This window comes from Apodemus sylvaticus, chromosome 1 (genome assembly GCF_947179515.1).
Source record: "Apodemus sylvaticus chromosome 1, mApoSyl1.1, whole genome shotgun sequence".
Lineage (NCBI taxonomy): Eukaryota > Metazoa > Chordata > Mammalia > Rodentia > Muridae > Apodemus > Apodemus sylvaticus.
Window position 1 is genome coordinate 190,049,510 of NC_067472.1, and position 288,358 is coordinate 190,337,867.

Sequence of the window (288,358 nt, forward strand, 5' to 3'; positions counted from 1 at the left end):
GGCTGGGGAAATACCTGCATGGCACGCACTCTCGCCACAGAGTTGCTATATACAAGATGAAAGTGTGGAGTGTAAGATTCGTCTCTCCCCACCCACTACCGGAAGTGTAGTTCAACTGTTCCACTAGTTCGCAGGCTCGCGGGCGAGCTGACGCAGAGATTTCTGGGAAGTGTAGTCCAAGTCCTCTGCGCTTGCGCGTGCTTCTGTTGAGGCCGGCTGGCGCGGAGCGTTCTGGGAAGTGTAGTTCAAATTCTCGGACCGTTGCGCGTGCTTCTGTTGTGCGGGCTGATGAGAAGCATTCTGGGAAGGGTCTCCCAGGTGGTTTCTGTTAGCATCCGCTCCCCTTGTCCTCCCTTGAGTCTCCTCTCTCCCACACCTTCCTCGACTGATCCCTGGATCTGGAGGTTTGCGGGGTTGGCGGCGGGCGGCCGTAGGGGAGTCGGCTCCAGGCTGACGAAGGGGAAGCGCAGGGCTCCCAGTGAGCCTCCTCCATCCCGCAGATATCATCGCACTGATGATAGGGTCTCAGCGCGTGGCTCCGTCAGCCTCCTGCCTCAGCTCGGATGTGTTGTGATGACAGGTGTGAGCCGACACACCTTCCTTCACTGCTGTCTGGAGTTGGGGTGCAAGGGTGATGTTGATAGGGTTGTTTGTGGCATTGACGTAGCTAGTGTCACCGTGCCCTGAAGGTTCTACGACTTAGACCCACACTGCAGGGAACCGGGATGGGTGGAGATTTGTCGAGAGCCTGGCTTGTAGAAGGATAAACGGACCTGTCTGTGCCTTTCCACGATGCCAAATTTTACTGAAGGACGAGAAAGTCATAAGGTGTGTAAGTTTCATTGGCTGCAATCTGCCAAGGAAGCTCGATTTCTCATGGTAGTTGGCCATTAATCACAGGTTCTTTTATTCCAAGCTTAATAAAGCTAATGATAAATCCCAGACCACACATCACTCAGCACACAGTTATACATGCGTACAGGTTACAGAGTTGCTTCAAGGGTTAAAGATGCTTTAGCATTCAGACAGGTTCCCTGACGTCGCAGGCAGAGAGCTGATACAGGTACAGAGAAGAGCCCAGGAGAGGACTAGGTACAGCTTGTCTGTATCTAGTAGAAAACAAGCTTGTTTGGGGCAGGGATGGGGAGGCGGGGAGGCTGGGGGGCGTGTCTTAATGATGAGAAAGTCACAATCTGTGTCAGTTTCATTGGCTGCAACTTGCCAAGAAATCTCGATTTCACTTGGTGGTTGGTCATTAATCACGGATTCTTTTATTCCAAGTTTAACATAATTCATGATAAAATTCAGACTGCGTTTCACTTGGCACACAGTTATACACACATGTGATTTTATTATCACAGTTTGGATTATCAGAATTGGACTTGGGTACAAAGATAGTCAGGAGCCCTTCACTGAACAAGGCTCCTGGCACGTGGCCGGGCTACTGAGCAGTGTATCTGCCACATACAGGTCCCTTGGTGAGGTGGTTACCTTATGTTTTATGCTCCCAGGCTGGCTTTGAACTCACAGAGATCTGCTGGCCTGTGACTCCTGAGTCAATATCTTTTTTTGTTTGTTTGTTTTTGTTTTTTGTTTTGTTTCTTTGGATTTGGTTTTTTCGAGACAGGGTTTCTCTGTATAGCCCAGGCTGTCCTGGAACTCACTCTGTAGACCAGGCTGGCCTCAAACTCAGAAATCTGCCTTCCTCTGCCTCCCAGAGTGCTGGGATTACAGGCATGCGCCACCACCGCCCAGCTAGTCGATATGTTTTAATAGTACAAATAAGTTGCCTGGCTGTGACTGTTGGTGCAAACAAGACATGGATTCCTTCTTGGCACTTTTATCCAAAATGGAGTAACTCTGACCAAGACTGTTGCCACATGGAATTCAAACTAGTCACAGCCTAAAGGCTGATAGTCCAAACAACAGAGCCCCGGCCCAGCATGCTCTCAGGATAGTTTGATCAGGAGCATCCTCCCCCCTCCAACCCTACCCTCATTACAGAGTCAGGACAGGAAGGAGGAAGCAGTGGTGCTCTGTTGGCCATGCTTATCCAGGTGCATCAAGCCAAGTGTATTTCCTCCTCTTAAAATATGTTTGTTTTGCCGGTCAGTGGTGGCACACACCTGTAATCCCAGCACTCTGGGAGGCAGAGGCAGGCAGATTTCTGAGTTCGAGGCCAGCCTGGTCTACAGAGTGAGTTCCAGGACAGCCAGGGCTACACAGAGAAACCCTGTCTCGAAAAACCAAATCCAAAAAAACCAAAAAAAAAAAAAAAAAGTTTGTTTTATTCTCGGTCTTTCTGTGACTTTGTGTGTGGGTCATATATGTGTGCTAGTACATACATGTGCATGCTTCTTTATGCATGTGTGTGGAGGCCAAAGGCCAATACCAGGTATCTTCCATGATCACTCTCCATCATCTGTATTTATCTGTTTATCTCTGTTTATTGATTCTGAGGCAGTGTCTCCCATGGAACCTGCATGCTAGCTGTCGAGGGAAGCCAGTGACCCTCTGACAGGATTAGAGGTGCAGGAGCCGTGCCTGGCTTTGTATATGAGTGCTGGGATCCAACTTCAGGTTCTCACGCTTTTCTTGAATACTTTGTTTTCACAATGACGATTCGTGTGCGTGTGCTCACGTGCACTCTCACATGCCACATTGAGCATGTGCAGTGTGGAGGAGATCTCCCAGGAAGAGTCAGTCTTAGGGACTGAACTCAGGTTATCACTTGGGTGACAAGCACCTTTCCCTGGAGATGCATCATCACATGGGCTCTTTACCCTTTTTTCCTCCCTGAGATAGTTTCTCTGTGTAACCCCGGCTGTCCTGGAATTTGCTATGTTAACCAGGCTGGCTTCACACCCACAGAGATCCTCCTGCCTCTGCCTCTGCCTCCTGAATTCTGGGTTAAAGGCCTGGGCCTCCACCCTTGGCCCTCTCATTAGCTTTTGGGTCTTCTCTGTTCGGGCAGTCACGAAAGCTTTGGACTGTTCTTTTCAGGAGATCGTAATCTCATCTTGTGAGCACTAAGGACTTGTGACTTCTCCCCAGCAGTCTGGCCTCTCGCTGGGGGCCAGCAGGAGGCCTCCCAGACCTCCTTTCTGGCCCTACCAATACTGGTTAGCCCTGGACACCTTCTCTGTTCCCTTTTAAGAAGGGGGAGATTGACTCCATCTTGGTGGGCAGGAGGGGGCAGTTCAACTGGTATGTCAGGCATGAGTGTCCTGTTTCATGGTTTCTCTCCTTCCACAGCCTGACCTCTTGACAGGGACGGAGTGGAAGGTGAGGTCCTGACTCCTTCAGCAAGGCTCCTGGTGAGTGTGGCCTGGCCTTATTGTTGATGATGATGTTGTTATTGATGATGATGATGATGTTGATGTTGTTGATGTTGATGTTGTTTTGAGGTGGAGTCTCACCATGTAGCCCTGGTTGTCCTGGAATTCCCTCTTTAGACCAGGCTGGCTTCAAACTTAGGGAGTCACTATTCTCTCCTTCCTGCCACTCCCAAAGGTGGGATTATTGTCACCACATCTAGCATATTTTTCTTATTTTAGTGATGAAGTGTTGGTATCAGGGTCACTCCAGGATGAAATAAGGCCTTGCTGGCAGCAGGGAGGCCCAGCCTCTGATGGACTGAACCTCACACACCCATGCAGAGGCCTATTTATTGACTGTCACACAGCAGTTATTTTTAGAGTAAAACAAGTTCCTCATGCCGAACCCCAGATCTGCTCTCCGTGTTTCCTGAAGGAGCTCTTCACCTTTGCAGTCTCAGTCTTCAGCAGTACTCGATTAATGCGAGAGGCTGCAGGTTTGCCAGGGCTGTCTTGCAACCAAAGTTGTACAAAGGCCGTGAAGCTTCTTCAGAAAAACAGCTCTTATAGATAACAGCAGCAACAAAAAATCACTTTTTCCTATAGTCATTTCTTCATGGACAAAGATCTTCTAAAGAGCAACTGCTTTTTTCCCCTCTACAATGGTGTTGAGACAGGGTATATGAGTTAATGCTTAAAGGTTGGGTTGGAACTTGTATGGCCCAGATCCCCGGTCTCAACTCTTAACGCGTGGATATAGTCTCACTAAGGCGCAGAACCGCCTGGAGTTGTAACCAGAGTTTTAGAGTCCTTAGGAAACCCTGGTAGGTTTGGCTCGATCACCTACTCTAATCTGACCAGAGACAAGAAATGGCTAAGGGAAAGGCGATTGAACCACAGTGGCTGCATTGGGACTTACAGAGGAAGGGGTCTGGTGAGCTCCTGCCCCAGCTCTGTGGTACCGACCGGAACTGTAGGTTTAAATAGAGGAACGGGCCTGCGAGATGCAGCGGTTGTAGGGGTCCTTGCTGCCAAGCGTGATGACTTGTGTTCCATCCCCAGAATGTACGTAACCCCCCACACGAATCCTGCACTCACATTCTAAACAAACATAATAAATAGAAGCATTGGAGCAAATGCATGCATAATTAAGCAACCTCGCTTAGTTTCCCCATCCTTGTTTTGACCCAGATCCCTAAAAGTGGCTTGATACATAGTTAATGGAGGCATCACCTAGGGGACACCTGATTCGTGCCCCTTCTCTATCAGAGCTACCTTTCTATCTTGGGTGTGGTCTCTTCATCTACAGTCAAGGTGATGGCTGGTTTGGGACTGTGACTCATCTTGATGCCTTCAGATGAGAGTGCTGGGGACCGGTGCCCAGTGCAGGTTTTCTCCGAGTGTTTCCTTTAACTCTGACCTTTCTGCTCCTGTATCTGCCTCTCACCCCTTTCCACCAGCGCCTGCTTCTCTCAGGGACTCCTGTCCATCTCTTTATGTCTTTAGAAGCAACAGAGAGACAAGGCTTGGGATGCTGGCTGTGGGGTGAGGCTGGGTTCAGGAGCCCCAGCTGCCTCTGCCCTCGCCCGTGCGTGGGTGCAACCGCTGCCATCTTTGTTGGCAAGAATGCCCTAAAATACCAGGCTCCTCACCAGGGAGCTGCCCGCGTATGCTCATTTGCTTCCCGTCATAGTCTAGGGACCGACATTCTATCTCTGTCCTTTTTATAGCCAAGGATGCGCACCGCAGTTTAGGTGTTGGGACCGAGGCCACACAGTAGCTTCTCTTTGCAGGTACGGGTGAGGAACCTTTGTGGGGCAGTATGCTAGTGTGCATGCACTAGTCAGGGTTCCTGGTGTGCCAAACACTAGCACATTTCTAGCCCCTATAATGACTTTTGAGATAGGGTCTCCCTGTGTAATGCAGGCCAACTTGAACTGATAGCAATCCTCCTGCTTCAGTCTCTCCTGAATGCTAGACTTGCAGGTGTGTGACATCATGCCATTCCATTTCCGTCCAGCAGTGATGACTCCTGCAATCTGTTAATTCCAAGTACATTGATTATAAAAATGCAATTACTTACATCTGGCAGAGGCGGGGACTTTATTCAGTTGTCTCTGTTTCTGCGGTAAAGTCTTTCACGGCTCTCCTTGTGGCGTCATGCGTTTGCAAACCCTTCTGTCCTCGAGAAGCTGGCCACCCGTGCAGCCTGCTTTCTTGAGGACTGAAGTGAGCGCCATTTTCTGCTGACCCAGGATGAAAGATGGATCTGGAGACAAGAGAAGGTGTCTGCTGGAAGCACAACGTTCCTGTTGTGTTGCCAGGAAGGTCACTCTTGGCCAGGGGCACACAGCTGCAGGGGTGCACGGTGTCTGAGTCAGCCTCCCTGAGGAAGGAGCAGTTACCATCTCCAGAAGCCAACCACTGAGTTTCCTACCCTGCTGGGCTCTCACGGTTTTCATCTTTCCACTTCCTTCACTGCACTTTCTTAAGACCCAGCCATTCCTCAGAAGCACAATGTATACATACACAGCCACACATACAGATAATTAAAAATATTTAAAGATTTAAAAAAAAAAAACCCAAATGCTGGGCATTTTTAAACTCAGCACCTAAAAAGCAGAAGCAGGCAGATCTCTGTGAGTTCGAGGCCAGCCTGGTTTACATAGAGTTCCAGGACAGCCAGAGCTCTACAGAGAAACCCCGTCTTAAAAAACAAAACAACAGAACACTAATTACTTACTGCCACCACCACTACCGCTTACTACTACATATGGTTGCATGAACAAGCTCAGACTAGAAAGGCCCATGATGCCATCATCCAGGTCGGGACCCTCTGCTGTACACAGTTAGAGAAGAAAAAGCAGGAGAATATGTACTACGTGACGCTAAGGAATGGACTACGGGCCAGCAAGCAGCGGGCAGAGCGCTAGCCGCTTGTTCAGCGCCCCGGCTTTGGTCCCCAGCAGCGCAGAACCAACACTTAGGAAGCTTAGTTAAAACATGAGGAAGGTAGGCGAAAAGAAACATGGGGCTAGGGACATAGTTTAATGGGGAGAGTGCTTGCCTGGCATGCAGGAGGCCCCAGGTTCAGTTCCCAGCACCACATACTCTAGTCTTGGTGACACACCCTTGCCATCCCAACTCTTGGGAAATGGAGGCAGGAAGTTAGAGAAGTGCAGGGTCATCCCTGGCTACACAGCAAGTTTGAAGCTAGCCTGAGCTACGAGACTCCGTCTATTAAATAAATAAATAGAAAACAAACATGGTTAGTAAATATTTGAAAAATAAATTATTTTAGTGATCACGAAGTAGATAGAAATATAAAACCATTTTTTCACTGATTTAAATAGGATTTTTTTTTCCACATTTCTTTTGAGCATGTGAGTGTACTCAGAGAACAACCCGTAGGAGCCGATCCTCTTCCTCCGTCATGTGGCTCCCAGGATTTGAACTTGGGATGTCTGACTTGGCAGCAAACTCCTTCACCCACTGAGCTGCCTGTTACTAGCCCAGATTTTTGTTACGGGTTGTCTATGTGTCAGTGTTGTCTGTGGCATGAAGAACCAAGAATCTGTATATTCATTTTGGGGAAAGAATACTGATAGCAAAAGAAGAAGAAAAAGGAGGCAGAAGAGGAGGAAGGTGGAGAAAGAGAAAGGAGGAGGAAAAGAAGGAGAAGAAAAAAGAGGAGGAGGAGGAGGAGGAGGAGGAGGAGAAGACGACAGTTAACTCAGGCATAATAAATTTAAAATTGCGTATTTGTTGACATTGTATTTTCAACATGTAAGAATGGGGATTTTATGTAAAAAGTGGTCCTTCTGTGACTTTCCTTTTTTGTTTTATGTTTTTAAGACAGGGTTTCATCCTGTCCTGGAACACAATATAGCTTCAAACTGACAAGTCACCGTCCTGTCTCTGCCTCCCATGTGCTGGAATCACAAGCCCTGTACAGTGGGGTATGTGCTCCGTTGTATGCCGTGCTGTGGGTGGGACCCAGGGCTTTGTAGATGCCAGGCAGGTACCCCATGGCCCGGGCCCCAGCCCAGCAACAGCTACCCTCTGTTGAGAGACTTAGGCGCCATGTGTTTGCTGTCACAGGAGATGGTGACGTTCAGGGACGTGGCCGTGGTCTTCAGTGAGGAGGAGCTGGGGCTTCTGGACGCTGCCCAGAGGAGGCTGTACCACGATGTGATGCTGGAGAACGTCAGGATGCTGCTCGCAGTGGGTGAGGACGGGTGTAGCGGACGGTGGCTCCTGTGATGTCTCTGTGGCCCCGGCTGTGTATGCCACCCCCAAGTGGGTCTCAGGATTTTTAATCATCCTGAGGCACAGAGCTCGGTCATTCTCATGCCCTGCCCCCAGCTAATCTTCGTGGTTTGTACGTGGGCCACCATGGGCAGTGAGATGCTGTGGGGTTTGTGCCTTCTCTAGTTGTAATCACTTCCACACTTTTAGTAGATATATGAACATTTTTTTTAACATTAAAAATCTTTATGGGGCTGACGGGATGGTCGGGGTTCAGAGCGCTGGCTGCTCCTTCAGAGAGGCCGAGCTTGGTTCCTAACCCCCCCCACCCCCACCCCTGGCAGCTCCCAGTCGCCTGTAACTCCAGTCCCACAGAGATCTGACTTCCTCATCTCGCCCCTACAGGCTCCAGACATGCACAGGTGCATAGACATACATGCAAGCAAAACACTTATACACGTAAAATAAATAAACCTTAAATTAAAAAAAAATTCCTTTTGCATGTGTGTGTTTGTATGCTTGTGGATGCGTGTGTGCCGTGACATGCATCCGGAGCCAGAGGTCAACGTGTGGGCATTGGTTCTCCCCTCCCACCATCTGGGAATTGAACTCAGGTCTTCGGACTTGGCAGCAGGTACCTTTCCACTTACAGCTGACTTGCTGGCCCTTTGTGAATATCTTTAACAAAAGAACAATTTTTTTAAAAAGGATAGAAAAGCCACGCATGCTCCTGTGCAACTTTAACCCCGCACTGGAGAGCCAGAGGCAGGTGGTCTCTGAGAGTGCAAGGCTGTCCTGGCCTACAACATAACAAGGCCAAGGACAGGCAACACGGATGGACCCGGTCTCAAAGGGTCAGCGGGAGGGATCCCTTGTTGCTCACTTCTCCTTGCAGTAAAAAGTATAGTTCATTGCTAAAACTAATGTGAGAGATTGCGGGAGGAAAACGGTGTGTGTATGTGAGTGTGTGTGAACATGTGTGCAAGTGTATGTGTAAGTGTGTGAACATGTGTGTATGAGTATGAGTGTGAGTGTGTATGTATGTGTATATATGAGTGCATATGTGTAAGTGTGAATATATGTGTATGTGTGTATATATGTGTGTGAGTAAGTGTGTGTGTGTCTGGTGATGGAGATTGAATCTAGGGTTTTGCATTTGCTTGTGAAGATATATTCCAAATACTGTTTTTCCTTTTTATCTGGGACAAGGGTTTTATAGCAGTCCAGGCAAATCTAGTACTTACTGTTTCCTGGGCAGGCTTTGAACCTATAACCCTCCTGTCGCCGCTTCCCAAATGCTGAGATTACAGGCCTGCACTACCAGTCCCGGTGAAAATGGACCTTTCTAATATTCATGCTTAATGCCTGCATCTTTTGTGTCTTTTACACAAAACATATTTCTTTTGTTATGACACAATTAGAATATTGGGAAGCAGGGCAGAGACAGGAGGATCACTGTGAGTTTGAGACTAACCTGGGGCATAAAGCGAAATTCTTGTCTTAAAAACCAGCAGAGGCAGGTGGATTTTTTGTGAGTTCGAGGCCAGCCTGGTCCACAAAGTGAGTTCCAGGGAACCAGGGCTACGCAGAGAAACCCTGTCCTGAAAAACAGAGCAGACAAACAAAAGCCAGTTTGGAAAGCATGATGGTGTGTGTGTTTGTGCATATGAGTGTGCATGTGGTATGTATGTGTATGTGGTATGTATATGTGTGTGTGTGTGTGTGTGTGTGCGTGTGATGGTGTGTGGCGCCAACACATGTGGGCCATAACGTGCTTGTTGAATCAAAGGACAGCTTGTGGGCGTCACTTCTTTCCTTCACCCACGAGGGTCCCAGAAGCGTAGGTCATCATCTATGACAGCAACTGATTTTACCTTCTGAACCATCTTGCTGACCCGCTCATGATTTATTTCATCTGATTCAGTTTTAGTATGTGTGTGTTTATCTGTGGGTGTCCACTAAAGCCAGAAGAGGGCATTGTATCCCCTAGTGCTATAGTTATTGGCTGTAGTGAGCCCCCCAGTGGTGGGTGCTGGGAACTGAACTGGATCCACTGCAGAACAGTAAGTGCGCTTAGCCTTCCGCCCCCAAGAGTTAATTTTAAACCAACTTCTTCATAGAGCCTCAGACCATGGCATCCAGGCTATCCGCTCAGTTCCAGAGTGTTCCCGAGCTTTGGTTGGTGAAGATGTCTACTCATGGTGGTGGCCCTGCAGGTGCAGACAGTGAGGCTCTGAGTCTGTCCTGTCTAGCTTGTCATCTTGAGCATAGTGTTGGCACCAATGCCAGCCTGTGCCAAGGCCACAGAGAGACCTCTCGGGTCTGTACTGCCGCAGTGCTGCTTTTCTGGGCTTTTGTCCTCAGTTCTTCACTCTCACGAGCTCCTTTGGGTGTCAGCCACATCATGGCTTCCTGGGACTGATGTACCTAGATAACTTAATTCTCGGTGAAGTCAAATCTGGGGCTTACAGTGTCCTGTGTGTCTGTCCCTCCTTCTCACAAATCTATGTAGACATGGCCTGCGACTCCTTAACCTGCCAGCCATTTCCCTCACACTGGTGTCCTTGCTGTATCCACACAGGCCCTTGCTTCCTTGCCTGCTTTTAAACCGTCAAGAGTGTTCTTAACCTGAGACCCTCCTGACCCCTCCCGGGATCATACTGGTCTCCCCTAGGCACTCACGTCACACAAGGGGCCTGATTGCCCTCTTCCCTTCCTGTGTCCTGTTTTGTTGTCTGTCTGACCACTGGCTGTGTGCAGTCACTGTGGCTGTGTGCAGTTCCGTGAGGCCTTCATCTCACTGTGCTCCCCCGAGGCGTGGTCTCAGGAGGGGGTCTGCGGAGGGCAGCCGTGCTGGGAATGTCTATTGAGTGAATGAATGAATCAATAATGGCCGCGTGGATTTTCTTCCAGTAAGATGAGGAGACACCTAATGGTTGGCAAAGTTTAAAATGTATAATCAAAGCACAGTGTAGAATAGTTTTTTTTCCTTTTGACAGCTTATCATCAAGACATTTTTAAGATGTCTACTTTTAGTTTTCTAGGTTCCTTACAAATAAGTAGATAGATAGCCACATAAATACATACATACATACATACATACATACATATATACATATATACATACATATGTAGATACATACATACGTAGATACGTAGGTGTTAATGTCATTATCTGAACATTGTAGCCTCCAGCATCTGTAACAAAAGATTGTGGGCACAAACTCTGTGTTTAGGTCCCTATACTAAAAAAATAATAATAAGATCCCTAGGCTTAAGTGGCTACGAACAACGGAAACCTGGGTCTGGAGAAACGATGAGCAGCAGAAGCCCCGAGTTTGGGTCCCACCCACATCGCGTGGCTCATGTCTGTAACTCCAACTCCAAGGAATCCAGTGCTCTGTCCTGACGTCAGGTGTGTGAGAAGAACACACACGTTCTTTTCTCAAAACAGCTGCTGGGATGGAGAGCTGGCCCAGCGGTTACCAGGCCTGGTTTTGTTCTCAGCACATACATGGTGGCTCACAACCGATTCTAACTCTAGTTCTGGGGGATGTGACGACCCCCTTCTGGCCTCTGTGAGCTAGGCACACATTCAGCAAACAGATATGCATGCAGGCAGACACTTATACACATAAAATGAAAATAGAAATGCACATGCAGAACTTTGTCTCACCGTTCTAGAAGCTTGGGAGCCCAAGTACAAGGCACCAGTAGACCTGACACCTGATAGGGACTGCCCGCCCCCTGATAGGGACTGCTCCCAGGGCTGCCCGCCCCCTGATAGGGACTGCTCCCAGGGCTGCCTGCCCCTTCTTGCTGTGTCTCCTTGGGTTGAAGGGCAAGGAGCCTTTCACCGGCCTTCTTTATAGTCACTAACCCGTTCTTGGGGTCTTCAAATGCAGGATTAACTGCCTCCCTCCTGGGGGTCAGGATTTTAGCCATCCTAAAGCGAATGTCTTTTGCCGTGGCTTTCCCATGTCACACTCGGTTGGTGGGAGGCGTCTGTTTTGCTGTGGTAGTTCTGAGGTTGGACCCAGGGCCTCACAGGTATTAGGCAAAGCTCCTGAGCAGCCTCCCACGTCTTTATTCTTTTTCTTTTTTTCTTCCTTCTTGGCTTCCTTTATTTTCTTTTCCTCTTTCCTTCCTTCCTTCCATCTTTCCTTCTCTCTTTCTTCTTTTCTTTCTTTTTTTTCCTTTTCTTTCTTTCCTTCCATCAGGGTTTCTCTGTGTAGACCTGACTATCCTGAAACTCACTCCATAGACCAGGCTGGCCTCAAACTCACAGAGATCCACCTGCCTCTGCCTCCCAAGTGCTGGGATTAAAGGCATGTGCCACCACACCAGCTTGCTCTTTTTATCTTGATGGAAATAATTTTCTTGCTTTGAAGCTAAGAGAATCTTAATTTGTCATTCACCTGTGGTACAAAGCTCTGTAGCGCTCGTGATGGTTCTCACTGTTATGTGGTGAATGGGAGCACTGACCGTGGCTTCTGCACGTGTCAGTGAGATGACAGGACCCTGGATGGTAAAAGGAAGGGAGCCTCTCTCTGGTCCAGTGAAGCCTTAGGCTGTGGTCTTCACTGTATAATCCAACATCAGCCAACAGCGCATTCACACGTCCTGCCTCTCTCTGAATTCTCTTTATGCTTCTAGGAGACAAGAGTCTAGAGGAGATGGGGTCTCTTGACGAAATGGAATTGAGGCGCCTGTCACACACTGAGGGGCTTTTCTGCTCACAAATCTGGCAGCAAGTTACAAGGGATGTAAGGAAGACTAGAGACCGCAGGGCAAGCATCGGGGAGACTGGCTCGCCCTTGAACGGAGACGGTGCGCATCGTGCAAACAAGGAGTACAGCAAACGTTCCAGTCTGAAATCCGGGCCCCAGCTCCACTGCGGAGTAAACGGTGGTGAAGAACTTTACAGAGAGGAGAGGAGCGGGAAAGACCCTTGGGACCCTCCTCTTCAGGCTAACGGGCGATCCCCAGCGAGAGAGAAGAGGTATAGATGCGAAAAATGTGACCACTCCTTCTGTCGGCTCTCCGGTCTCCAAGCCCATCAGGTGAGGCACACCGGGGAGAAACCATACAAGTGTGAGGAGTGTGGGAAGGGCTTCACTCGGGCCTCCACCCTTCTGGACCACCAGAGAGGTCACACCGGAAACAAGCCCTATCAGTGCGACGCCTGCTGGAAGAGTTTCTGTCACAGCTCGGAGTTCAACAATCACATACGAGTCCACACGGGAGAGAAACCCTATGTCTGTGAGGAGTGTGGGAAGGGCTTCAGCCAGGCCTCCCATCTCCTGGCCCACCAGAGAGGCCACACCGGAGAGAAACCCTACAAATGTAGCGCGTGTGGGAAAGGATTCAGCCGGAGCTCAGATCTTAATGTTCACTGTAGAATCCATACCGGGGAGAAGCCCTATAAATGTGAGACGTGTGGGAAAGCCTTCAGCCGAGTCTCAATCCTCCAGGTGCACCAGAGGCTCCACAGTGAAGACAAACCGTACCAGTGCGCACAGTGTGGGAGGGGCTTCACCGTGGAGTCACACCTTCAAGCCCACCAGAGGTCCCACACAGGCGAGAGACCCTATCAGTGTGAGGAGTGCGGGAGAGGCTTCTGTCGGGCCTCCAATTTTCTGGCTCATCGTGGCGTCCACACAGGAGAGAAACCGTATCGATGTGATGTGTGCGGGAAACGCTTCCGGCAGAGGGCCTACCTTCATGACCACCAGAGGATCCACACTGGAGAGAAGCCGTACCGATGCGAGGAGTGTGGCAAAGTCTTCAGCTGGAGCTCATACCTCAAAGCCCACCAGAGAGTCCACACGGGAGAGAAGCCATACAAGTGTGAGGAGTGTGGGAAAGGCTTCAGCTGGAGCTCAAGTCTCCTCATCCACCAGCGGGTCCATGTGGAGGATGAGGCTCACAAGGGTTTGCCTGCATCGGAAGGCTCACAGGGGAGACCGATGCTATAATGTTTTATTTTATTTTTATTTATTTGTTTTCTGTTTTTTTTTTTTTTATTGGATTTGATTTTTTCGAGACAGGGTTTCTCTGTGTAGCCCTGGCTGTCCTGAAACTCACTCTGTAGACCAGGCTGGCCTCGAACTCAGAAATCTGCCTGCCTCTGCCTCCCAGAGTGTTGGGATTACAGGAGTGAGCCACCACCGCCCGGCTGCTATAATGTTTTATATTCTGATATCTCGAGTGGAAGCTGAAAGGTCCCGATTCTTAGAGTTCTCAAGGGAGACAAAGGAGTTGCAGTATCAGTGTTTTGACTGGAACAGGCTGCGTTAAAATGCTTGGGAGACCACAAGCAGAGAAGCCTTGTAAGTTGGAGCCACATAGACTTCACTCAGACCCTTGACCTTACAGTAACTGAGGGAAAGTTGGGCGTGGTCTGGAGCTATCTCGAAGGGACCAGATCTGTTTGTTCCACAGGAGCGACTTTCTTACGTTGCTGGTTGCAACCCCATTGGAGCTTCATAACCGTAAGTGGCAGTCATAAGATATTTAGGGACGCTACAAGCTTTCTGCGTGTCCAGTGACAGAAACCTCAGAATTCAACAGGTAATAAATCCTAGGGGCTTCCGCAGCCTCTTCCCCATGATGCAACTATGTGACTTCACTGCAGCCTTCCTTAGAACACACGGCGTGAACCTGCACACGTCACTATCACCACACACGGGGCCCACGGGCGCCGCTTGAAGTCTCCCTGCTCAGGGCCAGCGTTGCTGTGTTGTCTGCTACAAATTGTGCCGCTTCCCACTCCACACGTCTCCTGCTCTCCCTGGAGCTTTACTTACGGTCCTCGCCCAGTCTCATTCTCCAGCGCTTACGCATCGAGCTAGCTAAGCTGCAGATGCCCGCGTGTCTCGCGGGATTTTAGCCATGACTCCCCTTAACAGAACGTGTTCCAAGGCACTACTGTGCAAATTTGGTTTCGTGGTTAATAAATTATCACTTACCGAAACTGTTTCAAAATATACTTCTTCCCGATTAATAGTAAATGTTCGAGTTGTAGATCTACATTGCGTACCTATATACCCAAGCAGTGCCTAAGACACCATTAAGTCAGCCTTGAGAAGGGCAGTCACTTGAAATTTTTTATTCTATCTGCCTGCTGCAGCGGATGCAGAGTCTGGAGTTTCATGAAGAGGCTAAAGGAGGAGACAGTTTAATTCACATATGGTCCCTGAAACAAAAGGGAGCTGGAGAGATGGGTCAGCGGTTAAGAGCACTGACTGCTCTTCCAAAGGTCCTGAGTTCAAATCCCAGCAACCACATGGTGTGGCTCACAACCTTCTATAAAGAGATCTGACGCCCTCTTCTGGTGTGTGTAAAGACAGATACAATGCACTTAAATATAACAAATCTTTAAATTTTTTTCCAAAAGAATTAGAAAGCAAGAAAAATGAATTACATTTTTAAAATTAATTAATCTATTTATTTTTATGCCAAAAGTGGTTTCCGAGCCAGCTATGGAGCACAGTGACCATTTCCAACTTGAGTCTAAAGTCAATGAAATAAACACAAGAGATCAGTTGATTGAAAAGACAATGATGGGAAACAAGCCAATTAGAGGCAAGCTCTCCGTGAATAGGCAACAGCTTCCATCATTTCTTGTAAAGAAGAAGCACAGGCTGAGAAACTTCAGGAGACCAAGGAGAAGAACGCCAGCTTTGGCAGAGAAGGGGGGGTGGGGGCGGGGCAGAAGCGCTGGGGGGCGGGGCAGAAGCGGGGGGCGGGGCAGTAGCGGGGGTGGGGGGGCAGGCCTAGCAGAACTAGGGAGAAGGCAGTAGGGACAGAAGGTGTCAGGAGACAGGTGATCCAGGAGAGCTGAGCTGAGCAGACAGGCTACAATAGTTGTTATAGCTTGGAGCGGCTAGAATTGGGAAAACTGGGAGGACGGCTGTTTACACTGTTGGGAAACTGAGGAAACCAGTCGAGAGAAATGTTTGAAGGCGCCTGGGCTGGAAACTGGGAGGAGGGAGTTAAGAGAACCGGTCACTGTTGTGAGACAGCCAGCCATTTACTTGTAGAACTTACGTTGATCAATGGTAATACATTTAACTTTTATAAGAGCAACTTCAAAAAATACACAGCTGTCCATTTTGCATTCTCTCCATCAGCATGTGATAGTTCGGTTCTCGAATGTTAGCATTTTTTCCCACAAGTTTATGGTACCAGTTTTTGCTTATATCCATTTCTTTAAACAAAATTATCTAAAGATAAACATGTCTTTGTTTGCTATTCATGTTTGAATCTTCACTCCTTTTTAAAAGTTGGTTCTTGTGCTGGGCTTTTAAGAGTTTTCAAGGGGTCTGGAGAGGTGGCTCAGTGGTTGAGAACACTGACTGCTCTTCCAGAGGTCCTGAGTTCAGTTCCCAGCACCCAAGTGTGACTCACAACCATCTGTAATGGGATCAGATGCCCTCTTCTGGTGTGTCTGAAGACAGCAACAATGTATTCACATACATAAACAAAATCTTTTTTTAAAATGAATTTTCAAGGGCTGGCAAGGTGGCTCAGCAGGTAAACACTCCTGTGGTGCAGCCTGACAACCTGAGTTGGGTCGAGGAGAGGATTTACTCCTGTATGCTGTCCTATGACTTCATCTGCGCTGTAGCATACATGCCCTAACACATGCATGAACACACCAATAAATAGTTTATTTTGTTTTATTTTTTTATTTTTTTCAAAAAAAGTTTATGTGGATGTCTTCTCTGAATGTTTTGTCTGTGCATCTTACCCATGCGGCGCTCGAGGGCGCCACAGGAGGGCGACGGGTCGTCCGGAGCTGGAGTGACCACAGTTTTGAGCTCCGTAGTTAGTACCGGGTACTCCGCAATTAGCAGCGCTCTTTGCGCCAAAGCCTATGTCGTTCTAACAGAGGTCCAACTACGTAGACATTGTTGCCTAAGACTTTCTTAGGGAGTATGAGAAATGAAACACTACAGGGGAAATCCAACACCGGAGGCCGGCGCTCCTCCCCTAGCGTCAGGGACGGGCCACCCACGCCTCTGCATCCTCACTTCCGTTACCACGAGCCGAGCGTCACGGTTTCTCCACGAGGAATTGTGGGAACTCGGCTCATTAGCCGTCCGAACCCCGGATTTGAGTCCTTTTAGCCAGGGACCCCCTAGATGCTTCTGAGATCGAAGCAATCGCGTCTCAGGCGAGAAGGAAGGAGCGAGGTTAGAAAGGTAAGGAGCAGCGGCGAGCTCGGGAGGGAGCGTCCCGGTGCCCGCAGGCCCACGGTGCGAGCCGATTCTGCAGAGCCCCGCTCCGTCCCCGCAGCCCCCTCTCCCCGCCTGCCGCCGCCTTTCGTGGATTGCAGTCCCCGCTCTGCTTGCAGCCCTCTCTCTCTCTGCCTGCAGCCCCCCTCTTCCGGCCCGCAGCTGCCCTCCCGCCTGCAGCACCCCGCCCCTTCTGCAGTTTCCCCTCTCCCGTCTGCAGCCCTCTCTGCAGCCCCCTCCCTCCCTGCAGCCCCCTCCCTCCCTGCAGCCCCCTCCCTCCCTGCAGTCCCCCTCCCTCCTGCAGCCCTCCTCTCTCTTCCTGCAGCCATCTCCCCCCTTCTGCAGCTCCCTTCTCCCTGCGGCCCCCCTCCAGGCCTGCAGCCCACCTTCTCCACCCCGTAGTCGGCTCTGCTTCTGCCCCTGCAGCGCCAGCCGATCCCTCTGTGCATTTACTGGCCGTTCTGCAAAAGACAGAATTAGACCTTCCTAGTAGCATACTTGAAGGAAAAAAATAAATAAATGGATCGTGAAATGCTCAGAACTGCCTGGCACGCAGGTCTCACGGAGACCCCTGTAATACTCCACCCAGTTCTTGGCCTCTGTGAATCAGCCTCTGTGACCCACCTACGATCTTTCTAGGAAGGAGCTGGCTGCTTGCAGCAGGTACTGGGGCAGGAACTGTGAGATTGAATGTAGGGAATTTTGTAATTTTACAGTTTTTGGTTTCCCAGCAGCTTTGACTTCCCAAAAAGCTGGGCTGGGCGCCACATGTGCCTAAGATTGCCTGACGCTGGAGGATGCGTGGGTTGTACACCTGGAAATGACTGTAATTAGACGTTACTTTATACAGTGTTGGGCCCAGATTGCCAAAACCCCAGAGAGACCACCAGGAACCACAACTCCGGTGCAAGCACATGAGGGTCTTAATTCACGAATTCACGCTCCAGCTTGGACCACAAGCCTTCCCGGTGGAACAGGAAGGGGTGACCCCCACCCAGCTCTAGGTGAAGGGGTTTGTAAAGGAAAAAAGCCACAGGCAGGGCTTTCTAAGCCTTGGCATTACATTAGAGGGTAAAGGAATTTTCTTACCTAGAACCCAAGGGTGGGACCATATCACTCCAATGACAGCAGACAGTAGCTTTCTGGCCAGTAGCTTTCTCCAAGGACAACAGCTTAAAATGGAGTTTAGAGGACAAGATGGATCCTGACCTGTTGGCTTTTTGCCTCTTCATTGGCCATGTCTCTCTAAGGTCAAGTTAACTTTAAAATAGAGTCCTCAGTCCCTTCAAGAAGAAGCCATGAGAGGCTGGCCTCAGAAGCTGGGCTTCTCAAACTCACAGCCAGTGGTTCAGTCTTACTGGTCCAAGCCCTCCCCCCCCCCCCCCCCAGGAAGCCAGCCAGTATCGTGGATAGAGGTTAGCACTGGCTCGCAGGGGTCTTGAGAGCAGGCTCTGTACGTTTGTTGAGACGTGTGTGTGTTTGTGTGTGTGTGTGTGTGTACACGCCGGAGGTCAGCCTCGGATTCCCAGGAACCATGCACTCTTTTCCTGTTTAGCGTTTACGTAGGGGCGGGGAACTCCAGTTGCGTTGAGGTGTGGTTGTGGAGATGAGAAGACCACGTTGGGGAGATGCTACCCACCTTCCACCGCGTGGATCTGGGGATCAAACTCAGCCAGGCTTAGTGGTAAATGCCTTTACCCACCAAATTCCCCCTTGTGGACTCGGGGGCTTGCCTAATTAGGCGAGGCCGGCTGACCAAGAAGCAGAAGAGATGATGCACACCTTGTCTGCCTCCCCTGCACTGACGTGACAGATCTGGGCCGCTGGCCTGCAGCCTCCCCCCTCCCCCTCCTCCCCCACTCTGGACTTTTCAAATGAAACACAGGTCTTCCTGCTTGCTCAGCAAGCTCCTTACCAACTAAGTCATCTCTCCCCAGTCCCTCGTATTAGATTTTTTAGAAAGTTGTTTTCCAAATAACTTTTTTTTAAAAAACATTATAAACATGGAGATATCCAAAATCACAGATCATGTAAAAAAAAATTTTTTTTTTACTACTTTAGCATGCAGATGGAACACTGGCTCTTTTAGTGTGGTTCTGTCAGGTTTTCTTGGGCAAGTTTCTGTGAAATGGAGGCTGTGTTCCTTGGGACTAGCTGTCCCTTGCAACGGTTCAGAAACTCCAGCAGAGAGAATTTCCTCTCCTGGGAAAGTACCCAGGCTCAAGCCCCGCCCAGGCTCAAGCCCCGCCCAGGCTCAAGCCCCGCCCAGGCTCAAGCCCCGCCCATCTAACAGAACTCCGGCAGATACTCCCCGGAAGTCTGCATCCTAATGAGATCCAGGTGACTCCCACACAGCTCAGGTGTAAACAGTTCAGGGAAGGGTCTCATCTGAAAATTCAGGCTTAGAAGGTTCACCCTGCCACCTGACACAGATAAAATGGAGCAGGGCACCTTGTATTCACAGTACTGATGCCCCCACCACCTTGCTTAATGAATATCGTTAACAGTCGCACCTGTGTGAGGCAATGGTGTGTTCACAGCACGCTCCCTGTAGGCTTTCCCGAGTGGATTTATTGCCTCCCGTGGACTAGAGCACTTCCATCCGGAGTGGGCCACCAAGTACCAGTTACAGTGAATCAGCATTAGATGCTGTTTCCACGTTGACCGCCCTCACCATTATCACCACCGATGACTGAAAGTTTCCTTAGAATTTAAAACTTTGAGAAAATTGCAAAAAAAAAAAAAATAGTACAAGGAGATTCCATCTGTTGAGCTTGGGCGCACTGTTGTGTGATGTGCTCCTGAGTGACGTATGTTCCATACATGATATCATTGTCATCCTCTGACTGTAGGCTACAAGGAACACGCACCTGACTACCTGACAAGAATCGGCCGTGTGGTCGGTGGCACCGACAGGACATCTCTCTTCTCTGATTTCTGCCCTTTTAGGCTCTGCACCTCCCAGAGGGAAGGGTAAAAAGCGAGCGGCCATGGTAAGTGGAGCGTGCCCTTTTCTCTGTCAGAATGGAGTGGGTCTTCTCAAGCTAGAGAGTTTTCCTCACGTATGGAGAATCAAAGCATTTGACAGCAGACAAGATGGCGCAGGGGTTAAGGGGCGTGCCTTCAGGCCTGATGGCCTAAGCTTGATCCCTGAGATCGACGTGGTGGAGGGAGAGGGCCAGCTTCCACAAGTCATCCTCTGTCTGTTACACAAGCGCTGCCGTACGCAGGTGTGCACACGCGAGCACACACATACGATAAGTAAGTGTAATTTTAAAAAGAGAATGTATGAAAGGTCTTGAGGATATGCCAGGGCCTTGTTTGTCCCTGTAAGGTTAACTGTCCCCCGCCTTTTCAGGGCCATTGTGCCTCTAGCAGACATTGGTGTTGACTTTTCTCTTAGGGAGACGCAGTCAGACATCTCTTTACCCCAAGCAGGGAATCCACAACAGACTCAAGTAACAGTACCACCCAAGGCCAAGTTGGGGAATGGGCGAGTTTATTGGGGTTACTCCCAGGAGCAGGAAGACTCCAAGGCAACTGTATCATGGAAGGGTTTCCCTAGAACTTTATGTACGACCTGCAGACATCTCAATAGGTAGGAGAGGCTCTTCTAGGAAACTCTGTTGACCCGAGTCCCCTAAGCAGTTCTTACTGCTCATATAACTCTATGGCCAGAGGGACCTTGGGCACCTGGTCAGTTTCAGGGAGTTCCTGAGTTGTATAGTTCCAGAGTCTCAGAGCCTCCTTTTAGAACTTCCTGAGTCTTTACAATCTTTCTTCCCCCCTCTCCCTCAAGATAAACTATTTAACTTTGATGATGTTACTAACAGTAGTTGTTTGTAAGATTGAGGTCGTATGCGCTTGTTGTAGGAGGCAGTAACATTCAAGGACGTGGCTGTGGTCTTCACTAAGGAGGAATTCAGGCTGCTGAACTCCACCCAGAGGAAGCTGTACCAAGATGTGATGGTTGAAAATTTTCGGAACCTGCTCTCAGTGGGTGAGGACAGGTGCCCTCTGGCACCTACCTGTGACCTTGGAGTTGGAACATTTCTTATTTTGAACAGGATATTTCAGGATATTTGTTTGTTTGTTTGTTTACTGATTTAATTTATGTGTTTGTTTATATGCATGTATAAGAGTATATGGCCTGGTACCCTTGAAACTAGAGTTGGATGGTTGTGAGCCACCATGTGGGTGCTCAGAACTGAACCCCGAGTCATCTGGAAGACGGAAGCCATCTCTGCATATTATTATTAAAATAATATTATTGTTTTTTTAAAAATTTATTACATCTTACTGGGCGGTGGTGGCACATGTCTTCGGTCCCAGCACTCAGGGACCGAAGTGATGATTTCAGTTGCGCATCTCCTGAGTTTGAGGCCAGCCTGGTCTACAGGACTACACAGTGACACTTTGCCTTGAAAAACAAACAAAAATGCCACATCTTAGTTTGGGGTGTGTGTGTGTGTGTGTATGTGTGTGTGTGTGTATGTGTGTGTGTGTGTGTGTATGTGTGTGTGTATGTGTGTGTGTTGTGTATACACATAGGTGTATGTACCCTCTGAGTCTAGAATTATAGGAATTACACATGGTTGTGAACCACAGGATGTGGGTACTAGGAACTGAACTTGGGGTCCTCTGTTAGAGCAGCAAGCACTCTTAACCTCTGGCCCATCTCTTTAGCCCAGTACTGATCATTTTTTATTTTTTATTTTATTTTTTAAAAATTTATTTTATGTATATAAGTACGCCGTCACTCTCTTCAGACACACCAGAAGAGGGCATCAGATCCCCATTCCAGATGGTTGTGAGCCACCATGTGGTTGCTGGGATTTGAACTCAGGACCTCTGGAAGAGCAGTCAGTGCTCTCAACCACCGAGCCATCTCTCCAGCCCATGATCATTTTAAAAAGATACTTATTATTTTTGTGTGTATATGGGAGAGACACACCTTTATGCGGCAGCCCTCAGAGGCTGGAGAAGGACATTGGATACTCGGAAGCTGGAGGTAGGCAGTTGTAGGTGCTCGTAGGACTCTGGTTCTTTGGGAGAGTAGCAAGCGGTCCGAACTGTTGGCCCACCTCTCCAGCACCTCTGCTGGCAGCCTTTTCTGGAACATGATATACCGTAGACAACACCAGTGTTCTGGAGGGAAAGGCACAGGCGTTGTAGGAAAGGAAGGAGCGTGTGTGGCGTGGTGGGGAGAGGCCTGACGACTGCAGACGCGAACTCAGAGTGGTCGCTCAGGCTGCGTGGGTTGTGACACGCAGGTGTGTGCTGGAAGGGTCACATCATAAATGCTGTTTCTCCCCTGGGCTCTGTGTGTGTCAGCTCGAACACACCATTCCCGTGGCAGTTGCCAGCGGCGTGCCCAGTGCGTCTTCTCCGGACGGTGCCCTCTGACATTTGTGATTTCTGCCCGTTCACAGAGTATCAACTTTTCAAACAAGATAAACCTTACCTGGAAAGAAAAGAGAAGCCTCAGATGAGGAGGGCAGCCCTGAGGGAGAGAGATTCAGGTGGGAAATCTTCCGTTACTCATCCCTGGGACGCTCTGTTTTCAGTCCCCGTGGCTGGCACTGTGTGGTCCAAATGGCGAGCTTCGAGCAGTCGTGGCACTTTACTGCTGGGATGAGAGCCAGGCCTGGTTCTGGCGGTGGCTAGAAAACTGAGCTCCAGCCGGGTGGTGGCGCACGCTTTTAATCCCAGCACTTGGGAGGCAGAAGCAGGCGGATTTCTGGGTTCGAGGCTAGCCTGGTCTACAAAGTGAGTTCCGGGACAGCCAGGGCTATACAGAGAAACCCTGTCTTGAAAAACAAAAACAAAAACAAACAAACAAAAAAAACAAACAAAAAAAAGGAAAGACAGAAAGAAAGAAAGAAAGAAAGAAAGAAAGAAAACTGAGCCCCATAAAATGTTTCTTCCTGTTGACCCTGTCATATGGTAGGAAAGATATATAATTTTAAAGAGAGAGAAAAAAATTCAGCCAGTAGTTGATTTTAAAAGGGTTTTATTAGTTCTCTTTACATTTTTTAAATTATTATTTTACGTGTATGGGTGTTTGCCTGCACGTATTTATGTATACCACATGTGGGCCTGGGGCCCATAGAGGCCAGAAGAGGGGTCAGATCCCCTGGGAATGGAGTTCCAGTTTGGAGATGAACCCAGGTCCTCTAGAAGAGCGGCCAGTGTCTTGACTGCTGAGCCATTTCTCCAGCCCTTATTGGTTCTTAATAATACGGACCTCAGTAGACTATATAGTGGGTCCTGTTAGTATTTACACCAGAATCTTCATTAATAATGAAAAAGATAAGCTGAAGAATCACCTTGATCTTAAAGTCTAGTCCCGTGAGCTAAGTGTGAAATCCCGAAGTGTAAACATTTTTCACTTGTTCTTACCTCTGTCCTCATAGGAGTTAATAGTCAGAGTGAGAGAGGATCTGTCCACGGCGGAGGATCCCTTTCCTGCTGGCAGATCTGGCAGTGGGTCACAGACGACTTTACCACGTGTCAAGACTCTGTGGCAAATACTCCTCAGTTACAGGGCGAGTCTCCCTGCCAGTTCCGTCCAGGGTCATCTGCTCACAGTTCTGAAGATGAGAACTATATAAATAGTCATACAGTAAATGCTCCCATCCATACTGGAAGGCTCCTGCTTCCCACTCTGAGAACCCAGGAGACATTCCTGACTGAGCTACAGACTCGTAAGGATCAATACTACCAAGTCTCCCACAGAGATGAACTGGGTCAGAGTAAACAGGATATTCACTCTACAAGCTGGATTCTACATCCCCGCTCTGATTACAGAGAATATAGACGTAAAGAGTGGTATAGTCCCAGTGATCATGGCAGAGACAGTATGGAGGTGGTGCCGTTTGACCAGAATGCAATGATTCACGCTAGACAGAAAAGCTCCCAATACAAAGAATCCATTACTGATCCCCTCAGCTCTGATCCTCACCAGGTGTTAGACTCAGGAGAGGGGGGTTGTGCATATGTCGAATGTGGGACAGGCTTCCCTTGTGGCACAGACGCCTGTGTTCATCAAGATTACACAGGAGAAGAATGTAAGGAATTCGGTCATAATCCACAGGAACACATCCATCAGGGGATGTGCACGGTAGAGAAACCGTACGTGTGTGAGCAGTGTGGAAAAGCCTTCAATTGTAGATCAGCACTTAATGTCCACCGGAAAGTGCACACTAGGGACAGACCTTACAACTGTGAGACATGCGGGAGTGCCTTCAGTCAGGCCTCCCACCTCCAGGACCACCAGAGGATCCACACCGGGGAGAAACCGTTCAAATGCGATGCCTGCGGCAAGAGCTTCAGTCGCAGTTCACATCTGCGGTCCCACCAGAGGGTCCACACAGGAGAGAAACCCTACAAGTGCGAGGCGTGCGGGAAAAGCTTCATATGTAGCTCAAATCTCTACATTCACCAGAGAGTCCACACAGGAGAAAAACCCTATAAATGTGTGGACTGCGGGAAAGAATTCAGTCGTCCCTCGAGTCTTCAGGCCCACCAGGGCATTCACACCGGAGAGAAGTCGTACGTTTGTACCATGTGTGGTAAAGGCTACACGCTGAACTCAAATCTCCAAGTCCATTTGCGAGTCCACACTGGAGAGAAGCCCTACAGCTGTGACGTGTGTGGGAAAGGCTTCAGTCGTTCTTCACAACTGCAATCTCACCAGAGAGTGCACACGGGGGAGAAGCCTTACAAGTGTGAAGTTTGTGGTAAGAGCTTTGGCTGGCGGTCAAATCTTATAATTCACCACAGAATCCACAGCAGCGGTAAACCTTTCAAGAGCAAGAGAGACGGTAAAAACATTAGGGAATCCCTTCAGGAAAAATGTTCTATAAAATAGTGCTTGAAAAGACTTGTGTCATGTGGATTCTTTTTTCTTTTTCTTTTTTTTTTTTTGTGCTTAATTACATTTTAAAACAGTTTACTGTGGGGGCTGCACGGATGGCTTGTCAGTTAAGATCAAAGAACCTAATTTCATGCATCTATACTGTGCTTCCCAAACCATCCATAACCTTAAGTTTCAGAAGACCCAATATATGGCACACATGCACGAATGTGGGCAGAACATTCCTACACGTAACGCAAATAATCATTAAAAAGTACGAGTTAAGCCGGGCGGTGGTGGCGCACGCCTTTAATCCCAGCACTTGGGAGGCAGAGGCAGGCGGATTTCTGAGTTCGAGGCCAGCCTGGTCTACAGAGTGAGTTCCAGGACAGCCAGGGCTACACAGAGAAACCCTGACTCGAAAAACCAAAAAAACCAAAAAAAAAAAAACCAAAAAAAAAAAACAACAAAACCAAAAAAAAAAAAAAAATGTACGAGTTAGTGTATGTGGGAGCGCATGCTAGTGTAGGCATGATGTAGCACACGTGTGGTGATCAATGGGTAGGTTTTAGGAGGCGGTTCCCTCTTTCTGCCTTGTGAGAAATCAGGGATCAAACTCAGGCTGTCAGGCTTGGCGGCAAGCACCCTTACCCACTGAGCCGTCTCACTGGCCTGTTTCGCGAGTTCTTTTAATCATTTTTCAAAACAAAGATCATCTGATGGAGGTCAATGTTCGTGCTCCTCACAGTACAGTGTTTCTGGGCACTGTTAATTTCAAGGAAGCCGTACTTGCAACCTTGACCGTTCAAGTGTTACATGGAGAACTTAGGGAACGTGGCTTCAGCAGGGCCTTTTGGAAGTTCCTTATAAAGAAAAGGTGCTGAACTGACATCATCCTAGTGCCGAGTACTTAAAAAATAGCATTCGTTAGTAAGACGGGGGGCATGTACTTTTGAAACTGTTGATGAGCTTCTATTACAGGAACCCTAAAAGCCTTAATAAAAACCCAGAAGCAGCTGAAATATAAAATCCCACTTTGGACCTGGGGATGTAGCTCAGTGTTAGAATCCTTTTTTACCGTGCACAGCGCCTGGGTCCAGTCCCCAGAATAGACAAAACATTCCACACCACACCATGGAGTTTTTGGCATTGTCTGAGCTAGATGGGAAATGCGCCCCATCCCCCATGTATTTGAAGACTTTATAACTGAGTTACTAAAACTTTGGAAAGGGGGCCTCGAGGGCAGACCTTTGCTTCTGGTTCTGGCCTGCCTTCTCTGCTTCGCGGACCAGGCACCACCAGATGTAAAACTGCATGTGTTCGCGCCCAAGCCAGAGTTGTTCCCATCAGGCCTTTTGAATCATGGTGCCTTGAAACCCCTTTAAAACTGGGCCAAAGAAAACTTTCAAGTTGTTTATGTAAGGTGTTTTTTTTTTTTTTTTTTGTTGTTGTTGTTTTTGCCAGTAACCAACTTCCAAAGCAAATACAAACTAAACACTCCAGGAATTGACAACCCAAGGATACCTGGACTAATTTCCGTGAAGTGGCCGGAAGAAGAAGGGGCTTTTGGAAGTTGTAGTTCCGAAGCTCACCGACTTCCTCCCCTCCCCCCCTCTTTGGGTCAGGACTTGATCTTTCTAGTAGTGAGGGAGTTCTGGGAAGTGTATTCCCAGATTATCTGGAGGGCGGGCGCTGCTCCCGGTGGCTTCTGGGAAGTGTAGTTCAGGAGCCAGAGCAAGCTAAGCGCTCCAGTCGGAGGAGAGCTATGCTGGCGTCCTCTTTCGGATCCTGGAGGCGAGTCCATCCGGCATCTGCCTGAGTCCTTTTCAAGTCTATTGATCCTGCCAGACGACCGCTCCTGGAGGCCGGAAGTGAGGGCACAGGACCTCAAGGACCCGAGGTTCAGCCTCCAAACTTCTGCTCCAGTTTCTCAGTTGTTTTGAGTTGGAAGTTGGCGGTAGCTGGGATGATCAAAATGAAACAGGGGAGGCGACCGCATAACAGGCCGCCTTCTGTTGTGGGCCCATCCCGTTTCCAGAAGACCTTTTCTTCCCTGGAAGCCAAGCTGCTCGGCCCTTTCCCTCACATTCCTCAGGAGATAGTCTGCCTGCATCTTTTTCCTCAGCTCTCCCAAAACAGCAGGAAGGAGGGACTTGTCACTGCCCCAAGCACTGCATCACTGCATCAAAGGTGCTTTCTTGTTGGGGTGTTCCTTAACTTCACTGCAGTCTCTTGATCCCGAAAATTGGCCACAAGAAACATGATCACATTTTATCGCTTCTTAAAATATCTTATTTTTTTAGTGTGTGTTGTGTGTGTGTGTGTTTTTGCGGAATGTGTACGTGTGCAAGAGAGGGGGAGAGGGAGGCAACGTGCACTTGTGCGTGAGTGCCTGAGGAGGCTAGTCAGATGCCCTGGAGCTCGGGTTCCAGGAGGTTGTGGGTCGCCTGAGGACGGAAGCCGGGAAGTCTGCTCCTCTCCAAACTCTGCAAGTGTTCTTAATGGCTGAAGCATCTCTCCACTCCAGCCCCCCTCCCCTTTTTTTAGACAGGGTCTCAAAACTTGTAGCCCAGGGTGGCTTCAAACTCACTGTGCAGTAAAGTTACTCCCGATCTTTCTGCCTCCACTGCCCAAGTGCCAAGTACAACTGAGGGGCCCCACACCTCATTTCGCAGTGCCTTGTGCCATTAGACTACAGTTGGAATTTTTTTAATGTGTTCAGTCTGCTTGTTGGTCTGTATGTATGTGGGAATGATTTGAGGTCAAGTACAATGACATTTTCTAAATTGAATCACGAGGAAAACAACTTCTTATTACATACATCTCTTTCTACTCTACTTTCTTGCGTCTTCTGAGGGTTAAAAGCCCCTGGCTTAGGCTATTAACACCTGTTGCCTAATGGGGGATTCGGTAAAGGATTAATTGCTAGAGCCTTTTCTCTTTTGTGCAGATGCCTCTTGCTTGTCAGATTAGGGAGAAGTTTGGAGCAAAAAACTTCTGTCGAACCTGGAGAAGAGAATCAGGCTCGCAGAAGGAAAAACTTTTACATGAGCAAATATGCATAAACTCACAAAATTCATATACATATTTATGCATGTGCACTTATGCAGTTCCATTCAAACCAGTTAGGCCCAGTTTGCATGCATTCTCACAATTACATACTTACACACACATGCATGCATTCTCACAATCACATACTTACACACATGCATGCATTCTCACAATCACATACTTACACACACATGCATGCATTCTCACAATCACATACTTACACCCACATGCATGCATTCTCACAATCACATACTTACACACATGCATGCATTCTCACAATCACATACTTACACACATGCATGCATTCTCACAATCACATACTTACACATGCATGCATTCTCACAATCACATACTTACACACGCACACATGCATGCATTCTCATAATCACTTACACACATGTATGCATTCTCACAATCACATACTTACACACACATGCATACATTCTCACAATCACATACTTACACACGCATGCATGCATTCTCACAATCACATACTTACGCACGCATGCATGCATTCTCACAATCACATACTTACACACGCACATCCATACTTACATATGCATTTGGAGCAAAAGACCAAACGCCAGTGCAGAAAGCACTCACTCATCCTGGATGGAAAATGAGCTCCAATCTTTATTATATCGAGAAAGAAAATGCTTCTGCCCTTTTATTGCTAAATGAATTAAACTCAAGTCTGTAAGAAGAAAGCTCTGTCCTCTTTAGTAAGACTGAGCCTGCCTTGCTGTTAAGAAAAGCTCTGTTCTGTCCCACGGACAGGCAAAGCCAGCCTGCTCCTTCTGCTGCACTCTCCTTCTAATCTTGCTTGAGCCTCCTGCTCTGACGTCACAGCGATGGCCTTACTCTCAATGCCCTTTCTTCCTGACCGAGAATCCACTACAGCAGAAGCTGATGGTTATTAGTGGCGGTGTGAGGGACAGAGTTAAATATAGAAACAGATCCTGTCATACATGCATAGCTGTGGCCTTGAGTTTTTAAGCTTACTTTTAGGCTTATATTGTTTCCCAAACTTATTTTTTAAAGATTTATTTATTATTATATGTAAGTACACTGTAGCTGTCTTCAGACACACCAGAAGAAGACGTCAGATCTCATTACAGATGGTTGTGAGCCACCATGTGGTTGCTGGGATTTGAACTCAGGACCTTCGGGAAGAGCAGTCAGTGCTCTTAACCACTGAGCCATCTCACCAGCCCCCCAAACTTATTTTTAATAAAGGGTCTTAAACGCTTTAACCTCCCTTCTAGCCTACCACCCACCAGAGGGAGTGGGAAGGATCAAGGAGAATGTGGCCCTGTTTAGAAATAGTTCTTTGGAACGCATTCAATCTGCGTTGTCAGGATATCAGCAGTTCAGTTCACACGAATCAGCAGTGGCTGCTAGATCCAGAAGAGACGTCAAGGCTCCGCCGATTGGTTTGAGTTACTGGGAGTGACAGGAAGCCACCAGAACACCACTAGAAGTTCTTTGGTGGCTTTTCTCTCTGAAGTCATGACAAACGATGGCCAGCAAAGCGAGGCAAGGTGAACCAGTAGCCACAGCATCGTCACTGTCTGCTGGGTTAGTCCTACACCCTTTCCAAACATCACGCGCTCTCTCCAGTGTCTGCTCCAGCAAAGCATCACCTGCTTTTATTCCGGGCAGCTTCCAGAAAAAACACCGTGCGTCTGTTCTCAGCAAAACATCCCGTCGTGGGTCTGCTTCAGGAAGGCATCCTCTCAGAAGACAGTTTCCAGAAGAACATCACACGACACAACTGAGTCTCCAAAGAAACCGGAAAAAAAATTTCCACTTCACCAACTTTTAAACATTCTTTTGGATCTTTTGCATGGGACGCCTGTGTGTGGTGTGCACATGGAGGCCATCAGGCGTCCTGCCTTTCCACTCCGCCTTGTTTCTTTGAAGCACAGTCCCTCCCAGCAAGCCCCAGTGATGATCCTGCTTTTCCTACTTAGCACTGGAGCGAGACTGTGCCTGGCACGTGACATAGGTGCAGGGATTCAGTCCCTGTCCTCATGGCTGTGTAGCACACACCAGTAGCTACTGAGCTGTCCCCGCAGCCTCCTTGACATCTCAGTGAAGGTCTCGATCAATTCACGCCACAGGTTCTGGGGATTATGTAATTTAGACAAAAATGTACTTTATTTTGTGCTCACCTTAAACATGTGTGCCTTGTTTTTTCTTAGGGTGCCTTACCCTCAAAGCAGATACGATGCCTCTACTGGAAGCAGACGCTTTCTTTGGCCGAAAGAAACAGAGGTCCAGAGAAGTAGGTATCCTGGCACTGTGTGCTCGGCAGTACAGCCATGATGGCTGCCCCTCCCACTGACAGCTAAGCTTGAAGCTTTTCTAACGGAAATTTGATAGACTCCCATTTGCCCTCAGCACTGGGGGAAAAGGGACTATGCTTTTAATTGATGCTATTGTGTCTTAGTGCATGGATAGTCACTGAGGCCATAGCTCTCAGGGTTGGTTAATTTGGTTCATTGGTTTTGGTTCTTTGGGGGACAGGGTTTCTCTGTGTAGCCCTGGCTGTTCTGGAACTTGCTCTGTAAACCAGGCTGGCCTCAAACTTAGAGATCTACCTGCCTCTGCCTCCTCAGTGCTGGGATTAGAGGCATGCGCCACCACTGCCCAGTTTTGTTTTTTTTTTTTTTTTTAATTTTTAAATTAAAAAAAATGTGTGTTTGCAGGCCACATGTATATGGGTGCCTTGTGAGCTAGGGACCCTGTAGCTGGAGTTACAGGGAGTTATAAAACCTTTAATGTGGGTTCTGGAATCCAAATTCAGGCCTTCTGGAAGATCAGCAAGTGTTTTTTAACCCACTAAGCCGTCTCTCCCGCCTTGTAGCACTTAGAGTATACATTAGACGTATGCCTCTAAGTGGGTTACACTGTATGCTTGGGAGTCAGGAACCTGTTGATCCCACTCTTTGCTTCTGACGCAGTGAAAACCGGAGAAAATGATGGGTGATGTAAGGCCGTGTGACCTACATACTTGTTTGATTAGGTCTCACCAATGTCCCTAGTGTGGAGTTTCCCCATTACCTGAGTTATGAAGGGGCACCTGCTGGGCATCAGTGCAGAGAAGGGTAGGAGGGAGGGAGGGGGAGTGGGAGGAGGAAGAAAGGAAGGGGGAGGGGAGGGGAAAGAAGAGAGGGAGGGGAGGGGGAGGAGAGGGAGGGGGAGGGAAGAAGAAGGGGAAGGGAGGGAGAAGAGGGGGAGGAGAGGGAGGAGGGGAGGGGGAGGAGGAGAGAGGGGGAAGGGGGGGAGGGGAGGGAGAAGAAGAGGGAGGGGACGGGGAGAGAAGACATGGGAACAGGTGGAAGTAGGGGAAGCAATCCACTGCTTGTGACCACAGAGCTCACACAGGAGAGAACCCTCATGGATGTGAAGAGTGCGGCATTTTCTGATCGCAGGACGAACACCTCTGCATTGTGAGCAGCTCATGAGGACAGGCTGCCCAATGCCATGCTCATTTTTAAATAAAAATTAAATTAAATAACAACAGCTCAACCTGGGCAGGCACTCACCCTGAGAGTTCTCACGTACAGGGGAGAAAGATGCTTGTTTATGTTGGAGCATCTCCCTAGCCAGCTTGAGGGAACAACAAATTTGCTGCCCCACAGGCAACCAATGGCCTTTGTTTAGATATTTTTCTTTTTAAAGATTTATTTATTTATTTTATGTAAGTAGCTGTCTTCAGACACACCAGAAAAGGGCATCAGATTTTGGTTTTTGTTCTTTTCTTTCTTTCTTTCTTTCTTTTTCTTTTTTTTCCCCCGAGACAGGGTTTCTCTGTATAGCCCTGGCTGCCCTGGAACTCACTCTGTAGACCGGGCTGGCCTCAACTCAGAAATTTGCCTGCCTCTGCCTCCCAAGTGCTGGGATTAAAGGCGTGCGCCACCACGCCCAGCCACCACGCCCAGCTTTTTTTGGGGGGGGTGCTTCAGATCTTCAAGCCCACCAGAGAGTCCACTCAGGAGAGAAACCCTACAAGTGTGAAGAGACTGACAAGAGCCCTGGCCAGCCCATGGGAATCTGAGCTTGAATCCCTAATACCCAAGTAAAAAGCTAGGCATGGCCAGGTCTATAATCCTAGCGCGCTGTGGGATGTAAAGATGGGATTCCTGGGACTTGCTAACAGCCTATGCTTCCAGACAAGAGGAGAGTGTGACAGAGCCAGACCCCTAAATCATACTCAGGCTGCAGCTGGGAAGAGCTGGATCTGGATTCCAGAGCTACTCATGGGTTCACTCCGGCCCTAGCCTCCACACACCGGGATCGAAGGTGGATTCCATCACACCTGGCTTTCCCTACCACTTTATCTGCCTCTCTGTGCTGGGGCAGGGGCACAAGCTTGTGGAGTTTGCGACCTGGATTCCTGGGACCATCAGGTTTGCAGAGCAAGGACTTCCACCCACCGAAGCCCTCCTCGGCCTCCCGGCCCCTATTTTGGCTTCCATTTTTACCTTTTTCTTTGAGACAAGGTTTCTCTGTAGACGCCTGGCTGTCATGGAACTCAGTGGGCTTCTCTCTGTAGGGCGTGTCATAGAACTTGATCTGCAGACCAGGCTGGTCTTGAACTCACAGAGATCTGCCCGCCTCTGCCTCTCAAGTGCTGGGGTTAAAGGAGTGCACCGCCACCTCTGGTTTGGTAATAGTTTTTCAGTCTAAACTTTGTGTTTTAGATTTAGTTTAGATTTATCATCCTGCCTGCTTGGTTACTCTTCCATTGCCAATATATTGTTGAACGCACTCAGTATTTAATTTTTTTGCAGTTATTCTCATGTTTAACTTTACAGTTTCCACCAAAAGATACTGACCTCCCACCCACAGATACAGAGAGCTGTTCTGTTTCCAAAACTCAGACTCTAACTTACAACCTCCCTAAGGCCAGTAGAAATCAAGGAAGAATTTTATTTTTGAAGATTTACTTCACTTGCAGTACCTTCACGAGCCAGAAGAGGGCATACGATCCTAGAACTGGACTTAGAGGTGGTTGGGAGCCACTCGTGGGCCCCTTGGAACCCAACCTGGGCCCTCTGCCAGAGCAGCAAGAACTCTTAGCCACCGAGCCTTCTCTCAAGTCCCTACAACTTTATTTTTGAGGCGATGTTGGCATTGAACCCGGGGCCTTTCAAATGTCAGCCATCCCTGGTGGATTCTAAGCAAGGACTCTATTGTTGAGCCCTGTGACGTGTTCAAGGGTGTGATCTTCAACTTGTGAGCTCCACCCACGAAATGAAAACAAATCCTGTGGACCAGCAATGGTGACCAGCAATTTGATGCCAGAATTCAGGAGTTAGGGGTAGGTAGGTGCCTCTGTGATTTGAAGTCAGGCTCATTTACACAGCAAGGTCCAGGACAGAAGGCTGCACAGTGAGACCTGGTCATACCAAACAGAAGGAAAACATCCCCAGTGAGATCAGGGATAGATAAGCCTCACCCAGAAACCACTCCTGTAGTGAAATGAACTCCCCGTAACTCTGGCATGATGTAAACACCTGAAATAGGAAGGGACTTTGAAAATACATTGGCAACAAATAAATACATACATACATAAATACATACATACATACATGCATAAATACATACATAAATACATATATATAAACAGATACATACATACATAAATACATAATACATAAATACATACATAAATACATACATACATAAATACATATATACACACATACATATATAAATACATACATACATAAATACATACATACATAAATACATACACACACACATACATACATAAATACATACATACATATATAAATAGGTACATACATATATAATACATACATACATAAATACACACATACATACATAAATACATACATACATAAATACATACATACATACATAAATACATACATACATAAATACATACACACATACATACATACATATATAAATAGGTACATACACATATAAATACATACATACACACATACATAAATACATACATACATAAATACATACACACATACATACATAAATACATACATACATATATAAATAGGTACATACATATATAAATATATACATACATACATAAATACATACATACATACATAAATACACACATACATACATACATAAATACATACATACATAAATACATACATAAATACATACATACATAAATACATACATACATACATACATACATATATAGAAGCGTGTTGATGAGAGAACCTCTGAAGAAATCTGAGACTGAGAGCTTTTCTACCCACACCCCAGTTCCTGAACAATGGCTCAGAGACTTAGGTGTGAATAAATGCCCAGGCTGTAAGCTTTGGCTTGTCCCCATCTAGCTTGTACACCCTAAATAACATATTTATTCAATGGTAAGTCTGCTACAAGTCTAGCTGCTTCTCCTCAGTTTTAAATGTCTGATTTCCCCAGAGTCCAGGGAGAATCTTCCACCTCTGACTCCTTCCCAGAGTCCCAATCTCTCGACTCCCATATTCTATTTCCTGCCTTTTGCTAATAGGCCATCGGGTTTTTTTTATTGTCAGTTGATGTTTCCACACAGTATATGAGAGAGTGTCCTCTGTCTCACACTTTTAGTCCAATAAAAGACTCTTTTTCTAGCTGGGCAGCACTGGTGGCACACACCTGTAATCCCAGCACTTGGGAGGCAGAGGCAGGCAGATTTCTGAGTTCCAGGCCAGCCTGGTCTACAGAGTGAGTTCCAGGACAGCCAGGGCTACACAGAGAAATCCTGTCTTTAAAAAAAAAAAAAGACTCTTTTTCTTATAACAATAACATATATACAATAAGATCATTTTTTGAAACAATTATGAAAATTATCAGATAAGAATTGCATTAATAATGTCCAGTCTGGGGCTGGAGAGATGGCTCAGCAGTTAAAAGCACTTGACTGCTCTTTCAGAGGTCCTGAGTTCAATTCCCAGCAACCACACAGTGGCTCACAACCATCTGTAATGGGATCCGATGCCCTCTTCTGGCTTGTCTGAAGACAACTACAATGTACTCACATACATAAAATAAATAAATAAATCTTAAAAAAAAATAATGTCCAGTCCATTTATAATTAGCAAGTTTGGAGAAAGCACTCGACTATCTATCCTAACCTGGTGAGTTCAGAGTCTGTAATTAAATCATTTTTTATCATAGCTTGCATTTATCAACATAAAAAAATTGCTTAGACCTAAAAACATTTTTTAATCCTAAACACACTAAGCTTATGTTAGGGACTATAACTATCTAGTCTTCAATTCCACCAGAGATCCGTGAAGCAATAAATGTCACCAGAGTATGCAGTCAGTGCAGAGCAAGCAGCTTCCAAAGCTGTAGACATGACAGAGCCAGCTGGCTGCCTGGTCAGCCACTGAGGTTCCTCAGTAGTGTTATCTTCAGCCTCTGGCCCAGAATGTCTAACATTCTTTTCTGTGAAGCAGGAATTACGAAGGACTGCTTACCTTGACTGGCAAAGTTCAGCAGTTGACTTCCCTACATCCCATCTGTCCAGCTTGGACAGAGTTTAGTTTGCCGTTGACAACAGGCGGGTTCTTGCGCAGTGCCTAGTTTGCCACACAAGAATCAGACTCCATATGGAAGTTCTTCCAGACCCATCATCTTTGAAATAGAGTGGGGGCACTGCCAGAAGCAGGCTGATTGTATCAGAAAGAGCCTTTTATGAACAAAGCACCTTTAAATGTCATACTCTGTAGATCTTTGAGGTTTTTGAAGACAATTTATCTCTGGTATAACTGATCTGCTTTTTTTTTATTTCTAGCTATTTACTATCTGTTTAACCTGGGAAGAATTTCTGTATTTAACTAAACTAGTCTTTAGCATGACCATGTGTTTGATTGTCTGACTACTAACATAGATTTCTTAATTATCCCAAATAGTTTGTAATAGCAGTTTTCAAGGACTAGAACTTCACATTGCATTTTTAAAAGGAATTGCATAGGAACAATACCCTAAGTAAAAGTTGAAACATATACATAATATGTTGTAATCTTAAATTTGCAACAATGTACAAAGATCTATACCGATGTAAGATTTTTTTGGCTAGTAGCAGCACTATAGTTTAAGAGTAGATTTAATAATCTACCCTTTTAACCTATTATTCCTAAATCCCCCTGTTTTTCTTTTCATATTTTCTCCCCCCTTCCCCTAATGTTAGATAAGAAAGGATAAGAAAGATACGTCCTCAGAAGCCCTGAATACCCAAGGCACAAATCGCATAACAAATAACTCCCATGAAGAAGTATGGAGAAAGTCCTGATCCTGGAAAGGATTGATCTAGCATTGTAGAGGAATATAAGGACAGAGAAAAAAGAGGGAGGTGATTGGAGAATGGATGGAGAGAAGAAGGTTTATGGGACATATGGGGAGGGGGGACCCGGGAAAGGGGAAATCATTCGGAATGTAAACAAAGAATATAGAAACTAAAAATATTAAAAAAAAAAAAACAACAAAAAAAGAAAGATAAGTCCTGGAGTCTAATCTCCTAGACCTTGTTCCCTTTCTGATAAAGACCATTAACAACTTGTAACCAACCCCGAGTTAACGATGATCATCACCCAAAAACCGACTAGTCCCCACCGCCTACATTTTGGGATATGGAGCATCTTTCTCTTAAAATTGCTTCCTGCTCATTGGGGACTTCATTTTCCTTTTTGGGGGGGCTCAAGAAAATGGCTATATTGGCCAGTCTAGCCTCTGTGTACTGTGAAAATGCAGACTTAAATGAAGTCCTTACTGGAACAGTCTTCGAGGGTGGACAAATTGGAGTCATCTTGTGTCAGCAGTTTGCTTTGAGGCTGTCCTGGAAGCAATTTCAGGTGAAACCGCTATTAAAGAAGTCCGAGATTGGGTCAAATCGGATGCTGGAATAAACGTGTCTCAGCATCTCAGCATCCTTCTCAGCATCCTCCAGGATGAATCCTGTCAGGGCCGCTCCAACTCACTGGCCTCTTTTTGTTCTGAAGACATGTAACCTTTCACAAGTAATGCACAGTTTTGCATGAACACATGTGTGGAATGTGCATTGTGCACATGCCAGCTACATAGGGTTCTCTGCTCTTTGTATGAGCGGGGGGGAAAGGCATCTTTTTTTCTTTAATGTTAGTTTGGACTGTATAACCAACGGTGACATAAATTTTCACCCATGCCATAATAAAGGCTGATATGATGCGTCTGGGATTTTTGTCGCCAACAAGGTTTATTGGCTATGCATAGCTGAAGTCCTGACTGGAGACTTTTTTTTTCTTTTGCCGCAGCCCATTTTAGAGCTGTTTCCATGTAGAGGGTCCAGCAATACAGTTACCTGTTTTGTCAGTTTTCTTGATTTATTTCTTCCTGTCTGAGTTCAAGAACTTCAGGGGTCAAATCTGATTTTTATTAATTTGAATGGAATCTATAGTTTTTCTCCCTCTGGTTGAAACAAATGCAAAATATCTTGCCCAATATAACATACTTCCTTTCTTCCATTCTGAACTTAGGATTTTTATAGGCTGACCTAATTCAGCAGTCCATTTCAAAATCCAGTGTTTTTCAACAGCTGTACTACCTGCCTCATTGATAAAAAGTAAACTCAATAAATCATTATTATTATTATTATTATTATTTTGGTTTTTTGAGACAGGGTTTCTCTGTATAGCCCTGGCTGTCCTGGAACTCATTCTGTAGACCAGGCTAGCCTCGAATTCAGAAATCCACCTGCCTCTGCCTCCCAAGTTCTGGGATTAAAGGCATGCACCACCACCACCCAGCAATAAATCACTATTTAATCTATCTCTGGGAGATCCTGTCTCCTCCCTCTGCTCTATGATCATTCTCTTTAAAGCCCTGTTAGACAAATGCTTATTCTGTAAGATTATAAGATATAACTGTAATATTTTCTATGCCATAATGCCTGAAATATTGTTGCATTCTAATGCATGCATATGTTGAAAGCATCATCAGCTTAAGTCTGTAAAGGCTTCTTCAAGATAGCCATCACCCTTGAATAATGTTTAATCTCAGAATCACCCTTTTCAGAATCCATGGCAAAACCGCACTGGAATTCTGAATGTGAATCTATGATATTGTGCACATTTAAAAAAAAATCTCCAAACTCTGCAAAATGAAACACATAAGCTATAGTATGGCCTTGCTCTGAGGTGGCATTGAACAGAATCTGTATTTTTGACTCAGCAAATAGACCTTCATCTAGTAACTGATCCTTGACAACATTAATATAACATCCTGCCTAGCAGATGTGGTGCACAGCTGGAACTTTTCTTTTTTATCTAGCATCTCCACAGGCTGCCGTTCTGTAGTCTCCTTAAGCCTTTGTGGGTTTCTGTCATCTGTCGCTCTAGGTTCCAGACTGGTATCTTAGGAAGATTCTTCATTCTGCTTAATGGATCCTCTAATCTCTATTATATGTCCTTTAATTTAGTAATCTACTCCTCAGTGTTAGGATTCTGTCTAAGCTCCACCCCACAATTACCTGGCAACAGCCATGTATGCCCCGCCCCACAGTTGCCTGGCAACAGCCAGGTAGACCTGGCCCACTATAAAAGGGGATGCATGTCCCTCCTCTCTCTCTCTCTCTCCCTCTCCCTCTCCCTCTCCCTCCCTCTCTCTCTCTCTCTCTCATCTCTCTCCTCTCTGCCCCTCTTGGGCTCTCCTCCCCTCCCCCCTCTCTCCACGTGGTCATGGCCAGCCTCCGTTTCTCAACTTTCTACTCTCTCCTTCTCTCTGCCTCCACTACCCCATTAACTCCCATCCTCTGCCCTAAATAAACTCTATTCTATACCGTGTGTGTGTGTGTGTGTGTGTGTGTGTGTGTGTGTCTGATCCCTCGAGGGAAGGGGTGCCCGGGCATGGGCCCACCTAGGCACCCTCTTCCCCCATAGTACTGTATACTACATTTGCTAAACCTCTTTCTCTCTTCATGAACCAACACTCAGTCCTTCCTTTGTCTCAGTCTGTTCTATTCTGATCTTTCTTACAGAGGATATATAGAACTACAGTCACTGCTGCGTTTAGGTTATTTTGTATGTTGACAGTCAAGATAAAAATGGGGTTCAAGTGACCTCTTTTACACTGTTGACCATTTCTAAACACGGAGAATATCTGCATTTTTAATCTCTAACTCTCTGCTTTCCACGGAGACTTTATTATTTAAACTATGTTTTTGTTTTTTTTTTTTTACTGTCTATGTTTAATTTGTTTACTTTCTTCTGCATCTCTGTGCCTTTATTATTTCTTTTCTTTCCTTTTTCAGACTTTTTCTTTTTCTCTTCTCTGGAGACTAAGATTTTCCGTGTGTATTTATATCTTTTCCCGCTTTTAAAAACTTAATATCAAAACAAAAACAAAAACAAACAAACAAAAAAGCGGAAAAAAAAAGCCAGGTGGTGGTGACGCACACCTGTAATCCCAGCACTCTGGGAGGCAGAGGCAGGCAGATTTCTGAGTTCGAGGCCAGCCTGGTCTACAGAGTGAGTTCCAGGACAGCCAGGGCTACACAGAGAAACCCTGTCTCGAAAAAACCAAAATTAAAAAAAAAAACAAAAACACCAAAACAAAACAAAACAAAAAAAACAAAAACCAAAAAACCAAAACCAAAAACTTAATATCTTTTTCTGTATTTTTATCTAACCCTTTTTCCATCTTCATGTGGCTTATTCCTTTTAATTTTACTTTACACTTTCTTTGTTGGCTTTTATTATTTTCAAATTACTTAATTTTCGTCTATAATCATTTTAGACCTGGTTTCTTCCCCTCTTCGGCATTACAGTATGATTTTAAACACCTTTTACCTGGTCAGAAGTTCTGGTATACGCAGACTTGTTCTCTGTGGCTGGGGCTTCCTCTGCAGTTTAGCTCAGACATCTCTCCCTGGAGCTGACTCCACGCCCCCTGCCCGTTCTTCTCCCACAGGGAAGAGGCAGAAGCGGTGGGGGACACCTGTCTGCAGTTCTGGGTCCATATGCCATGCCACACCTACCTATCCGCTGACCTCTGTCCACTCTGGGAAGGTGGCTCTGGGCTGCACTTAACCGAGTAGTGTACCCAAGCCTCATTGTTCCCTGAAAGCTCTTCAGGCCCGTCCTGGGCCGCTGCGGGCTTTTAACATACGGACCCGAATTGCTCTGCAGTTTCCCCCTGGCTGCCTGGCTACATCTCGCTCACTTTGTTCCTTTTCTGGAGCTTGCCGTGCTTGTGAGTACTTAAAGCATTCTGCTGCCCCTAGGCTCAGGTAGAAGAGCTGGCTTTTCCACTCAGCAGGGGATTCTTAAACAGTTCCCTTCCATACTGCCTCCCTGGGGTTTCCTGCTCTTCCGCCGCCCCCCACCCCCTATTTGTCAGCAACAAACAAATGAACACAAAATAACAACAACAAAACACCCTGTCTCCCACCTGGGATTTCTCAAACTCTAAACCTGTATTCTAAGAACCCGTATGTTGGATGCCACCTGTTACTGCGTGTTTTTTTTCTCTTGCACTCCAGTTCCTAGCAGCATCATCATCATCAATAACAACAATTTATTAATAAATGCCTAGGCCAAAAGCTTTGACTTGTTTCATAACACGCTCCATTAACTAAATGTAACAGAATTTTCCCCCAATTAATTTAAATATTAATACAAGAAGCCTGTGATTGGACAGGGGGAAAGGATGCGGAGCTAAGAGTTTTCAGAGACAGAGGAAGTAGGGAGGAAGATGAAGGGCGGGACTATCCAGATTCCGCCTGGCTTTAGACTCTTCAGACAAGGGCAAAAAGGAGCCACATTCTTCCCCAAATACAAGAACAGCCCCAGTGCACATTCTTACATTCTCTGAAACCTCTTGAGTCCCCACAGTTCATATCACCCCCAGCATCACTGTCTTCCATGCTTCTACTAGTGTGGGCCATTAAACCCCACTTAAAGCATTCTGCTGCTTCCCCAAGTCCTCAAATCCACATCCCTCCAAGTGCCTGTTACGATAAAACCACAGTGTCTGGTACCAACTTCTGTCTTTGGGTTTTATTGCTCTGAAGAGGCACCAAGACAAAAGCAACTCTTAGAAGAAAGCATTTAACTGGGGCTGGCTAATTGTTTCAGAGGTTGGGGCCATTGTCAGCATGGCGGGAAGCACGGCAGACATGGTGCTGGCGAAGGAGCTGAGAGTTCTACATCTCGATCGGACGGTAGCTGAAGGGCACTGTCCTCAGCAAGCTACCAGGTAGCTCTCACGCACACTGAGAAGAGCATAGAACACTTCAAAGCTCACCCCTACAGTGACACACTTCCTCCAACAAGGCTACACCTCCTAAGATTGCCACTTCCCATGCATGGGCCAAGCATTCAAACGCACATATGTGGTCTATGGAGGCCAAAGCTATTTAAACCACCACAATAACCAAACTGTAATAAAGTCTCATTCGTGCCATATGAAGAGATGGCGTGATGAGTCCTGAGGATTTAGTGGCCAACAAGATTTATCAGTTGTGTATAGCTCAAGTTCTGGCTGGAGACAATTTCACATCTCAGCTGCTTCCTTATAGAGTGATCACCCATGTGTTACCTGCTGTGAGCCCTCTTGGTTTCGTTCTTCCTGTCTGCAACCAAGTTCTATAGGGGACATCTCCCTGTCAAATCTGATTTTTATAAATTTCAATGGAACCCACCTTTTTTTTTCCCCCTCTCCTATTGAATCAAATGCAAAACCTCTTCCCCAGTGTAACACATTTTCGGTCTTTCATTCTCAAGTTAGGTCATCCTTAGTATAAAAACGGGCTAATTTAGTTCACCACTTTTTTCTATAACCCATGGTCTCTTGGCTGTTCTTGATTTTTGATCACTAGCATGTAAACAATTTGAAGTTAATAAAGCATTATATAATCTATCCCTCGGAGTGTTTGGTTACCCATTTCTGATTGCTCAGCATCTCTCTCTCTCTCTTTTTTTGAATTTGGTTTTTGTCGAGACACGGTTTCTCTGTGTAGTCCTGGCTGTCCTGGAACTCACTCTGTAGACCAGGCTGGCCTCAAACTCAGAAATCCGCCTGCCTCTGCCTCCCAGAGTGCTAGGATTACAGGTGTGTGCCACCATCGCCCGGCTGCTCAGCATCTCTCTTAAAGCACAATTAGAACCCTCTACAACTGCTTGTCTTATAGTATTGTGTGGCATAGCTATACTTCATATTATGATATGCAAAGCATTGCTTCATTTCACTAGAGACATATGCTGGAGTACTGTCATTTTTAATCTGCTCATGTATTCTCATAATTGCCATAACTTCAAATAAATGTGCAATTACAGAATCGAGTTTTTAGAACTTAAAGCAGCTACCCATTGAAATCCTGAATATGGTAATGGTATGCATATTTTAATTTTCAAAATTGTGCAAAATGAAACACATCCAATTGCCAAATTTAATTTCTTTGGGTACTTTTTTGGTTACTCCCTGCAGGTAATGGAGTTTGGTTATACAAAGTACAAATAGGGCATTTTCTTATAATTTCCTTGACTTGTTCCCAAGTGGTAGAAAAATCCCCCTTTAGATCTTTAGTCTTATTATGGTGTTTCTTATGAAAATTTGAAGCTTTTGGCACATTTCCCATCAACAGGTGATCAACTTCATCATTACCTTGTGCTAGAGGGCCTGTGTGGAATCTGACTTGTGTCATATACAATGAATGATTGTTCTACGATTACTTTTTGTAGTGGAATAAACAGTGAATTTTGGTCATACTGAATAAGTTCAGCAGTTTCTATATATGAAACACTTTCTACATATTGAGAGAAGTAACTACAGAGATTCAAGAAAATCTAATACTACCATAAGAATGTCATAGAACTCTGATTTTTGAACTGAAACATATGGGTTTTGAATGACTTTGTGTATTTTTTTATGAATTATAACCAGCTATTTCTATCTTATTTGCATTAGTATAAAATGGAAGGGCTTCAGGAATTGATCTTTTTACAATGTGGGGCAAATCCAATTACTTTGTATAAACTGAAGTCACTTGCTTTTGGATATTGGTTATTAATTTTTCATAAATAGTTGCTACAAGCTCTTTGCCAATCTTTATTGATTACTCATATTGATATAATCTCAGCATTAGCATGATACCCTACAATTCCTGTTGGGTCTGTTCTTCACAACTGCCAAATTTTCCTTTTATAATCAAATCAGAATCTCTTTCTATATACATTTTTAAATCCTTTTACTTTATTTGTATGCTAAGAAGATCCATTCTAAAATACTCTCTTCCCTTTGCATAATGAGTACAGTAAGAGAATAAATTGAGGGCAAAAATACCAAAATAAAGCCCCTATGAAGCCCTGTGTGTAGGGGCACTCTTAACAATCAGCGGCAGAGAGCCCACCTGACAGCAGAAACTAAAGATTCCATGCAGTGTGGATCCTCTGGTGGAAGACAAGATGTGATCTCTGACTACAGCCCTTACAGCAGATGTTGCAGATTTAGGGTCTCTAATCAGTGTGAACCCTCTGGTGCATATGGAAATACGAGGCCTGACTGAAGCCCTTCCCACACTGCTGACATGTGTAGGGTTTCTCTCCTGTGTGGACCCTCTGGTGAGAACTCAGCCCCACACTCCATCTGAATTCCTTCCCACACTCCCCACACTTGAATGGCTTCTCCCCGGTGTGAAGTCTCTGATGGACTTGGAGACCGGACCTCTGACTGAAGGCTTTCCCACACGTGTCACACTTATAGGGCTTCTCCCCGGTGTGCACCCTCTGGTGGGCCTGGAGGTTTGAGGTCTTGCTGAACTGCTTCTGGCAAACATTGCATCTGAATGGTTTCTCACCGGTGTGGACACTGTGATGCGCCTGCAGACTTGAGGCGTGACTAAAGCCTTTCCCACACTCCTCACATTTATACGGTTTCTCTCCAGTGTGGACACTCTGGTGACTATGAAGGCTCAAGCTCCAGGGGAAGCGCTTCCCACACACTTCACATCTGTATGGTTTTTCCCCAGTGTGAATTCTTTGGTGATCTAGAAAATGCGAGCTCCGACTGAAGCTCTTTCCACAGACATTGCAGACAAATGGCTTCTCTCCTGTATGGACCCGCTGGTGGCTTTGGAAGCTTGAGGCTGAACTGAAACCCTTCCCGCACTCTTCACATTTATAGGGCCTCTCTCCTGTGTGGACCCGCTGATGGATGTCTAGATTGCCACTTAAGCTGAAGCACTTCCCACACTTGTCACACTTGTACGGTTTCTCCTCAGTGTGGACTCTCTGGTGGGTGTGAAGGTTCGAGCTACAACTGAAGCGTTTGCCACAGTCTCCACACTTATATGGCTTCTCTCCTGTGTGCACTCTCTGGTGGGCCTGGAGGTGTGCCCACTGAGTGAAGCCCTTCCCACACACCTCGCACTTGTAAGGTTTCTCTCCAGTGTGCACTCGGCGGTGGATGTTGAGATCTGAGCTGCGGCTGAAGGCCTTCCCGCAGCTGTTGCACCTGTAGGGTTTCTCCCCCGTGTGCACTCTCTGGTGAGTCTGAAGAGTTGAGCTGTGACAGAAACCTTTGCCACACTCATGACACCAGTAGCCCTTTGTTCCTAGAAGAACACTTTGTTGAATGGGGACCCTGGAGCTATGGCTAGTGTCCTTGTGAGTACTACATACAGAAGACTTCTTTCCTAAGAGGGTCTGTTGATGAAACTCCAGACTAGAGCTGTCATTGAAGGCTTCTTGGCCCTTGCTGCACTGGTAGGCCTTCTGTTCTCTGTAAACACAATGCTGGGTGAGGAGTGTCATGGGAGAGATGACTTCATCGCAGTCGGCGCTGCTGTGGACTTTGTCTCTTTTGGGCAGTGTATTGTTATCGTGGTGGGAAATGCGACCCAGAATGTCAACAGCTGGAGCTAACAGCTGTGGCTTGGTTTTCACCAGTGTCTGTAGACAGTGTTTCCCATGGTTCCATCTCTCACTATGATGTGTTTTACTCCAAGAACTCTCATCTCTCCCAGACAGGAATTTCTGATTTTCACTAAGGCTGGAATGGTCAGTTGTGAGACTCTCAAGACAGCCATCCTTCTTGGAGGGCTGAGAAGGCCACCCTGCTCCCCCATGGCAGGAGGAGTGGCAGCGCCCCAGGAAGTGAGTACCCTCTCCTTGAGTATCTATTATGTCTTCTGGAGTTCTGGCCAGTTTGTTGACATCATGGCTTGTCATTTGCCAGAATGGGAGCTTCCCCAGTGAAAGGCACCTAATTCCTGTTGCATCAAGAGGCGCCATCTTATTTGGACTCCGGCATCCTGAAAGAATAGAGAATAGAAGATGATATCAGCAGGGGTGAGGACATCAAAGGTCCAAGTCCTCATTTCTCTCTGGAAACATTAACTAGAGATCAGTGTCAAAGGTGAACGTCTGAGAGCTCCGAGGGACAAAATCCTAAATAAACAACAGTCAACATCCGACCATTTTGCAGGATATTCCTGCAGAGATGGTTTATGATTGGACAAGGAAAAAGGGGGCGGAGCTAGGAGTTGGAGAGGAAGGGACTGAGGCATGAGAGAGAGACAGAGAGACAGACACAAACAACACAGAACAGCAGAGGGAGAGAGACAGACAGACAAAGACAGACAGATACAAATGCGTGTGCGGACAGGCAGGCAGAGAGACAGAGACAGGAGTTCCGCCAGGGAAGAGCACTGTGGCCAGAGAGATGCAAAGGACAACACCTGAGACACAAATATCGAAGCAGGCAAAGAAATGGAGAACAGGAGAGTCGGCATGTGAGGCCCTAGGAGCGTGAGGTTTGTCGGCACAGTGCACAAAGCCTGTCACCCTCGTGCTTGGGAAGCTCAGGTAGGAAAGTCAAATTTCTGGGCAAGCCTAGGCTTGCCACAAAACACAAAACAAAGTGGAGGCTGGAGAGGTGGTTGAGCCACACAGAGCTCTGGAGGTTTCTCCAGAGGACCCAGGGTGGGTGCACAGCGCCTGCATGGAGGCCCACAACCATCTGTTACTCCAGTTCCAGGGGGTCTGATGCCTCCTTCTGGTCTCAGTGGGCATCATGAGTGAATGCGACACAAGACACACACGCAAACAAAACACTCACAGACACATAAAATACAAAATACGTAAACCTAACAGGAAAGCAGAGGACTACAACAGACACACGGGATGTGAACGTCAGATATCGCCAAGGACACGGGGCCCCGTCCTCACCCACGGCCAGGAGGTTCCTGAAGTTCTCCAGCATCACATCGTGGTACAGCTTCCTCTGGGCAGCGTCCAGCAGCCTCAGCTCCTCCTCACTGAAGACCACGGCCACGTCCCTGAACGTCACTGCCTCCTGTGACAGCAAACACATGACGCCTCAGGTTCATTCCCAATGCCACTAGGACCTGAGCTTCTGTTCACACAGTGTCTATAGTTAGGGTTTCTATTGCTGGGACACAACAACACTATGACCAAAAGGCAAGTTGGGGAGAAAGTGTTTACTTGGCTTACACTTCCATATTCCTGTTTATTACTGAAGCAGTCAGGACAGGAACTCAAGCAGGGCAGGAACCTGGAGACAGGAGCTGAGGCAGAGGCCGGGAAGGGTGCTGTTTACTAGTTTGCTCAGCCTGCTTTTTTATAGAACTCAGGGCCGTCAGCCCAGGGATGGCATCAACTACAGTGGGCTGGGCCCTCCAACATTGATGAGTAAGAAAATGCCTTACAGCTGGATCTTATAAAAGCATTTCTTCAACTAAGGTTCCTTCCTCTCCCAATGTCCTTGAAGGGATTAAATGAGAACACAGAAAGGACCTAGAACACTGTATGATATGTACACATGCATTAAGCAGCCATTATATGTCCAATAACACTACCATCATTGTCTGTATTATGACACTCACACTCATGGCCACATGGTGTTCCATTAAGGTTGCATTTATGCATTATATATATATATATATACATATACAGATACATATATATACACACACACACTATATACATATATATATATATGACATGGCATTTAGCCATGTAACTATATATTAGATATATCCAATATATAATATATATTGAATATAATGTACCGTCCATATACAAACAGGAAGTTTAAAACAAAAATTTAATTCAGTAAGTGAAAAGTTTCAGACAAACTGCTATTTTTAATCACTTACCAAAGTACTGAAGATTTTCCAAAAGTGCCCAGTTTAGGCCAGAATATAGAATACTTACCGCCTAGAAATTAACTGGGAAAATCACCACTGTTGTTAGCAAAACCAGCATCTACTCGCTGGAGCTGACGGTACTGCAGAGCTGGAGAGCTTGGCTGAACACCATGTAAAACACCCTTTGCATTAGTATTCACGGTTCAGTTTCCTGAATCATGACTCCTGGGTGCTCTCAGTGGTGTCTGATAAACACGCTGAGGTTCCAGGCTGCTGGTGTCTCCATCAGAGCACAGGGCTCATTCCATCCCAGCTTGTCTGTACGCCTGTCTGTGAGTCTGTCCTTTCTTCATCCCTCCATCCCCCGAGCTGGGTCAACCACAGAAGCTGTGCAGATGGTGGCAGCCAGATGCTCCCGGGTTGTTCAGTAAATGAATGCTCAGGGCGTCCCAGGCAGGACATGAGGGTGAGCAGTGCTCTGTGTGCTCGTGTGTATACATGTGTGCATGCATGTGAGTGTACATAGGTACATAAGGGTGCACATGCATGCACCTTCCTCGGGTGCAATCTAGGGTTTTTTTTGTGTTTTGGGAACAGCATCCTTCAGTGGCCTGGAACTTGGCAAACAGGCTCTGGTGGTTGCAGAGCGCTTGCCCAGCATGCAGGGGTCCTGTTCCCAATCCCTAGCCCTGTGGGGAATGGGGAAGCGTCCGACTCACCTGTGACTTGGTCATTGTTCTCTCCTCTCTGAGACAAGGCAGGGCTCTGGGAAGCAAGCTGGGGGAGGAAGGGCTCCGTGAGAGCATCGCTAAGACCGTCGGTCCACATGGCTTCCTCGGCTTCTCCATCGGCCCCGAGGGCTGTGCGCGCTCCATCCTGCTCATCGGTAGTGCAAGCCTCCAGGTTACCGGCAATCCATGCCTCACCTCACTCACCGCCTGTGAGTTTAGGAAAGACCACAGTCTCTATTTCTGGAAGCGTCAGGGGAGCGGGGCACTCTTGCCTTCACAAAGCTGTCCGTGGTGATGGGTTTTCAGAAAAGCAAATCTTTATTAAGCTCTGAACTATCTGATGTACACTGCGTCATGATCACTCTTAGAAGGGTCGGTTAATTGGGACAGCTATCTTACATATTTTTGTTTCCATTCATAAGAGTGATCTTGACCTCTTTGGTATCTCATTCTGAAAGGCTTAATTACTAGCAAACGTTCATCTGCAGGAGCCTCCACTAACTCTCTTTTCCCAGGTGCATGAAGATAATGACCAATTTTAAAAAACAAAAACTAAAAAAATCCAAAAAAACCCTAAACCCTTTCTAAGGAAGGGGGAATCTGGTCCTATGAGATGGCTCAGCGAGTAAAGGAAAACTGAATTTGAGTCTCTGGGTGGAAAGAGAGACCTGATTCCCACAAGCTGTCTTTTTTACATACTTCTTTATGTATTTATAATTATTAAATAAACGAATTTATTTAATAAAAATATTATTTAAATAAATAAATAAATGGGATACAAATCACATAAAAAGTTGACTTGCATACCACTTAAGGATTCAGGACACTGGCCATCTCTCATCACAGCTCCTCTGCCAGTTCCCCTGGGAAGCTAGGCTCTCTTGGGCTCTGCAAGGGGCTGAGATGGGTCCGTGTGTGGCAGCCCCGCCCCAGGAAGAGCCCAGCTAGAGAGGACCCGCATGCCCCACTTCTCCCGGGCCGCAGACGCGGTCACTGAAGGGATACATCAGGAGCACAGGCGCAAACGAAGCGCCACGTGATTCTCCAGGTTTTCACCTCACAGGAAACGCTCACAAGCAGCGTCCCTTCCCAGGAGCGGAAACGACTTTGACCGCCGCGGGTATTAGAACTACAATTCCCAGAATTCTTCAGCGGATGCACCCTCCGGGGACTACATTCCCCAGAATGGCAAAGCCTAGGTGAACCTTTTTAACTAGGGTGAGGTCAATGGAAATCCTTTTGGGAGCTCGCTCTTCTGTGTTGCGTTTCGGTTTATTCATTTCTGAAATTTCATGAAAGACAACTGTCGATACTTCTTTGTTTTTGTTGTTTTGTTTTCCTGAGACAGGGTTTCTCTGTGTAGCCCTGGCTGTCCTGGAAATCCCTCTGTAGTCCAGGCTAGCCTCAAATTGACAGATTTGCCTGCTTCTTCCTCCCGAGTGCTGGGATTAAAAGCGAGGGCCATCAGGCCTGGCTGTGGATACTTTTTTAAAAATAACATTGAAATCCCATATTATATTGCATTATAAAAGCTACAGCGGCAGTTGCCTAATTCAGCAGCAGAGTCAGAGTTTCTGCCTAGAATCCCCCTGTGAGGGGTGGGGGACGGGCTCAATTGTAGAGTATCCGCTCAGAGTCCCCTAGTGAGCGGCTGTGGGAGTGACCTGGTGGTAGAACATTGGCTCTTGCTGGTTCTATTGCCGTGAAGAGATGCCATGACCAAGGCAACTCTTGTAAAAGGAAACATTCAGTTAGGGGCTGGCTTACACTTTCAGGGGTTTAGTACATTATCATGGCAGGATCACGGCAGCAGTAGGCATGGTAGCGAGAGTTACATCCGGATCCATACTTGAGAGACAGACACTGGGACTGGCATGTGCTCTTCAAATCTCAAAGCCATCCCCAGTGACATACATCCCAGGGACATTCTCCTCATCTTTCAGATCCTTTCAGAGAGTTCCACTGCCTGGTGACTAAAGCACTTTAACATGAGCCTATGGGGCCACTCTCAAACCACAACCTTCCCAGAATCCTCCAGTGGGGGGCTTGATCCTTGACCTTCAAGCCCTGGAGCTGTAAGAAATAACTCTATGGAGACTCTGTGGGAGCAGCACAGATCAGAGTCTCAGGGCAGAGTCTCAGATGGATCTGGGTCGTGGAGGGCAGTCTGGCTTAAAACTAGAGAGGAAGAGGAGAAGTAAGACTTAACAGTTCATGTTTAGTAAAACCCTTTCATCAGCAGCGAATACTTTATATGAAAACACTTGAAATATTGGTTACAGTATAAACAAACAAACAACAACAAAAACCCTGTCCCCACAGAATTCCAGGGCCCATGATTCCAGTAGCACACATTTCAGTTCACGTTACCAGGCTGATAAATACAGGATGCCGGCTGAAGGCCCCTTACGGGAATACTGAGGAACACAAATCAATATGAATGCAGGTTGGAGATGGGTGAGCATTTTCAAATGAGGCTCCTTTACAGGGCCCTTCTCCACTTGAACCAGGAGTGGCTGGGTCCTGAGCCACGTGTAGCTCTACACAGCAAATACAGAGGGGTGCTTCCCATGAGAAAGGGATGCTTCGGTCAACGACTGTTGTGCCAGGCACCAGCGTTGGGTAAGTCCTTTCCTGCAGCCTTTCTGCGTAGACCTGGATGGATGCAGAGATTTCCCAGCCATGTCATATACATGGTAACCACGGTAACTATACATTTATAGGGCAATTTCCCACTTGTCTGTGTCTTCTGACATTTGTAAGGAATCTCCCAGATAAGCACTGGTGCCACAACCCTCTAATACTGCAAGTGGGAGGAAGAGGCAGGTAGATTTCTGAGTTCAAGGACAGCCAGATCGACAGCTGTCTTAAGAAAATAAAATAAAGGAGAAGAATTGATCTCCCAAAGAGAAGCTTCACCATAGGATGAAAGTTGAAACTGGTATTTTTTTTAAACTTGGCTATCTCCCCACATAATTGAGACAGAGCCTAACCCTGTATGCTATCTTAGCTGTTTCCCAGTCACACACAAGTTACTTGCCTTTAGTCTCACACCAGCTTTCTCTGAGGTAGCTGTCTGTCCTCAAGGAGCACTCCCGTGGCAAATGCCTCACATCATGGTGACTGGTCATCTTCTTCACCTGACCTGTGGCCATCTTTGTCTTCCTCCTCCTCTCTCTCAGGTGCCTGGCTTGGATTGGAAGTTCAGCCTTCCTGTGTCCTCTGTCTAATCACTCGCTGTTCAGCATTTTCTTAGCCAATCAGAAATAACTGGGGAACATTCTTTATACCACATCGATGTTTCAATATTTATTACAATTCCACACTGTAACCAGTTCTGAAGCACAGAAATCAGCATCTGAATACATCTCCCCTTTTAGTCCATTGAAAGGCTCTCTTTCTTATAACAGTAAACTGTATACAGTAAGAATAATTATTAAACAATTATGGAAACTATCAGGTAAGAATTACATTCATTATGTCCAGTCCATTTCTATTTGGAGAACATACTCTGTGAGGAGCCATCCGTTGCTCCTGCAAACTCCATTACAAGATGGCGTTCGCATCCAGCTTGTGCTGAGCGGCGAACAAATCAGTGCGCGTGCCTGAAGTGATTTAACGTCCTTTGGTCTCGCCTACCTCGTGGCGTAATATGGGCTGATGAGCTGCAACCAATTAGGAAGTGCCACGTCCTAGGCGGGCTTACCAGCCTATATAAGGGACGGTTTTCAGACCGTTAGAGTCTCTGCTTTGTAAGCTTATGCTCTCCCTCTCAAGATGCATTAAAGCTTTCTGCAGAAGGATCCTGAGTGTGCCGCGTCGTTTTGCTGCGAGACGGTAGCGCGGGACAGTACTCTACTATGTATCCTATTTTGATGAGTTCAGAGTACTTAAATCATTTTCTACCATAGCTTGCATTTATCAACCTAAGAAAACTACTTACACCTAAAAATATCTTTTCAAAATATTTTCTTAATTCTTAAACAACTTAAGCTGAATTGTGAGACTATAACTGGCGAACACCACATAGGAGGAACTGCAGAGGGCAAGTGAGCTCCCTGGAGACTGCCCACAATTTTTCTGGGATGGGTGTGCCCTGGAGAAGTTTGGTCCCACAGGCTTTGTCTCAGGATTGCTTTTTGCTACTGACGTGCCTTCTCGTGTTTGTCCTTGCTATATTCCTCATATATCTGGCCTGGCGTGATTGGGTATGAAGAGACCCTCATTGCTTGTCGCCTGGTGTGATTACTTCCTGGGTGATATGCCATTTTTGGGGGGCAAATTCCCTACAGATCAACACAAAGATAAACTTATGAGATGAATTAATGATTTTGTGGAATTCCTGATTTAAGTAGTTTTAGGAAGTTAGTTTGATTTAAAGTATTTTGGAAAGTTAGGGTAGTTGGTAGGAGGTATAGAGTTAGAATCAAGAATAGAATGTCCCCAGCCAGGCGGTGGTGGCTCACGCCTGTAATCCCAGCACTCTGGGAGGCAGAGGCAGGTGGATTTCTGAGTTCGAGGCCAGCCTGATCTACAGAGTGAGTTCCAGGACAGCCAGGGCTATACAGAGAAACCCTGTTTGAAAAAACCAAATCCAAAAAACCAAATCCAAAAAAACAAAAAAACAAAACAAAACAAAACAAAAAGTCCCCATTTTTTTATAGACTATGAAGAACTTCCTAGGTTAGAAATAGTACAATGAACTTTCATGTGTTACAACCACATAATTGCAGGAACAAGAAAAATAGCCTTGGGACAAGTTAATGATAAAAACAATCATTCTGGTTTGGGTTTGAGTTCCTTGATCTTCTGATCTAGATATGTGGTCATAGGTGTCAGCGTGCACCATGAAATGGAAGGTCATAAACACAGAGTACACAATTTCATTGTGAGTGTAAGAACAGAAGACAGATGATTAGCCAATTTAGCTGATCAAGACTTCAAAAATAAGACATAATATAGAAGATGATCTGTTTCATGATAAATACAAATTGTTAGCTAAGCCTGGGGAAAAAACTTGCTTTTCTAGACTGGCTTGCTTAAACTTTGTTAATCTATAACAAAAGAATTATTGCTTAGAGGTTACAACAGATTTGTGGAGAGAAAGAGAGATGGGAAATGCTTAGTTCATTATTAGAAGAAGAATACATAATCAATAATCCTTTTGGGAGAGAGCTTTTTGGGACTGCTTTGGCAGGAATTGGGCCTTGACATTGGGCCGGGACGAGGAAGTGGGCTTCAGGCCGGAGTTTGACTTTAGGTCATGACAAGGAAGTAAGTTTAGGCAGGAACCTAATTTTAGGCTAGGATGGGGAAGAAGGCTCAGATATCTTGGTCATCCTGATAAGCCCATAGAAACGGGGATCGAAGGAGTGATCATGGGACTCTGTTTTGCCTTGCTTGTTCCTTAACCTAGAACTGACCTTACATAAAATGGTATAAAAGCAGACTGGGAAAAAAATAAACCCGCCTCAGCCTTAGAACGGCTGGAGTCGGGCTACCATTGTTGTCTAATTGTTTTTTCTTTTTAATCCTTGCTCCTGTGCTGGAGAACTTGTTGACTGACTGAGCTGGCTTGGTCACCTTTTGTAATTTTCTTTTGTGTAGTGATTTTAATCTGAAGAATATGTTTTTGTGGTGATTGTTTTTAGAGAATATATAACTTGTGGCTATGAGGTAATTTTCTTCTTACATAGAAAACTTTGTCTTGGGTGGGTAAAAAGGGTTAAGGAAGGCAATGAAGCTGCTGGAGCCTGTTCATTGGGGTTTTACTCCATTCATCCAATATGTTTGCCTGTGTGTTTATATGTATGTATGTCTATATTTATGCATGCATATGTATGTATGAAGGTTTTGGACCTTGCTGGAACTTGCTTCATCTTCCTTGAATTAATGGGGGAGCAGCAGACATGCCTCACTGCCAGAAAAGCCTGTTATTTATAAAACATCATTAAACACTGTATTCTGTGGATCTCTGAGGCTTTTGAAGACTGTCTGTCTGTGGTTTATCTGAAAATGTAAACATGGCTTGTACCTCCTATTTAGTATCTGTCCAACTCTGAAAACATCTTTCTGTAATCAACTAGACTAGTATCTAACATGACTATGAGTTTCATTGACTATTGACTTGCATTTCTTAATTATGCTAAACAGTTTGTAATGGCATCTTTCAACAAATAGAACTTCATGTTGTATTTTTAAAAGATTGCATTGTTTCAATATCTTAAGAGTTGAAACATAGGAGCTGGCGAGATGGCTCAGCGGTTAAGAGCACTGGCTGCTCTTCCAAAAGCCCTGAGTTCAAATCCCAGCAACCACATAGTGGCTCACAACCATCTGTAATGAGATCTGACGCCCTCTTCTGGTGTGTCTAAAGACAGCTACAGTGTACTTATATATAATAAATAAATAAATCTTTTAAAAAAAGAGTTGAAACATATATACACAGTATGTTGTAACCAATTATAGCATTAATTTTCTGATGGCTCTGGTATCTCTAACATCATGGGGCCTCCAAAGAGCCTTCAATATCATAGCTTCTTGTTTCAGTGTCTGAATCCACACATGATCTTCTGGGATCCTCCAAAGTGCTCAGGTCACTTTTCTGCCTCAGGCCTCTGTGGCACTCAAGGCTCTGGTTGGCTCTACTGCTCCTGCTATTGTTGTTGGTCATCCATGGTGACCATGGCATCTCCAAGACACTGGTGTCTTCCTTGAAGCTAGGTTGCACTTTCATCAATAGCCTCTCATAGTCTTCCTTCATGGTTCCAAACCTTGACTTCTTTGCATGACCCCTTCAGTCCCGGGCCTGTCACTGAGGCCGCACTTTCACTAATGGCCTTTCCTGGCCTCTCACGGTGCCAAGCCTCAGCTGTTCTCCATGACCCCTTCACGCCTTCAAATCCAGTACCACTTGGGTGGTCCTTACACATTACCAAGCCTGACTGCAAGCAGGATGTCTATCTTTGGAACACAGCATCTTTGTGCTCTCAGAAAACACTTCCCAGATTTCACCGCAGTGATGCTGGTCTCTTCATAATCACTGAGAATTTCTTAGCTCCAGCGAATCAGTATCAATTATTTGTCCCAGTGATTCCTTCTATTACGGACTCCAAAGCCAGAGCTCCATGGCCAAAGCTGCTGAGTTCTGCTGCTTGCTGGGGCTGGAACATGGCCCCCTTCTTCTATTACATCTTTACCACATTTTGAAGATGTCCATTACTGCCTAATTATGGCTTTCCTGGTGCTTGTTCTGTAGACTTACTGTGAACTTAGAGATCTGCATGTCTCTGTCTCCTAACTGCTGGAATTAAAAGTGTGTACAACCAGGCCTGGACTTAAGTAAAGACCTGGAATTTGCTCTGTACCTGGTTGGTCTTGAAATCTTGATCCATTCTTGATCTGCTCCCCTTTGCGTCCTGGGGTCAAAGGCACATACCCCCATGCTTTGACCTAAGTTTTTCATGGCTGCTATGTGTTAGTACCTGTGACGTCATATAGGTGACAATTAGCACAGTGTGACTATAGGCCTGTTGCCAAGGCAACAGCCACCATATACCCAGAATTCAATGGGCCTACATTTACCTGTAATTTATGTCATCACCTGTGTATAATTGGGTAGCGTTTCTCCCCCCTCCCTCTTTCTCTTTCTTTTCGTTCCTTCTTCCCTCCCATTGCACCTTTTCCCCATCTTAAATAAAGCCCCACGTGGAACTGTTTGGCCTGCTGTGATGTGACCTGAATGGCGTGCAGGCAGACGAACTGCATGGAAAAACCTACACTATGTCTAAAGATTCAGATCAAAAGCCTGTGTCTTCCAGCACCAACCTCTAGATCACAGGTGTGCTCTCCATGTTTGGATTATAGTTCTTTCCTGACTAAAAGTTCAAATGAAAACAATAACCAGGTGATAATAACACCTAACATTACATAACTAAATCTTGTCCGACTGCAAATGCATATACAAAAGCTTAGCTAGGTGGGATCTTGTCCTGAGGTCACTACTCCCGTAATTCCATTTAATATCCTTGAACACAGGACTTAGCTCCACTCTAATTCCTGGTGCCCCATTATTATTTGAACATACATTTTTGTAGTTTTCCTTTCCAAGCTTGATACACTTGATCAGAAACCTGCTCATGAGAGTGAACCACATGATAAAGTCTAAACTATGTTGTTTCGAGATTTCCCTTAAATTTCTTCATCTTAGTCTAAGGCAGACTCTACATAAAAGGGGGGAAAAAGGTCACATTCTTCACCAAAATATCACAAGGACTGTCTCTAAGCCACATAATAAAATTTTTCTCCCCCAAAACATTTTAAGTCAGGAGCACAGTTCAAATCACCCTTAGCACCACTGTCTTCCATGCTTATAATGGTATGGTCCATCAAATCCCACTTAAAACATCCCACTGCTTTCCAAATTCCCAAAGCCCACATCCCTCTAAATGAAAGCAGGGTCCCCTGGCACCATCTTCTGTCTTAGTTTGGGTTTTCTTTCTATGAAGAGACATCATGACTAAGACAAGTCATATAAAGAGGACTGGCTTACATTTTCAGAGATTCAGTCCATTATCATCACAACAGGAAGCAGGCAGACATGTGCTGGAGAAGGAGCTATGTGTTCTATATCTTGAGCTTCAGGCAGTAAAAGGTCACTGTCATCTACAGACAGACACAGACAGACAGACAGACAGGAGGAAGTTCTCTTCTGCTCTGGGTGGAGCCTGAACATAGGAGACCTCAAAGTCGACCCCCACGGTGACACACTGCCTCCAACACAGCTGGTCCTAACAGTTCCATTCCCTATGAGTCAAGCATTCAAACCTATTAAAACCAGCACGATAACCAAACTGTCATAAATTCTCATTCATGCCATATGAGACATTGGCATGATGAGTCCTGAAGATTTAGTAGCCAACAAGGTAGCTCAAGTTCTGGCTAGAGACATTTTCAGGCCTCAGCCAGTCTGAGAGCCGTTCCCTTGCAGAAGGATCAACAATGTGTGTTACTTGTTGTTGGTCCTCTTGATTTCCTTCCTCCCTCCTTCCCTCCCTCCCTCCCTCCCTCCCTCCTTCCCTCCCTCCCTCCCTCCCTCCCTCCCTCCCTCCCTCCCTCCCTCCCTTCTTTCATTTCTTTCTTTTCTTTCTTTTCTTTCTTTTCTTTCTTTTCTTTCTTTCTTTTCTTTCTTTCTTTCTTTCTTTCTTTCTTTCTTTCTTTCTTTCTTTCTTTCTTTCTTTCTTTCTTTCTTTCTTTCTTTCTTTCTTTCTTTCTTTCTTTCTTTCTTTCTTTCTTTGGTTTTTTTTTTTGAGACAGGGTTTCTCTGTGTAGCCCTGGCTGTCCTGGAACTTACTCTGTAGACCAGGCTCGCTTTGAACTCAGAAATCCGCCTGCCTCTGCCTCTCAAGTGCTGGGATTAAAGGCGTGCGCCACCACCACCACCCTGCTTGATTTATTTCTTTATTGTCTGCAGTTACATCTTTGGAGGTGTCCCTTGTCAAATCTGATTTTTATAAATTTGGATGGAATCCAGTTTGTTTTCTCCTGTGGAAAAAAATACAAAACCTCTTCCCTGATTTTTCCTGTCTTCCATTCTGAATTTAGGGCATCCTTAATATAAACAATTCCATTCATCACGTTTTTTTCTGTCATCCAGTGCCTCTTGGTAGCTGTTTTTTTGTATATTAGCATTTAAAAAGTTTAAAGTTAATAGAGCTTTATGTAATCCAGCTCTGGGAGTCTTGTTACTCCTGTTTGCTAAGCATCTCTACTTAGCAAAGAAAGTATGATTAGATCTCTGTACATCTGCTCGGTCTACGGGATTGTGCAGTGCCTGTAATGTACTTCATATTGCGATATGCGAGAAGTTGCCTCATTTTACTAGAGACATATGACAGAGCATTGCCAGTTTTAATCTGTGCAGGTGTTCTCATCATTGCCGTAACTTCCAAAAAATGTGCAATTATAGAATCAGCTTTTGGAACTTAAAGCACTTACCCACTGAAACCCTGAGTTGTCACTCTGGTTTGGGACACATACTGTAATTTTCCAAACTCTGCAAATGAAACATACCCATTTGCCAAATGTCATTTCCTCGGGTATGTTTGTGGTTACTTCCTACAAATAATAGAGTTTGATCATCTAAAGGACAAGAAAGACAATTTCTTATCATTTCTTTGTTTTGTTGCCAAGTGACAGGAAAAACCACTTCTTAAACTATTGTTGTTAATTGGTATTTCTCACGGAATTCTGAAGCTTCTAGCCCATTTCTTATCAATAGCTGATCAATTTCATCACTAACATGTCCTAGAGGGCCAGGTAGATACACACTTATGGGCTATGAAATGTGTTATATACAATGGATGATTTTTATTTCTAGTCAATTGTTGTAGTTCAATAAAACAGTGAAGTTAACTTTGAATCATCCTGAATAAGTTCAGCAGTTTTTATATGCAAAACAACTCCTTCTGCGTACTTAGAGTCAGTGACTGTAATCAGAGATTCAGGAAAATCCAGTAAGACTGTGAGAATGGTCCACAGCTCTGATCTTTGAGCTGATGTGTATGTGGCTTTGTTGTAGGAAATATTAAAAAATGGCACCATCTTGTGCTATGCCTGGCTACTCGCTGCCCTGCTGCTGGCAACCCCGCTGCCTCCGTGGCTAGATCCACCCCCTGTGGTCAGCGGTCCCAAATCCCAGTAACCAGGTAAAATCAAAACTCTAAGGCTTTAAATGTATAAGTCAGATTTATATCAGTAAATTCTCACCCCACAAAAGCCCACACAATTTATTCAGAGTCAATTAATATTGATATAAATTTCCCACTTAGATAAGACAAATAAGATATTGTCCTGTAATTATCCATCCCTTATAAGATATTCATAGCTACCTGTGGCTATTTAAAGCCACGTGGAATCTGGAACACCTTTCTCTTTCTCTATCTTCCTCTCAGTCCTCTCCAGAGCCTAATCATCTTTTCTAAAAACACAAAGACAAAACCTTTCTCCCTTCATCCGGCAAACAGGAAAACCTGCAGCATGGCCTCTGTCCCAGAGGAAAAAAAATAAAACAACCACAATACTCAAAATCACACCCATTTTGATAATAAAAACAACAAATGAAGTAAACTAAACAGATACTGTCTGAACCTATTTAGGCTTTTCCTAATCTGTCATGTGAGGACCTTAACCCAAAATTCCTGTGGAGGCCACGTTAGAGAATATGAGTCTCCTGCAGACCTTATCATACCATCTTTAAAACAACTGATTCACACTTCTATCTATACCTGCTTATGAGAGGCAACTTGTCAAACCAGGATTTAAACCCAAAATTCCCATGGAGCCCATGTTAGACAGAATTCGAGTATCCTGTAAGACTTATTAGAGTAATATATGTTTACACCATCTTTAAAGCAATTAACTCAAGCCTGTAGGAAGCAGGTAGTGTGTACTTGTTCAGCCTAGCGCAGCCATGCTGTTGTCCCATCTATCTGTGGTGCGCTCTACCTGGAGCCACAGACTTCTATAAATTAATACCTGTTCATAGCAGGCAATTATCCTGTTCTCTCTACTTGGAGTCAGTGACTAATTTTCCCTATCCTAATTCTGAACCATGGGCAAAATTCCCCACAAGATTCGGACAAAATCTGTATATTATTCTATCCTAAAAGCAAATAATCCCAATTTTATAAATTCACGGTTAAATCAATGTCTGCCCCAAGATGGCGGCAGCTTCCGCCCTCTGGCTCTGACTCAGAGCCGCCATCTTGTCTCTTTCCACAGCAGGGGAGCTCGGAGCCCTCTTTCTTTGTTGCAATGTTCCCATGCTTGTCCCACTGCCACCTTTCTCTCACTTAGAAAATAAAATTCTAAGTCTCAGGCTAATAATCTTACATTTCTAGTGGATTCTTGCCCAACACGTTGGTTCGCCACTTGTTGCGGGAAGTATTAAAAAATGGAACCATCCTGCGGTATACCCGGTTGTTCTCAGGCCCGGAGACCCCACTGTCTCCACGGCTAGCCCCATGCAGTGCTGGATCCTGGTTCTCTTGCTCCGGATTCTCCTCTCCCTCCCATCTCTAAAAATCTCTGCCCGCCTTCCTTTTCCACTGCCCAATCACAGGCTTCTTGTTGTATTAAGATCTGAATTAACTGGGGGAACAGTCTGCTACATGGCTTTGCTTATTTTATTTTATTTTATTTTACTTATTTATTTATTTTTTACTTAAAACCAGCCATCCCCATCATATTTATATCAGTATAAAATGTAAGCATTTCAGGAATCGCTGTTCTTTTTATTATATAGAGGAGAATTGAATTAGACATTTGTGTAAAGTGAAGTCACTTAGAGTTTATTGGTAATTTCTCCCATATAGTTGCTACAAGCTCTTTGCCAATTGGTTATCCATAATGAAACAACCCTAGCATTAGTATGAGTCACAATGATTTTCTGTTGGTTTTATTCCTGACAATTGACGGTTTTTCCTTTTATACTTAAATCGGAATCCTTTTCTATATAAGCCTCTAGTTTTCTTTGTGTGTGTGCTAAGAAGGTTCATTCTAAAATATTATCTTCCTTTTTCATAATGAGCTCAGTAGGAGAATGAGTTGAGGGCAAAATAACAAAATACCACCTCCTGAAGCTGCTGGGTTGGGAGACACTTTTAACTACCGGCAGCAGGGAGCCCGTCTGAATGCAGAAAAAGCCTAGGGGTCTCCCACAGTGTGGACCCTCTGGTGATAGACGAGATGTGACCTTTGACTGAAGCTTATAGCAGCAGATGCTGCTGATTTACTACTTTTCTGTGGTGTGTGTTTTCAGATGTGTGTGGAAGTGTGAGGCTTGACTGAAGCCCTTCCCACACTGCTGACATGTGTAGGGTTTCTCTCCTGTGTGGACCCTCTGGTGGGAACTCAGCCCCGAGCTCCATCTGAATTCCTTCCCACATTCCCCACACTTGAATGGCTTCTCCCCGGTGTGAATTCTCTGATGGACTTGGAGACCGGACCTCTGACTGAAGGCTTTCCCACACGTGTCACACTTGTAGGGCTTCTCCCCGGTGTGCACCCTCTCATGGTCCTGGAGGATTGAGGCCTGACGGAACCTTTTCTGGCACACATTGCATTTGAATGGTTTCTCGCCAGTGTGGACACTCTGGTGAGCCTGCAGACTTGAGGCGTGACGGAAGCCTTTCCCACACTCCACACACATATACGGTTTCTCTCCTGTGTGTACTCTCTGGTGATTGTGAAGGCTCCAGGTGAAATGCTTCCCACACACACCACATCTATATGGTTTTTCCTTGGTATGAACTCTCTGGTGGGCATGAAAATTCGAGCTCTGACTGAAGCGCTTTCCACAGACATTGCAGACAAATGGCTTCTCTCCTGTATGGACCCGCTGGTGTCTTTGGAAGCTTGAGGCTGAACTGAAACCCTTCCCGCACTCGTCACATTTATATGGCTTCTCTCCTGTGTGGATCCGCTGATGGCTGTGGAGGTTGAAGCCCAAGCTGAAGCACTTCCCACACTCGTCACACTTGTACGGTTTCTCCTCAGTGTGGACTCTCTGGTGGGTGTGAAGGTTCCAGCTACAGCTGAAGCGTTTGCCACAGTCTCCACACTTATATGGCTTCTCTCCTGTGTGAACTCTCTCATGTATCTGGAGGTGGTCCCACTTTGTGAAGACCTTTCCACACACCTCGCACTTGTAAAGTTTCTCTCCAGTGTGCACTCGGCGGTGGAGGTTGAGATCCGAGCTGCGGCTGAAGGCCTTCCCGCAGCTGTCACACTGGTAGGGTTTCTCCCCTGTGTGCACTCTCTGGTGAGTCTGAAGTGCTGAGCTCCGACTGAAAGTCTTACCACAGGTGTGACACCAGTAGTGCTTTCTACCTGGATGAACACTTCGTTGAATGGGGACACGGGAGCTACGACTGGTGTCCTTGCGCGTTCTATGTACAGGGGACTTTGTTCCTAAGAGGACCTGCTGATGGAGTTCCAGGACGGAGCTGCCATGGAAGGTTTTTTGGTCCTTGCTGCACTGGTAAGCCTTCTGTTCTGTGTAATCACAATCCTGGGTGAGGTGTGACACGGGACAGATGACTGTATCACAGTCACCACTGCTGTGGACTTTGCCTCTTTTATGCAATATATTGTTATCTTGGTGGGAAATGCAACTCAGAATGTCAACACCCAGAGCCAACAGCTCTGGTTTGTTTTTCAACAGAGTCTGAGGAAAGTGTTTCCACTGGTCACATCTTTCACTAAGAAGTGTTTTACTCAAAGAACTCTGAGCTCTCCCAGACAGAAATTCTGGATTTTCGGTAATACTAGAATGGCTGCTTGTGAGACTCTCAAGATAGCCATCATCCTCCGAGGTCCAGGGAGGCTGTTCTGCTCCCCTGTGGCAGCGCCCCAGGGAGTGAGTACCCTCCCCTTGAGTATTTATTTTATCTTCTGGACCTCTGGCCGGTCTGTTGACATCATGGCTTTTTCTTTGCCAGCATGGAAGCCTCCGCAGTGCAAGGCTCCTCATTCCTTTAGCAAGAAGAGTCTCTATCTCGTTTGGACTCTGACCTCCTGAAAAAAATACGGAACAGAAGTTGAGATCAGTAAAGATGGGAACATCGAAGTCCTCAGTCCTCATTTATCTGTGGAAACGTTGACTAGAGAGCAGTGTCAAGGAGAAACAATGAGCTACAACAAGGAGCATGCGCACTCAAGAGCAAGCCTCACTGGAGCATGCTGGGAAATCTGGCGCGAGCCCCAGAGTGAACGCTCAAGGTCATCTTCAGCCTCTGTTCAGCACCAGCCTCACAGGGCTCATATGTCAACACCAGCCTCACAGGGCTCATATGTCGCTGTGGAAACAGAATAGGAAGAAAGCTCTAAGTCCACGCTAAGAGGTGTGGCGGTGCTCAGACAGGCCCTGCCGCTGATGCCCAGCTCAAGGAAGTCACCGTTTTTGAGAGCACACACGTGTAGGAGGGGATTGGAATAACCCCAGCACACAAGTTCTCTTGGAAACTACAAGAAGAGAGCTGAAGCATGAAGATGCCAAGACTGCAAACCCTCAAAACACGGGTGCTGATGAGGGAAAGGCTTGGGGGCGCAGAGTGCAAGGGCAGGGCCAGTGGGTTCCTGTAAAACACCTGCTCTTCAATCCACAATCACCAGGCTCAAAAAGGAGCAGGGGAAAGGGCTCACAAAGGAGGTGGATCTCAAACTGCCAACTGAAGACATCAGACGTCCTGAAGGAATAACAAAAATCACAACAGTGTCTGACAGGTCCCCCGAGGAAACTAGAAAATGACCCAAGGAAAAAAATTATCCGGACAGAAAATGACGATCAGGACGGAAAAACGACGAAGGTGAGTTGACAACTTCTGAAGCTGAAAACAGAAACAAATGAAGTAGATCAGCGTTCCCAGATGCAGCTGAGGGGCGTGCATCACACACATGCACACACACACTCACGTATGTACACACACACATGCAGGCAAACACACACATAAACACATACTCACACATGCACACTCACTCACTCCAGAAGTAATTGTTCAATTTTTTTTTATTTAAAGCACAGCATGTGTGTGTAAAACGCAGTTTTAAAAAAGTGGAGCCGGCGGTGGTGGTGTATGCTTGCAATCTCAGCACTCTGGGAGGCAGACGGATTTCGGAGTTCCAGGCCAGCCTGGTCTACAGAGTGAGTTCCAGGACAGCCAGGGCTACACAGAGAAACCCTGTCTCGAAAAAACCAAATCCAAAAAACCAAAACAAACAAACAAACAAACAAACAAATAAATAAATAAATAAAGTGGAAGTTGGAGAGACAGCTCTGATTCAGAGCACTGGCTGCCCTTCCAGAGGACCCAGATTGGGTTCCTAGCGCCCACATGCTGGCTCACAACCATCTGTTATCCAGATCCAGGATATCTAGTGCTCTCTTCCTGCCTCTGTAAATACCACAAATGAATGTGGTACACAGACATACAAACAGACAACACACTCAAATATACATTAAAAAAACCAAAAGAAATAAACCTAAAAGGAAAGCAGTAGAGTGTAATTAAGACACGCGGGATGTGAACTTCAGACATCGCCAAGGACACGGGGCCCCGTCCTCACCCACGGCCAGGAGGTTCCTGAAGTTCTCCAGCATCACATCGTGGTACAGCCTCCTCTGGGCAGCGTCCAGCAGCCTCAGCTCCTCCTCACTGAAGACCACGGCCACGTCCCTGAACGTCACTGCCTCCTGTGACAGCAAACACATGACACCTCAGGTTCATTCCCAATGTCACTAGGGCCTGAGCTTCTGTTCACACAGTGTCTATAGTTAGGGTTTCTATTGCTGGGACACAACACCATGACCAAAAGGCAAGTTGGGGAGAAAGTGTTTACTTGGCTTACACTTCCATATTCCTGTTCATTATTGAAGGAAGTCAGGACGGGAACTCAAGCAGCGCTGGACCCCGGAGGAGGTGGCGGGACCTGATGCGGAAGCCATGCATGTGTGCTGTCTACTGGAATGTTCCTCATGGCTGACTCAGACTGCTTTCTTATAGAACCTCCTAAACCGGGTGATGGTGGTGCACACCTTTAATCCCCGGACTTGGGAGGCAGAGGCAGGTAGATCTCTGTGGCTTCTAGGCCAGCCTGATCTACAGAGTATTCCTGGATAGTCAGGGCTACACAGAGAGACCATATCTCAAAAAACAACAAATAAAAATCAAAAGAAGAAAATGCCTCCATTAGGTTCATCTTGAGGGCATTTTCTTAATGTTGATAGATGAGGGAGGGCCCAGCCCATTGCGGGTTGTGCCATCCCTGGGTTGGCGGTCGTGGGTTCTATGAGAAAGCAGGCTGAGGAGGCCACTGGGAGCAGGCCAGTACGCAGCACGCATGCACGGCCTCTGCATCAGCTTCTGCTTCCAGGTTCCTTCTCTGCTTGAGTTCCTGTCCTGACTTCCTTCAGTGATGGACAGCAATATGGAAGTGTGAGCCTAATAAACTCCTTCTTCCCCAACTTGCTTTCTGGTCACGGCTTTTTGTTGCATCCATAGAAACCCTAAGTAAGACCAGCAGTGGTGCACATGGCTGTAATCTCAGTACTCGTAAGGCAGAGGCACAATAATCTTAATAATAATAAGTTTGAGGCCAGCCTGGTCTACAAAGTGAACGCCAGGACAGATAGGGCTACACCGAGAAAGTCTGTCTTACTTAGGGTGACGAGTGAGAGCAGAGGCCCTGGAAACCTTATGGACGGACCTCGGTTCACACTTCAAGGCTCTGGCCTGATGAGCTTAGCCTACTCAGTGCCTCAGTTTCCCCATCTGTGTAACAGGACCTCCATCCCAATATCCCTGAGGGGATTAACTAATAGGTACCGTCCACATCCACACAATAAATATAGAGCAAAATTTAATTTAGTGAGTAAAAGTTTCAGACAAGCTGCCATTTTTAATCGCTTAACAAAGTACCCAAGATTTTTTTTTTCTTCTAAGACAAGGTATCTCTGTATAGCCCTGGCTGTCCTGGAAGTCACTCTATAGACCAGGCTGGCCTCAAACTCAGAAATCTGCCTGCCTCTGCCTCCCAAGTGCTGGGATTAAAGGCGTGCGCCACCACTGCCCTGCGATGTCACTTTTAAAATGTAAGTGATCTTAATATTTTTCTTAATCTATGTGCACACCCTGTTGCTGTGTGTACATGTGTGTGCAGGTGCACTGGGATACCAGAAGAGGGCGCTGGATCCCTTGGAGCTGGAGTTACAGGCAGTTGTAAGCTATCAGGTGTGGGTGAAATTCAGAGAGGCTCGGCTGCAGAGCGCTCCCCCAGCATGCAGGGGTCCTGTTCCCAATCCCTAGCCCTGTGGGGAATGGGGAAGCATCCCGACTCACCTGTGACTTGGTCATTGTTCTCTTCTCTCTGAGACAAGGCAGGGCTCTGGGAAGCAAGCTGGGGGAGGAAGGGCTCGGTGAGAGCATTGCTAGGACCGTCGGTCCACATGGCTTCCTCGGCTTCTCTCCATCAGCCCCGAGGGCTGTGCGCGCTGACCAGGCTTTCTACCTCCGTCCTGCTCATCGGTAGTGCAAGCCTCCAGGTTACCGGACTCACCACATTCTCTATTTCCGGCAGCTTCAGGGGCGCTGGGCGCTCTTCCCCTTACAAAGCTGCCTGTGGTGATGGGTTTGCAAAAACAAACGTTTAAGAAGCCCGGAACTCTGATGAACGCCTGTCGTGACTGATCACCACTCTCAGAAGTGTCTGTCAACGGTGACAGCTCTCTTACATATTATGTTTCCATACATGGGAGTGAAATTATCCCCGCTCTGTGTCCTGCTCTAAAAGGGTTAATTACCAAACGGTATTGATCTGCAGGAGCCTCCACAAAGTCTCTCTTTCCACATGCATGAAGATAATGACCAATAGAAACCAAAGTCTTTTCTAAGGAAAGGGGAGTTTGGCCCTGCAAGATGACTTAACAGGTAGAGGTGACTTCAGCTGAGCCTGACGGTGAGTTCGAGTCCCTTGCACATGACATAGTGCAAGGAGAGACCTGGCTCCCACAAGTTGTCTTCTGACCTCCATACATAAACTGTGACACGCCCCTCCCCTCTAAAATAAATAAGTGCAAAAAAAATCACATAAAAGCCATAATTGCCACTAAATGCTTTATGACACTGGCCATCTGTCATCACAGCTCCTCTGCCAGGCTCCCGTGGGAAGCTAGACTCTCCCCGGGGCTCCACAAGCAGCTGAGATGAGTCCAGGAACCTCGGGCAGCGCGGCCTCAGGCAGAGCTCAGTTAGAGAGCACCACCCGCCGCCGCCACTGGTGCCCCGCTTTCCCCCGGAATGCAAACTCGTCCCCGAGAGGACACACCGGGACTCAGCGCACAGAAGGCCTGCGGGATGCTCCAAGCTCTCACCTCACTGGAAGCACTGCCAGGCAGCCTAGACTTCCGCAGCTGAAGCAAACTTGGCTGCTAATGACGACAGAACTACATTTCCCAGAATGCCTCAGCGGGAGCTCATAGTTCTGGTGCCTCCCCCCCCTTTTTTTTCTTCTTCTTCTTTTTCTGGGACTACATTTCCCAGAATGAGAAAGTGCCAAGCTATTTTAACTAGAGTGAAGTCAGTGGAAATTGCTTTTTGGGAAATGTATAAGTACCACCCTCGCATAGTAAGGAAGTTGTAGGTCCAAACAAAACCAACAGTCTTTAGTCATATTTGGCTTTGTTTCGTTGAGAAATTTAAAAGTGGCCTGTGTAGTGGTTACCAGCTAAGTCCCATGAGGCAAAGATGGTTTAGAAATATCAAAGGGTGGGTCTCTGTTGTGGCTATTGAAAGGTATAGAGGCAGGGCCAGAGGGCATAACTATCCTGGGTCCAGTTTCAACCCTTTAGTCAGGGGGAAAAGGGTCTCAGGTTTTGCCAGCTTCTGGATAGAAAATTATGCCCCTGGGTCAGATCTGCATGGGTAAGCCCTGGATGCCCAAGTGAGTCCTGTAAGCATTCTGTCTAAGTGCCAGGCATCTCACAAGTACCTGGCAGCCAGGTATGCTCTTCCCCACAGTTACCTGGCAGCAGCCCAGTAGGCCTGGCCCACTATAGAAGGGGCTTCTTGCCCTCTCTTGCTCTTCCCTTCCTGTTCCTGCTCTTTGCCCTGTCTCCCTCCCCCACCTCCCCAGTCCTTACCCCCCTCTCTCTCCACATGCTCATGGCTGGCCTCTATTCTCTCCTCTCCTCTCCTCTCCTCTCCTCTCCTCTCCTCTCCTCTCCTCTCCTCTCCTCTCCTCTCCTCTCCTCTCCTCTCCTCTCTCTCTGCCTTTCTCTGTCTCCACTACCCTCTTAACTCCTCTCCGAATGTCCTGAATAAACTCTGTTCTATACTGTACCATCATGTAGCTGGTCTCTCCAGGGGAAGGGACGTCTGGGCCTGGGCCTGCTGAGACACCCACTTCCCCCATACCAAACCACACCTCCATAGAACATATCTCCCTCTCCATCTTTTTATAAACACATTAAGTCCTACTTCCCAGTCTGCATAAGGAGGGAAGATGGTGCCAGGATTTGAGTATAATGACCATGGGGTGGTGGCTCTTACAGTTTGGTTAAGCTGTATTTTAATGTGGGGGTCCCTATTTATCTTCCATCCTGCTCCCTAAGTTTCACATCAACAGAAAGTCCCTGGAACATTGCAAGTGGAACTTAATTAATCAAGACAGGCTCTAATTTCCTCCCAGGCATTATTTTTCCTTAACATCCTGGGGCCAACAACCTGTGCTGGGGAGTCTGACCATTGTTTTAGGTGGCGGATTAGTATAGAGGGTGTTGAATAGTCAGTCAGACTGAGAGAAGCCAATAATTACCCTACCTTACTGGACTGGGTATCTGATAACCTTCACAACCAAGTCTTGGCCTACATATCGATGGTTTGGGTTTTCTGGGTGTTGCCTGATGGGCCATTGTTGTTCAGGGTCCTGTTGCTTTCAAAGAGCAAATCTCACATGAGAATGGTGACTCCAAGCTTTCCCGCATTGCTGCCGGGTGGTCAGGATCACTAAGTGTGGTCCCCTCCAGGACAGCTCCACACTCTCTTTTTGATGTCTCTTGATCAGGATCAGGTCTCCAGGCTAGAACCAATGAAGGATGACCCAGTGGGGTGGAGTGGGGTGGGGTTGGGGGCTTAGTTTGTGTAAGTGTGGAGGCGGGTTTGGACTCTCTGGAGTGCCTGGATTGACTTAATGCCATGATTAGAGATTTCAGCTAAAAGGTCAGCTTTGGCCTTTGTGAGGGCCTCCAGTACATAGGGAGTTACTCTATGTAGGCGGTATTTCTAGCCTTAAGCAGGGTGAAGGTGTGTCTTAGGGTTTTACTGCTGTGATCAGATACCATGACTGAAGCAACTCTTATAAGGACAACATTCAATTGGGCTTGGTTTACTGGTTCAGAGGTTCAGTCCATTGTCATCAAGGTGGGAACATGGCAGCATCCAGGCAGGGCACAGACACAGGCATGACAAAAACACAGAGTTTCAAAGACAGACTCAGCACTGTGTTGTGAGTGGGGCTTCTTGGGAGAGAGACCTGACCAGATTCAAAGGGGAAAAATCAAAGCCATCTCCCTCTTCACCAGGGGAGAATGGGGCACTCCCCACCCCCAACTCAGGAGAATGATGCTTCTCTCACTTGAGCCACCAGGAGTCTAGACCAAAACCAGAAACAGAACTGCACAGAAAGCGAACCTGCTGAACTGGGAGCTCACAATCAGTAACCAAGAGAGGTCAGGGGTTGGGACTTTCTGGCCAATGCACCAAATGTTGTGGTCCAGGAGTGTATTAGGGTTTTCTAGAGTCACAGAACTTATGGAATGCCTCCATATATTAAGGGAATTTGTTGTGATTTCTTACAGTTTGTAGTCCAACTAACCCAACAATAGGCAGCTGTGGATGGGAAGTCCAAGAATCTAGTAGCTGCTCATTCCCACAGGGCTAGTCGCTTCGGCTGGTCTTCTGTGGAAGTAGCTTCCAACAGATGTGCTGGTAAGTAAGTGCAAGCAGGCAAGAAGAGTGAATCTTCCTTCTTCCAATGCCCTTAAGCAGGTCTCCAGCAGAAGGTGTGGCTTAGATTAAAGGCGTGTACCACCAAGACTAGATCTGAGACTTGTTTTGTCCCAGGCTGACCTTAAATTCATAGATCTCCTTCCCTCAATCTCCTGGGATTAAAGGTGAGTACTACCTTGCCTGGGCCTAAGCTTTTCATGGCCACTATGCCTCAAGATCTCCATACCAAGATCCAGGCCAGAAACTTGTGTCTCCATCCTCAAGGCCTGGATCACAGGTGAACCCTCCAATTCTGGACTGTTGTTCATTCCAGATAGAGTCAAGTTGGCAACCAGTAACAGACACTATAAGGAGTCACCCCACAAACCACATGAATACAGATCTTAGTGAGAAGGGTGGTCTATTGAACACTCGCCCCAGGACTGATTGATCGGGCCTGTAAAGGAGACTTGGGAGCTGACTGGGACCTTGAACCAAGTTTGTGCCAAGTTATTCCACCAATCAGAATTTAGGGATAGGGGACTTCTTTGGGAATATGTCTGTGCTCAACATTTATCCTGTTCCCATTGGTTAGGGTATTCAACCGTAGCAGGGGACTTGCTTTATCTAACATTCATGTCTTAACCTGTCAACCAGGTGCCATTTACCCACATACATGTCTCTTTCTGCCAAGTGGGATGTCAGTTCTCAAGGAGGTTTTGAGAATTTAAAACTTTACTCAACACCTGCTCAAAATGGGAGTATTATTCCAAATGACTTTTTATATTGGTACAGGTGCCTCTCTTACGTTGGAGTTCATCCCAGGGGGGAACTTACCACACACAGGTATAGGAAGTGCTGCAGGTTTGGGTCCAAGCTTATTGTGAATAACTATACAAAGTAGTTCTAACTTGTCTCTTCCCCCACAACGAAGCTGGCTGGCAACTCCCAACTCTTCCGATGGCTACCTCCAGCCTTTATTCCTGTGAACAACAAGGCGCCTCACCTCGACTACCGACACCGCCCCAAGGCAGTTTTACCTGACTCCCAACACGGACTCGCCAGTCTGAAGGCAGGCGACCCGCTGAGACCTGGAGCCAAAGAAAATTCACAGCCCCGCCTTTGATGTGACCGACTTCTGGGAGGGGTGGTCGATTCCCCAATGACTATATAACATGCCTTAAAAATATTAAAGTCAGTCTTGACCGGAATTACCGCCTTGACTCAAATCTTTTTCGCCTTAACCTCAAAATTCTCTTTCAGGCCACCCAGTTCACATGTAGCCGCTGGTGGTCTACACTAACTGACCTCTGTTTCCAAGAACACCAAAGCACAGAACATAACAGAATGTGCAATCAACTCAGGCATGAAAATTTCCTATTAATAGTAGTTAGAGCTTCTGAGAAAGTTTCTTTTCTTTCTTTTTTTTGTTTTTGCTTTTTGTTGTTGTTGTTGTTTTTTTATTTGTTTTTCGAGGGTTTCTCTGTGTAGCTCTGGCTGTCCTGGAACTCACTCTGTAGACCAGGCTGGCCTCCAGCTCAGAAATCTGCCTGCCTCTGCCTCCCAAGTGCTGGGATTAAAGGTGTGTGCCACAACCGCCTGGTGAAAATTTCTTTGTAACATCAGTAGTAGCTAATATGGTTGGCTAGACCAGTAGCAGTTATTCAGGCCTTTAAAGGTTGCTCTTTGGTTTGTTTATTTCTGAAATGCTATGAAAGACAACTGTGGATACTCTTTGGGTTTTGTTGTTGTTTTTTTTTTTCTGAGACACAGTTTCTCTGTGTAGCCCTGACTAACCTAGAACTGGCAGGTTCCCAGAGCACCTCCACGAGACAAGAGCACAGAAAGATCAGGAGGCGGTACAAGGACAACAGGCTAGTGTTCAGCCAAGTGCACCACCAGAGGATTTGCTTGGGGCTACACAGGCACCTACAGCTTTCCCAATGTTTGTAGAGCACATGCCTACCTAAGATGGTGGTCGTGCTTATAATGAGTTGACATGGTGGCCAATAGAAACTCTAGATCTAAAGGATTTTAAAGAGGCTATTTTATTGTATGGCTTGCATTCTCCATTCGTTAAAGAAATGTTAAGTAACTGGGCTATGCAGCATAGAGTTATTCCCCAAGATTGGAAGAGATTGGTGTCAGCTGTGCTAGAAGCTGATCAATAATCGCAATGGTTGTTGTGGAGGTGGCATGAAGTCACAGAAATAGAACAATGTAATATAACAAGGGAGATATGTATAGCTAAAGACAAACTACTTGCATAAGGGCTGCGTTATGCTAACCTACAAGAAGAAATCCAATCTAATAGTGTCGTAATTGAACAATGTCATGTTGGAGCCTTAAGGACCTAGGATATGATTAAGGAGATGGGGAAAAAATCCACTAAGGTAACATAGGGTCTTGCAGAAGCCTTTGCTAAATTCGTACAGAGATTGCGTTCAGCTGCAAACATAGCCATATCAGACCCTAAAACCAGTTATTGATAGAGATATTGGCATTTGAAAATGCAAACACTGAATGTAAGAGAGCAATCAGACCACTGAAAGCACAAGGGGCCTGATGGATGGACGGATGAGCGAGACAAGTGGTATTGCCTCTCAGGAGCATCTTTCCAATAGATTAGGGCAAGCCACAACTGCAAAGCTGGGGAATCAAAATGCTCAATACTTAAACGTGGTCATTTCCAAAAACTGTAAGGCTATAGAATTCAAAGCTCAAAACAGTAGATCCATCGACTTTAGAGAATAGGGTATTCACAGAAGAGAATAAGCAGGTTCTGGTTGCTTTGAAACACAAAGTATTCCAGGGTATTGCACCTACTGTGGAAAGGGCAAACGTTGGTCTAAGGATTGTAGATCCAAGAGAGAAATCCAGAGTAGCCTCTTGCCATCAAGAAATGAACTAAGGGGCCTGTTAGCTTGAGTCCCTGCAGCATACAATACCAGAGGACTTCTTTTGGTTAGCCAGAGGGTAGCAAGCTGAGAAGAAAACCCAAACTATGTATTTCTGATCTTATCCGAGTTACAGAAGGAAGTGCACCTTTGGATCTGGCCACAGACACACCTCTTACACTATCCCCAAAAGTCGAATGTTACAAAATAACCACTGGTGTTTACCTACTGGTCCTTTACCTTCAGGTATAGTAGGAGTAACCTTGGGAAGAAGTGGATTACCTTCTCAAGGACATACTGTGCATCCAGGTAAACTAGATAGAATAGCAAAGAACAAATTAAAATTATGGCATATATAAAAAAGGAGAGGCAAATCAATGCAGGGAGCAGAAGTGCTCAGCTGCTGCTGTTTCTTCACATTAAGGACAAAGCCACTTCAGTAGAAAGAACAGGGACTTTGGGGGCACTGGGAAACCTGTGTTCTGGCAAAGAGCTGTTAATGATCAGAGACCCAAATATATGGTGTCCCTCTCTCTCCTCTTCTTCTCCCAGCATAGCAGATCTCCTTGTTCCTCCTTCCTCTCTGTCCCAAGCTAGGGGATCCTAAACGTTCCCTCTGTCTGCCTGCCCAGCCATTGGCTGCTGGAATATTTATTTACCAATCAGAACCAACGGGGGTGGGGGGTGGGGTGGGGTGGGGTGGGGGCAGGGCCCCTCAATGTCTTATGTGAAGACACTCGTGTACATAATTTGGGGGACCAAAATTAACATTATAATACAAGCAGCGTTAGGTCAAACCCACTTCAGTTATCAAAACAAAACAAAACAAAACTGAGGAGCATGCCAACCAATATACTATAATGCTGTGTTGACATCGCAATGGAAACCTGCAACAGTTTTAAGATGGGGATGTGTTTGTGTTTATGTATCTACAGGGAGTGAAAAAATATGGTTACCAATAAAGATCATAAAGATCAGAGCTGACGGGGAAAACTTCTTATCACTTGAGACATGGCCGTCTTCACAAAGCAAAGAAGCCCAGGTGATTCACTCTCACAGACTGTCTCGGTTACTGATTTCTCCAAAATATGCATGGAAATCAACTTCAAAAGGGCTAGCCAAACGACCAGTCACAGAGACTGAAGAACACAGCAACTGAATAATCCAGAGACTGGATAAAAAAAAAAAAAAGTTACAACCAGCTTTCCCAGGATTTGGCCAATATCCCAGTTCTCATAGGGTGTTTAAAAGATACCTTTGCCTCCAGACAAGTAATTTAAGAACATGACTCTCCTTTTCCTAAAAGGTGGGATGGATGGTTTTGGTTGTTTGATATGTTATGGTTGCTGTCATCTAGAGTGGTCAGTTGTTATTTGTTATGGTCAGGAAGGAAACAAAATAAAATTTAAAACCTAGGATCTCTCTACTGTGCCTAATGGTGGGGGAAAAGATGGAAAAAAGAAATAATAATAACATAAAATAAAGATTTTTTAATGAAAGTAGAATTTACTGGTCTTAATTTTTACTTTGGCATGGATTAATATATATTGGCATGATTTGTTTTTTTGGGTTTTTTGGATTTGTTTTTTTTTAAAGACAGGGTTTCTCTGTATAGCCGTGGCTGTCCTGGAACTCACTCTGTAGACCAGGCTGGCCTCAAACTCAAAAATCTGCCTCCCAGAGTGCTGGGATTACAGGCGTGCGCCACCACCGCCCAGTTGCATATGGACATAAATTTAAGGTTATTTTGTTTATGTATTTTTTAAGTGATAAAAATGTAAGGTGTTTTACAATTATTATATCTTGATAGAAATTTAAAGTTGTTTGGTTTAATTATTTTATTTGATAGAAATTTAAGGTTGTTTTGTGTAATTATTGTGTCTTGATAGAAATGTAAGGATGTTTTTGCTATTGTTTGTCAATAAGCAGCTTATTTAAAATGTCATATAAAGCTCTAGTTTTTTTTCATTCTCATAATTATTTCTGTTGTGAATAGATTGTTAATGTTAGAAAAAAAGACATTTTTAAAATACAGAAATGGGATATGAAGTGGAAGTTACTGGTTTCTTTAAAAACTCCTCATGTTATTTAATGTTTTTCTGGGAGCAGTCTTGTGCAAGGGCACATGATGTCTTGCTGGAAACTGTTTTATGACAGCGCACTCAATGTTTAGAAAGAATAAACGGCCCCACAGACAGTGAGAGGGCACTCTTGCATTGCGACATCATAACACGCTATGCTGGACCTCACTGGCGTGCAGTGCCTCACTGGCTGTGCAGGGTTTCACTGGCTGTGCAGGGCCTCACTGGCTATGCAGGGCCTCACTGGCTGTGCAGTGCCTCACTGGCTGTGCAGGGCTTCACTGGCTGTGCAGGGCCTCACTGGCTGTGCAGGGCCTCACTGGCTATGCAGGGCCTCACTGACTGTGCAGGGCTTCACTGACTGTGCAGTGCCTCACTGGCTGTGCAGTGCCTCACTGGCTGTCCAGTGCCTCATTGGCTGTGCAGTGCCTCACTGGCTGTGTAGTGTCTCACTGGCTGTGCAGGGCCTCACTGGCTGTGCAGTGCCTCACTGGCTGTGCAGGGCTTCACTGGCTGTGCAGGGCCTCACTGGCTGTGCAGGGCTTCACTGGCTGTGCAGGGCCTCACTGGCTATGCAGGGCCTCACTGGCTGTGCAGGGCTTCACTGACTGTGCAGTGCCTCACTGGCTGTGCAGTGCCTCACTGGCTGTCCAGTGCCTCACTGGCTGTGCAGTGCCTCACTGGCTGTGTAGTGTCTCACTGGCTGTGCAGGGCCTCACTGGCTGTGCAGGGCTTCACTGGCTGTGCAGGGCCTCACTGGCTGTGCAGTGTCTCACTGGCTGTGCAGTGCCTCACTGGCTGTGCAGGGCTTCACTAGCTGTGCAGGGCTTCACTAGCTGTGCAGTGCTTCACTGGCTGTGCAGTACTTCACTGGCTGTGCAGTGCCTCACTGGCTGTGTAGGGCCTCACTGGCTGTGCAGGGCCTCACTGACTGTGCAGGGCTTCACTGGCTGTGCAGGGCCTCACTGGCTGTGCAGTGTCTCACTGGCTGTGCAGTGCCTCACTGGCTGTGCAGGGCTTCACTGGCTGTGCAGTGCCTCACTGGCTGTGTAGGGCCTCACTGGCTGTGCAGGGCCTCACTAGCTGTGCAGGGCTTCACTGGCTGTGCAGTGCCTCACTGGCTGTGCAGTGTCTCACTGGCTGTGCAGTGCCTCACTGGCTGTGCAGGGCTTCACTGTATGTGCAGGCCTTCACTGGTCTTTGCCCATCTTTGCTGGTCTTGGCTTTGTAGAGGGAAATGCTCCAAAGGACTTCTTGTGGTATTCCAGCTGATTCTGGCCACTTCCATGGACTGGTGACAATTCGGTGACCTTGCTGTTTCTGCTGGATCATGGCACTGCTACTGACTTGTCTTTGGTGTTTGCTATTGGACTAGACTGCTGACACCCTGAAAATGAAAAGTATAATCGCCCCTAAGGAACTACTTCTAAACAGGTTTCACAATCCCCTTTTCTTATTATCCTTCTTTCTCCCTTACCTCTGGTCAGTGAGTTAGAAGGGAGGCTGAAGTGTTTTAAGAACCCTAAATTAAGTAGGTTCTGAAAAACCTAAGGCTACAACGGTGAGACAAAGTAAGGTGTCTTCTTATAATTTGTTGCACTTTAGAAATTAATTAATTAATTAATTAATTAATTAATGTGTGTGTGTGTGTGTGTGTGTGTGTGTGTGTGTGCATGTTTGGAAGAGGGAGTGAAATTTTGGCACAAACCCTGGTGTCACAGTTGTTAGGCCTGAGTACTACCATTGCACAGCATTTTCAGCTCCTTATTGGAGGTCACTAGGGAGTTTATCTACCACTGAGCCACACCCCAACCCTTTAGTGGGGGATTCTAGGCAGGGGCTCTACCACTGAGCCACACCCCCAGCCCCTCACTGGGGGAGTCTAGGCAGGTTGTAGTTTGAATGAGAAAGCCCCCATAGGCTCATATATTTGAACGCATAGTCTCCAGGGAGTGGAAATCTTTGAAAGGATTAGAAGGATGAGGAGGTGTGGCCTTCTTGGAGAAAGTATATCACTGTGTGTGTGCATTGGGACTTTAAAAGCACACGCGAGTCCATGTCTCTTTCTCTGACTCTCTCCTATGGATCAGGATAAGTCTCAGCTGCTTCTTCAGCACCGGGCCAGCCTGCTGCCGTGCTCCTGCCAGGAAAATGGAGTCAAGCTCTGGAAGTGTGAGCCGGCCCCCAGGGAAATGCTGCCTTTTATAAACTCTTTGGTAACTATATTTTTTTCACAGACGAAGATAGATGTTGATCGCAAGGACTGGGGTTCTGGAGACAAGCCTAACCCTGCTGTTTGTTGAAGGACTATGGAAAACTTGAGGACTTTGTTAATACAAGAGTGACCAGATGATTTAATTAGAAAGTAATAAATCATCTTGGTAGATCCATGAAAGACAGCACTGAGGGCAAGTTGAATTATGCCCCTATACTTCAGCCTACTAAAGAAGTTTCAGAGGCTAAGAACAGTAGAGAGTGGCCTACACACCATTCTTGTGATATTTTGGCAAAAAAAAAAAAAAAAAAAGGTGTGGCTATTTTTGCCCTTGTCCTAAAAATCTGCCTGAAGCTAAGTTGATGAGTATTGTTGTATTAATGGCAGAAGCAGAGGAGATTTCCAGTCAGCCTAGTATTGACTGTGTCCTGTGGTTTTCAGTGGTCACTCATGGAGATCCATCAGGAAGAGAAGCAAGCTGGACCGAGAGAAATATGCAATGTGGAGTTTGAGGAGAAAAGGAGCACCAGGAAGGTTTAAGGAGAATCCTGATTCTGAATGCTACCAAGGAGTGCTGACCTCAGGACAAGACCCACCCGCCCAAGCTTCTGACTTGTGAGAAGGAATAAAGGGACAGCTTAAGCACTGAGAGAGAAAGATGGTGGAAATGTAACTGGATGGAGCCAAGGTCTAGACCAGCAAGCAGAGGAATGTGGCAGCTTTGGTCTCGTGATTCTAGCTTTAGATCATGGATACAAGAAAGGGGTTATAGAGTCTCCATCCATGACTAAGGAAAGAGTCTGAGGCCAGGCGTGGTACAGGAATTTTCCAGCACTTGGGAGGCAGAGGCAGGTGGATTTCTGAGTTTGGGGCCAGCCTGGTCTACAGAGTGAGTTCCAGGACAGCCAGGGCTACACAGAGAAACCCTGTCTCAAAAAAAAAAGAAAGAAAGAAAGAAAGAGAGAAAGAAAGAAAAAGAAAAATAAGAAAAGTAAAGAAAATAAAAGTAAAGTAAAAGAAAGAAAGAAAGAAAGAAAGAAAGAAAGAAAGAAAGAAAGAAAGAAAGAAAGAAAGGCCATTTAGTGAAACTGTGAAGGTGCAGTCTGGAAGTTGTTGGAAATGCTCGAGGCAAGGGGAGCTGAAGAGCACACGTGGAATGAGCCCAAGAGAGAGAGATTCAACAAAGTTGAATGGAGTTTGAGATCTGAAGAGCACTTTGGCATCAGACATGGAGTTGTAAAGTTTGGAGTTTGCCTTCTGGTTGTTAGTCTTGCTTTGTCCCAGAGTTTCCTCACTAAACCCCATTTCCTTCCTTTAGCAATGGTATATTCTATGTCATTATATGCTCATGGTGTGTGATCTGCTTTTTTATTTTGATTCTATAGGGATTAGAGTATAGAGATTGTCGTGAGTGGCAGAAGAGACTTTGAACTTTGGATTTTTAAAACAGTGTTGAGACTGTTATAACTATGGGGCCTTTTGAAGTTGGACCCAGTGCGTCTTTGCATTATGTTACAGTTACAAGCCTATGGGAGCCGGGGGGGGGGGGGGGGGGGGAGGGGGGCGTGGTTGTTTGAGTGAGAATGGTCCCTAAAGGTTCATCTATTTGAAGCTGGTCCGAGTTTGCTGCCATGCTTCTTGCTTATGATGTAAGGGACTAAACTTCTGAAACTATAAACCTTCCCCCAAACACATGCTCTCTATTTTAAGAGTTGCCTTGGTCTTCCTCAGTTTCTTTCTTCAGAGACTTGAAGCTCTTGTTATACAGGTCTTTCACTTGCTTGGTTAGAGTCACACCAAGATGTTTTATATTATTTGTGGCTAGTGTAAAGGGTTTTGCTTCCCTAATTTCTTTCTCAGCCTGTTTATTCTTTGTATAAAGGAGGGTTACTGATTTTTGAATTAATTTTGTATCCAGCAACTTTGCTGACCATGTTTATCAGCTGTAGGAATTCTCTGGTAGAATTTTTGGGGTTGCTTATGTATACCATCATATATATCCTGTGGAAACACAGCCACTTTGTCTTCTTCCTTTCCAACTTGTATCTTCTTGATCTCCTTTTGTTGTCTTATTGCTCTGGCTGGAATTTCCAGTACTATATCAAACAGAGGGAGAATAAAGGGCATCCTTGTCTAGTCCCTGATTTTACTGGGAAATGCTTTACGTTTCTCTCCATTTCATTAGATGCTGGCTACTGGCTTGCCGCATATTAGCTGAAGAATGGATAAAGAAAATTTGGTACATCTACACAATGAAATACTATTCAGCTACTGAAATGAATTCTGCAGCCAAATGGAGAGAACTTGAGAATATCACCCTGAGTGAGGTAGCCCAGAACCAGAAAGACACATATGGTATGTACTAACGTATAAGTGGACATTAGCCAAGTGTAGGATAACCATGTTACAACACACAGACCCAAAGACACTGGGTAATAAAGCGGATGTGTGAATCTCACTCAGAAGGGGAAACTAAAGTAGTCATCGTAGGTGGATGTAGTGAGGGAACTGGGTAGGAGAGGGGTGAAGGGGGACACGGATAGTGATCAGGTGTGGGGAGAAGATGGGGATGGGAAAGGGCTGGGAGTGAACATGGAAAATGGTGGGTGGCATTTCTGGTGACTAGCTGGAAGCCAGGGATGGGCACCAATATGGGGAGTCTATAGGGGTAACCCTCGCTGAGGTTTCTTTTCTTTTCTTTTCTTTTCTTTTCTTTCTTTCTTTCTTTCTTTTTTCTTTTTCTTTCTTTTTTTTTTTTGTTTTTTGTTTTTTTTTGGTTTTTTTCGAGACAGGGTTTCTCGGTATAGCCGTGGCTGTCCTGGAACTCAGTCTGTAGACCAGGCTGGCCTCAAACTCAGAAATCCGCCTGCCTCTGCCTCCCAGAGTGCTGGGATTACAGGCGTGCACCACCACTGCCCGGCATCTCGCTGAGATTTCTACCAGAACTGGATATAGAGACTGAAGTGGACACCTCCTGTAGTGGAACGTAGGGCTTCCAGAGGAGAGAGGCAGACATCAATCCACCCACAACACCTTCAATCCAAAATCTGTCTTGCCTACAAGATGCACTGGGATAAAGATGGAGCGGAGTTTTGGGGAATAGGGAGCCAGTGACTGCCCCAACTTGAGACCCAACCCATGTGAGAGAGCCAACCCCTGACACTATTAACAAGGCTCTGCTCTGCCTGCAGACAGGAACTTAGCTTAACCGTCTCCTCAGAGGCTTCATCCAGCATCAGATGGAGGCAGATGCGGGGACTCACAGCCAAACACCAGGCAAAGCCCAGGGAGTCCGACGGAGGAGTTAGGGATGGATGTTAGCAAGCCCCAGGGGTCAGCAACGCCACCAAAAAGCTATAGTCAACTAACCTGGTTCCACGGGGGCTCACAGAGCCTGGGCGACCAGCCAGGGAGCATGCAGGAGCTGGACCTGGACCCCTACACATTTGTAGTAAATGTGCAGCTTCCTGTGGGACCCTAACAAGTGGAGAGGGGGCTGTCTCTGACCCTGCTGCCTGCCATTGGACCCCCTTCCCACTACCTGGTCTGTCTGCTTGGGCTGCAGTGGGAAAGAATGTGCCTAGTTCAGCTGGGACTAGATATCCCAGGGCAGGGTGGTACAAAAGCGGGGGAGGGGGGAAGTGAGAGGGGAGGGATTTGTAAGGGTAGGATTGGGACGAGAGGAGAGAGGGGGCTGTGATCGGGATGTAAAATGAATAAAAATTAAACAATAAATTATTGAAAGAGAGACAGAGAGGGGGAAAGGGTATAGGGAGGGAGGGGTAAGCAGGCAGGGAGGCAGAGATGTGGAGGTGGTGTCTCTTCACAGCAATAGAATGTTGATTCAGACACTCTGTCCCCCAGGCCATGTCCCCAGCCCCTCACTGGGAGATTCTAGGCAGGGGCTCTACCACTGAGCCACACCCCCAGCCCCTCAATGGGGGATTCTAGGCAGGGGCTCTACCTCTGAGCCACGCCCCCAGCCCCTCACTGGGGGATTCTAGGCAGGGGCTCTGACTTTGCTGTGGAATCGAGTTCCTATAGTTGTGAAGTAAGTTTCAGCTTTTACAATAAAATAGAATATGGGACTTTAATGTTTTTAAAAAGTATCCACAGCCAGTCGTGGTGGCCTACCTTAATACCCTGTCAGGATCCTGTCAGCAAGCGCTTCTTGGCATCAGGAATAGTGTGGGGATTTGTGTGCTACAATGTTACAATAGCTACAAGTGCCATGTGTCTGGTGTGTCTGCAGATGAGATGGATCCCTAGGTGGGGCGACCTGTCTCGGGATGTTTTTTTCTTCAGTCTCTGCTCCATTTTTTTTTTTTTGTCCCCGTCTTTCCTTTGGACAGAAACATTTCTCGGTTAAAATTTTTGAGATGCGTAGGTGGCCCTATCAAACGGGGGCCGAGCCTATCTACTGGAGTGTGACCTTTCTAAGGAAGGTTTCAAATGGCGTCCTAGATGTGCTCCAGAGCTAGGCGCTTCTGCTGGTCTTATTCTGGGAACTGTAGTTCCTGCGCCTGTGCGGTCAAGGTCGCTTCCGTTCCTGGGAGGCAAGGTTGCCATCCCAGTGTACATGTGAGGGGCACCGGAGGGTCCGGTGGCCCTTAAGGTGCGGTCGTGCTCCCTGCGTGTCCCTCGGGGACAGAGTCTGTGGTCAGAGGTGGTGGTGGTGGCTGCTGCGACGGCGGCCGCTCCTCTCTTGCTGGGCTCTGCCTGGGGCCGCGCTGCCTGGATCCACGGACCCATCTCAGCCGCTGGTGGAGCCCCGGGGAGAGTTGAGCTTCCCCCGGAGCCTGGCAGAGCAGCGCTGATGACAGCTGGCCAGTGTCCTGAAGGCTTAACTGGTATGCAGCGCTGGTTTTTACGTGATGTGTGTGTGTGTGTGTGTGTGTGTGTGTGTGTGCGCGCGCATTATTTACTTAGAATGGGGAGTGCCACAGCTTATAAAAAGTGGGAGTAGAGTCACTCCTTCCACCATGTGGGGTCCAGAGACTCAAGTGGTCAGGCTCCACAGCAGGGGCAAAACCTCCCTTCTAAGAAAGGGTTCAGGTTTTGTTGGTCCTTCTTTCACGCACGCGGGAGCCTTTTTGGAGGCTTCTTCAGATAGCAACCTTCACTAGAATGTAAACTTTTTAGCGGTACAGGGGTGGTGGTGGTGGTGAGGAATTTCATTCCCATGTATAGAAACAAGTATGTGTAAGATAGCCGTCAAATTAACTGGCCCTTCTGAGAGTGGCCATCAGTTATGACAGCGTTCTTTAGAGTTCGGAGCTTCTAAAGAATTGTTTTTCTGGGAACCCATCACTGCTTTGTGAGGGGAAGAGCGCCCAGCGCCCCTGAAGCTGCCGGAAATAGAGAATGTGGTGAGTGAGTCCGGTAACCTGGAGGCTTGCACTACCGATGGGCAGGACGGAAGTAGAAAGCCTGGTCAGCGCGCACAGCGCTCGGGGCCGATGGAGAAGCCGAGGAAGCCATGTGGACCGACGGTCCTAGCAATGCTCTCACGGAGCCCTTCCTCCCCCAGCTTGCTTCCCAGAACCCTGCCTTGTCTCAGAGAGGAGAGAACAATGACCAAGTCACAGGTGAGTCGGGACACTTCCCCATTCCCCATAGGGTTAGGGATTGGAACTGTCTACTGGACAAGCGCTCTGCAGCCCCCAGATCCTATTTGCCAAGTTTCAGGCCACTGAAAGACGCTGTTCCCAAAACACACACAAAACCCCCTAGATTGCACCCGAGGAAGGTGCATGCATGTGCACCCTTATGTACCTATGTACACTCACATGAATGCATACATGTATACACACGAGCACACAGAGCACTGCTCACCCTTATGTCCAGCCTGGGATGCCCTGAGCATTCATTTCCTGAACAACCCGGGAGCGTCTGGCTGCCACCATCTGCACAGCTTCTGTGGTTGACCCAGCTCGGGGGATGGAGGGATGAAGAAAGGACAGACTCACAGACAGGCATACGTACAGACAAGCTGGGATCGAATGAGCCCTGTGCTCTGATGGAGACACACCAGCAGCCTGGAACCTCAGCGCGTTTATTAGACACCACTGAGAGCACGCAGGAGTCATGATTCGGGAAACTGAACTGTGAATACTAATGCAAAGGGTGTTTTACATGGTGTTCAGCCAAGCTCTCCAGCTCTGCAGTACCGTCAGTTCCAGCGAGTAGATGCTGGTTTTGCTAACAACAGTGGTGATTTTCCCAGTTAATCTGTAGTCACTAGGTATCCCTGATTTTCTATTCTGGCCTAAAACAGACACCTTTAAAATATCTTGGGTACATTGGTAAGTGATTAAAAATAGCAGTTTTTTTTGAAACTTTCATTTAATTGAATTTTTGTTTTAAAGTGATTATGTATATATCAATGACATATATATGTATAATGAATTTATATATGTCTATATGGACAGAACATTTAACATATATATGTATATTATACATTATATAGATTTACAATGTAACCTTTATGGAACAGTGTGTGGCCATGATTGGCATAATGTAGACTATGTTGATAGTTTGTTAGACATATATAGGCTGCTTAATGAATATCATGCTGTGTCTCAGGTTCCTCGGCAGTTTCATTTAATCCCTTCAGGGATGTTGGGATGGAGCTACTGCTGCACACATGGGTAAACTGAGGCATTGAGAAGTTGCCAAGGTCTAGCTTGTGTGAAGTTGACACAAAACCAGCCAGTACACCCTGTTAGATTGATAGGACTCGGGACTTTACGAGTGATTCAGACTCGAGTGCCGTCCAAGCAGTGGGGCACACAAGCATTTCACAGATTGGAGAATTTTTGGATTTGGGAATATTTGCATAGATGTTGCCAATAAAAAAATTTACTAGTAAAGAATTCTGAATCTGTAATTCATAACCTTGTTCAACGCAAAGCATTTTAAGTGATGTCGTCACTCAATCATGAGATGAGGCTCAGGGCATTTTGGGTTGGGGGTGAAGGGGGGGCCTGAGCGCTCCTGCCCAGGAGGAGCCAGGCATCGTGAGTGTAGGAGGAGCTGGGCATTGGCAGCTGTGTGCAGTATAAGTCAGCACATCGCTCCCGACAGGGCTTGGTGCTCTCTGACTCTGAAATCTGTGACTTCCTATTTAATAACAGCGGACCTAGTGCCGGAGCCGCAGTAATGACACCAAGTTCCTTGCACGGCGTTTTCTCATGTTTGTCCTCTAACCCCTCTTTAGCCATGGGAAGGTTGAATAGGTGCACTGGCTGGTGCTGTGTGTCAACTTGACACCAGCTAGAGTCAGAAGGGAGGGAGGAGCCTCAGTTGGGGAAATGCCTCCGTAGCATCCAGCTGTAGGGCATTGTCTTAATCAGTGAGTGATGTGAGAGTGCCCAGCCCACTGTCGGTGTGAGGAAAAGGTGGTTGGGAGAAAAATCCTGTCTCATCAGAGCTCGCAGGCTCTGACAGGGCAGATGTGGGAAACTGCTGCCTGTGAGGTCGCTGGACCCCGCCCCTGGGGGTGAGGAAAGCACGCAGTCTCCAGTCTCCAGGCCAGGGACAAGAAGTTCTAGCTCTCAGGATACCGTGGAAGAACTGAGAACAGGGCCCCAGGGCGGAAAGGGAAAGGGGCGGGGAGGGAAGGTGTGGTGTGGTGGTTCCTCTCTGGAGAGTCCTTGGTCTAGGCTGGCGGCTAGAAACGCTGGGAGGCAATCTATTGGTTTTAGCGCTTTATTGTAGAAGAGTGGAGTGAAGGAGGGGAAGGTAGAGAAGTAGAAACCGTCCATGACCACGTGGAAAGAGGGGGGAGGGGAGAAGAGGAGAGAGAGAGAGAGAGAGAGAGAGAGAGAGAGAGAGAGAGAGAGAGAGAGAGAGAGAAGAGGAGAGGAGAGTAAGAGGATGAGAGAATAAGAGAGAGGGGAGGGGCAAACATCCCCTTTTACAGTGGGCTGGGCTACAGCCGGGTCACTGTGGGGTGGGTCCAGCCAGAATACCAGGGGCTTGGGCGATGCCCTATGAGACTGATGGCCACAAGATTATGGAGTTTAGGGCCTCGTGGTGTCAGGAGCCCAGTTTCTGGGAGCGTGGGCAAACAGACTTCCCGTCCCTTGTAGATTAATCTCTACTGGGTCTCCGGGGTTTAAACCTAGCTCAACCTGAACACAGACTGCCTTTCACGGTCCAACATTAGATCCCCTGAATCTGGAATAACAGGTGGTTGTGAGCCACCATGTGGGTGTCGCAAACACTCCCTGGGTCCTCCGGAAGAGCAGCCAGAGCTCTGAAGCTCTGAACCATCTTCCCAGCGTCCACTTTATTTATTTATTTATTTATTTATTTATTTATTTATTTATTTATTTATTGTTATTTATCTATTTATTTTATACATATGAGTACACTACCATAGCTCTCTTCAGACACCCCAGAAGAGGGCGTCAGGTCTCATTACAGATGGTTGTAAGCCACCATGTGGTTGCTGGGAATTGAACTCAGGACCTCCAGAAGAATAGTCAGTTCTCTTAACAACTGAGCCATCTCTCTTGCCCCTTATTTATTTTTATTCTCCTTTTTTAGCCTTTGAAGTCTCCAGACTTCATCCCCTCCTGGTCTGCCCCCGACCACTCCCCATCCTGTACCTCTCCTGACCCCCATCCCCACCCTCCCCTGTCTCCAAAGGGATGTTTCTACCTCATCAGGCCTCCCCACTTGCTGGGGCCTCAGTCTCTGGAGGGTTAGGTGCATCTTCTCACTGAGGCCAGACCGGGCAGTCCTCTGCTGTGCATGTGTCAGGGGCCTCGTATCAGCTGGTGTATGCCTCCTGGTTAGCGGCTCAGTGTCTGAGAGGTCTCAGGGGTCCAGATCAGTTGAGACCGCAGATCTTCCCATGGGGCCAACAGATGCTGTGCTTTAAATAAAACATTTGAAACATTCCTTTGTGAGTGTGTGTGTGTGTGTGTGTGTGTGTGAATGCCATGACCAGGGCAATTCCTATAGAGGGAAGCAGCTAATTGGGGCTCATTTACTGCTTCTGAGGTGTAGTCCGTTGTCATCATGATTGGGAGCATAGCAGCATCTGGGCTGACATGGTAACAGGAAGCTATCTATTCAGATCTTCAGGCAGCAGAGGCAGGAGACCTCAGCCTGACTTGAGTATTTGAAACCCCAAAGCCCACCCGCTGACACATTTCCTCTATCTCCTGATCCCTGCCAAGCCTCTCCATTCCCTACAGAGCAAGCACTCACACACATGAGTGTGTGCAGCCGTCCCTATCCAAACCACTGCATTCCGCTCCCTGACCCCCACAGGCTTGTAGTCATATCAGAACGCAAAATGCATTCAGTCCAACCACAGGAGTCTCCCGAGTCTATCACAGTCTCAGTAATGTTTAACAGTCCAAAGTCTAAAGTGTCTTCTGGACTCATGGAATCTCTTTAACACATCTCTTAACAACAATCTCTTTTATACGGTCAAAATTAAAATAAAAATGCAGATCATGGAATCCAACATGCAGTGGCACAGACTAGACCATTGCAGAAGGGAAGAAAGGGTGCACCCTGAGGAAATACTGAACCAGAACCAGAACGGAAGCCGTGAGAGTGAACCCCAAACTCTGCTTCTCCATGTCTGATGTCACAGCGCCTTGCAGCCTCCCCGCCCCCACTCCTTTCAGCTCTGTGGACTGGATCACACTTCTTTCCCTTGGGCTGGTTCCACTCCGTGTGAGCGGTGTTCCTTGGCAGGCATTCTGTGCCCACAGCACTTCTAACCTCTTGGGGTCTCCAAGGCCAGCTTTGCTTTCACAGCTTCACGCAGTGGCCTCTCCGGGCCTCCATGTAGCCCACCCTTGTCCCACGCCTGACCTCCGTGGCATCCCTTACCCGCAGGGAGTTTCCAAGAGCTCTTTCATGCGTCCTTGATCCAGGTAAGTTCAGCTACCAGATGCCCAGTGCTTCTGTACTCTTGTGTAGGGTGCTTCTCCCTCCCTCAGGCAAAGAGTGCCGTTGTACCCCTCCTCGCCTCCGACCGTTGACCTCCTATTTCATTCCGTAAAATCAAGTTGTTTTCAGTTTTTTGTTTTCTACAAGGTCTTGCAGTGTAGCCTGGGCTTGCCCAAAATGTGTGATCCCCTGCCTCAGCTTCCTAAGAATTAGGGTGACAGGCTTCATCCCCTGTTCCTGACTGGAACCTCCCCTTCTAGGGCCGCACACTCCAGCTCTGCCTATCTCCATTTTTTTTTTCTTTTCCAGTTTTGTTTTTGTGTCTCAGCTATTGACCTTTTTTCCTGCTCAGAATTCTCCCTGGTGGAGAGACACGCCCCCCACCACCCTCCAATGACTGTGATCGTCTCACAGGAGTCCTCAGCTGCCTCTGAGGGGCAGTTTTTCCTGTGTCTCCTGCTCACTCTCTCCATTCTGCATGTGCCTCTGACGATCAGACCTTTCTTTGCACAGCTACATGTGGGCATTCGGAGGCAGGCGTTCAGCGGAGGCCTAAGGTGACCTTGAACCTTTGCTCCTGGGCTTACCCCAGATTTCCCACCATGGCCAGTGGTGGCTCGTTCCTGAGTGGGCACTATCTTTGTTGTAGATCTTTGTTCCTCAGAACTCTCGTATGCCCGTCCGCCTTTGATGCTTGTTTCTAGGAAAATGTTTCCAGAGAGAAATTCAGACTCGGACATTCAATGTGAATATCCTTGCTGAAAGCTTATGTTTCAGTTAGGGTTTCATTGCTGCAAAGGGATACCATGGCCACAACAACTATTATAAAGTAAAACATTTAACTGGGGCTGGCTTACAGTTTCAAAGGTTCAACCCAATGTCACCATGACAGGAAACATGGCAGCTTGCAGGCAGACATAGTCCTGAAGGATCTGGGAGTTCTACATTTTGATCCAAAGGCATCCAGAAGGAAACCATCCTTGGCAGCCAGCCGAGAGGAGGGCTTTCTCACACTGGGCGGAGTTTGAGCCCCCAAAGCCTGCCTATACAGTGATACTGTTAAAACTGAACCGTCTTAACTCACCGCCCCCCTGAATGAACCACACAGAAACAGGATTGCTGCAAAACGTGTGAGGAATTTTGTTTTTGTTTTTGTTTTTTTTCTGAGACAGGGTTTCTCTGTATAGACCTGGCTGTCCTGGAACTCACTCTGTAGACCAGGCTGGCCTCGAACTCAGAAATCCACCTGCCTCTGCCTCCCAAGTGCTGGGATTAACGGCGTGTGCCACCACCGCCCAGCAAAGAGTGTTTTGATAAAAAGGAACAAAAGACTAGAACTCATTGTGTATCTAGAGATGACCTTGGACTCCTGATGATTCTGGCCCCCATCTCTGCAATGCTGTTACCACCATGCCCTGATGTTAGGCTTGTGTTCTATTTGAGAATTGCAGGCAAGGTCTTTTATTGCTTTTGGAAAGTTCTCACCTTTATCTCCTAAATACCTTTTTACCTTTTTCATGTCTCTCTTCTTGTTCTTCTTGTTCTTCTTGTTCTTGTTCTTGTTCTTGTTCTTGTTCTTGTTCTTGTTCTTCTTCTTCTTCTTCTTCTTCTTCTTCTTCTTCTTCTTCTTCTTCTTCTTCTTCTTCTTCTTCTTCTTCTTCTTCTTCTCCTCCTCCTCCTCCTCCTCCTCCTCCTCCTCCTCCTCCTCCTCCTCCTCCTTCTCCTCCTCCTCCTCCTTCTCCTCCTTCTCCTCCTCCTCCTCCTCCTCCTCCTTCTTCTCCTCCTTCTTCTTCTCCTCCTTCTTCTTCTCCTCCTTCTTCTCCTTCTTCTCCTCCTTCTCCTCCTTCTCCTCCTCCTTCTTCTCCTTCTCCTCCTTCTCCTTCTCCTTCTCCTTCTCCTCCTTCTTCTTCTTTTTCTTCTTCTTCCTCCTCCTCTCCCAACCCTCCCTCCCTCACCCCTCTCTCTGCTTTCCACCATGAGTTTCTAACCATCCTATATTAGATTCCATGCTATCCTTCTCTTAGATGTGTATTTTTGTCAGACTTTTTCAGTTTTCCTTTTTTAAGAAAAATTACAACAGGATGACATGTAGAGAAGGCTAGCTTCAAACTTGCTCTGTCATTAAGAAAATCTCTGAATTCCTAATACTTCTGGCTCCATCTCTCAAGTGTTAGGGTTAGTTTGGCTCCTTGGGGATACTGGAAAAGTTCCATTGCCCACCATAGTACCCTTTTTTAAAGTGTACTGGATATGAGTTGTGGGGTCATAACCTATAGAAGGGGCATAGTTGGGAATGGCCCAACATCCCTGGGGTTCACAGTGTCAATCAATCCAATTAGAGAAATCACCTGTTACTGGCTAGAGTAATGAAGTCCAGTGGACAAACAGTTTCATTCAGACAGAATCCCTCCATAAGAAAGTATGAGACATAAAAGGCAGCCGTTAGGGTGGGCTGAACTGGAAAAGGATTTTCTCCCATCAGTGGGTATCACTGTACGTTACAGGGGGTCCAGAATCCCCACTCACAGGGAGTGGTATCAGTGGATTTCTCACCACTGCCCATAAAGGAAAGCAGCATGTACCATTGAGTTGTTTGTTATAATGATACACATAAACAAGAAGGGGTATAGGGTCCTGTCTCTGCCTCTTCAGGGGATAGTTTCTGGGCTTTGTTTACAAGGGCCCTTAGGCTCTCCCAAGCCACTTGGGGGATAACTGAGGATGTCCTCTCTCTGCTGGACTCATCACTGTGCCCCCTTGTTGGTCCATGGTTGGGAGAGCATTGCTCTGTAGCTGACGATCGTTTCTGTTCCCCATCAGATTCGCTCAGTTCTGCAATGTGGTCTTCGGTGGCCTCAATGGTCTCATCTGGGTCATTAGTAGTGTGGAGTTTGATAGATCCACCAGGAACCCAGATGAGTTTTTCTACTCCTTCTTGGAAAACACAAACCCTCATTCCATGGCTGCCAGCAGGCTGGTCCCACCCAGGTATTGGTTGGGGGATCCTTCCAATAAACCATGGGAAACATGGGGCAGCATGGGGCTCCAGGGCTTATAGGTAGAGGAAAGGCCTTATAATTAAGTGTAAATAAGGGATCTATTAATTTTTCCTGAGGACTTAGTCCTGAGGCACCCTGTATTCCCCCTCCTTTTTTTTCAGGGAGGAGTAGGCTCCCTTATTGATGCCTTGGAGGTTGTGCGGTTCCCAGTGGAGTGGTTTATTCCCCATTCTTTGTATAAAGAGGCAAATGTGCCACTGGCATATACAGGTCCGTGGTCTGTTTTTACAGCATGGGGCACTCCCATCACTAATATGATCCTTTTCATGGATGCTCTCTATTTTGAGAGTTGCCTCGGTCATGGTGTCTCTTCATAGCAACTTAACGGTGACAAAAATAGTCTGTATTTTACCACCGGGTCACTTTCCCAGCCCCTCTCTAGAAGATTCCAGGCAGGTGCCCCCTCCCTCACACCTCACGGGGATTCTGTGAAAGGATTCTGACTTGATTCAGAATCAAGCTCCTATAGCTACAGTTAAGTTTTAGCTTTCATATGGGACTTCAATGTTTTAGAAAGTATCCACTTGGGAGGCAGAGACAGGGAGGTCTATGAATTCAATGCCTGTATTACAGAGGCCGTTCCAGGACAGCCAGGGCTACACAGAGAAACTCTGTCTTGGGGGAAAAAAAGAAAAAAGCGCCCACCACCACCACCACCACCACCACCACCAACAACAACAACTTATCTACAGTTGCCTTTCATGGTATTTTACAAATGAAAACAAACCAAAACGAACCCGAAAAGCAACTCAGGAGAACAAACTCCCAGAAAGCTATATCCAGGGCCTAACTACCTAACTAGAGTTGAAACAGCATGGAGTTTAACCAAACTTTAGCATTCTGGGAAATGTAGTCCCAGAAGAGCACCAGAGCAAGGCGCTTCCACAGAGGCATTCTGGGAATGGTAATTCCCGCTCCAGCGCCGCTAAAGTAGCTTCCACTTCCGCAAGCCAAGGCGGCCTGGTGGTGCTCCAGATGAAGTGAGATCCCAGAGCGTCCTGCGGCCCTGGTCACTCTTGCTCCCGGTACGTCTCCTCCGGGACCGAGTCCGCGGCTGGGGAGCAGTGAGAGGCGGGGATGGAGGGGGGGGGTGGGCGCCCCTCTCTCGCTGGCCTCTGCCTGCGGTGGCGATGCTCCGGATTCCTGAACCCATCCATCTCAGCCGCTTGTGGAGCTCCGGGGAGAGTCTAGCTTCCCGCGAGCCTGGCAGAGCAGCGGTGGTGATAGATGGCCAGTGTCCTGAAGGCTTAAGTGGTATGCAGCTCTGGTTCTGATTTTATGTATGTATGTATGTATGTATGTATGTATGTATGTATGTATGTATGAATGAATGTATGCATGAATGAATGTGTGTGTATGTATGTATGTATGTATTCAGGCGAGCCCCAGCCTGTACACCGAGGAGATCAGAAGGCAACTTTTCAAAGTCCGGTCTCTTCCCCCACTGTGTGGGGTCTAAAGTCTCAGCCGACCAGTTTTAGCGGCAGTCCCCTTTACTAGGTCGCTATCTTTATGCACGAGAGAAAAGAGACTTTGTGGAGGTGCTTGCAAATGAGCAGCATTTACTAGTAATTAAGCCCTTTTACAGCAAGACAGAGAGAGAGATAATTTCACTCCCATGTATGGAAACAATAATGTGTGAGAGAGCTGTCACAGTTGACAGACCCTTCTGAGAGTGGTGGTCAGTCACAGGCTTTCAATGGCATTCAGGGCTTCGTAAGCATTTGTTTGTCTGGGAAACCCATCACCACAAGCAGATCTGTGAAGGGGAGGAGTGCCCAACACCTTTGAAACTGCCAGAAATAGAGAATGTGGTGAGTGAGTCCGGTAACCTGGAGGCTTGCACTACCGATGAGCAGGACTGAGGTAGAAAGCCTGGTCAGCGCGCACAGCCCTCGGGGCTGATGGAGAAGCCGAGGAAGCCATGTGGGACGGTCCTAGCAATGCTCTCACGGAGCCCTTCCTCCCCCAGCTTGCTTCCCAGAGCCCTGCCTTGTCTCAGAGAGGAGAGAACAATGACCAAGTCACAGGTGAGTCGGGATGCTTCCCCATTCCCCACAGGGCTAGGGATTGGGAACAGGATGCATGCTGGGCAGGTGCTCTGCAGCCGAGCCTCTCTGAGCTGCATGAAGTAAGAGGGGAAGTTTGTGAGAAGAAAGGTCTGGAAGGAGGAGGGATAAGAGAGGACGATGGGGACATGTGCTCCAAGCGCACTGCACACGGGAAAGTGTGAAAGGATGAATAAAATAAATTAACTTAGAGAGAGTGGGCTGGAGAGACGGCTCGGTGGTTAGGGGCACTGACTCTGGCTCAGTTTGTTCCCACACCCAATAGCTTCCAACCACTTGTAACTCCACTCCAGGGTGTCCGGCGCCCTCTTCCGGCCTCCCAGGGCACCTGCACACAGGGAAGTCCAGCTTTCCTCTTCCACCTTGCTGAAGCAGGCCTCCTGTGTGTGGACTCAGTGGAGGCCGGCAGATCCCTGGTGCTCACGGGCAGCCATCCTAGCCTGTTCGACAAGTTCCAGGCCAGGGAAAGGCCTGGCCTGACTCTAAACAACAGCAATAAAAAAGGTGGCCAGTACCTGAGAAAGGACACCAGAGATTGTCCTCTAGCCTCTACATGCATGTGCACCCTCAGGTACATGCCTGCAGACATGTATGCACACATGCACAGGCCTCTGGCCCCCCTCATTTCCTGCAGCAGGCATCCTGAGCATTCGTTTCCTGAACAACCATGGAGAGTGTACGGCTTCTGTGGTTGACCCAGCTCGGGGGATGGAGGGACGAAGAAAGGACAGACTCACAGACAGGCGTACAGACAAGCTGGGATCGAATGAGCCCTGTACTCTGATGGAGACACACCAGCAGCCTGGAATCTCAGTGCGTTTATTAGACACCACTGAGAGCACCCAGGAGTCATGGTTCAGGAAACTGAACTGTGAATACTAATGCAAAGGGTGTTTTACATGGTGTTTAGCCAAGCTTTCTAGCTCTGCAGTACCGTCATCACTGAAGGAAGTCAGGACAGGAATTCAAACAGAGCAGGAACCTGGAGGCAGGAGCTGATGCAGAGGCCGTGGGTTGGTGCTAATTCTGAAATCCGTGACACCCAGTTCATGTCCTGAACCTAGTGACCCAGAAGTGACACCAAGTTTCTTGCACAGCGGGGTTTTTTTGTTTGTTTATTTGTTTGGTTTTTTTCTTTGTCCCTTAGCCCTCTCTGTAGCCATGGAAACGGGTGAATGGGTGTACTGGCTGTGATGTGTGTCAAGTTAACACCAGCTAGAGTCATCAGAGAGGAAGGAGCCTCAGTTAAGAAATGAAAGGAAATGCCCGCATAGGATCCAACTGTAGGGCATTTTCTTAATTAGTGAGCTATGTGGGAGGCCCAGCCCACTGTGGGTAGTGCCATCCCTGGTCTGATGGTTCTGGGTTCTATAAGAAAACAGGTTTAGCAAGCCATGATGAGCAGGCCAGTAAACCGCACCTCCCCGTGACCTCTGCATCAGCTCTTCCCTCCAGGATCCAGCCCTGTTTGAGTTCCTGTCATGACTTCCTCCAGGGAAAGTGGTTTAGTTCCTGAATTAACAGGAATATGGAAGTGTAAGCCAAGTAAAGACTTTCTCCCCAACTTGCCTTTTGGTTATGGCGTTGTGTCCCAGCAATAGAAACCCTAACTATAGACACTGTGTGAACAGAAGCTCAGGTCCTAGTGGCATTGGGAATGAACCTGAGGCGTCACGTGTTTGCTGTCACAGGAGGCAGTGACGTTCAGGGACGTGGCCGTGGTCTTCAGTGAGGAGGAGCTGAGGCTGCTGGACGCTGCCCAGAGGAAGCTGTACCACGATGTGATGCTGGAGAACTTCAGGAACCTCCTGGCCGTGGGTGAGGTCGGGGGCCCGTGTCCTTGGTGATGTCTGAAGTTCACATCCCGTGTGTCTGTTGTAGTCCTCTGCTTTCCTGTTAGGTTTACATATTTTGTATTTTATGTGTCTGTGAGTGTTTGGTCTGCGTGTGTGTCTTGTGTCGCATTCACTCATGATGCCCACAGAGGACAGAAGAAGGCACTAGATCCCTTGGACCTCGAGTTACAGATGGTTATGGGAACTACAAATCAAACCTGGGTCCTGTGGAAGAGCAGGATCCTCTCTCCAGCTTCTACTTTATTTATTTATTTATTGAAGATCTGACACCCACATATACACATAAAAGCAGGCAGAACACCAACGTACATAAAATAAAAATAAATAATTTTTTATTAGATATTTTCTTTATTTTCATTTCACATGTTATCCCCTTTCCTTGTTCCCCCCCACACACACACACACTGAAAACCCCCATCACATTCCCCACTCCCCTGCTCACCAACCTACCCGCTCTCCCTTCCTTGTCCTGTCATTCCCCTACACTGGGGCATCAAGCCTTCCCAGGACCAGTGGCCTCTCCTCTCACTGATGTCCAACAAGGCCATCCTCTGCTACATATACAGCTGGAAACATGGGTCCCTCCATGTGTACTCTTTGGTTGGTGGTTTAGTCCCTGGGAGCTCTGGGAGTACTGGTTTGTTCATATTGTTGTTCCTCCTTTGGGGCTGCAAGCCCCTTCAGCTCCTTGGGCCCTTTCTCTAACTCCTCCATTGGGAACCCTGTGCTCAGTCCAATGGTTGGCTGAGAGTATCCCCTTGTGTATTGCCAGGCACTGGCGGAGCCTCTCAGGAGACAGCTATATCAGGTTCCTGCCAGCAAGCATTTCTTGGCATCGCAATAGTGTCTGGGTTTACTGACTGGGTTTGGATCCCTAGGTGGGGCAGTCTCTGGATGGCCTTTTCTTCAGTCCCTGCTCCACACTTTGTTTCTGTATTTCCTCCAATGGGTATTTTGTTCTCCCTTCTAAGAAGGACCAAAGTATCCACACTTTGATCTTCCTTCTTCTTGAGCTCAGTCCCATAACCCCTAAAGAAATAGAAGCAGTCATTAATAGTCTGCCAATCAAAAACAGCCTGGGACCAGATAGGTTTAGTGCAGAGTTCTATTGGACCTTCAAAGAAGACCTAATACCAATACTTTTCAAAGTTCCACAAAATAAAAAGAGAAGGAAAACTACCCAATTTTTTCTATGAAGCCACAATTACTCTGATATCTAAACCACACAAAGACACAACAAAGAGAGAGCTTCAGACCAATTTCCCTTATGAACATGGATGCAAAACTACTTAATAAAATTCTCACAAATCGAATCCAAGAACACATCAAAATGATCATCATGATCAAGTAGAATTCATCTCAGGGATGCAGGGATAGTTCAATATGTGGAAATTCATCAACATAATCCACTATATAAACAAACTCAAAAATAGCTCCTCCAAACTCACTTATTTTTTACAACTGCATTTTACATGTAGATGAAGTGCTTTAAATCAAAATTTAAAAATATTTTTTGAGTGTGAGTTTGTATATGTGTGTGTGTGTGTGTGTGTGTGTGTGTGTCTTAGTCAATCCCATGATCATGCTAACTCTTATAAAGGAATTTTACTGAGGCCTGACACCACCATTTCTGAGATTTAGTCCATTATTGTGATGGGATAGCATGGTAGCAGGGGTTTTACATCTGGATCTAGAGGCAGCAGGAAGAGAGACACCGGTTCTAGCTTTATTTGGAACTGCAAAGCCCACTCCCATTGACACATTTTCTTGAACAAGGCCACACCTCCTGATCCCTGTCAAGCCTTGGCATTCCCTATGCACCAAGCATTCACACACATGAGCTAGCCTGTGGCAGCCATACCTGTTCAAACCACCACATTCCACGCCTTGGCCCCGCAGGCTTGTAGTCATATGGAATACAGAATGCATTTAGACTAACCATAAAATCCCCATGGTCTGCCACAGTCTTAGCACTGTTTAGAAGTCCAGTGTTAAAGTCCCTTCTGAGACTCATGCAATCTCTTAGGTGTAACTTTCCATAAAAAAATAAATAAATAAAATAACCAGATAATCCAACCTACAGTGGCACATAATACACCGTTCTAAAAGGGAGGAAGGGGAGCTTAGTGAGGAAATACTGAACCAAAAATAGAACAAAAACAATAAAAGCAGGGGCTGGGGAGATGGCTCAGTGGTTGAGAGCACTGACTGCTCTTCCACAGGTCCTGAGTTAATTCCCGGCAACCACATGGTGGCTCACAACCATCTGTGATAGGATCTGATGCCCTCTTCTGGTATGTCTGAAGACAGTGATAGTGTACTCACATACATAAAATAAATCTTAAAAATCACAAACATGATAGCAAACTCTAAGCTGAGCATCCTCACATCTGATATCAAAGTGCCCTTCAGACTCCTTTCAGCTCTGTTGACTGTAGCACATTTGGGGTGGGGCTGGGGGGTGGTTTCCACTCCCTGTTAGTAGCTCTCCTCGTCAGGTTTCCCATGTGTCACATGTCTAACCTATTGGGGTCTCCAGGGCAATGCCGGCTTGGATTCACAGCTTCATACATCTGGCCTGTGTGGCTTTCCATAGTTTTAGGGAGATTCCACAACTCCTCTTTGATGTCCTTGTCCCAGACAGGTAAGTACAGCCCCCAAATGCCCCAGGACTGCTTCTGGTCTTGTGTAGGATGCTTCCTCCTCCACACAACTGAGGAATCCCATTGTGTCGCTCCCTGTCTCAGACCGTTGACCTCCATTTCACTCAGTAAAATCAAGCTGTTGGCAGGTTTATTGTTTTGTGGAACAGTCTTGCTATCTAGCCCAGGCTTGGCGAGAAATCTGTGATCCTCCTGCCTCAGTTTCCCAAGCATGAGGCGAACAGGTTTAGTCCACTGCGTCTGACTGGAAATCCATCTTCCTGGTTCCTCACACTCCAGCTCTACTGGGCTTCCCTCCCAGCCCCCCTGCTTCCTGTTGAGGTTTGGTCTTGTCTGTTGTACGCTCCTAGACCTGGAGTTTTCACGTAGACCCGAGTGACCCCGCTCCCCGAGTTCTTTCTGATTGATAAGTAAAGACACAACAGCTAATGTGTGGGCAGAAGAGACATAAGTGTGGCTTAGGATGCCCGGGCTTGGGGGTTGGAAGAGAACCATGAGGGGGAGAAGAAGGTGAAGGAGGAAGGAGAAGCGGCCTTGGGTTGGGTGAGTTCAAGAGAACATGGCCCTGAGGGCTGGTCAACTGCATATAAGGACAATCCTGATGAAACATAGTAAGTAATAACTCAGAGTTATCAACAGGAAAGTAAGTTCTCTTTTTTTTAATATTTATTTATTTATTATATGTAAGTACGTTGTAGGTGTCTTCAGATACCCCAGAAGAGGTGCATCAGATCTCATTATGGATGGTTATGAGACACCATGAGGTTGCTAGGATTTGAACTCAGGACCTTCAGAAGAGCAGTCAGTGCTCTTAGCCGCTGAGCCATCTCTCCAGCCCAGGAAAGTAGGTTCTAATTAGCACAGAAGGTAGACATCTGCCCAGCTCTTGTGCTTTTTAAGGCTTCTTGTAAATATAAAGGTTGTGTGTGTCTTTTATCAAGACTAGCAGGGTAGGAACCCCAGGTCAGGATTAAATAGTTTCTACAGCAGTGTTGGTCTTCAGCCTCAGCTGTCGCTGCTTTCTTTTCTCTGCCCAGAATGCTCTTCCCTGTCAGAGTGTTGCGGCCTCCCAGTCTCCGCATTAGTCTCCTCAGCAGGCCCTTCTCCGAGAGGCAGCTTTCCATGTACCTCTCACTTAATCTCTCCACTCTGCACTTGCCTCCTCTGGTGTCTGCGCACCACCACACCTGTTACCACAGCGTTCCGTTTTAGTCGTGACGAAGCACACCGACAGTGGAATGGTTGCACACTGAGCAGCCACAGCTCCATGAAGCCCGGGCCCCTTGGGCAGCTGCAGCAACCTCTAGCCCCATACATCCTTCCCTGTCCCTCACAAGAGCATTCCTCTCCCAGCCTGTAACCCCGTTCCTCAGCTCCTTTCTCCCTCTGACACTATGCGGTCCTAATGTGTCATAAAAGCCACCAAGCTGCATCCCGGGAACACAGATCTTCTAATTTGTCTGTTTCTGTTTTTTAGCTTCAGAAGTTGTCCCGTTCACCACAGTTGTTTCTTGTCCTTATAGTTTGATATTGGTTTATATTCTTGTTTCTTTGGTGTAGCTCTCAGATAGTGTTACAACCTTGGTTATTCTGTCAGGATGTCTGCATTAGGTCAAGACAGCTGAAATCTTCCTTATTTAGCCCCTTCCCCTGCTCCTTTGTGAGCCTGGCATTCTTAGGTTGGAGAGATGTCATTTAAAGAAACCCACTTGCTCAGGCCTTGCAGTCTGCCTTTTTTCCAGAGAAGCCCTTACTCATCAGTAGGCGCTCTTTGAGTCTTGTCATCTAAAAGCTGTAGCTCTCTTCTCATAGTTTCTAAGTATGCTTGTGAGATGAAGTTATTCCAGTCTCCTCCGACATGTGTTCTCTGAGACACAGGAACTTCCTCAAACTGGACATCATCGTTTGGGCCTTTGCTGTTCCGAGCGATCCCTGTACACTCTTTTCCTCAGCCTCCAAAGCTCACTGTGCCTTCCCGTTACACTCTCATCGCTTGGATGAGTCAGGTTAGGACTAGGAAGCTCTCTCTGCTGCCCACAGTCTCGTGGTCAATTGTGGCTGGCCCTTGAATGTGTATTCTGTTTGTTGTAGAACTTTTTTCCTCAGAACTCTTGTTGCTTTGATGCTGGTCTCTAGTTAATGTTTCCAGAGAGAAATAATGCCCCCATCCGTGCTGATATTACCTTCTATTATCTGTTCTTTCAGGAGGCCAGAGTCCAAATAAGAAGGAGATTGTTGATGCAACAGGATTAAGGTGCCTTTTGCTGGGGCAGCTTCTATGCCGGGAAATAACAAGCCATAATATCAACAAACTAGCCAGAGCTCCAGAAGCTGTAATCAACACTCAGGGAAAGGGTTCTTGGAGTAAAAGACATCTTAGGAAAAGACAGAACCATCAGAAACACTGTCTGCAGACTCTGATGAAAAACAAGCCCCAGCTGTCGGCTCAGCATTCTCCTGCACACAGTACGCAGGAGGACACCAGGCATAGCGTCAGTGTCCCCGTTCACCAAGGCACTCATCCAGGAAGAAAGCGCTTCTGCTGTCGCGAGTGTGGCAAAGGTTTCAGTAAAAGCTCAGCACTTCAGACTCACCAGAGAACGCACACGGGGGAGAAGCCCTGCAGAGGCAACAGCTGTGGGAAAAGCTTCAGTCGTGGCTCTGATCTCAGCAGCCACTGCCAAGGGCACACCGGAGAGAAACCTTACAAGTGTGAAGTGTGTGAGAAGGGCTTCATGCGGTGTTCACACCTCCAGGCTCACAAGAGAAGTCACACAGGAAAGAAGCCAAATAAGTGTGGAGACCGTGGCAGGCGCTTCGGCTGTAGCTCGAACCTCCACGCCCACCAGAGAGTCCACACTAAGAACAAACCGTACAAGTGTGATTACGGGAAGTGCTTCAGCTTGAGATTCAACCTCCACAGCCATCAGCGGGTCCACACGGGAGAGAAGCCATATAAATGTGAAGAGTGCGGGAAGGCTTTCAGTCGGTTCTCACATCTTCGGACTCATCAGAGAGTGCACACAGGGGGAAAGCCCTATCAGTGCGACAACTGTGGGAAGGGCTTCAGCCGCAGCTCAGATCTCAACATCCACCGCCGAGTGCACACCGGAGAGAAACCTAACACTTGTGATGTGTGTGGGAAGGGCTTCACCCATTTGTCACACCTCCAGGCCCACGAGAGAATTCACACAGATCAGAAGCCATATAAGTGTGGAGACTGTGGCAAAAGCTTCAGCTGTAGATCAAACCTTCACACCCACCAGAGAGTCCACACGGGAGAGAAACCCTATAAATGTGAGGAGTGTGGGAAAGGCTTCAGTCTTATCTCTAGTCTACTGGCTCATCAAAGAGTCCAAACTGTCAAGAAGCCATTCAAATGCAATTCCTGCCAGAAGCGATTCAGTCAGGCCTGGAACCTCCATGCCCACCAGAGGGTGCACACAGGGGAGAAGCCCTACAAATGTGACACGTGCGGGAAAGCCTTCGGCCAGAGGTCTGGTCTCCAAATCCATCAGAGAATTCACACCGGGGAGAAGCCTTTCAAGTGTGAGGAGTGTGGGAAGAGATTCAGCCTGAATTCTGGACTTATTGCTCACCGGAGAGTCCACACGGGAGAGAAACCCTACGAATGCCAGGAGTGTGGGAAAGGCTTCAGTCTTGCCTCAAGCCTACGGACTCATCAGAGGATTCACACTGGTGAGAAGCCCTTCCAATGCAGTGAGTGCCAGAAGCGGTTCAGTCAGGTCTCACACCTCCAGTCCCATCAGAGAGTGCACACCGGGGAGAAGCCCTTCGAATGTGACACGTGTGGAAAAGCCTTCAGCCAGAAGTCTGGTCTCCAAGTCCATAAGAGAATTCACACCGGGGAGAAGCCGTTCAAGTGTGAGGAGTGTGGGAAGGAGTTTATCTGGAGCTCAGGGCTTAGTGCTCACCGGAAGGCTCACACAGAGAAACCCTACATGTGTCAGCAGAATGGGAAGGGCGCCATCAGGCCTCACACTTCCAATTGACAGTCTGTGCCAATGTAAACATAGCAGGAGCTTTATATCAAGTCTGTGAGAAGATAATTAGAAACAAAATATAACTTAGCTATTAAACATGAGAAAAAGCATTATGAAACCTGGCGAAATTATACAAGTAGTCAAATAGCATTCTGATAGGAAATGATGCATTTAGATTTATATTTAACAATTTTATATCCTCCCTAGATATAGTCTGCAGTCTCTTCTTTTGAAGGGGTCTCTGGCACGGTGGAGAGTCTGCAGAGGATGATGGCTGAAGTGGGCATGAAGGAGGTGGCAGGTGTGGAAGTCTCTGTCCATGGAGAAGGCCTGGTCCAGTCAAGTGGTCTGGCATCTATAGGGTCCTGTAAATATATAAACAGAGGTCCCAGAAAAACATCCAGTCTTTTTTTTTATTATCCAGCGAGTAGGTCTTTATTTTATTAGAGGCTTGAGATTTTTTAAAGGGGGACTTATTTTTTGTTCTATGATAAGGATATGTGTGGCATGAATTCATTAAGCTGCTCTATGCTTCTGTGACAGGTTGCATGCCCAAGAGCTCTCCGGATTCATAAATGAAAGATGCATACACACACACACACACACACACACACACACACACACACACACACACACATACTAGTTAATTTTGATATGCCTTGACTAGCTCAAAGACTGGGCACTTGTAATGCTTCCCATGGCTAGCAAACACTACCCTCCAGTATTACACAGTTAACATATTTTAAAATCTATATTTCATCTCTGCTACCCTGGACTCAATCAGGGTTAGGGTTCGGGTTCAGGTTAGTGTTCGGGTTAGGGTTAGGGCTAGGGTTCGGGTTAGGGTTAGGGCTAGGGTTTGGGTTCGGGTTAGGGTTAGGGCTAGGGTTTGGGTTAGGGTTCGGGTTAGGGCTAGGGTTTGGGTTAGGGTTCGGGTTAGGGTTCGGGTTAGGGTTCGGGCCACTTACCAGAATTTTCACATGGCTGGTCCTGTCCTATGCCTGCCTCTTGGAGACTCTGCTCCTTCCCCTCTCCTCTCTTCCCAAGCCCTAGAAGCCCTGCCCCTCTCTGTTCTGCCTAGACATTGGCTGCTGGCATCTTTCTTTACCAATCAGAACCAAGTGAGGGCGGGTCCCTCAGTGTCTTACACGCAATCGCTCACGTAAGCAGTTTTGAGGACCAACGTTAACACAAGCAGCATTAAGCCAAACCCACTTCAGGGATGAGTAATTGTGAGCTTATTTTGTAATTTATATGTCTGTCTTTTAAGGTCTGATGAGCTCATTTCATAATAGTGTGTCCCTGTGAACTGTAGGGAATGTCAGTGGAGTATGAGAAATTAAGAGTCAAACACTTAAAGACACAATTTTTAAAAAGTTTTTAAACTTCAAACAAGGGTATCGTGTGATTTTTTTTTTAAAGCCCTTGGCATATCCAAGATTATAAAATAATGAAACGAATGCTGTCTCATATCTTTGAAAGTTTTCCCAGGTTAGGCAAAGGCATTAATAACAAGGAGAAAAAAAACTAAGTGTCCATACATACAAGAATAAAGGCTAACTTTCAAAAAAGACAGGACATGTGTCCCATTTGTCTGTTTTAAACACAAAGACTCTGGCTTATCAGGGACTAACTCCCAAGAGGGGTTACCAGCTCTGCAGGAATACAGGAGCAGTTTAATTGAGTGCTGTAAGATTTTGCTAAGTTGCTTTGTAGAAAAAGCAACAACTTTTTGTCGAGGGACTAATTTAGCCCTTATCTTCATGCGTAGGGCCATGAAGCTTAGAATGAACTTGAACATGTCCAATAGAGAAAGGGCTATTTCTAAATTGAATCAAGACTTGTAATTCTGCAAGTTGGGGATAGAATCATGAAGTAGCTATGAGACAGTGAAGCTGTTTTTAAAAGGGCATGCCATTAGTATTTAAAAGATAACTATTGTCATTAGCTCTGTTTGTTATGCAAAGGTTTCTTGTATGAGGAAAATTTCTTTAAGATCTTTAAACTGATCTCTCTTTCTCCCTTCCTCCTTCCCTCCCTCCTCCCTCTCTTTCTTTCTTTCTGTCCATTCATCTGTCACTGTCTGTCCACTGGCCTTCCTTCCTTCCTTCCTTCCTTCCTTCCTTCCTTCCTTCCTTCCTTCCTTCCTTCCTTCCTTCCTTCCTGTTATTTGGGCCCAGATTTTGTTGATGTTTAACATAACAAAGAACAGTTGTTAAAGGCTTTGATTATTTTTCTCTGCTTCAATTTTATCAATTTCTGCTTTGATTCTTTTTTTTTTTTTGTGCAATTTTTTTCCCTGTCTACCAAGTTTGGGTTTGGATTGTTCTTGTTATTCAAAACTCCTGAATTACATTTTGAAGTCATTTCTTTGTGTTCTTTCTGGTTTTTAAATCTACATATTTAGAGGTTTAGATTTCTCTTCTGGAACTGCTATTAATATGTCTCAGGTGATTTGTATTACACTTGTATTTAAATCTAATTCCAGCAGGACCTGTAATTTTGATTTCTTGATTTTTTTTAAAATCATCTATCATTAGTAATATGTTCTTTAGTTTTCATGAGATGGTTTAAGTATAGAGATTAGTTTGTTGTTGCTTTAAAGTTACATTGTGGTTGGATAAGGTACCTGATATATCTCATATTTGAGAATTTGAAAGGTTTCAGAAGAAATTTACAACAGAGAATGTTTATATGCATATCCACAGGAGTAAGTATCTGGCTAAACACTTGTCATCTGTCACTGGTTCTACAGGTTCATGGAGAGTTAAAAATCATAACTTTTGTGACTAAGTTATGGTGAAGTTTTGTATAGGTAAAGCCGTTCAATATTTTATCTTCTGTCCTTGCACCTATAGCAAATTGTTGGTTCCCTTTTTATGAACTTTTGTTAATTGTTTTACAACCTCTTAGAATGTACTCTAAGTTGTAGATGCCTGCTTGTCTCAGAAGCATTTATCTGGTGACACTTGAAGACTGACAGAGTTCTCATTGCAGTTTTGATATCAGAAAGGACTTAATGACAGACCTATAATGAAAGAGCTTAATAATTACTTTTTAAAAAATGATTTACTTATTATATTTTATGTGAGTACACCATTGCTCTCATCACACACACACACACACACATACACACACACACACACATACACACACACACACACACACACACACACATACACACACACACACACACACGAAGACGGCATCAGATTCCTTTACAAATGGTTGTGAGCCACTGTGTGGTTGCTGGGATCTGAACTTGGGACCTGGAGGTCGATGCTCTTAACCACTGAGCCATCTCTTCAGCATGGCAATTTTTGTCTTTTTCCCAATAATTACTAATATAATTTTAGAAATTCTTATAGGATCATCATTAAGAATTAAGAAATCATTTATTCATTTATATAGCATCACTACAAGATAGCACATCTTCATTGTTCTGCAGAAATCTGCTCAAGAGTGTGGGCTAACACCTAGTGATTGTTATATATATATATTTAATAATAACACAAAGACATATTAACAATAGGAATCTTTCCTAAAATGAAATTCTCCTTGGCCTTGACTAAATTGTAGATTTTAATCCATGGCGGAACCATCTCAAGAAGATCACCTGCTAGGTTTTAGCTTCTCCTTGATGGCTCCTGGTAGGAGGAAATGTGCTAGAAGCTTCAGAATTTCATAAGAAATACCATGTTATCAGCAAACATTTAAAAGGGGATTTTTTTTCTTTCACATGGAGACAAGTCAAGGAAAAAAAAAGAGGAAATGCCTTATTTGTCCTTTCATAACCAAACTCTACTATCTGAAGGGAGTAACCCAAAAAATACACAAAAAAATGAAATTTGGCAAATGGATTTATTTCATATGTGCACCATAATGGTTTCTTTGTCAAGAATCAAGTGTTTTTAGGTATGTGGGTTTATTTCTGTTTGTTTGTTTGTTTGTTTTGATTTATTGACTAACCTGTCTGCTTCTATACCAACATCCTGCTCTGGAGTACAGCTTGAAATCAGGGATGGTGATGCCTCATCTGTTGTGGGAAATATTTAAAAAGAACCGGCACATTCCCATACATGCCGACAACTCTTGGCCCTGCTGTGACCCCACTGGCTCTGTCATTACCTGCCAACTCTCTAGTGGGGCTGGAGCTCCCAAGTTCCTTTCTCTGCCATGCATTGACCGTCCACCCCACAGTCAGCCACACCACCCATCAACCCAGTTGTATCAGAACTCTAGAAGTTTATAATTTACCAGATTTATGTATCAATAATTTCTCAATTTACAGGATGCCAATACAGTAATTTCAGAACCAATTGATAATGATAAAAGCTTTATTACACTGGGCAGTGGTGGCGCACGCCTTTAATCCCAGCACTTGGGAGGCAGAGGCAGGCGGATTTCTGAGTTCGAGGCTAGCCTGGTCTACAGAATGAGTTCCAGGACAGCCAGGGTTACACAGAGAAACCCTGACTCGAAAAACTGAAGAAAAAAAAAAAGCTTTATTACAATTATTCTAACCTTATGATATCATAACTACCTGTGACTGGTTAAAGCCACAGTGGTTCATGTCAACCTCCATCTTCCTTTCTCCTTCTCTGAGATGCTCTCTGTCTCTGCAATTCTCAGCTCCACCTCCCCTTTCCCTGTCCAATCACAGACCTCCTGCTGCCCTAATGTAACTGCACAGGGAAACCCCTGTGACAAGTTCTTTTATTGTACAGGGTTTTATAGAACAGAAAAATAGAACAGCTGATTCCTCATCTCTGCATATTTTCATCAACTAGAATATGTTTAGTTATTTTTCTAGAAATATAGGGACATCTTGTGGTGTTTCTCATTTTGTTTAGTGTTATAGCTCACCTTTCTTTCCTCAGTAGGTTCATAGGTTATGGATCGTATCTTGGTTTCTCTATGCATTTATACATAGTGTTCTCTGTGCCTCATAAAGCACTATCCCCAATACTAATGCTTTTTATTCCTCACTTTAAAATGACAAGCCAGTGCCTTTGTTTTCTGTAACTTAAGATACTACAGCTCTACCTGGAACTTTGTGCATACTAAGTAATTGTTCAAGCATGCAGTCTTCATGTCAACCTCAGCAGAAATGCCTTTCTATGCAAATAGCTCAATGTTCAGTAGTGATGGACAACCTGCTACTGTACCAATATCAATATTCACAGGGCACCTGGAATGCCTTTGCACTTCAGGCCACCATGTATATATTTTTGACCTTGGAAAAGGCATTTTTATTTTTCAGAATTAGCTTTTACTTCCCATCTGCACCCCGACTCCCAGGTTCCACCACATAAAACCTGTCGTGGAGGGCTGGTGAGATGGCTTGGCGGTAAAGATTCAGGAATATGCACAGACACATACACACAATGTAGTAGTAATATAACAACAACAACAATAATAAAACAATTTAAAAAAAAAACCACCCTGGCTGCCTGGTGTGGTGGCACATACTTGTTATCCTAGCACTCAGAAGGCTGAGGTAGGTGAATTGATGCCAGCCTGTTCTGCCTAGCCAATAAGACCCTCCTGTCTCAAACAGACAGACAGACAAACAACCCCTTACCCCTAAACCCTGTCATTGCCTATAATCCCAGCACTGGGGGGAGAAGGTAGACAGATGACTCAAGGTCATCCTTGGCTGCCTGGCTAGCTCCAAGGCCTTCCTGGGCTACATCAAAGGATTCAGAGCCGTCGGTGGACAGACATGTAGATATGCTGCACGTGTCCCAGGAGATGGACGACAACACGCATTTCTATATTTCCATTGCTGACAGAAGCAACGCAGGTGAAAAACAATGAGGCTTCAGTTTTTAAAGACTTGTTTTTATTGGGCTGGAGAGATGGCTCAGGCCACCATATTTCAGGGCCGAAATCCAACCATTTATGACATCTGCTGTATTGTTAACTTTTTAATATAGTGGTGCATTCCCTGAGAAATGAATGTTTCTTAAGGCTTCAGTTTTAGTGGTTTCACACACACATTGTCTCCTGCAGTGTAGATGCAAGAGGAATAGAACGTCATCAGGACTGTAAGAACTGTGAGGCTGAGTAGATAGATAGATAGGCAGATAGATGGGTGGGTGGGTGGGTGGGTGGGTGGATAGATATATATATATATAGAGAGAGGGGGGTATCTTGCTTTTTTATTCCTATCAATGGTTTTTCATAGAGAGTTGAGACCATTATTCAGGATGCAAATTGATAGATGAGTGCTAATTCCTGTCAGTTTTGTAGTGCTTGTTAAATGCCTAACAGTCATTTGCTTCTTTATTCTAATAGTGCAGTTATTTCTTCCCATCTGTCTCCTCAGTGTGTATATGTCATCTTCAGATAATCTTGCTATGTCGTAACTTAGGAGATACTGATTTCTGTTGTTTGTGCTACCAAGGAAAGTTTTCATTCTTCCTTCAAATATGGAGGGTATCAGAGCTGGATATTCAAATCTAGGTTAGTTGTAGGTGTCTTTTATGTAATTAATACATAGGTATAGAATAAATGATTCCACGACTTCCTTGTATTTACAGTTTCAGCTGAGGGTTTCACTCTCATTATGATGCATTTGTTTACATTTGCTCCTCCCTGGCTGTGATAAAGCCCCAAAGAAAAGGCAGCTGGAGGAGGAAGTGGTGTCTTTCATCTTAAACTTTATAGCCATTGTCTTAGGAAACTAAGACAAGTGATCAAACAGGACCCCGAGGCAGGAATGGAAGCAGAGACCATAGAGGAATGTTGCATATTGACATGCTCCCCTGAATTGCTCACGTATCTTATGTCAACCACGCTGACCTGACGAAGTATAGTATACCTATAGAGTGCAGAACTATTCTATAGCAGTTATTACGAATAGTACTATGCCACTGAAATTTTCATAGGCTAATATTAAGGAGGAGATTCTTGTATTAACATTTCTTTTTACTAGATGCTTTAGGTTGTGTCAAAATGACCATTTGCAGTGGTTTTCTCTTGCTGTTGTCTCTGGTTTCTTTGTTCTGACTTTGTAATGCTTGATGTAACCTCACTAGAGAAGTCCTGTTTCTATCTTAGGAGTGTGACAATCTTCATTTTCTGTGATTGTAATTCATATCAGGGACTGGAAGATGGAAGAGGATAGAGAGAAGTTACTGATAGAAGAGTGTTTTTTGGAGGGGGGGCAGTGTATGATATCCAGGTCCCAGATAACCCAAGAGAAAATACTTGAATCTTACTCAGAAGGGGAAATAAAATAGACATTAGAGGTGGATGGAAGGGGAGAGAGTGTAGCTGATGGGATGGAAAGGGAAAGGGGGAGGGGATCATGTAGAGGGAGATCAGTCAGAGAGAATAGAAATCAGTGGCAGGCAGGGAGACATCTCCAGAGAGTCTATGGGTGTGACTCTAGCAGTGGGGAATATGGAGTTTGAAGTGGCTATGTCCTGAAGCCAGGCAGAACTCTCAGTGGAAAACAAAAACTTCGACCCAAAATGTGTCCCTGTCTACAAGGTGTACAGGGACAAAGATGAACAGTGACAGAGGGAATGGCCAACCAATGACTGGACCAACTTGAGATCTATCCCATAGGCAAGAATGAATCCCTGACACTATTAATGATACGCTGCTATGCTTGCAGACAGTAGACTAGTGTAACTGTCCTCTAGGAGCTCCACACAGTAGCAGATGGAAATAGATGCAGAGACCCACAGACAAACATTAGACAGAGCTTGGGGAGTCTTGGGGAAGAGTTGGGGAAAAGAATGATGGACCTGAAGAGCAAAGGAACTCTACAAGAAGACCAACAGAGTCATCTAACTTGGACTCTTGGGGGTTCCTAGAGACTGAACCACCAACCAAACATTGGGGTCCAATCCCCAGGACCACTGTGGGGGAAAAGACAAATTCCTGCACATTGTCTTTTTTCTGCCACAGGAGGGCCATAGACCACACATCTCCCCACTCACACATATACAAATAAAAAAAAACCCTGCCTTTAAAAATGTGTAGTTAGTCAGTAGTGGTATACACCTTTATTCTCTGCTCTCACAAGGGAACATGTGAGTATGCTGGCCTGGCTACTTCTCAGCCATATGCCCCATTACCTGTCACCTTAATCATGACTTGGTTGCTCCATTTAAGTCCTTGTAGTGATCCCACATGGAGACCTCCTCATGGCCTCCTCCTTAAAGCCTTCTTCTCTTGGTGACCGTCTTTCCTTGACTTTCTCTGCTCCACCTGGGACCCCCTACATTGGGATCAGAAGCCCTGCCTCAGCTCACCTTTACTACTAAGCATTTGGCTGTTGAGCTCTTTAGCAATCAATCAGAGATGATGGAGAACAATTTTTAACCCAACTTTAAAGACAGGACATGTTTCATAGAAATGACAATGCCCATGGCTAGATTGCAACCAGATCTCTAACACTGAAACCAGCATCTGAATACACAGTGCACAAAACTATCCCCCAACACTGGGCTATCAGAGACTCATGTAGTTCAGGCTTGCCTCAAACTTGCTGTGTGAGGATAGTCATGAGTGATAGTTATGCCCCAGCTCTGGGAAAAGGCAGGCGTTATTACCCACGAGCAGACAGAGGGGCCGTGGAAGTTGGTAGAGGCAACAGGGAGAGTCCAGAGCACAAAACTTACAAGGAATGCTTCTGGATAGGCTGTGGTAGCACAGGCCTTCGATCCCAGCGCTCAGGAAATAGATCTCTGTGAGTCTGAGACCAACCTTGTCTACAGAGAAAGTTTTAAACAGCCAAAGCTACACAGAGAAACCCTGTCTCAGTAGAAAAAGATCCGCCAAGGACTGGAGTATTGCTGTGACAGGCATGACCATGCTAGGTTGTCTTCTAGCCTCTACATGTTATGTGCACCTTCATGTACATAGATATAGATACATGCGTGCATACACGTGTGGACATTTGCACACAGAACACTGGACACCCTTATTTCCTGCATATGGCCTTATGAGCGTTCATATCCTGAGCAGCCAGGAAGTGTCGGGCTGCTGCCATCTGCAAGGCTTTGATGGTTGAGTCAACATGGCTGTAGTGGTTTATATCCCTGGCCCAGGGACTGGCATTCTTAGGAGGTGTGGCCTTGTTGCAGTAGGTGTGGCCTGGTTGGAGGAACTATGTCACTGATCGTGGGCTTTAAGACCCTTGCCCTAGCTGCCTGGAAGCCAGTATTCTGCTAGCAGCCTTCAGATGAAGATGTAGAACTCTCAGCTCCTCCTGCACCAGGCCTGCCTGGATGCTGACATATTCCTGCCTTGATGATAATGGACTGGACCTCTGAACCTGAAAGCCAGCCCCAATTCAATGTTGTCCTTATAGGAGTTGCCTTGGTCATGGTGTCTGCTCACAGCAGTAAAACCCTGAGACACTGGGTGATGAAGGAATGAAGAAAGGACAGACATACGTGTACAGACAAGCTGGGACTGAATGAGCCGTGCGCTCTGATGGAGACACACCAGCAGTCTAGAAACTCAGTGCATTTATTAGGCACCACCAAGCACCAGGAAGCATGATTCAGGCAATCTTAACATGAATACTATTCAAAAGGGTATATTTTACATGGTCTTCACCCAAGTTCTCCAACTAGCCAATAGTGTTAGCACCAAGGAGTACATGCTTGTTTTGCTAACAACAGTGGTGATTTTCCCAGTTAATTTATAGGAAGTAAGTATCCTTTATTCTCTATGTTCTGACCTAAACTGGACACTTTTTAAAATCTTGGATACTTTGGTAAGTGATAAAAATGGCAGTTTTTCTGACACGTTTCTTACTTAATGAAGTTTAGTTATCTATTTATTGTGTGTATATGGAAGATGCATATTAAATGGCATAACACAATGATGATAATGTTGTTGGACACATATTGGCTGCTTAATGCATGTCATACAAGGGTACTAGTTTATTTCTGTGGTCTCATTTAATTCCTTCTAGGACATTGTGATGGAGGTACTGTTGTACAGATGGGGAAACTGAGGCACTGAGAAGTTGTCCAAGGTCATCAGGCCAGAGCCTTGAAGTGTGAACCGAGATCCTTCAGGTTTGCAGAGGCTGTGCTCACTCGCTCCAATGACCCGGATGCCACTGATATTCGCAGAGGTGTGTTTCTGAGAACACGCTACGGTACACACTGCAGATCTGAGTGGGAAGCACTACGACGCCCAGGAAGCTGACCATAGCGCTCTTATGGGATTACGAGTATGAACGCAGGGCCAAGTTTGGTGAGCATTTTCAAATAGGAGTTTTACAGGCTTCTCCACTTGTTCCGGGAAGAGTTGAGCCCTGCGCCATGTGAATCTCTGCCCAGCAGATACAGAGGGGCTTCCTGTGAGGAAGGCATGCTTCAGTCAACATCACTTCTGACGGTCATCCACTCTGGTTAAAGCCCTTCCCACAGTCTCTTTATGTAGACTTGGATAGACGGTGAGAGCTCCCAGCCATGTTGTATCCCAAAGGTAGAAACCTTGAAAATCTTGTACACGGTAACGATATATTTATAGAACAATTTTCCGCTCATCTGTGAATTCTGACATTTGTAACAAATTGATCTCCTAGTCAGGAGGTAGTGGCACGGACATTTAATCCAGGAACTCCAGAAGTAAAGGCAGATGGATCTCTGAGTTTAAGGCCAGACTGGTCTATAGAGCAAGTTACAGGACAGCCAGATCTACACAGAGAAACCCTGTCTCAATAAACAAAACAAAACAAAACAAAAGAAACAAACAATCAATCTCCCTGTAGGATGAAATTTAAAAGTGGCAGTTTTTTTTTTTTTTCTAACTGGGCTATCTCCCAAATAATTGAGACAGACATTTATAGATTTATTCAACAAGCTTTAGGCACAATAACTGAGCAGATTTCCGAACCTTCTATGCTGTCTGAGCTACGTTCCAGCCACAGGGCCTGGGTAACTGTCAGTCTTGTCTCAGCTCCCTCTGTCTGTCCTCAAGCAGAACTCCCATGGTGATTCGGTCCAGTGCCTGACCTCATGGTGACCCTGTACTTCTTCACCTGCCCTGCGGCCTCCTCCTTCTCTTCCGCTTCTCTCTCAAGCCCTTGCTCAGATCAGAAGTCCAGCCTTTCTGTCTCCTCTGCCAAGTCATTAGCTGTTTAACTTTTGATACAAGAGATGGTCCAATATTCATGACGATGCCAGTGTCTGGACTATAACTGGTAGTGAGGCACAGAAGTCAACATCTTAATTCATAGTACGCAAGACCCTCCTCTAACGCCTCCCCTTTTAGTCCATTGAACTATATAATTATATATATTATATATAATATATAAGACTATAATAATAATAAACTATAATAATAGAAATATAATACTATATAAATATAATAATATAAAAATAAAAAACTTATAATACTAAACTATATACAGTAAAAACAATTATGAAACAATTATGAAAACTATCAGGTAAGAATTGTATTCACAATATCCAGTCCATTTATAATTGGCAACTTTGGAGAAAGTACTCTACTATTGATCTCATCTGGTTGAGTTCAGAGTTCTGTACTTAAGTTGGTTTCTATCATAGCTTGTGTTTATCAACTTAAAAAAACCTACTTAGACATAAAAATATCTTTAAAACATTTGCTTAAATCCTAAACACCTTAAGTTTAGTTGCAAGACTATAAGAACTTAGTCTTCAACCCAGAGACTTGACAAGGAATAAATATTACCTGAGTGCACAGGAAGTTCAGAGCAAGCAGCTTCCGAAACTATAGACATGACAGAGACAGCTGGCTGCCTGGAGAGCTACCTGAAATCTCTCTAGAGCTTTGAACTCTTCATTGTCAGCCTTTAGGCCCAATATGTGACAGATTTTTTTTTTTGAAGCAGGAATTATGAAGGGGCTGCCTACCTTGTCCTGGCAAAGCTCAACAGCTGATTTCCGTGCATTGTTTGACCAGTTTGGGACATTTGGTCTGCAGTTGAAGCAAGGGCAGGTTCTCATCTGGTGGCTAGCTTCCTTCCTCCTTTCCTCCTCCTCCCCTCCTCCTCCTCCTCCTCCTCCTCCTCCTCCTCCTCCTCCCCCTCCTCCTCCTCCTCCTCTTCGTTTTATGTATGTGAGTACACTGTAGCTATCATCAGATACCCAGAAGAGGGCATCAGATCCCACTACAGATGGTTGTGAGACACCATGTGGTTGCTGGGAATTGAACTCAGGAAGAGCAAGTAGTGCTCTTTTTTTTTTTTAATATTTTTATTTTCTATATTCTTTGTTTACATTCCAAATGATTTCCCCTTTCCCGGATCCCCCCTCCCCATATGTCCCATAAACCTTCTTCTCTCCATCCATTCTCCAATGACCTCCCTCCTTTTTTCTCTGTCTTTATATTCCTCTCCAATGTAGATCAATCCTTTCCAGGATCAGGGCCCTCTCCATACTTCTTCATGGGAGTCATTTGTTATGCAATTTGTGCCTTGGGTATTCAGGGCTTCTGGGCTAATTAATATCCACTTATCAGAGATTGAATTCCATATGTATTCTTTTGTGACTGGGTTACCTCACTTAGGATGATATTTTCCAGATCAAACCATGCCTAAAAATTTTGTGAATTCATTGTTTCTAATTGCTGAGTAGTATTCCATTGTGAAAATATACCACATTTTCTGTATCCATTCCTCCTTTGAGGGGCATCTGGGTTCTTTCCAGCTTCTGGCTATTATAAATAAGGCTGCTATGAACATAATGGAGCATGTGTCTTTATTGCATGCTGGGGAATCCTTTGGGTATATGCCCAGGAGAGGTATAGCAGGGTCCTCTGGAAGTGTCATGTCCAGTTTTCTGAGGAACCTCCAGACTGATTTCCAAAGTGGTTGTACCATCTTACAGCCCCACCAGCAGTGGAGGAGTGTTCCTCTTTCTCCACATCCTCGCCAACACCTGCTGTCTCCTGAGTTTTTGACCTTAGCCATTCTGACTGGTGTAAGGTGAAATCTCAGGTTTGTTTTGATTTGCATTTCCCTAATGACTAATGATGTTGAGCACTTCTTAAGGTGCCTCTCGGCCATCCGAATTTCTTCAGGTGAAAATTCTTTGTTTAGATCTGTACCCCATTTTTAATAGGTTATTTGGTTCCCTGGGGTCTAACTTCTTGAGTTCGTTGTATATATTGGATATTAGCCCTCTATCAGATGTAGGGTTGGTGAATATCCTTTCCCAATTTGATGGTTGCCGTTTTGTCCTTTTAACAGTGTCCTTTGCCTTACAGAAACTTTGTAATTTTATGAGGTCCCATTTGTCAATTCTTGATCTTAGAGCATAAGCTATTGGTGATCTGCTCAGGACCTCCCCCTTTCCTTGCCCATGTCCTCAAGGGTTTTCCCCAGTTTCTTTAGTATGTCTGGTTTTACATGGAGGTCCTTGATCCACTTGGAGTGAAGTTTAGTACATGGAGATAAGAATGGATCAATTCGCATTCTTCTGCATACTGACCTCCAATTGAACCAGCACCATTTGTTGAAAAGGCTAGCTTTTTCCCACTGGATGTTTTTGGCTCCTTTGTCAAAGATCAAGTGACCATAGGTGTGTGGGTTCATTTCTGGATCTTCAATTCTATTCCATTGGTCCACTTGTCTGCCACTGTACCAATACCATGCAGTTTTTAACACTATTGTTCTGTAGTATTGCTTGAAGTCAGGGATACTGATTCCCCCAGAATTTCTTTTGTTGTTGAGAATAGTTTTAGCTATCCTGGGTTTTTTGTTATTCCAGATGAATTTGAGAATTGCTTTTTCTAACTCTGTGAAGAACTGAGTTGGGATTTTGATAGGGATTGCACTGAATCTGTAGATTGCTTTTGGCAAGATGACCATTTTAACTATATTAATCCTGCCAATCCACGAGCATGGCAGATTTTTCCATTTTATGAGGTCTTCTTTGATTTCCTTCTTCAGAGACCTGAATTTCTTGTCATATAGATCTTTTACTTGTTTGGTTAGAGTCACACCAAGATACTTTATATTGTTTGTGGCTATTGTGAAGGGTGTCATTTCCCTAACTTCTTTCTCAGCCTGCTTATCCTTTGAGTATAGGAAGGCAACTGATTTGCTTGAGTTGATTTTATAACCAGCCACTTTGCTGAAGTTGTTTATCAGCTGTAGGAGTTCTCTGGTGGAGGTTTTTGGGTCACTTAAGTAGACTATCATGTCATCTGCAAATAGAGATAATTTCACTTCTTCCTTTCCAATTTGTATCCCCTTGACCCCCTTATGTTGTCTAATTGCTCTAGCTAGAACTTCAAGTACTATAAGAGGAAAACTCAGAGCCCTGAGTGCCTCCAAAAAGAAAATGGAGAGAGCATACACTAACAGCTTAATGACATACCTGAAAGCCCTGGAACAAAAAGAAGCTATTTCACCCAGGAGGAGTAGAAGGCAGGAAATCATCAAACTCAGGGCCGAAATCAGTCAAGTAGAAACAAAGAGAACCATACAAAGAATCAACAAAACCAGGAGCTGGTTCTTTGAGAAAATCAACAAGATAGATAAACCCTTAGCCAGACTAACCAAAGGACACACAGACAGTATCCAGATTAACAAACTTAGAAATGAAAAGGGAGATATAACAACAGAAACTGAGGAAATTCAAAAAATCATTAGATCCTACTACAAAAGCCTATACTCAACACAACTGGAGAATCTGAAGGAAATGGACAGTTTCCTAGACAGATATCCGACACCAAAACTAAATCAGGATCAAATAGATCAACTAAACAGTCCTATAACACCTGAAGAAATAAAAAGGGTTATAGAAAGTCTCCCAACCAAAAAAAGCACGGGACCAGATGGCTTCAGTGCAGAGTTCTATCAGACCTTCATAGAAGACCTAACACCAATACTCTTCAAACTATTCCACAAAATAGAAACAGAAGGAACTCTACCCAACTCATTCTATGAAGCCACAATTATGCTGATACCAAAACCACACAAAGATCCAACAAAGAAAGAGAAGTTCAGCCAATTTCTTTTATGAATATTGATGCAAAAATACTTAATAAAATCCTTGCCAACAGAATCCAAGAACACATCAAAACGATCATCCACCATGATCAAGTAGGCTTTATCCCAGGGATGCAAGGATGGTTCAATATAAGGAAATCCATCAATGCTCTCCACTACATAAACAAACTCAAAGAAAAAAAACCATATGATCATCTCATTAGATGCAGAAAAAGCATTTGACAAAATCCAGCATCCTTTCATGCTAAATGTCTTGGAAAGAACAGGAATTCAAGGCCCATACCTAAACATCGTTAAAGCAATATACAGCAAACAGGTAGCCAACATCAAAGTAAATGGAGAGAAACTTGAAGCAATCCCACTAAAATCAGGGACTAGACAAGGCTGTCCTCTCTCTCCATATCTTTTCAATATAGTACTTGAAATTCTAGCAAGTAGTGCTCTTAACCACTGATCCATCTCTCCAGCCCCAGCTTACCACTTCGAAAGCAGATTCCATATGGAGTTTCTTGGATGCTCAACGTCTTTTTTGAAGTAGAACAGGGGTGCCTCCAGGAGCTGACATGTCTCACTGCCAGAAAAGCCTTTTATTAGTAAAACATTTTTAAAAGCCACAATCTGTGGATTTCTGAGGTTTTCGCAGACCAGCTCTCTAACTATAGTATATCTGAATAGGCATTCATTCTTTGTTACTAAATATCTAATATCTGTTCAACTTTGGAAACATCTTTCTGTAATTAAGTAGACTACTATCTAAATGAATTTGATTGTCTATCAACTAACATCTCTTAATTACCCTAAATATTTTGTAATAGCAGCTTTCCATGTCTAGAACTCCACATTTTATTTTTCAATGAACTTCATAGGTTCACTATCTTAAATAGGAATTGTAACTCACATACATACTATGTTGTAAACAAATTATGCCCTAATTTCATATCAATATACAATGATCTACATCAATGTAAGATTTTTTGGCTAAAAATAAGTCTATAGTTTAAGAGTAGATTCAATAACCCAACCTTATGTCTATTATTTCTGTATTATTCCTATATTCTGCCAGCACTCTTCAACCCTTCTTCTCCTTAACATCTGACAAGAAAGAAGGCAGAGGGGGAAAAAAAGGAAGAGAGAAATCCCTGAGTCTAATCACGTATACCTTGTTTCTTCCCTGATCAAGACTATTAACAGGTTGTAAGCAACATCCTTTTAACAATAATCATCCCCCAACAAATGAGCAAAACCACCCACCCCATGTTTTGGGAGTTAGAGAGCCATTAAAATGGCTTCTTGCTGTCTGGGGCTGTTTTTCATTGAGGGTAGGGCAAAGGAACTGGGATACTGGCCAGTCTTAAGAAAGCTCCCTGTAACGACTGCTGTCCAGTCTCTGTGTGTGACAAAAGTGCAGGCTTACACCAAGTCCCGACTGAACAGTCTGCGAGGCTGGATCACTTGGGGTCATCTGATGTCAGCAGCTTTCTTTGAAGCAAGTTTTGAGAAAACAGCTATTAAGGAAGTCTAAGGTTGGATCAAGTGGGGCACTGGAATACACATGCTCTGCATCCTTCTCAGCATCCTGTCAGGGCTGCTCCAACTCACTGGTATCTGGATGTTTTATTCTGTAAATAGATAAACTTCCAGAGGTTTATATATATATATATTGTATTAACACACGTGTGGCATATGACATGTACACAGATCTGTGGAATATGATTCTCTGCTCTTCTTCTTTACAAGTTAAGATTGTATAACTCTCTTAGGTTGGGTATTACTGCTGTGAAGAGACACTTCAACGAAGGCAACTCTTATAAAAGAAAACATTTAATTGGAGTTGGCTTACAGTTTCCGAGGTCCAGTCTATTATCACACAGCAGGAAGCATGGTATCCTGCCAGCAAACATGCTGCTGGAGGAAGATTTGAGAGTTCTATTTCTTCATCCCCAGGCAGAAAGGGGACCTGGCATTCTCAGATAACCAGGAGTAGCACTTCATCTTAACTAGGCAGAACCTAAGCACTGAAGGCCTCAAAGCCCGCCCCAACAGTGACACAGCTCCTCCAACAAAGCCACGCCCACCCCAACAAGACCACACTTTCTAACAATGCCACTCTCCTTGGGCCAAACATTCAACAAACATTCAAACAGATGAGTCTATGGGGCTAAACCTAGACAAACCACCACAGTTAACCAAACTGTAATAAATTTCATCCAAGCCATATCAGAGGATGATAGGATGTGTCCTAAAGATTTATTAGCCAATAAGATTGACTATGCATACCTGAAGTTCTGGCTGGAGATATTTTCAAGTCGCAGGCAGTCTCAGAGATGTTCCCTTGTAGAGGGATCAGCAATATGTTACCTGTTATTGGCCTTTCTTGCTGTTCCCTGATCAAATTTTGTTATTATACATTTCAATGGAATCCAGTTTGTTTCTTCCTGTTGACACCAATACGAAACCTCTTCCCCAGCATAACACACATTTCCTGTCTTTCATTCTGAAAGTAGGACAGTCTTAATACGAGCAGGCTGATTTAGTTCAGTTTTTTTTTTTTTCTATAATTAAGTGTCTCTCAGGAGCTATTTTTTTTCTCAGTAGCATTTAAGAATTTTAAAGTTAATAATGCCTTATGTATTCTATCTTTGGGAGTCTTCATAACCCCTTTCTGTTTGTTAGGCATCTCTCTTAAGGCACAGTTAGATTCTCTACAGCTGCTTATCCTGTAGGATTGTGTGGTATACCTATAATGCTTCATATTATGATATGCAAAAATTGCTTCATTTTAGTAGGGATATAGGCTGGGGCATTTTCAATTTTAATCAATACATGATTGCCATAACTTCCAAAAATGTGCAATTACAGCATCTGATTTTTTTTAGAACTTAAAGCAGTTGTCCATTAAAATCCTGAACACATTTGTGGAACAGCGCACATATTTTAATTTTCCAAAGTCTGCAAAGTGAAATATATCCATTTGTGTAAATTTCATTTCTTTGAGTACTTTTTCTGGTAATGGAGTTTGGTTACAGAAAGAACAAGTAGGACATTTTGTTATAATTTCATTAACTTGTTGCCAAGAGACAGGAAAATCTCTTAAACCTTTCCTGTTGGGCTGGAGAGATGGTTCATGGGTCAAGAGCATGGGCTGCTCTTCCAGAGGACCAGGGTTCAATTCCCAGCACCCACATGGAAGCTCACATCTGTCTGTGACTCCAGTTCAAGGGGATCTTATACCCTCACACAGACACACATGCAATCAAAACACCATAGCACATAAAATAAATAAATCTTTTTAAAAATCCTTTCTGTTAACATGTTATTTCTTATGGAATTCTAAAGCTTGTAGCACATTTCTTACGAATAGCTGATCAATTTCACCATTTTCTTGTGCTAAAAAACCTGGCAGATCAGTATGGGATCTGATGTGTATTATATACAGTAAAGGATCTCATTATTTGATTACTTGTATTTGAATAAAAATTCAAGGTTAATTTTGAATCATCCTTAATAATCATCAGGAGTCACTATATGCAAAACAACTCCTACATATTGAAAGTCAGTAACTATTTTAGGACATCCAGAAAAATCAAATAATACCATTTGAATGTCAATTTTAATTTTTAAACTGAGGCATATAGGGCTTTGAATAACTTTATTTTTTCTGACTTATAACCAGCCATTCCCACCATACTTGCATGAGTATGAAATGAAAGCACTTCAGGAATTTGTGTTCTTTTTACTCTGTATGGGAGAATCCAATTAGTTCTTTATATAAACAGAAGTCACTTGCTTTTTGGATATTTGTTGTTAATTTCTCCCATATAGCTGCTACAAGCTCTTTGCCAATCTTCATTAACTACCCGTAATATCAAATCTTAGCACTAGTGTGAGACACTACGATTTCTGTTCAGTCTGTTCCTGACAACTGACAATTCTTCCTTTTATAATTAAATTAGGAACCTTTTCATAATGATCCAGCAGGCTTCTCGCCTGCGTGCACTCTCTGGTGAGTCTGAAGATGTGAGCTCTTGCTGAAGCCCATGCCACACGTGTGACCTGAGTATTGCTTTGTTCCCGGACGAACACTGCTGAATGGGGACATGGGAGCTATGTCTGGCGTCCTCATGTGTACTACGTACAGGGGACTTTTTTCCTACAAGGACCTGCTGATAAGAGTTCATGACTGGGTCTGTCAATGAAGCCTTCTTGGCCATTGCCACATTGGAAGGCCTTCCTTTCTGGATGCCGGGTGACAGGTGATGCAGGAAAAATGACGTCACCACAGTCACCACTGCTGTGGGCTTTGTCTCTTTTCTGCAGTGCATTGCTATGGTGGGAAATGCAACTTAGCGTGTCCACACCTGGATCCAGCTGCTGAGGCTCAGTCGTCACCAGAGTCTTCGGACACTGCTTCCAATGCTTCTGATTTCTGCTAAGACGTGTCTTACCCTGAGAACTCTGAGCTGTCCCAGACAGAAATTCCCAATTTTCGGTAATGCTAGAATGGCCGTTTGTGAGATTCTCCAGCCAGTCAGCATCCTTGGAGGCCTGGGGAAGCGGTTCTGGAAGCAAAGCAGCGGCAATGCTCCAGGAGGTGATTCCCCTTCCCTTGAATATTGGTTGCAGCTTCTGGAGTGCGGGCCAGTTTGTTGGCATCATGGCCTGTCCTTTGCCAGCCTGGAAGCCAGCCCAGTGAAAGAAAGCTTAATCCTGTTGTGTGAAGATTAGCCATCTTGTCTGGACTCTGGCCTCCTGAAATAACAGAGATTAGAAGGTGGCAATCAGCAAGAATGGGGACGTCGAAGGTCCTAGTCCTCTTTGCTCTCTGGAAACATCAACCAGAGACCTGCATCAAAGGTGAATGTCTGAGACTGTGAGGAACAAGATCTACAGGGAGAGCATCCACTCGAAAGAAGGCCGCGTTCAACCATAGTGAGAAATTCAGGATGAGCCTACAAGCGAAGGTTCAACTCACCTTCAACCTCTGCTGAGCACCTGCCTTGAAGAGCCCCTCTGCAGCTGGGGAGAAGGATGACGGGAAGGAAGCAGTAGCTCTGTGGTAACAGGTCTGGTGATGCTCAGATCCCAGCGGAGGCAAGTTCACAATAGGGAGAGTGAGCAGGAGACGCAGTGAAGGGCCTGTGAGGACTCCCGAGCAGATGAATGCAGAGAGAGAGAGACAGACAGACAGACAGACAGACACACACACACACACACACACAGAGAGAGAGAGAGAGAGACAGAGACAGAGAGACAGAGAGACAGAGAGAGAGACACATAGAGAGACAGAGAGACAGAGAGAGACAGAGACAGAAAGACAGAGACAGAGACACAGGGAGAGACAGAGGCAGAGAGAGACACACAGAGAGAGACAGAGACAGAAAGACAGAGAGAGACAGAGACACAGAAGAGAGACAGACAGAGAGACATAAAAAGACAGAGACAGAGGGGGGTGCACACAGCACTCTACAGGGAACAGAATTCTGGGCAGAGAGAAGAAAGCCCCACCAGCTAAGGCACAAAGACGGAAGCAGGACACAAAAGGAGATAGGCAGAGCTGGAGTGTGCGGCCCTAGAAGGAGAGGTTCCAGTCAGGCATAGGGGATGAAGCCTGTCATCCTAATTCTTAGGAAGCTGAGGCAGGGGATCACAAATTTTGGGCAAGCCTGGGCTACATAGCAAGACCCTGCAGAAAACAAAAATTGAAAACAAGATTTTACTGAGCGAGATGGGAGGCCTAAGGAGTGAGGCAGGGGTCATATGATGGGACTCTTCAGCTGAGGGCGGCAGGGAAGGAGCACAGTACAAAGCCTTGGGGCTGGGGAGGTGGTGCTTAGCTGTCTGGGTCAAGGACATAAGAAAGGGGCTGTGGAAACTCCCTGAGGCTAAGGAAAGCCACTGAGGTCAGGCATGTTGGGGGAGGGGGTGTCCCTGAATGGAGGCCCAGAGAGGCCATTGTGTGAAGTTGTGAAGGTGAAGCCTGCATGCCTTGGAGACCCCAATAGGTTAGACATGTGACACATGGGAAACCTGCCGAGGAGAGCTACTAACAGGGAGTGGAAACCACCCCCCCACCCCCACCTCAAATGTGCTACAGTCAACAGAGCTGAAAGGAGTCTGAAGGGCACTTTGATATCAGATGTGAGGATGCTCAGCTTAGAGTTTGCTATCATGTTTGTGATTTTTAAGATTTATTTTATGTATGTGAGTACACTATCACTGTCTTCAGACACACCAGAGGCGTCAGATCCTGTCACAGATGGTTGTGAGCCACCATGTCGTTGCCAGGAATTAACTCAGGACCTGTGGAAGAGCAGTCAGTGCTCTCAACCTCTGAGCCATCTCCCCAGCCCCTGCTTTTATTGTTTTTGTTCTATTTTTGGTTCAGTATTTCCTCACTAAGCTCCCCTTCCTCCCTTTTAGAATGGTATATTATGTGCCACTGTAGGTTGGATTATCTGGTTATTTTATTTATTTTTTTTTATGGAAAGTTACACCTAAGAGATTGCATGAGTCTCAGAAGGGACTTTAACACTGGACTTCTAAACAGTGCTAAGACTGTGACAGACCATGGGGATTTTATGGTTAGTCTAAATGCATTCTGTATTCCATATGGCTACAAGCCTGCGGGGCCAAGGCATGGGATGTGGTGGTTTGAATAGGTATGGCTGCCACAGGCTAGTTCATGTGTGTGAATGCTTGGTGCACAGGGAAGGCCAAGGCTTGACAGGGATCAGGAGGTGCGGCCTTGTTCAAGAAAATGTGTCAATGGGAGTGGGCTTTGCAGTTCCAAATAAAGCTAGAACCGGTGTCTCTCTTCCTGCTGCCTTTAGATCCAGATGTAAAACCCCTGCTACCATGCTATCCCATCACAATAATGGCCTAAATCTCAGAAATGGTGATATCAGGCCTCAGTAAAATTCCTTCCTTTATATGAGTTACCATGATCATGGGATTGACTAAGACACACACACACACACACACACACACACACACACACACACACACGCAAACTCACACTCAAAAAGAAATATTTTTAAAACTTGATTTAAAGCACAGCATCTATGTGTAACATTCAGATATACAAAATAAAGTGAAAGTTGGCGAGAGGGTTCAGCGATTCAGAGCACTGGCTGCCCTTCCAGAGGAATCAGAGTGTGTCTGCAGCACCTACACGCTGGCCCACACCATCTGTTATTCCAGTTCCAGGGGATCTAATGGCCTCTTCTGGCCGCCATGGGCATCATGAGTGAATGTGGCTTAGAAACACATGCAGACAAAACACTCACAGACACATAAAATAAAAAATAAGGAAACCTAACAGGAAAGCAGAGGACTACAACAGACACACAGGATGTGAACTTCAGACATCGCCAAGGACACGGGCCCCGTCGTCCTCACCCACGGCCAAGAGGTTCCTGAAGTTCTCCAGCATCACATCGTGGTACAGCCTCCTCTGGGCAGCGTCCAGCAGCCTCAGCTCCTCCTCACTGAAGACCACGGCCACGTCCCTGAACGTCACTGCCTCCTGTGACAGCAAACACATGACGCCTCAGGTTCATTCCCTATGCCACTAGAACCTGAGCATCTGTTCACACAGTGTCTGTTGTTTAGTTAAGGTTTCTATTGCTGGGACAAATCACCATGACCAAAAAGGCAAGTTGGGGAGAAAGGGGTTTATTAGGCTTATACTTTGAAGGAAGTCAGGGATAGGAACTCAAGTAGCGCTGGACCCTGGAGGCAGGAGCTGATGTAGACCTGATGGAGGAGTGCTGCCCACTGGCTTGCTCAGCCTGCTTTTAAATAGAATCCAGGACCATCAGCCCAGAGAATGGCACCAACTACAGTGGGCTGGGCCCTCGCACACTGATGATTAAGAAGATGCCTTACAGCTGGATCCTATGGAGGCATTTCCTCAACTGAGGCTCCTCCCTCTCTGATGACTCTTGCTGGTGTCAACTTGACACTCACCACCAGCCAGTGCACCCATTCACCCGTTTCCATGGCTACGGAGGGGATGAAGGGCAAAGAAGGAAAACACTGTACAGAGAACTTGTCCTTACTGCAGCTGGGTCAGTAGCTAGGTCCGCCACTGTTAAATGGGAAGGCACGGTTTGCAGAGTTAGAGAGCACCAGCCCATGTCGGGAGTAATGTGCTGACTTATACTGGAGACTGTTGGCAGTGCCCAGGTCCTTCTGTACCCATGATGCCCAACTCCTCCTGGGCAGTACAGCTCGAGAGTGCTAATCCCTAAATCCAAAATGTTCTGAAACCTATTTCAGGAGTGAAATCATTTAAAACGTCTTGTGTTGTACAACATGACGGAATTTCAGATTCAGAATACTTTATTAGTAAAGTCTAGCTAGGCAAGTATTCCCAAATCCAAACGTCCAGTGTGTGAAATGCTTGTGTGTCCAAGGGGATCTGGCAAAGGCCCTGGGGCCTGAATCACTCATTAAGTGCTGAGTCCCGTCAGTCTTACAGGCTGAACTGGCTGGTTCCGAGTCAACTTCACACAAGCCAGAGTTATCAGAAAGGAGGGACCCTCCATTAGGAAAATGGCTCCTAAGTCTGATGACAGTGGTGCTCACTATTAATCCCTGTCCTTGAGAGGCAGAGGCAGTTGGATCTCTCTGTGCTCAAGGCCAACCTGGTCTACAGAGCAAGTTCCGGGACAGCCAGGGCTACACAGAGAAAACCAAACGAAGACAATGCCTCCATTAAGACCCAGGTGTAAGGCATTTGCTTCCTTAGTGATGGAAGGCAGAAATCCCTGAGGCAACGGTTTGGGTTTTATAATCCAAACCCTGGCTATGGAGCCAGGCTGTGAGCAGCACCCGGCCACGGCCTCTGCATCAGCTCCTGCCTCAGGTTCCTGCTCTCTGAGTTGCTGTCCTGATTTCCTTCAACAATGAACAGGAATATGGAAGTGTAAGGCAAATAAACCCTTTCTTTCCCAACTTGCTTTTTGGTCGTGGTGTTTTGTTGCATTATGAGAAACCCTGGCTAAGACAGAGGACTTTGGGAATCTTCTGGAACAGACATGCAGCTCCTGTTTCCTGTTCTCAGTGACACATCTCTGCCGACAGCAGTGGCGTTCAGGGTTATGTGTGAACACAGGTTCTGCAAACCTTAGGCACCTCAGTGCATACTTTGAGGTTCTGCCCTGATGAGCTTGGGTGACTTCTCAGTGCCTCAGTTTCCCCATCTGTGTAACAGTACTTCTGTCCCCATATCCCTGAAGAGATTAAGTGAGACCATGGAGGGACTGAAGACACAGGAGGATATGCATTAAGCAGCCACTATATGTCCAACAACTTTATCACCATTGTCTGTTTAATGTTATTCATAGCCACATAGTGTTCCATAACGGTTGCATTATATATAAAATATACATAATATGTAATATATATATATACACAACACACACACATATATGTATATATAATGCACTGTCCGTATTCACACAATAAATTTAAAACAAAAATTTAATTAGTTAAGTTTATGTTTCAGAAAAGCTGCTATTTTTAATCACTTATCAAAGTAACCAAGATTTTAAAAAGTGTCCTAGTTTAGGCCGGAGTACAAAGAATCAAGAATACTTACTGCCTACCAATAAACTGGGAATGTAGCCCCTGTTGTTAGCAAAACCAGCATCTACTCGCTGGAACTGACGGTACTGCAGAACTGGAGAGCTTGGCTGAACACCGTGTAAAACACCCTTTGCATTAGTATTCACGGTTCCGTTTCCTGAATCATGACTCCTGGGTGCTCTCAGTGGTGTCTGATAAACGCGCTGAGGTTCCAGGCTGCTGGTGTGTCTCCATTAGAGCACAGGGCTCATTCGATCCCAGCTTGTCTGTACGTATGCCTCTCTGTGAGTCTGTCCTTTCTTCGTCCCTCCATCCCCCGAGCTGGGTCAACCACAGAAGCCGTACACTCTCCATGGTTGTTCAGGAAACGAATGCTCAGGATGCCCGCTGCAGGAAATGCGGGGGACCAGAGGACTGTGCATGTGTGCATACATGTCTGCAGGCGTGTACCTGAGGGTGCACATGCATGTAGAGGCTAGAGGACAATCTCTGGCGTCCTTCCTCGGGTACTGGCCACCTTTTTTATTGCTGTTGTTTAGAGTCAGGCCTTTCTCTGGCCTGGAACTTGTTGAACAGGCTAGGATGGCTGCCAGTTAGCACCAGGTTACCAGCCATCCATGCCTCACCTTAGGGTGTTAGAGAAAGCCACAATCTCTATTTCTGGAAGCTTCAGGGGTATGGGGGCACTCTTACCTTCACAAAGCTGCCTGTGGTGATGAGTTTCCCAGAAAAACAAATCTTTAAGAGGCTCTGAACTCTGACGAATACTGGGTCATGACTGACCACTGCTCTCAGAAGGGTCTGTTAATGTCACAGCTCTCTTATATACAATTGTTTCCATGCATAGGAGTGATATTCCCCGGCTCTGTCTCTTACGCTAAAAGGTTTAAATACTAGCAAATTAAATGCTGTTCATCTGCAAGAGCTTCTGCAAAGTGCATGCAAATGACCAATAATTTAAACCTTTAAGGAAAAGGGAGTTTGTCCCTGGGAAATGCCTCATCAGGTAAAAGTGAGTACAGACACGGGAGACCACCTGAGTTCCAGTTTCTGAACCCCACATGGTGGAAGGAGAGACAGGTATTTCCTGAACTCCTTCTTCACAAGCTGTGGCACGACCCACTAAGTAAGTAAATGAAAAAAAATATTTAAAAAAATCACATAAAAATCAGAGTTGCATACCACCTAAGACTTCAGGTCATCTGTCATCACAACTCCTCCCCTATGCTCCCTTGGGACGCTAGACTCTCCCTCGGACTCCGGAAGCAGGGGAGGTAGGACCAGGAATCCCTGGTAGCACTGCCTCAGGCTGAGCCCAGTCTCCGCCATAGGGGTCCAGTTCTCCCTGTCCGCAAACTTGTTTATCGAAGGGACACACCGTTAGCACGAGTGCACACGGGCGATCGCAGGACGCTCCAAGTTCTCAGAACGCCAGAAGCACTGCCAGCCCGCCTCAGCTTTCTGAAGAGACACTGACCGCCTGGAATGAGAACTACAATTCCCAGAAGGCCTTAGTGGAAGCGCCAAACTATAGTGCATTTCTGCAATGACTTTCCCCAGCTCTCTAAAACCGTCCATAAGTTCCAAGATGTTTTAAGTAGAGTGGGCCCCTGGAAATCGGTTTTTTTGGGGGGTGGGGGAGGAAGGGGGAGCTCGCTCTCTTGGGTTGCTTTTCGATTTATTCATTTTTGAAATGTCACTGTAAGGGTCCGTTGTTTGCCAAAGAATAATACCCCAGACTCAGATAGTATGCAAAAGCAAGGAGTGTTTTATTTTGCAGAAGACTAGCAGGCGGGGGCCAGGGGCGGGCTTCATTCCAAAATGGAGAGACCCCGAAGTGAGCTTGCAAGCTCAATTTAAAGCACATCTTGGAGTTCCAGGGTAGGTGGGTTTTGTCTTACTCCACCTCTAGGTATTCTAGAACCATTATCAGGGCGCGTAGGGCCAGAAACTGTTGCTGAGGAATCCCAGGATAGGTGGGCTTTGTCTTACTCTTTCTACAGAAACTCCAGAACCATTACCGGGGCATGGGGCTGGAAACTGTTGCTGGCCCATTGTCCTAGTTTCTGACCAGCTGCCTGGCCTGGATTGTCTTTTCTTTCCTTTCCTTTCCTTTCCTTTCCTTTCCTTTCCTTTCCTTTCCTTTCCTTTTCCCTTCCCCTCCCTTCCCCTCCCTTCCCCTCCCTTCCCCTCCCTTCCCCTCCCTTCCCCTCCCTTCCCTTCCCTTTTTTTTCCTACCTTGCCTGCGCCTAATCTCCTAGACTGCTGATTTGAAACCTATCATGGAGTTAGCCTGTCTCATCATGAAAGACAACCGTGGCTATTTTGTTTTCCTTGTTTTAATCCCCCACCCAAACCCGGAGACACAGCATCTCTGTAGACCTGACTGTCCTGGAACTCCCCCTGTAAGCAATGGTGGCCTCTAAGGCATTGATCTGCCTGCCTCTGCCTCCCCAGTGTTGGACTGGAATCGGCAAGCCACCATGCACTGCTATGGATACTTTTGAAAAACAATGAAGTCCTATATTATATTTCTATATATAAGTTTAAACTTCAACCGTGCAGCTATATGAGCCCGATTTGGCGGCACAGTCAGAATCCCTTCATAGAACCCCTCTGTAAGGCCCTGGGAAAAGGTTCAGTGGCAGAGCACCTGCCTAGAATCTTCTAATGGGGGGCTGTGGGCGTGACCTGGTGGTAGAACATGGGCTATCTGGGTCGCTAGTCTGCTGCTGTGAAAAGATACCACGACCAAGGCAACTCTTATAGCAGGCAGCATTTCCCTGGGGGCTGGCTCACACTTCCAGAGCTTGACTCCATTATCCTAGCAGGAGCACGGCAAGCAGGCAGGCATGGTGCTGAAGAAGCAGCTGAGACTTATCCTGATCCACACACAGGGAACAAGAAACAGAGACATTGGGCCTAAGGTCCTATATCCTCCTCCTCCTCCTGTTTTAAGAGTTCCACTCCAAGGTGCCTAAGCATTTAAAGATATGAGCTCATGGAAGCTTTCTCACTCAACCCACAACCTGCACAGAATCCCCCAGGGAGGGGCTGGGGGCGTGGCTCAGTGGTAGAGCCCCGCCTACAATCCCCCAGTGAGGGGCTGGGGTGTGGCTCAGTGGTAGAGCCCCTGCCTAGAATCCCCCAGTGAGGGCTGGGGGCGTGGCTCAGTGGTAGAGCCCCTGCCTAGAATCCCCCAGTGAGGGCTGGGGGCGTGGCTCAGTGGTAGAGCCCCTGCCTGGAATCCCCCAGTAAGGGGCTGGGGTGTGGCTCAGTGGTAGAGCCCCTGCCTAGAATCCCCAGTAAGGGGCTGGGGTGTGGCTCAGTGTACAGCCCCTCAGAATCCCCCAGTGAGGAGTACTGCTTGAGGTTGGGGATACTGATTCCCCCAGAAGTTCTTTTACTGTGGAGAATAGTTTTAGCTATCCTGGGATTTTACTAACTCTATGAAGAATTGAGTTGGGATTTGGATGGGGACTGCATTGAATCTGCATATTGCTTTTGGCAAGATAACTATTTTTTCTATATTAATCCTGCCAATCCAAGAGCATGGATTTTTTTTCCATCTTTCGGGGTCTTTTTCGATTTCTTTCTTCAAAGACTTGAACTTCCTGTCATACAGATCTTTCACTTGTTTGATTAGTCACACCAAGATATTTTATATTGTTTGTGGCTATTGTGAAGGGTGTCATTTCCCTAATTTCTTTCTCAGTCTGTTTATCCTTTGAGTATAGGAAGGCTACTGTTTTCTTTTCTTTCTTTTTTTCTTTTTCTTTTTTTTGAGTAAATTTTATGTCCAGTCACTTTGCTGAAGTTGTTTATCAGCTGTATGAGTTCTCTGGTGGAGATTTTTAGGTCACTTAAGAATACTATCACATCATCTGAAAATAATGATAATTTGACTTCTTCCTTTCCAATTTGTATCCCTTTGACGTCCTTTTGTTGTCTAATTGTCTAGCTAGAACTGAAAGTACTATATTGAAAAGATATGGAGAGAGAGGGCAGCCCTGTGTAGTCCCTGATTTTAGTGGAGTTGCTTCAAGTTTCTCTCCATTTAGTTTGATGTTGGCTACCGGTTTGCTGTATATTGCTTTAATGATGTTTAGGTATGGGCTTTGAATTCCTGTTCTTTCCAAGACCTTTAACATGAAAGGATGCTGAATTTTGTCAAATGCTTTTCCAGCATCTAATGAAATGACCATGTGTTTTTTTTCTTTGTTTGCTTATGTAGTGGATTACATTGATGGATTTCCATATATTGAATCATCCCTGCATCCCTGGGATGAAGCGTACTTGATTGTGGTGAATAATCATTTTGATGTGTTCTTGGAATCGGTTAGCAAGAATTTTACTAAGTATTTTTGCATCGATATTCATAAGGGAAATTGGCCTGAAGTTCTCTTTCTTTGTTGGATCTTTGTGTGGTTTTGGTATCAGTGTAATTGTGGCTTCATAGAACGAATTGGGTAGTGTTCCTTCTGTTTCTATTTTGTGGAATAGTTTGAAGAGTATTGGTGTTAGGTCTTCCTTGAAGGTTTGATAGAATTCTACACTAAAACCTGTGTTTTTGGGTTGGGAGACTGTCAATGACCACTTCTATTTCTTTAGGGGTTATGGGACCATTTAGATGGTCTATCTGATCCTGATTTAAGTTTGGTATTTGGTATCTGTCTAGGAAATTGTCCATTTCACCCAGATTTTCCAGTTGTGTTGAGTATAGACTTTTGTAGTAGTGTCTGATAATTTTTTGAATTTCCTCAGTTTCTGTTGTTATTTCTCCCTTTTCATTTCTGATTTTGTTAATTTGGATATTGTCTCTGTGCCTTCTGGTTACTCTGGATAAAGGTTTATCTGTCTTGTTGATTTTCTCAAAGAACCAGCTCCTGGTTTTGTTGATTCTTTGTATAGTTCTTTTTGTTTCAACCTGGTTGATTTCAGCCCTGAGTTTGATGATTTCCTGCCTTCTACTCCTCTTGGATGTATTAGCTTCTTTCTGTTCTAAAGCTTTCAGGTGTGCTGTTAAGCAGCTAGTGTATGCTCTCTCCAGCTTCTTTTTGGAGGCACTCAGAGCTATGTGTTTCCTCTTAGCACTGCTTTCATTGTGTCCCATAAATTTGGGTGTGTTGGCCTTCATTTTCATTAAATTCTAAAAAGGTTTCGATTTCTCTCCTTATTTCTTCCTTGACCAAGGTATCATTGAGTAGAGCATTATTCAGCTTCCCTGTGTATGTGGGCTTTCTGTTGTTTTGTTGCTATTGAAGACCACCCTTACTCCATAGTGATCTGATAGGAGGCATGGGATTAGTTCGATCTTCTTATGTCTGTTGAGGTCTGTTTTGTGACCAATATTATGCTCAGTTTTGGAGAAGGTACCATGAGGTGCTGAGAAGAAGGTATATTCTTTTGATTTAGGATGTTCTATAGATATCTATTATATCCATTTGGTCCAAAACTTCTGTTATTTTCACCGTGTCTCTGTTTAGTTTGTGTTTCCCTGATCTGTCCATTGATGAGAGTGGGGTGTTTAAGTCACCCACAATTATTGTGTGGAGTGTGATGTTTGCTTCAAGTTTTAGTAAAGTTCCCTTTAAGAATGAGGGTGCCCTCGTATTTAGACCATAGATGTTCAGAATTCAGAGTTCTTTCTGGTAGATTTTTCCTTTGATGACTATAAAGTGTCCTTCTGTGTCTTTTTTTGATGACTTTTGGTTGAAAGTCTATTTTATTGGCTATTAGAATGGCTACTCAAACTTGTTTCCTGGGACCATTTGCTTAGAGAACTGTTTTCCAGCCTTTTACTCTGGGGTAGTGTTTGTCTTTGACACTGAGATGCATTTCCTGTATGCATCAAAATGTTGGGTCTTGTTTACATATCTAGTCTGTTAGTCTATGTCTTTGTATTGGCAAATTGAGTCCATTGATATTCAGAGATATTAAGGAATAGTGATTATTGCTTCCTGTTATTTTTTATGTAATTTTTATGTTTGTGTGGTTATCTTCTTTTGGGTTTGTTGAAAGATTAATTTCTTGCTTTTTCTTTTTCTTCTTCTTTTTTCTTTTTTTAAATTCGATATATTTTTTATTTACATTTCAAATGATTTCCCCTTTCCTGGCTCTCAATTTCTTTTTCTAGTGTGTAGTTTCCTTCCTTTTGTTGGTGTTTTCCATTCATTATCCTTTAAAGGGCTGGATTTGTGGAAAGATACTGTGTAAATTTGTTTTTGTCATGAAATACCTTGGTTTCTCCACCTATGGTAATTGAGAGATTTGTTGGATATAACAGTCTGGGTTGGCATTTGTGTTCCCTTAGGGTCTGTATGACATCTGCCCAGACTCTTCTGGATTTCATAGTCTCTGGGTGAAAAATCTGGTGTAATTGTGATAGGTTTACCTTTATATGTTACTTGACCCTTTTCCCTTACTGATTTCAATATTCTTTCTTTGTTTAGTACTTTTGGTGTTTTAATTATTATGTGACTGGAGGAATTTCTTTTCTGGTCATATCTATTTGGAGTTATGTAGGCTTCTTATATGTTCATGGACATCTGTTTTTTTTTTTTAGGTTAGGGGAGTTTTCATCTATAATTTTTTTTTGGTTTTTTGGATTTTTTTTTATTTTTTATCTTTTTGAGACAGGGTTTCTCCATATAGCCCTGGCTGTCCTGGAATTCACTCTGTAGACCAGGCTGGTCTCGAACTCAGAAATTTGCCTGCCTCTGTCTCCCAGAGTGCTGGGATTACAGGCGTCCACCACCACCACCCGGCTTCCTCTATAATTTTGTTGAAGACATTTACTGGCTCTTAAGTTGGAAATCTTCACTCTTTTCTATACATATAATCCTTAGGTTTGGTCTTCTCATTTTGTCCTAGATTTCCTGGATGTTTTGGGTCAGGAGCTTTTTGCATTTTTCATTTTCTTTGACTGTTGTATCAATGCTTTCTATGGTATCTTCTGCATCTGAGATTCTTTCATCTATCTCTTGTATTCTGTTGTTGATGCTTGGATTCATGACTCCTGACTTCTTTCCTAGGTTGCTATGTCCCGAGTTCTCTCCCTTTGTGATTTCATTATTGTTTCTACCTCCTTTAGATCCTGGATGGTTTTGTTCAATTCCTTCACCTGTTTTGTTGTGTTTTCCTTTAGTTTTTCAAGGGCTTCTCCCTGTTTACTTGTGTTCTCCCAAATTTCATTAAGGGAGTTATGTCCTTCTTGAAGTCCTAATGAAGCCCTCCATCAGCATAATGACCTGTGATTTTTAAATCTAAGTCTTGCTTTCCTGGTGTGTGGGGGTATCCAGGGCTTGCTGTTGTGGGAGAATTGGGTTTGCGTGGTGCCATATCACCTTGATTTCTGTTAGCAATATTCCTACGTTTACCTTTTGCCATCTGGTTATGTCTGTTGTTGGTTGGTCCTGCTATCACTGGCTGGTGCTTGCCCTTCCTGTTTGCCTGCAGGCCTATCTCAGCAACCCTGGGTGATGTGCTTTCCCCTGGCACAGATTGCTGTGGTGCTGCTGAGCTCCTGGATGCAGGTGGAGTCCTGGTAGGGATGTGTCCCAAGTGATCCTCCACTCTGGTGAGGATCCTGCCTACCAGTATGCCCCTTCCCACTGTCACAGGAGCAAAGATGGTGGCAGCCTTACCTCTGAATGCAGGACTCCCTCTAACTGTGGGACTCCCTGCAGGTCAGATGTTCCCTGGCAGGATAGGTGCCCAGACAGCTGTGGGGCTGCCCAGCTCCTAGGTGCAGGTAGAGCACTGGCAGGCTGTGTCCCGAGTGATCTTTTACTCTGATGTTCCATGCATACCTGGCTGAGCTGGCTGCTTGGTCACAGGAGCAAAGATGGTGAAGATAGCCTTTTCAACAAATGGTGCTGGTTCAACTGGCGTCTAGCATGCAGAAGACTGCAAATTGATCCATTCTTATCTCCTTGTACTAAGCTCAAGTTCAAGTGGATCACACTGAAACTACTAGAAAAGAAACCTGGGAAGAGTCTTGAGCACATGTGCACAGGGGAAAATTTCCTGAACAGAACACCAATAGCTTATGCTCTAAGATCAAGAATTGACAAATGGGACCTCATGAAATTACAAAGTTTCTGTAAGGGAAAAGAGACTGCCAATGGGACAAAATGGCAACTAACAAATTGGGAAAAGATCTTTACCAGCCCTACATCTGACAGAGGGCTAATATCCAAGATATACAAAGAACTCAAGAAGTTAGACTCCAGAGAGCCAAATAACCCTATTAAAAATGGGGTACAGAACTAAACAAAGAATTTTAACCTGAGGAATATCAAATGGCTGAGAAGCACCTAAAGAAATGTTCAGCATCCTTAGTCATCAGGGAAATGCAAATGAAAACAACCCTGAGATTTCACCTCACACCAGTCAGAATGGCTTAAGATCAAAAACTCAGGAGACAGCAGGTGCTGGCAAGGATGTGGAGAAAGAGGAACACTCCTTCACTGCTGGTGGGATTGAAAACTGGTACAATCTCTCTGGAAAGCAGTTCGGCGGTTCCTCAGAAAACTGGGCATGATACTACCGGAGGACCCTGCTATATCACTCTTGGGCATATACCCAGAAGATTCCTCAGCATGTAATAAGGACACATGCTCCATTAAGTTCATAGCAGCCCTATTTATAATAGCCAGAAGCTGGAAAGAACCCAGATGTCCCTCAATGGAGGAATGGATATAGAAAATGTGGTATATTTATACAATGGAATACTACTCAGCTATTAAAAACAATGAATTCATGAAATTCTTAGGCAAATGGGTAGAACTGGAAAATATCATCCTAAGTGAGGTACCCCAATCATAAAAGAACACACATGGTATGCACTCACTGATTAGTGGATATTAGCCCCAAAGCTTGGAATACCCAAGACACAATTCACATATCAAATAATGCATAAGAAGGAGGAAGAACAAAGTATGGATACTCTGGTCCTTCTTAGAAGGGGGAACAAAATACCGAGACAAAGTGTGGAGCAGAGTCTGAGGGAAAGACCATCCAGAGACTACCCCACCTAGTGATCCATCCCACATATAGTTACAAAACCCAGACACTATTAATGATGCCCACAAGTGCTTGCTGACTAGAGCCGGATATAGCTGTCACCTGGGAGGCTCTGCTAGTGCATGACAAATACAAAGGGGGACAGAGCCCGCCATTGAACTGAGCACAGGGTCCCCAATGGGGGAGCTAGAGAAAGGACCCAAGAGTTGATGGGGTTTGCAGAACCATAGGAGGAACAACGATCTCAGCCACCTCTACTCCCAGAGCTCCCAGGGACAAAGCCAGATTGTACACATGGTGTTACCCGTGGCTCCAGATGCATAGGCAGCAGAGGATGGCCTGTTGGACATCAAAGGGAGGAGAGGCCCCTGGCTCTGGAAAGTCTTGATGAAGTAGTGTAGGGGAATACCAGGGCAGGGAAGTAGGAGGGGGTTGATTGGGGAACTGGGAGAGGGGAGATGGCTTATGGGATTTTTTGGGGGGGGGAGCAGCAGGAAAGGGGAAATCATTTGAAATGTAAATAAAGTATATATCTAATTTAAAAAAGACCAATGATTAAGTAATGCAGGTTAATATTCGATTGAACTTATGGTCATGTCAGATACTAGTTAATTACAGAAATATCCTTCCTAGATTGAACAAATTATAGCTAGTAACAAGCTACCTTTGTCAGTTCAGATATACTAGATAGACATATGGTTTTCATAAACCTCAGAGACCTACAGAATATGAAATTTTAGTATGTTTTATAATTTTAAGACTTTTTTCTACGAGACATGTGAGACCCTAGCAGCACCCTCTTCTACATAAAAGAAGATGATGTTTGTTGAAGAATATCCTTATGGAATTTGCTTCAAATGTGGCAAGCCGCCACTGGGCAAGAAACTGCCATTGCTTCAACCACAGACAGAATGCTATAAAAATGACCTAATGGGAAGAAGAGAAGACAACTGCCAAGCTCTGCAAGAACAAGACAGGCAAGTCCTTCATAGCTCCTGCTTCATGTAATTGACTGTCAGATATACTTGGACAGGAGGCTGAAGATGGGTGCTCCACCATTACAGAAGAATTTGGGGCAATTGTCCAGTCAGCCAACTGTATCACTTTTATAGTTTTGAAAGATGCTTGTCTGCATTTCCTGCATACTCAGGTAATATGTATTCCTTTTTAAGTCTCTGATAGAATTGAAGGTTAGGTAGTTATAGTCTCACAGTAAGCTTAAGTTATTTAGGATTAAGAAAAAATTTTAGATCTAAGAAGATGGTTTTAGGTTGGTAATCCAAGCTATAATAGAAAATTATTTAGGTACAGAACTGTAAACTCACCAAGAGAGCTAATGAAATACTTTCTCCAAAGTTGCCAAATACATATGGACTGGATGTTGTGAATATAAATCTTACTTGATTTTTTCATAATTGTCATTATTTTTATGGCTTATTATTATAAGAACTTTTTGTTGGATTGCAAGGGGAAATGTGGAACAAATCTCCTGTACTGTTCAGAAGCATCACCTCTCAATAAAAATCCTCTTGGGATATTAGCTTAGGCAGGAAACAGGGAAGTGGAAACTGCAGCACAAAGAGAGGATGTCTGTAATAAAGACAGGTGTGGGAAGAAGGTTTGGCCCCAGACACAGTGGAAGACAGTCACATGTAACTGTGGATCAGGTAACCAAACGTGTGGCAAAATTTAGATAGAATAATGGGATAATTAAGTCATGTGCTAGCCAGGGAAGGATCCCAAGCATTTGGTCAAGGCATTTGTAAATATATTTTAGTCTCAGGGTCATTATTCTGGAAGCTTGGAGCTAAGTAGAAAATTATGAGATTAGAGAAAACACTACAAGAGGAGGTGAGGTCGATTCTCTTTCTGGTTCCTGCTCCTGTTGCTGCTGTTACTAGTGTAACAAGTTGTGAAAAAGTGACAATAAGAAGAAATTGGAGATAGCCTGATGAGACAAATATTGGGCTTGCCCCAAGGAACTCAATACCCTAATTCAGCAGAAAGTAGTCTAAAGAGGTCTGGAGTTGGAAGGGATCAGGATGGAGAAGTGTGTTAGCTATAAGAATCCAAATAAAGTAGTGAAGACAAGTACAGCAACAAGAGGCACCCAGATGTAGGACAAGGCAAAATGCAAAACTTTGTTTCTAATACTATAGAAGAGACATCAGGGTACAAAAAAATTGAATATAGTATTTCAGACTATCAGCAAAAGGTTTATCGTGGGTACTATTACTGGGTTCTCTCCCATTTTGCTTCCAGAAGGGATTGGGATTGTCTCCTCCTCCTCCTCCTCCTCCTCCTCCTCCTCCTCCTCCTCCTCCTCCTCCTCCTCCTCCTCCTCCTCTTCCTCCTCCTCCTCCTCCTCCTCCTCCTCCTCCTCCTCCTTCTCCTCCTCCTCTTCCTCCTCCTCCTCCTCCTCCTCCTCTTCCTCTTCCCTCTTCCTCCTCTTCCTCCTTAGGCCTGACCTAAGCCTGCATTCAGTTACTGGAAAAGCCGCAAACTGATCCAAGAATCTCTTCACCCCTAAATGGAAACAATCGGCTCTTAGGAGGGAAGTACCTAGAGTTTCAGATGGTCATGGATTACCCAGGCTTACTAAGCTCACTGCTAGCCAATGATGTCATGTCATGCTTGTAGTTGTAAATGTCAACCAATTATGTAACCACCAAGTTGGAAAGCCCCTTACCCTGATGTAACTGCAATAAAAAGCCTGAATCAGGTGCTCAGGGCCTTCCGCACTACCTTGCTGCATCGAATGAGCCTGAGGGGTTGAGCTCAAGCTTGCATAAAGACTCTTTGCTTTTGCATGTGAGTTTGACTCCTGGTGGTCTTTGGGGAGTCTTGAATCTGGGCATAACATTTGGGGGCTCGCCCAGGATCCTCAAACCCCGCCTCCAGGATCCCCAAACTGAATCAACTTCCAGCTGGTGTCTATTTGTCTCATCCCTGTCCCAACATTTTGGCACTCATTCTTTTTCTGTAAGAGTTGCCCATCGGAGGTCTAAGCAGATGCACTGGATGATTCTAGGTTGCGGGCTTTGGGAGAGGCTCCCAGCCTACCAGCTCAGTGGCTTGGATTCCCCTCATAGATCTGAAGAGATTAGGCAGACCACTCCCACAGCATGGTGTGAGGCATTGTCTCACTTCACTTTTGCCACCGCATGTCCAGAGGGTTGAGTGCCTTAGTGTTTGGTGTGTATTTCTATTTTCTCTGTGTTTGACTTATTTTCTTCTGGCTGACAGAATGGGAGAGACCCAGACTACACCCCCCCCCCCCGTTGATTCTATTATTGGCTCATTTTAAAGACTACTGGTATAGGGCTAGAAGTCAAGGATTAGACAGATGTTAAGAAAGATAAACTGGCCACTTTCGGCAGGAATGAGTGACTGACCTTCAACTTTGGTTGGCCCACAGAGAGAACTTGGAACCTGCCCAAGATTTTCCAGTCTAAGGACATCATTTACAGGTGGCCCAGACATGCAGAACAAGTCCCCTACACCAACACCTGGTCCAAGACTCACCCAAATGGCTGGAGATGCTCTTGCCACCATGGCAACTACATCCTGCTATTCTCTCCCTGGATGGTGGTGAGAAGAGAAAAACTGAAATTAAACCTAAACCTATTGTGTGCCTTGCCCCCTTTGTCCTGTCTTGCAAAGCAGAAGAGAAGAAGAGATTCTTCTCTCCCTACCACCCTACTAGCCAATTGCCAGAACTCACCCAGGACCCCAACCTGAAGATGTGGGGGTCCCAGAATCCCCCCCATGGTGAACCTGCATCAAACACAGAGGAGAGCCCAAGGAGAGATTCCCTCAGACAAGGGAGGCAGATTCTATAGTACTCCCCTTGAGGACAATAGAGCCCCAAGATGGGGAAGGAAACCAACAATGCAGTATTAGACAGCTGCTACGAGTGACTTATATAAAAGGAAGCGCCAGAACCCCACGTTCTCAGAAAGAAACCCAGCAGCTTTAATTGACCTGTTGGATTCTGTTATTTTTACCCATCAGCCCACCTGGGATGACTGCCAACAGCTTTTGCAAATCCTCTTTAGCACCAAAGAGCAGGAGAGGATCCTCAATGAGGTCCAGAAATTGGTTCTGGGCAATGGTGGGAACCCTACCATCAACCAAACATTCAGAGATGACACGTTCACTTTGACCAGACCAAACTGGAACTTCAATTCGGCAGAAGGTAAGGAGAGATTCCATGTCTACCACCAGATTCTAATGGAGGGTTTTCTGGGCAGCTGTGTGCTGATCCATGAATTTGGCTAAAACACACAGAGAGCAACAGGGAAAAGCACCAGCCCCTTCTTAGAAAGAATTATGGAGGCTTAATGCACCTATATGTTCTTAGACCCAGAGGTGCCTGAAAATAAGTCAGTGGTTATTATGGCTTTTGTTAAGCAGGCAGCCCCTGACATCAGGCATAAGTTACAGAGAATAGATAGGCTAGGGGACAAGAGTCTGAAGAAGCTGTTAGAAGTGGCCAAGAAAGTATATCATGATAGAGAAACTCCTGAAGAGAAGCGGTTGCAGGCCATGACCATGGCCAACAAGAGACACACTCACCTAACTCACAAGGCAAGAAACGACAATTGTGCTACCTGGAGGCTGGAAAAAGGTAAGCTCCCCCAACAGGAGGAAAAGCTGAGATTTCGGAAGAACCAAGGTACTTACTTTACGGAAATGGGACATTGGGTCAAGGACTGTTTTGAGAAACCCCAGAGACGATCCATGTCCAGGAGCACTTGCAGATCCTCGAGTTAGAATAACTTAGTAACTGGAGGGGAAGGGGTTTGGACCCATCCCTGATCCCAGGGTTACCCTTTAAGTGAAGGGGAAACCTATTGAATTCCTAGCAGACACAGGAATGCACCATTCAGTCCTGATCCAATCTCATGGTGAGTTGTCCTCAGACAAATCATGGGTACGAGAGGCCATTGGAATGAACCAGTGTGCATGGACTACCCGAAGAACTGTGGATCTTAGGATGGGAGGAGTATCTCACTCTTTTATGATCATTTAAGATTATCCTTACCCATTTCTGGGGAGAGATTACTAACTAAAATAGGAGCCCAGATTTCTTTCAACCAAAAAGGAACCTCTATCACGAACCATGAGGGGTGTTCTATACATGTCCTCATCATCCTTGGAGGATGAATATATACTACATCAAAAGCCGGGTTCTCTCCCAAAGAGGTCTTTCTTGGGCAGAAACCAGAGGAATAGGTTTGTAGAGCCATAGGGTCCCTATTTGAATTTAACTAAAACCAGGGGCAATGCCTGCCAGGTAAGACAGTACCGATACCCCCAAGAAGCCAAAGTGGGTATTACTCCCCAAATCAGAAGGTTCAGAGACTTGGGCATACTAGTACCTTGCCAACCCTCATGGAACACACCTCTCCCAGTTAGAAAGACCAATTCCAATGACTATAGACCAGTCCAGGGTCTCAGAGTTGAACAAATGGGTTATGGATATTCATTCCATGATGTTGAATCCACACCCTTCTAAGCCCTCTAGAGCCATCTAAAGGTTAGTACATGGTGCTAGATCTGAAAGATGACTTCTTCAGCCTGTCCCCTAAGGCCAGTCCCTTTTCACCTTTGAATGGCATGACTTTGAGATGGGGTTCAATGGACAGCTAACTTGGACTAAACTGCCACAGGGATTCAAGAACTCACCAATCACTTTCTTTCTTTTTTAAAGATTTATTTATTTATTTATTTATTTCATATATGTGAGTACACTGTAGCTGTCTTCAGACACACCAGAAGAGGGCATTGGATGCCCACTACAGATGGTTGTGAGCTACCATGTGGTTGCTGGGAATTGAACTCAAGACCTCTGGAAGAGCAGTCAGTGCTCTTAACCACTGAGCCATCTCCCCAGCCCCTCACCAATCATTTTTGATGAGGCCCTATATGAGGACTTGGGTGAATATCAGTGGGACTACCCATTACCATCTCCTGCAATATGTGGATCTCTTGGTGGCATCAGAAACAAAGGGAAACTGTCAAGAGAGCCCTGAAGATGTACTGACAGCACTGGGGAATTTAGGTTGTCAGGTGGCTAAGAAAGCCTAGATCTGTCAACAAGAGGTAAGGTACCTGGGGTATAGCTTCAAAGGAGACCAATAAAGGCTATCAGAGGCTAGGAAAGAGAGTATCGTAAAAATTCCAACCCCACTCTCTAGGAGAGAGGTCAGGGTGTTCCTAGGGTCAGCAGGATATTGCCACCACTGGATTCCAAACTTTGCCAAATTGGCCAAGCCTCTTCAGGGTCCACAAAGGAGAAAGAGACCTTCCAACGGGCAAAAGCCCAAGAGGACTCCTTCAAAGGCTCAAGCAGGTCCTCGCAGGCTCCAGTCCTGGGGTTGCCTGACATTACCAAGCCCTTTCATCTACACATAGATGAGAACAAAGGAGTAGCTATAGGTGTCCCCACACAATTATTAGGTCTCTGGAATTGGCCAGTGGCATCCCTATCCATGAAGTTAGACCCAGTAGCCAGTCGGTGGCCGCCCTGACTACGAGTCATTGCTGCCATGGCCCTGCTTATTAAAGATGCAGACAAATTGACTCTGGGGCAGAAACTCACTGTCACCACCCACTATGCCATCAAGAGGATCCTCAGACAGTTCCCTGACCAATGGATGATCAATGCTTCCATGAGTCATTATCATAGCCAGCTGCTAAACCTCCAAAGCAAACCAATGCCACTTTAAACCCTGCCTCCCTACTCTTCGATCTAGACCCAGAGGCCCCATGGCATGGCTGTGTGGGGATCCTGAGTTAAGTACACAGGCTCAGAAAGGACCTGATAGATCAACCAGTCTCCGATGCAAGGTCTCTTGGTACATGGACAGCAACAGTTTTGTGCACAACAGACAAGGTATATAGGGGTGGCTGTGGTGTCTGACTCAGAGACTACTTGGAAATTGGATCTACCAGCTGGGACTTTGGCCCAGCAAGCCAGACATGTAGCCTTGATGGAGTCTTTAAAATTAGAAAAGGACAAGAAACTCAATGTTTATATAAACAACAGGTATGCCTTTTCAATGGCCCATGTCCATAGGGCCATTTACCAAGAAAGGGGCTTCCTAACAGCTGTAGGAAAGCCATTAAAAACAAACAAGAGATCTTAAACTTGTTGGAGGCCCTCTGGCTCCCAAAGATTAGCTATTCTACATTGCCTGGGCCACCAGAAGTCTATTATACCTGAGGCCAGGGGAAACCAGAGAGTAGACATGACAACTAAAGGAGCAGCCCTCCACTTCATTAAGTTATTGACTTTTCAATTACTTGACTCTGGAGCCCCAATTCTTCCAGATAAACATAAGGACATTGCTTATATCAGAAATAAATTGCCTATGTCCCACAAGCCTAGAGACTGGTGGTTAACTGAAGACTGTAAGCTGTTTCTACCTGAGGACATCACTAGGAAATCACTCCAGCATATCCACCAGACCACACACACAGGAACAAGGAAGACAGGAGATTTGATTCAATGTGCAGACCTAAAAATTCTCCACCTCAAGTACTTGGTTGAGCAGATTGCCTCCCAATGTTTGAACTGCAAGCTCTAGAATGCATATAATCTTCCAAAAGAAAAGGGGTCCAATCTGGGTGCCCCCTGGACATAGTTACAGGTATCTCTTAGTGCCTGTAGATATCTTTTCAGGTCGGGCTTAGGCCTTCCCCACCAAGCATGAGATGGCACAGATGGTGATCCAGAAACTGCAGGAGGAAATACTTCCAAGGTATGGTCTTTCAGCTCTCCTAAGCTCTGACAATGGACCAGCCTTCACTGTTCAGGTAACACAGGGAATGGTCAAAGCCATAGGGGGCAGATAAGAAATTATATTGTGCTTACAGGCTCCAAAGTTCAGGGCAGGTAGAAAGGATAAATAGGACTCTAAAAGAGACCCTTACTAAATTAACCATAGAGGCTGGTGGGGTCTGGGTGTCTCTCCTCCCCTTGCCCTATATAGGGTTCATAAAACACCCTACACTTTGTGATTGACCCCTTTTGAGATCATGTATAGGAGACCCCTTCCTAGCCTAAAAGCTGGTGAACTTACTGAGATTTCTAACAAACATGTTCTTGCCCATACCCCTTACCCATACCCAAAGAAACTTTGGGCCCAATTAAAGGCAATCTCCTCCACTTACACCACATGACTGACTACTGGCCCAGAGAGTGGGTATTCATTAAGGGACATCAGAGGCAGTCCCTGGAGTCACTTTGGGAAGGACCCTATGTTGTGCTTGGCTACTTCATCATGATGAATGAGGTTTTTGATGTGGCTTGTGAGTATCTTATTGAACATTTTTCGCATCAATGTTCATAAGAGAAATGGGTCTGAAGTTCTTTTTCTTAGTTGAGTCTTTGTGTGGTTTAGGTATCAGAGTGACTATGGCCTCATTGAGTTTGGCACTGTTCCTTCTGCTTTTGTGGAATTGTTTAGGGAGTATTGGTATTAGCTCTTCTTTGTGCCATAAAGTCTGGTAGAATTATGCACTAAAACCATCTGGCCCTGGTTTTTGTTTGATGGGTGGGTTGGTTTTTGATTATGTTTAGGGGCAGCCTGCGACTTTTAATGACTGCTTCCATTGCTTTAGGGGTTTTAGGGCTATTTAAATAGTTTGATTTAACTTTGATTAAGTAGTATCTGTATAGAAAATCTTTGTTTCCGTTAAGATTTTCCAATTTTGTGGAGTTTAGGCTTTTGAAATAAGACCTAATGATTCTTTGGATTTCTTCAATGTTTGTTATTGTGCCTCCCTTTTAATTTCTGATTTTTTTAAAATTTGGATTCTATCTGTCTTTTGGTTGGTTTGGTTAAGTTTTGTCTGTCATGTTGATTTTCTCCAACATGATTGCTTCGCTTCTTTGTATTGCTTTCTTTGTTTCTGATTGATTTCAGCCCTGATTTTGATTATTTCCTGCCTTCAACTCCTAATTTCTTTCTTTCTTTTTTTTTTTAAAGATTTATTTATTTATTTTATGTATGTGAGTACACTGTAGCTGTCCCCAGACACATCAGAAGAGGGCGTCAGATCTCATTACAGATGGTTGTGAGCCACCATGTGGTTGCTGGGATTTGAACTCAGGACCTCAGGAAGAGCAGTCAGTGCTCTTAACCACTGAGCCATCTTTCCAGCCCAACTCCTAATTTCTTATGGAGGCATTTAGTGCTACAAACTTTCCTCTTAGCACTGCTATCATTGTGTTCCATAAATTTGGGTATGCTGTGCCTTCCTTTTCATTGAATTCTAGAAAGTCTTTAATGCCTTTATTTCTTCCCTAACCCAGGGATCACTGAGTAGAGATCAATTTTATAAGTGTGTAGGCTTTTTGGTGTTTCTGCTGTTACTGAAGTCCAGCATTAATCCATGGTGGTCTGATAAGATACAAGGTGTTATTTCAATTTTCTTATATCTGTTGAGGCTTGCTTTGCGATGATTACATGGTCAATTTTGGAGAAGGATCCATGAGATGCCAAGAAGGTATATTCTTTTGTGTTTGGGTAAAATGTTTTATACATAATGTCTGTTAGTTATGTCTCTGTTTTGTTTTTGTCTGAATGGCCTGTCAATTGGTGAGAGTGGATTCTGTACCCCTACTTTATTTAGGGTTCTAGAACACTTCAACTTCCCTTCTAGCCAAGAGGTAGGGAAAAAAGATTTGTAGGAAAAGGTGGTTGTAGACCTGTTTAGAAGTAGTTCTTTGGGGGTGATTCCACAGTTCATCATCAGGATACCAGCAGTCCAGTACAATAGCAAACACCAAACATGAATCAGTAGCAATAGCTTGATTCAGCAGAAACTGCAAGGTACTGCCAAATCAGCATGAGTCAGCAGAATTGGCAAGAATCAGCTAGAACACCATGTAAAGTTTTTTGCCATGTTTCTCTCTACAAAGTGAAGACCAGCAGAGACCAGCAAAGCATTGCACGGCCAGTGAAGTATTGCAAGGTTTATCAATGCAAGAATGTCCTTCCACTGTCTTGGGATTCTACTTACACTTTTTCAAACATCAAGGGCCCTCTCAAGTGTCTGCTTCAGCAAAACATCCTTTCTTGTGTCATTTTCAACAAAACATTTTCTCACAAGACAGTCTCCAGAAAAACATCACATGATCCAATTGAGTTTCCAAAAAAACCAGAAATTTCTGCTTCAGGGTGCCATTTGTTGTGAACTGTTTTTGGTAAGCTCATATTTTTCCTCCCAGCCCCAAGCTTCCAGAATAATGATGATGACACTTAAATATATTTACAAATACCTTGGCCCAAGGCTTTGGGTCACTTCCTAACTAACTCTGCCGCTACAGAAATAACAGAGAGAATAAAACGACACACAATGTGAAGAAAAATTACCACTTCAATGCCCACTCCCCATAGATGGTTGTAGGAAAGTGATCTCAGAATCTGCTCTAACTTGTTTACTCAGGTTACTGAGCGAAGTCTAGAATATTATGTCACAGAGACAAGAGCATAAACTGCATTTATTCTATTTCTATACACCCATTCAATTCATTTAAAACTAGATTCTTATTTGTCTATTTGTGTGTGACTGTGTGTGTGTGTGTGTGTGCATGTGGGCTCCTGTGCATTCGCAGGTGCCATGGGGAATCACAAAGGGCATCAGATCCCTTGGGGCTGGAGTTACAGGTGGTTTGTCAACTTGATACTAGCAGAGAAGATGAGCCTCAACTGAGAAGGTGCCTCCATGAGACCAAAGTTTATCTGAAAGCAAGTTTATCAGGCATTTTCTTTATTAACGACATGGGAGGCCCAACTCCCTGTGTGAATGGTGCCACCCGTGAGCAAATGGCTCTGGGTCCTATAAAACAACCAGCTTGGCAGCCAGGCCTGGTGGCTTTTGATCCCGGCATGCAGGAGGCAGAAGTTGGTGGATTTCTGTGAATTTGAGTACAGCCTGGTTTACATACTGAGTTTCAAGACAGCCAGAGGTACACTGTGAGACCCTATCTCAAAAAACAAAATAAAATAAAACAAAACAAAGAAAGAAACATCTACCGAGCCATGGACAGCAAGCCTATAGGCAGTGTCCCCCTGTGCTTCCTGCTTCAGTCCCTGCTCTGGCTTCCCTCAGGGACTGACTGTGATTGGTGTGTGCAATCCTAATAAACTCTTCCTTTCCCAAGTTGGTTTTACTCAGGGTTTTATCACAGTAACAGAAACCAAACTAGAACAGAATGTTCCTTCCTACTTTTGAAAATGTGTCCAGTAAACATCAAATTTAAAATATTTTCGACCTCAGACATCTACTTCTCAAATAGACAGTAGACAGAAGCCTGTGACTCATTTCTGTGGGATTTACTAAGGAAGGCTGACATCCACCAGCCCACCATAGGAACATGTATTAACAATAAACTTGAGTTGTGTGTGTGTGTGTGTGTGTGTGCATATGACTTCCTGGAATCACATAAAGTCAGCAAGCGACCTCTTCATCCATGTGAGGATTAATAAAACAGATATTATCCACATTTGGCGTGTAGGGAGCTAGCCTGCTATACGCATTGTGGTGTGGTCAGTGACAGCTGTTCCTCTGGGGCAAATGATGCCCAGTATAGAACTACAAAGGGCTTCGTCATTGATGGCTTCTTAAACAGAAGTGCTATGGTGTGGTTTGGGGATACAGTGACTTGTTACTGCCCCAAATACATTCCAGGGTGGGGTGAAGACATCAGGAGTTTATTTATGGCTTTGCTGAGTCAGCTTACACCTGCTTGCAACTTTTGCCTTTGAATCAATCATTAACGATCTCTGTCTGTGAGAACCATAGCTCATGGGAGCTCACTATAACAATAGCTTATTTTCTGTTCCTTTAGGAATAAAATTAAAATGTACATAAACTTTAAAAAAATTTAAATTAGTATACATGGAATAGATGGCTCACCAGTTAAGGAGGCAAGCTGTTCTTATAGAGGACTCAGGTTTGCTCCTAAAATCCACATTGGACAGCTCACCCACATGTAACTTTAATTCTGGGGACTCCAATTCCCTCTTGCTTCCCTTCTGAAGCAACTGCGTGTATATACGTGCGTGTGTGCACTTACACACACACACACTACACACACACACACACACACACATGGGTGGGGGGAGGAGAAAGATTGAGGAGGGTTAATAAATATTAATTAAAAAATTAAAATCAGTATACAAAGTATTGGTATATTGCATAACATTCTCTCTCAGGAATAAAAAGATGGCTTGTTAAGAGCACTGGCTGCTTTTCCAGAAGACCAAGGTTCAGGTCCAAGCATCTACATAGTGGCTCAAAACTGTCAAAATCTCTAATTCCAGAAGATCCAATGCTCTCTTCTGGCTTCCTTATCCCTAGACATGTTGTTCAGGTTTGGATCAATCCAGGGCTTCCTTAGAGTCCCTGATGAAGCTAGGAAGAAAGCTAGGCCTGTGTCCTTGCTCAGGAGCAGAATTAGCAGGGAACATTTGGGGCTGGGGCCTGAGATGCAAAGGAGTCAAGGTTTCCCTTCCTGGCTCATCTCCTAGAAGAGACTGGAGATGTCAATCCGAAGGTTCAATGCTAAGGTGCAACGCTCTTAACACATCACGTTCCCCCTGTGCTGCATTGCTTCGTTCGTTTCCTGCTGACACTGACCTATTCCCCTCTGGAAATAGCAAATAAGATGCTGTACAACCACCGCTACCACCACCACCACCACCACCACCACCACCACCACCACCACCACCACCATCACAACCATCACCACCATCACTGCCACCATCACCACCACCACTGCCACCACCACCACCATCACCACCACCGTCACAACCATCACCACCACCACCACCACCACCACCACCATCACAACCATCACCACCATCACCACCACCACCACCACCACCACCACCATCACCACCACCGTCACAACCATCACCACCACCTCCTCCTCTTTTGTTTTATTTTTGTTTGGCTTTTAGAGATAGGATTTCTCTATGTCCTCCAGGTGTCCTAGAACTCACTGTAGATACCGGGCTGGCCTTGAACTCACAGAGGTCCACCAGCCTCTGCCTCTGAGTGCCAGGATTAAAGGGTTATTGCACCACACCTGATTATGGGGATGAAGTTGTTTTGTTTTTTGTTTTTAGGTAGGATCTCCTTTAAATTCAGGCTGGACTAGAAATCATTGTGTGCCTAGAGACTACCTGGTAGTCCTGGCCCTCATCTCCTCAAAGCCTCTGCCAGCACACCCTGATTGATTGTGTCCTGCTCAAGTGCCGGCAGCAAGGTGCTTTAATATTTTTGGAAAGTTCTCAGCCTTCATCCCTCAGATACCTTATTGTTTTTCCGATCCCACCCCCATCTCCTCTCCACCATGAGTTTCTAACCATCCAAATATTAGACTCTGTGTCATCCTACTTTAGGATGCTTATTGTCTTCAATTTTGGGGTTTTACTTTTTAAAAAAGACAGGAAATGATGTAGCCCAGGCTAGCCTCAAACTTGCTCTGTAGTTGAGAAAAGCCCTGAACTACTAACCCTTCTGGTGCTGCCTTTTAAGTGCTGGAATTGCAGGCATATACCTCCATGCCTGACTTAGTTTGACTTATTTCTATTGACCTACAGTGAAATATTTCTCTGATATATTTTTCAACTATGTTGAGTGTAATCATTTATAGTTGTTGAGCCAGAGTCTCACTTTAAAACCCAGGCTGGCCTCAAATTCATGATCCTCCTGCCTAAACCTTCTATTTGTGTGTGCACCACAGAAGCATTTTTTTTTTTTTTTCACCTGAGGTAGGGTTTCTCCGTGTAGCCCTGGCTGTCCTGGAACTTATTTTGTAGACCAGGCTGACCTCAATCTCATAGAGTTCCACTGCATCTGCCTTCTAAGTACTGGGATTAAGGGTGTGCACCACCACCTGCTACTTGGTAATACTTTTTCAGTCTACACTTTGTGGTTTAGATTTAGTGATTTCTATCATGCTGCCTGCCAGTTCAACTGTTTTCACCTCCATTGCCAATACACGGTTGAGCCCAATTAATTAGTGCTTTGAAGGTTTTTTTTTTTTTTTTTGATATTGTAGTTTACTTCTGCAATCTCCATCAAAAGATAGTGATTTCTCATCCACATCTACAGGTTTATTCTGTCCCCCAAACTCAAACACTAAATTACAACCTTCCTAAGGCCTGTAGAAATCAAGGAAGATTTTTCTTTTCTTTTTTAGATTTACTTTTTATACAGAGGCCAGAAAAGGGTGGAAGATCCTGGAATTGAACTTACAGGTGGTTGGGAGCCACTCAGTGTGGCACTGGGAACCCAACCTGGGTCCTCTGCAAGAGCTCTTAACCACGGAACCATCTCTCCAGTCCCAAGAATTTCCTTTTTGAAATGCATTGAACCAGGGCCTTTCAAATGTTAGACAAATGCTCTACCACTGAGCCATGTCCCCAGCCCATCACTGGTGGATTCTAAGCAAGGATTCTACTGTTAAGACCTGTGCCCTGCTCAAGGATATGCTCCTATACTTGTGATCTCTGTCCATGAGATAAAAATAAATCCAGGGGACCAGGCATGATGGCACAAGTCTTTGATTTCATTCAGGAGAGGAGGCAAGTAGATGTGTAATTTTAAGTCAAACTTGTCTAGATAATGAGCTTCAGGATAGAAGGCTGCACAGACAAACCTGGTCTCAACAAACAACAAAAACAGTCATAGTGAGATCAGGCAAAACGGAAACTTCTGGCTTGTTTTTCCGGAAAGTCAGTTATGCCAAATGATGTTTTACTGGAGCACATGGGTGAAAGGATGTCTTGCTAAAGCAGATATGTGAAAGAATGTTCTCCTGAAGCAGATGTAAAATGAAAGGATGTTTGGATATAGCAAACATGTAGAAGAGCCCATGATGGAGTACAAATATGACCCCACAGACAGTGGGAGGAGAGCATAGAGCATTGGGTTGGTTTGCTCCGCTTCACTATTCTTCTCTAACAACATGCATGTATTGACCTTATAAATCGTTGCTGAGCTCTACTAGTGATGATCCCAGAGAGAAACTCGACAAAGAACTGCGTGTGAGGTCCTGCAGCAGTTTGCCACTTCCACAGGCTCTGGCTGATTGGCGAGCCTTGTGGTTTCAGTTTGTGTGTGGTGCCTGCTAAGAGGACTGGACTGTGACTGCTGGTTCATGTGCACTGCCTGCTTAGAGGACTGGTCTGCAGCTGCTGAGTTGTATTTGCTGTTTGCTACAGGACTGAACTGCTGCCCAAGATGGAGCTTGCCCCCAAAGAACTATTGTTAAACAGGTTCACTTGCCACCTATCCTAATAACTTTCCTACTACCTTTGGTGGGTGGTGGGCAAGAGAAGAGGTTGAACATTTATTCAAAGTAGGTTGCAAAAAATTTATGCCTACAATCAGAGATAGATAAGCCTCTTCTAGAAACCACAAACAGGAGGGACTTTGGAAATACACTGGCAAAAAATATTAAAAAATAAAAATGTATTGACAAAAGAGCCCAAGAAGAACTCTTAGAGAATTCAAGAGAGGGAGGCCCCTGGGTGAGCTACAGAAAACTCAGCTTCTCCCATATGTGCCTGAAGATGCTCACAAATACGGACAAATTCCAGAGAATACAGAAAATGAAGCTGTTGCTCAAGAAATCTGGGGCTGGCAAATTCTTTGTGCAGACCATGGATTTGACCTAACTACTTCCCAGTGGGGAGCAGGAACCACTCCCCTCGTTAGGCTGTAAGCTATTTAACCTGTAGTGGTCACCTCCATAACCAGCAGGGAGCCAGTAAAATCATTCTTTTGTTTCTGCACAGTCCCTCTGCTCTGCCTTTAATTCTAAATGGTTTAGGTGTGAACCACCACTTGGCTTTTCTCTTTTTCTTCTTCCTCCTGAGGTTGAGCCAGCACTTGGAGCAGTGACTGTCAGGGCACTGCCTCACAAGGGAACACAGGTTATTATAGTAGGAGGTCCTGCATTCTCCACACATCTTTAAGGTTTGTTTTAGGTTTGTGTGAATCAATGTTTGATGTATATGCACTATGTGTGTGTGTGTGTGTGTGTGTGTGTGTGTGTGTGTGTGTTTGTGTATGTGTATGTATGTATGTTGCCCTTGGAGCTCAGAAGAGGGCATCAGATCCCCTAAAGTGTAGTGAGCCACTGTGTGGACACTGGGATGTCCAGCCCTTCCTGCATCATTCCTGCACACCCTCTGCTATCAGATGACACAGTAGCACCCTGGTGGACCCTTGCTCTTTAAAGCCCTAGAGCTGTAAACATTGACCCTGTTCTTTATCTGAGATACAGCCTTGGAGAATCTGTGGGAGCAGCACAGATAAGTCTAAAAACTCAGGGCAGAAGATCATAGGAACTCTGGTCAGGGAGGAAATCTGATTTAAGATTGGAGGAGAAACAACACATTAACAATTCAAGTTTACTAAGAACCCTTTTGTCATCAGCAAATACTTTGTAAAAACATTTGCAGCAGTGATTACAAGAAAAAGCCCTTTCCTAAATGAATTCAGGGCCCAAAATTCCAATTGTGTAAGTTTCAGTTCACCTTATTGGGTTGATAACCATGGAATTTTCAAAAAGACCGTGGATTTAGTCTATTATGTACAAATACTAAAAGTCATCCAGTACAGAGTTGCTATGCTGTGCAAAGCACCATGGCCAGAGAGGCAGGTCACACACTGCAGACTTGACTGGGAAGCTGACTAAAGGGCCCTCACAACAGTAGTGCGGAATATGAGTCCTGCTTACAAGGGCTTTTCTCACTTTTCAGAAATGGCTGGGTCCTGAGTCACATGCAGCTCTTCCTATGAGGAAGTGATGCTTCAGTCAAGAGCAATTCTGCCAATCACCAGCTGTGGTTAAAGCCCTTCCTGCAGCCATTCTGCTGACCTGGATGGATTCCGAGATTTTCCTGCTCTGTCATATCCTGAGGGTGGCAACCTTACAATTCTTGTACATGGTGACAATACATTTATAGAGCAATGATCCTCTTGTAATTTTTGACATTTGTAAAGAACTGATCTCCCTGCTGGGTGTACACCTTTAATCCCAGCACTCAGGAGTTGATAGCAGGGAGAATCTCTGTGAGATCAAGTCTAGCTTGGTTTACAGAGCAAGTTCCACGACAGCCAAAGAAATCTGCTCTTAAAAACAAACAAACAAACAAAACAAAAAAAAATCAACAACAAAAAAAATGATCTCCCAAAGAGACGCACATCTCCCTGGTAAAGACTCCTGAAGCCTCTGGATTTGGGGAAAGTTTTTAACAAGCAGCAGCATGAAGCCCACCTAGAGATTCCCTGCACTGTGGACCCTCTGGTGGTAGACCAGATGTGATCGCTGACTGAAGCCCTTAGAGCAAATGCCGCAGATGTAGGGCCTTTCCCCAGTGTGGACCCTCTGGTGTGTGTGGAAGTGTGAGGCCTGACTGAAGCCCTTCCCACACTGCTGACATGTGTAGGGTTTCTCTCCTGTGTGGACCCTCTGGTGTGCAGTAAGCCCCGCACTCCAGCTGAACTCCTTCCCACACTCCTCACATTTGTACGGCTTCTCCCCGGTGTGAATTATCTGATGGACTTGGAGATTGGATCTCTGGCTGAAGGCTTTCCCACACGTGTCACACTTGTAGGGCTTCTCCCCAGTGTGCACCCTTTGGTGGGCCTGGAGGTGCGAGGCCTGACTGAATCGTTTCTGGCATGCATTGCATCTGAATGGCTTCTCGCCAGTGTGGACACTCTGATGCGCCTGCAGATTTGAGGCCTGACTGAAGCCTTTCCCACACTCCTCACATTTATATGGTCTCTCTCCAGTGTGGACTCTCTGGTGATTGTGGAGGTTCAAGCTCCAGTTGAAGCGCTTCCCACACACATCACATCTATAAGGTTTTTCCCCAGTGTGAACTCTCTGGTGGGCTTGAAAATAAGAGCTCTGACTGAAGCCCTTTCCACACACACTGCAGCAAAATGGCTTCTCTCCTGTATGGACCCGTTGGTGGCTTTGGAAGCTTGAGGCTGAACTGAAACCCTTCCCGCACTCTTCACATTTATATGGCTTCTCTCCTGTGTGGACCCGCTGATGGCTGTGGAGGTTGAAGCTCAAGCTGAAGCACTTCCCACACTCGTCACACTTGTACGGTTTCTCCTCAGTGTGGACTCTCTGGTGGGTGTGAAGGTTCGAGCTACAGCTGAAGCATTTGCCACAGTCTCCACACTTATATGGCTTCTCTCCTGTGTGAATTCTCTCGTGGGCTTGGAGGTGTGACCTCTGTGTGAAGCCCTTCCCACACACTTCACACTTGTAAGGTTTCTCTCCAGTGTGTACTCGGCAGTGAATGTTGAGATCTGTGCTGCGGCTGAAGCCCTTCCCGCAGTTGTCACAGCAGTAGGGCTTCTCGCCTGTGTGGATGGGCAGGTGAGCATACAGGTGTGAGCTCTGGTTGAAGCTCTTCCCACACTCAGGGCAGGTGTAGGGTTTCTCCCCTGTGTGCACTCTCTGGTGAGTCTGCAGATTTGAGCTCTGACTGAAAGCCTTGCCACACTCTTGACACCAGTAGCGCTTTCTTCCTGGATGAACACTTTGTTGAATGGAGACACTGGAGCTATGAGTGGTGTCTTCACGTGAACTATGTACAGGGGACTTATTTCCTGAGAGGACCTGCTGACGGGGGCTGCCAATGAATGTTTCTTGGCCCTTGCTGCACTGGTAGGCCTTCTGTTCTGTGCAAGTAGGAGACTGGGTGAGGGATGACACAGGAAAGATGATTTTACCGCAGTCACTGCTGCTGTGGACTTTGTCTCTTTCATGCAGTATATTGTTGTCTTGATGGGAAATGCAACTCAGTATGTCAACACCCAGAGCCAACAGCTGAGACTTAGCTTTCACCAGAGTCTGAGGACAGAGTTTCCCATGGTTCCATCTCTCAATTTTACTCCAAGAACTCTGAGCCCTCCCACACAGAAATTCCTGATTTTCGGTAATACAGGAATGATGGCTTGTGATGCTCTCCAGACAGCCGTCATCCTTGGAGGCCCGAGGAGGCTCTTCTGTTTTCCCGTGGCAGAAGGAGTGGCATTGCTCCAGGAAGTGAGAACTCCTTCCTTGAATGTTTTCTACAATATCTGGAGCGCTGGCCAGTTTCGTGACATCATGGCCTGTCATTTGCCAGCATGGAAGCCACCACAATGAAAGGCGCCTTAATCCTGTTGAGTCAAGAGTCTCTACCTTGTTTGGACTCTGACCTCCTAAAAGAATAGAGAATAGAAGGTAATATCAGCAAGGACGGGTACTTCGAAGGTCTAAGTCCTCATTTCTCTCTGGAAACATTACCTAAATACCAGCACTACAAAGAGTATGCACTCTCAAGAGCAAGCCACAGTTGACTGTTACAGGATATTTCCTGTCTACTCACATTGGGGCAGCGGAAGGTCTGTGATTGGACAGGAAAGGGGAGGCGGAGCTAGGAGTTGGAGAGACTGACAGACGTCAGAGGAGGAAAGGGAGGAATGGAGATGGCTTCAGACATGATGCTATCAAAAGGTTAGAAATTTTGGGATAAAGCTTTATTATTAATTGGCTTTTAAATTATCTATTGGCATCTTTAATTGTGTCTATAATAGACGTAAATCTAACTGACTAACTAACCAAGTGTTAAGAGTCATGCTTCTACCGGGTAATTGGATGGTGAGCTGGCAGACCATGGGTATGTGGGGCGTTGCGTGGTAGTGAGAGGAACTTGGGGTCCCCTGCCAGAGAGAGGGTTAACAGAGAGATCACCGAGTGAGATGACCCAGTGGAGGCCCTGTGGCCCCAGAGACCAGCAGCTCCAGAGAGTTGGCGGCGCCAGGAGTGAGAGAGCTTGGACGATGCCACAGCAGAGAGCTGCTGGGGATTTCTTTTTTAATATTTCCCACAACAGTTGACCCTGGTAGGACATTTGTGATAAACCCAGGAGAGAAGACTCAGGGGACCTTCAGCCTCTACTGAGTAACCTGCTTCACAAGGCCTGTGTGTAGTGTGCAGATGGATAATGGGAAGAAAGAACTTTTCAACATTTTGGCATTTAAACTTGAGCAATGATGTGGGTTAGAGCACACACAAGTCTTAACTCCTCCTGAGACTGGCGGGAACAGAGGAAACTAGAGCTACCTGCCTAAGCTGTCTGCCTGTGACATGTAGAATGATCTGGGGCACCGGACTGGGAGCCAAGGTGACAGAGTGTAATGGGAAGGCACGGGAGCTTCAGAGGCTGAGAGACGAAAAGAAGTGTAACAGGGATCACAGGCGCAGCAAAGCCCGATGTCCAGTTTGAGGAAGCCACTGTGTTTGAGAGCACATGTGTGTAGGAAGAGACCGAAATAACCTCAGTACACAAGCTCACTTGGAAAATACAAGAAGAGATAGAAAGCATGAAGATTGAAAGATTTAAAACACTCCAAACACACTGCTGATTAGGGAAGGGCTCTTCTGGGGTGAAGAAGGCAGGCTGCAAGGGCAGGAGGGAGTGGGTTTCTTTAAACATCTGCTCTGTAACCTAAGATCACGAGGCTCACAAAGGAGCAGGAAGAAGGGGCGCAAAAAAGAAGGGAGATCCCAGCTGCCAACCTAACACAGCAGATGTCATGGCAGAAGAGCAAGGGCTGCTACACTATCAGACAGGCCCCCCAAGGAAATGAGAGAATGACTGGAGAGCAAACTATCAGGAAGGGAAACGGCGATAGGGAAAGGGACAACTTCTGAGGCTGAAAGCTAAACGAGTAGATCAGTGTTCCCAGGATGCAGCTTGGTGGCTTCCATGGCACATCGGAATAGTTAGTGCCAGTGGGAGAAAAGTAGAGGAATGAGGTTGTGGGTGTGGGGGGGAGGCTTTCTGGGATGCCTGTTGCTGTTGCTGCAGCTGCACGAGGGGCCCGGGCTTCAGGGAACACGTGCTCATACATGTGCAAACGTTCAGAATGTTGGTGTGTCACCACAACCGAAAGCTTGGTACCCAGAGGCAAGCGCAGACTGTGGAGGTTGAGCAGCAGATACCTGTAAAGCGGCCCCTCAGAGCTGGATCTGTGAGGCATTTTGAGCAGACAAATACGGAGAAAGAGGAGGCTGGTATTCCACCTGGGAAGAGAATTCTGGGCACAGAGAAGCAAGCAACAGCAGCTCAGACACAAAGACAGAAACAGGAAAAAAATGGAGAACAGCAGAGCTGGAGTGTGAGGCCCTAGGAAGATTGGGTACCAGCCAGGCACAGTGGACCAAGCCTGTCACCCTAGTCCTTGGGAAGCTGAGGCAGGAGAATCACAAAGACTACAAAGCTACACCTTGCCACAGAACACTGAAGGCAACTTGGTTATACTGAGGGAAAAGGGAGGCCAACAGTCTGAGGCAGGGAGGGGTACAAAGGAATCTGCAGTTGGGGGAAAGAGGAAGCACTCTCAGAAGAGCAGAAGGGCTGGGCATCTGCCGGCTGTACTTACCTGTCTGAGTAAAGGACACATGAAAGAGGTTGTGGAGACTCCCTGCAGCTAATGAAAGCCTCAGAGGCCAGGCGTGTGGGAGAACTGTCCCTGTATTGTGTGAAGCTCAGGGGTAAAGCCTGGGTTCTCTTGAAGACCCCTCCCCCCACCCCCCAGAGGTTAGAGGTGCCAGAGCTGTGGGATACCTGCCAAGAAAAGCTGCTAACAGGGAGTGGAACCAGCCCAAAGGGAAGAAGTGTGTTGCCGTCAGTGGAGCTGAAAGGAGTTGGAAATATGAAGAGTGCTTTGACATCAGTCACGGAGATGCAGAGTTTGGGGTTTGCTCTCCTGGTTTCTGTTCTTGTTTTTGTTCAGTATTTCCTCACTAAGCTCCCTTTCTTCGCTTTTAGAATAGTATATTCTATATCATCATCTGCTGGATTATGTGATCTGCTTTCTGATTTTAATTTTACGGAAGGATATACTTGAAGAGATTTCATGAGTCTCAGAAGAGAGTTTGAGCTTTGGACTTTTAAACAGGATTGAGATTGCGATAGACTCTGGGGACTTTTGTGGTTGGACAGAATGCATTTTGCATTCTGCTATGACTACAAGCCTATGGGTGCCAAGGAGTGGAATGTGGTGGTTTGAATAGATATGAACTCCAAAGACTCCCTGTTCCCTTTAGAGCTGAATATAGAACACTCTGCTACCATGTCTGACTGGATGCTGCTATTCTCCCTACCACGACAGCAGTGGACTACACCTCAGAAATAGTAAACAAGCCTCATTTAAATGCTTTCCTTTGTAAGAGTTGCCATGGTCATAGCATTGACTAACACACACACACACACACACACACACATACACACACACACACACACACTCACAAAGATATGTTTTAAAATTTGATTTAAAGCACAGCATCTATGTGTAAAATTCAGATATAGAAAATAAAGTGAAAGCTGGCGAGAGGGTTCAGCGATTCAGAGCACTGGCTGCCCTTCCAGAGGAATCCGGGTGTGTCTGCAGCACCTACACGCTGGCCCACACCATCTGTTATTCTAGTTCCAGGGGATCTAATGGCCTCTTCTGGCTGCCATGGGCATCATGAATTAATGTGGCTTAGACACACATGCAGACAAAACACTCAAATGTACATAAAATACAAAATAAGGAAAACTAACAGGAAAGCAGAGGACTACAACAGACACACGGGATGTGAACTTCAGACATCGCCAAGGACACGGGCCCCCGTCCTCACCCACAGCCAGGAGGTTCCTGAAGTTCTCCAGCATCACATCGTGGTACAGCCTCCTCTGGGCAGCGTCCAGCAGCCTCAGCTCCTCCTCACTGAAGACCACGGCCACGTCCCTGAACGTCACTGCCTCCTGTGACAGCAAACACGTGACACCTCAGGTTCATTCCCAATGCCACTAGGGCCTGAGCTTCTGTTCACACAGTGTCTATAGTTAGGGTTTCTATTGCTGGGACACAACAACACTATGACCAAAAGGCAAGTTGGGGAGGGAAGTTTACTAGGCTTACACTTCCATATTCCTGTTCATTATTGAAGGAAGTCAGGATAGGAACTCAAGTAGGGGCAGGAACCTGGAGGAAGGAGCTGATGTAGAGGCCATGGAGTAGCGCTGCACAGTGGCTGGCTCCTCATGTCTTACTCAGCATGCTGTCTTATAGAACCCAGGACTATCGGACCAGGGATGGTACCACCCACATAGGGCTGGGCCCTCCAACAATGATGATTAAGAAAATGCCTTACAGCTGGATCCTATGGAGGATTCCTCAACTGAGGCTCCTTCCTCTCTGATGACTCTAACTGGTGTCAAGTTGACACATATCACCAGCCAGGACAACTATTCACCCCTTTCCATAGCTACGGAGGGAATCGAGGCAGAAAGAGAAAACCCTGTGCAAGGAACTTGGTGTCATTTCCACAGCTGGGTCAGGAGTCCACCACTGTTCAATGGGAAGTCACGGATTTCAGAATTAGAGCGTGCCAACCCATGCCAGGAGTGCTGTGCCGACTTTGTACTGGAGACAGCGGGCAGTGCTCAGCTCCACCTACACTCATGGTGCCTGGCTCCTCTTGGGCAGTACGGTTCAAATGTATCTTCTTTTCCAAATCCAAAGTGCTCTGAATGACATTCTGTGAACGATAACATCATTTAAAATGTTTTCGTGTTGTATAACATTATGAATGTTAGATTCAGAATACTTCATTAGTAAAGTCTGTTCTTTCTTGATGCCTTCATCGCCCAAGGTGGGCCAACCCCAGAAGGTATGCAGATGGTGGCAGCCAGACGCTCCCTGGTTATTCAGGTGTCTGTGTGCATGTGTGAACACATGTATGCATGCATGTCAGTGTACCTATGTCCATGGCGGTGCGCATGCATATAGAAACTAGAAGACAGATCCTGGTGCAGGCCATCATTTTTGTTTGGGGACAGGGCCTTTCCCTGGCCTGGAACTTGCCGAACAGGCTAGGATGGCTGCCCGTGAGCACCAGGGATCTGCCGGCCTCCACAGAGTCCACACACAGGAGGCCTGCTTCAGCAAGGAGGAAGAGGAAAGCTGGACTTCCCCTGTGTGCAGGTGCCCAGGGAGGCCAGAAGAGGGCGCTGGACACCTTGGAGTCGGAGTTACAGGAGGTTGGAAGCTATAGGGTGTGGGAACTGAGTCAGCCGTGCCCTTAATCACTGAGCTGTCTCTCCAGCCCACTCTCTCTAAGTTAATTTATTTTATTCATCCTTTCACACTTTCCCGTGTGCAGTGCGCTTGGAGCACACGTTCCCACCGTCCTCTCTTATCCCTCCTCCTTCCTGACCTTTCTTCTCACCAACTTCCCTTCTGACTTCATGCAGCTCAGAGAGGCTCGGCTGCAGAGCGCTCGCCCAGCATGCAGGGGTCCTGTTCCCAATCCCTAGCCCTGTGGGGAATGGGAAAGCATCCCGACTCACCTGTGACTTGGTCATTGTTCTCTCCTCTCTGAGACAAGGCAGGGCTCTGGGAAGCAAGCTGGGGGAGGAAGGGCTCCGTGAGAGCATTGCTAGGACCGTCGGTCCACATGGCTTCCTCGGCTTCTCCATCGGCCCCGAGGGCTGTGCGCGCTGACCAGGCTTTCTACCTCAGTCCTGCTCATCGGTAGTGCAAGCCTCCAGGTTACCGGACTCACTCACCACATTCTCTATGGCTGGGCGCTTTTCCCCTCACAAAGCTGCCTGTGGTGATGGACTTCCCAGGCAAACAAATGTTCAAGAAGCCTCGAACTCTCTGATGAACGCTGTGTCATAACTGACTACCACTCTCCTAAGGGTCTGTTAATGTGACAGCTATCGTACCTATAATTATTTTCATACACAGGAATGAAATCACCACCCCCAAATTTCTCTCGATGTAAACATTTTAAATTCTAGTAAACGTTGCTTATCTGTAAGAGCCTCCACAAAGTCTTTTTTCGCATGAACATAAAGATAATCACCAAGAGGGCTCAGCGGTTAAGAACACTGACTGCTCTTCCGAAGGTCCTGAGTTCAAATCCCAGCAACCACATGGTGGCTCACAACCATCCGTAATGAGATCTGATGCCTTCTTCTGGGGTGTCTGAAGACTGCCACAGTGTACTTACATGCAATAAATAAATATTAAAAAAAAAAGATAATCAATAAAAAGCTAAACCCGCTCTAAAGAAAGGGAGTTTGGCCCTGCGATACGGCTCAAAGGGTATGGATGACTGCCGCCAAGGCTGATCACCTGAGTTCAAGTCTCTGAACCCCGCGTGGTGGAAGGAGTGACCCTACTCCCATAAGTAGTTTTCTGACCTATTTGTTTTATAAAGTGTGGCACAGCCCACTCTTTTAAGTAAATAAACAAATAAATGCAAAAAAATCACGTAGAAACCAGAGCTGCATACCAGTTAAGCCTTCAGGAAACTGGCCATCTGTCATCAGCGCTGCTCTGCCAGGCTCCGCGGGAAGCTCGACTCTCCTGGGGGCCCCACGAGCGGCTGAGATGGCCCAGGCAGAGCCCAGCGAGAGAGGAGCGGCCGCCGCCGCCACTGGTGTCCCGCTTCTCTCCGAGATGCAGACTCGGCCCCCGAAAGGACACACCGGGACACGGCGCACAGAAACGTCGCGGGACGCGGCTGGCTCTCACTGCCCGGCAGCCTTGCCTTGCGGGAGCGAGCGGAAGTCTGCTCAGCGCCGCTGTCGCCGAAACTACAATTCCCAGAATGCGTCAGTGGAAGCGTTTAGCTCTGTGCTTTTTCCGGGACTACATTCCCCAGAATACTGAAGCCTCCGTAAATTCCAAGCTGTTTTAAGTAGCTTGTGCTCTTTGGAAATCGCTTTTTGGGAGCTCACTCTCCTGGGCTGCTTTTTTCTTTCTTTCTTTTTTCCCCCCCATTTTTTGAAATGCCATGAAATAGATCTATGGATAATTTTTCGCTTCTGTTATTTTTGTTGTTGTTTTGGGTTTTTCCAAGACCGTTTCTCTGTGTAGCCCTGGCTGCCCTGGAAGTCTGTCGATCAGGCTGGCCTCAAACTCAGAGATCCCTCTGCCTCTGTCTCCCGGGTGCTGGGATAAGAGGTATGCACCACCATGCCTAGCTGTGGATCCTTTTTAAGATCATTGAAGTCCCATTTTATATTGCTTTATAGATGCTAAAACTTAAACTGCTCGGCTATAGGAGCTTGATTCAGCAGCAGAGTCAGAATCCCTGCATAGAATGCCCTAATCACGGGCTGTTGGAGTGACCTGGTGGTGGGCCACAGGCTGTCTGGGTCACTGTTCTACTGCTATGAAGAGACTTCATGACCAAGGCTTGTTTCAGAGGATTACCATCATGGCAGAAAGCATGGCGACGTGCTATTTGTAATCATTCAAAGACATGGACATATGGGGGCTGCTGATAATGCAAACTAACATACTCCATTACCTGTCCCCATAGGCCTTGCCCATATCATAATGCAAAATGCATTCAGTCCAACTTCAGAAGTCCCCAGAGTCTATCACAATCTCAATACTGTTTAAAAATCTAAATGTCAAAATCTTTTCCGATACTCACGACAGTCTCTTCGTTGTAATCGCCTGTAAAATCAAAATCAAATAGTAGATCACATAATCCAATGTGCCATGGCACAGAATATACTTTGCCATTTCAAAATGTAGGGAAGGCAGTGTAGTGAGGAAAGAGTGGACCACAGCAGGACTGAAAACCAAAGGTGGAAGTCAAACTCTGCATCGCCACGCTGGTGTCAAAGCACTCTTCGGGTGTTTTACTCTTCCGGCTTTGTTGGCTACGACACCCTTGTCTCTCTCAGGCTGGTTTCACACTCAGTCTGCAGCTCTCCTCTGTGGGGATACCACGGTTCTGGCATCGCCAACATCTTATGGTGTCCAACATAATCCAGCTTCACGCCCACAGCCTCACACATCATCATCTTGGCCTCTCTATACTACACCACAACTGCCTTCAGTACATTTCCCTCATTACTGAGGGGCACTCCATGACACCTTTCTTATATCCTTGACTCTAAAGCCAGAACCAAGTGGCCAAAGCTGCCACGTTCTGCTGCTTGACGGTCTAGACGTTGGCTCCATCCAGTTACATTTCCACCATCTTTCTCTCTCAGTGCTTAAGCTGTCCCTTTATTCCTTCTCACAAGTCAGAAGCTTGGGCGGGTGGGTCTTGCCCTGAGGTCAGCACTCCTTGGTAGCATTCAGAATCAAACGTCTCCTTAAACCTTCCCGGTGCTCCTTTTCTCCTCAAACTCCACATTGCATATTTCTCCCGGTCCAGCTTGCTTCTCTTCCTGATGGATCTCCATGAGTGACCACTGATAACTACACGACACAGTCAATACTAGGCTGACCGGAAATCTCCTCTGCTTCCGGCATTAATGCAAAACTCATCAACTTAGCTTCAGGCAGACTTTTAGGACAAGGGCAAAAACACCCACTTTTTTTTTTTTTTTGCCTGAATTTGACTAGAAATTTCTAGGTCACGCGTGCTAATACTGTTTGCCTCTGAAACTTCATGAGTTGGGCTCCCACAGTCCAAATTTCCCTTGGCACTGTCTTGCGTTCTCCTCCTAGGATGATCCACTGAGCTCTAATTAAAGCATCTCATCACCTTTGTAGTCCAAAGTCCTAAAGTCTTCCATCTTCCTTCAACAACCAGCGTGGTCAGGCTTGTCACAGCAACAGTCCAATCCCTGGTACCAACTTCTGTCTTGGTCACTGTTTGATTGCTGTGAAGAGACACAATGACCCAGGCAACTCTTATAGCAGGCAGCATTTCCCTGGGGGCCTGCTCACACTTCCAGAGCTTGACTCCATTATCCTGGCAGGAGCACGGCAGCAGGCTGGCCCGGTGCTGAAGAAGTAGCTGAGACTTATCCTGATCCACACACAGGGAACAAGAAACAGAGACATTGGGCCTAAGGTCCTATATCCTCATCCTCCTCCTATTTTAAGAGTTCCACTCCAAGGTGCCTAAGCATTTAAAGATATGAGCTCATGGAAGCTTTCTCACTCAACCCACAACCTGCACAGAATCCCCCAGGGAGGGCTGGGGGCGTGGCTCAGTGGTAGAGCCCCTGCACAGAATCCCTCAGTGAGGGGCTAGGGGCGTGGCTCAGTGGTAGAGCCCCTGCCTAGAATCCCTCAGTGAGGGGCTGGGGGCGTGGCTCAGTGGTAGAGCCCCTGCACAGAATCCCTCAGTGAGGGGCTGGGGGCGTGGCTCAGTGGTAGAGCCCCTGCACAGAATCCCTCAGTGAGGGGCTGGGGGTGTGGCTCAGTGGTAGAGCCCCTGCCTAGAATCCCCCAGTGAGGGGCTGGGGGTATGGCTCAGTGGTAGAGTCCCTGCCTAGACTCCCCCAGTGAGGGGCTGGGGGCGTGGCTCAGTGGTAGAGTCCCTGCCTAGACTCCCCCAGTGAGGGGCTGGGGGCGTGGCTCAGTGGTAGAGCCCCTGCCTAGAATCTCCCAGTGAGGGGCTGGGGGTATGGCTCAGTGGTAGAGTCCCTGCCTAGACTCCCCCAGTGAGTGGCTGGGGGTGTGGCTCAGTGGTAGAGCCCCGCCTAGAATCCCCCAGTGAGGGGCTGGGGGTGTGGCTCAGTGGTACAGCCCCTGCCTAGACTCCCCCAGTGAGGGGCTGGGGGTGTGGCTCAGTGGTAAAGCCCCTGCCTAGACTCCCCCACGGAGGGGCTGGGGGTGTGGCTCAGTGGTAGTACTGATACCTGACCCATGTGACTCCTGTATTTGTGCCATAATTAATCTTTGTGTTCCAAACATCCACACACATTAATTGGGAGCAAAGGGTAAGCTAAAACTGGAAAAGCTGTTTTCTTGAGTGCACCAGATACTATGTTTAAGGAACAACGGATTTAACTTATAGCCAATGCAGTGTCACCGGATATTTATCACTCATACAACCTACAGATACATCAAACAAGAAAATTGTTTATTGGTTCTCACAATAAAAGCAAAGTGTCATATTGGAGCTGGCAAGAAGACTTTGTACCACTAGCCTGGACTCTTAGAGTGGTAGGAACAAGAGACCCCACCCGTGGCCTGCAAATGTCTTGGCAGGCACAGGCCTGAGGACCCGAGTTCAATCCTTGAAACACACATGGTGGAAGGAGAGAAGTGACTTCCTCTAGTTTACATCTGCCTCTATCACAGGAGCTGTAGCACACTGGTGTACACACACACACACACACACACACACACACACTCACACACACACACACACTCACACACACACACTAAGGCATGCACACAAAAATTAGTAAATACATACATAAATAAAATAAACCACATATTATAGGGAGACAGCTTACTTAGTCTCAGCTTGCCTAAAGATCCACTTCAGAGCCTACTGTGTGTCAGCTTCTTGCCTGGAGGACAGTTCAACCCAGTGCTCCTCTCTTATTCCATCTCCCTCCCTAAAACATAACAAAAGCACGTCCATTTACCGTGGATGGTTGCAGGAAATCGGGTCTCAGAATCTGCTCTAGCTTGTAGCTCAGGTTATTAAGCTATGTCTAGAAGATTGTGACCAAGACAAGAGTATAAACTGTATTTATTCCACTGTTGTACACCCATTCAATTCTTAAACAGATTCAGTGTGTCTGCGTCTGCGTGTGTTTGTAGGTGTAGGTGCCCTTGGAGGCCACAAGTGGATGCCAGATCCCCTTGGGTTGGAGTCATATGTGATTTGTCAACTTGTGGGGAAGAGGAAGCCTCAACTGAGAAGATGCCTCCATGAGATTGGGCTGTCTGCAAGTTTATGAAGCATTTTCGTTATTAGTGGTTGATGTGGGAAGGGCCCAACTCACTGTAAATGGTGTCACCACTAGGAAAATGGACCTCGGTTGTTTGTTTTGTTTTGTTTTTTGTTTTTGTTTTTGTTTTTTTTCGAGACAGGGTTTCTCTGTGTAGTCCTGGCTGTCCTGGAACTCACTCTGTGGACCAGGCTTGCCTTGAACTCAGAAATCCGCCTGCCTCTGACTCCTAAGTGCTGGGATTACAGGTGTGCGCCACCACTGCCTGGCTGGTCCTCGGTTGTTTTAAAAAGCAAGGTGAGCAGCCAGGCCTGGTGGCTTTTGATCCCAGAACCTGGGAGGCAGAGGAGGGAATTTGAGTCTAGACTGGTTTACATAGTGACTCCCAGGACAGCCAGAGCTGCTCTATCTCAACAAACAAACAAACAAACAAACAAACAAACAAACAAACAAACGCCTAGCAAGCCTGTTGGCAGTGTTTTCCCCAGGGTTCCAGCTTCAGTTCCTACTCTGGCTTCCTTCAGAGATTGATTGTGATTGACAATCCATCAGGTATAATCCAAATAAACCTTTTCTTTCCCAAGATGTTTTTGCTCAGCGTTTAATCAAGTAACAAAAACCAAACCAGAACTTGATGTTCTCTCCTCCACTCAGAAACACATCCAATAAACATCAAATATAAAATATCTTCAATCCCAGTCATCCCTGATCTCAAGTTTTCCTCAGAAACCAGGAGCCTGTGAATTGTTTGTGTGGGGTTTCTAAGGATGGCTGACATCCAGCCCCCATAGGAACAAGTAAGAGTGTGTGTATAAAGAGAATATGGCTTGGTGGAGTCACACAAAGTCAGCAAGGTGACCTCTGAAAGTGTAATCAAATTATAAAGACATAAAATTCACACATGGCTTGCAGTGAGCTAGCCCACCACACAAGTTGTGGCATGGTCAGTGACAGCTGTGCATATGAAATTAATGTTTTAAGTGTTTTTTTTTTTAAATTAAAACTCCTGTAGACCAGGCTAGCCTCAAACTTGCTCAAAGCTCTGAACTCCTAAACCTTCTTACTCCACCTTCCACATGCAGGGACTGAAAGCATGCACCTACATTCTGAATTAATTTCTCTTGACCTATAATGAAGTTCTCTGATACATTTTTCAGCTATGTTAAGCATAATTTTTTGTAGTTGTTGAGACAGAGTCTCACTTTGAAGCTCAGGTTGGCCTGGAATTTATTATCTTCCTGCCTAAAACCTCCAATTTGTATGTGTACCACCATGTCAGACTTAGATTTCATTTTTACTGACACAGAGTTTCTCTGTGTGGCCCTGGCTGTCCTGGAACTCACTCTGTAGACCAGGCTGGCCTGGAACTCATGGAGATCCACTTTCCCCTGCCTCCTGAGTGCTGAGACTAAAAGGTTATATCACAACTGTGCAGCCTTCTCCTAGAGCCTTGAGCATAATGATTATTTGTGGCTAACCTCATACAGTAAGTTTGGACTACACAATTCCCTGATCACATCAGAACTCAGTCTTCTCTAATTGTCATTGTAGTTATTGGCCTGCTGTCTCCTAGCAGTAGATTGCCCTCATTTCTCAATCAAAGGCTTCATAGCTTGGAGACAGCTACAGAGACAGACTTGGTGCTGTTGCCTGGAAATGGGTGCACCTGCTTTGCCAGAGTATTGTAATGGATCAGGCCAGGATTTAGGCTGGAGTTTGGTCTAGATAGATAGATAGATAGATAGATAGATAGATAGATAGATAGATAGATAGATGATAGATAGATGATAGATAGATGATAGATAGATAGATAGGTAGATAGATAGATAGATAGATAGATAGATAGATAGATGACAGATACTTTGCAAGACAGGGTTTCTCTGTGTAACCCTGGATGTCCTGGAACACACACTCTCTATGTCTCTCTCTGTGTCTCTGTCTCTGTCTGTCTGTCTGTCTCTGTAGACCAGGCTGGCCTCATACTCAGAGATCTACCTGCCTCTGCCTCCTGCATGCTGGGATTAAAGGCACGCACCACTGCCTGGTCTTATTTTAAGAATATCACTGGGCCACTGTTGTTGCTTTGAGCTTATGGTCAGAGTGGGAGTGCTGGGGAACTTTCTTCAAGTTCCTGATGTTTGTTCAACATTTGGCCATCACTGTGTGTACATATCACAGAATTTTCTGCCCATAGGTTTCCCTTTTCTCAGGATAACTTCCCATTGTTTATACCAGGGTCAGTCTAGTTGTCTGAAGATCGGGCAACAGTGTTTGGTTGCCTCTTTGGTCTGTTTTGACTGAAGATCAGACAGGCCTACTCAGCCACACACCACTGAAACAGAATTCTTACTTTGGTTGGGAGGGCAGGGGCAGGGCACACGATTCTGCCATTTCATAAGCAACCCGAAGACAAGAGCTTGCACGAAGGGAAACATGTGAGAGGAGTGAGAAAACAACAGGAACGCCAGAACCTGATCCAGCCCAAGCCTCGCCCTCTTGTATTGTTGCATTTGTACCAATACTGTTACTAGCCCAAATAGTTCTGAACTTTCTGTTACTCAAAACTCAGAGAACCCTGGCTGATGAAACCATCATAAGCTTGCATAATACTCCCCTGTAAATGTTTCTTTGTAGATTTTTACTCATAGAGCAAAAAGCACTGAGTAATACTTTTAAGTTATAAAGGAGCACGGATCTGTTTTATTTATTTATTCTTCTGTATATGAGTGTCTTGCCGGCACACACATCTGGGCACCATGAAGGTGTCAGATAGCTGCCATGTGGTCCTCTTCAAAAGCAGCCAGCATTTGTCACTGCTGCGTCCTCTCTTCAGTCACCGCTGGCAGCCTTGGCAGTGGACAGTTTCCTCTGTCACCAAATTTATGTTCAGTGCACATAGATATCATTCTTTTGTTAATTCTAACATGCTGAACTGTGTGGCACTGGGAAGTTCTTGGTTCTCTGCCATGGCTTGATGAGGTTTCAGAATCTCAGTAGAGCCCTTTCATTAGAGCTCTCTGCTGGGTCCTTTCCCCACCACTGTTGGTGTTCACGGTGGGTACAAGCAGTATGTCTCCATTAAGAAACAGAACGGCATTTTACAGGCCTTCATTTCTACATAGGTTCTTAGGTGGATAACTGCTCCCATACTCTCCACCCCTACAGAACGTATCGTTGCTATGGGCCCTTTGATGGATCAGAAGGCCTGAGCTCCAACGAAAACCCTTACCACATGCGTCGCATGTGTAAGGCTTCTCTCCTGTGTGCACGCGCTGATGAGCTTGGAGATTCGATCTCTGACTGAAGCCCTTCCCACATACCTCACATTTATATGGCTTCTCCCCAGTGTGGACTCGGTGATGGGCTTGGAGACTGGAATAGCCACTGAAGCCCTTACCACACTGGTCACATTTGTAGGGTCTTCCTTCTGCATGGGTCCTCTGATGTGCCTGGAGGCGGGAACTCTCATTGAATCCCTTTGTGCAGGTCTCACATTTGTATGGTTTTCCCCCTGTGTGGACCCTCCGGTGTGCCTCGAGGCGTGATACCTGACTGAAGCCCTTCCCACACAACTCACATTTATATGGTTTCACTCGAGTGTGTACTCTCTGGTGACCTTGTAGATATGCTCTCTGACTGAAGCCCTTCCCACACACCTCACATATATATGGTCTCTCTCCAGAGTGGACACTCTGATGGCTTTGAAGGTAGGATTTCTGACTGAAGTTCTTGCCGCACTCATGACAATGGTAAGGTTTCTCTCCTGTGTGGACTCTCTCATGGGCCAGGAGAGTTGAGGCCTTACTGAAACCTTTGCCACACTCTCCACATTTATGGGGTTTCTCTCCGGTGTGAACCCGCTGATGGATCTGAAGATTAAAGCTCCAGCTAAAGCCCTTTCCACACTCTTCACACTTGTATGGTTTCTCTCCGGTGTGAACTCTCTGGTGGCCTTGCAGGTGTGAACTCCTGCTGAAGCCCTTCCCACACTCCTCACACTTGTATGGTTTCTCTCCGGTGTGAACTCTCTGGTGGCCTTGTAGATATGCACTCCGGCTGAAGCCCCTCCCACACTCCTCACACTTGTACGGCTTCTCTCCAGTGTGAACTCTCTGGTGGGCTTGCAGGTAGGCACTCCGGCTGAAGCCCTTGCCACACTCCTCACACTTGTATAGCTTCTCTCCGGTATGGATTCTCTGATGAATGTTAAGAACGGATCTGTGACTGAAGCCCTTCCCACAGGCACTGCATTTGTGCAACTTCTGTTTCTGATGATCCTTGGGGATGGAACTCCAGTTACAGTCACTTCCCCCCTCTTTACGAAAAGGCTTTTCTTGAATGGGAAGTTTCTGATGGCCTTGAAGGTGCAATGTTTGACTGAAGCCGGTATGGTGGCATGTGTGATGGTGTGGTTGTCCCCTGGGGTGCACTCCTGCAGAGTCCTGAAAAGGTGGGGGCAGACTGAGGTGGTTACCACAATCGGGGTTACAGAGAGTCTCCTCCACACGAACTCTGTGTGGAATGTTCAGATTTGAACACTGTGTGAATTTTTTTCTACATGCCACACCCTGACATAGTTTCTCTTCAGCACCGATTTTCTGATTATCTTGAGCACTCTGATTAAAAACATTCCCATTCTCCTCACAATTATTGGGTTCTTCCCTAGGATGGGTCCTAAAAGTACTATTGTGGCGGGAACAGCTACCAACAGCTTGCTCAGGGATGCTGCATTTCTGGGAGGTGCTGCCTGGGCGGGCACACCCACAAGCGTTAGGAGGGGAACCATGGTGGACATTCCCACTGCACTGGCGTGGCGTTTGCTCCATATGTGCTCTCACAGGGGACTGCAGAGGAGGGCTCCCAGCATCACCTTCATCTCCTGTCTCAGGACCTGGATGACCGTGAAGGGCTGACCTATCACCCCAGCCCTCTCCACACAGACTGCGTGTACATGGCTTCCCGCTTGAGCAGCACTGCTGATGTGTGTGACAATTGTCACCATGGCTCCAGGCTTCTCTAAACTTGGTACATGGGCAGGGCTCTGGCCCGAATTCAATCAAGTCCTGATTAAGTAATGATACCTTCAAGGTCTCTCCTCTGTGGTCATGGAAACTACAGCTTTTTCCTTTGCCATGTAGCTCCTCATTGTCACTGTGGTAGGAGGACCAGACGACACTGTCATACTTACAGAAGTGATTTCTTTGCTGACCTGTCCACTGGCAATTACATGGCCTGCCGAGATGTGGTTTCCCCCAAGACTGTTGGGATCTCAGAGAAGGGAACTCTTGAGTTTTCACGGAAGCAGAGTCTTTGTGTACAGGAGGCAACATGTAATTCCCATCTTCAGAAATCTGAATGGGTAGCCCTGCCCACGCCAGGCAGGGAGAAGCTCCTTGGCTCTGAGATTCACTGTTACTCCCTTGGCATCTTTTTGCTATCTCCTGACCCCTGGGTAATGTGCCTGCACCCCATGGCCAGGTCTGACAGAAGGAGAACTCCTCGGGACAAAGGGAGTTGAATTCCATGTCTTCAGCATTCTCCATAGCACGGCCACTGCTTCTTCCTACGATAACAAGGAGAATCCAGACAAATGTACAAGTGAGCGCCTTACTGAGAGAGTGTGACATTTCACACTGCTCACAGAGGGCACTGGCACATCACACTGCCTCTATGGGTATTTCAAAGCCCCCGATACACACGTAGGAGCCACAAACCTGAGGCTCTCTGGGTACCTTAGTTTCTAGGTTTTCTAATAGAATCTGGATATCAAATATGGTTCCATTCAAAAGATCTAGTGAACTTTATGAATGTCACTGTGGCTTTACCACGGGTTGTTGGGTGATCCAGTGGACAAAAGAAAAGGGATATTCCCAAAGTGGAAAAATGTCTTTTTCCTCTGTGTGCATGCATGTGTGTGTGTGCATGAGTGTGTGTGAATGTGTGAGTATGTGTGCATGTGCATGTGTGAGTCTCTGTATATGTGTGTTTGCATGTATGTGTGTGCATATGTGTATGTGTGAATGTGTATGCATGTGTGTATGTGTAAATGTGTATGCATGTGTGAGTGCGTGTGAATGTATGAGTGTGTGTGAATGTATGTGCATGTACATGTGCGTGTGTGTGTGTGTGTGTCTGTGTTCCTGTGTGTATGTGTGTGTGTACTCAAGCCACGGCATGTCAGTGGAGGTCAGAGGACAACTTGGGGGAGTCAACTCCTTTGACAACGTGAGCTCTAGGAAATTAACACAGGTCCTCAGGCTTGGTGCCAAGCACCTTTATTCCAGAGCCATCTGACCAGCCTGCCTAATTTAAACACTTTAAAATTCATTATACCATTTATGAAATGTGGAGCAGGGGAGCGTTAAGGCAGGAGTGGACATATCCTGCCCCATGTTCTGGAAAGCTCACCCCACCCACTCTCCTCAATGCACCATTCTCACCCGAGAGCCCACCTGCATGGGCTTCTGCCCCCACCATCCAAAGCCTCTCTCCATTCTCCAACTGGGCTATCAGACCGGGTTTGAAGGGCTGATGTGCTACGTTAAAAAAAAAAAAAAAAAAAAAAAGAAAGAAAGAAAAAAAAGCAAAAGTTTGATGATGTCCACCTTGTTGAAATTAGATTAAAAAAAAAAAAAAAGACCTGGGTATAGAGGTGTATGCTTGTCGTACTAGCATTCAGGAGGGAGAGGAAGGAAGATCAGAGGTTCAAGGTAACCTTCAGCTATACAGTAAGTCTGAGACAGTCTAGCCTGGGCAATATGAGATCCCAACTCAAAGAAACAAAAACACTTAAAAAGAAAAAAAGGAAGGAAGGAAGGAAGGAAGGAAGGAAGGAAGGAAGGAAGGAAGGAAGGAAGGAAGGAAGGAAGGAAAAGAGCTCTAGAGCTGGAGAGATGGTTTGGCATTTAAAAGCTGGCTACTCTTCCAGAAGACTCGGGGTTTGATTCCCAGAACCACATGGTGGTTCACAACTACCTGTAACTCCAGTTCTAGGAAATCTGATGTCCCCTCTGGCCTCTGTGGGCACCTGCATTCACATGGCACACATGCAAGGCTACACACACACACACACACACACACACACACACACACACACACAGAGAGAGAGAGAGAGAGAGAGAGAGAGAGAGAGAGAGAGAGAGATACACTGTGGTGGTTTGAATATGCTTGGCCCAGGGAGTGGCACTGTTAGAAGGAAGTGTGTCACTGTGGGGGTTGGACTTGGACAGCTTCTTTCTAGCTGCCTTAGGATGCCAGTCTTCTTGATGCCTTCAGATGAAGATGTAGAACTCTCAGCTCCTCCAGCACCATGCCTGCCTGGATGCTGCCATGCCACCACCTGGATGATACCTGACTGAACCTCTGAACCTGTAAGCCAGCCCTGATTCAATGTTGCCCTTATAAGAATTGCCTTGGTCATGGTGTCTGTTCACAGCAATAAAACCCTAACTACAACACACTAAATATATTTTTAAAATAACTCCTAGAGGCTTGGATTAATAAATAGTCACTGCTACACATCCTATAAAACAAAGCAAGCTGGGAAACATGCTGAATGGGTTTTCATGAACCAATGCTGAAGGGCCCAGAGTGCCTACTGTCCGAGTTTGCTTCCTGTTGCCGTAATAAACACCACGACTACTTGGGGAGGAAAGGGTTTATTTCATCTTCCAGCTTATGGACCATCCTGAAGGGAAGCCAGGGCAGGAACTCACAGCAGGAACCTGGAGGCAGGAGCTGATCCAGAGGCCATGGAAGGGTGCTGCTCAATGGCTAGCTCCTTATGACCTGCCCAGCCTGCCTCCATAGTGGCTAATAATTAAGAAAGAGTGCCGTCCCGCCAGGCCTCTGTACCAGGTCCTGGTGGGTCTCACTCGGGACAGCTCTCACTGTCACCGCCATGCCAATCTTTCCCAGCTAGGTCTCACAGCATCCCATCTGTGTCTCCTCTCTGCCATAGACTCTGTAAATGGCGGGAATCCCACGCTTCTGCCCAGCACCCACTCCTTCCAAGTATCTGGTAAAGCATGACTCTTAAACTTGAAGAGTTAACAAAATACATTTATGTCTAAGAAACTCCCAATTTCGTGATGCCAATTTACAATGATAAAGTCTCATCCCATTATTTCTAACCTCTCCAAAACACCAGAAATACATTTGAAGCCACCTGGATACCCGAGCCTCCCTCTCTGCTCCGCCTCCTGTGGTTCTCCCAGCCTCTCTCCCTCCTTAGCTCCTCCTCCTCTCTCCTCTCCAATCACTGCCTCTCACTGCCTCAGTGTGAATGGATAGGAAATGTCTTGCAACATGCCTCCTTATGCAACTCACAGGGGTGGCACTGCCCACCGTGGTCTGGGTTCTTTCATAGCAATAACTATTCAAGAAAATGCCACCCGGGCTTGCCTAGAGACCAGCCATTCTGATGGATGCATTTTTGCAAGTGAGGTTTCTCTTTCCTGACAACTCTAGCTTGTGTCAAGCTAGCAAAAAACGAAAATGAACAAAAATTCCAAACAGGACTCCCATACACAGCTCAAGAGACAGACGTTTGCCTGGAAGGAGCCATGAGAAACCCTCTGTGCTTCCAGTCAGAGAGCCAAGCACAGAGAGTAACTTCAGGTGTCCCCAAGCTCCCCATCCTCACCCACGGCCAGGAGGTTCCTGAAGTTCTCCAGCATCACATCATGGTACAGCTTCCTCTGGGCAGCGTCCAGCAGCCTCAGCTCCTCCTCACTGAAGACCACGGCCACGTCCCTGAACGTCACTGCCTCCTGTGACAGCAAACACATGTAGGCTGTGACTACAGAAGACGTGGCGCTGGGGAAACTTGAAGGGAGAAGCTATGGGAGACTCAGAGCCTCTCGGGTTGAATCTCCTGCCTTTGCCTGCCCTCTACTTGGTTAGATCCACCAACGGTCAAGCAGCGAAAAGAAATCTGTGTGTGTGTGTGTGTGTGTGTGTGTGTGTGTGTGTGTGTGCGCACGCGTGTATGCATGCGCTTTGTATATGTCTGGATGCACATACGTGTGTGGGTGGCATATTGTAATGGTTTCTATATGCTCAGCTCAGGGAATGATGCTATTAGAAGGTGTGGCCCTGTTGGAGTAGGTATGTCACTGTGGGCATGGGCTCTAAGACCCTCACCCTAACTGCCTGGAAGTCAGTCTTCTCCTAGCAGCCTTCAGATGAAGATGTAGAACTCTCAGCTCCTCCTGAACCATGCCTGTCTGGACACTGCCGTGCTCCTGCTTGATGATAATGGACTGAACCTGAACCTGTAAGCCAGCCCCAGTTAAATGTTCTTTAAGAGTTGCCTTGGTCCTGTGTTCCAGCAGTAAAACGCTATCTAAGACATGAATGCATGTGGATATACACACATCTGTGAGTGTGTGTGTGCACATGTCCACACCTGTGCATGAGCATCTGGAGGCTAGACGCCGACATCACTCTTTCTCTATTCTCTGCATCTTAAAAAAGAATTATGACTGTCATTTTGTGTGCACACATAGGTATGTCTCCTGGCGAGTGCATGGCCCAGTATGTATGTCTTTGGGGAGCTGGTTTCAGCCATCAGCCTTGCAGAAGAACAGAGCAGCATGCCGTCTCTCTTGCTCTTTCTGTCATACTGTGTTCTCCGGGCCAGCTTGCCTACTGGATTCCCCCTGGTTCTCCTGTACCCTCCTACCACCTCACCGTAGGAGTGCTGGGGTTACAGATGGACACCACCACATCTGGCTTTGCACACAGATCCCAAGGGTTGAACTCGGGTCGTCAGGGCTGGGTGGCAAGTGTGTTTATCTGCGGAGCCATCTTCCCTCCCTCTCCTCCCATAGGTCAGTATATTCTCACTGAACCTGGAGCTCCCTGATTAAGTCAATTTAGTAGTAAATATTCTCTCTCCACACGTTTACTATTTCTCTTTTATCAGTGTCATTATTTATTGATTTATATGTATCAGGGAGCTCATGCATCCCATGGTGCATTTGTGGAGGGCAGAGGAGAACTTGGGGAGTCAGTTTCTCTCCTATGGTGTGTGTCCCATAGATTAAACTCAGGTATCGGCCTTGGTACCAAGCTCCTTGACCTACTGAGCCATCTCACTGGCCCTTGCTTACCGTGACTATCCCCTCTGTACCACCCACTGGTCAGACGTGATTGTTCTCACTTCCTTTTACATTGTAAACATTTTGCTTATTGGCCTGCTGTAAGGAAATCTAAGTGTTTATACTGCAGACCCATTCCAGCCTGCACTAGCTCTAGAGAAGTTTCTGAGCATCTTGCCCTTGGCTCTGGAGGGCATCTGCCCCTGCCCTGCTCTGCCCTGCTCTTCTCTCCTCTCCGCTGCCCTGTTCTCCTCTGCCCTGCCCTACTCTGATTTGTGCTCTGTCCTTTCACTCAGTCTTGCCAACCAAACAAGGCTGTCTCTCTTGACCCAGAAAGCAAGGGCCTCAGAGCTGCCTCAACACTCATTGTCCTATGTGAACATGGTTCACTCACCCTCATGGAACAGTGTGGACACTCATCCTCCTGTGTGAACATGAAACAGTGTGAACACTCATCCTCCTGTGTGAACACAGAACAGTGTGAACACTCATCCTCCTGTGTGAATGTAGAACAGTGTGAACACTCATCCTCCTGTGTGAACACGGAACAATGTGAACACTCATCTTCCTGTGTGAACGTAGAACAGTGTGAACACTCATCCTCCTGTGTGAACTCAGAACAGTGTGAACACTCATCCTCCTGTGTGAACACGGAACAATGTGAACACTCATCCTCCTGTGTGAATGTAGAACAGTGTGAACACTCATCCTCCTGTGTGAACACGGAACAATGTGAACACTCATCTTCCTGTGTGAACGTAGAACAATGTGAACACTCATCCTCCTGTGTGAACGTAGAACAGTGTGAACACTCATCCTCCTGTGTGAATGTAGAACAGTGTGAACACTCATCCTCCTGTATGAACAGGAATTACTCATCTCATGGAAAAGTGTGAAGGATCCTGGCCTCCCTCTGTCATTGAGACCTGTGAGTGAGGTAATGGATGGAGAGTGACCATGCCCTGCAGTGCTGAGAACTTTTACATTCAATTAACTTGAGGCATAAATAGTGAACATGCACACACACGTACACACACACACACACACACACACACACACACACACACTCACCCATTGACACTCCAGAGTGCCAGGGACTATAATCAAAGAACCCAGGGGGCTCAGTGGTTAAGAGCACTGCCTATTCTTGTAGAGGACCCAGATTTGGTTCCTAGCAACCACACAGTGGCTCAGAACCACCCAGCTCCAGGAGATCTGGATGCCCTTTTCTGGCCTCCATGGATACCAGGCATATACATGTTGCACATGCAGGAAGACACTCATATTCATAAAATAAAAATATATAAGTCTTGAAATAAAATAAGAGGACAACAAAGTATCTCAGCTGTCACAGGATATAGACACACAGGTATATATGTGTGTGCATGCATATGCATATACATTGCCTGCCTGCCTGCCTGCCTGTGTATAGTTAGACACACAGCTTTGAGTCTTTGGAAGGTTATGCACAACTGGTAGCCTCTCAGACTGCCTTTCGTGATTTCATTCTCATTACTGTGCAATGCGAGGTAGGGATGGATATCAGGGTCTGGCCAAATGCTAGGTGACTGGGTTGCATGCCAGCCCCAAAGCCAGCTCTCCATAGGTGGCAACATCAAACTGTGGGATGTCTCGGGAATTTCTAAGTTTGTGGGTGGGGAACAATTTAATACACGGGTTGGGGTCATCACAGTTCACTGACAGCATCGGAAGATTTTAAATGGACAGTTTTAACTGAAAATCATGTCTCGTTCCATGCTGGACCACAACGAATGTCGGAGGAATGTGGCTTTAAAGGCCCTGGCAGGGAACCATAAGCAAGGTGGAGTTTTAAACTTCCTTTTCTCTTTTACACTGTTCATTTACAAAATAAAAATGATTAATCTCTTGTTACGGCACTCAGGCATATGGGGCAGATGATGGGGCTAGCCTAGGCTACATGTTCAGACCTCAGTTAGAAAAGAGCAGAAGGAAGGAAGGGAGATTCCACTCACTCTCCCGCCCCCCATAAAAGGGAGCGACTCAAGCTGAACAGAGAGGCTGCTTGGCAGGTAAAGGCACCTGTGCTAAACCTGGCTGCCTGCATCCAATCCCAGAACCAACATGGCGGAAGGCAGGAACTAGGCTCCTGGAAGTTGGCCTCTAATTTTGACAGCTACACTGTGGCCCAAATGTTCACCCCCCCCCCCCATGAATAAACAAATACATCTTAAAATGAACAAAAGAACTTTCTGTGCAATATATATATATATATGTGTGTGTGTGTGTGTGTGTGTGTGTGTGTGTGTCCCAGTACCTGCTGCCATTCCTTACTGGGAACAGTGTGCCCACTCTGAGACATGAGGGAACATAATGGCAGAAATGAAAATCAACTCACCTGCAATTTGGTCATGTTCTCCTCTTTTTTTTTCCCTAGGAAATGATGGAGACCTGGGAAGGCAGGATAGTCTGCAAGAGAGAGGGAAAATACAACTTTGTCCAAGCAGCCATCTGCACTTGGGGCAGGGTGGGGCATGTGTGCACATTCTAGCCACCCCAGGATGTCCCACCCTAGGCTATAAAGCAGAACCAGCCTTCCCAGTTGCCCTTAGTACATGCTGGCCATCTCCCGGTGTGTTCACTCTTGTCCTAGGAAATGTGGTGAAGGAGGGTGGAGAAATATATTGGTTGCAAGTAGCAGCAAGGGACAAAATGCCTGTGTTCAGAACCTGGTGCTGGGCTGTGATAGCTCAGCAGGCAAGGGCGCTTGCTGCCAAGTTTGCCGACCTGAATTTAATCCCCAGGCCCCTTGTGGAAGGAGAGAACTGGCTCCTGCAGGCTGTCCTCTGGTTGTGCTTACATACACACCTACACACCGCAGGGCACTGCCTCCTGGGGAGGCAGAGCATGGGGAGTTGGCTGGGCTCATCCCATGCTGGGCGCTGGGCTGCTCAGAAGTGCTGAGACACTGCTTCAGGGGGCGGGGCAGGAAAGCAGGGTGCCAGATGCGGGAAAGCAGGAGCTGTTTCGGGGGTCCCCAGGCTCGCAATAAGACCAGGGCTGTGGGGTTCTCAGACTTGGGACAGGATCTAGACCATGGCTGGGGGCTGGGCGGGGGGGAGGGGAGCCCTTGCTTGTCCCAGTTGTGATTGTCCTTAGCTTGGCGGAGGCAGTGGGTGGCAGCTGTGGCTGGGAGCACATTCTGCTAAGGGAGAGTTAAGCTGCTGAGGCTCTGTAGCAGACGCCTTCTCCACGGCTCCCCCTGGGTCTAAACAGTTTATCGGTTGTTCCTGGCATAAAATGGATGCATAATGTACCACGCCCACTTCTCAGGGTGAGACTGAGATTAAATACTGTTTGCAGGGAGGAATGTCTGCGAAAGGAAGCTTATGGGAAAAGGTAGCTCCAACCCTCTAGGTACCTCATTAGCATGGAGAACTCTGACCATAGACACGGTTCTTTTACGTGAGGAGCACGACACATAACTAAGTGGCTGGGGGGCAGCTCAGCGGTTAAGAGGTCTTGCTGCCCAAGCATAGGTACCTTAGCTTAATCCTTAGCGCCCATGTGAAAAGAATCCCCTGACGGTGTGCCTCTGGGAGGTGCAGACAGGAGGACTGCTGGGGCTTGTTAGACACTAGCCTTGCTCAGCCTTCACTGAGAGACTATCTCAAGAGAATTACGCAGTGATAGAGAAGGACATTTGGTGTCTTCCTCCTGTTCCTGTCTCTGCACTTACATGGGTTTTTACCCCCCAAATACATATGCATGCACTACACAAATATGCACACAAAAATACAGAGTCTGATTTGGATGGAGAAACCAGAGCATGTACCCAAAGTGCTGGAGATAGTGCATAATGAACATCAAATGTGTGTTAGCAATTGATAAGACCATGCTGTCACCACTCAGGTTAACAGTGCACACACCAGCCTTTATTTGTCTCTTAACAGTGTGTTTATTTAGTTTTTTTGTTTGTTTTGTTTTGTGTTTTTGGATTTGGTTTTTCGAGACAGGGTTTCTTTGTATAGCCCTGGCTGTCCTGGAACTAACTCTGTAGACCAGGCTGGCCTTGAACTCAGAAATCCACCTGCCTCTGCCTCCCAGAGTGCTGGAATTAGAGGTGTGCACCACCACCGCCCGGCTAGGTTAGTTGTTATAGATACATACACACCACCTTTTCAACATTCTAAAATGCCTCCATTCTCTAGCATTCCACCCTGTGTCCAAACTGGGGACAGGGGTAGAAGACTGCTTCATTCACACCCATTTTCAAAGAAGTTTAATATATTTGAGTCGAAGGTCCCTGTTGAACGGTACACCCATCACAAACAGGTGATGGCTAATTTTTCTCTGCTCATCCCTGCACAAGGCAAGAAGCATGATGGGAACTCTACACAGTTCTCTAAAATGTGCAGGTTGGATCTGGGACAGATCTGAGATCAGCATCAGAGATACCAGCAAACTTGGCACGGCACAAACAATGAACCTGAAGAGAATGTAAAGTCGGCACTTTCCTGATGGAATGTTCTAGAGGTGTGAATGGGGGTTAACAGCATTGTTACGGCCATTGTATCTGCACTGTTCTCGGTGTACTGTTGAATTGTTCACTGAGAACCGTGCTGAGATTCCTGTGGCCTGTCTGTTGTTCATCACGTGATGTTTTGTGATAATGCTTTTGGGATTGTCATGTCTAGCAGGCAAACTGACCTAGGATGCAGTGGCAGCTACAGGTGACAACAGTCATGAAGTCTCCTGTGGCTTCTATTAACAAAACCACTCTGTGCTCCACCTTTGTGCTGGTTCTGCTTGTTGTTTGTCTATGGTAATGAAATACTGGATGCAAGTGACTTATGAGCAAGAAGCTGTATTTGAGCTCTGTGTCACGGAGAATTGTCAGGGGGACACAGTGGAGTACATGTGTGCAGATGCCTCATGTTAGAGTGAATGGATTTCAGAGTGTGCAAAACAAATACACACATACACATATGTAATACAATATATAATGTATATTGAAATATATATTGATATATTGGTTGGTTGGTATTTATTTTGTTTAGTTTTGAGACAAGGTCTCACTATGGCTGGCCTAGAACTCACCATGTAGACCAAGCTGGTTCAGAATTCAGAGATCTGCCTGCGTATTCCAAGTACTGGAAATAAAAGGTGTATGCCACCCTGACTAGTGCCAATCTGTAATCTTTTTAACCTATGTATTTGGTTTATTAGTGTGACTGATGGCTTTAATTATCAACTAGCATCACCTGGAAACATAATCTCAACCATGAATCATCTGTCTTAGCATGTGGGCATTATCTATGAGGAACTGTCTTAACTATTGATATGGGAAGACCCAGACCACTGTAGGAGGCACCACTTACTAGGCAAGGGGTTCTGAAATGGACGAATGTAGAGAAAGTAAACTGAACGCAAGCAAGCAACAAGCAAGCAACAAGCAAGCAACAAGCAAGCAAGCAACAAGCAAGCAAGCAACAAGCAAGTAAGCAAGCAACAAGCAAGCAACAAGCAAGTAAGCAAGCAACAAGCAAGCAAGCATGCATGCAATCATAAATTTCTCTCTGCTCTTGATTCTGGGTGTGATGGATCAGCTGTTTCAAGTTCCTGCCCTGACTTCCCCACAATGATGGACTATCACCTGAAACACTAAGTTGAAATAATTTTTTTCTCCTCTAGGCTGCTGTTTGTCTGAATATTATCATATCACTTGTAACCAGTCACTGCTGATGTGGATGGGTTTCAGACCACCATTGCATTCCTGTTCCATTTTTCCTCCCTGGCTTTATTTCTCTCACTCCCCGACTGCTTTCACTTAGGGTATTTATTATTTATTTATTTCTACTATTTCATTCATTTTATCTTTTAGCTCCTCACTCTAGCTCCAGAATTTCTATTTCTTTTTAGCCATTGATCTTGGATTGTAACAAGCACGTCTAATTTTTCACAGTGTTTATTTTAGTTTGTTAAAATTGAAAAAGGGTTTTGTTCTGCTTTTTTTTTTTTTCCCAAGATGGAATTTCTCTCTGTAGCCCTGGCTGTCCTGGAATTTTCTCTGTAGACCAGACTGGTCTTGAACTCAGAGATCCACCTGCCTCTGCTTCCTGAGTGCTGGGATTAAGGGCACGTGCTGCCACTGCTCAGCTAAAGTTAAATTTTATTTACTTACTACCTGGCCACACTATGGCATGTGTATGGAAGTCAGAGGGCAACTGTGGGAGTTGGTTCTTTCCTTTCACCATGTGCGTCGTGGGGCTTGAACTTGGGTCATCAGACTTGGCAGCAGGTGCCTTTACTTGCTGAGCCGGCTCTGTGGTCCCACAGCATGTTTAATATTACCATTTTAACATTGCTTGTGAAATCCAGAAGCCTTTTTTGGGGGGGGGAGGGGTTTGTATGTGCTCTGCTATAGCTAATAAATCTCTATCTAAGAAAGATATACATTTTTTGCTTTTTCTCTCACACAGGGCTAGGGATTGAACCTAGGACCAGGCACATATTTGGGTTTGTTTGTTTGTTTGTTTTAATATACAGGTTGAGGACTTCAACATTGCACTTTATATTTTAATTTTTATTTACTATTATGTGTCTGCCTGCTTGGCTATCTGCACCACTGGCATATAGTGTCCTCAGAGGCCAGTGGATCCCTGGGAACTGGAGTTACGGGGAGTTACCAGTCACTTGTGGGTTCTGGGACTTGAACCTGGGGCCTCTGCAAGAGCAGAAACAGTGTTGATTGTTAACCATCTCTCCACCCCCAATTCTACTTAAAAACAAACAAACCGTGTATTTATTTGTGGGTGTGTGAATCTACAGCACCTCTCTTCTTTTGCCTTGAGAGTCCTAAGGATCAAACTCAGGATGTCAGGCTTGGTGGCAATCACCTTTGCAGCCTGAGCCATTTCAGTACGCCCAGTGCAAATATGATGATTGTAGAAATGACTCTGTAGTGTATCCAATTAAGAAAATAATTTTATATTTTTTGGTACAGTCAGTAAATTTTTACCTTGTGTTTTAAAAAACAAATTTAATTTTTCCTTAAATAGATGTGATTAAAAATAATGAGACTCCGCATCCAATAAAGCTCTTATAAGAGTTACATTTATTAATTTGGATAAAACCCTTACAGCAATTAGTTTTAAATGTTTATACTTCATACTTATTGCTTATGTCCAAAGCATTTCTCCATCCTTTCCAGAATTAATTAAAAAAATATTAAGGTGGCTTCATAACTGGATCTGCCAATGAGTAAAGAGAACCTCGCTCCTCAGAACAGACGGTACGAATGGACAGAAGGATGCTAAGGTCTCCCCATGTGTTACTTTTCGGTTGCTGTGACCAAACGTCATGAATAAGGCATCTTGTGGAAGAAAGCGTTTATTTTGGCTTTCAGGTTCATAATGGTAGGGACAGCACGGCAGGTGGCAGGTTTGTCAACAGGAGGAAGAAGCTGAGAGCTTCCTTCTGAAACTCAAAGTTCAAAGCCTAGCGTGCAAAGGCCTGTGAGGCTGACCCCGCCCCACTTTCTCCAGCAAGGCCACACCACCTAAACTTCCAGAAACAGAACCCCGCCCTCTAAACTGTGGCCCTGGCATCCAAAGGCCAGACCTTTTCCGGGTCATTTCTCATTCAAACGACTGTACCACTACCACGGTCTCTGATGCCTCCTTCCCCCTGTAGCACTTTTCTATAAAAGATAAGAAGACAAGAGGCTGGGAGAAACCGGACTTCAGCCAACACCTCTCCCCGCCCCCATATGGCACGGTGGACACTGCACACAACAGCTGGGAACGATTGTCTCAACAAAACCAAAACAAGTCATTAAGAATTTTGATGATGGGGACAAGCTGGGTCCAGAGACCCTACAGCAGGAGCTCTGGGACCACCTGTGGGTCGCTAAAGCGTCCAGCTTCTCTGAAATTTGGAAAGCACTGATAGTAAATGTGCCATTTCCTACCGCGCGTCAGCTAGTTTTGAGCCTTGCAGGAAATTTCGAGATCACTCTTGGATAGGTACCAAGGCGTTGTGGAAAAAATGGAGGCAGAGATGGAGAGTCTGAACTCCACTGCTGGGAGATAGCATCGAGACTGGGGCTAGGGAGGCAGCTGGTGGTGCACTACGCCCAGAAGACCCTCCATCCAGGTGACTCTGACAGCCCCTGGCCAGGCCTGAGTCTGTGTGCGCAATCGCAGCACACTCGGGCATGCTCTTTCAAAGTAAGGTCACGTTCTACTTTTCCGAGGCAGATTTCTTTACCCAGGATACACGCCTGGTGGCTATCACCCGGGGCAACCTGAAAAGGATCGCGCAGATTCGGGAGCGGAGAGTAAAGGGGAGGGCTCACCTTTCTGAAAGGAACAGGACAAGGCGTCGCACACCTGGAGCGGAAGTGACTCTTCCCGCATAGGTAGCCAGGACTACACTTCCCAGAATTCCTGAAGGGAGCAGGGAGGACAGTCTCATGCAGCGGAAGTTATTCTTGCACACTGAGGATTTCAGTGTGCACACTGAAAACTACAGTTCCCACATTTCCCAGCCGGAATAGGGTGGCCTCTCAGTCTCCCGCGGCAGAAGTTAAAGAGGGTCATGAACTACATTTCCCAGAATGCTCAGATTCCCCCCTTGTCTTCCCAGAGCGGAAGTGCCGAGGATTAAGATGCTGGATTGAAAATCTCAAACTTTGAACGTTCAGAACAGCGTCCTTAGTGTATCCAAAGCCAGAAATCTTCCAGCCACGAATCTTTCCCTGCTTTCTGTGGAAGATTGTGTTAAACGGCACTTTTCTAGAGCGCGTCAGGGACTGCGTGAGCTTACAGTTCTCGGGATCTGCAGGGCTGTCGTTACTCCCAGTGGACTTCCCTTCGAGATCATTTGCATAGTCCTGAGTTTAGGGATTCTCCTGATTTAATTCTTCTGATCTCTATTCACCTTCAGCTCCCCAACATCCACCCTCTGTATAATCTTGGGGGGAAAAAGCTTTTCAAACGTGACACTAGGACAAACTCAATATAACTAACTCCCACCCAGTCCAAGAGTTATTCTATAAAAAGCATGGAAGCAGGAATACAGAAAGAGGTAAATCAAATGCAAAGGAACCGAATTAATAATTTAAAATACTTATTTAATGTGTGTGCGTGCGCACACGCTCACGTGCTTGAGCGCATGTATATGCACCATATGAGTGTAGTGCCCAAGAACACTAGAAGAGGACATCTGTTTCCCAACTCCCTCTCCCCAAACTTGACTTTACAAACCCTTGTTAGTCAACTGACGTGGGTGCCAGGTCCTCTACAAAAGTAGTGTGTGCTTTTAACAGCAAAGCTATACCATCATCAACCTAGGTTTGGATTTTCAAAAAAGATTTATGGGGAAGACAAAGGTCAACTTGCAAAAGTCAGTACTCTCTCTCCTACCATGTGGGTCATGGGGATCAAAATCAGATGGTCAGGACTGAGAGCAAGCATCCTTAGCTGCTGAGCCATCTCACCAGTTCAAAATAAAGCTATTTAGCAAATGATAGAAATTACTCAACTGCTTAATTAGTAATCTATTTTAGAGTATAACTCTTGGGACCCATCAACCAGTACCCAGTAACTGTGGCAAGACATACGGTTATTTATATATTTAACAAGACTCAGCAGTCAAAAACAGATGCACATGAGCACAGACCCAGTAACTCAAATCCTCCAAAAAGTCTCTAAACTTTCATCAATTCCACTGCCAAACAAACATTTTCAGCATTTACTAAATGATTTCCTTTGCTCAACTGAACCTCGAAGGCTTCAGAGGTCTAACTTGTAGCCATTTTGTCTTCAAGCCTTCAACAAAGCCAAAGTGTGAACCTTTGCTGTTTTCTTATCTGAATTCAGAATGATCCTGCTTCTGTACACAGTCCAGTTCAGAATGCCTCTCACTGCCAGGTACACTACATTTTGTCTTAATTCTGTCAGGGGACTCTTTAAAACAGTGGTTCCCAACTTTTCTAATGCTGAGACCCTTTAATACAATTCTTTTTCTGGTGAAGTTTGGCCTGTTGCTATGTATTATAATACTAAATTCTGTACCTGAAGGTCTGGTTGCTTATGAGTCAATCCTCATGTTTACCAGCTTTTGTTGTGTAAACCTTGTTCCCTAATTTAAAACTATTGGTTGAATAGAAATGGCTACAGCCAGTTACTGGGGAGACTAGAGATAGGTGGATTTTCAGTTACTTGTTGGAAGTTGCAGAGGAGAGAGGAGAAGAGGGCATAGGTGGGAGTTGGGGAGTAGGGCTGAGAGGGAAAGGAAATGGACCATGGACATATGGCCAGGAGAAACAGCAAGTATTTGTGGCATACCTCTAGGGACATAGCCAGGCCAGCAGTTAGAAAAGAAGATTAGGGGTAAACCATTTTCATTGCTACTTTACTTATGAGTTATAAATATGTGTTTCCCAATGGTCATAGGTAACTCCCCTCCCCTGAAGGGGGTCACGACTCACAGGCTGAGAACCACTGTTGTAGAGTCATCTCATACCTTTAGCAGGTAGTACTTTCAGCTTCTTTCCCTACTTCAGGGAATTCATGTCTACGTTATGTGAAGATAATTTCTTCATGGTTTTCACTAGGTAGGCTATGTCTTGTAGGAACCATGTTCATACAAATTAATGTAAAGCCAGACAAATTACAGATCAGAACTCTGATGGCAAGGTTTTGAAATTGCTTCAAAGGAACTCTTCCCTGCCCCTTATCTCAATTTTCAGTCTTCTTTAAAGAGTGATCTTTCTAGCAGGGTGGTAGTTGTATATACCTTTAGTCCCGGCACTCAGAAGGCAAATCTTACAGCCTGGCCTACTTAGGCACACTTGCTCTTGGAGAGGACCTGGATCCAATTCCTGGCCCTCACAAGGAGGATCACAATGATCTGTAACACCAGTCCCAGGGTATGTGATACTCTCTTCTGACTTACATGGGTACCAGGCATACCCATGATGCACATACCTGTGAGCAAAACACTTACACACACAGGCTAAGTTTTACACACCTTTAAAAAATTAGGCCACGTGTGGTAGCTCTGGCCTTTAATCCTAGCAACTGGAAGGCAGAGACAAAGGCAGGTGGATCTTCAAAGCCATCGAGGCCAGCCTGGTTAACAGAGTGAGTTATAGGACAGTCAGGGTTGCACAGAGAAACCCTGTAGTGAGCATTTTGGTTTCTCTGAACACAGAAATATGGGACTATGTTTTCATTTCAATCCCAGGTATGGGATATGGTGCTACTTCATATTACCCACAGCAGCTGACTGTGATTTGCCTCATGCAAACCACAGGGGGGGTTTTACAATCTGCAGATAGTTTCTGCAGTTGCATGAAATTTGGAATCCGGGGACTTCTCAGAGGGTATATAAATGCTAGCAAGGGTATAGGTTGTTGATTGTTTTAGGTTACTGGTCATGGTCTGTTAAGTAGTTATATACACAGATGAAACAAGAAACTAGATACCTTGATGGCAAGGATCAAACTTGCCCCAAGGAACGCAGCGTCCCTAACCAGTAGGAAGCAGTGTAATGATACGCCGGTCCTTTCCCCTCTGTTCTTTTCTTTCCCTATCAAGTGATAGGGGATGAAAGGATGGGAAAACAGTGGAAGAAGAACCCACAAAGTAGCCAAAGTCCAGCTATAACCCCTGTCTCAAACAAACAAAAATTACTTTTCTGAGGTCAAGGCTTCAGGCACACAGTAATTTATAGGGTTAAAAATACATTATTTAGAAACAAAGATCAGGACAGACACAACATTTTTAAAAGCCAAGGGACATCAAGATGGCTCATTTTGGTAAAGGCGCTCGCCACCAAATCTAATGAGCTGAGTTTGATCCCCAGAGTCCACATGATGGAAAAAGAACTAATTTCCATTAAGTTGCCCTATTAACTCCACAGATGTACAACAGCATGTGTACCCCTCCATAAAACATAAACAGGGAGGGAACCACCTCACAAGGTAGCTGCAAAACTTGCCTGGAGAATTTACTTCTGGACTTTTCATTTTTCGTGTGTATGTATGAGTGCTTTGCTTGCATGTAAGTCTGTGTACCAGTGTATCTAGTGCCCAGGGTGGTCAGAAGAGTGCTGTATCCCCTAGAATTGCAGTTATGATGGTTGCGAGCCACCACGTGGATGCTGGGGACTGAATTCAGCAAGAACGGCAAGTGCCTTCACCCACTGGGCCACCTTCCCAGCCCTCATTCTTGCACTTCCCCAAAGCAGCATGCTCACTCTGAAAACTCTATTTGAGGATAGCAGAGGGGACGATACCATGGGAGGGGAGCAGAATAGCACTGGGAACACTCCTGTGTGAAGGAGCCACAGAACCCCAGGCCTCCGTGTTTTCTGTTAGTTCACCTTGCTAATGAAACACTTTCATGTTCGGGATCCTATAGAATCTAAACTCAGGGGAGTGACTAGCCTAGGTTAAGCTTAGTGGAAATCACTGAGCCCCACAGGGCATCTAGTGGGCCACTCTTTAAAAGCTCAAACAAATGGGACAAGTTTCTTTTTTGCTTCTGGTAAGTTTTTATTCCTTTTCCCATGTTATAGCACAACATGCATCTCTGAGAGATAACATACAACATCAATAAATAATTATCCCTGTCCAACTTCAGGCTATACATAACCATTTTCTCAAGGAGGTTCCAGGGACTCTCTACACTCTTGACATGTGTTTCATTTCGACTGGTCATCTGCCTTAGTTGTAGAAAATCTTCACTTGTAACAGAAGTGTATAAAAGAGATAATAAACTACCAATCAGGGCAACTATGCAGACTGACATGGTCAAATACCGTGATCCAGTGGAAGGTCTAAGTTGAGTCATCACAACACACCCATCAGTCAACGGTTCACTTAAGTCTTTTTAGGAAAGGCCATTGGTTTTAGATTTAGGTTCTCTGAGATTCAGAAATGAGTGCTTTCTTTATTTTCAGGGAAAAGAACCAACATTTAATATATGTGTGGGAGTAGACATAGGATGAACTTTTCTTCCTTTTTTCTTTTCCTCTTTCTCTCTCTTTCCCTCTTTCTTTCCCTCTTTCTTTCTTTCTTTCTTTCTTTCTTTCTTTCTTTCTTTCTTTCTTTCTTTCTTTCTTTCTTTCTTTCTTTCTTTCTTTCTTTCCTTCTCTTTCTAGACAGTAGACAGTCTTGCTATGTAGCACAGACTGGTCTTGAACAATCCTTCTGATTTAGCCTCACTAGAGATGGGTTTTTAGCATGGGCTCACCTCCATGCTAGTGCAAGCTTGATTCTACTTGTGAATTTCCTGAAACATGCAGCTCATGGGCAGCATCCACAGGAATACTGTTGGGGACTCTGAGGGCAAGGGAGTCCATTCCTTGGCTCAGATGAGCTTGGTTTAGAGGCCTAGGGCCCTGACAACTCAATGGCCACCTGTCACTCTGCAGCAGTGGCTCCTATGTTGTCTCCTGATGGCACGGAATGACTAGCGAGGACAGCAGACGAGCAAGCAAAGCCTTGAGATAGAGAAGCAGCTCCTTGGAAGAGCAGCAGGGCACTCCAAAGTGAGCTTACGTTTGGCTATGACTAGAACCTGACTGGTTAAGCCTGCATAAATGAGGGATCAAATGGCTCGTCTGCCTGCAGTGAGCAGGTACGAGGATTCTGATCTGGAGATGGGGTGGGAGATTGTGGCTCAGCCACTTAGAAGCATGGAGGAAAAGAGCCAGAAGCAGGAGAGCACAGCTGGTGGCCAGCAGTTACTTTCCTAAGTAAGAGCATTTTAGAACACATACCATTGAACTAAATTTACAGAGCGTCAGCCTTGTAACAGAGAAGCTGTGCTCTCAAGGACCTGGCCAGAACTCACAAACTAGAGGGCTTCTGCACTAAACGTGCAGTATTTGAGCTAACATTCAGTTTCTCTATCTAGCGTCTGCCTTCTCTGTACAGAGTGCTTTGGGAAATGACTTCTGCCAGTCAGCAGGTGGCCTTCTGAGGCTGGCTTAGTGATGATGCCTGCACAGTCATCCAAGAACGCACTCCTGCCTGTGAGTAACAGCTTTTCTTCTCAGAGACCTCTTATCCACATCCGCCAAACTGAAGGCCTTACTCCTTCCTATCATCGACACAGGGTAAGGAAAGGGTCTATGTGCATTCTTCTCACACTGTCATTTCCAGTCAAGTGCATTCCTTCACATGTAACTTGAGAGGATTGGACTGACAGGAGTCAACGCCGGCTCAGACTCTCAAATGGTCAGGACTTACAGGACTCCTCGCTGTGAGTAGCCTGGTGCCTACTGCGCTTAGAACTGCTAATAAAGGCCTTCCCACACTGGCCGCACTTGTAGGGCTTTTCCCCAGTGTGAGTTCGCTGGTGGACGATAAGCCGGGCACTTAGGCTGAATGTCTTCCCACACTGATTGCACTCGTAGGGCTTCTCTCCAGTGTGAGTCCTCTGATGCTGCGTAAAGCAGGAGCTCTGCCTGAATGTCTTCCCACACTGGCCACACTCGTAGGGCTTTTCCCCAGTGTGTGTCCTCTGATGAACGACAAGCACATAGCTCTGACTGAAGGATTTCCCGCACTGCTTGCACTGGTACGGCTTCTCTCCAGTATGAGTTCTCTGATGCATGACAAGGTGTGAGCTGCGATTGAATGATTTCCCACATTCGTTACACTCGTAAGGTTTCTCTCCTGTATGGGTTCTTTGATGAGACACCAGCTGGGAGCTCCAGCTGAATGATTTCCCACAGTAATTACACTCAAAGGGTTTCTCTCCTGTGTGAGTCCTCTGATGTGCAACGAGCTTATAGCTTTGACTGAAGGACTTGCCGCAGTGACTGCATTCGTAAGGTTTTTCTCCAGAATGAATTTTCTGATGTGCGATCAGCTTGTAACTCTGGATGAACGACTTCCCGCACTGGGTGCACTCGTATGGCTTCTCTCCCGTGTGGGTTCTTTGATGTGCAATGAGCTTGTAACTCTGGCGGAACGACTTCCCACACTGGGTGCACTCATAAGGCCGCTCGCCAGTGTGAGTTCTTTGATGCACCACAAGAACGTATCTCTGGGTAAAGGACTTCCCACACAGATTGCACCTGTATGGTTTCTCTCCAGTATGAATCCTCTGATGCGAAACGACGTGTGAGCTCCGGGTGAAGAACTTCCCACACAGGTTGCATTTGTACGGCTTTTCCCCCGTATGGGTTCTTTGGTGTGCAATGAGATGCGAGCTCCAGCTGAAGGACTTGCCACAGTACTTACATTCAAAGCGTTTCTCCTCGGAGTAGTTTCTCATGTTCTGAGGAAGAGACGGACTTGGGGCGGTTTTACTACATTTATACTGGCCCTCTTTTACAAGAAGCTTCTGTTGCTCATTGAGGACTATGTTATGGTTTAAAACTTGCCCACGCCCTTTAAAGCCAAAGGTTTTACTTTCTGAATGAACTTTTTCGTTTAGATTTAGGGGCGCACCTAGGCTGAAAGGTTGAACATGACCGTTAAATTCATAGGCTTTATCTCCTTGTGGGGTTTTTATAAACTGAGAGGGATGAACGCTCTGAGGAACTTTCCCAGATTTGTTATCTTCAAGGAGATCCTCGCTATCGCTGATCTTTTGGTGACTGTTTGCAACAACATCACCATGTAACTTTTTAACATGTGACGCCTGCTTATGAAAATGGTTTCTGAGGGGTATCATGGGGAATGAAGGCTGGTTGGTACCCAAGCAACTCCCGTCAAGGTCATGACCCCTGTAGAGAGTATCAGGAGAACCAGCTCTACCCTGGGTAAAGGCCACCTCCTCTTGATTGTTCTGTTGTTTCTTCAACTGCTCCTTACAGTCACGGACTTCTTCACATGACGACAGCCAAGGATCATCTCTTGTCAACCCCTCCAGCTTCAACCCATGGGATGGTCCTTCATCGAAGACTGTCTGCTTTGAGGTTGTTTCTTCTGTTTCATGCACAGCTGGCAAGTCTGGAAGACAGTACAGCAAGACACCTGTATTAGCCACTTTTATCATACCGTGACCACATGCCCACCAGGAACAAGTCTACAGAAGGAAGCCTGGCCTTGGCACATGGCTCAGAAGGTTCAGGCTATAATTACTTAGCCTCAGGGCCTTCTGAAAAAACATCATGTCAAGTGGAGCGAGGGGAAAGGGTTCAATCTGTGATAGCTAGGAATCAGAGAATGATCAGAGCACAGGTATAACCTATGGCACACCAATGAAATGGCCCCTTTCTTCAAGCCAGACTCTAGACTCTGGTTTCTAGAACCTTTCAACACAGTGCTGCCTACTGGAGAACATGCATAAGTAACACATGAGCCTGTGGGACATATTTCATATCCAAACCATAACAACATCCTATACACGCTAACCCCAAGACAATCAGAGCTAGAGAGCAGGATGAAGTTACAAGGAACTAGGAAAAAATGTCTGACTTATGTTCCTCTAACCCGGATTGAGAAATGAAAGGAGAGAGGGCAGTGAGTGCAGAAGTGCCACAGTCTTCACCAGGAGGTAGAGGGAGAGGCAGAAGGGTCACTGAGGCCAGCCTGGTCTACGGAGTGAGTTCCAGGACGGCCGGGGCTACACAGAGAAACCCTGTCTCGAGAAAGAAAAAAAAAAAGAAAGAAACAAAGTGCCACAGCCCAAGGGTTCAAAGGAATCTTCTACTCAAACTATCTGCGTCTTTATTTTATCCAAATAAACAAGACGTTAAATATCATGGACTTACATGTCTCAGTAAAATCACCTATGCAGGGGCGGGAGAGACAACTCAGTAGCTAAGAGCACTGGCTGCTCTTTCAGAGGACACAGGTTCAGATCCCAGCACACACACTAGGGAGCTCATGCCTGTCTGTACTCCAGTTCCAAGTGACATGACATCCTCTTTTGCCTGGTGGCACCTGCATGTTTATGGTGCACATACTCAAGCCCACACATATATCCATAGAGCAAAAATAATAAGTCTTTATGCAGAACCCATAGAACCTCAAGTAAATTTAAAAGTTTTTAAATCAATAGGAATAAAACAGAAAGTGCTAAAAACAAAAAGAGCCCCCAAAAGAAGAAATAAACAACCTTTCAATTTGTGTTAGTGTTAGACACACGTGCACTGAAATGCTAGTAGCTACACTTCTTAGAGAGTTCTGGAGGCATGAAACTGACCAGCACAGTGTGTATCAACAGTATATTTGTGCATGCAGGAACTCAGGATGGGGCAATGTTATCCCAATTCTTCAAACACATGATGTGCTATGGACTAAGGATTCCTCTGCAGAGATTAGAGGTATATACACAGCCTGCTTCTAAGTGACTGTTAGGTAATACTTAAAAAGCCCATGTGGGAAAAGTGGATCCCCCATTGTAAGACAAAGGAAGCAGCAACTACCAACGGGGTTTGCACACAGATCTTCTGCACATGTAATGACCCCGTGCGTGTGGTTCCGGAATGGTGTAACTGAGCTACTCACTCTTTGAGTACACTGCAACCCTGAACCATCATGCATGAGAGTTGTCATGGCTTCTAAAACACCTACAGCTGTAATGAGGGTAATGACAGTAAAGATGCAGCCACAGTGGGCTCAGTGGTGCTGGTGTGAGCTAAGGAAGGCAGAGCCTACCACAGGAGGGCTGATGGTGCTGGCAGTCAGCCAGTGTAGTCTGGCAAAACAGAGAGGTGGGAAGAGTATTGGACTCTCACTTAAGAGTTTAGTCATGGAGTCTTCCTGGCCCAGCTACACATGTCTTAAAGAGGTGCTAGATTATAGAGTGAGAAGGCCTGGGCTTCTGTAAGTTTTCTCTATGCTGGGTGTGAAGATCTAGTTGCTTTCAGGTCAGCTCTGTTCCTACAGTAATCTAGTAAACATACTAGTTACCAAGCGGGACTTAGATGTAAATGTCCTGTTGTGGGGAACAGACTTTTCTGTACATCTCCCTGGGAAAAGTCACAAGAAAACTGGAAAAATGCATTGATAAAAGTCTTTATAACCTTTGCCTTGCTTTAATAAGGGAACTGTGTGGTTTGCAAAGCTGTTGGAAGGAGAGATTGGATTTTGGATATTTATGCTGGAGACAGAAGAAAAATCACTGAGTTTGATCCCAGGCCTTGGCCATTAGGATCTGTGAAGACTGAATAACCTCAAACCCAATAAATTACATTTTATATAAATTTGCATTTCCAGGTTGGGGCAGGGTCACCTGTGTTAAAAATTCTTCAAGGCTGCAGAAGAGACTGCAAGAGGACAGGAATTCCTGGTCTGCCAGTGCTCCTAGATCTTCATGTACCACACGGTGCCTGCCTCCAGCACCAGGTCTTCAGGCCTTCCAATGCAGCCTTGCAAAGTTTCCCCATGGTCCTCAGGCCCTGGGAGTCTCCCAGACTTTCCAGCATCACCATCAATCCCTCAACACTTCAAGGAAATACTTGTAGGAGCGTAGTGAGTGTAGCCGGGAGGGTACTGTGAGCTATAGAACACATCCCAACATTTTCAGGGGCTGCAGAAAGGACTGGCATGTAGTATGTTCTGAGAATACCAGAATGAATCCTCTGGGCAGCATCTCCAAAAACATGGAGAAAGACTCCTGTGGTGCATGGCCCGGGAGCCAGTGCTGCAGGTTGACCTTTGACCTTCCCCTGCGTGATGTGGTGCGTTCCTGAGCACATGAAGGTAAAAAAGTACATCTGGCTATTGAGCCCTACAGCTTAACAGGAAAGGAAAGCATCGGTAGACGGTCCTTTGTTCAGAGTGGCTCAGTACTCACCCCACAGGTCCCTGTGGCCTTCCCCCGTCCTCTCTGGGGTTCTCTGGGCATTGCTCCACGTACTCTGTCCCTCCTCTGTAAGGTCCACAGTCACAATCTTGAAGTCTGTGCTTTCCTAGAACAGCAGCACACATGTTCCTGCTTAGCTGGGCATTGGTGGTTTTAGCTCAGTACCCCTGGACTCTAACCACAGGGAGGTTGCATTAGACCATCAGCATCCCGAGCATCCTAACCAGGGTGGAAAGCACTGCTGGGCTTCAGATACCAGACCCGCTTTTATCCCTTAAAGAGGAACATCAAACAAGAAGTATATAGAGTCTCTTCATCTTATTTACTTACTTATGATAGACTGAACCCAGACCCTCACACACACTAGGCAAGTGCTCTACCACTGAGCCATGTCACCAGCCTTTAAGGGGCTGCTGGGGAGATGGAGAGATCAATTGTCAAGATCACTTGTTGCTGTTGCAGAGGACCGGAGTTCAATTCCCAGCACACATATGGGGCCTCACAAACACCTGCAATTCTAGCTCCTAGAGGATCCAACATCCTCTTCTGACATCTACAGGTAAGAGGCACACGCATGCTGTACACACGCGAAGACCAAACACTCCTACACATGAGATAATATAAATACTTATAGTTATTATTTTATGCGAGTGGATGTTTTGTCTGCATTCATTTCTGTGCACCATGTGTGTGCAGTGCCACCAGAGGATGGAACAGGACGTCAGATCCCCTGGGATTGGTGTTACGAACTCTTGTGAGCTGCCACGCTAGGCGTTGAGCCTGGGCTCTCCGGAAGAGCAGCCAGTGCTCTGAATCACTGGGCCAACTCTGCAGCCCCTAGGTTTTTATCATTTGCTACCATCATGTGTCTGTGTGACAGAGGCGCAGCAGCCTGCGTGTGCCACAGAGGAATGGTGAGACCAGAGGGACAGGCTCAGGCGCTGACTCTTGCCTTCCCTCCTGCTGAGGCAGAGCTTGCTTGTTTCCACCATGCTGTCTATTCCAGGCTAAGGTAACTTGGCAGCTTCCTGAAAAATCCCCTGGCTACTCGGTTACTGGGGCTGGTGAGATGGATCAGAGGAGAAAGGCACTTGCTATTAAGTCTGACAACTTTGGGGCTCACAGAGGGGAAGGAGGGAAATGACTCCAGTGTCTTTTCCTCTCTTCCCAGGGGTCTAACCTCCACAAACATGCTGTGGCCAGAGTTTGTGCACACACACACACACACACACACACACACACATACACACACACACACGAGTTGACACACATGCAGAAACAAAGTAATAAAAACAGATTATCAACTGTATGTAACAATTTCTCATTCAGGAATCAGCACATGTGTAAAGAGGCCTCTCAGGACTCTAGTTCCAACATACACCCATTTTCCTTGGTAATTTAGTGCAGGAGTTCACACAGGTGAACTCGTCTCACGAGTTGTAAGGCAAGCACTCCACACAAACTACATCCAAGACCCCAGCCCATGCCCCAGTTTTGTTTGTTTGTGACGGACTCTCACAAACCCCAGGTTGACTTCCAACTGAGGTCTGCATTTCATCTTCTGCCTCAGACATTAGCAAAGTCTAGCTGTCAGGTAAATCTGATGCAATGCCTGTTTTTTTTTTTTTTTTCTAAGTACAGGTTTATTATAATTTAGCACAAGTGGATACAGTATTTTAGGTAACTGATTTATTTCTATATACCAGCAAAGTATAACTAGCAAGGAGACTGTATAAACCATAAACCCCAAATGCTTACTCTCTGACCACTGACATAAAAGCAAAGCAAAACAAAACAAAACAAATATAGAAACATTACTGTTCTGTTTGGTTTTGGAGAATAAGGAGGATCTCCCTAAGTGAAATTCACTAGTGTGAGATACAGATGAAGCTTCTTTAAGTTAGATGAAAGAAGGGATAGGAATATCTCTCTCTGCTTGGTGGTAGAGCCTTTCTACCTAGAGTAGAGAGAGGCTGAAGATGTAGCTCAGTGTAAGAACCTCTGCCTAGACTCCTCCAATGAGGGGCTGGGGCGTGGCTCAGTGGTAGAGCCCCTGCCTAGAATCCCCCAGTGAGGGGCTGGGGGTGTGGCTCAGTGGTAGAGCCCCGCCTAGAATCCCCCAGTGAGGGGCTGGGGGCGTGGCTCAGTGGTAGAGCCCCGCCTAGAATCCCCCAGCGAGGGGCTGGGGGCGTGGCTCAGTGGTAGAGCACTCATCTTGCACACAAGCATCCTCTGTCCATTCCCAGGCAACAATAGTCATAATAAATGAAGACGTCAACAATGACTCATGAACAGGTTGCTTTAGGGACAGAAGCTCTAACAAGCCTATTGGATGGGGACTTTGATCCATGAGGAAGTGCTGATGATGAGCTCTCTTGCAGAAAACAGTAAATACCAAGCAATTGAATGTCTTTGCCACCAAAAGCTCTAAACTGACCAGACATTTGGGGGCCAGACTTTTGGGAGCCGTAGCCCGTGAGTAGGGCATGGGAGCTGAATCACAGGAAACTGCATGCACACGCTGCCATCTGGGCATTCTTCGCAGGCCCATCAACTTCACCGGAATCTCAAAGGTCTTTCAGTGATTACCCGAAAACTGGATTCTGAAATGCAAACTAACTGCTAGCTGGGTTGAACACTGGTCTTGCAGGGTCTTTAAATCTTTAACTCTCTAAGTCCATGCTTCGTTATAGTAACTATTCACTCCGCTGTCCAATCGATGCTTAGATATCAAGTAAGGGCCTGCAAGTTGGTTGAGCTGTCAGCTTGCTGAGATGACAACTGCTTTCACTTCATCGCTCAGTAAATAGTGAGCCACGGATCATAAGGAGACCATGTCCTTTTTAAAAAAGGGTGGGGGGTGGGCGCTGTAAAGATGGCTCAGCGGTTCTTTCAGAAGACCCAGGTTCAATTCCCAGCATCCACATGGCAGCTTACAACTGTCTGTAATGCCAGCTTCGGGAGATCCCACACCCGTACACAGATACACATGCAGGAGAAACACCCGCTCACAGAAAATAAGCAGAAATCATTTATTTATAAAAAAGACACTTACTACAAAGCTGTACACCCTGGATTTGTTCCCTGCACTCTACATGGTGAAAGGTGAAGGCCGACTCTTATAGAGTGAACTCAGGCACCGAGATTTCTACATCTTCCTGCAAAGGAGGCTGGGAACAAACTGTCTTCCAAGTGGCTGGGATGAGGGTCTCAAAGTCACAGTGATGCACTTCCTCCAACAAGGCCACACCCCTAACTGTGCCACTTCCTGGGTCGGGCATATTTAAACCGCCACCTGTGGGTGTGCACTTGGGCCCTCAGAGCATACCACAAACACGTCAGTCACTCACTTCCATCCTCTCTAGCTCCCTTCAGCGTGCTTCCACCACGCACACATCCTCTGGGTGAAGGACCGGCCTGGCCCAACTCACCTGAGGCATGAAGTCCAGTGACCCAGCATCTTCTCCGTCCACTTCGATGATCATCTCTTGGGGTAGAACAAAGTTCTGAGAAACCAAACACATGAGACAAAGGGAAACCCATCAGAGAACAAAGCCAAGACTGGAACTCCCATGGTGGGTCTGTAGGATCTGACCTGCTCTAAGACTGCCAGTCTTGGCTCCCCTCCATATAAGCTCAAAGTAGCCCATGGAGAGAGAAGGGGCCTCCCAAGGAATGAGGCCTCACACACAGTACAGGACTATTGTGAGTGCTTCAGCACGGCCCCGCTTGTCAGCTGAAGGTGGCTGAGTGAAGCCAGGATACACTTGGATCCGAAGAACTCACCTGGCCTGGCCTGGCTTGTCCACTGGGCTGTACCCAAACTCCTGCACTGCTCAGCAGTGGGTGAGCAACTCAGCCTCTAGCACGACCCAAGCCAGAACCGATTCAGAATGACTAACAAATTAACTTCACAATTAAGTCAGATATGGTGGTGCATGACTGTCCCTGTAGTACTTGGGAGGCAGGAGGACCACAAGGTTCAAGGGTATACTCAGCAACACAGCTTCTTACAGGCCAGCCTCTATGGGAGAGCTCCTACAGAAGAGGCTGGAAGATGGCCCTGTGCTTAAGAGTTCTTACTGGACAGTCACGGGGACTAGAGCTTGGATCCCAGCACCCACGTCACCACCCAGGCTGTCCTGCCAACGTCTACAACCTCCTCTGAACTGGGCAGAGGCAGGAAAATTGCTGGGCCTTCTGTATCCCAATCTAGCCCTAGGTTTAGGGACAGCACCTGTTTCAAAGGACACCTGTTGGAGGTGCACACACCTGTGCACATAAATGCAGGCATAAGACACACACACACACACACACACACACACGACCTTTTTAAACAGCACCAACAGTAAAGAAGTTAGTGATGTATATACAGTTGGGGCTAGCAGCTGAGATTCTAGGCAGGGATATTATGGGGTTAAGCAATTATGGGGTTAGGTTTATTGGACTTAAGGCCTACTCTCAAGGGAAAATGCATGCCTGGTACTGTAAATGTGGCTACAAGCCTGCGGCTGTGGGGCCCACATGACCTAGAGGTGAACCTATCACTATAATTTTTGTTAAATAGGCATTGTAACAAACTACCCTCTAAGTCTTTATCTCTATGCCATAGATTAGCACAGCTCTCAGACAACAAAGGTTTTTGGTTGTCTTTTGTTTCGTGTGTGTGTGTGTGTGTGTGTTTTGTTTTGCACAGTGGTGAGGGTGGTGACACAGAAATCCACAACTAATCAATGTACACAGAACAGGTCTGTGGAATGCTCAGCTACAAATAAGGCTTATCTGTAACAGTCCCTCCTGCCCCGACTCAAGGCCCATTGTTGAGTGACTCTAAGACAGTCCCTCCTGGGCTAGCGAGATGGCTCAGAGGTTAAGAGCACTGACTACTCTTCTAGAGGTCCTGAGTACAATTCCGAGTAACCACATGGTGGCTCACAGCCATGTGTAATGGGATCTGATACCCTCTTCTGGTGTGTCTGAAGACATCTACAATATACCCATATAAATAAAATAAATAAATATTAAAAAAAAAAAGACAGCCTCTCTTGCCTGTGTCTCAGAGACTGTGATGAAAAGGACTGAAAAGACTGTAAGAACCGCAAGTCAAAGAGAAACAAACACTGTCTTATGGCCAAGACAGACTCTGCACTCAGGATGAGACCATATAACATCAAACTACCCGACATTCTAGCTGGTGGGCGGAGCAAGGCTCATGAGCCACTTCTACCTGGGGAACTACTGAAAACAGGTATCTTCTAGGGGAGGGAAACTCAGTTTTCTTTGAAGTCATAGCTTCTGGTAGGTTCTTGATAGTCCAGCAGATGCTGTGATAGTGGGCCTAGAAGGAGCTAGGGGAACGGTGGGAGGGGAATATGGTCAAAATGTGTTGTGTGTGTGTGTGTAAAGCGCTCAAAGAATAAAAACATTGTACTAACAATGGAAGTATACAGGATTTCAACATACACATAGGAATCAGACTCAACAGGAGAGGGCAAGGAACTTGAAGGTGACATAGGTGTGGGGAAAGGAGGAAAAGCTGAGACAGCCAACAGGTTAGGGGTGGTTCAGCTGAGAATCTAGTGTCAGTCACCACTAAGAACCTTTTCTGTTGAAGATTTTTAGGCTTTTATCTGTATACATTTTTTTCTTGCCACAATGTCCAGAAGGCATTTGAAATTGTGACTGGATTGTTTTAACAATAAATGGCTTGGGAATTAGAGCCTAGTGTCTTGTAAGCTGACTGGTCAAAGTCTATGGAGATCTTAGTGACCAGCCAGAATATAGTTAGATTCAAAAGTTCTTCTTATTGTGGTAACATTGTTACCAGGCAAAAGACTTCCATACTGACGATAACTCACATTATAATGTATTAGACACTGTTTCAAAGCATTGCAGGATGAGTTACCTGAAGGATTTAATATGGATTTTATATAATTTCAACTGAGGTCTTTAAATTGTGTTGTGGATGGGCCTGGTGCTGTTGTATTTCGGTGCTAACTCCCCTCTCCTAGGAGGGGCTACGGACAAGGAGTGAGTCATGTACTCAAGGGACTTCTTGTGAACCAATCCCCTAATGAATTAAGGAGCCAATCACTGGGCGAGTAGGAGGGACTTTCGGGTTGGTGAGGGGAAAAGAGGAGGAGGTGAGAGAGAGAGGCACTTTTGGACTTTTTGGATGGGATAGAGTGAGGACAAGATGTAGCTCCCAGCTTATGGTGCATCCACCAGGATTTGCCACCAGAGAATTTAGACTTAATATAGCTTACAAGATTAGGATTCTAGTTGTTGCGCCCAGAGATTGAGTTACCATTGTTTCTGAACTAAGTTTGTGTGGTGTTTTTCTTCTTGCGGTGACTTGACTGAGTTCCAGAGAGAAAGGTAAGTGGTAAAGGGTGGGTTTGCCTGAGCTGCTCCACAAAGGCCGTGGGGTATTTGAAACACAGGGCTGGCATGGTAGCAATCTGCCAGTGGGAACCTAGCGAGCTGGATGGAGAGATTTTGGAGTTCTGAGTCAGAGTCTCCATGAGATACAAACAGGTCAGCCACTGCTCACCAGTGTATGGTCAGCCAGGCTGCCAGGGCAGGGAGTTGCTGGCACAAGTGCAGAAACGTGTTAGCTTTATATATATATATATATTTAATATTTCCTGCAACAAAATTGGGTGGTGTATTTAAATCTAAATGAAGCATTGGGCCTTTGTATTCTCCTCAGTATTGGGATGCACAAAAACCCATCCTTTTCTGGGCTAGAAGCTGTAGTTCACATCTAATTCCAGTACTTAGGGAGTGGAGACAGGAGCATACGTAGTTGAAGTATGGTCATCTTTAACTACAGAGTGAATTCCAGGGCAGCCCTCAACACATGAGAGCCTGTCTTGCCTTAAAACGTTTCTTAAAAAGATGGTGGATGAAGAGATGGCCCAGTGGTTAAGAGCACTTGCAGGTCTTAGAGAGGACCCTAGTTCAGTCCTCCATACCCACAAGGGGTAGGTAGCTCATTGCCTCTTGTCACTCTTGTTCCGGGGGATTTGATTCTCTATACTGGTTTTGTGGGCACCTACACACATGTAGAATATAGTCACACACAGACACATAAAAATAAACACTTAAAAATAAATAAATACCGGCAGGAGAAATGGCTCAGCAGTTAAGAGCACTGGCTGCTCTTCCAGAGGACCTGGGTTCAATTCCCAGCAACGATATGGTGGCTCATAACCATCTATAACTTCAGTTCCAGGGGAGCCAGTGCCCTCTTCTGGCCTCCTTGGGTACCAGGCAAGCATGAAACACCCATACACATCAAACATAAAAATCAGTAAGTGAAAATAATCTTTAAACTTTAAAAGGGCAGAGGGTAGAGAGAAATAAAGGGTTAAGAGCTTAGACCCCAGAAGTCAGGTAACAAGCTGGATGTCCCATGTATACCTGTAACTCCAGCTCAGAAGGGTAGAGAACAGAAACTCACTAGGACCTACTGGCTTCCAGTCTATCAGGGAAATGCTAGCTTTTGGTGTGTATGATAGACTTTTCCTGGGGAGATGAAACACACGTGTCTATTCATGCCAGAAAGGAATCCCATGTATACCAACCCTGGGGTCTGTAAGAAAGCAGGCTGAGCAAGCCATGAGAAACAAGTCAGTAAGCAGCACCCCTCCACGGCCTCTGCACCAGCTCTTCCTTCTAGGTTCCTGCCTTGCTGCCTGGCGTTCCAGTCCTAATTTACTCTGGTGATAAACAGCCAAATAAACCCTTTCTTCCACAACTTGCTTGCTGGTCACGGTGTTTCATCACAGCAACAGAAACCCTAAGATGGGGTTCCTAGCAGGAGCACGGGTGAGGGTTCCTAGCAGGAGTGTGGGTGACGGTTCCCAGCAGGAGCATGGGTAAGGGTTCCCAGCAGGAGTGTGGGTGACGGTTCCCAGCAGGAGTGTGGGTGACGGTTCCCAGCAGGAGCACGGGTAAGGGTTCCCAGCAGGAGTGTGGGTAAGGGTTCCCAGCAGGAGTGTGGGTGAGGGTTCCCAGCAGGAGTGTGGGTGAGGGTTCCCAGTAGGAGTGTGGGTGAGGGTTCCCAGCAGGAGCACGGGTAAGGGTTCCCAGCAGGAGTGTGGGTAAGGGTTCCCAGCAGGAGTGTGGGTGAGGGTTCCCAGCAGGAGTGTGGGTGAGGGTTCCCAGTAGGAGTGTGGGTGAGGGTTCCCAGCAGGAGCACGGGTGAGGGTTCCCAGCAGGAGCAGCTACATCCGGGAGCTCCTGCACAGCTTGCAGGTAGTTCAACAGGCCTGAGGGGGCTCCTCTGCAGTGTGCCTCCAGAGTTTCCTCTGTAACTGTTGGGTTTTTGCTTCCATTAATCTCAGGGAAGGAGCCCTTCTGGCTCTCCATTTTATCAGCTCTGTGACATTTTATTTATCCCCCCCCCCATTCCCCCACCCCACCAACCCAGAGGGAACACTTCAAGCGGAAGAAAGTGCTCTACTACGTCAGAGAAAGGCCATTTCTTAAAATAAAACGCAAACAGTAACAGCGACCACCATCTGGTGCCTTCTTCTCGCCTCTACACAGGCACATTCCCCTGTCGACATCTGTGTATACATGCACGTACACATGCTGGTTAATCTTTTAAAAAGCCTGTCACCCATGAGGCACCAAATCCCTTAAAATACTGCAAAGCGATTTTCAAGGCTCAGGCTGTGGGGTCAGGCAGGGAAGAGCCGAGGCCACCGGGAGAAGGGTGGCTTCACTCACCTCCACACAGGCTTGCAGGGACTCCGGAGACTCATCGTCTTGCTGCGCCATGGTCTTCTCCAGGTGTGGCGTGGTGCCCAGCTGCACAAACAAAAGCAGGTCTGTACAGCCCGCACTGCAGCTCTCCAGCCCAGCCTGCCCCCTGGCAGTTAATGCCCCAACTGGACATAAACCAAGAATCCCTGAGTTGCTCCTCCCAGGCCAAATCTTTGCAGCTCCAATTTGCTCCTCCATTCCCGCTACCCTGTAAGCTCACCTCATGCTTGAAACATGACCATCTGCCCAGTACTGAAATGTGCAGCTCCAATCAGGACATTACTGGGTCCTGGGAGTCCCACAAACAGCCAGCACTCAAAGAACTCCTTAGTATTTACATACTTTACTGCCTTGAGTGTGCAACCTCAAGACAACACCTCTTTCCAGGCCTAGGAATCATAGAGCCACTGACCACATCGAGGAAATTCAGGACATTTCATCAGTAAACATTCAGAGTCTCCACCTTCCTATCCAAACAGCCAGGGCACGGGACAGACCTTCCACCATCCAACCAGAATCTACCTCAGATTCTTACCCAAACCCTCAGGCTCTGAATTTGTAACTTGAACCCGATTCCTCCATCAGTCTGGAGGGCTTTCGGACCTAAAGGCGCAAGGGTCAAGGCAGAACTGGGGACCTTTGGCAGCCATAGCACATAGCAGCCTCTGCCAGGCGCAGACCCTGTACCCCTGGAGCTCAGCTGTCTTTGTGCTGATCTGGCATCACAAACTTGGAAAGCAGGGTAGCAGCTGACCAATCCCACTTAAGGCACCAACCCCACCACACTCCCTTGCTGCTCATGCTAAGGCTGAAACCCAGCATCCTGTGTGCTTGGACTACGGGACACCTACTTCCCTCCACCCACCAGGCCCAGGTCTGAGTCTCAACCTGCCTAATTCCTGCTGTAACACCTTCCTGGGCACCTGAATGCCAGGGAGACCCTGTCTTTCCCTACACTTGGGCATCCCATTGGTTGTGATTACAGCAAACTACGACCCCAGCACTATGTGTCAAAAGTATATTTTAGCAGGGCATGGTGGCACACACCTTTCATTTGAGCAGGTTCCCATGAAGGATTTGCATTCAGGACCTGGGTGCTCTGCCTGTCAGGGGTTCTATTTTGCTTTGGGTTTGATTCCATTGTTTTTGAGTGAGGGTGTCATGTAGTCTAGGTTGGCCTCATACGCACCATCCTCCTGTCTCTATGGCTTTCACAGGCGTGTGCCACCAGACCAGATTTAGGAAGTGACAGGGAGGGAACCTGGGACTTGGTTCATGCTAGGCAGGCACTTAGCCGGCTCGGTTATGCCCCAGCTCCAGGTGGATTCTCACAGGAATCTGTTTGCCCCTGTGCCTCCAAGTCACAGCTGCCACAAGGGTCCTGAGGTCACCAGTTCTGCATGCCCGCAGAGTTTCAGTTAAAATGCAACATCTTCTAAGTCTGAGCATACAGCTCCAGAACCAGTCCTCGGCCCTCAACACTTGACTTCCAAGGTGTCTTCAAACCTAGCCAGAGCTGCTCCCAAGGGCTCTGGGCCCTTCCCTGTCCTCCATCCTGCTCTCCTATAAACCCAGGCATTCTTCTTGCTTCATGGCGGAACAGGCCAAAACAAAGGTCCCAGCAACACCTACTCTGTAAAGATGCTCATAGCACCTGCCTCCTCCCAGCGGTTGCCTATCAGAAGGCAGCTAAGATGGGGAGTCCTTACCCAACTTGAACACCTGAGAGCTCTAAGATGTTCAGGTTTCGGGTGCCAGTTGCAGATCCTCTAACTGAATACACTGGCATGCACAGGGGCCTTCTGCCTAGAATCTTCTGCTAGGACTTTGCACCCTCAATCTGGTTGGTACTCGACTGTCTAAAGGGCGGATTAACTGAAGCAATACTGCCTCTCCTGGGACAAGAACCAGGAACTCCAGGCTGCTCTACTGTGTACCCATTTCCTCCGATTTGAAATGCTCCCTCCTAGAAGGAGAAGGGAGGCTCCTAAGACTCAGGAAGTAAACGAACCTTCACTCACACACACACACACACACACACACACACACACACACACACCCTTCCTTAAGGTTATATAAGAAGTAGCAAAGGCTGGGGAGGAGGTACCCTGCCCAGATGAGCCAAGTCTGGCAGGCAGCTCCAGAGACATGACTTCACTGAGTCATCACTCCCGTGGGTTTTTCAGAGATACAGCTGAGTCATGCATGCTCCTGTAAGGGTCTCTTCCTCATACTTCTCTCGAGAACAACAATAACCCCACCGGGCTCACTGGCCTAAACCGGGGCCACTGCTCTGCTTGGCTGTCATGCCTGACCTGGGAACAGAAGCCACATATCTCTCCAGCAAACAGGACATCCCCGGGTTTGCAAACAGTGTTTGCTCCGGGTACCAGAGCCACCTACCTCTTTAGGCTGTTGGCTGGTGATTCCAACACAAACGCTTGCTCATGAGTACAGCGTGGGCTTAGTACAGGAACACTGACATGGTTCCTCTCTTTGGGAAAAGAATCTGGGCACTGGAAGGCTCTCCACTAAATATGCACGGGAGGAGGGGATTTCTGGGGCTTTTGTAAGCTCACCGAGGAAACGGCTCAGGTCACACCCACCTCTGCACCTACCCTCAGGATCTCTCGCTTTACTTTCAGAGCTGATTCTGCGCAGAGGAGCTTTAGGTGACACACCCTGTAATGGACTCAGTGGACTAAATGGGACCATTCTCCCCGACAGCAAAGTGACACATCCCCTTTAGGAAATACAGGACACTCTCTGCCTCCTGAGACAGGAATCAAGAGGCAGTCTAACGACAAGCAGGGACAACTCATCAACTGCGCGGTTTCAAAGCCCCTCCTGCCTCCAAACCAGTAAGGCGCCCCCTACTGTGCCAAGCCGACCTGAACTCTCCTCACCTTAGAGGCCCCACCACGTTGTCTCTCCGTAGCGATAACACCTCTTCTAAAACTCTTTTGTCCAAAACGCAAGGCACCTAAGTGTCCCCTTAGGTCTCTCAATTAACTCCCCAATAACTATGCCTACCCCCTGTCTTGCATCCTTCTGGGCATCCTCGGTCCCAAACTGGTCCCACCACACGCCCAACCATCCGCGCATGCGCACAACTGTGCAGTTTTCACAGCCCTCCGCGACCCAGAGTCCCGGACAGAGGCACAGGAACCCAGAGTCACCGACAACAGCGCGTCCAGATTCCCGCCTAGACCCTGCGCATGCGCGCTGTGAGCGTCCCTCAGCTCTCACCAACCTGAACGCCTGTGAGCCCGTGGTGAGGGCTGGGGAGGGTCCGAGTCGCTCACGACTCAGCGTCAGAACGAAATTGGGCTCACCGCTTCCTGCCCCGATCCTGAAGCACATCCGACATGACTCGAGTGGTGGGGGTCTGGCCTCCACCTGGAGTCAGCATCCGCCAGGTCGCTCCGTGTAGACTGAGCCCAGCCACAAAGCCGGGCCACAGAAGACGCCTTCACACACATACACACACACACACACACACACACACACACACTCTCACACTCACACACACGCACACACACACAAAAACACACACACACACAAATGGCTGCACTGCCGGCTAAACCCGGAAGTAGGTGCAATCAGCTCAGTGGAACTACAACTCCCAGAAATCTCAGCGGTGCGCGCAGCCGCGGTCAGAGGCTCAGCGCCAAGGGGCGAGGCCTCGCACTCGACTGAGGCTGCGCAGTCCATCCCAGAGCAGGGTTGTGGCCAATGGGAAAGTCCTTCTGTAAACCAAGATTAAAGCTGGCTTAGACACCGCCAAGTCTGGAAGACTAGCGATGTCCCTGTTGTATTCAAAAAGTTCTAACCATGCGGGCTCAGCAGATAAAGGCGCTTTGCCGCCAATCGTGATGACACGAGTTGGATTCCCAGAACCCAGTAAATAAGTACATCTAATCCCTCCCCCACCACTTGCCTCCCTCTGTTGACGTCATCCCTTTTCCAAGTCCATCTTCAGCTGCTCTCTCCTCTCCTCTACAGGACAAGTGCCACCCCAGAGTTGCCTGCTTTGTCTACTAGTATTACAACAACCACACCAGTGTACCAGAAAGCTCCTTTTGCCCTACTGGGCCTGTGACAAGTGGAAAGGGATGCCTCTCCTCTTCGATTCGGGACATTTCTCTGGGGCAAGTCTCTCACTCCCTTTGAGGATGCCTTGGATTCTTGTCACCACTGACATTTATCCCCGAGGCCTTTGTTCATATCTCCTTCCTAGGACTTCCTCTCCTCACCAGTCCCTAGGAGCCGTTATCCTGCCGTTCCCTTAAGCCCTCTTGGGCCTGCTGCCTTCTTCCTTGCTTCCCCTTGGCACTGCCTGCTCTGTCTTTTACTTTAGCCCTCCTAGCTCATTCTCCTCCAGTGCAGATCCTATACTTTGTGACCCTGTTACCTCTCAGCTCCCTCCTCAAAGTTCTGCAGCGTTTCTATGCCGTCCTGGGCTTCTCTCTCTGTTTCTCGGCTCATTCTTGGAGCTCATAGGTGTTAAGTGTTTCAGCTCCGAAGGGAAAGGCTCCCTTTACAGAAGTGTTACTACTCTGCTCCAGCTGCTGCAGAGGAATGTTTCCCCAGTGAATTTGTTACAGCTCTGCCCCTCAGGAAAACGGTTTCCCCAGCTCCCCAGATGTTAACATTTCCTCGAGGCTCCACCCCAGAGTTACCTAAATAGTCAGGTACCATCTTTTTGTTCTTCCTGTTCCCTAATGATCAACCACGTAATTATCTCACGATAAATAAATAGATAGAAAATGATGGAAAGTTTATGCAAGGTCCGGGGATACAAAAACTTAAGCTATGAGTATCTCAGAAAATATTTGGGAAATTGAGTGTCGTTGCATACCCACTAGGAGTAATTATCTAACTAAACAGCCATAAGTTGTTACTAGCTTTCAGGTTCATGGAGAGTTAGAAACCATGACTATGTTGTCCTTGTACAGATAAACCCAGTCACTATTTTACTTCCTGTCCTTGCACCTGTGGTGTATTTCCTTAGCTCCTTCTTTATGACCTTCAGTTAAACCCCTTGGGATGTGCTTTAGGTTTTAGATGTCTGTTACTCAGAATAATTAGATTTAATGAGCTAGTTCTGTTATAAAAGGGGCGAGAATGTCTTTGTCATCGCCATTCTGAAGCGGTGGTGACGGGCATGCTGGTTGTTTCTGCAAAACAAGCTTGCTTTGTTCTTGCATACTATCTGAATCTTCCTTCAGCAATATTAGAATCCTATCAACTTCATGTTTCTTCCCTGGATATGCCAGTGTTATATTAAGACTTCAACCCTTCGGCCATTAATCAATGGAGTTCTGATAAATTAGCCTAACTCAAAAAAAAAAAAAAACCAAAACAAAACAAAAAACAAAAACAGTCCACTGTATGACCCACCTTTCATAATCACAAGTTCAAGATTTTAAGTTTCCTTTGGTTGTCTTTTAACTATACACATAAAGTGTTTCTCATGCTAAATCTATACGATCAACTATCATATTCACAAGGTCAAAATTTTAAGTATTTTTATTGTCTTTTTAAATATAAACTTAAAAATGTTTCTCATTTATGTACATTCATTCTTCTGGATAGAGGGGGAAAGATCCTCTTGCCCCTTCTGCTCCACAAAAGGTTTTTCTCTTCCCTGAGCTCACCTTAAAGACTATTTGTGCTGTTAACACATTTATCTCTTCTGTAAACTTACAAAGATTCTTCTAAGCCTCAGGAAACCCACTCAGATTCACCTCTCATGGACCAATCTTGTTAAGCACCCCTGTCAATCAATACCCTAAGCCCTTCAACCTGGTGCATAATCCAGAGACTGGGATTCCTCCTGTTCCCTCGCTGCAACCACCGAGACCTACGGGTTCAAATGTACATCCAAAAAACAAAACAAAACAAAACAAAACAAAACAACAACAACAACAACAAAAAACCAACTGTTTTCTTCCTAAATGTACTTAACTTTATTTTTTGCCTCTAATACGTATATGTGTTTCAGCATCTTGCCAAGTCCAGGTGTTTGCTCAAAACTACATCCAGGACAGCTCCAGAGAAGCAGCCCACAGGTGATCTGGTCTGTTCTCACAGACACTTCTCTTGGGCCTGTACCTTCCTACCCACAGATGGTTCCACAGACCCTAAACCACAATGAAGCAGCCAGCTCTCTCAGGACTTGACCTGGAACCCAGTTTTCTTAGGTCCCCCAAAGATAAAACCATCACCCCCAAAACAGCAGGAAGGAGCTAAAGATTCCTGCCTCAGCATCACCTCTTCCTAGTTTCTCATTTTTTTTTTAATTAAACCAAAATGGAGGAATGTTAGCATTTCCTCAAGACTCTGCCCAACAATTACCTAGCAACAGCCAGGTAAAGCAACCAAGCTTGCTATAAAAGGACTGCTTGGCCTCTCTCTCTCTCTCTCTCTCTCTCTCTCTCTCTCTCCATTTGTGAGAGGCACGGCTGACATCTTGCCAAACTGAACAAAAGACACACGATAGCATGAGCCAGTCTGATTGTTTCCTAGAGAACTTGAACTTTGACATACCAAAGCTTACATGCCCATGGCGATGCACATCTGCAACCCTAGAGCTGGGAAGGTCAAGGCAGGACTGCCATGAGTTCTAGACCAGCCTGATATATCTAGAGAGTAGCAGAATAGTCTGGGCTACAGACTGAGACCTTGTAGCAGTGAAACAAGATCAAGGAAATGGGAAAGTGGAGTGAGTGAGAAGAGAAAGAGAAGAATGGAAGGGGAAGAGATGTAACAGGGAGCAACTGAGCAGAAGCACACACACATGCACACATGCACACATGGACCCATGCATACACACATGGACACATGCATACATGGACACATGCATACACACATGCACACATGCATACACACATGGACACATGTATACACACATGGACACATGTATACACACATGGACACATGCATACACACATGGACACATGCATAAACACATGGACACATGCGTACACACATGGACCCATGCATACATACATGCACACATGTGCACATGGACCCATGCATACACACATGCACACATGTGCACATGGACCCATGCATACACACATGGACCCATGCATACACACATGGACACATGCATACACACATGGATACATGCATACACACATGGACACATGCATATACACATGGACACATGCATACACACATGGACACATGCATACACACATGGACCCATGCATACACACATGGACACATGCATACACACATGGACACATGTATACACACATGGACACATGCTTATATATGCACATGTGCACACATATACACACATGTACCCACACATGTGCACACATGTACTTGTGTGCATGTGCGCACATTCACTTAAAAAACTAATTGGGATGAAAAAGAAAATATCTGGGATAAGGTGAAATGGAAAGACTGAAACAGAAGCTAGGTGTGGTGCGCATACAGGTGCTATCTAGCACTGGGTAGGCTGAGGCAGGAGGATTATGAGTTCAAGGCCAGGGTGAACTACATGTTGGGAGCATCAAAAGAAAAGGAGAGAGGCGAGGGAAACAGAGGGAGATGGAGGGAAGGAGGTGGGGAGGGGAGAGGGAGGGAGAAAGAGAGATTCAACAAACAGGATGGAGTTAACGGGGTGAACAGACAGGTTTGTAAATGAACTAGATAACAAAGGAAATTCAACAGAATTGAAAAGAATCTTGTGAGAGCAGTGTACGTGTGTGTATGTGTGAATGCATGTGTGTACCTGTGTCGGTGTGTGTGTGTTCATGTTTGTGCATGAGTGTGTACGTATGTGACTGGCCAGCAAGCCTCAGAGCTGCACCGGATTTGACCTCCCCAGCACATGTCGTCATGCTCAGCTCTTACGTGGGTTAGGCCTGAGCTGCCTTCTCAGTCCCCACAATTGAGGTTCTTAAAGAAAAACCCTGTTGGGCATTTGTCCCACAGACTCCTCACAGAGGACGAAAAGCACAGCTCTATCTACCAGAGATGGCATGACATGACAACACACAGCATACTCAGATACCTCATAATTTAACTCTTCGTTTTCGCCTGGTCCTGGGGGGACCAGTGGCTGCTTGGGGATTTGGGGCAATGGCTTCCTGGGGGGCTTCAGGAGCTGTGGAAGGTGGTTTCTTCTGCAAGTAAATCAAGAAGCCAAGTGAAACCCATAGTCAAGATGGACCAGAGGATGTCAAGCTACACTCCTCAGAGACACAGAGAAGCCAGGCAGTAGTGACTCATCCTTTAATGCACTTGGGAGGCCAGGGCAGGTGGATCTCTGTGAGTTTGAGGCCAACCTGGTCTACGTAGTGAGTTCCAGGACAGCCAGGGCTACATGAGAGACAGAACTTGTGAGAAAAGAAAAGGGGGAAGTGCACTCAGCTCAGAGTTCTACAAAGAACCCCAAATGGAAGAGCAACTATAACCCCCCAACTCATTGCTCCCCCCTCCTTCCCTCCCTCCCTCCCTCCCTCCATCCTTCTCTCTCGCTCATCATGCTCCTGGCCAGTGCCACTTCACTGCAACCCAGCCCCAAGGCCTGCTGGAAGGAGCAACACTGCACCAAGATCCTTGAATGAGATATGGATCCCTGTGTGGCCTTGGGCCATGACCTCCCCATCCCTAGAACTGCCCTGCAGTGAGAAAGGTTTAGACGGAATCAACTCTCAGCCGTAATGATCATAAAATCCTCTGATCACATTTCCTACACAGTTTCTTTAACTAGATGCAGCAGGTCCAACCTACCTCATAGCACTGCTCTGGGGAGACACATGGTGGCAGTGGCAGCATCTGGGGAAAATGGGTAGGGAAGTGACTGTGGGCGTGGCTCAGTGGTAGAGCCCCTGCCTAGAACCCCCCAGTGAGGGGCTGGGGGCATGACTCAGTGGTAAAAGTTAGGTCTAGCATGCTTAAGGCTGGGTTCAATCCCTAGCAATGCGCGTGCGCGCGCGCGCGCGCGCGCGCGCGCACACACACACACACACACACACACACACACAGATATATAAATAGAGTGAGGGATGGATAGAAAGGGGGAGGAGTGGCAATGGCAGCCTCTCATCCTAAGAGGTAGGAACACCCTGCTGGACTGGGGAAGGTCCAGACATAAAGTATGGGAGCAGTGGCAGTATCCTAGGACCTCACCCACCTTCCTGCCTCCGGCCTCCCCTTCGGGATTCTGCGTGCTGTCGTGCACAGTCTTTGGTTTGTCTAGAAAAAGCAAACCACACCCCAGAGCAAAAGTTAGGTTGAGATATAAGGACAGGGTGCTGCATTTCCAGAACATTCCCTCATCCTCGGGGCTTTCTTCCCATCGTGTCTCCGGTGAGACAGAGCATTTAGTGATGCAGAGGAGCCACGGCGTGGTCATGAGCTGTGGGTGGCCTGCCAGGGCCTCACTCCTTCTCCTTCGTGAAACTGTCTGTCCTCTGTAAAATGGAGCTGGGACCCAGGCGTGTGGCTAATGGCCTGTAGTCCTAGCTGCGCTGGAGACCGAGGCAGAAGGCTATAGTTTAAATGCTTTCTGGGCTACCACACCAAGTTCAAGGCTACATGGACATCCTAAAAGACCCTGTCTCAAGATGAAAAGTAAAATATTATTTATTTATTTATTTATTTATTTATTTATTTATTTATTTTAGTTTCTTAGATATGGTTTCTCTGTGTATCCCTGGCTGTCGTGGAATTTGCTCTGTAGCCCAGAGTGGCCTCAGTCTCACAAAGATCCACCTGCCTCTGCCTCCTGAGATTAAAGGTGTGCATCACCACCATCCTGCAAAAAGTAAATTTTTTTTAAATGAAAAAGTAGCCAGGCATAGTGACACACGTCTTTAATCCCAGCACCGGGGAAGCAGATTCAGGTGGATCTCTCTGTGTTCGAGGCAAGCCTGGTCTACAGAGTGAGTTCCAAGACATCCAGGGCTACACAGAAAACATTGTATTGAAAGAAAATGTGAATTGTTTTTTTAATATTTTTATTTTCTATATTCTTTGTTTACATTCCAAATGATTTTCCGGTTCACAGATACCCCCTCCCCATATGTCCCATAAACCTTCTATCCATCTATTCTCCAATCACCTCCCTCCTTTTTCTCTGTCCTTATATTCTTTTCCAATGCTAGATCAATCCTTTCCAGGATCAGGACCCTCTTCATACTTCTTCATTGGAGTCATTTGTTATGTGATTTTTGCCTTGAGTATTCAGGGCTTCTGGGCTAATTAATATCCACTTATCAGAGATTGCATTCCATGTGTATTCTTTTGTGATTGCGCTACCTCACTTAGGATGATATTTTCCAGATCAAACCATTTGCCTAAAAATTTTGTGAATTCCTTGTTTCTAATTGCTGAGTAGTATTTCATTGTGTAAATATACCACATTTTCTGTATCCATTCCTCCTTTGAGGGACATCTGGGTTCTTTCCAGCTCCTGGCTATTATAAATAAGGCTGCTATGAACATAATGGAGCATGTGTCTTTATTGCATGCTGGGGAATCCTTTGGGTATATGCCCAGGAGAGGTATAGCAGGGTCCTCCGGAAGTGTCATGTCCAGTTTTCTGAGGAACCAACAGACTGATTTCCAAAGTGGTTGTACCATCTTACAGCTCCACCAGCAGTGGAGGAGTGTTCCTTTTTCTCCACATCCTCGCCAACACCTGCTGTCTCCTGAGTTTTTGACCTTAGCCATTCTGACTGGAGTAAGGTGAAATCTCAGAAACCCTGAATTGTAATCAAGGGTATTTTTGCGTGTAGTAGCCTGGGATGGCATTTTTTCTCTTATGCTCTGTATGACATCTGCCCAAGATCATCTGGCTGTTAGACTTCTGTTGAAAAGTCTGGTGAAATTCTGGTAGGTATGCCTTTATGTTACTTGACCTTTTTCCTTTACTGCTTTCAGTATTCTTTCTTTGTTCTGTGCATTTGTTGTTTTGATTATTATGTGACCAGAAGAATTTCTTTCCTGGTCCCACTTGTTTGGTGTTCTGTAGGTCTCTTGTCTGTTTATACACATCTCTTTCTTTAGGCTAGGGAAGTATTCTTCTATAATTATGTTGAAGATGTTTGCTGGCCTTTTGAGTTTGGAATCTTTACTCTCTTCTATACTGATTAGTCTTTTCATTGTGTCCTGAATTTCTTGAATATTTTGAGGTACAAGCTTTTTGCTTTTTGTATTTTTTTTTACTATTGTGTCAATGTCTTTTAGGCTATCTTCTATGCCTGATTCTCTCTTCTGTCTTTTGTATTCTGTTGGCGATGCTTGTATTTGTGACTCCTGATTTCTTTCCCATGGTTTTCATTTTCATGTTTGTCTCCCTTTGTACTTTAATGTTTCTATTTCAATTTTTAGATCCTGGGTGGTTTTTTTCAATTCCTTTGCCTATTTGATTCTGTTTTCATACATTTCTTAAGAGATTTGTTTATTTCCTCTTTAAGGGGTTCTACTTGTTTACCTGTGTTCTTCTGTATTTCTTTATGTGCGTTATCTATGATCTTCTTAAAGTCCTCTATCATATTCATGAGATGGCATTTTAGATCTGAATCTTGCTTTGCAGGTGTATTGGAGTAACCAGGACTTGGTGTGGTGGAAGAACTGGGTTCTGATATTTTCAAGTAGCATTGTTGTTGTTGTTTTTTTTTTTTTTTTTTTTTTTTTTTTTTTTGCTTCTCTTGCCCTTGCCTCTCACCATCTGGTTATCTCTAGTGTTAACTGCTCTTGCTGTCTCTGACTGGAGCCTGGCCCTTCTGTGATCCTGGTTGTGTCAGAACTCCTGGGAGTCCAGCTGTCTCTGTGATCCTGTGATCCTGTGATCCTGAGATCCTAGTTGTGGCAAATCTCCTGGGAGTCAAGCTGCCTCTGGGATCCTGAGATTCTGCTGGGTCAGAGCTCCTGGGAGTCAAGCTTCCTCTGGGTGTTGCAGGGGTGGGTGGGGAGCCATATCCCTGGGTCTGCTCAGGGAACAGTAGCAAGCTGGAAGTAATATGTGTGTCTGGTTGGGAGGGGGTTTGTGTTTCCTGATTCCTGTGTGTGTGGGTCCCAGTTACATGGGGTGCTGGGGAAGATGATTTACCCTCAACTGTGATCCTAGGCATTTCAGAGCAGAGAATTAGGCCCTGCCAACCTGCAGAGGGCATTGCTACCCACAGATGACATGCACTCTGTGCCACCCCACCAAAATCACAACATGAATTGGCAACATGGGAGGGAAAAAGAACCAGAACTTCCCAGGCCCTGCTTTTTTCTTAAAAATACTTTAAAAGGAAAATTTGTTTGTACTTTTATTTACATTTTGTATTTTTGTACATATTGTTGGGGGGGGGTTAGCCATTTTTAAAGATAACGGGTTGCCAATCCAGCCTTCAGAATGTTTTCTGTCCTACTTCAGACTTCATTTGTGGTGTGACCATGTTCATTATAATCTCAAAGGAGAAAAAAAACCTTGTAAAAAACACAAAATCAACAGCAAAGAGCAATTTTATTCTGAGCATTCCAGTAACTTTTTTGGAGTATGTTCCTACCTATACTATAAGTAGTTGGTTTGTATGAGATGGTTAAAAAGGCAAAAGATAAAAAGTTCTTTATCCTTTTTTTGTCTATGAAGTTGCTGTTTATTTTTTGGACTGTTTGATGTATGTGTGAAACAATGTCCAGCAATAAACTGGAATTTTATTTTACTGAGTTGTTCTAAAAAAGAAAGAAACAAAGAACAGACTGCCCAGTGATATCAACTAAGCATGGCGTAACATGATGCACTAAGACTAGGCACAAAACAGTCCTCCATAGCTGGTGGTCTTGCAAACATTTACAACCACTCTGGAAATCAATCTGGTGGTTCCTCAGACAATTTGAAATGGTTATACATGAAGACCAAGATATACCACTCCTGGGCATATACCCAAAAGATGCTGCACCTCACCCCAAGGATACATGCTCCATTATGTTTAAAGTAGCCTTATTCATATTAGTCAGCAACAGAAAACAACCCAGATGTCCCCCAACTAAAGAACGGATACAGAAAATGTGGTTCATTTATATAATGGAATACTATTCAGTTACTAAAAACATAGACAGCATGAATTTTGTAGGCAAATAGATGGAACTAGAAAATATCATCATGAATGAGGTAACCCAGACCCCAAAAGGACATGCATGTTATGTTCTCATTGATAAGTGGATATTAGCCAAAAAGTACAGAATCCTCCTGATATACCCCATAGACACTCAGAAGTTAAACAAGGGGGGAGCCCAAGTGAAGATGCTTGAATTCCTAATCGATAGAGATATGATCATGGGAGGCAGTGAGGGAGGAGATCTGGGTGAGAGAAGGGATCTTGAGGCAGAGGAATACAGGGGGCCAGGGTCAGGTATGGGAGGAGACAGGAGTGAAGCTCAGAAGGCCAGAACAATGAATGGAAGTATGCAGCTGCCAGGAGTGGGTAGTGCATCATGGGGGAAACTCTAGAAAGTCTCAGAGACCTGGCATGGGGGAGGCTCCCAGGACTCAATGTGGGTGATCTTAGCCAAAATGCCCAACAGTGGGGAGATGGAATCTGAGGAGACCACCCCAGGTAGATAGACGGAGCCTCCAGTGGTGGGTTGGTATATTGACTGAGCTTCAAAAATTTCAACCCAATATTGTTCCTGTCTAAAAGAAATGCAGGGGCAAAAATGGAGCAGGGACTGAACCAGTGGCTGAGCAGTGACCAGCCCAACTTGGGATCCATCCTATGAGCAAGCAGCAAACCATGACACTACTACAGACACTATGCTGTGCTTGCAGATAGGAGAAATCTAGCATGGATTTCTCTGAGAGGCTCTACCAGCAGCTGACTGAGATGGATGCAGATACAAATAACTGAACATTGAACTGAGGTCTGGGATGCAAGAGTTAGGGAAAGGATTGAAGGAACTGAAGGGGCTGGTGACCCCATAGGAAGACCAAAAGTGTCAGCTAGTGTGAACCCCTGGGAGTTACCAGAGACTAAGCCACCAACCAAAGAGCATCCATGAGCTGGTCCATGGCCCCTGCCACATATGTAGAGATTCTCCACTGTATGATGATCCTGTGTATCCAAGGTTGAGGTTGTGGACATAGAAGGTAGAGAAAAACAAATTACATGAGGATGATCAATGTTATAACCTAAGCTCCATGACTGGGAATTCTCCTTACTGACAATTGTGCATACTACACAATAGATTAGGATCACAAACACACGTGGAGCCAGAATACCCGATTCCCCCAAATCTCAGTGATGCTGAGCCTGTGCCAAGTTGGTTCCCTACTGAATATATCTGACCAGGATGCCCAGAGGAACACTGGGGTCTGACCATTCAGAGGAAAATGTGGATGCATCATGGCAACTATATTGTCCAGAAATAGAGAAATCCACAGAGCCTAAGGTGAAGTTGGCACAATACTGTCCTGTGACTGACTGACGGAGAGCTGTGGGAGGTCAATTCTACCCTTTCTGGATAGAGCAACTCTGTCATACTGTTCTCAGAGGAACACAGGAGTGTCTGGTTCCCACAGGAGTGTTCTGTCTGGGCCAGGACTGGGCCTTGCTGGTTCAGCAGGAAGGGCTTCTTTGATAACTCTGAACAATGATAGATAGCAAGTCATCCAGCTGGATCTTGCAATACATTCCACCTCTCATCCTGCTACGACTATGGCCTGACCTCTAATGCTTTGGGCCTTAGTAGTCAGACCTTCAGCCACTCATTTCCCAGAAACCTCCTGGCGGTGGCAAGGCTAATAAAAATGTTTTGAGGTATCAAAATACAATTAAATAAAAGACAAGATTTCCTCACCTGAAACATGTATCTCCAGAGGGTTACTGGCCTTTGACTACACCTGTGGAATACTTGCATTGTATCTATAACATCCAACGGGCCCCTTCTTATCATGGTGGACACCTAGGAGAGGAAGAGGCAGGCTGTTAAATGAGGAAAAGTCCTCATTGCCTTCAGCAGATGGGTGAACAACTTTGCAACAGTATTTCTGGTGGAAAAATGGCAAGGATTATGACCATTAGTGAACTGTCACCTGCCACCACCAGCTCCAGGTTGTGACTTGGCTCTGTCTACTCATCAAAGTTGTAAGAGTAACAGTTATATTTTCTTGCATTATGTCTTGTCAAAGAAGGGATGGTGGATTTGCTCTATAGTGTTCTATTTGGGTCCATCTGTCCCAAGTTCTGGGCTTCCCTGTTTAGGTATCACATACTTGTAGGTTCCTAGGGTCCCCACATAACAAATGGTTGCATGACTTCCTGAGGGGATCACAGACCCTGGAAGAGACTAGATGGTGGGTTTTTGAAGTGACCTTGCAAAATAGAGGAAGAGATACATATCTTAGGACTGCTGCACAGAGGTCACATGTGATGTAGAACTCTCTACCTGACTGTAGACCTTTCCAAGAGAGTCAGATCTAGTCTCTATCCTTGGTCCATAGATTCTCCCAAATGCCCCTGTAAATGTAAAAATCCCAAAATTTCCTATAGATCTTACAACATTTCAGTACTGTTTCTCACCCTGGTAATACAGAGATATGGATCAACCTGAATACCCATGAGCCTAACACAGTCAAATCTTGTCCCCAACTTGACACCCTAGCTATTACTGAAGCCAATTCATGGTTTGGATAGCTATTGTTACTAGGAAGATATGAAGCAGCAAAGTATTTTTCATTAGTATTTCTGCAATAGCAAATTATATTAAGCAGTTTAAAAATGATTATTAGTGATCCATACTTCTCTAAAGGATTATATGAATTATTAAGATATTTACTTTTCATTTCTCTGGTATTTTTATTTGTTTTAAGAATTTTCAGCTTCTCTGTTAGAACTGTTCTCACCGTATACCAAAGGGATTTGTATTTAAACATTAATTTACATACTCTTCAACAGGTCCAGAGTTTGATTTCCTGTACCAGTTTCAGCTAGCACACACCTCTTTGTGACTCTAGCTCTAAGAGTTTCAACTTACTCTTCTTGCCTTCTTAGGCACTGTATTCATATGTAAAGACCCATAGTCAGAAACTCACATGTACATTCAATAATAAAAACCTTAAGACAAAGAAAACAGATTTATGAACTAGGTACGTTATCAGATCCATTTTAGCTGTGAACACTGGGGTTTTGTTGTAAGCTTTTGAGACTGGCAAAGATCATGAAGGCAGGAAGCATTGGAACCTGATTGGCATGGAAGCACCTGTATACTTCAACAATATTTTTAAGCTCTAGGTTTTAATACTTTTGTATCCTTACACCCCTCCCCACACACACACAAGGACACAAGTTAAAGTGTGCCAATGATGCATCAGCTACTTCGCAAACATTTGAAGCCAGAAAAGAATCTGAGTTGAATTCATCCACAGAGAAATTCACACAGAGTTCCTTTTCAGTCATGAAAGACAGCAGAATATTCAACAAATTGTGTGTGTGTGTGTGTGTGTGTGTGTGTGTGTGTGTGTGTGTGTGAGAGAGAGAGAGAGAGAGAGAGAGAGAGAGTGAATGACACATCTGTCAGTATGCCACTGCTGAGAAAAGGTGAGCATGTCACTGTTGAGTACAACTGAGACATGTTGAGTTTGTACATATTTGTCAGTTGGAGCAGGGCGGTGGTTCTGCATGCTTTTATTTATTCCCCGCACTAGGGAGGCAGAAGTAGGTGGCTCTTGAGTCAGCGGGTGTATCCTACAGTCAGTTCAATTTGAACTGGAGATACACTGTGCATCCCGTCTCAAAAAACCCAAAAGCATGAATGTGCTTTTGAGACTGGCTTACCTCGCTCAGGATGATATTCTCAAGTTCCATCCATTTGCCTGCAAAATTCATGATGCCTTGTTCTTTTTTAACAGCTGAGTAGTGTTCCACTGTGTAGATGGACCACCTTTTCTTCATCCATTCTTCAGTTGCAGAACAGCTAGGCTGTTTTCAGTTTTTGGATACTATGAGTAAAGCTGCTCTAAACATAGTTGACCTGTTCCTGCTGCTAGTTTTCATGGGATGTTGGAATGTCTTTTGTGTATATAACAGGGAGATGTATATCTATGTCTTGACTTAAAACTATTCCCAGTTTTCTGAGGAACTACCAAATTGATTCCCAAGGTGCCTTTACATGTTCTCACTTTCACCAGCAATGCACGTATATACTCCTCACTCATAAGTGGGTATTAGCCATAAAATACAAGATACCCCTGCTGCATTCCATAGACCCTAAGAAGCTAAACCAGAAGGAAGGCAAAAACTAGGATGCTTGCATCTAACTTAGAAAGGGGAATAAAATTGTCATATGAGGCAACTAGGTGAAAGGTGGGATGGGGGGTTCAGGATCAGGTGTGGGGAAGGACAGGGCAGATGGCTGGATGGACATGAAAATGATTGGAATTCTGCAACTGTCAGGGGTGAGGAGATAGGCCATATCTCTAGGACAAGACAGACACCCAAAAAACAGTGGATGTAGCTCAGGGACTCTTGTGGAAGAATAGGCAGAAGGATTGCTGACCCCAAAGGAGAGAGTAAGTCAACAGCAAGACCAAAACAATCAACTAACCTGTACCTGTGGAGCTCTCAGAGTCTGAACCAGCATGAAAAAAAAAAAACACACACAGGCCATACTTAGGCCTCCCTACACATATATAGCAATGTGACACTTGGTCTTCATTTGAATTCTGAACAACTGGCATGGGGGCTATCCCCAAATCCCAAAAGCTGTTGCCTATATGTGAAATATGTTCTTCACTCCTTCCTCATCTTTCCATATTGTCCAAGTGGCCTTTTCTTGTTCATAAGAAATTTTAGTTATATGATACCTAGAGTTTTAATCTTTAAGAGTTGTGGGATTAAAAGAGACATTCTTGCCACATATGATCATCACTAGTGTTTACTGTATTTGTCATGCCACCGAAAACATTATCTACTAGATTAATCTATCCTGAGAAAGACAATCCTTTCTTAGCATGTAGCAACCTGATTGTTATTCATTGGATTTGACTATGCCAGTCAAACCAACACCAAATAGATTCTCAATGTAGCTCTACTTGTTTCATATGATCAATTGGCAAATGATCAGAGATGAAGAACAGATTCCTTCATCTAGGGGACAAGGTGTTTGTGCTTGATGGCATGATAAAGGCATGATTGCAACTGGAACATGTGAGCCTGAGGGAGATCATTGTGTAGCAGGCTATCTGTATATACAGTGATGATTATTATAGTGATAATTTTCATTTCTTTATAAACCCAGTGACGTTATGTGAATATGTTTTTGTTTTAATCCAAGATGTGGAGTATGGGGTTGCTTCACATTGTCCACAGCCACTAGCAATCAGTGTCTGATTCTTTAGGAGGGGTATTCATTTTTCCCCAGAAGCAGACAGTTTAGTTTTAGAATTCTAGGGACTCTTCAGTGGCTATAAATATCAGAGACCCATGAAGGCCTGTGGTGGGTACTGCTCTGCCTGCTGCTGCCAGTCCCTCTTGCTGCTGTTCCTGCTGCTAATTTTGCTATTTCTGGGTTGCTGTTTGTCTGTCTTGTTTAACTGATGGTTGGAGATATCCTGATGATAAAGATTGGACTTCCCCCAAGGAACCCAATGACTCTATTCACAATGAAACAGTCTTAAGAGGTCTACACTCCTTTTCCTCTCTAATTTTTTCAAAGGTGTAACAAAGGCTGACATTTTTCTAGGGGATGTAGAGCAACAGACAAATGGGGCAACATCCTGCCAGAAAACTCCCAGGGGTCCCTCTCGCAGACCCCAATGCCAGGCTGGGAGAGTTCTCTTCCTCTCCCAGCCTATTATTGATCAGTCAATAGGATACCCATATAATGATAAATAATGGATTGGGAAATTGTTTATGAATCATCTCCAATGGCTGTTGTACTAAATATTGACACAAGGTGGGACTATTTAACATTCCTTGTGGCAAGACTTTCCAATGATATCTTTTTATTGGGTGACCTCTATTGAAGGTAGATACTGAGAAAGCAAACCTTTCCTTATCGCATTCATGTAGAGAAATGGTGAAAAAAACGATCCTTCAGATCAATCAGTATGATAGGCCATTCCTTAGGCAACAAGGAAGGCCATGGGATCCCAGATTGCAAGGAACCCATTGGCTGAATAATCTAATCCATTTGCCAGAATTTTTTAATGACAAATACTGGAGAATTCCAAGGGCTGGTAGACTCCTCCATATACTGAGCCTCCAGCTGCTCTTGGATGAGCTATTCTAATGCCTGTAGTTTTTCTTTTGTCATAGACCATTAATCAATCCAAATGGGTTGGTCAGTCGACCACTTTAGTGGTAAGGCTGTTGGTGTTTTGGCAGCAGTGGCTCCTTGGGGTAAAGCTAAATTGTCAGCCTCTGCTGTATCTTGTTTATGGACAGCTTGGACAGTCTGTAACTGCCTTTGATAACATTCCCTAACTAATTTAATATTTTTATTAGGAACCTGACTAGTTTCATGGCTAGATACTGAGACTGAGGGGATATTAATTTGGGTTTTTCACTGCTGTAATAGATCTCTTCCCCATAAGTTAATGGCCATATCAGCCACATATGGCCTCAATTTTCCTCCCTGACCTTCTGGTCCTATACATTTAAGCCATCTGGTACTTTGATTTATTTGGGAAAAGGTCCTAACTCCTTGAAATTGGATGTCTACTTCTAGAAGTGACCAACTTACAGGCCAAGATTTTAGAAAGATAATGGTGGCATCTGCTCCAGTGTCAACCATTCCTTCAATCTCAATATTGTTTACTAATATTCTTAGTTTTGGCCTCTATTAGTTTGTGATCCTCTATTGAAGTTTGCCAAAATATTCATTTTTTGGTCCCATTGGGGTTTTGTGAATTGTCTATAGAACTTGCCTCAGCCTTATCTGGTTTCAGAACATGTTTTTGAATCATGTCATTTTTTTTCAGGGTCGATTTGTAATTCCCAGTAACACTTAATTGTCCTGAAAATATACAAAAATTTTATCCTAGATAATATTGATTATCTAGGGTTAGGCCACAAAAAGTGCAAAGCAGAAGCCAATTAGGACCCTTAATGATTTTCAGAAAGTCCTGGGAGATATTAACTGGCTGTGGCCTGTGATTGGCTTGGCCACTCAAGAGCTTAGCAATTTATTTCTAACCTTACAAGGTGATGAGGACGTAAATAGTCCAAGGAAACTATCAGCTGAGGCTGAGAAGGAGTGAGCTTTGGTAGAAAGGAAATTGCAGGATACACATCTAGATTGTATTGATCCAAAGATGGCTTGCATCTTAGTTATCTTACCTTCTACTCGTTCCCCTACAGGAATTCTTATGCAGAAGGAAGATTATATCTTAGAATGGATATTTTTAGCACATAAACAGAGTAAGAGAGTAAAAACCTACATTGAGAATGTCTCTGAATTGATATTTAAAGGAAAAATGAGACTGCAACAATTATTCAGAATGGTTCCGGCTGAAGTTGTGGTACCTTTTACTAATGCAGAGATTGCCTCACTCTGGGCACAAGATGAACACTGGCAAAGAGCATTCAGTGACTTCTTGGGAGAGATTAACAACAGATACCCAAAAAGCAAGCAGCTTCAGTTCATAAAAAGAACTTACTGGATTCTTCCTCATATAATAAAGAAAACTCTCAGCTCCTCCCCCTAGAGGGGCTAAGTTGTGAGTGCTTTACCTACTGAACTGTCTTGCTGACTCTTACTGTGGCCAGTGTTATGATCAAGACATGGAGCTACAGTTTTGTCATTTTTAGTGTTGGTGCAAATCTGAGAAAAGGTACATATTTATTAATTTTATAACTCACTGTGAATCTGTTCCTCAAATAATAATGTACAAACTGTTGTTTCCCATTCTATTATTTCAAACTCTTTCACTATAGCTGTTATTAGTGATTTTCCCCACAAATTGGAAATGAAGTGCCAAGTGGGTCAGGTAAATTTCTCAACTGGGGGGTGCAGAAATGGCTCAGCAGATTAAAACCCTGGCCACATTTACATTGGATCAGAGCTTGATTCTTAGGAAATATATTTGTAGGATTATCTCTGTTTGCAATTACAGTTCTATGGGTATGACACCTATTATTCTTAAGGGGAGGAAATCCCCCTAACTATATACACATTCAATATATGTAAACAAAATAAATGCCAAAACATTTCTTTGTTCACAGGAGTAAGTGCCACAAATCAGATTTTGCATTTCATCACACTGACAACTATAACCACTCCAGATATTTATCTTCTGGGCTCTGATGTCAGTGGTCATTTTTAGGTAGCAGAGAAGGTTACATGATTGATCTTAATTTTCTGGGAAAATAATTTTGTAACTGGGGAAGCCACTGACAGAGTGACAACTTTGCCTCCACATTGTTCTGATACCTTTTGTCACCTTTCTGACAGGCAGGTGTTTCTGATGATTGGAAAATCAATTTCACCATGGTCCAGAGTGAAGAGTTTGCCAAGATCGTTCAGGAGAAGATGTCCAGTTTGGATCCTGGCATCATCCCTGGACCTGAGTCATTAAACCTCCTAAGGCTCCTGATCATGAGCTAGCTGCCTTTGCCTCTTTTCCTCGTTACTCTTGATGTAATGAGCAGTATTGTGCACCATGACATGTTCATACAAAAGACATTGAGCACATATTTATGGAATACAGTATTTAATGGTATTAATAAGGCTGTCCTCTGTGTTTGGCATTTTTAGTGACTCTGGCTTTCAACAGCTGAAGAGCACAGAACAAGGATCCTTAGGGTCTCTGAAGATCAACAGTAAGGGAGAGATAGTGGGGAAACCTGCAACCAAAACTTCACCAACATGCCTCACAAAGAGCCGAGAATCTACGAAAAAGTTGTGGAAAATGATACAAATAAAATTTAGAAGATAAAAGCCAACAAATGTGACCACCAGCATCAGGATAGTGTGGGTTGCTCTGGTCTCAGCTTGGCCTCTGGGGTTCTGATTGGGAGTGTGGATGTGCTGCATTCGCTGGCGATGTCTGTGGAGGAGAAGCACCATGGAGACACTGGTCCAGACCATGATGCTCATGAATGTGGCATCATGGGCAAACCGCAAGAAGACAATGCCTACACTGAATCCAGAAGTGGAACAGAACAACTTGCTTTTAGAGTCAGTGCTGTTGCCTGTTATCCGTGGACCAGTGACCTTAATTGGAATGTAGATGTTATTTATGACACTTAAGAACCAACAACTGTAACAAAAATAACTCACCAAATTTGGGATACTTGCTCTGATTATAACTTTAACTTTGTTAACAGGAACAAGAGTGACAAACTGATGGATACTCAGGACACAGGTGGAACATAAGTTTGTGCTTCTTGCAACCAGGCGAGTGAAGAATTCTAATTTACATTTGAGTTCAGTTGGAGGATTTCTTGGAGCAAAGGCCACCATGTTGTTTGGAAATATAGTGATGAAGAGAATCAAGGCATTGGCCACAGCTATGTGGCTTAAAATCACCTGTGTGGGCCTCTGTTGAGAACCAGCCAAAACTGGAGAGAAATTACGGACAAACAGACAGACATTGGCCACAGTCCCAACCACAAACTGGCAAAGCAAAAGGATCTGAAGAGTCACTTCCTCAGTGCTTTTCAGGGATTTATTATGAGCAGACATGGAGAGGCCCTTACTCGGCCCTGGAGAGATGATTAGGTAGGACACTGCTGTCCTCGGGATTCTGTTCTATTGTCTATGTTCATCAATTAATTTCACATTATTTCTTCTCTTGATCAGGGAGATACTATTCTATCACACTATAGGAGCTTTGCCTGGAGAACAATACATGGACAGTAACTCAGAATCAAATTTTATACTTATTGAATTACTCCTGCCTTGAGATAAAGTTTGTATTACAAATGCATCTTTATGATTACATAGGTCAATAACCTGCAGAATAACACACATTTTAACACACCATGGGCTTTCCCACACGAATAAAGACAGGAAAGAGCCTAGTATGAGTATGTGATTCCATCATCAGAATTCAATACAATGAGAAGGGAAAGGAGGTTGCAGATAGCATGCAACTTAATAAAATTACTTAGTCAATAATAAATTAAAGACTTCATTATTAGATTTTGTCATCAGAATTCAATATAATTAAGAGGGAGAGGAGGCTGCAAATGGAATGATTCTTAATCAATAAAATAAGTTAATCAATAAAAAACAAAAATGCACCATAAAATAATTAATACAGTTTCCTTATATTAAAGTAACATGTTTAAAATAATGTGTATGTTAATAACATATATGATTACATATAACCAATAAGGTATTGTAACTGAATTCAGTTGTAGAATATTAAGTTGTTGGCCTTTGAGAATTTTTTTATGCTATTCATCCACATAACAAAATACCAAATATTTCTGACAAAGCTACCCGTGTAACAATCACACAGATGACCATAGGTTTATATATGTTCCTCCATGTGAAAAAAGTTGCTAACAAGTTTCATTTATACATAATTTCCCTGATCTTAATTTTTGTTCAAAAAGTCAGAGTCTTACCTGCATCATCTCCATCTTCCCTCCAACATTATTAACACAATCACTATTATCCCCTTTGAAAGATGATGTTTAGTCTGCATTTTACTTGTTTATATGTTTTCTAAATGATCACGGGGGGCCTCCATCCACCAGATAAAGTTTAACATCTTACATAAAGATGCCACAATGAATGCTGTTTTCTGCTGAATGTTAATCCAGAAAACAGACATTTCTTTGAGAGTAAAGCAAAATGTTAACCTGTTTGAGTTAAACTGCATCTTCTAAAAGAAATAATCATTCATGTTGGCTTCAGACAATGTACACCAAAAAAGGGAGAATTTTAAGCAGAAGTCTGTGGTTGTAAGAATCCCACCTTCTGAGACACAGGATGAAGATGCTCATCTGATGGCCATCTCAGGAACACAGCTCCTATAGAGGCATATATTGTAGTGCCTTTTACATTGTGTGACTCTTTGCCTGAGAAAGAATGCAAAGAAATTCAGAATGGTTTCTTACTCTTCATGCAGTGTTGTGAAGGTAACACAACAGAATTCAGGTTTCCAGGCTTATAAAATAACAGGGTACATGTATACGACATCCAACAGGGAGTTTATTACTGTGTTATCTGTCGTGCCAGTGTATTTGTCTGCTTGGTGTTTTTGTAATAACTCTGATGAAGGAAGGATCATTTATCCCCAGAGCAAATCTCAATTTTTACTTTCTGATGCTTAATGATGATATCTAGGAGTTTGATAGAATTTAATGAGTACCTGAGCAGAAGTTAGGAATGGGTTTTAATGTTTCTTTTGGGAGAATTTAAGTTCTGAATTGATCTTGCAGTCAGATGCAAATTGGGTTACTCAAGGGTAAAGCAAGGGACACATTATGTACATTTCTACAGAGTACTTTCCTCCCTGCTATTTCAATCTTGCAAATTTATTCTGACACTAATTCTTTGGAGAAAATTGGCAACATGTAATTCAGATTTTCTAATTGCCCAGGAAGTTGCTTCATTCCAACTTTTCTGATGGTTATCCCAAGACACATACTTCTGACAAATTTATTAACTGAAGCTGCTCTTTCCCACCTGGGTCCTGGGGTTATTGCAGTATTCACTTCTTTTAAGGTAGATTGTGACTTGTTTTCTGATGTACTCATGAATCCTTATCAGAAGCTTAGAATAATTTGTTAGTATCTGAGAATCTGCTGTGTAAAGAAGGAACCTGGATAAACAATAAACAAATACATAGATTCAGCAGTTATTAAGAAATAAATATATCCATCCACACTCATTTCTTCTCTAGGTATAATAGAACACTAGGGACTTATTTTTGATATTCAATGATGAAAAGTAAAAATTCAGGTTATATATACAAGAATTGTATCTTCTAAACCTTTATTGATATTCACACTGGTTGTTTTGGGCACAAAGAACATACACTTGGATGTATGAGTAACAAGTTATTATTGCACAACCTTTTACTAATGAAAATAACAGTATTTAGAGGGGGGATATATGTGGAAATAAGACAAAAAAGAATAGCCTGTCATTAATTGCAGGTACCTGATGTTTGTCTAGGACAAGCAAGCAGCATGATTTCAACTGTGAAATTTATGCTGGCCAATTGAAAAGTCCATATATAATGGGGAATAACCTCAAATTTCAGGTATTTGTAAGCATCATGGCATGTTGAAAAATAGGAGATAGAATACAGTGTTATAAAAGATTAAGAGTGATAATGGAACATGAAGTCTTAAATTTCAGTGTGTGTAGGAGGGAATGTAGATAAGACAATATGGAGAGGAATATCTAACACTAAGTGTCTTTTGAAAAACTGCACAGAAATATTGTGCTATTGGGGCTTCCTGTAATATGTTCACATGCATATTTCAAATGACCTGCACTATTTTAGGTAGACAGTCCCTCAAGTAGACATCTCATATTGAATAATGTAAATCTCTATTCCAGGATTAGGTGACTTCTTTTTCTAGCTGCTTGACAACTCTCAAAGCACAATCCACCCCACCCTCAATCATCACAGGCTATTTATTATCAATAGCGCTGGAAATTCTCCAAAGCTTGGAGGCTGAAGATACTATATACAGAACAGACAAAACATGCAGAACTCAAACTGGAACTAACTTTGAAGGTATGTATGCTACCCATGTGTCCACAGGTGGTAAAAGAAAGGAGGGTGAAGAAGTCATGTGGAAAACCCAGTTTTTACTTGCTTAAAAGGCGCTACTTATGGTTCTGCCAGAGAAATGTAGTCAGAAATTCCATCCTTCTGTGAACCCTGCCAGGTACAGCAATTATGACCTTGATGAGATATGTCCATTGATTAAAAAATGACATATATGTTATGGGAGAAACCAACTAATTTCTTATTTGACCTAAGGCTCTGTCTTTGAGCTAGAACTCATAAATGGCACTGTTTAAATGGTCTGTGGGCAAATAGGTCCCAGAAGGGAACCCAATACTAATGTTCTCCTTATTGGACAGAGAACTGAAGCATTTCTTGATAACTTATTGCTACACTTGTAGATCAGTGAATCCCTCAGCCCTCACCAGAGAATGTTCTTGGATATTAATTAACACAGGAACTCTCAACTGGTCACTGTGCAGTGATATGAGTTTGGTACGCTCTCAGACCTAGAATGGCTATATCGTAGCTCTCCCACCAAGACCTAAGTATCTTCATAGAACGTGGGGTGAGCAGAAGTTTAGAGCCAGAAGTAGGTGATTACATCAATGAAACAATGTTTTCTGGACACAACAAGGAGGAACAGAGATGTTAAGCTGCAGGGATTGCAACAGAATTCAGAATACCTGTGTAAGATTAAGCCCAACCATTATTGTTCTTTGTCAATAGGACAGAAAATAGAGTTTTCCTGGCAGGCTAACCTCAGTTGGGAAAATGCTTCCATCAAATTACCTGTAGTCAATTCTGTGGGGCATTTTCTTGATGCTAGTTGATAAGGCAGTTCCTATGTCAATGGGGAAGTGCTCACCCTGGGAAGGGGGTCTGGTTAGCATAAGAAACAAATGAGCAAATCGTGGGGAGCAAACCAGTAAGCCAATCTTCTCTTCCTGTTTCAGTTGTTGAGTTCAGGTTCCTGTTCTGTGTTCCTGCCTTGGTGTCCCCTGATGATCGATGCAACCTGTAAAAAAAAAAAAAAAACCCTTTCTTCTTGGTTGTTTTATTCATGGCGATTTTTTTTTTGCAGCAAATGAAATGAACTAAGACACTAACAATAGCCCAGCGTAGTGGGATGAACTTGGGCAAAAAATTCCACTATTTTGGGGCACTATTTTAGGTGATAATTGATGATAAAGAGATTCAATTTTAAGTGATTTGATTCCTGGCAGATTAGTCATATTGTGGAGAAGGCTGTATTCTGGAGAAGAATGGATTTGATGGAAATAGAATACAATAGAAAGTTGGGTGGGCAGGACCGAGAGAGCAGATGTGCAAAGAGCTTGCTGAGTGAGTTGAGTTTGACCTAAAAGTGGAATGAAATCTACCAAGTTAATATTATTAAGAACTGTAGAAAAATCAGGCAATGCAACACGCCTGTAATCCTAGCATGTGAAAGCATGGTGAAAGGTCATCACATATTTGAAGCCTTGCTCTTCTTGGTAAGTGTTATGATTCCAGGCACTGATGCACAGAAAGATTCTACATCCTAAAGTTGAGAAGTAATATACAAGTTTTGTTTTCTATTCTTAGAAAAGCTTATATATAAGCTTTATATATATAAATAAACAATGAATCTTAACTATGCATACACCACTCATTTTTGCCATTTCTCTATTCACTTCAATATATCTTAAGTCATGCTTCCTGTCCACTATTTATTTTATTTTTTATTAAAAATAGATTTTCTCTAACATCCTGATTACAGTGTCTTCTCCCTCCTTTTCTCTTAGTTTCTAACAACTTTCTGCCCCATCCAGATTCATTTCTTTTCTGTCTCTCATCAGGAAACAAACAGGCTTCTAAGGGATAATAATAAAACGATAAATATCAATAAAATCAGTGAATATAATAAAACAAAATATAAGATAAAACAAAAGCTAAGATATCAAAGTTGGACAAGATTGACAAACAAGAAAAGGGCCCAAGACAAGACTTAGAATGAAAGACCCACTTGTTTACAAACGCACACATCCCCAAACTCTAAACTAGAAGCCATAGTATAGACACAGAGGGCCTGATGTGGACATGTCCAAGTCTTGTGTCTGTTCCCTCAGGCTCTGTTTCTAACAGAGTTCCAGTGAGTTGCCATGTGGGTGCTGGAAATTGAACCTAGGTCCTCTGGAAGAGCAGACAGTGCTCTTTATCTACTGAACAATCTCTCCAACCCTGAAGCAGAGGTTCTGACTGCTGAACCATCTCTACAGCCAATTCTGGTATTTTTAACTGTTGCGAGCAAAACTATGATTAAATTAACCTGATAAGGCAAAAAATTTGTTCTTTCATGCCACATCCCAATATTGTCAAGAACAGATCAATACTTTGATAACATACCATTAGTTTTAGTGTATTGACCTTTGATCTGACAAATTTTCAGATCACAGACATATTTTCATCTTGCCATTTACATTCTTTCTATAACTCACTCAGATTTTTATAACATGGAAGGAGTATGGCTTACATGCTTTCTTTCTAATTCTAAAGCAACATTCAGCCCTTTTAACTTAAAAATTCTTTTCTGTTTTATTACATTCCCACCACAGTTTACTTTCTGTCTTTTCCTCCAAGTCCCACCCTAAAACCTCTACTCTTCCCCAGATCCAGTCCTTATTTTCCATTTAAAAACCAGCAGGCCTCCAACCAAACATGGCATATCAAGTTTCAGTAAGGTTTGCAATCTTGCTTTATATTAAGGGTGCAACCCATAGGAGGAAAATGGTACTAATTAGCCAAGAGTAAGAGACAGTCCCATTATCATTGCTAGGAGTCCCACAAGAAGGCCAGGCTGCATAATCATAGTTCATCTTCAGAGGGCCTAGGTCAGATCTTTGCAGTTTACTAGGCGTGAAGTTGTCTCTAACATATTCATTCGTACTGGGTGTTCTTATATTATCTAGCCTGTGCCCGAGGCACATATCCACGATGTTTCTTGGATCACTATACAGCTCACCTGCTCTGAGCTCAGAGTAGGCTACTGAAGTCAGCAGTTATCACATGAAATCCACAGTCAGGATGGGAGCCAGTTCTAGAAAGTCCCAGGGCTAAATTAGCTCTCAGGAATCTGTTCCAGATTATAAGGAGGAACTGGGAAGCTCCCCTAGGCTCTGAAGGTAAGCAGGGATGAGCCTAGTTTTTATTTCAGTCTCCAGAAGAATCTCCTAAAATGTTTCCAAAAATAGAAAAGTCTTTTTGTACAGACAGCAAACCTCTCCCCAGAGGTTCTCAAGGAGATTAAAGCACTATCACTGGGCATGATAGAGCATTTGAGAGTGCGAGCAGCAGTTCAAAGTCAGCGCTGGCTACACAGTAAGTTAGAGGCCAGCATGGGCTACAAGAGACTGTCTCAACACCCAAGAGAGAGCAAGAGGTTCAGGGGAAGGCATCAGGCTAGAGGACATTCAAATGTTAGCAAAGTACTCTTCTTCCAGTCATTGTGTTCCATGATTTCACTGAACCCAAACACCATTAAAATTTGGGAGACTTCACAATTGTCTTAGAAGGCAGGTGGCATTTTCAGAAATCAAGTGAAAGTGACAAAGCTTGTTTGAAAGTGACAGGGGTGTGTGTTGGATGTTTTGCGGGAATATATATCACATACACATAGTACCTGTAGAGACCAGAAAAATGTCATTACATCCCCTGTAACCAGAGTCACAAATGGTTGTCAGCTGTTATGTTTGTACCAGAAATCAAACCTCAGTTCTCTTCAAAAACAGCAAGTGCACTTAACAGGAAGTTACTTATCTCTCCAATCCTCCATACTCAGCTTTTTACTATGGATTTGAAATCAGGTCCTAATGCTTTAACAGAGAGAACTTAACAAACTGAGCCCCCTCTAGGGTTCTTGAGAAGCCTTGAAATCCTAGCAAAGTGCCTCAAGATGAATTTAGAGCCCTAAGCAGGGATTGAATTAAGGAGAAAAGCAAGGTTGTGATGTGTACCTGCTCGTCAGGTTTGAAGCTTCTGAAGGTCTAATCTGGTCCCTGATTATCTGTAGGTGGAGTGGGATATCTTCAGGGTTACTAATCTTTCAATATAATGGTAAATTCTGGAAGAGGTGGTATGTGGGTAAGAAATGATGAGCTTGATTTAAATCATGATTAATAGACTTTAGTTTTTTTTTTTCAGGCCAAGAAACCATAAAATCTTTACATTTTATTCTCAGCAAAATTAATGACAGAAAAATATAGTTAAAAATATTCTGGTAAGAAGCCTGCCAGATAGCTCAGAGGATAAATCTGCTTGCAATCAGATGATGGAAACCTTTTTTTTTTTTTTTTAGCATTTTTTTATTCGATATATTTTTTATTTACATTTCAAATGATTTCCCATTTTCTAGACCCCCACTCCCCGAAAGTCCCATCAGCCCCCTTCCCTACCCCTGTTTTCCCACCCAACCCTTCCCACTTCCCTGTTCTGGTTTTGCCCTATACTGCTTCACTGAGTCTTTCCAGAACAAGGGGCCACTCCTCCGTTCTTCTTGTACCTCATTTGATGTGTGGATTATGTTCTGGGTATTCCAGTTTTCTAGGTTAATATCCACTGATTAGTGAGTGCATACCATGATTGATCTTTTGAGTCTGGGTTACCTCACTTAGTATGATGTTTTCCAGCTCCATCCATTTGCCTAAGAATTTCATGAATTCATTGTTTCTAATGGCTGAATAGTACTCCATTGTGTATATATACCACATTTTTTGCATCCACTCTTCTGTTGAGGGATACCTGGGTTCTTTCCAGCTTCTGGCAATTATAAATAGGGATGCTATGAACATAGTGGAACATGTATCATTATTACATGCTGGGGAACCTTCTGGGTATATGCCCACCAATAGCATATGCTCTAAGATCAAGAATTGGCAAATGGGATCTCATAAAATTACAAAGTTTCTGTAAGGCAAAGGACACCATCAAAAGGACAAATCGGCAACCAACAAATTGGGAAAAGATCTTCACCAACCCTACATCAGATAGAGGGCTAATATCCAATATATATAAAGAACTCAAGAAGTTAGACTCCAGAAAACCATATAACCCTATTAAAAAATGGAGTACAGAGTTAAACAAAGAATTTTCACCTGAAGAACTTCGGATGGCGGAGAAGCATCTTAAAAAATGCTCAACTTCATTAGTCATTAGGGAAATGCAAATCAAAACAACCCTGAGATTTCACCTTACACCAGCCAGAATAGCTAAGATTAAAAATTCAGGAGATAGCAGATGTGGAGAAAGAGGAACACTCCTCCACTGCTGGTGGGGTTGCAAATTGGTACAACCACTCTGGAAATCAGTCTGGCGGTTCCTCCGAAAACTGAGCACCTCACTTCCATAAGATCCTGCTATAGACTTTAGTTTTGAATCCAATACTAGTGGTATTATGGTATGGAGTCCTCATCTGAAATCCCAATATGCATGACAGAGGCTGTATAATGAGTGGGCCAGGTTAAGAGGATATTAGGATGGTTAATTAGTGGACCCACTGGATAGACTTTGATACCATCCTTGAGATTTCTCTAGCTGTCTGTAATCTTTTCCTTAATTTGGTCATGTTTTCTCTAACAACCCCTATACAATCTGCATATACGCAACATTCTTCTCCAAGGGACATATATCCCTCCTTGCTGCAGGAAGAGTAGATCCAAGCCCATGCATTTTTATAACTACTTCAGCTAGGGAGAAAACAAATTTTTTAAAGCTGTCATTGACTTTTCTAGTATTTGGGAGTCACCATCAATGGCTTCTTGCAAGGTACAGTAATGGGAGCCTTGTAATAGTAAGGCTGTGGCTCCTGTTCCTATAACTCTTACTGTACAGACACCTAAGAGGATAGAGAAAACAATGGCTGTAATGGGTTCTCCTTTAAACATTTTATGAGGGATCTGAAGAAAGTGGTTGAGAACTCTTTTCTTGATTGGCAACTTATCCTTTAAAGCAAATGAACCACAACATAGAAGTCAGAGGAGGCATTAAGTGCTTCTCTCTGGACACAGAAAATGTGGTATATCTATACAATGAAATACTACTCAGCTATTAAAAACAATGAATTCACGAAATTCTTAGGCAAATGGATGGAACTAGAAAATATCATCCTGAGTGAGGTAACCCAATCATAAAGGAACAGACATGGAATGTACTCACTGATAAGTGTATATTAGCCCAGAAGTTCAGAATACTCAAGATAAAATTCACAGATCACATGAAACTCAAGAAGAAGGAAGACCAAAGTGTGTATATTTTGGATCTTCTTAGAAGGGATAAAAATACCCATGTAAGGAGATACAGAGACAAAAATTTGGAGCAGAGACTGAAGGAAAAGCTATTCAGAGACTGCCTGACCTGGGGATCTATCCCATATAGTTACCAAACCCAGACACTACTGTGGATACCAAGAAGTGCTTGCTGACAGGAGCCTGATATAGCTGTATCCTGAGAGGCTCTGCCAGTACCTGAAAAATATGGAAGTGGATGCTCAACCACTGGACTGAGCACAGGGAGAAAGAACCCAAGGAGCTGACAGGGTTTGCAATCCCATAGGAGGAACACCAATATGAACCAACCAGTACCCCCAGAGTTTCCAGGGACTTAATCACCAACCAAAGAGCACACAAGGAGGGATCCATGGCTCCAGCAGCATGGGTAGCAGAGGATGGCTTTGTCAGACATCAGTGAGAGAAGAGGCCCTTGGACCTGTGAAGGCTCATTGCTCTAGGGTAGGGAAATGCCAGAATGTGGAAGCAGGAGTGGGTGGGTTCATGAGCAGGGGAACCGAGAATATGATAGGGTGTTTTCAGAGAGGAACTGTGGAAAGGGGATAACATTTGAAATGTAAATAAAAAAACTAACAAAAAATGAAAAGGAAAAAACAAATAAACAAAACAACCAAAATAAATGTTTTAAAAAAAGAAAAAAATCCAGGTTGTTACAGCTGTAGTGCAATATGAAATTAGGTATTGAATAATTTGTTATGTGGTGTCTTTGTCTCCTGTCTTGATTTGATTTTGGGCATGTTTGTTCTTCTGATTTGGAGGAAGTTGAAATTTTAGAATTTGTTAAGTGAAGAAAGTCATTGGAGTATGAGGAAGACTACTTTGAAATTACATTGGCCTTCATAACATTACTTTTGTGACCCAATACCCTAGGCTCTTCTTCAATTTACTTTGCCAATATTTTTAAAGTTTTTTTGTAGAATTATCTAATCTTTTATATTATGTATTTGTAGGCATTGCAAAAGATTTCATTTATTTGTGTTTGTTCATGGGAATATCTATTCCGATATGTATGTGGAAGCACATGTGGCCAGAAGAACTCACTGGATCCCTTGAAGCTAAAGTAACAGGTGTTTGAAAACTGTTTGATGTAAATGTTTGGATCTGAATATAAGTCCTCTGATGGAGGAGTAACCAATCTTAACCATCAATTCATCTTTCTAGTTCTTCTGGGCACTTTGGAAGATATTTTGAAAGGGATTTTTTCTTGATTTCATCCTCAAAAGAGTTAATACAGGTATGTAGATATGTCTTCATTTTTGTCCATTGATTTTGAATCTCACTTGTGCAATTGTATTCTTCAGATTGTACCATTTTTCAATGGAGGGGGTAAGCGGATGTCCTAAAACTCGAGAAAGTAATGAGACTCTCGAGACTCTGGAATCTTATGAAACTTTAGAGACATAGAAATTTAAAAAATGAGACGTTTCAAAGCTCCCTTCCCAAGTTTATGGACAGAGTAAACATATTCATGGGGAAGATGTACTATGGTTCATCTGCTTACAAAGCAAACAGGAAACTGTAGAAATACCACTTTTATTAGTCACCTCCATGTAGTGTTTGACCTCTTGAGGATTTGACTGCCTGTCAATCAACCACAGTGTATACTTTCTTCAGCAGTAAAGATTTATCATTTGCTTTGGTGGGTAGCAATGACCAATGGTAATAGGGTTTGCATCGGAGCCTCTGAGCATTCCTGGTCCAACATTTTATATGGAGGTTGGCATTAGGATTTTTATTTAGAAACATATGGCTTATTAGATAAGAAATGTCCACTTATATTGTAAAACATTTAAAATTTTGTCTAACCTTTAAAATTTTGCTTATACAATAATGGGTTGTAATATATCCTGTAGGCTTATATTTTTTTTTTTAGGAGAATTTTTTTTTATTCGATATAATTTATTTACATTTCAAATGATTTCCCCTTTTCTAGCCCCCCCCCACTCCCCGAAAGTCCTGTAAGCCCCCTTCTCTTCCCCTGTCCTCCCTCCCACCCCTTCCCAGTTCCCCGTTCTGGTTTTGCCAAATACTGTTTCACTGAGTCTTTCCAGAACCAGGGACCACTCCTGCTTTCTTCTTGTATCTCATTTGATGTGTGGATTATGTTTTGGGTATTCCAGTTTTCTAGGTTAATAACCACTTATTAGTGAGTGCATACCATGATTCACCTTTTGAGTCTGGGTTACCTCACTTAGTATGATGTTCTCTAGCTCCATCCATTTGCCTAAGAATTTCATGAATTCATTGTTTCTAATGGCTGAATAGTACTCCATTGTGTAGATATACCACATTTTTTTGTATCCACTCTTCTGTTGAGGGATACCTGGGTTCTTTCCAGCATCTGGCAATTATAAATAGGGCTGCTATGAACATAGTAGAGCATGTATCCTTATTACATGGTGGGGAATCCTCTGGGTATATGCCCAGGAGTGGTATAGCAGGATCTTCTGGAAGTGAGGTGCCCAGTTTTCGGAGGAACCGCCAGACTGCTTTCCAGAGTGGTTGTACCAATTTGCAACCCCACCAGCAGTGGAGGAGTGTTCCTCTTTCTCCGCACCCTCTCCAACACCTGCTGTCTCCTGAATTTTTAATCTTAGCCATTCTGACTGGTGTAAGATGAAATCTTAGGGTTGTTTTGATTTGCATTTCCCTAATGACTAATGAAGTTGAGCATTTTTTAAGATGCTTCTCCGCCATCCGAAATTCTTCAGGTGAGAATTCTTTGTTTAACTCTGTACCCCATTTTTTAATAGGGTTGTTCGGTTTTCTGGAGTCTAACTTCTTGAGTTCTTTATAGATCTTGGATATTAGCCCTCTATCTGATGTAGGATTGGTGAAGATCTTTTCCCAATTTGTTGGTTGCCGATCTGTCCTCTTGATGGTGTCCTTTGCCTTACAGAAACTCTGTAACCTTATGAGGTCCCATTTGTCAATTCTTGCTCTTAGAGCATACGCTATTGGTGTTCTGTTCAGAAACTTTCTCCCTGTACCGATGTCCTCAAGGGTCTTCCCCAGTTTCTTTTCTATTAGCTTCAGAGTGTCTGGCTTTATGTGGAGGTCCTTGATCCATTTGGATTTGAGCTTAGTACAAGGAGACAATGATGAATCAATTCGCATTCTTCTGCATGCTGACCTCCAGTTGAACCAGCACCATTTGTTGAAAAGGCTATCTTTTTTCCATTGGATGCTTTCAGCCTCTTTGTCGAGGATCAAGTGGCCATAGGTGTGTGGGTTCATTTCTGGATCTTCAATCCTGTTCCATTGATCCTCCTGCCTGTCACTGTACCAATACCATGCAGTTTTTAACACTATTGCTCTGTAGTATTGCTTGAGGTCAGGGATACTGATTCCCCCAGATTTTCTTTTGTTGCTGAGAATAGTTTTAGCTATCCTGGGTTTTTTGTTGTTCCAGATGAATTTGATAATTGCTCTTTCTAACTCTGTGAAGAATTGAGTTGGGATTTTGATGGGTATTGCATTGAATCTGTATAGTGCTTTAGGCAAAATGGCCATTTTAACTATATTGATTCTACCGATCCATGAGCATGGGAGGTTTTCCCATTTTTTGAGGTCTTCTTCCATTTCCTTCTTCAGAGTCTTGAAGTTCTTGTCATACAGATCTTTCGCATGTTTGGTAAGAGTCACCCCAAGATACTTTATACTGTTTGTGGCTATTGTGAAGGGGGTCATTTCCCTAATTTCTTTCTCAGCCTGCTTATCCTTTGAGTATAGGAAGGCCACTGATTTGCTTGAGTTGATTTTGTAACCTGCCACTTTGCTGAAGTTGTTTATCAGCTGTAGGAGCTCTCTAGTGGAGTTCTTTGGGTCACTTAGGTAGACGATCATGTCGTCTGCAAATAATGATAGTTTGACTTCCTCCTTTCCAATTTGTATCCCTTTGACCTCCTTATGTTGTCGAATTGCCCGAGCTAGTACCTCAAGTACAATATTGAAAAGATAAGGAGAAAGGGGGCAGCCTTGTCTGGTCCCTGATTTCAGTGGGATTGCTTCAAGTTTCTCTCCGTTTAGTTTGATGCTGGCTACCGGTTTGCTGTATATTGCTTTTACTATGTTTAGGTATGGGCCTTGAATTCCTGTTCTCTCCAAGACTTTAAGCATGAAAGGATGCTGAATTTTGTCAAATGCTTTTTCAGCATCCAATGAAATGACCATGTGGTTTTGTTCTTTGAGTTTGTTTATGTAGTGGATTGTATTGATGGATTTCCGTATATTGAACCAACCCTGCATTCCCGGGATAAAGCCTACTTGATCATGGTGGATGATCGTTTTGATGTGTTCTTGGATTCGGTTGGCAAGAATTTTATTGAGTATTTTTGCATCGATGTTCATAAGGGAAATTGGTCTGAAGTTCTCTTTCTTTGTTGGATCTTTGTGTGGCTTTGGTATCAGCGTAATTGTGGCTTCGTAGAAGGAATTGGGTAGTGTTCCTTCTGTTTCTATTTTGTGGAATAGTTTGAAGAGTATTGGTGTTAACTCTTCTTTGAAGGTCTGGTAGAATTCTGCACTGAAACCATCTGGTCCTGTGCTTTTTTTGGTTGGAAGACTTTCTATGACTCCTTCTATTTCTTTAGGCTTTATGGGACTGTTTAGATGGTCTAGTTGGTCCTGATTTAATTTTGGTATTTGGTATCTGTCAAGGAAATTGTCCATTTCCTCCAGATTCTCCAGTTGTGTTGAGTACAGGCTCTTGTAGTAGGATCTGATGATTTTTTGGATTTCCTCAGTTTCCGTTGTTATGTCTCCCTTTTCATTTCTAAGTTTGTTAATTTGGATACTTTCTCTGTGCCCTTTGGTCAGTCTGGCTAAGGGTTTATCTATCTTGTTGATTTTCTCAAAGAACCAGCTCCTGGTTTTGTTGATTTTTTGTATGGTTCTCTTTGTTTCTACTTGATTGATTTCGGCCCTGAGTTTGATGATTTCCTGCCTTCTACTCCTCCTGGGTGAAATAGCTTCTTTTTGTTCTAGGGCTTTCAGGTGTGTCATTAAGTTGGTAATGTATGCTCTCTCCATTTTCTTTTTGGAGGCACTCAGGGCTATGAGTTTTCCTCTTAGCACTGCTTTCATTGTGTCCCATAGATTTGGGTATGTTGTGTTTTCATTTTCATTGTGTTCTAAAAAGTCTTTAATTTCTTTCTTTATTTCTTCCTTGACCAAGGTGTCATTGAGTAGAGCATTGTTCAATTTCCACGTGTATGTGGGTTTTCTGTTGTTTCTGTTGCTATTGAAGACCACTTTTATTCCATAGTGATCAGATAGGAGGCATGGGATTAGTTCTATCTTCTTATATTTGTTGAGGTCTGTCTTGTGACCAATTATATGGTCGATTTTGGAGAAGGTACCATGAGGTGCTGAAAGAAAGGTATATTCTTTTGTTTTAGGATAGAATGTTCTATATATATCAGTTAAATCTAATTGGTCCAAAGCTTCAATTAGTTTCATTGTGTCCTTGTTTAGTTTCTGTTTTCCTGATCGGTCCATTGAGGAAAGTGCAGTGTTGAAGTCACCCACAATTATTGTGTTAGGTGCAATGTGTGCTTTGAGTTTTAATAAAGTTTCTTTTATGAAAGAGGGTGCCCTTGCATTTGGAGCATAGATGTTCAGGATTGAGAGTTCTTCTTGTTGTATTTTTCCTTTGACCAGCAAGAAGTGTCCCTCAGAGTCTCTTTTGATGACTTTGGGTTGAAAGTCAATTTTATCTGATATTAAAATGGCTACTCCAGCTTGTTTCCTGAGACCATTTGCTTGTAATATTGTCTTCCAGCCTTTTACTCTAAGGTAGTGTTTGTCTTTGACCCTGAGGTGTGTTTCCTGTAAGCAGCAAAATGTAGGGTCCTGTTTACGTATCCAGTCAGTTAGTCTGTGTCTTTTTATTGGGGCATTGAGTCCATTGATGTTAAGAGATATTAAGGAATAGTGATTGTTACTTCCTATCATTTTTGACGTTATTTTTTAAATTTGATTGCTTAACTTCTTTTGGGTTTGATGAAAGGTTACTATCTTGCTTTTTTCAGGGTGAAGTTTCCCTCCTTGTATTGGTGTTGTCCTCCTATTATCCTTTTTAGGGCTGGGTTTGTGGATAGATATTGGGTAAACTTGGTTTTGTCGTGAAATATCTTAGTTTCTCCATCTATGGTGATTGAGAGTTTTGCTGGATATAGTAGTTTTGGTTGGCATTTGTGTTCTCTTAGAGTCTGCATGAGATCTGCCCAGGACCTTCTAGCCTTCATAGTCTCAGGTGAAAAGTCTGCTGTGATTCTGATAGGTCTTCCTTTATATGTTACTTGGCCTTTTTCTCTTACTGCCTTTAATATTCTTTCTTTGTTTAGAACATTTGGTGTTTTGATTATTATGTGACGGGAAGTATTTCTGTTCTGGTCCAGTCTGTTTGGAGTTCTGTAGGCTTCTTGTATATTCATGGGCATCTCTCTCTTTAGGTTAGGGAAGTTTTCTTCCATAACTTTATTGAAGATATTTGCTGGCCCTTTAAGTTGTAAATCTTCACTCTCATCTATGCCTATAATCCTTAGGTTTGGTCTTCTCATTGTGTCCTGGATTTCCTGGATATTTTGGGTTACAAGCTTTTTGCATTTTGCATTTTCTTTAACTGTTGAGTCCATGGTTTCTATGGAATCTTCAGCATCTGAGATTCTTTCTTCTATCTCTTGTATTCTGTTGTTGATATTTGCATCTCTGTCCCCTGATTTCTTCCCAAGGCTTTCTATCTCCAAAGTTGTCTCCCTTTGAGTTTTCTTAGTTGTTTCTACTTCTGATTTTAGATCCTGGATAGTTTTGCTTAGCTCCTTCACTTGCTTGTTTGTGCTTTCCTGTAATTCTTTAAGAGATTTTTGTGTTTCCTCTTTTATGACCTCAGCCTGTTGACCAAAGTTCTTCTGTATTTCTTTAAGTTTTTTTTGTGTTTCCTCATTGTTGGCTTTTGTATTCTCCTGGATTTCTTTCAATGATTTTTGTGTTTCCCTTGCAAGGGCTTCTAACTTTTGATCCATTTTCTCCTGAATGTCCTTCATGTGTTCCTGTACCAGCATCATGACCAGTGATTTTAAATCCAAATCTTGTTTTGCTGGTGTGATGGGGTATCCAGGACTTGCTGGTAGAGGAGAATTTGGTTCAGATGTTGCCATATTGCCTTGATTTCTGTTAGTGACGTTCCTGCGTTTGCCTTTTGCCATCTAGCTCTCACTGGTGTTACTTGGTCTTGTCAGTGCTGGACTCACCAGTGCAAGCTGCCCCTTCCCCGTTGGCCTCTGGTGCACAGCTTACACTCTGCACTGCCTGTAGACAGGGTGCTGTTGTCCAGGCTGTTCAGATCCCAAAGCAGGCACCTGAAGGCTCCCTCTGGGGCCCGCAGGATTTATTGGAGCACACCGACTTCTCCCAGCTGGCCGCCCGGAAGCCCCCACTAGCCTCTTGAGGGACCTGGAGATGTGGCGGCCACCCAGGCTGATCTGAAGCGGAGAGAGTTGAGCTGGGGGCTTCTGCCTGAGGCCTTGCCCCAGATTGTGTCTGTGGACCAGGTGGAACCCGTGTGCACCCCCAGGGAGCTCCGAAGGTGAATGTTGCTGTGACCTCCCCTGTGCTCCACTCACTCCGCTGGGCAGCCGATTTCCCCAACCGGGCTGGCGCACACTAGGTTAGCCTTGTCACCCGGGCCCTGAGTCCAGGCAAACGCCTGGGAGGCCAAGGTCCGAGCAAAGTTCCCCTAGGGCTATGTCTGTTATTTGGGTCCGCCAGGTGACCCGGATGGCGGGCGTGCGCGTCCGCGCTCCCCGAAAGCACCGGGAGAGTCTGTTGTGCTAATAACCTCCTGGGCGGGTTGACACACAGATGGCCCACCAAGCCGCCCAGTTCTTGGGGTCAGTCCTGTGCCTTTTGGGGCCTAGACCCCCGTTTTGTTAGCCTCAGGTTACGCTTGTTAGCAGTCTCTGCCCTCCCGAGCACTCTGGCTCCTGTAGGCAAAATGGCGGCACGTGCGCCGGCCGGGGCAAAAAAAACTCCTGGCTGGGTTGGCGCCCCGATGGCCACTCGAACAGCCCAGGGCCTGGGTGCAGGCCAACGCCCGTCTGGCTCAGACCCCTGCGGTGTTGGGCCTAGGATTATGTTTGTGTACCTCAGTCTGACCGATCTCTGGAGCCCGGGATCAAGATGGAGGTGAGTCTCTCCTGACTGGCGGGAAGCCGAGTTCTAGGCTTATATTTTTTAAAACTACCTTTGATAAGGGTTCTTAAATGATTCAACCTCCCTTATAGCTCAACAACTAAAGGTCTTGGAAGAAGATGGTAATAGGACAAGGAAAAAGCAGGCCTGTTTAGAAGTAGTTCCAGTGGGCAATTCCAAACTTCATTGTCTGCTGTACAGTTCACTGGCAAAATATTAAAGATCAATCAGTAGTAGCAACTCAATACAAAAGTAACCAGGAAGCTTCACTGATTGACATTAGTCCACAACATGCCAAAAAGCATCCAGAACTCCTATAGAATTTCATTGTATACTTCTCTGTGCAATGTTTCATCAAGTGAGGATCAGAGAAAAAAGCAAGGGGAACCAATGCCAGACTATCATTTTTGAAGACCAGCCTCAGCAAAACCTGATGAAGATCAGCAAGGCAAACCAATGCCAGTGTGTTATCAGCATGGACTAGCAAGTTGGAGTCCAACAAAGATCAGTAATGTGAACCAACGCCAAAGCATCATCTACTGTCTGTTCGGGTGTACTTTTACTCTTTTCTAATGCCATGTGTCCACTCATGCATCTGCTACTGAAAACCTCACATGCCTGTTCACCAGAGAGATTCCTGAACACCACAATGTGTTCTCAGCAACACAGGCTCTCAGCTGTCTGCTTCTGCAAAACATCTTCCCACAATACAGTTTCAAGACAAACATCACATGACACAACTAGGTGTCTAACAAAACCAGAGATTTCCACTTCAATAGCCCTTTGTACAATTTTAGGTTTCATTGATACCACAACAAAATCTACCTTTCTTCCATGTCCCCCCTATCCTATTTATAGCTAATATTCACCATTTCTCTTAGTATGTATTTTACTGACTACTGTACCTCCATTACTTATTGTCACCCCATCTGTCATGACCATTTTCTTCCTTTACTTATATAAATGCTACAAGTTAAGCACAACATTATAAAAAGTTGAAGCTAAGATCTGTATATAATAGGGAGCATAGCATGTGTATTTCTGGGTGTAGCTTAATATGGCCTATATTATGTTTTCCAGTCCATCCATTTTTACAAATATTTCTGCCCATTCATCCATCCTCCACAATAGACATCTGCACTTATTTCTTAGATATAAATCATAGAAAAATGTAAGTGTCTCAGATACAGAGCATTTTGGGCACATTCTAGGCCATGTTATACTTTCACATTTAGCTTTTGAAAACTAAGAAACAAATTTTCCTATTGGGTGGACCAGTTTACATTTCTCCTAATAATGAATAGATGTTCCTCTTATGTTGTGGGTTTTAACTACAAACAAAAACTGGTTAATTACTCAAATAACTATCATGTTATTGTTGCACGAGAGGCCATTTCTTACCAGACCAGGCATTACTGTAGCTTATACTGATCCCAGCTGGGTAAGATTGTTGAACAACTTTTCTCTCCCTAGAGTATAAGTAGAATCTTCTGACATTGTCAAATTTAGCCAGAAGTGAAGGAGCTTCCACATTGTACTAACTAGGTTTCTCTGTCCTATAACTCAAGGCATAAGTTCTTACTTTAAAGTAGGGTGATGAAGAACAAGGAGAAGAGTCATCACATTTGGGTAAATTTTATGAGATTCCCTTGACCGACACCACAAAAAGAGATAACTCATACCTGTCAATGGCCTATAGTGTGCTCCATCCCAGTGTGAGGTAACTCAATTTAACCTTTTTTTACATAATTATATGCATATGTAAAAAGATTATTTTATATGTATATACATGCCCCTGAGAGTCTTACTAAGACTCTGAAGGCCAGAAGAGAGCATTTGATCTCCTGGACCTGGAATTGTAGGTGGTTTTGACACACCTATGTAGGTGCTGATAAATTAATCTGAGCATTCTGCAAGATTGTCAAGTGCTTTTAATGAGCAAGCCAGGGTTCATTCTTCATCTCCGTCTCCATATCCGTCTCTATCTCCATCTCCATCTCCGTCTCCCTCCCCCTCTCCCCCCTCTGGCATTTTCAGAGTTCTTTAGTATTATTTCTTCTCATAATTCCTTCTCTACTGTGCTCTTTCACCCTCCACCATATTTCTTCATTCATGTTTCATTATTCCTCTTTACTCCTTGATACCATCTATGTCCCATCTCTAGTTCCTTAGAATCTTTTCACTCCATAATTACTTTCTAATTTCTTGTTCTATAAGCACACCAGTTTAAATGAGTCTGACTGGGAGTGCGGATACTGTCCTTTTTCTACCCAGGCTTCCTGCTATATCTGAAACATTATCTATGATCTCTAGAACTCTCTACATTCCTGGGAGCCTTTACAAGAGTCAGATCTAGTCCCCATCCTTGGTCCATAGCTTCTCCCAATGCCCCTCTGAATATACAACTCTCCAAATTCCTATAGCCCCTACATTTGGGACTGTTTCTCACCCTGGTGCTATAGAAATATGGATCAACCTGAATGCCCATGAGCCTATCACAGATCAAACCTTATCCCCATCTTGACTCCTTAGCTTTTTCTGAAGCCAATCATGGTTTGGAAAGCTATTCTTACTAGGAAGATATGGAACAGCAAATTAGCTTTAATTGGCCTTTCTGCAATAGCAAATCATATCAAACACTTAAAAATGATTATTAGTTATCTCTAAATTCTAAATCTGTAATTCTCTAAAGCTTTAGATAAATTATTGACATTTCTTTGGCATTTCTCTGGTTTTCTTTGTTTCTTTTTCAGCTTCCTCCTTAAAACTCTCTTCATTGAATCCCAAAATGTTTTATATTTTAAAATTTTCCTTTCAGTTCTTTGAACTTCTCTTTTTCCTTTTTTTAATTTTTTTATATTAATTGAAAAGGGAAGTAAAGGGAAATAAAACACTTTATGATAAAATTAAAGATTTACATGGAAAATATTTCAGATAAACACATTAAAATTGACAATTTTCATGTAAAATTAAAGAGTAAAGTGGTAGACATGTAAAACATTGCTAAATTAATTCAAATATGGGATAGAAACATTTTATGTTAGAATTGAAGATTTATGTGGAAAATATTTCTGATCATATTGTAGAAAAATGTAGAAAAATATGTTAGAATTGAAGATTATCATGGAAAATTGTATATAGATATAATGAAGGTAGGTATAAAAGTATTCCTATGTTGATTGAAAGTGGGATTATAAATATTTTCTGATAAACTTGAAGATTTACATGATAAATATTTCTGATAAAATTGAAGAAATATATAGAAAACCTATTAAAATTAAAGATTTTATGGAAATTATATAGATAAAATGATAGGCATAAAGATAATGCTAAGATGATTGAAGGTGGAATTATAAACATTTTCAGATAACATTGAAGATTTACATGCAAAATATTTCTGGTAAAATTCAAGAAATAAATAGACAAACATTAAAATTGACTATTTCATGCAAAATTTTACATATAAAATGGTAGATATAAAAACTCTTTCTAAATTAATTAGGAGGAATTAGAAACATTTGTGATAAAAATCAAAGATTTACATTGAAATCATTTCTGATAAAATAGAGGAAGTATATAGAAAGACATTAAAATAAAAGATTATCATGAAAAATAATGCAGATAAAATGGTAGACAAAACATTACTAAATTTATTAAAATGGGAATTATAAACATTTTCTGATAAAATTGAAGATTTACATGAGAAATATTTTGTTAACCTATGTCTTTTTATTGGGGAGTTGAGTCCATTGTTGTTAAGAGATATTAGGGAATAGTGATTGTTGCTTCCTGTTATTTTTGATGTTATTTTTATGTTTGTGTGAGTATCTTCTTTTGGATTTGTTGGAAGAAGATTACTTTCTTGATTTTTCTAGGGTGTAGTTTCCCTCCTTGTGTTGGCATTTCCCATCAATTATCCTTTGTAGGGCTGGATTTGTGGACAGATAATGTGTACATTTGGTTTTATCATGGAATATCTTGGTTTCTCCATCTATGATGATTGAGAGTTTTTCTGGGTATAGTAGCCTGGGCTGGCATTTGTGTTCTCTTAGGGTCTGTATGAGGTCTGCCCAGGATCTAGCTTTCATCATCTCTGGTGAGAAGTCTGCTGTGATTCTGATTTATTTATAAGTTGCTTGCCCCCTTTCCCTTACTGCTTTTAATATTCTTTCTTTGTTTAGTGAATTTGGTGTTTTGATTATTATATGCCAGGAGGACTTTCTGTTCTGGTCCAGTCTGTTTGGAGTTTGGAAGGCTTCTTGTATGTTCATGGGCATCTCTTTCTCTAGGTTAGGGAAGTTTTCTTCTACAATTTTGTTGAAGATATTTACTGGGTCTTTAAGATATAAATCCTTGCTCTTGTCTATACCTATAATCCTTAGGTTTGGTCTTCTTATTTTGTCCAGGAGTTCCTGGATGCTTTGGGTTACCAGCTTTATGTGTTTTGCATTTTCTTTGACTGTTGAGTCAATGTTTTCTATGGTATCTTCAGCACCTGAGGTTCTTATTTCTATCTCTTGTATTCTGTTGTTGATGCTTGCATCTATGACTCCTGAATTCTTTTCAAGGTTTTCTATCTCCAGAGATGTCTCACTTTGTGATTTCATTATTGTTTCTACTTTCACTTTTAGATCCTGGATGGTTTTGTTCAGTTCCTTCACTTGATTGTTTGTGTTTTCCTGTAATTCTTTAAGGAATTTTTGTGTTTCCTCTTTAAGGGATTCTGCCTGTTGACACATGATCTCCTTTCTTTAAGGGATTTTTGTGTTTCCTCTTTAAGGGCTTTTACCTGTTGACCGATGTTCTCCTGTATTTCTTTAAGGGAGTTATTTAAGTTTTTCTTGAAGCACTCTATCAACATCATGAGATATGATTTTAAATCCCACTCTTGCTTTTCTGGTGTGTTGGGGTATCTGGGACTTGCTGTGGTGGGAGAACTGCATTCTGATATTGCCATGTGGCCTTGGTTTCTGTTGGTAGGGTTCTTGTTCTTGCCTTTTGCCATCTGGTGCTAGTTGGAATTGTTGTCTCTGGCTGGAGTTTGTTCCTCCTGTGGGCCTGTAAGCCTGTGTCATTACTCCTCTGAGCTCAAAACTGGAAGCACTGTTGGGAGATCACTCTCTCCTGGTGGGCTATGCACAGAAGGCTGTGGAGCTTCCTGGTTTCCTGGTGCAAATGGCGGCAGGGGAAAGACTTTTGTCCCAGCTGCCCCACTGATCTTATGCCCTGCGTGCTCCTAGTTGGTCTCGCAACCCCCCACCCCCAGAGAGAAGGTGGAGATCTCACTTCTATGCTCAGAAGTGAAAGTGCTGCTAGGAGATCACTCTATCCTGGGAGGCTATGCACAGAAGGCTGTGGAGTTTCAGTTTACTGGTGCAAACTGCGGCAGGATGGCTTCCTAAAATTCATTGATATTCACACCTGAGGAAGATTGTCTTATGTTAAAGTAAAGTACAGTTTTACTAATGGAAATAACAGAACTTAGAAGGGATGTATGTGGCAATAACGTGTCGTTTATTGCTCAGATACCATATGTCCATCTGGGACAAGTATACATCCATGATTTCAACACTGAAATTTATGGTGGCCAATTGACAGTTATGAATAGGTTATTAGCCTCATACATGAATGTATATACAGTGGAACAACCTTAAATGTTAGGATATTGTAAGAGTCATGGTATGTTGAAAAATAGATGATAGACAGTGTTATAAAGGCTTAAGGGAACATGATAATGGAACATGACAAGTCAAATTTGAGTGTGCGTAGGATGGAAAGTAGAAGAGGAAATAAGGAAAGAAATAACTAACGCCAAATGTATTTTGAAAAACTGGAGAGAAACATATTGCTTTTGAGGCATTCTGTATTGTATTCACTTGCATGTTTTGAATGAGTTTTAATAAACCTGTATTATATTAGATGGACTGCCTCCCAAATAGACATCTCATTTTGAATAATGTAAACAAAATTCTATTCCAAGCTTAGGTGACTTCTTTTTTTATTCGATATATTTTTATTTACATTTCAAATAATTTCACCTTTTCAGCCCCCCCCCCCCCACTCCCCGAAAATCACATAAGCCCCCTTCCCTCCCCCTGTTCTCCCATCCACCACTTCCCACTTCCCTGTTCTGGTTTTGCCCTATACTGTTTCACTGAGTCTTTCCAGAACCAGGAGCCACACCTCCTTTCTTCTTGTACCTCATTTGATGTGTGGATTATGTTTTGGGTATTCCAATTTTCTAGGTTAATTTTCTATGGTATCCACTTATTAGTGAGTGCATACCATGATTGATCTTTTGAGACTGGGTTACTTAGGTGACTTCTTTTTCTAGCTGCTTGCCAATCAACTCCCAAAGCACAATCCACCCTGCCCCCAAGCATCACAGGCTATTACCAATAGTGCTGGATATTCTCCAAAACTAGATGGATGAAGACACCATAGACCAGACACACAGAACATGCAGAAATCAAACTGGTACTTACTTAGGAGATGTGTATGACCCCATGCGTCCACAGGTGGTATAACAAAGGAGGCTGAATAAGTTATGTGGAAAACTTTCTTTCTTTTTTTTTTGTTTTTTTTTAATATTTTTATTTTCTATATTCTTTGTTTACATTCCAAATGATTTCCCCTTTCCAGGATTCCCCCCTCCCCATATGTCCCATAAACCTTCTTCTCTCCATCCATTATCTAATCACCTCCCTCCTTTTTTTCTCTGTCCTTATATTCCCCTCCAGTGCTAGATCAATCCTTTCCAGGATCCGGATATCCTCCATACTTCTTCATGGGAGTCATTTGTTATGCAATTTGTGCCTTGGGTATTCAGGGCTTCTGGGCTAATTAATATCCACTTATCAGAGATTGCATTCCATGTGTATTCTTTTGTGACTGGGTCACTTCACTTAGGATGATATTTTCCAGATCAAACTATTTGCCTAAAAATTTTGTGAATTCATTGTTTCTAATTGCTGAGTAGTATTCCATTGTGTAAATATACCACATTTTTTGTATCCATTCCTCCTTTGAGGGGCATCTGGGTTCTTTCCAGCTTCTGGCTATTATAAATAAGGCTGCTATGAACATAATGGAGCATGTGTCTTTATTGCATGCCAGGGAATCCTTTGGGTATATGCCCAGGAGAGGTATAGCAGGGTCCTCTGGAAATGTCATGTCCAGTTTTCTGAGGAACCGCCAGACTGATTTCCAAAGTGGTTGTACCATCTTATAGCCCCACCAGCAGTGAAGGAGTGTTCCTCTTTCTCCACATCCTCACCAACACCTGCTGTCTCCTGAGTTTTTGACCTTAGCCATTCTGACTGGTGTAAGGTGAAATCTTAGGGTTGTTTTGATTTGCATTTCCCTAATGACTAATGATGTTGAGCACTTCTTAAGGTGCCTCTCGGCCATCCGAATTTCTTCAGGTGAAAATTCTTTGTTTAGATCTGTACCCCATTTTTAATAGGGTTATTTGGTCCCTGGGGTCTAACTTCTTGAGTTCTTTGTATATATTGGATATTAGCCCTCTATCAGATGTAGGGTTGGTGAATATCCTTTCCCAATTTGATGGTTGCCGTTTTGTCCTTTTAACAGTGTTCTTTGCCTTACAGAAACTTTGCAATTTTATGAGGTCCCATTTGTCAATTCTTGATCTTAGAGCATAAGCTATTGGTGATCTGTTCAGGAACTTTCCCCCCATGCCCATGTCCTCAAGTGTCTTCCCCATTTTCTTTTCTGTTAGTTTCAGCGTGTCTGGTTTTACATGGAGGTCCTTGATGCACTTGGAGTGAAGTTTAGTACATGGAGATAAGAATGGATCAATTCGCATTCTTCTGCATGCTGACCTCCAATTGAACCAGCACCATTTGTTGAAAAGGCTATCTTTTTTCCACTGGATGTTTTTGGCTCCTTTGTCGAAGATCAGGTGACCATAGGTGTGTGGGTTCATTTCTGGATCTTCAATCCTATTCCATTGGTCCACTTGTCTGTCACTGTGCCAATACCATGCAGTTTTTAATACTATTGCTCTGTAGTATTGCTTGAAGTCAGGGATACTGATTCCCCCAGAATTTCTTTTGTTGTTGAGAATAGTTTTAGCTATCCTGGGTTTTTTGTTATTCCAGATGAATTTGAGAATTGCTTTTTCTAACTCTGTGAAGAACTGAGTTGGGATTTTGATGGGGATTGCATTGAATCTGTATATTGCTTTTGGCAAGATGGCCATTTTAGCTATATTAATCCTGCCGATCCATGAGCACGGCAGATTTTTCCATTTTCTGAGGTCTTCTTCGATTTCATTCTTCAGAGACCTGAAGTTCTTGTCATATAGATTTTTCACTTGTTTGGTTAGAGTCACACCAAGATACTTTATATTGTTTGTGGCTATTGTGAAGGGTGCCATTTCCCTAACTTCTTTCTCAGACTGCTTATCCTTTGAGTATAGGAAGGCAACTGATTTGCTTGAGTTGACTTTATAACCAGCCACTTTGCTGAAGTTGTTTATCAGCTGTAGGAGTTCTCTGGTAGAGGTTTTCAGGCCGCTTAAGTAGACTATCATGTCATCTGCAAATAGTGATAATTTGACTTCTTCCTTTCCAATTTGTATCCTCTTGACCTCCTTATGTTGTCTAATTGCTCTTGCTAGAACTTCAAGTACTATATTGAAAAGATATGGAAAGAGGGGGCAGCCTTGTCTAGTCCCTGATTTTAGTAGGATTGCTTCAAGTTTTTCTCTCTTTAGTTTGATGTTGGCTACCAGTTTGCTGTATATTGCTTTAACGATGTTTAGGTGTGGGCCTTGAATTCCTGTTCTTTCTAAGACTTTTAGCATGAAAGGATGCTGAATTTTGTCAAATGCTTTTTCTGCATCTAATGAGATGATCATATGGTTTTTTCTTTGAGTTTGTTTATGTAGTGGATAGCATTGATGGATTTCCTTATATTGAACCATCCCTGCATCCCTGGGATGAAGCCTACTTGATCATGGTGGATGATCATTTTGATGTGTTCTTGGATTCGGTTGGATTTTATTAAGTATTTTTGCATCAATATTCATAAGAGAAATTGGCCTGAAGTTCTCTTTCTTTGTTGGATCTTTGTGTGGTTTTGGTATCAGTGTGATTGTGGCTTCATAGAACGAGTTGGGTAGAGTTCCTTCTGTTTCTATTTTGTGGAATAGTTTGAAGAGTGTTAGGTTTTCTATGAAGGTCTGATAGAATTCTGCACTGAAGCCATCTGGTCCCGTGCTTTTTTTGGTTGGGAGACTTTCTATGACCCTTTTTATTTCTTCAGGTGTTATGGGACTGTTTAGTTGATCTATTTGATCCTGATTTAGTTTTGGTGTCGGATATCGGTCTAGGAAACTGTCCATTTCCTCCAGATTCTCCAGTTGTGTTGAGTATAGGCTTTTGTAGTAGGATCTAATGATTTTTTGAATTTCCTCAGTTTCTGTTGTTATATCTCCCTTTTCATTTCTAAGTTTGTTAATCTGGATACTGTCTCTGTGCCCTTTGGTTAGTCTGGCTAAGGGTTTATCTTGTTGATTTGAGCTGGTTCTTTGAGAAAATCAGCAAGATAGATAAATCCTAATCCTGACTAACCAAAGGGCATAGAGACAGTATCCAAATTAACAAAATTAGAAATGAAAAGGGAGATATAACAACAGAAATGGAGGAAATTAAAAAAATCAGATCCTACACATCAAATGAGGTACAAGAAGAAAGGAGGAGTGGCCCCTGGTTCTGGAAAGATTCAGTGAAACAGTACTCAGCAAAACCAGAACGGGGAAGTGGGAAGGGGTGGGTGGGAGGACAGGGGAAGAGAAGGGGGCTTACGGGACTTTCGGGGAGTGGGGGGGCTAGAAAAGGGGAAGTCATTTGAAATGTAAATAAATTATATCGAATAAAAAAAATCAGATCCTACTACAAAAGTTTATAGGTAACACAACTGGAAGATCTGGAGGAAATGGACAATTTCCTAGACAGATACCAAATACCAAAATTAAATCAGGATCAAAATAGATTAACTAAACAGTCCCATAACTCCTAAAGAAATAAAAGGCGTCATAGGAAGTCTCCCAACCAAAAAAGCACAGGATCAGATGGTTTTAGTACAGAATTCTATCAGACCTTCAAAGAAGACCTAACACCAATACTTCTCAAATTATTTTACAAAATAGAAACAGAAGGAACACTACCCAACTCATTCTATGAAGCCATAATTATGCTGATACCAAAACCTCACAAAGATCCAACAAAGAAGGAGAACTACAGGCCAATATCCCTTATGAATATCAATGCAAAAATGCTCAATAAAATTCTTGCCAATTGAATCCAAGAACACATCAAAATGATTATTCACCATGATCAAGCAGGCTTCATCCCAGGGATGCAGGGATGGTTCAAGCAAATCCATCACTTTATTGGATCTTTTATTTATTTACATTTGAAATGTTATCCCCTTTCCTGATTTCCCTCCAGAAGCTCCCTATCCAACCCCCTCTTCCTGCTTCCATGAAAGTGTCTCCCCACTGACCTACCCACCCACTCCCACACCCTTCTCTCCCATTTACCTACACTGGGGCATTGAGCCTTCATGGGACCAAGGGCCTTTTTTTCCCTTTGAAAAAGTAAAATGGAAGATAATAAAGAACATGGAAAACTTAGTGCATAAAATAAGCAGCAAATTCACAAACCAACACCAATACTAGTCACTAAACTGGAGAGAAACTCTCTCTTTCAGGGTCCAAAACTCCTGAAATCCATGTATAATCTCTCAGTAACATCAAACTCCAGTTGCTTTCTAGCTATAGCTTCTCTATGTAAGGACAGGAGGCAGCCTCAGCCAGATCGGTAAGTGGACTGAGTCTATCATTTCACAATGCTTTCTGGTGAGGTCAGAGCAAGAAATGGACCAATGGTATCTAGTTACAACCCACTGGTTTTCCTCACATTCTGTCTTGAAAGAGAGGTAGGCTGATCTTGATCAGTGATGCAGCAGAGGGATAGGTACACTCAAATATCTGTCCCCAGTGATGCCCAGGCCCAAGGGCATCTCCTCTCATTGATGTCCAACAAGGCCATCCTCTGCTACATATTTGGCTGGAGCCCTGGGTCCCTTCTTGTGTAATTTTTGGCTGGTGGTTAAGTCCCTGAGAGCTCTATGGGTACTGATTTTTTCATATTGTTGTTCCTCTTATGGGGCTGCAAACCTCTTCAGGTCCTTGGGTTCTTTCTCTAGCTCCTCCATTGGGGACCCTGTGCTCCATCTAATGGTTGGTTGAGAGCACCCACCTCTGTATTTTTCAGGTACTGGCAGAGTCTCTCAGGAAGCACGGATATCAGGTTCCTGTCAGCAAGCACTTCTTGGCAACCATAATAGTGTCTGGATTTGGTAGCAGTATATGGGATGGAGTTCCAGGTGAGGCAGTATCTGGATGACCTTTTCTTCAGTCTCTGCTCCATATTTTGCCTCTTTATCTCTTCCCATGGGTATTTTGTTCCCCCTTCTAAGAAGGACTGAAGTATACACACTTTGTTCTTCCTTCTTCTTCAACTTCATTTGGTCTGTGAATTGTATCTTGGGTATTCCAAGCTTCTGGGTTAATATCCACTTATTAGTGAGTGTATGCCATGTGTGTTCTTTTGTGATTGGTTTACTTAATACAAGATGATATTTTCTAGATTCATTCATTTGCCTAATAATTTTATGAATTTTTTTTCTGAACAGCTGTGTAGTACTTCATTGTGCAAATGTACCACATTTTCTGTATCCATTCTGTTGAAGGACATCTGGGTTCTTTCAAGCTTCTGGCTATTATAAATAAAGCTGCTATGAACACAATGGAGCATGTGTGGGGAAGATTGTTGAGCACATGGGCTCAGGGGAAAATGACCTGAACAGAACACCAATAGCTTATGCTCTAGGATCAAGAATTGACAAATGGGACCTCATAAAATTGCACGGCTTCTGTAAGGCAAAGGACATTGTCAATAGAACAAAATGGCAACCTACATATTGGGAAAAGATCTTTACCAATCCTGCATCCCACAGAGGACTAATATCCAATATATATGAAGAACTCAAGAAGTTAGACTCCATAGAACCAAATAACCCTATTAAAAATGTGGAACAGAGCTAAACAATGAATTATCAACTGAGGAGTACCTTATGGTTGAGAAGCACCTAAAGAAATGTTCAACATCCTTAGTCATCAGGGAAATGCAAATCAAAACAACCTTGAGATTGTACCACACACCAGTCAGAATGGCTAAGATCAAAATCTCAGGTGACAGTAGGTGCTGGAGGGGATGTGGAGAAAGACAAACACTCCTCCATTGCTGGTGGGATTGCAAGGTGGTACAACCACTCTGGAAATCAGTTTGGTGGTTCCTCAGAAAATTGGTCAAAATACTTCCTGAGCACCCAGATATACCACTCCTGGGCATATACCCAGAAAATGTTCCAACATGTAGTAAGGACTCATGATACCTCTTTTAAACAGCTGAGTAATGCTCCATTGTACAAATGTGCCACATATTCTTTATCCTGTCTTTTGTTGTGGCTTCTAGATTGCTTTCGGTTTCTGGGTATTATAATGGAAGAGAGATGTAAGACTCATGGTTGACCATATTTCCTTGTAGTAGGATGTAGAATCCTTCAGTTATATGTGCCAGAGTGGTGAGACAGATCTATTGCCTACTTTCTGAGGAACCTCTATTCTTATCCCCACAGTGACTGTACAAGTTCTCAATTTCACCAGGAATGGATGAGCATTTCCCTTACTCCACATCTTTGTCAGAATGAGCTGTCACCTGTATTATTGATCTTTATCATGCCTGCATGTGTTAGATAGAATCTCAAAGTAGTTTTTTATTTATATTTTCCTCATATTCAAAGACTGCTGAAGTCTATTCAATAGGAATGACAAAGAGCTTTACAACTCATGGGCTGTGGTCAGGCCCACTGGTTACCATAGTCACATGGGTTAGCTTCAGTGTAGCATGGCCCTAAGGACCACGTTTCTTGAGAAATTCATGCTGTTATGGATTTCTGCTCTGTTTGCTGACCTTGCATCCCTCTTAATCTAAGAATTTTATGAATATTCTAGGGGGCTTCCAGTTCCTCACTGGACAGGATTTATGGTACTCATAATAATAATGCTTGATCTCTTTCAGGCATTGCTGCTGGAAAAGAGTAATGATTCAATCACTACAGTAGGGAAGAACTTAGAGATGTAAAATATCAGCAATGACTGCCACACCTAGAAATCATTTGGAGAAATAAAATTGTTTGTGAAACTATGTTGAGATATTTTTACTACTGCCTGTGATATAGATAATCCTAGGGAACAATGGGAACTTCAGAAAAACACAATCTTATTAGCTAAGCTAGGACCTTCTATGGTCAGAGAAGAAGAACAGTGGCAGCACTGGCTTATGCGACTCTCACTGTTGCTGGACTTGTAATGATAGATTTCTTATATCCATTTTGTCCTCAGCTTCCTGATATCATTTTTAAGAATTGCTGATGAGAATATATGCATTCTGAAAATTCATGTTAGATATGACTGACTTCTATATAAAAATCTTAGAATTTTGAAATCTTTTAAGCTTTTTCCTAGATTAATTTTAAAGATAAATAATGAAACAATCAATACTTTCTTTATAACCACAAATTGCTGCCTGCCAGTAAGGGAAAATGGCTGGCTAGGAAAACTACCGTGCTTGTGTACACTTTGTGAATCTATAACAAGTTGCTTAGTTGCAAAGTACCTGGGTATCTGGGAATAATTTGTTTCCTTTTCCTGTAGTGCATAATGTTATTTCTTATAAAGGTATTGGGTAACACACTGTTTTTCACAATCTATTACTTGAAGATATCTCTAATGTAACCACATTGCAATGTTATGTAGGAGCTTGCTATATCCACCGATTGTGTATATATGTATGTAAGTGTGGAATGCTTGGAGCTTGCTCTAATCATTCTATGTGTGAACGTGTATATGTCTGTTATGTATGCAAGAATGTATGTGTGTATTTGTTTGTATCAAGTTATAGGACCATGTCTTTTATTTTAGCCAAGTAATGTGTGTGTGTGTGTGTGTGTGTGTGTGTTAACACATCAGCTTGCTGGATTTTTCCTTTGATCCTTATAAAGTATCCTTCTCCATCTCTTTTTATAACTTTTGGTAGAAAGCCTATTTTATTAGATATTAGAGTGGGGTATATCAGCTTGTTTCTTAGATCACTTTGCTTGAAAATCATTTTTTCTCTCATTTACTCTGAGGTTGTGTCAGACCATATAAGGCATTCTGTTCTGGTTAAGTGAGGCTTAATTTGCGGAGACCCAGTAGATTAATCTACAAGGGACCGATCCCATTAACTATGCTCCCAGACACTAGATTCCTGACACCAACAGGTCCTCAACTACATAATTCTGTGTCAGTCACATAGGGAAACACCGCAAGCACCTAGTGTTCTTGCTGGACTCCACCCCCCACAGTTACCTGGCTACAGCCAGGTTTGCCTGTCCCACAGTTACTTGGCAACGGCCAGGTAGTCTGGTCCACTATAACAGGGGTTGCTTGGCCGCTCCTCTCTCTTATTCTTTCATATTCTTACTCTCCTGTCTCTCTTGCCTCCATTTCCCCTCTCTCCCCATTCCTTTCCCATTCTCTCCATGTGACTGTGGCAGGCTTCTATTTCCCTACCTTCTCTCTCTCACTCTACTTCTCTGCAATAAAACTTTGAAACTATGGATTTTCTCCCAGAATTTCCTGCTGCCATAATTGACCATGGACTTGCCAGAATGTGGGAACCCGCCCAGCATGCCTTCCCCCTGTCCCCTTTCTCCTTTGGCCCGGGGGCTGACTGAGCTCCCTCACACCCCACAACCCCCCTCCTCCCCAAGACCCCTGTTCTCAGATCTTCTGCAGTATCAAGTGCTGCCTGAGAGCTAGAATCTGTTGCCCCTGGCCTCCATGATGCCAAGGGGTCCCGAGATTGCTCCCTCCTCACCCTTGTTGATTGGGGTTCCATGTCTTCTGGTAGCTAGACCCCCACCTGGCAGCATGGGGGCACTCTACAGTCTCCAGCAACTACCCTGCCAGAACTGGCAAACTTTGGCAAGACAGTTTATCCCCCAATCCCCTTTTCTCCACGCAGCATACACTGCAAAAGCCACCTCAGCGTCCTACAAGGCAGCGTTTACATATGTTCTGAGGTGTGTTTCTTGTGTTTAGCAGAATAATAGATCCTATTTGCATATTTATTCTGTTACCTTGTGCTTTTTCATTGGTAAATTGTGTCCATTGATGTTAGGAGGCATTAATGATCATTTACTGTTACTTCTTGGTATTTTGTTGTTGGAGGTGTTATTGTGTGTATGTGATTCTCTACTTTTGGTTTTAAAGTGAGATGATTTAATTCTTGTGTTTTCCTGGGTATAGTGACCCCCCCCCCCCCTTTTCTGGAAGTTTTCTTTCCTGTATTCTCTGTAGGGATCGATTAGTAAAATAAATTGTTTTCATTTGGTTTAATCATGGAAAATGTTGATTTTTCTATCTCGGTTGGTTGAACATTTTCCTGGGTATAGTAGTCTGGGTTGATAGCCATGGTCTCTTAGGATCTGCAAGATATATGTCCAGGCCATTCTGGCTTTCAGATCCTCTGATGTGAAGTCAGGTATAATTGCAACAGGCCTACCCTTACTTGTTACTTGTCCTTCTCTCCCTTTAAACTTTTAATATTCTTTCTTTGCTATGTACATTTAGTGTTTTGATTATTATATGGCCACAGGATTTTCATTTCTTGTACTTTTATAGTCATCTCTTTGTTTATGTTAGAGATGTTTTGTTCTATGATTTTGTTGAGAATATATTCTATGATTTTGACCTGGGAGACATATCCTTGTATTCCTCTTATTTATTTTTAGGTTTTGTCTTTTCCTAATGTCCCAAATTTCCTGAATATTTTGTATTAGAAACTTTTTATTTGGCATATTCTTTGATCTACATAACAATCTCTTCTATTGTATCTCTTATGGTTGAGAGTCTTTCTTCTATATCTTGCTTTCTGTTGGTGATATTTGTGCCTTTTGTACATTTTCTTTCTCAAGGGTTACCTCTTTTTTCATTTTATTTATTGCTTCTATTTGTTTTCAGGTCTTGAAAAGGTTTATTCATTTCCCTTACCTGTTTTGTTGCATTTTTCTGCATTCTTTTATATTTATTTATTTCCTCTTTAAAGACTTGTTTGTATCTTCCTGCGTTTTAACAAGATATTTATTTATTTATTCATTAAAGTCCTTTATCTTCTTCATGAAATGACATGTAAGGTCATTGTCTTGCTCTTCAGATGTGTTAGGATACCCAGTGCTTGCCGTGGTAGGGTAGCTGTTTTCTGATGGTATATATCACTGGCTTTTCCTTGTCATATTTTTGATCATCCCTTTATCCACATTGTTGTCTCTGTTCTCAGCTGACCTATTAGTCCCTATTAGTTGTTGGCAACTTATCTCCTAGGATGCATGCAGAGCTTTGGGCCAGATTGTTAAGGCAGATTCTCAATTGTAGGTAGAGGTATGGACAAGAAGATGGGGCACATAAAGTATGAGGTTGGCTTCACAGTTTCTGAGCTTAATGATGCTTAGCATGCGAGAAATTGGGTAGAGAGTATCTTACCTGGTTGTTCTACATGGCAGCAGACTTCCTGGTGCTGAGGACTGGTCTTGGCTTGGGTTCTGAGGAAGTGGTGTTTGGGAGCAACAAATAGAACTACTTGAAATCAATTGTGGGGTACAAGCTAACATCCTTGTTTTCTGGTGACTCCACATTCTGAAGATAACCAGAGAGCTAAGCAAAAACACACCAAACGCCAGTCTTTTCTTACATATCAATTCAATCAGCCAGTTCAGTTTCTCTTTTGATTATCCCATGAATTAACATTTTGAACTTATCCCCTTGACTCCTACAAAAAAGACAGCAAGCAAATTTTTCTAAACTTTGCAAACAAAATCCACCAAACCAAAAAAACCAAAAAACCAATTTAGAGATCTGCCTGCCTTTGTAAGCACAAACAGTAAGCTAGCAGGTTACGGTCCAGCACTGAGATCATTACTCACACACACTTGTGTTTAAATTCCCTCTGTCCCAGGATAACCGTGAATTCAGGAATCTGCCTGCCATTTTATCTTCCTGACAAGCTGGCCCATTGTGCAGCTGCTTCTGTTCTTTTTGATGCATAAAGATTTTTATTAATTTCACATTACATCCTTATATTTTGAATAAGTGAGAAATCCTGTTTATATTTTTGAATTCATGATTTTAGTGTTCTTTCCTACAGCCTTAAGTGCTGGCGTGAGGTCACAGCATTTATCATTTTTGCTAAGGACATAGACACACTCTCACCCTCTAGGAGTCATTAACCTTGTCATAGAGGACATTCCCTGATAACCCTGCCTGGAACAATATTTCCTGATCACCATGAACATTTGTGGAGTCACATACCTTGTTGGCTCTGTCCCAGAGTTGGGATCATGTCACACCATCCATTTCATGACCATGTACTACTCAGTATCCTGGAAGGTAAGCAAAATTGTGGGACAGGGAGAGGAGTGTAGATCTAAGATTGCAGATTGAGGTGTGGATCTGATATAGAACATAGAAAGGCTTTTTTCTTTCTTTGTGCATGATTTCTTGAAATTTTACCTGCTACTTTCTGCCCTTTCCAAAGTTATCTCATTTTTATTCAGGCATTCTTTTAATTTTATTACCATGTTTGCATTTGTTCTTTTCTTTGACTAATGTTTTTATTTATTCTTTCAATATTTCATACAATATAGCTTAATCATACCTTTTCCTTCTTCCAAACTCCTCCCAGATTTTTCACCTCTTTACTCACCCAACTTCTTCTTTCTCTCTCTCTTAAAAAATCAAAACTATGGAAAACAATGTGTGTTGGTTGACTACAACTGACACTGGTGCTAGCCCTGGTATGTGATTGATATAACCAGTGTCATTTTCTTGAAGCAAACTGAATTTCCTTCACTAATCAGCTTTCAATTATAAAAGTTTATTGCTTGAGGATGGGACTTCATGCTTACTTCTCTCCTCCATGTTAGGATTTTTGTCTGACTTGAATGTGTGGAGGCTTTTTGTTTGTTGCCATCATTTTTGTGAGTTCATATGAACAACTTATCTATTGTGTTTGGAAAATGGTGTTTCCTTGACTGCATCAATTACCTTTATTTCTTACAGTATTTCCACTTTCATTCTGCATATATATGTATGTATGTGTGTATGAATGTATGTCTGAGACATGAGCAGAGAGGAGTGATGTAGGTATTGGATTTACATTTGAGGTTTCCAAAGTCTGTTAATTTACAAACATTGTTCAGTTGTGAATCTGTGTGTTAACTCATATTTAATATGGAGTAGAATTCCTCTGGAGAGAGTTGAGTGACACTCTAACCTATTTGTGTAGCAATCATTCTTTAGGAGTCATTTTTTTTTTTTGCTTTTTTTTTTTAGCAGAACAATACTAGGAGATTCTCCTCTAGGGTCATGAACTGTTTAGCCCCAGATAATTAGTCTCATTAGCCATGTCAGGTTTGTCTAGTCTATCTTGTGGAGAAGGGTTTATATCTAATAATCAAATGTATTTTGTTATTCCCATAAAACCTGTGCCACTATTGCAAATGGGTATGTCTTATCAGGTAGGTGATTTCTGTAGCTCATAAGACTTGTATCTGGGTAAGACTGATGAGTTCTTTTCTCCTCTGTTAGTCTATATTGGACCTTCCACTACCAAGAATGGTAGCCTTCAAGGTGAATCTTCTGTTGTAGTACCAACTATATGTTTATGTTTTAATGATATAATTATGTGCTATTTTCTTTGACTTAAGTGTGATGAAGAGACACATGGCCATGGTAACTCCTATAAAGAAAAACAGTTAATTCTAGGCTAATTATATTTTCAGTATTTATTCCTTTGTCATTATGATGTGGGCTATGGCAGAATACAGGCAGTCATGGTGCTAGAGGAGTAGCTAAGAGTTCTACATGTTCATCCACAGGCAGGAGGAAATGAGAAGCACTAGCCCTTGGATGGGCTTTGGGGCTACTCTAATTTACAAATCGCCTCTAACAAGGCCACATCCTCTCCAACACTGCAATATCTCCTAATCCTTAGAAGTTGTGCTACTCCTTAAGCATTCAAGTATATGAGAATATGGGGGCCTTTCTCATTCACATCACTACAGGTATGTTTGATATTAGAATCTTGCTATTGTAGAGGGTAACCAATAGCCTTGATTGTAGTTTTTGCGGGTGTGTGCATGAGACCCTATTGGCAGACAACTCAAATGATCTGAGCCTTTTTTTTTTTTGTTCTGGTATTTTTTATGGTAGCCTATGATGTCTAGTTTAGGGTTTGCAATCCCCTTATATGATAATTTTTCTTAAATTCTTTTCATAAATGTATATATTTATAGAAGCTTTCAGAGTAGTCAGTTTCTACATAACTGCTCAGAAGGACTTAAGTGTTACTTGTCTCTCACCATATTCCCTTATTTATTCTGTCCTCCCTTCACATTTAGCATTTAATCCTCCTGTTCTATTTATCCTTTTACAACACAATTTTTAATTATTTATCCCTTGGATGATCACACTCTTCCATTTCCCTACTACCTCTCCTATTTAAATATGCTAAATGAAACACATATATAAATCATAAATGCATTCCAAGTACTAGGTTCCTCCTATGGTGCTGCAAACACCTTCAGCTCCTTTGGTCCTTTCTCTATCTCATCCATTGGGGACCCTGTGCTCAGTTCAATGGCTGGCTAAGAGATTCCCCCTCTGTATTTGTCATGTACCAGCAGAGCCTCCCAGGTGACAGCTATATCTGGCTTCTGTCAGCAAGCACTTTTGGGCATCCACAATAGTGTCTGGGTTTTGTAATTGTATATGGGATGGATTCCTAGTTGGGCTAGTTTCTGGATGGTCTTTCCTTCAGACTCTGCTCCACACTTTGTCTCTGTATTTCCTTCTGTGAATATTTTGTTCCTCCTTCTAAGAAGGACTAGAGTATCCATACTTTGTTCTTCCTCCTTTTTTTTTTGGCATCAATTGATATGTTAACTGTGTCTTGGGTATTCCAAGCTTCTAGGCTAGTATCCACTTACAAGTGAGTGCATACCATGAGTGTTCTTTTATGACTGGTTTGCCTCACTCAGGATGATGTTCTCCAGTTCCATCCATTTGTCTAAGAATTTCATGAAGTCATTGTTTTTAATGGCTGAATAGTACTCCATGGTGTATATATACCATGTTTTCTATATCCATTCCTCCACTGAGGGACATTTGGGTTCTTTCCAGCTTCTGACTAGTATAAATAGGACTGCTATGAACATAGTGCATGCGGGAGGATCCTCTGGGTATATGCTCAGGAGTGGTATAGCAGGGTCTTCTGGTAGTATTATGCCCAGTTTTCTGAGGAGCTGCAAGACTGATTTCCAGAGTGGTTTTACCAGCTTGCAATACCACCATCAGTGGAGAAGTGTTCCTCTTTCTCCACGACCTCTCCAGCACCTTCTGTCTGCTGCGAAACATTTTTCAATGGACGGGTAATGGGGGACTCCTAAAATGTCAGAAAGAAATGAAACTTTCAAGACTCTGAAAGCGGGGAGACCTGCACCACATCTGGCATGGAGAGGACACCACTTCCTGATACTTGCTAGAGAACTGACAGGAGCAGGGTATTAGAGAACCGACAGGAGCAGGGTATTAGGTAAGCATCACTGCCCAATACAGAGAGTCATGGAGCCCCTCTGCTCAGGGACTCACTACCCAGCAACCTCCAGTTTGCTTATCCCCTTCCACCCCTTCTACCCCTCCTCCTTCCCTGCCACCGCCCCTTTCCGTTGGATGTGGGAGACCTGCACCACATCTGGCACAGTGAGGACACCACTTTCTGATACTTTCTAGATAACTGACAGTAGCAGGGTATGAGAGAACTGACAGGAGCAGGGTATTAGTTTGCCTATCCCCTTCTGCCCCTTCTACCCCTCCCTCCTCCCCTGTCACCGGCCCTTTATACTGGATGTGGGAGGCCTGTGCCACATCTGGCATGAAGAGGACACCACTTCTTGATACTCTCTAGAGAACTGGCAGGAGTAGGGTATTAGGTAAGCATCACCACCCAACACAGAGAGTCACAGAGCCCCTCTGCTCAGGGACTCAGTACCCAGCAACCTCCAGCTCCCCTATCCCCTTCCGCCCCTTCTACTCCTCCCTCCTCCTCCATCACCACCCCTTGCCTTCAGATGTAGGAGACCTGCGCCACATCTGGCATGGAGAGGACACCACTTCCTGATTCTCTCTAGAGAACCGACAGGAGCAGGGTATTAGAGAACCTACAGGAGCAGGGCATTCGAGAATTGGCAGGAGAAGGGCATTCAACCCTTGCCAAGTCTGCCACGGGTGGGACCCCATCGCCTGATACTTCCTGGAGAATCAACTGTTTGCAGGGCATTGGACAGAAAGAGAATCCCAGGAGCACAGAAACACAGGCCTGCAGGATAAAGAAGATAGTGTCAGCAAGAGCAGCTAACACCAGAGATAACGAGATGGCCAAAGGCAAATGCAAGATCATTACCACCAGAAACCAAGGCAACATGGCACCATCAGAACCCAGCTCTCTCACAACAGCAAATCCTGCATACTCCATCACATCAGAAAAGCAAGAACCAGACTTGAAATCACATCTCATATCACTGATGGAGGACTTCAAGAAGGTCATAAATAACTCCCTTAAAGAATACAAGAGAACATGGGTCATCAGGTAGAAGCACAAAAATCCCTCAAAGAAAGACAAGAGAATATGGATCAAAAGGTAGAAGCCCTTAAAGAGGAAACACAAAAAAATCTCTTAAAGAAATATGGGAGAATATGGGTCAAGAGGTTGAAGCCCTTAAAGAGGCAATACAAAAATCTCATAGGGAATTATGGGAGAACATGGGTCAACATGCAAAAAACCATAAAGAGGAATCACAAAAATTCCTAAAAGAAACACAGGAGAACATGGATCAACAGGTAGAAGCCCTTAAAGAGATAACACAAAAACTCCTTCAGGAAAAAACAAATAAGTGAAGGAAGTGAACAAAACTATCCAGGATCTAAACCTGGAAATAGAATCAACAAAGTGAGACATCTCGGAAAATAGAAAACCTTGGAAAGAATTCAGGAGTCATAGATGCAAGCAACAACAACAGAATACAAGAGATAGAAGAAAGAATCTCGGATGCTGAAGATTCCATAGAAGTCATTGACTCAACTGTCAAAGAAAATGAAAAATGCAAAATGCTTGTAACCCAAAACATCCAGGAACTCCAGGACACAATGAGAAGACCAAACCTAAGGATTATAGGAATAGAAGAAAGTGAGGATTTACATCTTAAAGGCCCAATAAATATCTTCAACAAAATTATAGAAGAAAACTTCCTTAACCTAAAGAGCCCATGAACATACAAGAAGCCTACAGAACTCCAACAGATTGGACCAGGGCAGAAACTCCTCCTGTCACATAATAATCCAAAGACCAAATGCACTAAACAAAGAAAGAACATTAAAAGCAGTGAGAGAAAAAGGTCAAGTAACATATAAAGGCAGACCTATCAGAATTACACCAGACTTCTCACCAGAGACTATGAAAGCCAGAAGAGCCTGGGAAGATATCATGCAGACCCTAAGAGAACATAAATGTCAGCCCAGACTACTATACCCAGCAAAACTTTCAATTACCATAGGAGGTGAAAACAAGACATTCCATGCCAAAAGCAAATTTACACAGTATCTTTCCACAAAACCAGCTCTGCAAAGGATAATGGGAGGAAAATACCAACACAAGACAGCAAACCACACTGTAGAAAAATCAATAAGGTAACTTTTCATCAAACCCAATAGAAGATAGCTACACAACCAGAATGTCACCGTTAACTAAGAAGATAACAGTGAGCAACAATCACTTTTCCTTAATATCTCTTAATATCAATGTTCTCAATTCCCATATAAAAAGACATAGGAGGACCTTGCTATACCACTTCTGGGCATATACCCAGAGGATTCCCCAGCATGCAATAAGGACACATTCTCCACTATGTTCATAGCAGCCCTATTTGCAGTAGCCAGAAGCTGGAAAGAACCCAGGCGTCCTTCAACGGAGGAATGGATACAAAAAATGTGGTATATTTACACAATGGAGTACTATTCAGCCATTAGAAACAATGAATTCATGAAATTCTTAGACAAATGGATGGATCTGGAGAACATCATACTAAGTGTGGTAACCCAGTCTCAAAATATCAATCATGGTATGCACTCACTGATAAGTGGATATTAGCCTAGAAACTTTGAATACCCAAGACATAATCCACAAATTAAATGATGTCCAAAAACAATGGGGGAGTGGCCCCTGGTTCTGGAAAGACTCAGTGCAAGAGTATAGGAGAATTCCAGAACAGGGAAGTGGGAAGGGGTAGATGGAGGAACAGGGGGAGGGAAGAGGGCTTATGGGACTTGTGGGGAGTGGGGACCCAGAAAAGGGGAAATCATTTGAAATGTAAATAAAAATATATCAATAAAAAAAGAAAAAAAGACATAGACTAATGGACTGGATACGTAAACAGGACCCAACGTTTTGATGTATACAAGAAACCCACCTCAGTGACAAAGACAGGCACTATTTAAGAGTCAAAGGATGGAAAACGATTTTTCAAGCAAATGGTCCCAAGAAACAAGCTGGAGTGGCCATTATTATATTGGATAAAATGGACTTTCAACCAAAAGTTGTCAAAAAAGATAAGGAGGGACACTGCATATGGGTAAAAGGAAAAGTCTACCAAGATGAACTCTCAATTCTGAACATCTATGCTCCAAATGCAAGGGCACCCACATTCATAAAAGAAACTTTACTACAGCCCACAGGACACATTGCACCCCACACAGTGATAGTGGGAGACTTCAACACCCCACTGTCAAAAATGGACAAGTCATGGAACCAGAAACTAGACAGAGACACAGTGAAACTAACTGAAGTTATGGACCAACTGGATCTAACAGATATTTGTAGAACATTCCACCCTAAAGCAAAAGAATATACCTACTTCTCAGCACCTCATGGTACCTTCTCCAAAATTGACCATATAATTGGTCACAAAACAGGCCTCAACAGATATAGAAATATTGAAATTATTCCATGTATCTTATCAGATCACCACAGCCTAAGGCTGGTCTTAAGCTCAAACAAAAGCCATGGTAAACACACATACACATGGACTTTGAACAATGCTCATCTCAATGATAGCTTGGTCAAGGAAGAAATAAAGAAAGAAATTAAAAACCTTTTAGAATTCAATGAAAATGAAGACACATCATACCAAAATTTATGGGACACAATGAAAGCAGTGCTAAGAGGAAAACTCAGCTCTGTGTGCCTTCAAAAAGAGAATGGAGAGAGCTTACATTAACAGCTTGACAGTGCACTTGAAGGCTCTAGAACAAAAGGAAGCAAATACCCCCCAAGAGAAGTGGACAGCAGGAAATAATCAAACTTAGAGCCCAAGTCAACCAAGCAGAAACAAAAAGAGCTATACAAAGAATCAACAAAACAAGGAGCTGGTTCTTTGAAAAAATCAACAAGATAGATAAACCCTTAGCCAGACTAACCAGGGGCCACAGAGGCAGTATCCAAATTAATAAAATCAGAAATGAAAAGGGAGGCATAACAACAGAAACTGTGGAAATTCAAAAAATCATCAGATCCTACTACAAGAGTTTATACTCAACAAAGTTTGAAAACCTGGATGAAATGGATATCTTTCTAGATACATACCAGGTGCCAATGTTAAAATAGGATCAGACAAACCATTTAAATAGTCCCATAAACCCTGAGGAAATAGAAGCAGTCATTAATAGTCTCCCTTCAAAAAAGCCCAGGACCAGATGGGTTTAGTGGGGAAGTCTATCTGATCTTCAAAGAAGAGTTAATACCAATACTCCTCAAACTTTTCCATAAAATAGAAACTTAAGGAACACTACCCAACTCACTTTATGAAGTGACAATCACGCTTATACCTAAACCAAACAAAGACCAAACAAGGAAGGAGAACTTCAGACCAATCTCCCTGATGAACATTGATGCAAAAATACTGCACAAAATCCTGGCCAACCAAATCCAAGAATGCATCAGAACTATAATTCACCATGATCAGCTAGGCCTCATCCCAGGGATGCAGGGATGGTTCAATATATGGAAATCCATCAATGTAATTCACTACATAAACAAACTAAAGGAAAAAACCACATGGTCATTTCATTAGATGCTGAAAAGGCTTTTGACAAAATCCAGCATCCCTTCATGATAAAAGTCTTGGAGAGACTGGGAATCCAAGGCCCATACCTAAACATAGTGAAAGTAATATACTGCAAACGGGTAGCCAACATCAAACCAAATGGAGAGAAACTTGAGGCAATCCCACTAAAATCAGGGACCAGACAAGGCTGCCCCCTCTCTTCCTATATATTCAATATAGTACTTGAAGTCCTAGCCAGAGCAATCAGGCAGCAAAAAGGAATACAAACTGGAAAGAAAGAAGTCAAACTATCACTATTTGCTGATGATATGATAGTATACTTAAGTGACCCCAAGACTTCCACCAAAGAACTCCTAAGGCTAATAAACAACTTCAGCAAAGTGGCTGGATAGAAAATTAACTCAAGCAAATCAGTAGCCTTCCTCTACTCAAAGAATAAACAAGATAAGAAAGAAATTAGGGAAATGACACCCTTCACAATAGTACCAAATAATATTTCACACCTAGGTGTGAACCTGACGAAGCAAGTGAAGTGTCTATATGAGAAGAACTTTAAGCCTCTGAAGAAAGAAATTGAAGAAAGTCTCAGAAGATGGAAAGATATCCCATGTTCATGGATTGGTAGGATCAATATAGTAAAAATGGCCATCTTGCCAAAAGCAATCTACAGATTCAATGCAATCCCCATCAAAATTCCAAATCAATTCTTCATAGATCTAGAAAGATCAATTCTCAAATTCATCTGGAATAACAAAAAAACCCAGGATAGCAAAAACTATTCTCCATAACAAAAGATCTTCTGGGGGAATCACCATACCAGACCTCAAGCTCTACTACAGAGCGATAGTGGTAAAAACTGTTTGGTATTGGTATGCAGACAGGCAGGAAGATCAATGGAATAGAACTGAAGACCCAGAAAAGAACCTACACACGTACGGTCACTTGATATTTGACAAAGGAGCTAAAAAAATCCAGTGGAAAAAAGACAGCATCTTTAACAAATGGTGCTGGATCAACTGGAGGTCTGCATGCAGAAAAATGCAAATCGGTCCTTATCTCCTTGTGCAAAGCTCAAGTCCAAGTGGATCAAAGATCTACACATAAAATCAGACACACTGAAGCTTATAGAGGAGAAAGTGGGGGCAAACCTTGAACACATGGGCACAGGAGAGAAGTTTCTGAACAGAAGAACACCAATGGCTTATGCTCTAAGAATGAGAATCGATTAATGGGACCTCATAAAACTGCAAAGCTTCTGTAAGGCAAAGGACATAGTCACTAGGACAAAACCACAACCAACAAATTGGGAAAAGATCTTTACTAACCTTATATCCTATAGAGGGTTAATATCCAGCATATACAAAGAACTCAAGAAGTTAGTGTCCAGAGAATCAAATGACCCTATTAAAAATGGGGTACAGAGCTAAACAGGGAATTCTCAACTGAGGAAACTCAAATGGCTCTAAAGCACCTAAAGAAATGTTCAGCATCCTTAGTTATCAGGGAAATGCAAATCAAAACAACACTGAGATTCCACCTCACACCAGTCAGAATGGCTAAGATGAAAAACTCAGGGGACAGCAGATGCTGGAGAGGATGCAGGGAAAGAGGAACATTTCTCCATTGTTGGTGGCATTGCAAACTGGTAAAACCACTCTGGAAATCAGTTTGGCAATTCCTCAGAAAATTAGACATAGTACTATCTTAGGACCCAGTTATACCACTCCTGGGCATATACTCAGAAAGTGCTCCTACATGTAATAAGGACACATGCTCCACTATGTTCATAGCTGCCTTATTTACAATAGCTAGAAGCTGGAAAGAACCCAGATGTCCCTCAACAGAGGAATGGATACAGAAACTGTGGTATATATACACAATGGAGTACTATTCAGCCATTAAAATGTATTCAGGAAATTCTTAGACAAATGGATGGAACTAGAAAGTGTCATCCTGAGCGAGGTAACCCAGTCACAAAAGAACGCACATGGTATGCACTCACTAATAAGCAGACACTAGTCCAAAAGCTTAAAATAAACAATTTACAATTCACCCAGCACAGGAAGCTCAAGAAGAAGGAGGACTTAAGTGAGGGAGCTATGGTTCCTCTGAGAAAGGGAGCAAAGTACTCACAGGAGAAACAAGGGAGCCAATGTGTGAAGCAGAGTCTGAAGTAAAGGCCACCCAGCGAGTGCCCTACCTGGGGAGTCATCCTATAAACAGTCACCGAACCCCAACAGTATGACAAGAAGCATGTACCAAAAGGAGCATGCCATGGCTGTCTCCAGAGGGCCCTTTCCAGAGCCTTACAAATACAGAGGCAGAAACTAGCAACCAACTATTGGACTGAGCTTGGGGTTCCCAAAGGAGGATCTGGAGGGTGGTCCAGAGGAGTTGAAGGGTTCTATAGCCCCATGGGAAGAACAATGACTTCAGACACCCAGGCACTCCAAGACTCCCAGGGACTGAACCATCAAGCAAGTGGTGCACATAGTTCCAGCCAAAAATGTGACAGAGGAATGCCTTATTGGGGATCAGTGGGAGGAGTGGTCTTCGGTCAGGTAGAGGCTTAATAGAGGCCCCAACAGGGAAAAGAATGGGGGGAGGGGAGAGCTGGGGGGAGGTGGGAGTGTGTCAGGTAGAGGGGCATATACATGGAGGCAGGGGGTGGGAGGAGGGGTAGGGAATCGTTGGGGAGAGGAGATTTTGGGAGGGGGGAATTGGGAAAGGTTTTACCATTGGCAATGTAAATGAAGAAGATACTCAATAAAAAAGAAAAAAAGACTCTGAAAGCTTATTAAACTTTCTAGCCATAGAAATTAAAAAATAAGTTTCAAAAATAATTTCCCAAATTTATGGACAAAATAAACATTTTCATGGGGAAGCTGTACTCTGGTTGATCTGTTTGCAAGGTAAACAGGAAACTCTAGAAATCTCACTTTCATTAGTCATCTCCATGCAGTGTATGACATTTTCTCAATTTGACTGCCTATCAATCAACCTGTGTGTGTATGCTCTTCAATAGTAGGGGTTTATCATTTGCTTCAGTGGGTGACAATGACCAATGATGTTCTCAGTCAAACATTTTCTATGGAGATTGGCACTGGGATTTTTATTTGGATACATATGGCTTCTTAGACAACCAATATTCATTCATGTTGTTAATCCTTAATAATTTTGTCAAACCCTATAAATTTAGCTTATACAACAACAGGTTGTAATATAACCTGTAGGATTATATTTTCTGGTCTTTTACTATTATTTTTATACTTTTCATTAATTTATTTTTTACACTCCATATTTTATTCTCCCTCTTCTATCCACCCTCTGACTGTTCCACATCCTATACCTCTACCCCACACCCCGTCTCCACTTGCATGGTCCCACCCCCATCCCAACTGACCTCTAAACTCCCTCATGCCTCTGGTTTCTTAAGGGTTAGGTTCATCATTTCTGAATGAACACAGATCTGGCAGTCATCTACTGTGTGTGTTGGGGGCCTCATATAGCTATTGCATGTTGCCTGTTTAGTAGTCCAGTGTTTGAGGGATCTCATGGGTCCAGATTAATTGAGACTGCTGGTCCTCCTTCAGGGCTGCCCTTCTCCTCAGCTTCTTTTAGCCCTCCCTAATTCAACAACAGGGGTCAGCTGTTTCTCTCCATTGTTTGCCTGAAAATATAGGCATCTGACTCTTTCAGCTGCTTGTTGGGTCTTTCAGAGTATGGTTATGCTATGTCCCTTTTTGTGGGCATTCCATAGCCTCAGTAATAGTGTCAGGACTTGGGACCTCCCCTAGAGCTGGATCCCACTTTGGTCCTGCCACTGGACCTTCTTTTCCTCAGGCTCCTCTCCACTTCCATTCCTGTAATTTTTTCAGACAGGAAAAATTGAGGGTCAGAATTATGAGTGTGTAATTGTCCCCCACTACCTCATTTGATGCTCATTCTTCCTGTTGGAGGTGGCCTTTATAAGTTCCCTCTCGATACTATCTGGCATTTCATCTAAGTTACCCCTCTTTTAGTCCTGAAAGTCTATCACATCCCAGATCTTTGGTTCATTCTGAAGAGTCCCCCCAACCCTCTATCTCCCAATGCTGCCTGTTTCCCTACTTTCTGTTGGCCCTCAGGGATTTAACCCTTTTCCCTCACCCAATACCAGATCAGGTTTCCCTCTCTCCCCCACTTCCCCATCCCGTCCAAGTTCCCTCCAAGGTCCCCTCCTCCCCGCTTCCCAGTTGTGATCGCATTGTTCTCCCTCCCAAGTGGACTGAGGTGTCCTCACTTGGGCACTCAGCTTGTTGACCTTTTTGAGTTCTGTGACTAATATTTACTTATTAGTGAGTACTATGCATGCCATTTGGGTCTGAGTTACCTCACTCAGTATATTATTTTCTAGTTCCATCTGTTGCTTGCAAAAATTAGGATGTCCTCATTCTTAATAGCCAAGAATATTCCATTGTGTAAATGAACCATATTTTCTGTATCAGTTCTTATGTTGTGGGATACCTAGTTTTTTTTTTAAGCTACTGGCTATCACAAATAAGGCCTCTATGAACATAGAGGAACTCATGCTCCTGTGGCATGGTGGGGCATCTTTTCGGTATATTCCCAAGAGTGGAATTGCTGGGTCTTCAGGTAGCTCTATTTCCATTTTTCCGAAGAACATCCAGATTGATTTTCCAGAGTGGTTGTACCATTTTGCAATCCCACCAGCAATGGAGGAGTCTTCCTCTTTCTCCATATCCTCTGCAGCATGTTTTGTCACCTGAGGTTTTGATCTTAGTCATTCTGATTGGTGTAAGATGGAATCACAGAGTGGTTTTGATTTGCATTTCTCTGATCACTAATATTAGTTTGTTTTAATCCAAGATGTGGGATATGGGGACTATTTCAGATTGTCCACAACAACTAGCTATGAGTGTCTCATGATTTAGGAGGGGTATAATTTTCTTCCTTAGTTTGGAATTCTGGGAAGTCTTGAGAGGGTATCAATGTGAGATATTCAAGAAGTCTTGTGGTGGCTACAGCTCTGCCTGCTGCTGCCAGTCCCTCTTGTTGCTGTTCCTGCTACTGATTTTGATATTGCTGGACATCTGTTTGGCTATTTTTTATTGCTTGTTGAAGCTATCTGGATGATAGAGATTGGAAATACCAAAAGGAACCAAATGACACTATTCAGAAAGAAGTCATTCCAAGAGGCCTGCATTCCTTTTCCTCTCTAACTTTTTTTCTTGACTGCCTGGTATTAGGTGGTTGGGAGGGATTAGGTTTGAATAAGTGTTGGAAGGGTGGTGGATAATAGAACCCCATAAAGTACCCCCAAAGTATCCATAAAGGTACAGGGATACACAGATTGACAGGCAGAGACCAGTGAAAGAGGGTACATGGAACTGATTGAACTAAAGTTGGAAAGTATACTTTGGGATAGGATCCTTCCAGTCACCATCTGCACCTGAGCGCTAAGGCTGTTATACATCCCTCGGTACACAGGTCTCATCAGGATAGAGCTAGTCTCCCAGAAGTGCTCTCATTCTCAGGCTCAAACATGAGATCTCCACTTTCTCTCTAATAACTGTCCAAAATGGAACCAGCCAGGACCTCACAGGGTACAAGAACAGTGGAACAGTTGGGACAGGATACTTTCAGTCTCCATCTGTACATGGGAGCTGGGACTATTCCACAGCCCTGTGTACACAGGTCCCACCATAAAAGAGCTGGTCTCCCAGGAGTGCTGACAGGCCCACAGGAAGGACAAGCTCCAGCTAGAGACAGCAAGACCAACTAACACCAAAGATAACCAGATGACAAAAGGCAAGCACAAGAACCTTACCAACAGAAACCAAAGTTAGTTGGTGTCATCAGCACCCAGTTCTCTCACTACAGCAAGTCTTCCCAATGGACTGGAAAAGCAAGATGTGCATTTAAAATAACATCTCATGATGCTGATAGAAGACATGAAGAAGGACATAAATAACTCCCTTAAAGAAATACAGGAGAACACATGTAAACAGATAGAAGTCCTTAAAGACGAAACACCCACATCCTGTAACAAATTATAGGAAAACACAACCAAACAGGTGAAAGAATTAAAAAAAATCCAACCAGGTTCTAAAAAATGGAAGTAGAAGCAATAAAGAAATCACAATGGGAGACAATTCTGGAGACAGAAAACCAAGGAAAGAAATCAGGAGTCATAGATGCAAGCATAACCAACAGAATACAAGAGATAGAAGAGAGAGTCTTGGATGCAGAAGATAGCATAGAAAACATTGACACAACAGTTAAAGAAAATGCAAAATGCAAAAAGTTATTGAGCCAAAACATCCAGGAAATCCAGGACACAATGAGAAGACCAAACCTAAGAATAATAGGTATAGAAGAGAGTGAAGATTCCCAACTTAAAAGACCAGTAAATATCTTCAACAAAATTATAGAAGAAAACTTCCCTAACCTAAAGAAAATGATGCCCATGACCATACTAGAAACCTACAGATCTCCAAATAGACTGGACCATCAAAACACCAACAGCACCAAACAAAGAAAGAATATTAAAAGCAGTAATGGAGAAAGGTCAAGTAACATAAAGGTAGGCCTATCAGAATTACACCAGACTTCTTGCCAGAGACTATAAAAGCCAGAAAGATCCTGGGCAGCTGTCATACAAACACTCAGAGAACACAAATGCCAGCCCAGGTTGCTATACCCAGAAAAACTCTCAATTGCCATAGATGGAGAAACCAAGGTATTCCATGACAAAAAAATTTACACAGTACCTTTCCACAAATCCAGTCTTTCAAAGTAAAATAAATGGAAACCTCCAACACAAGGAGGGAAACTACACCATAGAAAAAACAAGAAAATAATCTTCTTTTAACAAACCAAAAAAGTAGCCACATAGACATTGTTTCTTTTTATTTTATTATATATATTCTTTATTTACATTTCAAATGTTGTCCATTTTTCTGTTTTCCCAACCAAAAATCCCCCTGACCCATCCCAACCTCCACTTACAAATCAATCCACTTCCGCTTCCCTGTCCTGGCATTTCCCTGTACTGTGGCATCTAGCTTTCCAATTACCAAGGACCTGTCCTCCTTTGATGTCCAGCACAGCCATTCTCTGCTACATATGCATCTGGAGCCATGGGTCCCTCCGGTGTTCTAGTTGGTTGGTGGTTTAGTCCCTGGGAGCTCTGGGGTACTGGGTGGTTCATATTGTTGTTTCTCCTATGGCACTGGAAATCCCTTCAGCTCTTTGGTTTCATTCTCTAGCTTCTCCATTGGGGACCTTGTGGTTTATTCAATGGTTTGCTGAGAATGTCCCCCTCTGTATTTGCCATGCACTGGCAAAGGCTCCCAGGTGACATCTATATCAGGCTCCTGTCAGCAAGCACTTGTTGGCATCCACAATAATTTCTCAATTTTGTAACTATATTTGGGATGGAAGCTCTGTTTGGGCAGTCTCTGGATCGTCATTCCACATAAACATAATTCCACTTCTAACAACAAAAAGAACAGGATATCACTTTTCATATATCTCTCTCAAATCAATTGACTTAATTTGCCAATAAAAAGACATAGACTAACAGACTGGATATATAAACAGGATCCAACATTTCACTGCATACAGGAAACAGACCTCAGTGACAAAGACACACACTACCTCAGAGTAAAGGGTTGGAAAACAATTTCCCAAGAAAATGGTCCCAAGAAACAAGGTGGAGTAGCCATTCTAATATTGAATAAAATTGATTTTCAACCTAAAGTTATCAAAAAAGGTAAGGTAGGACATTTCATATTAATCATAGGAAAAAATCTATGAAGAATTCTCAATTCTGAACATCTATGCTCTAAATGCAAGGGCAACCATATTCATAAAAGAAACTTTAGTAATGCTCAAAGCACACATTGCAACACACACAACAGTAGTGGGAGGGTTCAACACCCCATTCTCATCAATGGACAAAACATGGGAATAGAAACTAAACAGAGACACAGTGAAACTAACAGAAGTTATGGACCAATTGGTTTTAACAGATATCCATAGGACATTACATTCTAAAACAAAAGAATACACCTTCTTCTCAGCACCTCATGTTAACTTCTCCAAAACTGGACATATAATCAGTCATAGTACATGCCTCAAGACATAAAAGAAGATTGAAATAATCTCATGCATCCTATCAGATTACCAAGGACTAAGACTGGTCTTCAATAGAAGCAAAACAACAGAAAGCCCATATATATGAGGAAACTGAACAACATTTACTCAATGATAACTCTATCAAGGAAGAAATAGAGAATTTAAAGACATTTTTAGAATTTGATGAAAATAAAGCCACAACACACCCAAACTTATAGGGCACTATGAAAACAGTGCTAAGAGGAAAACTCATAACTCTGAGTGCCTCCAAAAAGAAACTGGAGAGAGCATACACTAGCAGCTTGACAATACACCTGAATGCTCTAGAAGAAAAAGAAGCAAATATGCTAAAGAAGAGTAGATGGCAGGCAATTATCAAACTCAGGGCAGAGATCTGCTGGGGACAGCAAACAATGACAGTTACTGCCTGCAGTAGGCCGGGATGGAGACATGTCAGAAGCCTGCAGCAGCTCCCTGTAGAAAAGGATGGTGTTTCAGACCCTGAGAAGCAGGACACACATCCCTCCAGGGGATCTGAAATAAGGGACTGCCTGCAGTAGGCCTGGATGGAGACATCTTCAGTAACCTGCGGCAGCTCTTTGTAACAACAGTTGTTCCCAATTCTCCTAACCTTAGCCCTCAACAATGGCTGTATAGATTTCATTTGTGTGTGACTGTTTTTCAGTTGGCCTTGGTGTGCATAATTATTCTATTATATCTGACTTTCTTACTCTCTTCTTCTGCTCTGGCTAATTCTGTGAAACTAAATGTTTCCTGATGTAATGATTCTTAAACAATTAAAAATTGAGGCATGGGGCACAGCACAGTCCTAATGGCCCAGGTGCTCGCTCTTTGTTCTCATCTTAGAAACAATGCAATAACTGCACAATGGTAGTTCCAGATTAATGCTTGACTTGCAAAGAAAGTTTGATAAAATTATTAGAAAATGAATTAGAGCCAACATTGAGACCCCAAAGAAAGAAAAACTATTAAAGTTATGAAATAAGTTCTACACAGCATTTGAGAGTGGTTCCTGGATAAGCAAGTATAGAATGTGTTAAATCTTAGAGTAGTAAAACTAAGTCAAAACACTGGGACTCTTAGGAAAGTCATTGTGCGCAATGTGTAGAAGTGGAAAGCTAGGGAAACTATGGAGTTAAGTGTTAACTTGATTCTTTCTGCCCACTGCCTCACAGCTTTTCCCATGAAATTTATCTTTAGAGCTTTACAAGGAAATGCAAGTAGCTGGCCTCAGAGCTCTGAGCTCTGAAGTATAAGAGTTAAAGTTAAAGTTTAAATAATGATAGTTTGCAATTATTATTATTTTGGCTATAGGCCTGGGAATAGGGAAGCTTGAAACTTTGGGGAACAATTGTAATGCTTGATTCTTTGTGGGACTTGGTTATTCTTTTGAATTTGATTTGGCAATGATTATACAATGTCTTTTTTACCTGCTTTTGGAGAAGCATTAAAAGACTGGGGCAAGAATAAGGCAAGAGAGAATGCAGAGAGGATGCAGAGAGGATGCAGAGAGCAAGTAATGAGCATGTAAAGAGCAAGTGAGAGAGTGAATGTGGCAAGCACGAGAAGAGCTTGTGAAGATTGAGTGAAGAGAGAGTGTGAGATGTGTGTGAAGAGTATGTGTGTGTGTTTAAGAGGAGAGTGCATGTGGTGTGTGTGTGTGTGTGTGTGTGTGTGTGAGGTTTGTGTGAAGAGTGGGTGTGTGAGTGAAAGGAGAGTGCATGTGGTGTGTGTGTGTGTGTGTGTGTGAAGTGTGTGATGTGTATGAAGTGTGTGTGTGTGAGTCAAAGGGCAACACAGAAGTGTGTATGAGCAAGAGAGTGCAAGGAAAGAAAAGCACATAGGAGAAAAGCAGAGTGTGCAGGAGAATGCAGAGCGTGTGCAGCCTCAAGCTGCGAGTGAATGAACAAGTGAGAAAAAGAGCAGAGAATGAGAGAGAAGAGAAACTTCAAGCCTTGAAAAATCACCTGTCTGCTTGTACCCCAAAAGTAGTCTGTGTGTTTTTATTATGCGCTTTCCAGATATCCCTGCCTCCAGTTGAGAACTCCAATTCAGTGTCGAGGCTGGACCCTGGCAGAAATCAATCAAGTAGAAACAAAAAGAACTAGACAAAGAATCAACCAAACCAGAAGCTGGTTCTTTGAGAAAATCAACAAGATAGATAAACCTTTAGCCAGACTAACCAGAGGGCACAGAGACAGTATTCAAATCAACCAAATCAGAAATGAAAAGGGAGACAAAACAACAGGAAAGGAGGAAATCCAAAAAAATCAACAGATCCTGTTACAAAAGCCTTTACTCAAGAAAAATAAAAAATCTTTGTGAAATGAACAATTTTCTGCTCAGATACGAGAGACCAAAGTAGAATCAAGATCAGATAAATGATCTGAACAGTCCCATAAACCCTAAAGAAATAGAAGCAGTCGTTAAAATTCTTAGGCAAATGGATAGATCTAGAAAATATCATCCTCTCGGGCAATTCGACAACATAAGGAGGTCAAAGGGATACAAATTGGAAAGGAAGAAGTCAAACTATCATTATTTGCAGACGACATGATCGTCTACCTAAGTGACCCAAAGAACTCCACTAGAGAGCTCCTACAGCTGATAAACAACTTCAGCAAAGTGGCAGGTTATAAAATCAACTCAAGCAAATCAGTGGCCTTCCTATACTCAAAGGATAAGCAGGCTGAGAAAGAAATTAGGGAAATGACCCCCTTCACAATAGCCACAAACAATATAAAGTATCTTGGGGTGACTCTTACCAAACATGTGAAAGATCTGTATGACAAGAACTTCAAGACTCTGAAGAAGGAAATGGAAGAAGACCTCAAAAAATGGGAAAACCTCCCATGCTCATGGATCGGTAGAATCAATATAGTTAAAATGGCCATTTTGCCTAAAGCACTATACAGATTCAATGCAATACCCATCAAAATCCCAACTCAATTCTTCACAGAGTTAGAAAGAGCAATTATCAAATTCATCTGGAACAACAAAAAACCCAGGATAGCTAAAACTATTCTCAGCAACAAAAGAAAATCTGGGGGAATCAGTATCCCTGACCTCAAGCAATACTACAGAGCAATAGTGTTAAAAACTGCATGGTATTGGTACAGTGACAGGCAGGAGGATCAATGGAACAGGATTGAAGATCCAGAAATGAACCCACACACCTATGGCCACTTGATCCTCGACAAAGAGGCTGAAAACATCCAATGGAAAAAAGATAGCCTTTTCAACAAATGGTGCTGGTTCAACTGGAGGTCAGCATGCAGAAGAATGCGAATTGATCCATCCTTGTCTCCTTGTACTAAGCTCAAATCCAAATGGATCAAGGACCTCCACATAAAGCCAGACACTCTGAAACTAATAGAAAAGAAACTGGGGAAGACCCTTGAGGACATCGGTACAGGGAGAAAGTTTCTGAACAGAACACCAATAGTGTATGCTCTAAGAGCAAGAATTGACAAATGGGACCTCATAAGGTTACAGAGTTTCTGTAAGGCAAAGGACACCATCAAGAGGACAGATCGGCAACCAACAAATTGGGAGAAGATCTTCACCAATCCTACATCAGATAGAGGGCTAATATCCAATATATATAAAGAACTCAAGAAGTTAGACTCCAGAAAACCGAACAACCCTATTAAAAAATGGGGTACAGAGTTAAACAAAGAATTCTCACCTGAAGAACTTCGGATGGCAGAGAAGCATCTTAAAAAATGCTCAACTTCATTAGTCATTAGGGAAATGCAAATCAAAACAACCCTAAGATTTCATCTTACACCAGTCAGAATGGCTAAGATTAAAAATTCAGGAGACAGCAGGTGTTGGAGAGGATGTGAAGAAAGTGGAACACTCCTCCACTGCTGGTGGGGTTGCAAATTGATACAACCACTCTGGAAATCAGTCTGGCGGTTCCTCCGAAAACTGGGCACCTCACTTCCAGAAGATCCTGCTATACCACTCCTGGGCATATATCCAGAGGATTCCCCACCATGTAATAAGGATACATGCTCTACTATGTTCATAGCAGCCCTATTTATAATTGCCAGATGCTGGAAAGAACCCAGGTATCCCTCAACAGAAGAGTGGATGCAAAAAATGTGGTATATCTACACAATGGAGTACTATTCAGCCATTAGAAACAATGAATTCATGAAATTCTTAGACAAATGGATGGAGCTAGAGAACATCATACTAAGTGAGGTAACCCAGACTCAAAAGGTGAATCATGGTATGCACTCACTAATAAGTGGTTATTAACCTAGAAAACTGGAATACCCAAAACATAATCCACACATCAAATGAGATACAAGAAGAAAGGAGGAGTGGCCCCTGGTTCTGGAAAGACTCAGTGAAACAGTATTCGGCAAAACCAGAACGGGAAAGTGGGAAGGGGTGGGAGGGAGGACAGGGGAAGAGAAGGGGGCTTGCGCAACTTTCGGGGGGGTTGGGGGGCTAGAAAAGGGGAAATCATTTGAAATGTAAATAAATTATATCGAATAAAAAAAACTGAAAAAAAAAAAAAAGAAAATATCACCCTCAATGAGGTAACCCAATCACAGAAGAACACACATGGTATGCACTCACTGGTAAGTGGATATTAGCCCCAGAAGCTCAGAATAACCACAACACAATTCACATATCAAATGATGCCCAAGAACAAGGAAGAACAAAGTATGGATACTCTGGTGCTTCTTAGAGGGGGAACAAAATACCCACAGAAGGAGGTATAGAGACAAAGTCTGGAGCGGAGACTGAAGGAAAGACCATCTAGAGACTACCCTACTTCGTGATTTATCCCATATACAGTTACAAAATCCAGACACTATTGTGGATGCTCACAAGTACTTGCTGCCTGGAGCCGTATATAGCTGTCACCTGTGAGGCTCTGCGAGTGCATTACAAATACAGAGGGGGGCATCTCCGCCCTTTATTTAAGTGAACTCAGGGTCCCAATGGGGGAGCTAGAGAAAGGACCCAAGGAGCTGAAGGGGTTTGCAGCACCATAGGAGGAACAATGATATGAACCACCTAGTATTTCCAGAGCTCCCAGGGACAAAACCATCAACCAGATAGTACACATGGTGTTACACATGGCCCCAGACACATAGGCAGCAGAGAATGGCCTTGTTGGACATCAAAGGAAGGAGAGGCCCCTCGTCCTGGAAAAGCTAGATGCAGCAATGTAGGGGAATACCAGGACAGGGAAGCAGGAGGTGGTTGATTTGGGAACAGGGGGAGGGGAGATGGCTTATGGGACATTTGGGGGCACCAGGAAAGGGGAAATCATTTGAAATGTAAATAAAGAATATATCTAATAAAAACTGAAAAATCTGGGTGAAATGGACAATTTTCTATCCAGATACCAGAGACCAAAGAAGAATCAGGAACAGATAAATGATCTAAACAGTCCCATAACCCCTAAAGATATAGAAGCAGTCATTAAAAGTCTCCCAATGAGAAAAAGTCCAGAACCAGATTGGTTTAGTACAGGGTTCTAGCAGACCTTCAAAGAGGATCTAATATTGACACTTTTCAAATTATTCCACAAAATAGAAAGAGAAAGAACACTACCCAATTCATTCTATGAAGTCACATTTACTCTGATAATGAAACCATACAAAGATCCAATAAAGGAGAACTTCTGACCAATTTCCCTTATGAATATCGATGCAAAAACACTGAGTAAAAGTCTTACAAATCAAAACCAAGGACACAACAAAATGATCATCCATTATGATCAAGTAGTCTTCATTCCAGGGATGCAGGGGTGGTTCAATATAAGGAAATCCATCAACATAATCCACTATATAAACAGACTAAAAAATAAAACCATATGGTCATTTCATTAGATGCTGAGAAAGCATTTGACAAAATCCAAGTCCCCTTCATGATCTTCTTGGAAAGATCTGGAATTCAAGGCCAATACTTAAACATAGTAAAAACAGTAAACAGCAAAATAGTAGACAGCATCAAACTTGAAGAGAGAAACTTGAACGATGGAGAGAAAGGTGAAACAATCCCACTAATATCAGGGACTAGACAAGTCTGCCCTCTCTTTCCCTCCCTATTCAGTACATACTATAAATCCTAGCTAGAACAATCAGACAACAAACAGTGGTCAAAGGAGGCCAAAGGGATAAAAATTGAAAAGGAAGAAGTTAAAATATTTGAAGATAATATGATAGTATGCTTAAGTGAGCCCAAAAATTTGACCAGAGAATTCCTAAACCTGATGAACAACTTCAGCAATGTGGCTGGATATAAAATAACTCAAATCAATGGCATTTTTATACTTAAAGGATAAACATTCTGAGAAGAAATTAGGGAAACAGAACTGTTAACAATAGTCACAAATAATATAAAACACCTTGGTGTGACTCTAGCTAAGCAAGGGAAAGATTTGTATGACAAGAACTTCAAGTTTCTGAAGAAAGAAATTGAAGAAGATCTCAGAAGATGGAAAGATCTCTCAAGCTCATGGATTGGCAGAATTAATATAGTAAAAATAGCCATCTTCCTGAAAGCAATCCTGAAAGCATCTTCCTGAATGCAATTCCCATCAAAATTCCATCTCAATTCTTCAAAGAGTTATAAAGAACAATTTACAAATTCATTTGGAATAACCAAAAATCAGGGATAACAAAAACTATTCTCAACAATAGAAGAACTTCTATCAGAATCACCATCCATGACCTCAAGGTGTGCTACAGATCAATTGTGATAAAAACTGCACGGTATTGGTACAGTAGCAGGCAGATATGTCTATGGAAGAGAATTGAAAACACAGAAATGAACCCATATATTTATAGGCTTTTGATCATTGAGAAAGGAGCTAAAACCATCCAAGGGTAAATAAGACAGCATTTTCAACAAACGGTGCTGGTTTAACTGGTGGTCAATATGTAGAAAAATGCAAATTTATCCATTCTTATCTCCTTGTACAAAGCTCAAGTCCAAGTAGATATAGAACCTCCTCCTAAATTCAGATTCAATGAAACTAATAGAAAAGTAATGAGAAAAGGATGAGCCTTGAACACATGGGCACAGTGGCAAATTTCTTGAACAGTGCACGAATAGCTAAGATAAAAATTTAACAAATAGTACCTCATAAAATTGCAAAGCTTCTTTAAGGCAAATGTCACTGTCAACAGGACAAAGCAGCAACCAACAGATTTGGAAAAGATCTTTACCCATCATACATACAATAGATGGCTAATATCTAATATATACAAATAACTCAAGAAGTTAGACTCCAGAGAACCAAATATGACTTAAAAATGGAGTACAGAGTTAAACAGAGAATTCTCAACTGAGGGATACCAAGATACTATCTGCGAAGCATGTAAAGATATGTTTGATATCTTCAGCGGGGAAATACAAATCAAAACAAACCTGAGATTCAACCTCACTCCAGTCAGAACAGCTAAGACAAATTTGAGAATTGCTTTTTCTAACTCTGTGAAGAACTGAGTTGGGATTTTGATGGGGATTGCATTGATTCTTGCATTTGGCAAGATGGCCATTTTAACTATATTAATCCTGCCAATCCATGAGCACGGAAGATTTTTCCATTTTCTGAGGTCTTCTTCGATTTCCTTCTTCAGAGACCTGAAGTTCTTGTCATACAGATCTTTCACTTGTTTGATTAGAGTCACACCAAGATACTTTATATTGTTTGTGGCTATTGTGAAGGGTGTCATTTCCCTAACTTCTTTCTCAGCCTGCTTATCCTTTGAGTATAGGAAGGGAACTGATTTGCTTGAGTTGATTTTATAATCTGCCACTTTGCTGAAGTTGTTTATCAGCTGTAGGAGTTCTCTGGTGGAGTTTTTTGGGTCACTTAAGTATACTATCATGTCATCTGCAAATAGTGATAATTTTACTTCTTCCTTTCCAATTTGTATCCCAATTTATCTGGAATAACAAAAAACCCAGGATAGCTAAAACTATCCTCAACAGTAAAAGAACTTCTGGGGGAATTAGTATCCCAGACCTCAAGCAATACATGCAGTGTTAAAAGCTGCATGGTATTGGCACAGGGACAGACAAGTGGACCAATGGAATAGAATTTAAGACCTAGAAATGAATCCACACACCTATGGTCACTTGATCTTCGACAAAGGAGCAGAAAACATCCAGTGGAAAAAAGATAGCTTTTTCAACAAATGGAGGTCAGCATGCAGGAGAATGTGAATTGATCCATTCTTATCTCCTTGTACTAAGCTCAACTCCAAGTGGATCAAGGACCTCCACATAAAACCAGACACACTGAAACTAATAGAAAAGAAACTGGGGAAAACCCTTGAGGACATAGACACAGGGGAAAAGTTCCTGAACAGAACACCAATAGCTTATGCTCTAAGATCAAGAATTGAGAAATGGGATCTCATAAAATTATAAAGTTTCTGTAAGGCAAAGGACACTGTCAAAAGGACAAAATGGCAACCAACAAATTGGGAAAAGATCTTCACCAACCCTACATCTGATAGAGGGCTAATATCCAATATATACAAAGAACTCAAGAAGTTAGACCCCAGGGAACCAAATAACCCTATTAAAAATGGGGTACAGACCTAAACAAAGAATTTTCACCTGAAGAAATTCAGATGGCTGAGAAACACCTTAAGAAATGCTAAACATCATTAGTCATTAGGGAAATGCAAATCAAAACAACCCTGAGATTTCACCTCACACCAGTCAGAATGGCTAAGGTTAAAAACTCAGGAGACAGTAGGTGTTGGTGAAGATGTGGAGAAAGAGGAACACTCCTTCACTGCTGGTGGGAGTGTAAAATGGTACAACCACTATGGAAATCAGTCTGGCAGTTCCTAAGAAAACTGGGCATGACACTTCCAGAGGACCTTGCTATACCTCTCCTGGGCATATACCCAGAGGATTCCCCAGCATGCAATAAGGACACATGCTCCACTATGTTCATAGCAGCCTTATTTATAATAGCCAGTAGCTGGAAAGAACCCAGATGTCCCTCAATGGAGGAATGGATACAGAAAATGTGGTATATATATATATACAATGGAGTACTATTCAGCAATTAAAAACAATGAATTCATGAATTTTTTAGGCAAATGGATGGAACTGGAAAATATCATCCTAAGCGAGGTAACACAATCACAAAAGAATACACATGGAATGCAATCATTGTTAAGTGGATATTAATTAGCCCTGAAGCTCTGAATACTGAAGATACAATTAGCATATCAAATGATTCCCATGAAGAAGGAAGAAGAGGGCCCTAATCCTGGAAAGGCTTGATCCAGCATTGTAGGTGAGTACCAGGACAGAGAAAAGGGAGGGGGAAAGATAGGAGAATGGATGGAGAGAAGAGGACTTATGGGACATATGGGGGGGGGGACTGGAAAGGGTGAAAGCTTTTAGAATGTAAACGAAGAATATAGAAAAAAAGGACAAAGCATACATTACATCGATTTAATAAAAAAATAAGAACGGCTAAGATAAAAAATTCAGGTGACAGCAGATGCTGGTGAGGATTTGGAGAAGAAAGAATATGGGATTGCAAGCTGGTAAACCCACTCTGGAAATCAGTTTGCTGGTTCTTCAGAAATTTGGACACATTACTACCTGAGGACACAGGTATACCACTCCTGGGCAAATACCCAGAAGATGCTCAAATGTGTTATATGGATACATGCTCTACTATGTTCATAGCAGTCTTATTTATAATAGCCAGAAGCTGGAGAGAACCCAGATGTCCCTCAACAGAAGAATGGATACAGAAAGTGTGGTAAATTTACACAATGGTAAATGTGGTAAATATCATCCTGAATGAAGTAACCCAATTACAAAAGAACACACATAGTATGCACTCACTGATAAGTGGATATTATCCCAGTAGGTCAAAATACCCTAGGTATAATTTATAGACCACATGAAGCTCAAGAAGAAGGAAGACCAAAGTATGGATACTTTGGCATTTCTTAAAAGGGGGAGCAAATTATCTATGTGAGAAGATACAAAGTGTGGAGCAGAGACTGAAGGAAAGGCCATCCACAGACTCTCCCACCCGTGGATCCCTTTTGTATACTGTCACCAATCTCAGACACTATTTTGGAAGCCAAGAAGTGCTTGCTGACAGGAGCCTGATACAGCTGTCTCCTGTGAGGCTCTGCCATTACCTGACAAATAGAGGTGGATGCAGCCAGTCAACCTTTGTACTGAGCACAGTGTCCCCAATGGAAGAGCTAGAGAAAGAATCCAAGGGGCTGAAGGGGTTTGCAGTCCCATAGGAGGAGCAACAATACCCACTAACCACTACTTCTAGAGCTTCCAGGGACCTAATTGCCAACCGAAGATTACACATGGAGGCACCCATGTCTCCAGCCCTATATGTAGCAGAGGATGGCCTTGTTGGACATTAATGAGAAGAGAAGCCCTTGGTCCTGTGAAGGCTTGATGCCCCAGTGTAGGGTAATGCCAGGACAGGGAAGTGGGAGTGGTTGGGTTCATGAGCAGGGGTGGGGAGGATGGGATAGGGATTTTTTGGAGGGGAAAAGAGGAAAGGGGATAACATTTAAAATGAAAATAAACTATCAAAAAGAAACTATTCTTTCTTTACTGTGTGTGGACTTGTTCAAGCACATATTTGAGGAAGACAGAGCACTACTTATAGGAGTTTGTTCTTTCAACTATGTAGGCTCTGGGGCTTGAAGTCAAGTATTCAGTTCTAAGTGGTGAGTGCTTTGTATGCTGAGCTTTCTTGCTGCATCTTACTGTGGCCAGTGTAATGATAAAGACAGGATGCTACAATTTTGTCATTTTTAGTGTTGTAAGTCTGTAAAATGGGACAGTACCATGTCTTGATCACATTCTGTGATAAGGTACTTGAAGCCTCTATATTAATTTTGTAATTCAATGTGAATCTATTCCTCAATATAGCACTTACTCTTGTTTCATATTATATTGTTTCAAGCTCTTTTGATATAGCTGTTCCTAGCAATTTTCCCCATTAATTGGAAGTGAAGTGTCAATTGGGTTGTATAACTTTCTCAGTTTGGGGCTGGAGAGAGATGGCTGAGCAAGTTAGAACCCTGGCCACTTTTCCAGTGGTTCATAACTTGATTCTTAGAAACTATATTTGTAGGCCTACACATGTTTTAACTCTAGCTCTAGGGGCTTGACACCTATTCTTCTTTAGGGGATAGAATCTGCATACATATACATCCAATACATATAAACAAAATAAATATTAAAATATTTCACTTTTTACAGGATTTAAGTACCACATACCATATTTTGAGTTTCATCACAGTGACATCTATAACCACTTTAGATATTTATCTTGTCCTCTCTGCTGCTTTGGTCATTTTCACGCAGATGAAGAGTTAGACGCTTGATCTTGGTGTTTTGAGAAAATAATATTGTGACCATATAAGGCACTGACAGAGTGACAACATTGCCTCCTCCTTGTTCTGATACCTCTTGTCTCCTGTCTGATTGGCAGGTGTTTCTGATGATTGGAAAAACAATTTTACCATGGTCCAGGGTAAAAAAATGTACTAAGGTCTGTCAGGAGAAGATGTCCAGTTTGGATCTTGGTATCTTCTCTTGTCCTGAGACATTAAACCTGTCAAGTCTGATTTTGACTCTTTTACTCTTTCCTTTTGATGAAATGAGCAGTAGAGAACATCCTGCTTTGTTCCTTCACAGATGTTTAAAAATATTTATGGAATTAAAGTATTCCATGATATTAGTAAAGCTTTCTTTTGTTTTTGGCATTTTTAGTGACTCTGGCTTTCACCAGTTGAAGAGCACAGAACAAGGATCCTTAGGGTCTCTGAAGATCAGCAATAAGGGAGAAATTGTGGGGAAGCTTATGACCAAAACTTCACTGATATTCCTCATGAATACACGAGAATATGTAAAAAATGTGTCAAAAATGATACAAATAAAATTTAGAAGATAAAAGCTAACAAATGTGACCACCAGCATCAGGATAGTGTGGGTTGCTCTGGTCTCAGCTCGGCCTCTGGAGTCCTGATTGGAAGTGAGTATGTGCTGCATTCGCTGGCGATGTCTGTGGAGGAGAAGCACCATGGAGACACTGGTCCAGACCATGATGCTCATGAATGTGGCATCATGGAATATCTGCAAAAAGAAAATGCCTACACTGAATCTGGAAGTGGAACAAAGCAATTTGCTCTTAGAGTCAGTGTTATTTTCTGTTATTTGTGGACCAGTGACCTTAATTGGAATGTAGATGTTATTTAAGACACTGAAGAACCAACAGCTGTAACAAGAATAACTCGCTAAATTAGGGACACTTGCTCTGAGAATAAGTTTACCTCTATTAACAGGAACAAGAGTGACAAACTGATGGACACTCAGGACACAGGTGGAACACAAGTTTGTGCTTTTTGCCACCAGGCGAGTGAAGATTTCTAATTTACATTTGAGGTCTGTTTGAGGATTTCTTGGAGCAAAAGCCATCATGTTGTTTGGAAATATAGTGAGGAAGAGAATCAAGGCATTGGCCACAGCCATATGGCTTAAAATCACCTGTGTTGGCCTCTGTTGAGAACCAGTCAAGACTGGAGAGAAATTGTGGACAAACAAAAATACATTGGCCATAGTCCCAACCACAAACTGGCAAAGCAAGAGGATCTGAAGAGCCACTTCCTCAGTGGTTTTCAGGGTTTTACCATGAGCAGACATGAAGAAGCCTTTCCTGAAGAGATGATTAGATGGAACACTGCTGTCTTCAGGACTCTGTTCTATTATCCATGCTTACCAATTGATTTGGGATAATTTCTTCCCTTGATAAGTGAGACTCTTTTCTATCAGACTACAGGAACTTTGCTTGTTGGACAGTTCATTGGCTGTAATTCATAATAAAATACTATACTTATTGGATAACTCCTGCCTCTTGCAAAAATTATGCTGATGTAAACCCCTTCCAGATATAAATTTTGTATTGCAACTACATCTTTGTGATCACATAGGTCAAAAACCTACACAGTAACACACCATGGCCTTTGCATATGAATAAAAACAGGATAGAGGCTAATATGAGTATGTGATTCCATCATCACAATTCAATATAATTAGGATGGCGTGTAAGCTGCAAATTGCATGTAACTTATTCAATTAAATCACTTAAACAATAAAAATGTACATATTCCATCTTCAGATTTTTCTCATCAGAATTCAATATAATTAGGAGGGAGAGGAAGCTGCAAACAGTATATAACTTAATCATTAAAATAACTTCATCAATAAAAAGAAAATACAAATGTACCATAAAAGGAGTTAATAAAATTTCCTTATGATAAGGAAACATGTGAAAAAGAATGTGAATGTTATTAACATGTTTGTGTACATGTAATAATCAATAAGGATGTGTAGCTGATTTCAGTTGTAGAAAACTAAGTTGTTGGCTGTTGAGGAATTTTTATAGTATGCATCTAAGCAACAGAATAACAAATATTTCTGATAAATCAGCAGTGTTTTGATCACACAGTTGAACATAGGTTTACATATGTATCCTCCATGTAAACAAAACCCTTGCTAACAAGTTTCATTTATTCGTAGTTTTCCCGATCCTAATTTTGTTATCAAAAGTCATGTGCCAGAGTCTTACCTGCATCATGTCCAGCTTCTCTCCAAAATTATTGACACAATCACTATTACACCCTTTTCTAGCTGACTCTTAGTCTGCATTTTATCTGTTTATATGTTTTCTAAAGGAACACGGGGGCCTC

General features: G+C 44.4%; 7 protein-coding genes across 22 annotated transcripts; 2 read left to right on the forward strand and 5 right to left on the reverse strand.

The window, feature by feature from the left end:
* Positions 1-252: 252 nt before the first annotated feature.
* Positions 253-24,692, forward strand: LOC127673778 (zinc finger protein 226-like). 11 transcript variants are annotated; one of them, XM_052169599.1, is made up of 6 exons: positions 253-828; positions 3,256-3,317; positions 7,173-7,276; positions 7,419-7,545; positions 12,222-13,489; positions 23,937-24,692. In XM_052169599.1, the coding sequence occupies exons 4-6, from the start codon at positions 7,422-7,424 to the stop codon at positions 24,678-24,680; spliced, it is 2,136 nt and encodes a 711-aa protein (XP_052025559.1). In that variant the 5' UTR covers positions 253-828; positions 3,256-3,317; positions 7,173-7,276; positions 7,419-7,421; the 3' UTR covers positions 24,681-24,692. The 11 variants fall into 11 exon arrangements, with proteins under 11 accessions (XP_052025559.1, XP_052025511.1, XP_052025549.1 ...); XM_052169551.1 differs by lacking the exon at positions 23,937-24,692 and adding an exon at positions 2,465-2,580 and having other exon boundaries at positions 12,222-15,239; XM_052169589.1 differs by lacking the exon at positions 23,937-24,692 and adding an exon at positions 2,465-2,580 and having other exon boundaries at positions 7,177-7,276; positions 12,222-15,239.
* A 17,399-nt stretch (positions 24,693-42,091) lies between these two features.
* On the reverse strand, positions 42,092-158,981 carry LOC127673844 (zinc finger protein 235-like). The gene is given in 6 exon segments (XM_052169609.1): positions 42,092-44,275; positions 49,003-49,010; positions 60,543-62,165; positions 63,714-63,840; positions 65,486-65,543; positions 158,893-158,981. Coding segments are annotated over 5 exon segments (2,937 nt in total). The 5' UTR covers positions 65,501-65,543; positions 158,893-158,981; the 3' UTR covers positions 42,092-43,111.
* LOC127673722 (zinc finger protein 235-like) lies at positions 81,098-100,713 on the forward strand. 5 transcript variants are annotated; one of them, XM_052169516.1, is made up of 4 exons: positions 81,098-81,173; positions 91,273-91,330; positions 93,061-93,187; positions 98,094-100,713. In XM_052169516.1, the coding sequence occupies exons 2-4, from the start codon at positions 91,316-91,318 to the stop codon at positions 99,899-99,901; spliced, it is 1,950 nt and encodes a 649-aa protein (XP_052025476.1). In that variant the 5' UTR covers positions 81,098-81,173; positions 91,273-91,315; the 3' UTR covers positions 99,902-100,713. The 5 variants fall into 5 exon arrangements, with proteins under 5 accessions (XP_052025476.1, XP_052025482.1, XP_052025466.1 ...); XM_052169508.1 differs by lacking the exon at positions 81,098-81,173 and adding an exon at positions 90,030-90,325; XM_052169510.1 differs by lacking the exon at positions 81,098-81,173 and adding an exon at positions 90,470-90,554.
* LOC127665383 (uncharacterized) lies at positions 149,922-181,832 on the reverse strand. Its single transcript, XM_052157789.1, has 9 exons — positions 181,706-181,832; positions 175,745-175,815; positions 171,909-172,035; positions 166,366-168,827; positions 158,917-159,200; positions 157,940-157,997; positions 157,048-157,128; positions 156,226-156,352; positions 149,922-152,756 (listed from the first exon to the last, which is right to left on the reverse strand). Exons 1-9 carry the CDS (start codon positions 181,764-181,766, stop codon positions 150,805-150,807), a joined length of 5,223 nt encoding a protein of 1,740 aa, XP_052013749.1. The 5' UTR covers positions 181,767-181,832; the 3' UTR covers positions 149,922-150,804.
* Positions 181,833-185,100: 3,268 nt separating this feature from the next.
* Positions 185,101-204,479, reverse strand: Znf180 (zinc finger protein 180). 2 transcript variants are annotated; one of them, XM_052169531.1, is made up of 5 exons: positions 204,239-204,479; positions 200,868-200,948; positions 195,560-195,634; positions 192,120-192,234; positions 185,101-189,325 (listed from the first exon to the last, which is right to left on the reverse strand). In XM_052169531.1, the coding sequence occupies exons 1-5, from the start codon at positions 204,383-204,385 to the stop codon at positions 187,602-187,604; spliced, it is 2,142 nt and encodes a 713-aa protein (XP_052025491.1). In that variant the 5' UTR covers positions 204,386-204,479; the 3' UTR covers positions 185,101-187,601. The 2 variants fall into 2 exon arrangements, with proteins under 2 accessions (XP_052025491.1, XP_052025486.1); XM_052169526.1 differs by having other exon boundaries at positions 185,102-189,325; positions 204,157-204,325.
* An 18,150-nt stretch (positions 204,480-222,629) lies between these two features.
* Positions 222,630-223,586, reverse strand: LOC127683145 (vomeronasal type-1 receptor 4-like). Its single transcript, XM_052180141.1, has one exon. The coding sequence runs from the start codon at positions 223,545-223,547 to the stop codon at positions 222,630-222,632; it is 918 nt and encodes a 305-aa protein (XP_052036101.1). The 5' UTR covers positions 223,548-223,586.
* A 62,808-nt stretch (positions 223,587-286,394) lies between these two features.
* Positions 286,395-287,312, reverse strand: LOC127683153 (vomeronasal type-1 receptor 2-like). The gene has a single exon (XM_052180154.1). The coding sequence runs from the start codon at positions 287,310-287,312 to the stop codon at positions 286,395-286,397; it is 918 nt and encodes a 305-aa protein (XP_052036114.1).
* Between the last annotated feature and the right edge of the window lie 1,046 nt (positions 287,313-288,358).

Coding starts and splice junctions, on each gene's coding strand:
- LOC127673778 (XM_052169599.1), top strand. CDS start 7,422: ATGGTGACGTTCAGGGACGTGGCCGTGGTCTTCAGTGAGGAGGAGCTG. Junction 7,546..12,221: donor CAGGATGCTGCTCGCAGTGG/GTGAGGACGGGT, acceptor TTATGCTTCTAG/GAGACAAGAGTCTAGAGGAG. Junction 13,490..23,936: donor GGGTCCATGTGGAGGATGAG/GCTCACAAGGGT, acceptor TGCACGGTAGAG/AAACCGTACGTGTGTGAGCA.
- LOC127673722 (XM_052169506.1), top strand. CDS start 81,783: ATGGAGAAGCCGAGGAAGCCATGTGGACCGACGGTCCTAGCAATGCTC. Junction 81,912..93,060: donor GAACAATGACCAAGTCACAG/GTGAGTCGGGAC, acceptor TTGCTGTCACAG/GAGGCAGTGACGTTCAGGGA. Junction 93,188..98,093: donor CAGGAACCTCCTGGCCGTGG/GTGAGGTCGGGG, acceptor CTGTTCTTTCAG/GAGGCCAGAGTCCAAATAAG.
- LOC127665383 (XM_052157789.1), bottom strand. CDS start 181,766: ATGCGGGAAGAGTCACTTCCGCTCCAGGTGTGCGACGCCTTGTCCTGT. Junction 168,828..171,908: donor CAGGAACCTCCTGGCCGTGG/GTGAGGATGGGG, acceptor TTGTTATCGTAG/GAAGAAGCAGTGGCCGTGCT. Junction 156,353..157,047: donor AGGAGCCAGGCACCATGAGT/GTAGGTGGAGCT, acceptor TTGCTGTCACAG/GAGGCAGTGACGTTCAGGGA.
- Znf180 (XM_052169531.1), bottom strand. CDS start 204,385: ATGTGTGTGAAGGCGTCTTCTGTGGCCCGGCTTTGTGGCTGGGCTCAG. Junction 192,235..195,559: donor CACTGGACTTCATGCCTCAG/GTGAGTTGGGCC, acceptor CTGCTGTTCTAG/GAAAGCACAGACTTCAAGAT. Junction 189,326..192,119: donor AGGCCACAGGGACCTGTGGG/GTGAGTACTGAG, acceptor ACTGTCTTCCAG/ACTTGCCAGCTGTGCATGAA.
- LOC127683145 (XM_052180141.1), bottom strand. CDS start 223,547: ATGTCTGCTCATAATAAATCCCTGAAAAGCACTGAGGAAGTGACTCTT.
- LOC127683153 (XM_052180154.1), bottom strand. CDS start 287,312: ATGTCTGCTCATGGTAAAACCCTGAAAACCACTGAGGAAGTGGCTCTT.